A 288,358-nucleotide genomic window follows, 5' to 3' on the forward strand; every position below is an offset into this window, starting at 1 on the left:
AGTAACGCTGCAATCATACAATGTTTGAGACTTAGATGTTCATGTCTGATGTACAGCAGGACAGTTAGTAATAAGACAGCTGGAGAGTCTCTTGTTTACCCCTGTATCTTCAGTGTAATCTATTATTGCTCAACTTATGTTTTCCGTTTGTACTGTATTTTGATATTTGCTGGTGTACTGTGGATGTCTTGTTATAAACACATGTTGCAAATCTTTTGTTTACCTTTTCCTTGTCATTTTGTTTAATCAACATGGTTACTTAGCAACCCATATCACGAATGTAAAAAAAAATTACTTTCAATTTACTAATTTTTTACGTATTTTATTTTTGTTGGCAGATTTATTTTCAGTAAACACGTGTTTTGACCAACATTTGAAGGACATTTATGAAGTTGTTTTCGTGATCTTTGTCCAAGCAAATATACAAGCAAACATTGCTCATATAAGTGAATAGGAAGAATATATTTCAATGTAGGCTACTTAACCTTTCAAGAAGTGCGTTTCTAATTTTCAACACCAACTGTTGCACCAATTGTATAATTCCTTATAAAACTTGTAGAAGGGAATGAACTATTTTTGAGAGAGAATGACATTCAATAAATTAAGATAATCCCCCTACAATCAATTTTTCTCTAAAATACATTTTGCTTGACGAAGGTAATCAGTGTTTTATGAAAACTATTGAACAAATCACTCGTATTAAATAGGAATATTCAGTGTTTGTTGAAGCGCATCTGTTCACAGTCTGGGTATTTTCACTAAATTGGTAAAGTTTGTTTGTAATCAAACATTGTCGTCTGATATGATCAATCACGAGTCCAACTTGAGACCACTACCGAAGTTGTGACACTTTCTCTGTTGTCAGTGGGGGAATCAAATAAGTCATTCTGCCAGCTGTTTGTAGCACTTAAGTTTGCTCTGCAACAATCCGTGATAATATTATTGGTGTCATTGCCATTGTAGAACATAAAATAAATATTATATTAGTTTTGAGTGTAGAGACTAGTTAAGCAGTAAGAATAAAAACGATCTGCCTACTCGGAAGAAGAACATCTCTAGAATACAGTAAACCAACTGGTAGTTAGGGTTTAAACCCACCCTGTTCCGTTATGTCGTTTTACGTATCACCCTACACCAACTCCTTTGAGAAAATTAATTTAACAATGCATCCAGTTCTATCAAGTTACTAAATATTTTTATTGGAAGCAAAGGGTTTCTAAAACTTAACCACCACCACTTTTCCACTAACAAGTTTCAAACTTAATCACACACAACTGCTAATGGTTTGAAATATCCCTCCTCTCTTGCCATAGCGTTAGTTCATTTTATTTATTTGTTTATTTATTTACCAACGGCAATACACCAATTTACAAAGATAAAGTTTGACAGCTACAGTTAATGATTGTGTTTTGTGCTAGGCATTAACAATAATATACAATGAAGAGAATAACAGTAATAGAAATAAAACGAGTAACAATAAATTAGTAATTTATTTTCAAATGGTGTAGGAGCCTTTAGCCCTTGAATTGCATTATTTATAGCCTAATTGCTTAGGTCCCGTATATATTGATGGTAAAAAAACTTAAAAACTTATATGAGATGAATGTGAAACAAAAGGATAATTACGATATTATTAAACAGGCCTACACTTTGTTTTAGTATAAAATCATAGAAAAAATTATAAACATTTTAGACAATTTAAAAACTATTCACAATACTGTTCAAAATCCATTTATTATTATGTTATCCAGATCCACTCATGAGCTGAATGTGTTACAAAATATTTTCTATATTAACAAGTACAAACCTACACATTTTTAAAGGATAATACACAGTTTTCAGATCAAGATATGTATCTCAGAGTATTTACAAATTATTTTCATTACTGTTCACTAACTATTTACAATTATATACATAGACTTGTTGGTTCTCGCAAGAGCTGGAGCTGAAACAATTTCCCTGAAAAGAGATATCTGTTAGCACCATGCCGTTGTTGTTCGAATCTATATATGAATACAATTAAAGTTTGGTCTAAACATTGAGTAGATTTGGTGATGTTTTTTTCTTTAATTATTTAAGATTTATTAATTTTAACTTTGGACGACATTCTCTGAACATAATTGTAAATAGTAAATAGTTAGTAAACAGTAGTGTAAATAGTTTGTAAATACAGTAACCTTAAATATGTACCTTTTTCTAAAAACTGTCTCTTATTTTAAAACCAAGTATATACTTAAAATCATCGTAATTATTTCGTGTTTGGGCTCAATTTTCTTGTTATTTGATGCAGGTTACAAAAATGACGTTATTTAATACACTTTATGGTGATATACAATAACTCTATCATCTATGCATTACGCCTAGTGCTTGACTCATGGTCAAAACCCAGTGCAGCCGGGTGTTAAACCATCGGGCCGAAATGTTACTCCATTAGCTTATTTAATCATCTGTAAAAGCGAGTGGGACGAAGTGATACTGTTTTTCTAAGAAATTTGAGTTTGGCCGAAATGTTACTGGGCCGAAGTGTTACTACATCAGTGGCCCGGCCCCTAATTAGCCCTCGCTCGGCTGGATGTAGTAACACTTCGGCCCAGTAACATTTCGGCCAAACTCAAATTTCTTAGAAAAACAGTATCACTTCGTCCCACTCGCTTTTACAGATGATTAAATAAGCTAATGGAGTAACATTTCGGCCCGACGAAAAATTGACAAGGGTTGAGGAACGCAGTTCAGGTAGTAAGAGGTACATGACCTGTATACTTTGCAACCACCCTCTGGTGGAATGTCGCCCAACCGTCACCCCTTGCATCCTCACATGACCTCACATGACGGAGAATCGGTGGAATCTTACCTAATCTAACCTAACCTAACCTAACCTAACCTAACCTAACCTGTCAAATATTTTGTTGGGACGAAGGGGCGCACTGATTTCGAGCACGAAAATCCAAAACTTGGTGAAATCGAGCATTGCACTGAAGCGGCAAAAATGGGTTCCCTAATCCTATGGTGATTTCGAGCATTTGACCTTCCTAGAACTTTGGATGATTAAATAGGGGAAGATGAGAAACAAATTCAAATCAAACTACCACATTTATTTCCTGACCTTGTGGTCTACACACTTGACAAAAGTTAACAAATTAACGTGCGAGTCCCTCAGTTGTTTTAGTTTCAAATCGATAAACTTTTGCCGTACTAGGGCGACCTTCCTTTGCTTTGCTTCTTCTCTGCGCAACGCACTGTTCAGTCGTATGTACGTTTCGGTTTTGGCACTTTGTAAATATTTCATGAAAACAAAAATGTTTGGATGAGACGACGCACAACCCATGTTGCAGCGTTAGTGGAAACTCTCGCACGAGTTGGTCGTCCTACAAAGCTCAGCAAAAGCAGCTGCCCAGATCTGTGGTGGGTAAAACGTATCATCCTTGTCCATATACAGGGTGCCCATAAAAAACGTTTCAGGACTTTGGGAAATGAATCCCCATACTAAAAGGAAGAAAAAAGTTTATGGAAAGGTATGTCCGAAAATGCATATTTACCCAGATATCCGCCATACAAAAATATTTTTATCTGTGAAGTTTTTTATTCGATTATTATTAAATTTGGTAAACATGTTAACATGCACAAGACCAATAGTAGAAAAAATAATAAAGTTGTTCCGATTGTAAATTTAAAAATGGCGGCCGTTTGAATTTTTATAACTTAAATAACTCAAAAACGGCTAATTCTATGAAAAAATGTCTACGATACTTTTTTTAACATTTTTAATTTCCTATCAAACGATGCCAAGATCAAAAAGATCGGACAAAATATAACTGAAATATTACGTTTTTTGTGTTAAAATAAGGCAAAGTTAGTCGGGGAACCCTTAATTTTTTCCTTATTTTTACACAAAAAACTTAATATTTCAGTTATCTTTTGTCCGGTTATAGTAGTACGTTTTCTGTGGTTTCTGGCATGCTAGCTGGATGGAAATGAAGTCGCAGAAAGCCTCGTCTTAAGCATTATTGTAATAAAGTCATACGCTGCATACCGCTGCCGTTCCGGGTGTGTCCCTTACAACGTACGTAGCTAAGCTGTATGTACTAAGCAAATTTCATCCACATTGGATTTTATTTTTCATTGTTAAATAAACAAATATTTATTCCATTCACACTTAAATATCTCCTTAAACATGTCAGATTTATTCTCTATTTAGATACCATTACGTTTAACGCGTACTTAGTACTTTTCTGACACGGGAAAGGTAATTTAGAGGGTTTTTTAGTAAAATAATAAAAGCTTAGGATGAAATAAATCAATTTTTCTAAAGTGATCAAATATTTCCAAAAACAAGCAAACTACAACAGTTAACCTATTCTGCAAAAGAATAACTTGAGAGTTTTAGATTTACGATGTTTCGAATTTTTGTCGTATAAATTAAATTATTTGAATCAATTTTCAATTTGAATAATTTGAAATGTTAACCATACAAAAATACTTTTGAAAATTGTGTAAAGAGTAATAGGGAAACGGAACCCAAATTTACACTTTAAAACCACCATAGTTCTCCGTCCCCATCGTCAGATCATACTTGTTCACGAACTCGTTCGAATAAATTTGGATTTAGACATTTATAGGTACTCACAACTAGGCACTATACCCATGCCTTGCAACGGGGTCAGTATGCAAAAGATTTAATGTTGGTTCTTTGAAAATGCCTAAAAATGGTTTCACACGCACAATTTAATTTAAAAAACAAAATTGAACCATATTACTTAAATTTATAATACAGTAATCGTGTTTGTTAACTCAGACTGTGAACATCTATTTAGGCTACCTAGGATCCAAAACCAATGATAGATGTTAAGGTATTTCATCAATGAACAATTAGATGCATTGTCCTTCCAGACCTGGAGGTCCCATGCTCGAAATCACCACAGGATTAGCGATCCTATTACTGCCGCTTCAGTGAGTGCTCGAAATCAGTGCACCGGGACGAAGTGTTACTAGTGGGCAGGTAGAGAGTTCGACCGTAGGCCACATCTGAGGGTTTCGGGCCGAAATGTTACTGGGCCGAAGTGTTACTTGGGCCGAAGTGTTACGACACGGGGCCACTACCCGGCCGTCCTAATCCCTCAGCCGCCACGAAAGTTTGCGGGGAGTATAATAAGCTGCACTAACATGCAAAATTATACATATTATATCTGCTAAAAGTCTTGAAGTTAAGTTTTACGAATTTATCCAAAATCTATCTACCGCCGGACTCGTGGTATTCTGCTATACTACCATCATTCAGCCTATTAATGGTTTTCAGGTTTCAACATTGTAATATTATATTGTAAAACATTTGTTAGTAGAAAATTATGTAATCCGTTCTAATGTAACACATATTCTGACTGTTAAAAGTGTCCATAATTAAACCGCCTCTAGTCATCCATGCGTCGCTCCAGTGCACTCCAACCACCCACACTGTGGAAAAAGTTTAACCAACTTCTTGTATTATGTAAATAAACATAATTTTCCCTTTTATTTCTGTGTTTAATGTTGAAACACCGCTTTGAGATATTTTCTAGATCAGCATTTATACGCGTATTATTAAAAGAATTTGTTGGATTTTCGCATTCAGCAAATCGACCCCTAAATATTTATTTTTATAGGCATATTGGGTATAAATTGAAAACTCTTATCTCCTAGATGTGCCTTTTGCGGGTTTGGATGATATCCCGCGAAAGCCCTTCGTTCGGCTTTTAAAGCTTGAGATTTTGTGCTGAGTTCTGTTGTCAATCATCTGAACGTTTTCAAGTTTACTGTACATTCGTTTATATCAAAGAAGGTGGCCATGATAATTTTTAAAAACAATACGAAAGTGGTGTTATCGTTACAGTTGGTGATTTTTTACGAATTCAAGTAAAATATAGGGTTATTAGAAATTATATTCATGGTTCCAATCGCACATAAAATATAATTATATTTGTTATACAAAGAAAGTATGGTTTCAACTCATATAAAACTCAAAACGTTTTGTCCCAGGTTCATAGAACTATGTTCAATATGGGAACCACTTGCTATACGACAGATGCCAATACTATAGTCAAGCACTTGCCATACTTTGATCAGAGTGTCTTGATCCATTGTTAAGATAGCATTGGTAATCCGTTGCCGGATCTCAGGTATGCTATCTGGCAATGGTGGCGTGTACAGGTAATCTTTGATGATGACAAGAAAAAAATCACAAGAGGATGTCTGGAGATCTTAAGAGACCAGTTCAGGAGTGTGACCATCTCTCAGGTAACACATTGCTAAGTTCAGTTATAACATCCAAGTGGTAATGTGGAGGTGCGCCATCTAATTACAGAATGAAATTTACAAAAACTTGTTCTAATTGCGGAAGAAGTCATGTTGTCACCATGTCCAAGAAAATTGTGCCATTTACCGGTCTTTCAATGAAGAAAAAAGTCCGTACACTTTGTTGTAAGCGACAGCACACAGTAACTTACCCGGACGTGCTTAATGTAAGCATGTGGGTTCTCTGAGCCCCATTGACAATACAGTATGTCTGTCCACATTACTAGTAGTATCTTCATTAAACCTGGTTCTAAAATGTCGTTGCACACCAAAAAACAGATTGAAAGATTTGGTAACCCACCAAACAATAAGCTTTCCTGTTTCCAAATCCAGCTGTTACACAACACTTACAACAATTGACTTGACAAACAGCTGTTATGCACGCAAACCAATTTAAATGAAACTCAATGAATTTTTTCTTTCCAATGGTACCGAATAGTCGTAAAACAACTAGCCCAGTAATACTGTACTTATAATCAAAATCAGGAACATTATTTGTTATAACCCTATAATTGTAATGTTTGTGTAAAATGTACAGAAGAAAATAACTTACATTATATTTTGTGTTTAGATATGATTTGCAATAGAAAATTGTAAATTAATTCAAATATATCACGGATTTTGAAGTCACGAAGTGACGCTGGCTGTTAGTTTATATGATTAACGTTTTTCATTTCGTCTTCTATTTTAGATTTTTTACGGATCGTTGTTTATGAAGATTAACTATTGACACAGTGGTTAGACTTAACAAAAATATAGAGACTAAATAAAATATTTACAAACTCAATTCCATCAAGATATTGATACGACTTCTGGGATAGAGTTGTGACAACGCTAGGCCCTACATCACCGAGATATCCGATTGGATGTTATGCATTCCTTGTGTATCAGATGGAATCCCTTGTGAACCGAACATGCTTCACATATCACTGTGCCGATATGGTAGCATTTTCAAAGCCTTTAATGTTAATGGGGGCAAATTACAGTTTCTAGCTTTAGAAACACTGATGGCTGAACATCTGAATTTTTGTAATCAGTTTTCATCTCTAAATACTTCTCTAATACTTGTTAGTTTAGAGTCCCTAAACCCGTTATTTTTTTCTTTCTATATAGAGCGATCGTGATGAATAAAAACGCACCCACGAACATAGTTCAAATTGATTATTGAAACATAGGTAGGCATACTGATATTTATACAATGTGGAGAACGCAAGAAATTTTCTTATTAGTAGATAAATCTAAATTTTAAAACAAAAAATCCAGGTCTTCAGCAGATTTTTATAATGACATGCTTTTTGACCAAATAAACGTGAATTTATGAGGCGTAGACATTTGCCGGGGAGGTGGTTCACCTGGAATAATCTCTTGTCTTTTTATTACTTCATCTTCAAAACATTTCATCCATGGACAATGTTTTACTCCAGGAAGGGATTTGCTTTCAAAGAAAACCCCTCGATTTAATTTATTTTGACATTGTTTCGAAACACAAACATTATCAAATGGATGTACAGACTGTGAACATTTACCAAATTAAGTACGAAATATAGTGTAAACAATTTTTGTTTTTTTAAAATTACGAAATAATTAAACTGTATTCTATCATTACAATTTAAAATATCGTTTTTTATTGTTTAAATAAGTTCTATTAAATCTGGCCCCTACTTCATAACAAGGTTTGATGAAATATACTTTAACCTAATGCTTGGTCAATGGTATTATTAAGAAACACATTTAGCAGTTAATACTTGTACAACGTCAAGTCTATTGTAATGTTGTACGTAACGTCAATGAAGATATTCTTATTCTTAAAACCATTGTAATACGTCTATAAAGATTACCAGTAGTGGAATATAAAAAAACTAAGCACATACAATCTAAAATGGATTGAATAAGCATAACATCATACATCGTATGTGTACATTACACAGTATTAAAAATGTATAATTTACAAAGGGGCTCTTGGCGTATTCTTTTGGGGCTCGATTCATTAAATAGACCAAATCAAGTTCCTGTATAAAGAATGTGAACCATTTCAAAACATATTATATTTTTCCGCGTTAACTTGCACTGGGTTTTTAATCTTAGGATCATTATTTTTAAATATTTCGCTCTATATAAAGTAATTATTTAGGGTATTTTTATTGATCTATTGGAGAGCTTAGGCTCCAGTCAAGGGTACATTGAAGTTGCTATTTTACTTTGCACTTTCCAACTGCGAGTTATTTTTTCTCCTACATTCATTCAACAATAGCATACCACATTGACGAATTAATTCATTTCAGTTCAGTGTAACTTATTCAGCTTTGTAAATTAACAGTCCAGTACTTTACACAGTTAACACAGTTAACCTCAGATAAAAGCTCAGTTTAGCTTTAAAACACTAGCGTGGGATTTGAACCCGACATCCCTGGAACTGAGCAACACCAACAAAGCACATGGCTTCAGTTTGTCAGAGAAAATTTAAAAATTTTTTTATTTATTTCTATCTATTAAATACTGCATACCAGTAGAATAGAGATTACTTTTGCCCTACCTACGCATTCTAGGTTCTATGAATATTTCACAAATTAATTAAGGCCAATTTTAGATGTCATTATCACATAGTTTAAACCATTGTTGATTGACAGAATTTGAACCAGTTATCTCGGGGACCAAGAACCCATGCTCTGTCTCATTATCTAGTTTTCGTATGGAGATAATTTGAAAGTTTTAGCTCCTCACATCATTATATTTATAACTGGAATGAGAATATATATATTTCATTTGAGGTTATAAAGTTAAGTGATATTTTGTTTGTAATGTTAATACTGTACGTATAATGTTGATTTTAAATTTTGACAATAACTTTAAAAATTAATAATGTGATCACGCTGTACTTGACCTTCACTGTACTACAATGGTATAATGATTGTATGTATTAAATTAGTAGTTATATAAACTAACAGTAATATACATTTTACAGTTTTTACGGTTTTTATTGGATAAAGAATTCCGTCGGTGCAGACGATTCGATGATTTGGAAGATTTTCTAAGGGATTTCGCTAAAAAACTGACGAAAGAGAAATATGATAACCCGCTCAATTCAAACCACTTTATTTCATAACAGCGCTGAAGCGGAAGGTGAAAATTAAAACCAAATAGACGTCTTTATTACCAAGGGAATCATCCCAAGGGAACATAAATCAAGTCATGAAAGGATAATTATGTGCTAAAAGCAAATGATTATCTAGATAATATTTACAGACATCTTTATAATATAATACTTTCAAAGTAATGATATGTTTTAAAGCGTTTTAAAGCGTAATTATGTTCATAAAGCGATGTTGTCTTTTAATTCGAAGGAAAACTGTACTAAAGTTGCTAGGCTATGATATAGGTAAACACGAAAATTAAATAAATATAATAGAAAAATCTAAGAAATTATATTTTTAAATCTCAATATTGAGTTCTTAATTTTGTATTAAGTTATGCTATTTCATAACAATAATTTTTTAACCCAAGTTTCTGAATACATTAATTGGTCAATTACTCTCAAGTCTAGATATCTACTTTCAAGAGTAATTCGTGATATAATCAATAATACAACATAGTAAGTAAAAACATTATTTTAAAAGTGTGTTTTGGTGAATAAAATTTGAAGTAATACAAATATTTAAATATGTGTGTATACAGGGTGAGTTTTAATTGTCCCCCCCCCCTAACTTTTTTCTACATTTTTTCAAATATCAATCCCAGACCACTTTCAAACATTGTTGGGTAGTAAGTACTTCATTTTGACAAGGTGGTCATTTCCGGCCGCCATCTTGGATCCGCCATATTGGATGCAAAATTTTTTTTTCAAATGTAAAGGTGGGGTTGTGACCCGTTATTTCGAACTAAATTTTTACCCTGATTACAATGCCGCAAACCGTTTTTAAAAATCTTGATTCATTCTAAAGTTATGAGGGTTTTTTAAAACTTGATTTTTAGCCCATTTTAACATTATGCATTTATAAACTAAGACCATAATCTCAAAATAGTGCTAGATAAAGATAAGTATACACTACCAGTAATTGTCGACCTATTTTCACTTGGTTATGACTGATGTATTTTTTTCGGCCGCCATCTTGGATCTGCCATTTTGAAATGTGATAAATTATTTTAAATATGAAGGGGGTGTTGTGACCCATCACTTTGAACTACTTTTTTAAGCTAAACTCAATGCCGCAATCCATTTTTTGTTATCAAGTTTTATTTATGAAATATTGCAATTTTTTTGTTAAAAATGTCAATATTTCAAAATAAAAAAATGAATATGAAAAACGGATCATGGAATTAAGTTCAGCTTAAAAAAGTAGTTCGAAATGATGGGTCACAACACCCCCTTCATATTTAAAATAATTTATCACATTTCAAAATGGCGGATCCAAGATGGCGGCCGAAAAAAATACATCAGTCATAACCAAGTGAAAATAGGTCGACAATTACTGGTAGTGTATACTTATCTTTATCTAGCACTATTTTGGGATTATGGTCTTAGTTTATAAATGCATAATGTTAAAATGGGCTAAAAATCAAGTTTTAAAAAGCCCTCATAACTTTAGAATGAATCAAGATTTTTAAAAACGGTTTGCGGCATTGTAATCAGGGTAAAAATTTAGTTCGAAATAACGGGTCACAACCCCACCTTTACATTTGAAAAAAAAATTTTGCATCCAATATGGCGGATCCAAGATGGCGGCCGGAAATGACCACCTTGTCAAAATGAAGTACTTACTACCCAACAATGTTTGGAAGTGGTCTGGGATTGATATTTGAAAAAATGTAGAAAAAAGTTAGGGGGGGGGACAATTAAATCTCACCCTGTATAAAAGGTGGAAATAAACTATATAATTTTAAAGAAATATTACATCGAGTAAAGTAGCTTACTCAATTTAATGTACCAACAACTTTGTACATTAAATCAAGCAACCATTAAATTCAGATCTCTTGATCTGTAACATTAAACATATTTATTTTGTTTGCATCTAGTCACTCCACCGAATGAACAAGTTCAAAGAACGCCTCGCTTACAGTATCAACCTAACAAGCTGTTCATTTTATTCATGTTTTAGTGTATGTTCTTTACACTCATGTTAGGGTTGAATGCGTATTACATACAGTTCATTTGCTCTTTTGTATATTCGGTTCTACTTTGCTAACAGCTAGGATAGAAATTCTGAGACATGTTATATGGTATACAAAGTGTATTTTTAAAACTAGAGGTGGCACTTCAAATGCTCAAGTAATATGCTCTTTGCAGCGGTTTTCAACCCTTCACATGGAATCCAGATATATTTTTCACCACACTACGATTTTTTAAATACATACACAGATGTATGTATTTTTAGCTGTTTTACATACAGAACACATTCCACACATTTACATTGGTGGCTGAAAGTTACGTAGTGCTGGCCATGCCAGCTGTCATCTTCATTTGGGGACCGAGCAGGTTTTTACATCCCTAGGGCCGCAAAATCATGACTGCCCGCATACTCTCTTAAAACATGAATGCATATTAAATACACAATCAGTATCCATAGCATTGCAATAGAATTGTTTTATTGTCACCGCTGCCTAGCAACTATTTGTTATTATTTTTGCTGATTCCTCAAATTATTTCTTCACATAACCTTAAATTTGTAGTTGTGTTGACTATCAATGTGCATTATTATTGTGGTGAATAGTGGTAATAGGGTATAGTGTGGTGAGAAATATCGTTCGTACCACGGACCGAAATGGTTTTTGAAGCTGTCGATCGTTTTAAGTTCTCGACTTCGTCTTTAGCTGAAAAACTATCTCGAGCCAGTTAAACCACATTTTCGGCCCTAGGTACGAAATATACTATTTGTGCCAAATAACAATTGCCTAAATCATGGCTAATCAAATGATGCCGTAAAATCCATAAAAATTGAGGGATTTGAACAGACAACTTTCTCTAGAATATGTTTTGACTGTGCCATAGCACATGTCAATAGTGTAGACACAAAAGGCTATTTAGAATTTTTAAACCACGCATAGCACATTTTTTTAGATTGAGATTTAGGTTTATGTGACGTCAACAAAGCAACATACCAAAGTGCGCGTTTGTAGGTGAAGCTGGGTGAAGAATGAGTTCAAAGATCAGTTACCGACTATGATCACCTCGTTCTTTAGCTCCAACAATTTATTAAAATGCTAATTATCAAAGGACAGTTTGATCCGGTTTTGAACCACAAAACAGCTACTGGATTTTCTCAGGATCAAACCAGTAGAGCAATATATGCACTTATCTCGATAACCATTCGAATGATAGTCCCATCAAAGGCCACCAATGGTCTTTCCATGAAATTCTTTGTCCTTTTCCGCATACCTCTCGAAAGTGTCTCATGTCTAATAACACTACGTAGAGATGATTAGGTTTAATTACGTTAAAATATAATCTAATTTTGCAGTTGATAGTTCTTACATAAGTACAAAGCAAGGATTAAAAGAATGAAAATACGTTTAGATAATATGCAAACAAGAAACTCTTTATATATGAAACTCTAGATTCCATAGAACCAACTGGAGAGCATTCAGTGTAAAATGAAAACCTTAAATAATTTTTGGAAAGCCATAATAATCATATAAGAAATTAGTCCCACAACCTTTCTATACGTAAGGTATTTACTATGTAGTTGCTTATCTAGTGGTTTACTTATTTATTAACACAGATTATTGATGGATGTGTGTTAAATTGATTGATTTCTTTGCAAATTCAATTTAAGAAGTAATTGTATCCAAATATGCTCAATCATACTATTATTCTACTATGAAATTTGGATATATCTTTGGAAACTTACAAACTAGTTTAAACTGGCATGGCTAATAAATAAATTGACATAAAAGAAAACTGATGAAAACAGTCCTTTAATATTTTACCTATTGTGGGTTTATTTTTGCCGTTTGAATACTGATAGTATATAATTTTACTACATATATTACCTAAGCTAGTGGTAAAATTTTATTTTTGATTGTTAGTTTTACCTAAAAATTAAAATATACCCTTGATGCATGGTAAAGGTCCAATATTATTTAAGTTGAAACCAATACTACTAGAAAAGTAGTAATGTATTAGCTAACATGCGTTTAAACATAACCGATAGCAAATTATTCCGTTACAAGATAGGTACAATCAGCAAGTATAACAAGTATAGCAAGTATAACAAGCAAGTATAAGTATGAGTTCATTGAGTCATAAAAGTGTTCAAAAAGTACTTAATGAAGGTGTACTAAATTCTTTGTTTGTAAGTTGTACAAGATTTTCAACAACATGAGATAACCGAGGTTAGAAGTTGTTCAAGTTCCCTAATGACAGCTTACTACAAACTAAATGCCCTTACACGCCTGGAAACTTTGGTCCTTGTATTTAATACAAACTTTCTGGGTGGTTCCTTGCTTATTTGGATTTTAATAAATTAATGACCCTGGCTAGAGGACTAGAGGAAATACTAAAAATAGTTGAGAATTAAAACCATGTCAGACAACTAAGGTCACTTTTCTTGAGAGAGCACGAGTTGTAAGTTAAGATAACAGATCGGATGAGTAGTAGCATTGACTATGGGATACAGAAGTTGTGTATTAATAGTCAAAGGTAGTAGACAGAGTTAAGAAAAAGTCATGACGATTAACGTAATAAAACACACCAGTCTTCAATTTGGTGTAATCAAATTTTTTTCAAATACATACGTCATCTGTCTGCTACAATATGCATCAAATAAAAGGAGTTTGGAAACAGAATTGTGAAATGTTACATACAAATGCTATAGTTGTAGTGAACTTTATAAAAAGATCACATTCCTTATAAACATTTTTACAGAGGACTTTTAATGACGAAAAATAATTTTCTTATTCCAAAGGGATGTATTTCAAAATATAGTAAACTTTAATGAAAGGAATATAAAGAAAATATTTTTATTACTGAACAAAGAAACTTTATCTGTTAAGGGGGTGGTTCTGGATGTGTTATGTAACCCTATTGAAAGGAGAAAATCTTTGCCATTACAAAGGCATTGCCCACCTTCTGTTGTTACATAACAAAGCGCTTGTATATTAATTAGCTTTAAGAATCTAGAAAATACTGACGTTTCTATCAACGAGCTAACATAAAATTTGAATTAAAGATGTTAATGATTAAAGTTTATAGGCAAAACTCGTCCTAGTGAGAAAACCTGCTCTGATACACTTAAATGCCAATAATTCTTTGATTTTTTAAATTCTAAGCTGAAAATAAATTGAATATAAACACTTTGGTTAATGAGTCATCCTAAATAACAATAGTCAATTTTCACTGTATGATTTCAGATTGAAGTAACATGTTGAAAGGACAAAAAACTGTATTGAAATATTTATTGTAAACAGTTTAAACAGTGTCAACAATAACATTTTTAGTGAAAACTTAAACTCTGAAATTATAATGAAAAAGAAAGCAATGGACGGACTTGGCCTTATAGCTTTATATTGGCGTGGAATAAAAATCATTTGTCTGGTCTAAACCAACAACTAATCAGTGGTTAATAATTGTTGGTTTTCACACTGGTTTTATTAACAAGGTTTTGATAGTGAAGGTAATTAAAACAGCAACAAATAAAACATTAAATTTATTTATCAATATTAACAGTAATATGGTTTAGAATGGAATTTCTAAAAGTTTAAGCTGACTAAGAAGCTTATCGTATAAATATAATGTTTAGCCTACATTGTAGAAAAATAGCCTAACATGAAATCAAGCTGGAGGTTGTGCTATGTTTGCATACGTAGGTCCCTGTTTATAATTAGTATATGTACATTGTCGAATGATATGTACAATGCATTTTATGATAACAGTGAAAACATACAAATCATTATTTGCATGTTAGTTTAATCAGCTGGATGGTAAACTTAAACGATTCAAACCATACATAATAATATCTTGGTAATAGAATAAGCTGGTTATTCACAATCTTAGTTCGTTCATACTCCTCTTTAAGTGGAATGTTGAGTTTTAACTAGTCTCCCCTCGTTTTAACAACAATTTGGTTACAATTAGGTTTATGATTTTAGATGAACGTAGGCAACAAAGTGTTCACATAGGAACTGTCTCAGTATCCAATTAATTGAAAGTGGAATAAAATTTGAACAACGTTTTGGTTGTGACATATGGGAAAGATATTTGCCTAGTTAGTGCAATTATGTCTAAAGCATTTTTTCCAAAGTTGTTCGTCACGCTTATAATGCATGTTTATCTGATGCACCATGCAACGTTTTCACTAATAATCTTTAACTGATGATGAAGAGTAGAAAATTAATCAAATATTATACCCAGCATGGAGGAACAAAAGTTTAATAGACCTACAACATAGCTCATTCAACCTAACTGATTCCAAGACTTCTGCAAATAATATCAGTACAAATTGTGCCTCAACAAAAATATCATTCGAATTTTTATATAAAATTGACTTAACTTATGACTTATTTACATTTCACTTTTACATATTTTTTAAAAACTATTCACCTATATTCTCTGAAGAAGCTGTAATCCATTTTAAAGAATATTTGTCTTAAGATATGACAAAATTAATACTAACTAGCTTAATTAACCACTTTTATGAAACACCATAATTAGCGAACAAATAAAACTTAATTTTGGGATGATTTAAATTTTAAAATCAATTATCCGTCCAGAAGATGGTATTAGAAATAATAAACTATCATTTATAGCTTCTGAAAATTTGATAAGAATACTCATAGGAGTTGATACTCTTAGGTATAAATAATGTCTCTGTAGTTGTAAACGTCTTTGGATGATTGGTTTTAAGTACTTAGTGATTTCTGTAATCATTGATTAATTAAATGAAATTAAAATTAGTCTTTAATTATGTTCCTGCGTTGCTTTATCAGTACAATTTCTTCATGTTCTGTGGCAGCTAATCCCTTGCTTTGCTCAATACGTTCCACGCACATGGACGGCCAAATGAAAGTTTGAAGAGAATTTAAATTTATTGAAAAAAAACGAAAATCTTCATAAAAGAAAATAATTAATATTAATTAAAAGAGAATCGAAGGCTTAAAGTTAATTAAAGTTTACCGTTAGCTTTTCTGTTAGTAATTTGATCAACGGAAAATAGTACATCTACGAATAATTACAATGCAGAATACATTTGTAAACTTAATACAAACTAGTTTCAATTAATTACAAAACCAAACAACAACTACCCTTACTAATCATATACCTGATATTAAACAACTAATAAATATTTATTTGTACAACAGATATAAAATATATAACATTTTACATAATATTGTCTTAGTAAATACTTGTCATAATACAACAAAAATTATATTTATTTGTTAAAAAATATAAACATATGTTACACAGCCTGCTTAAGGTAAACACACGCAAGTATGGTGTTGATAGATATGGTTAAATGGTGTCTCTAGAAATGGTTCCTATCTACTGTGGAAGCTGGGATAAACATGGTTCATTGGTTTACACATACACGTCACAATGGAAAACACTTAGTCACTTATCAAAAGATAACTTCTTACCTAAAATATCTAGTTTACGAACGTTAGGCGGTACAAGGACATTTAAATCTTTCTTAAAATTGGTAAGATAAAAACTATTACAAACCTTGCTTTCATAACAGTTACATACTTTTTGTTCCTTTAACGGAATAGTTTTTCAAAATATCAATTTTTGTGTCGTAATATTAAACGTTTGATCTGCAAGGCACTTTACTCGTAGGCCTACTAGGCAGGTTTAATGAGGAAGTTACCATTTTCAGAGATTTATAAGAGGATATAAAATGGTATTAAAAGAAATAATGACCAATTTAGTTACAAGAAGGTTTAAAAGCTGAAGATTGATGATGATTGAAATGATCATAAGCAATATCGCCGTTGGCTAACCTTGCCCTGCTTAGTTAATCATAAGTTTAAAAGCATATAAATATACTAAGTATTTTAACAGATTTAGAAACAAATTCTCATACGTAAAACTAACATAAAAGCAAAATGACTTTTAAAATATCAAACATCTCCTCAGAAAAAGGTTCCTGTTCAAACTATGAAACTAACTGAAAAAGAAGGTGGAATACATTTAATACTCAGTGTAGGCACATAATTGAGATAAATAAATACCTCTTTCATCTGGAATCCTAGTGTCAATGAAAGTCAAAGTCAATGAAGAAGTAATGGATTAATTACGATAGTTATGAATATTTTTAAACTGTATTTTATGTTGCCCATTAAGTAATAGAAAGCTGTAAGGGACTTTTTAACTCGCTGTTTTCCTGAAGTATCGTAAATTAATATTTTATTCAAGCAAATAGAACGAGTTCTAGGAAACCTTTAATTGTGAAAATATTGAACCTTGATTAAATTATGATGTAAGCCAATCTTTTTTCGAATGTATGGTTTCTTAATTGTTTGCACGATGTTAAAGGTAACTCGCAAATATTGGCAGTCTTAATGATTTCAGTCTAACTGCTAGCAAATAATTCAATAAATAAATTACCTCAACAAAGAGCCACGTGTTTTAAGAATTGAAATACTACGTTCAAAATAATAATAAAACCAAATATTGTCTCTAGTAATGAATAGTAAAGCTCATATTGAGTTGACGCTTAAAAATATGTAGTGAACGTCAAAAATAGATGTAACAACAAGGATAATGGCCCAATAACTTTTTAAACAATAGCCTTTTCGAAATCGTTCATTAATTTGTCACAAATAAACTATTTCATAGTTTTTTTTCTTACTGAATGTTTCTAAAAATTAATAAAACTATGTCACTCAAACCCACAACATTGTAAATTATTGTTTGGAAACAATAAGTTACCATATTGTGAGTGCATTAAACAGGCTCGATCCTGGTCTATCAAACCGAACATATTATAATTAACTCACTACACAAAGGCTGACTCTATTATGTGATCTCGGATATTATAGCCATTTGGATATGATCAGTTTGCAGCAGATATGATGAACGCTCGTCATTTATCACTTTGGGATATGATGATCAGTTCAGGGGGAGCTAAGACTGCTGGAAGACGTTGCGCTTTGGACAAGTCTCACTGTATGTCAAACTCTGGTTCTGGAACAAGCAAATGCAACGTCAATAATGGATTATTGTGTATCTTCGAGCACCATACAATCTCCTCTAGCAATCTTAAAAGGTCTAATGTTTGACAGAATAATTAATACTGTCAATCGTAAAACAAACTGCATGATGTATGTAGGTGTGAACTATCAGCATCAGCTGACTGATAGTTTGGTTTTATGTTTACGTTTTGGATATTTTGCTGTTGTCATGGTGAATAAGAATTGGTAGAGTTTGATTTTATGGGTTTAAGTGGAGAAAAGAATGTCTGTTTTTGTTGTTAAATATTCTATGTATAAAATATAAGTATGTTGTAGAAAGTTCTGAAGAGTTTATTTTCCTACAATTTATAAATGCCATTATACACTTTAAGCCTGGTTTTCCCAGGCGCGGAAGTGGAGAGTGGAGAGAGGAACGCGTAGAGCGGACTCCACTTGTCTTAGGTAATTTAATGTTACTCACCATGTTAATATCTTTATCGCTCTCCGCGTTCCTCTCTCCGCTCTCCGCTTCCGCGCCTAGGAAAACCCAGCTTTAGAGTTTCCGTGTTGTATTCCAAGTAAATAAACAACTAACTAAATGTATCTAGTTTGTAATAACTACGTTACCACACGGTGAAGTATTGAAAATCTGTCGTTGATTTAAAATTTAAATTGGGAGGTGATTTGCATTATAATAAAGGTTGAAAAACATTTTTTAGTCCAAACCTTCGTAGAGCGACATCAAGTCAATGTTAACAACCAATTTTGGTAGTATGTTAAGAGTATATTCCTGTCAACTTACTCTGGAATGTCCGGCTCGGGAGGCGTAGGCCTAGTGCAGCATAGCCTGAGCCAGCAGGGCGGAGGCCTAACAGCGCGGGCCGAGGGTAGAGGGGCGGCTTGCTCTGTATAGACTCCGGAGACGTAGGCGGAGTTGCGGCGAGGAGTAAAGTGGTGAGGCCGCAGAGACAGGTATGTAGAAACACTCTTGGCCACCGCAATCCGTACCTGGAGAGAACGAATAATGAGATGAAACCCCTAAAGAGTCCTTGGAGGATAGCGGCCATCTTGGATTATTTCAAACAGCTGTTGAAGTCATCTAACACACACATTTTGTATTTACCATCCAAAAATATTCTTTCAAATAAGCTACCAAAGTGATTGTATCATAAATATCTAGTACTCTGTGGATCAGAAATTTTCTTTTTAGTTTTTTCAATTGTTTTCCAAGGGAGTCCATGAAAGCTAAAGGCCATCGTGGATTTTCCTGACATAAAAGCAATGTTAATTTTGTTAATTTCAAACAATCGCTGAAGAGTTATTTACCATCTCAAAATATTTTTTTAGATACGAAAGTAATTGTAATTTTTATATCTAGTGCACAGTGGGATTAGAAATCGTCTTCCTACATTTTTAATTATTTCATGAGCTATAACGTCTTGGCTCCAAGGACTCTTAAGTAATCTTCTCTTTTTTTAGGACATATTTTTAGTGATTTTGTGAGGAAAGAATAAAATATCACACAGAAAAACGACCAAATGAAATACATTTTAAACACAATGTACAACCCTCGATAGCATTTTAGACGGAAATGCAAAGTGAACTACCTATATAAAATAAAATATAGGAAACTAATATACGTAGAAACAAACTAACACAAATTCCAAATGGACCTGCATATAGTCTTTTTAAGCTTAGTACAAAAATGTGAGTTATCATATTTTAACACACTGCGTAGCCTCTTAAATTTTTTTTATCATTTCAATGTGAAGCTTAGAGACCAATTTATGATTAAATTCATTTAATTAAGTATAATTAAATATAAATTAAGTCAATAGCAGATTTTTTTATGTAAAATATGCCATCATAGTCAAGCTCCATTAGCTTACGGAGGTAAACACAAAGCAATTGGTATGATGGGCCAGAGACAATTACAGTTTGTTTGATGACAGAGAAATGTAAACTAAACAACCGCAAAGCTGTTGTAACAGCGTTCCAACTACTATCAACAGTTTTGTTTGTTTTCACTCAGTAAATATATTCTATTTTGAAACAATCAGTTTGGAACAATAAAACATATTTATAAACAATGTAGGGATCTAAATTAGTTCCAGTTTATACATCTTTTAGTGCATAGAGATCACTCTAGTATCTGTTTCATTTTGATAGCTTGAAACATTATAGGTGAAACATAAGGAGCAACCAGTGCACTAACCTCTCCATTTAAGAAGCAGTAGAGGCAGGCGATGATGAGGCCTTGGAAGGAAGTAAGGAAATGTGTGGTGTAGGACCAGACCGCGAACTCTCCTACAGAGCGGTCTAGAGGAGCCTCCACCATGTTGAGGAGATTGGTTATACCTAGGAGAGGAAGAAGGACTACAGCTGCTCTTACAGCTTTCCTGCAACATATGGGGTAGTAAAGTACACAATCACACTTTATCCAATTGATCACTTGATTTTGGGTTACCTCTATGATGGGAGAAGGTTTGAATCTCATTAAATTACACGTAGAACCTAATATAACAGTTAACCATAATGTTTATAAAAGTATAACGTTGTATCACATTTCAAATTTATACCTCAAAAATATAGTAGAGATTTATAAATTGCGCTGTTCAATGGTTGAGGCTCATACACAATATGAAAAGTGAAATAATGGTATGGTGAAACTAGAAGGTAATTTGAAAATAAATGATCATATTTAAACGTTATTGAGGACAACAAATAAGCATTTAATGGCAAAGTTTTAGCAAACCTTTTCTGATGTGAGAATATTTTGCGCACTATTGCTAAGCTTTCAATATTTTAAACGGAAAGAATTCATGGTGTAGTGGTTTTGATTTTCAAAATTAATTTAAGAATCGTCACAAGATGCTGACAAATGTTTGATTTGATCTCTCCACTGACAACAGAGAAAGTGTTAAAACTTTGGCAGTGGTCTCAAGTTGGACTAGTGATTGATCACAACAGACGACAATGTTTGATTACAAACTGGAACTTTACCAATTTTGTGAAAATACCCAGACTGTGAACAGATGCGCTTCAACAAACACTGAATATTCCAATAAATACGGACTGTTTGTTGAATAGTTTACAGCAAACGATGATAACCTTTATCCAACTAAATATCCGTCACAATCAGATAAAACTTCATAGGTGTTTTAACTACTCGTATGCGATACATTGATAGATGATTGATGATTGATTAAATATAATAGCTTAATATAAAAGTTGTACTGCAGGCCTACTTTTACTTTACGATGCTCGACACACCACCGAAGCGCGTATACTTGTAGGCCTACGTTAAGTAAGTATGCATACGGTGAATTTATTACTTTTTATGTTTAATTTTGTGTATGTACCATTGTGATTCAAACTGCTATGTAATGGGGAAAATCAAGATCTTATGTGAGGACTGATGTGGTGATTTAATTGCCGAAATGCATTTCCTATTTACAACGATCAATTGGCGGACACAGATAATTTAGCCTTTCTGATTGTCTATACTCTATAATGGTGAAACAAACAAAAATGAAGATTCAGTTGATTGTGCCGGATTTTTTTATACGTGTTTTATTAAAAAAAACCTAATTACTAGTAAGCTGTTTAGTCACCTCACCTTATAAACCTTGATCAATCAACTTGTATATTGGGTTATACAAAGTTAGTATCAATGCCTAACAACACTTATTATATTCCTAAACGACATGGTATATTAGGTGAGGTCAATATTTCAGTATGATAATTAATTAAGAGTCGTGGTTAGGCGCTCACAATGATTGCGTGAGAAGAGAAATAACCTTGAAAACGCCGCACGTTGATTTTGGTGCGGCGAAACGTCGGTGTTGAGAACTTTGGTCTGAAATTTTAAATTTAGTTTTATTTTTATTTTTGTATATTTTTATGTGCAATGAACTGTGTATTATTGTGATATGACAAGGACTGCGTTCTCGTGATTTCAATAAGGTGAGTGATGCCCAACAAACAATTATCATACTGAAACACTTATTATAGAGCACAATATTAACTTTAAAATATTTTTACATAAATTATATTTTTCTCAGCTGAAAAGAAATAGATCCAACTAACCTCACTGACAAAAATTACAGGATGAAAACTTGTATTCAATAATTTAGAATTACTTCTACTTTCCGTGTCCGGAAATCGGGAAAAAATTGAGAAGTTAAGGTATAATTAAAACTTGTCTAGCTGATGTATGTTTAGTTGGAATATCTCTGTCCCAGTTTAACATACACATTGAAGACTGAACTGATATTTACACTTGTGACATTATCACTCGGGACTAACCTGACTTGTTCAGTCTCGCTGGTGTGACTCTGTCTCAACTTGACCACCAACACTCTGATGATGTTCAACAGGAACAGGAAATTCAACTGGAACATAGATAATCAATCAGGTTTAACGCACTAATAGAGTATATAAATTTGGTTTAATTATTTAATCGGTTAATACAGTACATGCAAGTAGATTCATTTTTGGAGATATTATAGCTGCCTCCAGGACGTTTCTAACCAGCCATTCATCAGTTGGTTTGTTGTTAATTGTCTTTTGTTGTATATAAATATTCCATTACTTTGGATTAGTAAGGATTTTGTTGTTATACTAAAACTACGTCTTGAATTGTTATTTCTGGGAAAATCAAAACTTAAACTATTACGATGAATTAGTAAACTCAGAGCTACGCCCTCATGTGCAAGTTCACGACAGCCTAAGGAATAGAGAGGATAGGTACCGTGTTGCTCACAGTTTACTGATACTGATTTTATGATTCTATTGATGGTACGCAAGCATATCAGTTGAATAAGTAACAGTATATTATAAACATCGAATAGGATTTTCTTTCAGGATATACTTAATAACTCAGTAAAAAAATAAGCTGAATATGGCTGTTTAATATTATATTATCCTTCACAAACATATTCTTATGGATTCCTCAAACTAAAATTGAACTGAAACTTTGCAATAAAAATAACTGTGGTTAATATATCAATTTTGTATATCAAATATATCAAGTAGACAATGGTATGTAAAGTATATGTAAAAAAATACCAGGCAGAGCTAAATAACCCTCATATTTTGTGATGTATATATGAGTGACCTTCTAGCTGTTTCATTACTGACTGTCATGCTGTTCATCAGACGTGAACATCTTAGTCTGAAACATTGTATGACAATAACGTTAGTTAAGAATAAAAAAAAAACATTTAGCACTGTGTTTAATGGACTTTAGTTTTGGCCGGTAATAATTGTTTACATTACTTTGGTTTTGGAGCTGGGACCTGCAGTGATAGTTCTTAATTTATGGAGAAGATCATGAAGCTAATTAAAAATCAATTTATTGAAAATTACGTCAATTAAAGTTATCATCAACACTAGGTGTTTGAAGTTCATTGTTGGTGATGGTGAGTTAATGCTGTTCAAAGGTTTATTGCGGACATTTTCCATCACGAATGTAAAAAAATAATACACAACGTTTCGGGATCTGGAATCTGATCCCGTCCTCAGGTGAGAAAACTTAACTAACACATTACAACTAACAATACACAAACGCCCAACCTAAGTTGGAATACACTACACAGGGTAGCAGTAAAAAAATATGCACTGTATAGCAGCAGTCAAGTCATGATACAAAATGCAAATAATAACAAATCACAAAACACTATAATCTATAAAAGGTTTAACGTAAAAAAGCTCACACAATGGAACACTAATACCACCGTTCGCAATGACTCCAACAATAAAACTGCACAATGTATTTTGTGATTTGTTATTATTTGCATGTTGTATCATGACTTGACTGCTATACAGTGCATATTTTTTGACTGGTACCCTCTGTAGTGTATTCCAACTTAGGTTGGGCGTTTGTGTATTGTTAGTTGTAATGTGTTAGTTCAGTTTTTTCACCTGAGGACGGGATCAGATTCCAGATCCCGAAACGTTGTGTATTATTTTTTCATTCGTGATGGAAAATGTCCGCAATAAACCTTTGAACAACAAAACTAGGTGATTGAGATATTGCAACTCGAATTGTTCGCAGAAAATATATACTAATGCAATAAGGTAGTATAACATTATTATGACTACGGTATTACTTATGCACAGCTTAGGAAACATGAAAGTTAAACATTCAGGCTTAGAACGCTTTTCATAAGATTAATTAAATCAACCAAAAAGGCCAATATGTCTGATAAAAAATAGTTCGTAAGAATTAAATTGGATCCATTACTACAGTTATTTAACCTCTCATTTCCCACTCAACCTCTCTGACTGTAAATACCTCAAATAAATTAACACAGAAGAGCACAATATAGCGGCAAACACGAACAACACCCACCAAAAACATCAAGTACTTAACCTCTATAATGACTGTCAACCGCTTATCTGTGGCCTACTCTTGACATTGTTCATTACGATAATGAAGACTCAATGTATGAGTGAAGAGTGACAATCAAGTGTGACTCGCTACATGCTGTGGTTTACTGCCGTGATGGAGGGGACATTCAGGATCAACAACTGTTGTCATAATGATAACTAGGTAACAGGAAACTTGAGGTTTATTACAGATTCGACGATTTAAATTCCTAATTCCAAACTATATTGATTTATAGGTATAGGTTGAAATTAAATTTCCTGATAAATAGGGACGTTCCGTTGTTCTTTAACTCCGAAACCTTGTCGTAAAAAAAGTTATAAATGGATGCCTTGTAAAAAGTTCAATGTCATTTTTTTCTCCATTTGATAAGTAGAATATGTATATTGTTTGACAGTTTAAGATTTGTTTGCAAAAGTGGTAAATTTTGTAGTTTTTTATTTCTTTCCACCTCATTACAGCAAAAAAAAAAATTAAGTGAGAGTATTAAAAATACGCAAGCATTAAGAGGAAATGTTTGGTTTAAGGTCAACTGATATTTTTATGTAGCCTATGCCTATACTAGTACAGTTCACTGTTTATAGACTACGTTCGTAGACTTGGATTTGAATCTATTGTTTTTTTTTATTTAGCTGATGACGTCAGCGTGAGGACTGTACCAGACAGCTGGTATTGTATAATACCCTCGCCACAGCAAACCTGCAGACTAAGCGAATTTCTATTTACCTGGCTAGATTTATTCTAAAATATTCCCTAAAAATAGTCAGATTTATTTTCTATTTAATTAAAATCTATATATAAAGCCAAAAGTACCCATGAACTTTTGAGAAAACTACAAGTCACACCCCCATAAACCATATACTTAAAATGTTCGTCATGACGAGAAACCTTGCGCAAAATTATCCATTATTTCATAAGTTGCCCTATAAGGTCGTAATTGCTTTCCAAAGGGAACTTTCCATTTACCTAATGTTAAAAATACCTCAGCTATTATTATTTGTTTGTATTCTGCTTTGTTTATTTCATCTTAACTTAACCAATCAATAGTTTTATTAATTCTAATGTAGTAAAATGGGGTGGAGCCCGTGGGTAACAGCTAGTATCAATAATGTCTACTTGGCGATACAAAGTGCAGTGCCTTGTATCTGGGTTTATTTTATTGTATAAACAAAAACCAAAGTAAAAATAAAAAAATAAACCAAAATAAAACCAATAAACTCAATCTGGTTTATTTTAATTTTATGTTATTCTGATTCAGCAAAGCAAATAGAGTTAACAAATGAATTGATGACATATAGTAAAATTATTTGTGTTGAATTATTTAGAGTTATATTGGAAACAAATGTACAGATTGTACAACATTTATAAAATATTTGATACAGTACGTCTCATTGTAAAACGTAGATTCGGGTACAAATAACTTTTTGTTTGAGGTCCCCACGACAAGGTGAGCACGACAACTTGAGGAAAAACTATCTAATTTCAATACAATAATTTAGGTCAAACATGTAAACCAAAATCTTTTGAACGAGTACACTAATACTAAACACAATTGGTATTTGGGCTATAATCTGATAAAACTGAGACATTGAAGCAAATAGATTATATTGAAAGTATTGTTTTCTTCTAATTGGAATGCTGTCAGTGGGTTTGTAATTTATTCAATGTGTTTCTTAGGGCAAATTAAAAATATATATTTGTGTCAAATATGCATTTTGTATTTTAAAATTTAGGAACAAAGTAAATTAAATAATTCACTATCAACTAATACCATAAAGTTCTAGTTGTGCTCTGTTCTTTAGCCATAGGTAGGCATATTACAACACTAAGGAAGCTATGGAATAGGTATTAGGATAGTACACGTACAGTATTTAGATTTTTTAACTTTGACTCTTATAAGGATTTCCATAGCAACAAGGTAAATGTTCACTCTGAATTCGATTTGATTTTGATAAACAAGTCTAATTATGTCTTCTGTGTTTGACGTTGAATCTCTCGTGGAGAGGAAGCCCTCGAGGATGCGTGTCATCCTTCCTGACCTTGTCCGTGCTCTGCTCTACATAACAGGTATCATCTTGTGTATTTTCTTTCCTACAGTCCCGTTTGCCAAGTGGATCTCTGCCAAGTTGTGGGACCTTTTGAAGCAGCTTGTGAGCAAATACTGCAACACTCCTGAGATGCCAGACGACATCGTAGCTTAGCTGAGGTACAAATTTACCAGACTCTACCAGGCATGAGCCACAAGCTACGGACTACGTTGACTGCTGACTACGGGATATTGACTTCAAAATGCTGACTAAGGACTGTTGCCTACAGAATGCCGACTATGGACTGTTGAGTACAGAATGCCGACTATGTAGTGTTGAGTACAGAATGCCGACTACAGACTATTGACTACAGAATGCCGACTACAGACTATTGACTACAGAATGCCGACTACGGACTATTGACTACAGGATGCTGATTGCTGACTGCTGACTTCTGACTACTATCTTATGACTACTGACTACTTGACCAGAAGGCGGGCTGATGACCCAGGATCCCCTCACACCATCGTAACATCTTATGGGAAGCCCGCCACATCACATGACTCCGATCTACAATACTGACCAGGCTACTATCTACTACAGACTAGAGATTGAGGAAGAACTGCACTACAAGCACAATGACTACACACTTTGAGGGGGTCCAAACCCTGGTCTTGTTACTATCTAATTATTTTCATCAATGTGAAACTGATGGTTGAGGGCAAATATGAATTTCAGAGATTTTTCACTAATAAACAGTTTTGAATAATGAATCTAAAGGTGTCTTTCGAATCTTTTCTTTTAAGAGGTTTAAGCCATTCGATAATCGAACTTAATAAATACTGTACAAACTTTAGTAGATGCAACAATAAAAATTAAATAATAACTGTTTAACTAACATGAAATTTAAACAACAAGAAGGAATCGACATTACAGAGTCAAGCGACGAGGATGGGATGGTTTATTTAAATTGTGAGTGTTAAAGGAAGTAGTGAATTTTGCGTTCTATTTAAATACACTAAGCAACATTAGGCCAAGCAGAACAATTTCGGAAAACTATATTGGTAAGTTGGATGAGTCTGATCCAACTTGAGTTTGGTCCACAAGTGGAATCATTTGAGAATTATCATGAAAGGTTAGTGCAGTTTTTGAAGATAAATAAAGTCAAGGAAGAAAATAAAGTTCCTTTCTTTATTTCAATACTGGGGCTAAAAATTTTATTCCATTGCTAAAAGCTTGTTTCTACCTCAAAGTCCTTGTAGAAGTAAGCTTAGATAGAATGATTGAAGTGGTGAGCAACCATTTTGTTCATAAACGAAATAATTACCATAGTTACCATCCTCTTGACCGTTGACCATTTCTGGATAGGTCACGTCAGTAAAGATACAAATATCACTTTTGAAAGGTTTCAATTTTATAAAAGGAACCAACAAGAAGGGGAAAGTATTTCCAACTATGCAGTTCAGTTTTAAAGTTAGCCTCAACATGTAAATTTGATTCCTTTTTAGATGACGCCTTAATATAAGAGACAAATTTCTTTGTGGGTTGAGCTCAAGTACAATACAGAGTAAACTATTGTCAGAGGGGGGAACTCTCAAGTTTGACAAGGCATTAGAAATGGCTTTATTGATTGAAAATTCTGAAAGTAGTGCAAGGGCTTTACATCAAGATTGGTATAGGAATAAGTCTAGTTCCGATATAAATTGGGTAAGGCAGCAAGCTCAATTTCTCAAAAGTATCACAAGCCTAGGCCTAAAAATTATGACAGTGAAAGTGGAAAGCAGTGTTTTCGTTGTTGGGAAAAGCATGAAGGTAAGAATTGTCCCTATAAAGATTACAATAATTGTACTTTGTGTAGGAAACGTGGTCATTTAGCCATAATGTATCGGCAAAACAAGAATAGGAACAAGGTCAAGTCTAGAATAAACTATTGTGATGATAGGTCTAACAGTGGCGAGGATGAACCTCCTGCTGAAGAAAAAGGCTCGGCTTCTGGTCAAGGACAGGATGAATTTGAAATATTTACCATAGCCCATTATGGCAATATAAATAGGCCTAAGTCAAAGAGCTTCACATGCAAGGTGTTGGTAAATAATATACCATTAGAAATGGTCATAGATGCTGTCTGTGGTCATTGTATTACCAGATATTCAGTACATTTTAACATGTGTTTAAAAACATATACTGGTGAAAATGTTGAGGTGTAAGGAGAATTTCAGGCCAACGTTCGGACAGAAGATGGTCAACAAAAGCAGTTGCCTGATGATAGGCAACTATAGGCAAAAATAGTCGTCAAAGCTGCTAATCAACCTTTTCTCATGGGACGTAATTGGTTGGAAGTGCTACAGCTAGACTGGAGTAAGATAGCTCGATATGTACATATTGGTCAAGGACTGAACAAACTAAACGGCAAGACTGTTCAAATTTGTAATAGTCTAAGAAGAAATGAAGAAATACATTTCCAGTTTTTATGTTAATTTTGGGGTGATTAAAGATGTCACAGTGGATTTAGTTTTAAAGGAGAACGTAACTCCAGTGTTTTGCAAGCCACACAATGTACCGTTTGCATTGCGTACATCGGTAGAAAAGGAGTTGGAGGACTTACAAACGAAGGGAATAATATATCCAGTAATTAAATCAGATTGGGCAACCCCTATAGTTGTTGTAGCGAAACCAAACAATTCAGTAAGAATTTGTGGCAATTTAAAAATAACTCTGAAATCAAGTATCCGCACCGACCATTATCCTTTGCCGCATGTAGATGAGATTAAAAATTCATGGTGCAAGATATTTTACTAAAATTCATCTTGCCTCAGCCTATAACCAAGTGAGAGTTAGTGACGCCTCTCAAGAATTATTGACTTTAAATACCCATAAAGGATTATTCCGGTACATTAGGCTGCCTTATGGCGTATAAAGTGCAGGTCCTCTATTTCAATCTGTAATGGATACGATTTTGCAAGGTTTAGATAATACTTTTTGTTATTTAGACGACATATTGGTTTTTAGTAGAACTGAGGTTCAAATTGATGATCAAATCCCGCCAAATCACCAACGGATTTTATCCAAGTGATAATGCCGCAACCCCTAGGTTTAGCCTGAAGTAATGTGAACGCCGGGCTCGTGCCTAGCGTCTTAGGACAAAAAAAAACAAAAAAAACAAAAAAAAACTATGTGATTGTACTGTAGTACTGCAATTCTTGCACCATGCAATAAAAGAAGAACAGCTTCTTCTCCTCTTCGATGTTGGGAAGCCAGGCGTAGCAGCTGTACAATCCAGCACTCCAATAATACTTACAGTAAATGAGGGATGGCTAAAATGGATGTTAATTAAAAACGTCCAGGTAAATTGTTTGGTTACCAGTATTACTGCCATCCTTGGGCCCTCCAGTATCCAGAAGAAGAGCGTGAGGTTGTAGCCCCACCAGCACTTGGTGGAGCCCATGGTGTGATAGGTGACTGTAGCCCATGCCGTCGTCATGGCAACCGGGACTCCCCAGCCTATGGCGGTGTACATAGGGATGTACGACTTCTCTTGGAAGACTGTCACTGGAAAAAAATTACTTTTTTATTCTTAATATTCGTTTAAGCATAAGATATTTTTGTTAAAACCTTTTTTTATAGATATACGTAGTTGTGTCTGAAACCACAAGTTTGGAAGACAAATGGTAAGTAACAAATGGTAATTAAGTAAACAAAAAGAGTCAAAATAATATGGATACTGTCACTGATAATATACGATCACTAATAACGAAGGATGTAACTGCACGCAGCTATCCATAAGACTGGTCATACTAAATCTTGATTCTCAAGATTTACATTTTAGATTAAACAACTAGAACGATTCCATTAGATTATATTTATCTCTAATTCCAAGTGAGATTATAGTATTTATGTACCTTTGTACAACAAGAGAGATTTAGAACCTATTTGATATTTCCTCTGGTGTAGATCCATCAAAACGATTAATAATTGAATACGCACTAAACGGTTCTTCTTATTGAGATAATTGATAAGAAACTTATTTTTAATAACAAGCCAACCGAATAAATCAATTATTGAGCTACTAACAAAATATCCATAAATATCGCATCTGACACGTAAGAGGTCGTATTAGTGATTCATTACTCAATATGAGGAAAATCGGCTCACATTTATTTCATTTGAATAATGCTCTATAAAGTGATATTCAGGATAATCTTCCTAAAGAGGTCTTTCAGAGGTTGTTTAAAATTATAATACTAATTTCGTAAAGTTTAGTCCTAAGTTATTGAAGTTCTATTTTCATCTTGAACTTTTCTTATGTGAATAAATTACATACTTGAATACATGGATGGCATCCGTCACCATTGTAAAAGGTTTGATCTAAAATGATTGCATCGCAGGTGATTGTTCCTGGAATCAATGTCCCAACTCCGCCAATATGTGAAATGACTTTTCGAGCACCACACTCTTTGAGTGTTGCCTAACTGAATAACCATTAATAAAAGTAAATGTTCAGTTAAAACCAAATTAGAGACATTCTTTTGATCACATCAAACCTTGGTGTGGATTTAAATTGACAATAATTAATCTATAGGGAAGGTATTGAGCCTTAAATTTATATAAAACGGTAGAAATATTGTAGAAATAATAAAGATAGATACTACTGTAATTCAACTTCTTCTCCTTGCAAATGTGTGATATAGATTGATATTTCCTACCACTAATTGAAATAAGAATGTTGAAGAAATTCAAGCAGTCGAAATAAATGTTGTAGTTCAAGGTACAATGTTATTTAAGCCTATCTTAACACAGCCAATTGTATAAGGACAGGCTACATTTGTAGACTTGGATTTGAATCAATTGTGTTTTGTATTTAGCAAATGACGTCAGCGTGGGGACTGTACCAGACAGCTGGTATTGTCCTAAAGAAACAAACTGTAACAGGACATTATGTAACCATCCTTGCATAACGCCATAACTATAGCTAATTCTGTAAGAATCCAAATTACATGTAGAGGGATTCTCTGTTTAGGGACAAAACAAGCTCATAAGTTGGCAGCCCTGTTTACTTTATTTCATTGCCGATCAGCTGATACGTATTGTTGCATTGTTGTCCCCATGGTTTAGTGTTATTGTTATGCAAGCTCAAAGATTATAAATTTTAAAAGAATGCATTTAGGTAAAGTAAATCATTCGTTTTATGTTAAGAAGGTTTTGCAATTAATTATGTTTCCAGGTACCTAATAATTAAAATGCAGACCATAACATGTGAAGATAAATAATACAATAGTTATTTTTCCATGAATAAATCATTAATAAGTCATACAAATATGTTGCGTCTTATACTTGGGGGAAAGCCATGTTAATTCGTATTCACAATACATTAGTGATAACACTAAACCATTTAGACAACAATGCATATCAGCTGATCGGTAGTCTATTGAAGCAGGGCATCCAAATTGTGTTTTATCCCTAAAATGAACAGTTTATATATTTCTAGTTAAATGAGTGTTCTGATAAATTTGTCCACCCAATCTTTAAACTCTGAAATCTTTTAGTAATACAATAAGGCAATGCATAAGCTAATAAATGTCTCGTATTAAACTACGGTAATTAAATGCGGGCAAGACGTAAAGACTTTATAATAACAGAGGAGAAGTTACAGCTTTTCCGAATAAAAAACGCGCGTTTTTAACTTGCGATCCGAAGTGCGCGTGTTTTTATCCGGAAAAACTGCAATTTCTCCACTGTTATAGTTGTCCGATCATCATAATCTTTATCATAACAGTTAATGGGATTAACATTTTTCGTATCTTGTAATTTTTTATTTATTTATGGTATTTAAGATATTTAGCCTTAAAAAAATAAAGATATTTAGGCAATGGAAATCGTCAATATAATAATAACAGCTGTTGTGGGAGCCTTCTTAGCCTGCCTAAATTAAACCTTTATCTCTCTGTGGCTCGTAAACAGTTGAGTATGTAAAAAATTACTCAAGAATTAAAAAAAAGTATTAGATTTTAATTAAAAATCCGAAATAACCATAAAGTACAGGATATTCTATAAGAAAAATGAGGTTGACCATTATATTAGAAAATGGCTGCCATTTACAAAAATTGTATATACTTATTATTAACCTCATTAAAAACAAGGTAATGTTCCCCATTTAAAGTTTACTGTAATATGTATAGTTTACAAGATCCCAATGGTGGCTAAGTGAAAAAAACACACTCTGTAGAACTTAAGTGTATAAAAAGTGTTATTTTTGTTGAATACCTCATTGAATAACGCGAAAGAAATCTACAAATCCAACACTTTACAAAATCAATAAATAGTTATGGTACAATAGACAGTTTAGAGTGCATTATTTAATCCATTAACTGGAAGCTAATTAATTAACCATCTTCAGCACTAATATTATGTTGACAACTCGCGACAACACCAAACTTTGCTCGAGGTCAGTGAACAAAAACTTCTAATTACCTGCGGCATTTTCCCTCCATTTATCATTGTTGGCAGTTTGCTCTTTACTAATTAAACAAGAAGGTTAGTGGCTTTATGGGAATACAAACTAGCTGTGAAGTAGAAAAATGAATGGTGGACGCATAAATAAACAAAGGCGGTTGGACATTTAAGAAACCTAATTTCAAATGAGTTTTTAGAACAAAATTTCTTTTCCCAGTTTAATATATTTTTAGAACAAAATTTCTTTTCCCAGCTTAGTGATTTAATATAGTAATTCTTAAACTACTGTATTTTGAAAAATTAATTAGTAGTTAATCTTTAACTGATGGAAGAAAGAGAAACGTTGGTAAATATTAATAAATTCTGAGTAATATTATCAGTGAAGTATCAGTATGATTATACGCAGTTTTTTTGCAAACGGTTATCTCAGAACCTTAAATCAAATAAAAAATTGGAATTCATTAATTGTATTCTTTATGTAACTAAATATAACTTTAATCAATGTTATCCTAAAAGTTTTTTTTTATAAAATCAGTACAAAGCTTACCATAAGGAAAATCCCAAGGAAAATTTGAATATGTAACTTGTTACAACCTCCCTTCGCTTGTGTAAAGTTCCCATAATTAAATCGCCTCTAGTCATTTACTAGACGCTCCAGTGCGTTCCAACCACCCTCACGGTGGAAAATGTTAGGCCAATCTCTGGGATCATGTAATTTAAACGATAGTGTTTCGCTTTTTGTTGATTTAAAATTAAAAACATCGCTTTGGGATATTTTTAAAACTAACAATTGTTTAGCACTTTTCACGTAGCTTTCTATTTTCGACACTCAACAAAATAATTATTTTAGATTAAAATATAATTATAAAATTAGTTTTTTTTTTTTTAAATTGCCAAACTTCATCCGATGTATAGTTGGCAACCCAGTAAAGCACGTAGCTGCTATACATTATCGACCACACTAATCTTCTCTTTTGTCTCGCCTCACTCATTGTGCTGTGCTTGAATCTGACAGATGCACCATCATGTAGATAGTCAGATGGCTCATCATGATAATATTTTCTTGATATGTTAAAACTTGAAAATGATAGCGAAACTAAGCAACATTGTTTTGCTGCACGAGCTGCATGAACGTGGTTAATATATAGGGAAAAACTTAATTCTAAATAATAATGAGAAAGATATTAAGTAAATTGTATGATTTAAAAAAGGGTATCTAGTTTTAACGTTGAGTTTAGTTAAATATACTCCAAGGATAATTCGCACCAATACATTCATACGACTTCTGGGGATAGAGTTGTGACAACGCTAGGCCCTACATCACTGAGATATCCGATTGGATGTTATGCATTCCTTGTGTATCAGATGGAATCCCTTGTGAACCGAACATGCTTCACATATCACTGTGCCAATATGGTAGTGCATCAAAAGTATTTTATCCAGAAAAATATATAATACAGTACTTATAAAATATTGTTAAAAAGCTGCATTATATACAAAAATGAACGTCAAAATTATTAGTAGTGTAGTTTAAAATAACATTGTAGTGTAGTTAAAAAAATAAAGGAATAGTAAGACACTATACTAAAAGTGTAAACCTAAGTTTTCTGATAGCTGAATACCCTTTGAAAGGACCGGACGCTTTACACTCTAAGATATCGATCTGTATAATTCTCTTCTTTGTCTCCTCTCATCCTTTCATGCTTAGCGGTGGTGGTCTAAGATTTTTCAATCTTCAATCATTCTATGCATGAATATTATTTCATGTTTTTTTCTACTTGAGCCTTTTGAAAAATATATGTCAATACTTTCAAAGAAATGTTGACCCGATACCATGGTATTATAATTTTCCATGATCACTTAAATAGAGTATTGAACTGCCTAGTAATAATTAAATATTTTAATAAATTCAAATATGATAATGTATTTAATTTTTATTTATATGCTTGTAAACCAGGTACTCACGTAGGCATTAGATTTTACATTATATCCATACGTTAGCTCGTATCTCCCTTTTCCCAGCAGTGGGTAGTAGTAATATCGTATATTTATTATCCACATACTAGTTTAACATGCTTATTTAACTACAAGCTGCTGTACCCGTGCTTCGCAACGGGAAGAGAAATGAGTTTCATATACATTGGCATAGATTTAGAATAAACAATCTATGGTTTGAGATTGAATAATCAATAATCATACCACGTAGTTTTATAAAATACTGTATATTTAATTACTTTGCATCAGCCGTCTGAAATTGTGAAATAAGCATTTTACAGTTCTTATTGTTTACATTTAAATGGCAAAGCAAAGGTAAGCATTGTGATTTTTCACATGCTTCCATGGAGACCAATTTTAACATTAATTTTTGTAAACCTCACCCCAAAGCTTTGGATATCTATGGGGCGAAGCCAGAGGGAATTCTAAGGAAATGAATACGCCTATGACGTTCCTAAATATGAGGACCATCTTTGTGCTTAATTTTGGCTGTGTAGGTTTAGTATTTTAGTCTTGACAGCTGCTCAGACAGATAGACAGACACTACTTAAATTTTATAATACAATAGTAGATAGATAGGTAAATGTTATATAGGTATTTCACTTGATATATCCATTAGAATTACAGTATTTTTTCCATAAATACGTTTCGAAAACATAGCCGAGTCGTATATACATACTTACTGTATATATAATTCGGAGGACGTAAACTGTATGAAATATTGGGGTGTAATGTAAAATACTACATTTTAAATTAACCAAGTCGTTTGTTTTCAGTGAACTTTTATAGTGACATTTTTTCAGCCAAGAAATAAACAATGTTAAACAGAGGTAGACATTTGCTGTGGAGGCAGTTCACCTGGAATAACCTCTTGTCTTTTTATTACTTCATCTTCAAAAACATTTCACCCATGAACAATGTTTTACGCCATCAAGGCAATATGCATTCTTAGAAAACAAAGGAAACTAATTTAAAATTGATACAATTCATTTTTAAACTGGTATACATGTTTTAAAGGAATATGTCTCGACTAGATTAAACGTAGTAACTCTTTTAGATGTTTACATCAATTAAAATTACAAAATGATAAAATTAAATGTATAATATTCAATTAATAATATTTAACAAATATTAAATTAGTTAATATTTAGTAAGTACATTTTCCGATTATCAACGAAACAACACATGATTTTAAACGATACAAAATAAACCTGCAAGTTAATACTGTAGATTGAAGATGCACGTTTTCTCTGTTTTAGTAGATAAGACATTTCTTCAATAGAAATCTGTATTTTGTAAACACTAGACGACGCTTGCGGATAATATATTTTATATTGTACAAAATGGAATAAACAATACTGCACTGGAAAAGGAATTTTACTCGTATGATCCTAATTCGGATTTAGGAGAAACTCAGAATACTTGAAAAAAAAAACTACTTGTCTGTTCTATCATTCGTGTGAGAAAATATAAGACCAATTTAATAAGTGATGCAATTTGTGGTTGGTACAATGAGTTGTTGCGTCAAGTGTCAGTGGCGAAGTTATAAACGAAAAAATAACCTCTCTTAGAAGTTATGAGTAGTAATTATTTAATAAACGATCGTAGGTTAGCCTAAAAAAATTGTGTTCAAAGTTGTTATTTAATTTATTCATCAAACACATTTTAATGTGATCTTAAACAAAGAAGTTACTTTAATGTACAGTAACTACCTTAATATAGGAAATATAATAAATATAGTAAATATAATAAATAAATATAGGTCGCCATTTCATTCAAAAGTATTAAAGTATTAAATATGGCAATGGATCTATCGTTTTTAAGTTGCCAACAATACAAATCTCATTAGGTTCACCCAACTATTGTTATGAAATAATTTAATGAACCCCGCATATTCATATGTAACACTTATAGCCATAAAACATTTAAAATATACTGCTTAAAAGGAACCAAAATAGTGTTACGAATTAAAATTTTATAAATAGACTTTTATGTTCTCGTAGAAACTTAATTGAACAAGGCTGATATTTTGAATAAATCAATTTTAACTAACAATAACTACTGAGGTAAATATTGAAATAGAAAACAGTTAACACAAACAAAAATAAATTGTGGCGAGGCGGGTTATAGAGGTTGAACGTTTATTCTGTTGTATTATTTCACTTGTGATACAAAGGTTGTGTAAACTCACATCATTCTACTGTTTGTATTGATTGCTTCGACGATTGTAGTTTATTTAGTGGTTGGGTTAGGGATTGTAATGTATTTTATGAAACACAGTATGAAACACTGTTGTAAGGGAAATAATTGAAACTAAATTACAGGATAAAGTTTTGTTAATATTGGTTTCTTTATGAAAATAGTACTAATTATCAGGTATTTCAGAACTAACACAATTTTTTCCATTCAATAGTAAAACGAGAATTTAGTATCAATTTTAGCATACATCGTTTGTATGAGCTAATCAAATCACGAAATCCGTCACAATAGAAAACTGTTTAGAATGAAAATGTAACTGTTACTAATTTAATATTAATCTTTATAGAGTGTAATGGATTTTGTTACATACATAAATTCTTTGTTTCTTAGTTTTTTGTGATAGTAGGTTTTTGGTTTTTGAGAATTATTGCAGACATTTTCTATCACATAAAAAAATATATCACCTAAAAGATAAGCGTGTTGTGTTGAGCCCTAAGTACAGTTCCATTTCCCTCAGATTGAAGCGAATGGGCTGATGAGCCTCCAGCTGTTCTTTGACACGCCTTTACTCTAACTCTAACTTTCAGTGGATTAGATGTATAGAGTAATAGGGAAGTCTGCTTTAGACAAGACAGTTGAAGACGACATGCAAATGACCGAGAGGTGACTCAGCAGGTCTTGATTCCACGGACTGCACAAATAATTTGGGAGACGCATTGAGGCACAACCGTATAAACAGTAGGAATTCGCGTTGCTGACGTCATAGCCTGCGAGTCTGTCCTTACTGATTCCAGTCACAATCAATTCCTTGGAAGGCGTAATATATTTTTACATAGTGTAAATATAAGTGTTCAATAAACGAGAAAGTTGTTTAAACCAGGACCAAACCCTTGTCTAGATAGGAAATTAGGATTGGGAAAGTTTTTTTTCTCAAAGGGAACACTTACAAAATACAGAAGTTGTGTTTTATACAACTTACCAGTGACCATGTTGTGAAGATAGAGTCCTTCTATGAACATCCACATAAACATGGCGGTCCGTGCGTACTCCAACAACACATAGGAAGCCTCACACAGACCGGGCTGCAATATAAAAATAAGCATACTATGACAAAATTCATCAAACAAATAAAGCTGTATGTTTATGGGTTTATTTGTACATTTTAGCAGATCCCTTAATGTTCATCCAAATTATCTGTCTGTATGGACTCCAGACATAGCAGTGAATAGTTTTGGAGTTTGTCTAGAAAAATTATTTTATTTTAATTTTCAAAGTTAATTTGCAATTTTTAACGTCTTTATCAGCGAATTTCACATACTGTATAGGGAATAATATATGCATAAAATGTTGTGTAAATATAACATGGATATTATTAACAAGGCTGAACACTACAACAGCTGTGTTGAATAAAATGTGACATATAGCTACAAAATAATTAATTACAGTTTATATTTAAGCTTAGCAAAGCACAACTAAAACTTTCTGTCGCTAAAGAGAAACTGACACATTTTCACTTGAAATGAGATTACATTTTACAATAGAAAGACAACCGGAAACGGCAATCGTTGTTTGTTAGCTGAGGACAACTGGAAATCTGATCTGTGGGTGAAATGCTTTTGTGAACATATTCCTACCAAATAATTATTATTTTGTATGCTGAACTGCACGTAATAGAATTTTTATCAGAAATGTTATTTTCTCGTTTTTCTATAGTAAAATATCTTATAACTCACTATCGTTCAACGAAAGCCCACTTGTTACTGAAAATATGTATATTTGACTGTATTTTCAATTAATTTTGTAAGAAGTGAGATAAATATACTGCCAAATTGTGCTTTACAGTATTATAGATTCTAGACTAGTATACCTTGATAAAATATACGTTTTACTATATAACCACAGTATAAAATGGTATGTTAAAATGCTAAACCTGTAAAATAATAACAGTTCAGAGATCTTTGGTAAAAAACCGTCAACACAAAGTTTAGCTGAGTCCTAATTACTTGAAATATTACGATTTTAAATTATGTTTGTAGCATCCAGTGAGCCTGGGAAAATGTTATATTGGGAAAATAATTTAGGAAATAGCTTTCTATGGTAATCATAGTAAAACATTTCGTGGACCCGAAAATATATAGTTAAGGTGAGCTATGAATTTTAAAGGTGATGATTTCTTGGTAGCAAGATAACGAACATTTTTAGTTTAAGTTCATATTTTAATATAGTCAGAGTACACAATAAAACCACTGAAACAAAACATTTTAATGTCAAAGGACTAAAATGGAATAATGATTAGAAGACAACGGAAGTGTATGATAAAAACAGAAAGGATTGTGATAAAATCATGACTGGCTCCGTTAACAATGAAGCTAATAATTACTTTATTTTTAGAAACACAAGAATAACCCAAGGGAATACAAAAGGATACTTAGAGGAAAATTTATTTATAAAAGTTAAAATATTTTGTTTCCTTTTTCTATCTAATTATTTTTGCATCACTGTAAAAAACATTATGCAGATAATATATTTTCCTTTTCTAAATAAAGTAGACTTAATGTTTTTTAACACGAACAAAGTAGCCTATAGTGTTTTTATTTTTTTATGTCCCTCCTTTATATCTTAGGACTCTAGTTCTAGCCCGGAACTGTTTTACAAATTACTTCAGGCTAGTGCTAAAGGGTTGCACATAGATAAAACTCCATTCGTGATAGGCGGGATTTGAACCCGGGACCTTTTCACCGAAGCTCTTCCACTAGACCAGCTCACTCCCCAAAATGTTTTATTGATAATATTTACAATTTCGACAGTCAATATACTACAGTAATACAAGTATTTTTAGGTGATCTATACAGTTTTATATCGATTAGGTTTTATAAAAACAACGGAGATGTGGATATTAAATGTTTTAGAAGATTGTTTAGTGCGTTTGAATGATAAAGGATGAAAGTTTGGTTTGATAACTTTTACAATTCAAACCACTTTTATTCATAACAGCGCTCAAGCGGAAGATGAAAATGAAAACCAAATAGACCGTCTCTTTTACCAAGGGAATTTACCTTGAAGTAAGATAAATCAACCAGTGGTACGTCAATTACGCACAAAAAGCAAATAACTTTAATATTAACATTGCGAAACACTGGTGAAAGATTCTTTTGTTTTCCACTATTAATAATAGTGTTTCTAATAGCCTATGCAGGAAAGCTCAAATTTAAGCCTCCAACGTTATATAATTGGATAAAATTAATTATAAAACGAATATGGACAGGGATCCAGAAATGTTGCCAAATATATTTTGATCTCGCTCATTCTGAAGTCTATTAGATTAGCTTATAATCATCACCTTTTAATAAACACAGTAACTAACAACAAAACGAACAAAATTAATAACCGCAATAAAACTAATGCTTTAGTTAATAAAAAATAGATTATACATGTTTATAGACTAAAGTAACGAAGAACAAAACTGTATGATGCCAAGTTTGTTTAAAAATAATAAAAGCAATCCACTTTGTACTTTTAAAGAAGTTAGCATTGAACCAAGATACCGTAACATTAAACATACATTTTGTTTGCATCTAGTCACTCCACCGAATGAACCAGTTCAAAGGAACGCCTCGCTTACAGTATCAACCAAACGAGCTGTTCATTTTATCCTGGGGGTTTTTAATGTATGTTTTTACATTCGTATTAAGCTTTTAAAGAATCCTAATTTAAGTTTACAGCTTACTTCTTTTTTTTATAGTTCCGGCGAGTCAATGATAGCAAGGTTCGAGCGTCAAAGACATTTATTTATTTAGTTATTTTTACAAATACCTTATTTTATTCTCAGTTAGGATAATGTGCCTTATGATTTAACTAGTAGCGAAAATTTTGCATTTAGATAATTTGTTAACATTATCTCGTATAAATTTTCTTATTGAAAATCCCAAAAATTCTGTTATGAGATTTTCTAAATTTCACCAGTACAGAAGTACAATTGATATGCAATTTTCAGCGAGGCTTGGAACAATTTGGATTCTTGACAAAGGATTGAATGGAAAATAAATAGTATTTTTCTATAATTTTGAAAATGATTATTCAACATTTTTGTTCGTAAAATCGTTGTAATACTGCCATATTATAGGAGGAAGCTGATTACAATGATATACCCATTTCCCAAAAATTATACACGAAACCCCTATCAATGTTATGTGGTGTCTAAAATGTATAATTTGCAAGTAAGTTGTTTTGCACTTGTGTCTCTTTTTTTTAGTATTTTGACAATGAAGTAAATTTCGACCTTGAGTACCTATAATCTGGAATGTTAATGGCAGAAGTAGACATAATGTCCAGAGTTACAAGTAAGTGTGACAAGTTATTGGTAGTTTTTCTTCTGAAAAATTATCATAGATAATTTTAAAACTTCGTGTACTGACCGTGTTATCGATACCATGCCTCAGTGACGATGATGCTCTCAGCTCCGCCCCTGACCGAATGATGGCTTGGTCGATGTACAGAGTCAACCGAATGAGTACTTGGATCACCATCGCCACAAACAGGTTCTTGTGGATGCGAGTTCGGTTGTTCCTCAGGCTCCTGCAAACAAAGGCGATTTTCCCGTTACTATTCTCAAAGGTATCTAGCAAACAAATTTGCAGTGTTAAATTAATATAGGTTTAGGTTGAAATATTCATCTTAGTATTTTAATTGAGCCTATTTATATATTAGTTATTAATGGACGGAATAGTTGTCCTGAAAGCCCGGTTTCCAGTTTTGCCAATCATGACTTTGAGATATGTGATAATTCCGTTACCCTCCGATTAAAGACCAACCTATAAATCATTGGTCCATCCACCTAAAAACGCACAAAATACCTATATTTTGTGTAAGGAGAACATTCCTTGTATTGGAGACACAAATACAGTATCCCTACACAAAATACATGAGATAATTCATTACACCTCTCACAATATATGGACAATTTGACAAATCAATCTCACTGGTACTGTATATGTTTAATATTGTCTACATCTCAGAGTAATAATAGAGAATGTATGAACATAAAAAATAGAGATATCTTTCGTTGATTTGAATAAACTATGAGTTTTACGATGGGTAGACCCATAAACTTATGTGAGCTCTAAACTACCAGATCAAAGAATAATTATTACGTATGTGTTAAAAAGATTCGAACCAAAGCCTCCGGAACAGAAGTCTGTAATATATCTTAAGAATATTAATATCCGTTGTAACTATGATTTCCTTGTACATCACGCCACTGTGATCGTATGATTTTCAATAAATCTCATTGGCTACAAACATTACCTGATCCCCTCTCCACCTACATCACACCACCGTCCATGTCCGTCCGTCCCTACAACAGTCAGTCTACCTCCAAAAAACTCAAACCTTAACCATCCGTTTGTAGCCGTGTTTTAAACATGTAAAAATATCGTATTTATTTCAGCAGTCCAATTCTTAAGTCCAATTCAACCCACGAACACAACAAAGTCCTTTCTCTAACAACGACACCAGAACCAATATAATCCAAACCAATTAGCATCATCAACCATTTCCTCAGCTGATTAGTTCACATCTTAAACCATTCAACAAAATAGGATTATACAATTATCTACAATACTTTAGGGTGTGTTTTTCAAGGCGAATATAATTAATGATAAATTAAGCTCAGATACAAGTATGTAATAAGTGTAAAATATTTGTTTTACCAGCAACATCAAGGATGCGGTAACGTGTGATTTTCCTGTCACTGCCTCATCTTTGGGTTCAATTAATGTAGAACTTGTGTGGTTTAAATAACCCAGATTAACTGTATACCTCGTAGAGGAAACGTTAGGATTATGTTACATCGCAATACTGTATGTTAACCAGTTCTGTAAGGAACAGTTTTATTTGTGGTTTAGTTTTCAAATGTTGATTCCGACAGTTAATTAATAGTTTTAAATTTTATAAGTAATACGTTCAATTTTAAGTAGATTTTTCCTCAGGATTTAGTGTTTGGATGGAATCCAGGTATTAGAATTTAACTTAGAATATAAACTTAGAAAACTCCCCTTTGGAAGTCTACAGACTATTTAGGGATTACCCAATTTTTAAATTCTGTATTATCATGTTTTACTGCACCTATTCACGATTTAAAATTTAACAATTTTGATGACTTAAGCAGCTTACAATTAGGAAACGTAAATTGTATAACTGCTGTTCACATTTAACCACAACCATTATGATGGAATTTAAAAAAATCTTTTTACGAGTTTATAAAAATATAATAGAATTTAAATAAACATTCCTAAATTATTGACAAATATTTCAAACACAGCCTACTAATTTTTAATTCAAGTAAACGTCTAAAACCCCTGAAAATTTTAAAGCAGGTTTGAGAATTGATTAAATCTTGCAGTCTCTTTTGTGCTTCAAAAGCCTATGGTTGCGCACGTGTTTGTGTGTGTGTGTGTGTGTTTGTGTGTTCTGTATTGCGCCTCAGGCATTTTCATCCATCAGGGACAAAGCATTTCTGTCTCCAGTTTTGTATACCTGGCCCAGTTATATTGGAACATCCTAAAGCCTGTGTAAGACTTACTCCTTCAGTATAAATACAATTGTATTGAAAATAATAAATGATTATTACTAATTTTTAACATTATGAGGCTTTGATATTTTCCTTAAGGAGCTAAATCATTCAAGGAATACGTGAAATTTATCTTTTCTTACCTAGATTTTCCTCAGAACCCCGCTTTAGCTTGTGTGCGTTTTATTATATTATTTTAGCAAGTGTTTTAACTATGTAAATACATTAAGAAAACATATCATTAGTGAGGCAACCATAAATACAATTTGACAGTGGAATAACCCGTATCATCACAGTATAATAATATAAGCTTTCAAATACAATTTGAAATATCGTAGTAATTCATTTTTGGAACAATAAAGTCTAGTTGACATTTTGCCATCGTCAAAACGGTTCAAAGCTGATAATGCTCAGTTGTGAGAAAATTAGTAAAAAAAATATGTTTGTAGTTCACAAAAATATTTTATAATGATTGTATGACCAATTTGGCTAATATTGTGAAGTAATTTGGTATTTGCTACCTGAGTCACATATGAAAATATGTATAAGAGTAACTTAAAAATTTATTTTTGTTGATTTAAAAATTTTGGCTTTGAGTTAGTTTTTACGATGAAAGGCATTTAATTTATCTATATTCCAACTTTATTTAACACTGAATCATCTTTATAGTGTATCTAAATAAACTTATCCATTTTCTAAGAATAATTTCTATTAATAATTCTGTATATAAAGAATAAAACAGTGTAACGATACCACTTACAAACCAAACAGTAACAACCTTTTTAAATAAATCAATTTTCTCATAATTGCCACCTTGCTTCGGAGAAAGCATCATGAAATAATGAGCCAATAAATATTTAGCAGACTCATTTTCTACCTCTATTTGGTTATTAACGCAAAAGAGGTGAAATAATGAACAAGTTTTAAATGTTGATTGGTCCAACAATGGGTTGTGGTTGGTCTGTGGGGAGAGGGAGGGGGTGGAACCACGTGACCTCTAAAGCAGTGTGCTGACACAGTCATTATACGACGAGTCAGCAGCTACAATAGGTGCTTCAGCACCGTCCGCCATCTTAGTTTCGTCTTCTTACAAACGTTGCATTTTCCTCCTGAGCTCTCCAAAGCTGAAGGACTGTCTTCGGCGTTAATGGCTCATTATCGATCTTTTAAGTCCTCAGAACTTCACTCGCTTCATTTTTATATAATTATCAAGGGTCAAGGTGAGCTGAGGGGATAAAGAGAACGTTTGTAAACCACTGTGAGAGGTTAGCTTTGGGGTTTTAATTAAAATTTAGATGTGTAATTTAAATTTAATATTTAGATTATGCTATATTAAACACTAAAAACATTGTAAAAAGTTACCATGGTTAAAATATGTTACCTCTTAGGGCGTGGACTTAAAACGGCAACATGTTACTAGACTTAGATCCAGAAATACCTTCTTCACTTTGATATTATAATCAACCACCTACATCAAAAGCAGTGTGACGTAAAATGATGCAACCTATCGACTTCAGTGTTCTACCCCTTGAATTATAACTCCTCGAAACGTTTGTACATTAGAATATTTTGTTTACCATATCTGAGGCAGGCTTCGTTCAGGTATGAAATTACATATTTTACGCACATGAGGGCTCTATATATTAATAGGCAAGCGTGTTTCTTTAAAACCTTTTTTCTCAGCTCGTGTGCATCGTAGGGAAAATCTATGCATACTGTTAAAAAGATATTTTCCTTTAGGTTTGCAGAATCCCTTTATAAATCAAAATAGGCTTAAAATAAGCACAACAAATTAATTTAAAATTTGAAAACATTAACATAGGTCTTAGAGTTGCTATGCTGGTGACGAAATAACAAAGAAAAATAAACAGAAAATCAAAACAAATTAAAGAAATTCCAATCACATGTTTTATTTTCAGCATGGGGTGAAATTAGAGAAGTGTGTACATTACATATTTATGTTTTTGGTCGAGTTTTCGACCAATGGATGACCTCTAGTAATTATAATTATAAGACTACAAGGAAACTATATGTCAATAGGACTGTGAATCGATTTGTGTTCGGAGCTTTATTCGGTTCTTGTCAGCTACAAAGTTTTAGAGGAAAAGTGATATTGCCGCCTGTGAACTTCAGAAAAAGAAATCCCATTTCCTAGTAGTCGCTTTATTATATCCAAGAACCTGCGTCCCTGGTTGATATTTGAGCCTTTCTCAGAAACTGTAACGAAATAAGGTTCTCTAGCAATAGTTTTGGTTTTTACACATATATGTTTCTAACAGTGGGTAGAAACGATAATGAAATAATACGAAATATGAACGAAATATGAACGAAAAATATGAACGAAGTATGAACGATTAACACCACAGTACATTACTCTGCCGTTATACTTTTAACGATTTGTGTGGTTTTATTTAAAGGCATTATTGATCCGATTGATATTTGTCTATTTATTTTTGATAATTATTCTGTATTGTAGTTTTAAAAATGATTCAAGCATTCATCTTCGAACATAGACTGCATTGTCAACATAGACATAAGATGTCACAGTTTTGCTATTGGGTTGCAATGAGTTTTTATAACAACAGATGGATTTTTGTAATAAACAAGTTTGTTGTTTGGACTGTCGCTCATAAATTAAATTTATGTTTAACGGCCCACAACCCTAAGAAAAAGATTATAAAATACTTCTACACACAAAGCATAATCTTTATGTGTTTAAATAATATTCACACAAAAAATTAAAAAGAAAATATATAAAACCAATTATCTTACATTTTGCAGAACTTGAGGGACTAGACTACTTATTATAGTATACTTTCAGAAGTAAGTAATCTTATATAGTTTTATAAGCCTAACGTAGGTCCTTGCAAATCTACTTGTAAACATGTAAACTTGGCGAAGTTTAAAATACACTTCAGAGGAAGCGTATTTCACTTTCTAAATAGAGTACAAGGATGGGTACATGGAAGTTGCTTAAAATCAAATTTTGCTGAGGGTTAAAGAGCAGTTTTTTTCCTCTAACAATTATAAAGTATCAATGGACGTGTTTTAAGTCGTGTGTTCACCATTGCTGTCTATGAGGATTGCTGCATTAGGCCAATGAATACAAATCCTTTTTCATGGATTAGGCCTAATTGTAGGCTGCCAGCTACCAAAGGCTTCAAATACAAATAAATAAAAACCAAACTCAGTTAAGTAAGATTAAGTATTTTCTCAAATTGAATAACTGTATTGAGTTGGATGCTAGTCGATTTCATTCATGCAACAATAAGAAGTACAATGTATGTGTAGCTACGAACCTGAAATGACAGAAGATGGCGAGAGAGATTACGAGCGCTGCTAGAGATACACTGAACCCTACAATCTCCAGCGTTCTCGTCTTCTCAGCAATCTCCAGTTTCATCTGCAACATACAAGGACAAGCTTTTACAAGCTATTGCTAACTGAGTAAGTTTTTTAATGAGATCATTTCTTCCTTCGTTACAGATGAATATTACACTAGTCAGAGAATGTTTCCTGTTTCACTCCTAGACCATGTATAACTCCTAGTTTAAAGGCGTTCAGATTGTCTGTTAAAATACAAATGGCATCATGTTACGTTGTTAGAAAATGATAATATACAATAGCACAGCCCAAATTATAAGTACTGTAAGACACTGTTTAACGACCAAACAAGCTTATGTTGGCATACCTGTTTTCTTTACTTCATAGCCGATCAGCTGATATGCATTATTGTTTAGTTATCTATGAGTATTATTGGGACTTATTTTGTAAATAAGACTAAACACGATGTTTTTAAGCTCAAATAAGTTATGTATTGTAGGTCTACGTTTGTTTGTTTTCTACAGATTTCCTCAAATTCTTGACAACTTTCCGGTTTTCTTACATTTTTACGAGTAGTTGATTTATTAGTTAAATCAGGTATTTTAATTCGATTTCAATATATTCTTTTACATAGACCTACATACTCCTTCAGCTTGGAAAACACATGGTTGAGTCTTATTCACAATGAATTCACAATAACACTAAAACTCGTAGAAAACTATGCGGAAAGCATATAATCCATTTGGCAATAAGTTAACAAAACAAGGATGTCACCATATAAGTATTTTTTTGTCGACAAAAGGTGTTTATCGGTACAGTACTTGTAATTTAAGTGTTAAAAATACCATTTACTTCCCCGATTTGCTATCCAAGATACGTATTAGGTTCAGACAAATTCCTTTCTCCAAATTGATCATAAAGTGAATTACTCAATAACTCTTTATGTGGTTTAAGCTGAATATACATGCAGGAAAAGTTTGCATCTTTGTGGTAATTAACCATTGAGGATTAGTTTTTTAACCAGAATCAGTTGAATGCCAGGGTATTCATTAAAAGTCCAACAAATTTAAATTTCCTCTGGTGCCTTTGACTGTTCACACCGGCAAAGGCAAATGTCTAAACCACATAAAATTGCAGTATACAGGGTGATCAACTCAAGGAGGCCACCATTGGGATATCGGAAACGGTAAGAAATAGAGAAAACTTTAAATGGGGGACATTCCTTTATTTTTTGTGGCAGTTAAAATTATGATTTTATTTTTTTGAAATTCAGCCGCCATTTTCCAAAATGGCGGCCAACTTTGAAATTTCTTATGGAACACCCTATATTTTATCATGTTTTCGGATAGAACATAAAATTTAAAAACTTTTTTATTCTTGACATTTTTTCGATAAACCCACTCGTTTAGGAGTTACAGCCTATGGAAAAATGACTTCCGGTGTACATTTTACATCATGTAGCTCCAAAAAAAGTATGTTTATAGCGAAAATGCGAAGAGTAAATAAGTCAAATAAGTCTTAAAATTGCATCCACAATCCAAAAAGCACATAAAATTCGTTAAAAATATTAATTCTATTATTTAAAAATGGCGGCCATTTTCCAAAATGGCGGCAAACATGAAAAGTGGAAAACTGTGTATTTTATGGTCTTAATGGAATGTGGATGCAATTTTAAGACTTATTTGACTTATTTACTCTTCGCATTTTCGCTATAAACCTACTTTTTTTGGAGCTACATGATGTAAAATGTACACCGGAAGTAATTTTTCCATAGGCTGTAACTCCTAAACGAGTGGGTTTATCGAAAAAATGTCAAGAATAAAAAAGTTTTTAAATTGCACGTTCTATCCGAAAACTTGATAAATTACAGGGTGTTCCATAAGAAATTTCAAAGTTGGCCGCCATTTTGGAAAATGGCGGCTGAATTTTGAAAAACTAAAATCATATTTTCAACTGCCACAAAAAATAAAGAAATTTCCCCCATTTAAAGTTTTCTCTAATTCTTACCGTTTCCGATATCCCAATGGTGGCCTCCTTGAGTTGATCACCCTGTATACTTTTTCTTACGTTTAAAATATTTCGCGAAAGAGTTAGTGTAAAATAAATAGCATCCAATTAAACAACCTTCATTTTTTTTTCAAAGTGAACTATGTTTCAAACTTAGATGCACCCTCCTTAATTTATATTCAAAAAGCTCGCTGGGCTCCTGTGTGATAGAGCAAGGAAGAAATCTTAAAGACGATTGCCACCGCTTTTACACTCACGTAATTAAATTTCGAGTAGGTCAAGTAAAAGTTGGCAGTGTTTCTTTAATTAGGTTTGTTACGGAAGACTTTGATCTTCTTCTGCTGCTGTTTGTGCCTGAAGCTGCTAGTAGAGACAGGTAATACAATTAATTACATTCCAGCTGTTTGACAGCTCAGGACAATTTTGATGGGTTTTCCTTGTCAGGAGATAGTCCCGGACTTAGGTATTTGTTCCATAAAGAATTTTTAAAAGATTCATAGGTTTAACTGTTTTGAAAATAACTATAAATACTGTATATTATTTTAATGTGTATGGTGTTTACACTATTATGGCATTGGCATTGTCTTTTGGCAAAATTTAAAATATATAAAACTTTATATAGCTGTACGAGATATTCATCATTCTATGTGCCATCAAAACATGACAATTAAATTACTTATCGGCAATTGAACTTAAGTACTTGTATGAACCAATTGCACAAAATAAGCATTATGCGTGAAAAAATTTTTACTAGCCACAATAAAATACAATTTAACTATTATAAATCTTGTTAAAAAAGTAGTAATTTAAGTCAATAGAATGTTTCTTTTTATTAACTTTAATATGGAATTCTTTATAAAAAAAAAAACAATACATCCTTCTAAAAAAAACATTTATTGAAAATCGCTAGAGCCATTTTTATGAATATATAAAATAAAATAAAAAACAATCAGCTATTTACAGTAATGGAATACACATTAGATAAAAAGTTTATAAATCGGACGATTGACCCAAATTATTACAATAAATAACAACGATAAAGGTTGTTATTTGTAATATTTTGGTGATATAAAGTAATTTAACTCCAAACTCGAATTTGTTTAAGTCTAGTCAAAGTGAATGTAGGAACCGCCAAATGAAAGATGCAACGCAAAGTGCTGTAATAGGTTATTTAACACTAGAAAGTGGAGAGCGACAAAGTTATAAAGTTAGGAGAGGATCTGGAATCAAAGTTACGATTGTCTAATTAGCCGCAGACATTACAATACTTCCTCGTTGATACTCGTATATAGTTTTAATCTTCAAGAATTCGATATGTGTGCAGTTGAGAAGCAAACGTTACTTTCTTGTGGATTGTATTGTACATAATTGCATGTTAATGTAGAATAATATGACAATAAATACATTAGTTGTACTGCAGAGCTGCATATGAAAGGTGAGGGGAAAGTAATTTCTAAAACTGGGGTTTCCTAGGCGCGGAAGCGGAGCACCGAGAGACGAACGCGGAGAGCGGTCTCCTCTTAGAGGCGGAGCGGAACACCATGTTAATCGCTTTTCCGCTCTCCGCTCTCCGCTCTCCGCGCTCCTCTTCCGCGTCTAGGAAAACCAATGATATGGTTTTGTGCAAGCTTAAATTATATATATTTTATTTTTTGTTTACTTTTAGTTCAAAACCTTTGTTCGCAACAAAAAAAAACCTTACACGTTGAAATAAGAATTAAAATGAAATAGATAGCACATTCGAGGAGAATAAAGAATATTTTTCGGATTTTATGGGACTCTATGGGCAGTATGTTTTATAAAGCAAAGAATGAAGGCTAGATAAAAGTACGCTGTCTAAAAGGATTCGACATTTTCAACATCCCGGGAATTTTGCCCTTGACAGAAGTAATAAATATAAATTTTAGCTTTAAAATAATATTTATTGATTAATGATAAGAATGCATTTAATGCACTTCAATAAACTGAACCAACTGCAGATACATTGCAAATATGACAAGCATGTTCTGAATGTGGGTGACGATTTTATAAACATTCGGCTGCAGAGTTGTTCACACTTCACATACTGGAATATTAATATCACATTCGTGTCGTTACACTCGGCGTTCCAGATTGATTTTGAATCGACTCAAATGAAAAAATAAATTTGGAAATCTCCTGTAGATATTCACATTTATTTTAGGGTCTTATTTTTGTATTTAATTATGTACAAATAATATAAAAATACACAAATAGGTCTCGGAAAAGCCTATTTATTATTTAAAGTTTATATTAGGAACCGAAATTGCATTCAAGAAAATAATATATTTCAATGGCTTATCCAAATAAATTATTCTAAAACCTAATTAGAACGATGGTTTTTATGAATTAATCAAAAAAGTGCAAGTTGAGTTTTAACGTTCACTTTAAGTTTGAATTTTTAAAATAACAGAATTAACGTAATAATAATTTCAATAAGTTAGAATAACTTTATAAGGGGACAAATTTTGATTAGATAGAAGCATTAGTGTACGCTTTCTACATTAATAATACTCTACTTTAGTAATATTTTATTTTGACTATAAACATTAAAGATAGCTACAGTTAACAGTATTTTATAGATTGGAAATATATCACTCATAGGAAGAAAGGTATTTGATAGTTAGACAAAATTATCCTGAAATATCTAACCAAAATAATACTGCGAGTATAAGAACTATTTTCCGCACTAGTGACATAATTAGGCTATTATTTCTTACTATATTGTAGACAATTTTGGAACTTTGTAGTAGCATTCTAGGGACTTTTTTTGTACACAAGCTCTAGTTTTTTTTTCTTTCTTTTTAAGGAAGAGTATATATAATCGAATTGTAATATATTTATAATCAAAATATCAAACTTAACGATTTAATTTGTCTAATATAACACTACGGTTAACATAAACAAATATATAGACGCTGTAATTTTTTTTTATTAATCAGGATTTTTATTCGGAAAAACCAAATAGTGTTTAAAATTCAGGCAGATATATACAGATAGTCGAGGACTCCAGCTGTGTCTTGTTTGCTTCTGGTATTAAAAACTACGCAAGAAACTTTACTAAACTTCTAAACTGGTTCTTTTTCTACCAAAAGGACAGTTGTTGTTGTAAATTGTCAGGAATCTGGTAAACCTCACGTTAAAACAGTCTATTGTAGATAAACTTTTATATTGTCACTGACATCAGTAATTGGCCTACTGAAGGAAAAGTCAATAATGTTGTTTTGTTCGAACATGTTTTTACGATGTAAGCGTTGGATGTTCGTTTGAACAAACAGTGATCCGACATACTAAATCCTCACGTAGAAGCAAATACTGTGAAAAATAATAAGTGTGGAACTAGTCATCCACGACAAATTAGGAACGATAGACGACGGGTTAGTAACCTATTATTGTTGTCATTTAATCAATCCTGGAGGCAAATTATGAATAAATGAGAAAATACTGTCGTTAGAGATGTTTTAGTTTTACTCAAATGTTATTGACTCTCTCATCCATTCAAATGCGTTTACTGTAGTTGTGGTTTGGTTTACTCTAGATTTGAAATACTTTACCACATCCAGTTAACTTATAAGGAAGTAACCAACTATGTCTAGTGATGTGTGAAACCCAAATCTCAAAACCATCATAACTTTAGAAATGTTTCGGTGCCAATATTTGATCGGCAAGTTTCGAGATCAAAAATTTCTAAATTAATCATTTTAGCAGTTTTGATTTCAAAACTGCTGACATAATATGTCAGAAAAAGCATTTCGAATGTTTCATTTGTATCATTGTTTATATCACAGTTTACACACAAGCTGGAGCAAAAATATCACCATTAACACTGACGAAACAAGTAGTCATATTCTGAACTGCTATCACAAACACTAATGCTTGAATAACGTATGATACAGTTTAATATTAATATTTATTGTGTAAAAAATGGAATGGGATGAGATGGAAGGCTCATTCTACTGCCTAATCAATATGTTTATAAATACACAATATGTATAAGCAGGATATCTTTCGTTATAATTTCCTTATTGATGAAGCTTTGGTACTGCAATACGTGTAAACAACATATAAAAAGATAGTAAACCGGCTGTCCCTGGTCCGAATATGGAAAGGAGAAATTCGGGAGTGTTAACATTATATTTTGAAAAAGTTAATCTAAAATGTATACCTACATCTATTCCTAAAGTAGGACCCGTACTTATATCAACAATGCACTTACTACACAGTATTAACTGTATGTTGTTCTTCAATAAGGAACCATATTAATCGGCTAGTCCTATTTTAATCTGACGATTATCAGAGCTAACGAATGTCATGTTTTGAAGTTTTTTTAACCTAGGATAGTCTTCCACACGTATAATTGTTTCCGGTGAATGAGTTTGATATTTTACATTTTTTTTTTTTTTAGAAATGCGATTTCTTGACTTAGCTAGATGCAACAGACACAGAAGGTCAAAGGGTATAAACATGAAACTTCAGTCCAGTAATTCTCTTTTCTAAACAATACTATATAAAGTATATCTATATAAAGTTAGTAAAACAAAAACCATGTATATACATTAATAGCGTTATCTTCTTCCAGCAGAAGATTTCTCATTAATGATTTTATCAATGAAAATGTGGTTAGTTTGAAACAACTCTGAATGTAAAAGGAATTTGTGATTCAATTATGCCTCTTTTCAACGGTGTTTGTAAGATCAAAGCGTAAAGAGTTGGAATTAGGCGGTGCGTGGCAGCAAAGCAAAAGAACATATCCTCTTTGAATGTAACAATTACCTCGATTGGGTAAGGAATGGCTAAATGTATTTTTAAAGAATGTAACAGTAGAAAGGAAATTTTGAACCAAAATTCTATCATGATCCTTCATTCTTTATTCTTTATTGAGTAACAGCCTATTAAATAATTTACAATAACTATTCAGAATATTAGTGCCTTGTCTTTCAGGACTTGACATGGGGAACATTCAAATAATATAGAGTTTTAAAGCAACGATGAACTCAAACATGAAAGAACAAGATAAAATCTACAAGGATCATTCGATTTGAGAGTATCTTTGATTTTTGTTAATTAGCAATTTTTGCGTTCTTATTCAAATTATTATGTAGGCTACGAATTAAAATAACAAATGATTGTGACATATTTATTACTAACTGTATTTATATAACTGATAGTAAATAACTGCAAAGTATCTAAGAATTATAAATGAAACTAACAAACCCATCTGAAGTATGATACATATTTAATACAATTAGAGGTTTCTTTGTACTTTTGGGATAACTAAAAAGAAATTTAAGCTGTAAAAACAGAAGAGCTATATAGTCAAACTGAAAGATATGTCGACAGGAACAACGCAAAAAAGCCTGAGGGATGCATTTTCTTTATCCTAAAGAGTTTTTCACTAGGGTTGTCATAGTGATATAGATATGTACATACTCCGTGATCTCGAGTTAAAGAAAATAAATCCAAAAATGTTCTACTTTCGTTTAGTATGAGAAACATAATTGAATCCTATACATAGATAAATGTAAGGAAATAACGGGTTTGCATTTATTGTAGAATTTTCAGTTCAAGTTAATCGTAAATATTTATCTACTAGCTATGATTCTTAAATAAGTTTCAATGGTTATTTTTACTACATGTGGGGAGTATTTTACGAATAAAATATATGTGTTCTAGGTCAAGTCAGCTTTTATATTATTGTGGATGAACATATTATTGTACCTGCTGCCACAAATTTGTAAACGTGATCTATAAATAAAATAATAAAACAATACAACATGAACAAATCTTTGATGAATTTCAGTTTTTTGTATTTAATTAATAAAAACCCAATATCCATTCTTTCTTATAGTAAAACAAATTGACAAATGGAACATTCTGCTAAGGGCAGATTTTCCTTTCAAGAATCTTCTTTTCGCAAAAGAGTTATCAATTGTGAGGGGTTTACAGGACACGATACATTTTAGGTTTAAGTATTTTATAATAGTTTTTGTGCTATAGCTGTTGCCAAAAATCTGTCAATTTATTACACAATTAATAGCTAACGACTAAATTAAGTACCTTTTACAATAAAAAAATTAATTAAAAATTATTATTCTTTCACTGTTTTAATTTAAAACTTGATAGGCTAGATTATTTTCAATGCAATAAATGTATTCATATTTAAAAAAATCTAAGTACATAAAATTAAATTAAAACAAAGAATTTTTTCAGGAGTATCCTCTAAAAGCCAACCACATTTGATTTTATCTAAGGTGATTGTACTCTAAATTAACTATCCAGTACAACGAAAACGAGAAGGGAAATTTGGTTTAATAGGCTTCTCTCGTTTCGAGGAGTAAACGTAATCATGTTGGAATAAAAATCTTTCTGTAAGTTTGTTCTTAATCGTGTCCGCCATTTCCTCTAAAGTGACGATGGTTATTACTTGATGACTGGCCCAATTTAACGAAATTTTCCATCAAAATCAACATCCTTTTTAGCTTTACATCACACATCCTAGTCCCAAAATACTTTTTATAAACACAAATTTTACATGAAAACACTGTCTGAGAGAAAATAAATTGAAATACATATTAATTAACCAAACTTATTCCGAAGAACAACTTACTGGGTAATTTTGCAATTATTGTCATTTAAATTAGGACATTCCATGTACTCTTGCTTGAATATTATTGATACCCTCTTCAAAAAAATAAACTGCCCGTTTAACGCAGATAGGTTACCACCAATTATACAGTCACCAAACTTTGATCCACTGTTTCCTGAACCAAATACCAAATGCATTTGTAATATGTTCAATGAGCTCTCGTAGCATTTTAGGAACACTCTTCACTTTATAAGAGCCCCGTGAAATGTCCCATTTATTATTTCCATGTTATAAACCAACTAACCACATATTTTCAATTTAATAAACTTTTCGAAATTCACCAAAGAGTTGCAAGAACTTCGTTATGTAAAACTAGCGAATTTGGCGTGTTTTTTTTCTTGTCCCACTGGGTGGTGTCTCTGATGTCAGTGCGAGATTGACGGGTTCAATTTCTGGCATTTACACAAGAAATTTAACTGATGTTCACAGCTTTCAATTAGCAGCGTTTGTGATTTCTTAACATAAAATGCCACTGGTGTAGACAGTTAACACTTGATTCCAAATCTTAAAAAAATTTACCTTACCGGAAATTTTGTTTTTAATTACGAGATTTAAAATGAATAAAATTATTCTGTTTTTGTGGAACGTCTTACCCTCGCTGCCTCCTCGGAGCCGGTGTAAAGTTTCTTGAAGAGCTCCAACATCTCCGGAGTGTAACAGGGAGTGTAGTTGGTCCACCCCTGGGGAGTGGTGTAGTCCCCGGGGGCTTTGCCCTCCCATCTGCCATCCACAGAACATCTCTTCGTAGCGAACTCTGCGAAAAAAAGACACATAATGTCACTTTGTTTCAAATATATTTTTGGTAGTGGTAAATTTGTAATACATCTAGTAAAAAATGGTTATTTTTCATCAAGGTCGGTAAAAAAACATGGTTTTCTCGATTCTATTTGACTACTATTCAATTCCCTGTATGATTTTGCTTTGGATGGGTTAGGTTTCTTACCTGTGGATGGAACAGATGGATATCGAAACGCCATGGAATTATTATATTTTACTAATCGTGAAACCAGTTCACTATATTCCTTTTTTTAGATTGTGTATTTTAGTTGTAAACCATAAAAAATTCATATTGACGTGATCACAACTATGGGGAAATATAGGTATTTCAACGCATAAATCATACATAAGGTACTTAATTGATACGCTAGTTTTACTAACGTATAAAAAAGTACATTATTTGACATTTTCCCAAGTTTGTAAATGCTGACGTGATGATTTACCAACAATTCAGTAATTAGGTGAATGATTTCCACGCAATTATCTCAATGTGGTTCATCTTCCGCTGATTTGATTACTGGATCGACTAATTAGGTTTTGTATCCACATTTAAATCCTAGTGGAAGATTCATTTATTTATTTTATAAAAGTACGACTGACTAACTAATATTTACTGATTCGCAATATACTTTTTGAATCAATATTATTGATGAACCTTTCACAAAAAACAAAACTGCAGACTAAGCGAATGTTTCCTTTATTCATTGATACATAGCTCCCTCAAGAAATACAGTATATACTTTAAGTTACGGTATATGAAATGATAGGCTCAAGGTACAGTATTTCGGTCTGTTAATAGGAGCACACAAATATCTCATAGATTACCAAAGCAATCTACGAAACGTGTATTGAAGAAATACCAACAAAAATCTAAAACAATTAATCCACACTAGTGTAACATTAGAGACGAAAAAATGCTTAATAGTTTCAATATGTCACTATTTGATAAAAAATAATTTTTTTGATCAATTACCATAAGATCGCATTAAGGTTAAGATCGCTTTACTGCACTAGAATGCTTATTAGGTCAAGTTGACCCACTATGCCATACGATGCTGGTCAATCGCCCATATAGCTTCTAGTTCAATATAGTTTTTAAAAAATTAATCGTGATAAAATAAAATAACAAATATGAAAAAATGCATGGATAATAGAAGTAACGTTTGAGTTGTATCTGCGATACTAAAGAAAGTAAAACTGATTTTTTTCTCCTTAAGTATTTTGGCTTAGTAATTTATAATGAGAATTTCACTATAAATGAGGCCTTGAGGATAGTTTACTTGAAACAATATTTACTGCCCAAAGCTAAACAAACTAGGAAGTAGTAAAAATAAGTTAGGTTTTTAAATACATCCTTTACTTCAGATCGATAAATCGGCCCATGAACAACCACAATCGTGACTCAAATGCACAGCCTGCATTTTTCTTGTGTAAAAAAACCCTAGGAAAGCTCAAGTGTTCGGTTACTTTAAATTAAGGTAACGCCTTTTATCACATATTTGAGTTTTAAGCCTGGCCTTGATCAGTTTCAATAATTATTCAAACTAATTTATCCCTTAAAAAACTAGAAGGAATGCCTTGTGGCATTATGTCTTTTCAGGTTTTCGAAGAAATCTTCCCTATGATTTATAAAAACACGTACGTCATTATTTTGAGAGACACAATTTTACTTAAACAAACCATGACCTTTTTGCCGTTTTACATCACTATGTTGACTCCCTCGCAAACAATAATGTTAAAGGTGACTCTGAATTCTTCTCTTTACCTTATTTGGTCTTATTATTTGTTTTCAAAATAAATATATAGCCTCAGGACTAATGCAATTGATTCATACTCTTCTGGCAGTTCTTAGGAACAGTACCTAAATACAAAGTAATAAATAAAACTACTGCCAAATAATCACTGACAAAAGAATAAGACATTAGCTAGAACAGTTTGTCAAACATGTGTAGCGAATTTTGGTGAAAGTATGGTACAAATATTTCCTTAATATGAGTAATCATGGTGAAGTAACAATGTATCATAGTTTAAACGGCATTACACGCTATTTAAATTAGTAAACTCCATTCATATTGACAACGTCAACATGGAGTTGATTCAATCCTTACAGCAATTTCATATTAATTGATCAAAATTGTACGACTGATTTAGGATTGTACCAATATTAAAATACTCAGTTGTGTGCATTTACTGTAGCTTGGTTTCAGCACACTCATTTACAGATCGGGGATCGAGTCTTGTGGTAGAGCGTAATATTCGGTCTCTGAGGTCTTCGGGTTTAAATCCGCCAAATCAACAATAGATTTTATCGAAGTGATAATGCCGCCAGCCCCGAGGTCTAGCCTGAAGTAGTGTGAAAAACAATCCTGAGCTCGTGCCTAGCGTCCTAGAAAAATCTCTCTTACTATTTGTCGCGTTTAAGAAGATTAATCACCATCAAAACATGTATAAGATTATACAGCAGGACGATAAGTCTAACTCTAATATCTTTAGGTGATGAGAATATCGTCAAAGTATGCTTACATTAAATTTCCAATAAATCTTCTGTCACCTTTTCAGAATATTTAAAAACCTTATTATCATAAGTAGGTAGGCTTATTCTCTTGAAGACTAATTGATTTGGAGGTGGTAGGTTAGTTCCGCAGATAATAACCCTAGGGCCATAAATGGGTAGGTTCGTTCCGCATTTGAATCTGGTGGGCCCCTTAAGTAGGTAGGTTATTTCCGCATTTATATTGACAAAGGTGGGTTACACTCCATTAGACAAGGGTAATTAGCCTCACTAAAAGCCGACGTAGAATGAATATTGAAGAAATTTAAGTTAAATATCCAAAGATTGGATACGCTTGTATCCGATTCGAAATTCGGAATATTTATGATACAAACTCTACATATTTTAGGTTTAGGATGTAAGAAAATCGCCTGTTTCATAAATGTTAACAAAATTGATCTTAGTAATAATACTGATTTGACTATTTAGTAATAATACTGCACAGATACCGTACACACTATGATTAGTTGTGATAATAGTTATGTAAAAAATCTATGAACACACAGAATAGCACGCGGTCTAGATGCTTGAATTCTCCAAGTGATTGCAGCCACATACCATCCTCGCGTACTACAAATACTCTCTTCCCCCGATTCCCATATTTTAGGAAATATTTTTTTGGGAATTCCTAGAAATATTACACCGCATTGTTTACTACAGGGAATACAGCAGAGAACATATTTAGTTTGTTGTCAGTATTTACAAGACGTATTTATTATAACTGTTATTATCCATGCGTATCTATGCGTATCTGTGCGTATCTGTGCGTATCTATGCGTATGTATTTCCATTAGTTGCATACGCTTTTAATAGGGTCTTTTAAACTCATAGAAAATTATGACTACTAGTTTTAATATAGCTTCTGTAGTGCCGGTACTAGACAACTGCTCGATTTCGAGCAACAGGTACACTAGTTTTGTTTTATATTTTTAATTTGTTATAAGATGCTTACAAAGTTTAAAGTTTTTCCTGTGACAGGTTTAGTTTACCAACTGAGCTATTAGTCCAGGCGCTAAACGGGTTGAGTATGCACTGAAAGTCTGACAAAATTTGACTTTTGATTATTGTTGGGGACATCTAGTAGATGAAAAAAAATCGATGATGTCGCATTTCTAGGGTGGTCACAACTCGGGGGGGAGGGGGGGAAGTTGCGCGGGTCATCGGTTTACGTTTCCGCGTCTAACTCACAAACGGTTAATGATAGAAAGGTGGTTTAAGCGTCTATCAACGCCTAAATATATTGTCCTTCAAAAAGGTTATTACAACCTTTCTTCTATCTCTTATACTTTAGGCGCTAATCAACATTTATTGCAAAAAATAAAATTTTAAAATACTAAAAAATAAAATATCGGAAATATTGCGCTTGTTTAGGGCATGATACAAACTATGTATGGTTAGAAAAACTAACAAGTAGTACAACAGCACCAAGTTTAAAGAAATCTGTGCAAAAACAACAGAGCTACGTTGATTTCAGTAAGAGTAAACGTGGAAAATTCGTAGTAGTATCGAGGCGCGCATGGATGGTACGTAGCCCACAGTCAATATAGGTTTGATGTTGTAAGTAACTATGGGAAAGCTGAATTTTTCTATGCTGTTAGACCATGTTGAGATGATCATTTTCCCGAAAGTCAACACTCCTCCCCCCTTGTGCTTTCCTCTAACCCCCCCTTTAATAATAAAATTTAAATGTAGCCTACTGAGAATCTGAATTTTTCCTACAAACAGTTAATAATTCATAAAACAAACCTGTTACTTTTATAATTTACTTTGATAGATACTCAACAAACAATATTTTATAATTTTTTAAATTACATAGATATTTCTCATTTTTGTATTGATATCTCAATTCTTAAATTTAATAATTAAACTCCATTATCAATTCCCACCCTTTACTCCACGCCTCTTTAAGATAATTTCCAAGTGCCCGCCAATCTTTGCCATTAAAAAATTAAAAAAAAACTCATATTCATTTAAATATAACTTGTTGGACCAAAATTGACGTATCTTTTTTTAAACTGGACATTCTGCTATAAAAGGGTACACGTTTTTCCCGGTTGAGATTACATAGTGAACATACATAAATTTTATTTTCCATATAGAGTTAACTTTTTATTAGACGACCCCCTTTATTTGTAAAAAATGTTTTTAGGGATAGTTACGAATAAAAAAATATATCCACCATTTTCCAATATGGCCAACAACTTTGTTATTTCTTATGGAATACGCTGTATTTTAGTATTCTTTTAGAATTTAAAAGCTATTTTTTTATTCGTGACATTTTTTCTCTAAACCTATCCCATTTAGGAGTTACAGCGTGTTATATCTAAAAGAAAGGCTTGTGGTGTACATTCGGCATCCTGTAGCTCATAAACGAGTAAGTTGAGGGAGAAAGTGCAAATAATACACAAGTCACATATAAGTCCTCGTTCAAAAAATATATAAAATATGTTAAAAAATACTGATTTTGTTGTTTTAAAAATGGCCACCATTTTCAAAAATGGTAGCTTACTTTGATATTGGAACAATTTATTTTATGGTTTTTTTTATGTAGATGTGATTTGAAAACTTGTTTATTCTTCGTATTTTCGCTCTTAAACTTACTCGTTTATGAGCTACAGGATGCAGGATGTACTCACAAACCATTTCTTCTTCAATGTAACTCCTAAACAAATAGCTTAAGAGAAAAATGTCAAGAATAAAAAGGTTTAAAAATTGTGCGTTTACATTCTAAAACAATCATAAAATACAGGGTATTCCATAGGACTAACAAAGTTGTCAGCCATATTGGAAAATTTTGGATATATTCTTTTTATTCGTAACTATCCCTAAAAACATTTTTTACAAATAAAGGGGGTCGTCTAATAACAAGTTAACTCTATATGGAAAATAAAATTTATGAATGTTCACTATGTAATCTCAACCGGGATAAAACGTGTACCCTTTTATAGCAGAATCTCCAGTTTAAAAAAAGATACGTCAATTTTGGTCTAACAAGTTATATTTAAATGAATATGAGTTTTTTTGAATTTTTTAATGGCAAAGATTGGCGGGCACTTGGAAATTATCTTAAAGAGGCGTGGAGTAAAGGGTGGGAATTGATAATGGAGTTTAATTATTAAATTTAAGAATTGAGATATCAATACAAAAATGAGAAATATCTATGTAATTTAAAAAATTATAAAATATTGTTTGTTAAGTATCTATAAAAGTAAATTATAAAAGTAACAGGTTAGTTTTATGAATTATTAACTGTTTGTAGGAAAAATTCAGATTCTCAGTAGGCTACATTTAAATTTTATTATTCATTCAATTGTTATCTGATCTTTATTAGCATGTAGTGCTATTTGTGTATTTTCTGTAGTTGAAATCAGTTTATTTTCTGAATAATTGTATGTGATTCATGAAATGTTTTTAAACTGTTTTAAAATATTTTAAAATCAGTGTGTCTAAAAAAAGACAGTCTTTGACCATTGTTCTTTGCATTTAAATAAAAAACACTGTATTGATATTTTATTACAATGAACACATTTTCTTCTCCTTCTTCTTCAGAAATCTATAATAATTCTTTTTAAATATTTATTTATCTAATAACTCTTTTAGTAGATTATCGTAAATCAAAATGATTAATAAGAGATTGCATTATTATCCTAACCCGTTTTAAAGTTATAGCTTAATTGCTAAGAGGCTGTACATTTATCTAAAAAGGGGGGTTAGAGGAAAGCACAAGGGGGGAGGAGTGTTGACTTTCGGGAAAATGATCATCTCAACATGGTCTAACAGCATAGAAAAATTCAGCTTTCCCATAGTTACTTACAACATCAAACCTATATTGACTGTGGGCTACGTACCATCCATGCGCGCCTCGATACTACTACGAATTTTCCACGTTTACTCTTACTGAAATCAACGTAGCTCTGTTGTTTTTGCACAGATTTCTTTAAACTTGGTGCTGTTGTACTACTTGTTAGTTTTTCTAACCATACATAGTTTGTAGCATGCCCTAAACAAGCGCAATATTTCCGATATTTAATTTTTTTGTATTTTAAAATTTTATTTTTTGCAATAAATGTTGATTAGCGCCTAAAGTATAAGAGATAGAAGAAAGGTTGTAATAACCTTTTTGAAGGACAATGTATTTAGGCGTGGATAGACGCTTAAACCACCTTTCTATCATTAACCGTTTGTGAGTTAGACGCGGAAACGTAAACCGATGACCCGCGCAACTTCCCCCCCTCCCCCCCCGAGTTGTGACCACCCTAGAAATGCGACATCATCGATTTTTTTCATCTACTAGATGTCCCCAACAATAATCAAAAGTCAAATTTTGTCAGACTTTCAGTGCATACTCAACCCGTTTAGCGCCTGGACTATATTAGCATTTTGTAACATAAGCGTATTTAAGCAGCAGCTGGTGTAATGTGATTTTTTCAGTTTTAAGATTGCGGCCTCGCAATAATGATTGGGATAATAATCTTCAATATAATAATAATCAATAATAATCTTCGCCCTTTAAGAATGGGATCGGTGAAAGAAATATCTGCATCAGCTATGGTAAAAAACTAGAGAAATCGTTACAACTGGAACATGCTACTTCAACTTTAACTCATTCAGAACTTGCTTATTTTTATGGATTATTTCGGTTGACTGGCATTTTTGTACGCTTCACTGATCTTTCCAATTTCAAGAGATCTATTGTTGAAGCCGTCAAATGCGGAACTGACCTACCAGATTATAACCCACCCTACGGGACCCGGATTAGTGTAGGTAGCAAATGCGGAACCAACCTACCCCCGATTTGGAATGCTGCAGAAAAACTTTAGTAATTCCCTAAGTAATCTCACTTACTTATTCATCACTTAGTGATCTAGTTTTCAAAAGTCTTGTCTCGACTTTGCAACTGCAGTTCACTTGAAAATTGATTAATATAAGACATTTATTGAACTGAATAATATATTACGTTAGTGTAATATTTTTGCATAAATACAATTTTAGCATTTGTAGTAATTTTATTTGATGGCTTGAAACATCAAATTGCGTATGAAAATGTATTTGTTTATATTACAATGTTCTAGAACTGAAGTATAGCGGATCGCTAACCATTTAAAAGTAAGATGTCGGTAAATTATATTTTTTATTATTCTTACGCTGGTAATTATATTTTATAATGGCCCTGGACTTACAACACGGCTTGCCCTTTGCCAACAATGCCAAGAACACAGAAGTTTCCAATCCTGATGACCCCTTAAGCCGGGTTTTCCTAGGCGCGGAATCGGCGAGCGGAGAGAGGAACGCGGAGAGCGGACTCCACTTGTCTTAGGCAATTTAATGTTACTGATTTCCTAGAAGCGGAGCGGAATGCCATGTTAATTTCAATTCCGCTCTCCACGTTCCTCTCTCCGCTCTCCGCTTCCGCGCTTAGGAAAACCCAGCTTTAGGAATTTTTATAACCTTGTCAATTGGTGTGTCCAAAATTATATAGACTTGAATCCATCAAATTGTAGTGCCATTACCATTTCTTGATCACATTCTCCTTTAGTTTCCACTTATATCATCAATGGAAATTATTTAATGATACTTGAAATGGCAAAGTACCTTGAATTGGTAATGGTTCTTAACCTCGATCTTAGAGCGCACTTATGACCCCATTTAGAATACGCCTCATTAATAAGGCCTCTTATCAGGAAGAAGACTATGAACTTTTGGAAATAATACAGCTCATATTTTTGAAAACTTTAGGAGTTAGCCCTGGGTTTAACTATATGGATGTCCCGACCCTGCCCCTCCTGGTAAGAAGGACCATATGTGGGAATCGTACTCGTATTCAAACATTAAATGGTCCAACCGATTGGCCCAAACTTCTCTCGACATGTTGGATATTCGAGTTCCTAGAAATGGGAGTTCACCACTGTTCACCAATTTACGTTTGTAAATGCAATGGTATTGTATTCATTGTTTGTCTAGCAAATATAAAACGTATTTTTAGAGCAGTGATTCATACCAAATCGAACAACAAAATGGTTTACATAATTAAATAGAAAACTGGATTGGTTTAATTCCACCACATGGTAAACATCATACTTGGGAAAGATACAAATCGCGAGCCTAGATATACTCGTTGCATTTGATTGTTATTTTCCATAGAGTTGATAGTAAATTTACGACATGAAACACACTTTCAGATTCCGTTTCAGAGTAACATACAAGTAGAATATTATGTGTGGTATGAGAGGGCCCACGCATTTTAGTTACCGTGCTATACTGTTTTTTAAACCTTAGATGTTTATTGAGTTATTATTTGAACCATGTTATAGTTAGTTATTATATTTGGTTAGTATAATAGGTAAATGTATATTGTAACATAAAATATTTTTAGGATACTCAATTTATTAACTTAAAAACCCGTATGTCATTCGGCGCTTCAAATCTTTTAATCAAAGTTAAGATGGAAAAGTTTCCTTTTTTCATGATAGTTGTGTGTAACAATGCTTCATCATGCTACACGAATAATAAAAATATTGCTTACAATAAACATAGTTAATGAAACATAACCATTCGATTGTACAATGCTTTAGTAAACATTTAATCTAAATCGATGGTACAATCTATCCTTGAAGGTCGACATATAGAATGAGAGTTTTTAACATCTTCAAAATATTGTTATAAGCCTCTGAATATTTAGTATGAGTTTGACAGACGGTGCGACGATGTTTGGGAGCTTGTAAATTGCTTCTTGTTGGTTGCATATGAGGCTTGAGCAAACTGAGCAACTCAAACTTTCAGTAGAGTGGGTCTGTTTGTCCTACTGCAAATTATTATTGCCAAATGTGCTTAAAAGCGTTCATTTTTCGGTATTCAAGGTTTTAAAATAAGAAGAGATAAGAGGTATAGTACACGTTCTTCATTTGCATGAGAGAACTTTGGTGAAATCAATTATTTGGACATTGGACATGGCAATCAGTCAAGTGAGTTATATCTTATAAAATCCATATTTACCAAAAATATATGGACAGTCACGTTATGAGTTCATGTAGGTAGTTGTTGTTTACACACAATTAAAAAATGGACCTTTACAACATGACAGTCAATCATTATAGAGATCAATTCTAAATTTGAAAATATTGTAATGCAAAAAATATGTTTCTGTTTGAAGAAAGAGTTTCACAGTGGTCCTGATTGGAGATTTTCCTTTGCAAAATTAAGAGAATAAATATATAACAGTGGCTAAAACATGAGAAATTAGCTATATCGAATCAGTGCAGTTTACTCAGAAAGCAATTAATTGATCGACTTTATAAATTACTTAATTATCCTACTAATATTATAAATGAGAAAGTTTGGATGTATAGATGTATGGATGTATGGATGTATGTTTGTGACAAGTGAACGCAAAAAATACTGGTCGGATTGGGCTGAAATTTGGCATGATGATAGCTCACATTCCCGATTAACATATAGACATATTCTTATTTCAAAAATCCTTTCGGGCTCCGCCCCAGTGGCTCTGGAGTTTCCCATGTTAACCTTATGAGAAATGGAATTATTGAATCTTAACAGCTGTTTCAATTAAACAAGTTGGTTCTGTTCTGTGATGTTCAATAGCATTAAAGTTACAAGGATTACCAACAGGGTGCAGCACTATTATTTCTTTTACATTTATGACAACAGTTAATTTGCAACCAAAAGGTGAGTGAGCGTAGCGAACGAACTTCAACCTGGAGGCGAGTTAGCGTAGCGAACGAGCTAACCTGAAGGCAAGTGAGCGCAGCGAACGAGCTCCGACCTAAAGGTGAGTGAGCGTAGCGAACGAGCTCCAACCTAAAGGTGAGTGAGCGTAGCGAACAAACTTCAACCAGGACGTGATTGAGCCATGCGAACGAGATAATCTTGAAAATTAAGAAGTTAAACGGGGCAAAGCCCGCGGGTTACAGCTAGTTATTAGATAATTTTGAAACAAAATATAAAAATTCAATCCAAACTAAAACTAGGTGTTAACAATTTCAAATTACAGGGAGTTAAATGATTTCGTGAGTAGTAGGAATTGAGTGTGTCTATAAAAGCAGAATCGGTTTAATTCAGTGGATAATCCATAGAACCACGTAACGCGATTGGAGACTTCCCTTGCCAATTACTGTGGCCATTAACTAAATTGTAACTCTGCACACCGGATACCAACTATTAGTTATAGGTAAATTAGTCGTATATTTATAGTGTTCTGCACGTACTCGCCGACTTCCAAATTACCTGTTCATTGTGAACAGAAGTTACGATTATTATTTCCAACTGACTGTGACAAAAATCAAAACTCAGTGCGTAAACAAACACCAAATAAACAATAAAAAATATTCTTGATTTGCATTATTCCAGAAAACTTTCTTAAATTGAGATTTTGTTAAATTATCATATGAAAAACAATATAAAAAGATAATACTCATAAATATATTATTTGTAAAATAAATAAATCATCATCTTAAATTAACGCCTAGATTATTGTTGTTTTACACATGCAAATCTTGAAATACATACACGAAAAATATTTCTAGCTTCGTTTAGTACCTGGATAGTTATTTTACGTGTCCTTATCTTTTCAATAAACCTCTACGACAGTGTTTCATTTGGAATTTTCCTATTAAACATTAAAGAAACAACGACAATAGTTGTATAGATAACTAAACAAAGCTACACTCAATAAAGTCAAATCTATTTATAAATTGTTACAAAACACAAGTAAATAAAGTTCAACCAATCAAACTTTTTGTGGATACAGTATCTGGAACAACGTAAAATCCGACCATAGATCATAATGTGTTACGGGGTGTTGAAAAAAGGTAGGGACACAATTTACGTAGTGATTCTTGGATCAAAAAATAAGAAGAAAATCAAGAATAAAACTTGTCCAAAATCGCGTCGTGTCCATGTAAGAGAAAAAGATTACCCTATTTTGTAAAATTTCAAAATGGTGGCCATTTTACATTTTTAAATGTAAATTACAAATAAATGGCTGGTTTTATTTAAAAAAAAATTCATAGATACTTTTATTTAATATTTTAAGTAAGTGTTCTATCCAACGACACCAAGTTTAAAACTTTTACGACAAAAGATCATGATATTTTGGTCATTTTTAATATTCTGAATTGGGTTGCATAAACATACCAGGTTTCATAAAGATCGACTGGATCGGCAGGACAAAGAAAAAATGTATATGTAAAAAATACAAAATGACGAATATCTGCTTAACGAAGTGATTTTAGAAAAAAGTTCTATTCCGATTTTATTTTTATTTTTACCAAAGGAATCACCACGTAAATTATGTCCCTAACTTTTTGAACACCCTGAATATTGTATAGCTACTTTATATAAACTACGTTACAATACTTACTGGTAGGATCGATCCCCTTATCCCTGGGGCACCTCTGAGTGGCAGTGGTTCCCGCTTTGGTCGGAGGCCAGCAGAGAACTTGGTCCCAGGTCCACGGGCAATACAGCTCTGAAAATGACCAATAGTGAATAAGTTGTTCGCTGTTAAGCCTTTCCAAGAAAGAGGAAGTTTAAGTTTCTAGATGTACTTCATACACAGTTTATATGGAGGTCACGAATCGTGGATATTTATAGGCATACACTGTAGATGCGATGCTCCCTGGTGTGGTTTAACGTCCGCACTATTAGAAAACGACCTGCTCGCTAATGCTAAACCAATGCTGGAGGAGGTCGCTTTCTAAGCGGCCGACCTATAGTGAGTACTACGACTATCCGCAGTACTATCCTGATAATTAGACCAATTCGTTATTACGAGGGGAAAATGTGGTTCGTATTCCACTATAAACTGTAGGTCCCTTAGTTGACATATGTGCTATTAATTAACAGCTTTGTCTGAGGAACATGTCGGCCTTAGTCACTAACAAGACTACAAGATCGCGCCACTCATTCTACACTCATCCTTCACTCAATTTGGGTTAAAATAAGCACATAGTGGCGTCCCCATCTTAAATAATTGCTAATTGTTATCCTACTTAATATTATAAATGAGAAAGTTTGGATGTATGGATGGATGTATGGATGTATGTTTGTGACAAGTGAACGCGAAAAATACTGGTCGGATTGGGCTGAAATTTGGCATGATGATAGCTCACATTCCCGATTAACATATAGGCATATTCTTATTTCAAAAATCCTTTCGGGCTCCGCCCCAGTGGCTCTGGAGTTTCCCATGTTAACCTTATGAGAAATGGAATTATCCTTATATATAATACGTGAAGGCGATTTCTTGAAAACACTACTCCTCCGTTAATAATGGATGGATTTTTACAAACGACGTGTCAAAATAAAGTATTTTTTGTGTAGACGCCCCCTTTCACCAATTCATGTAATAAAAATCCTCGGGCTTTGCCCCACAGGCCATCAAAGTTGGATTTTCTCCCATAAGATTAACATGGGGGAATTTAAATATTTAATTGGAAACTTTGTCCCCACTAATTTGAGAGAACGGCTGGGCGTAGAAACTTGGTAGAGGTGTCCAAAGAAAGGTCTTGGTCTGTAGATGAGATATCAAAAGAAAAACTAAGCAAAATCCCTTAGGGCTCTGCCCCAGAAGCCTTTAAAGATCCCTCCACAGAGTTGTTTACATTTTGGCCATGTGAATAATACTTTTTAATAAAACAGCTGTTCATTTTTAAATTGTATTTCAAACCACACATATTTATTGTGAGATACTGCATTCTACCAAATAAGTATTTGCAATGTTATTTTCTGATTTTAAAATTAATTTTCCTCTTTATCATGTCATGTTTTGCAATATAACGTTCTATTACGAAATCAGTGGAAAATCCTTTGATCACAGAAATTCTTAAATTATTTCTTATTGAACTATCTTATATCTATTGTACGGGTTGGTGTCTGCCTTTTTCACCACTTTTGCCTAAATTTTATCATATTCTACACATATCAAATATTCATGTAGAAATATCTGCTCTTATCGTGTCTAATAAAATCCAAACATAGAAACATTGCCTAAAATGGTACCCATCTTGACAAATTATTTGCACCTGCCTATATTACGGACTTTGGCGCACTGGGTTGGTAACATTATTGAAAATAACACGACATTTTGGCTGTAAAATATGGTACAAAGAGAAAATACTATTTTAGCAGCTACTGTCATGACAGAAAGGTCATATTCCTTTTAAACTAGACCTCATAATCCTTTATAAGATACGTTGATTTACAATATGTAAACGTCAATATATACGCAACAGCCAATTTACAGTATTTTTTCTTTTTGGAAATGTCCCATTGCTATGTCATTTGCATTATTTGTTGCCAATGAAGCCGCAAGACCATATAAACTAGGAGGTCCCTAACAGTTTAAGAATAAAAGCCAACTTCACTTCAAGTATTCCACTACACCTATCATTCCGTAGAGAGATTATATTGACAACTTTATGTTATTGATAAGGCTGAGACAACTAACTGACATCCCCCATGTCAAGGAATTCCAGCTTTAACAGTAACCCCACAATAAATTTCTCATAACTATGCTAGAGGGTTCATTCATTGGCACAGAAGTACGATATGAACTGACGCGACGTGACGAAGGAAAAATCAAACTTGCACTGTAACGGACATACCTCCCTTTGAAGTTAGAACATTTCTTCCAAAAAAATATTTTCTTTTCAAATAAAATCATATTACACTGATGAAATCACAGAAGTGTTTAACTACAAAAGACCCACCAATACGATTTTAATACTATTTAAAGGTTCTTCCAAAGGAAGAGATATCATATAACATACTAATAATAACTCCGATGAGTCAAATGACGTACGGTATGGGAAATATTTTAATCATTGAATGATCAACCAAATTTGGCAACTAACGCAATTAAAATCATTATTGTTTTCACACTTACTACCCTTAAAACAATGCTAAATGCTCAAAATATGTATATTTCACCCAATTTATCGCAGTTAGATGAATTAACGTAAGCCTTGAAAGTAACCGTCGATTTCGACGGGTTTCCCCTAGTTGAATCTTAACAGCTGTTTCAATTAAACAAGTTGGTTCTGTTCTATGATGTTCAATAGCATTAAAGTTACAAGGATTACCAACAGGGTGCAGCACTATTATTTCTTTTACATTTATGACAACAGCTAATTTGCAACCAAAAGGTGAGTGAGCGTAGCGAACAAACTTCAACCAGGACGTGATTGAGCAATGCGAACGAGATAATCTTGAAAATTAAGAAGTTAAACGGGGCAAAGCCCGCGGGTTACAGCTAGTAAACTATAAATACGAGCACTACAGCTCAGTGGTAAAACTTTGGACTACTAAGCCATATTGCCAATACCTAACTAATTGCTTGTTGGTATGTGACTTAGGCATTGGCATTTTACTGGCTTAAGATTCCCCCCCCCCCCCAAAGCACAGTATAATATATCCCAGACCTATTCTATTGATAGTACACGCTCCCCATCAAGACTGGACCGAGCTAAGACTAAGAATAGCTATGATATTGGAAATTAAAAAAAATCATACAACGTAACCGTGATGCAAACACCACCTAGGGAACGCAGAATGTAATCCCGTGTGGAATTGATTTCACAGCCCTGAGATTTGCGCGTTTAACCAATTTTTGAAATAAAAACGCTCCAGCAACAAATAAACCTCCAAAATATTTAAGTAAACACTTTTGCTGGCTAAAACCTCCAATTACTGAATACCTGTTCTCCTGTGAAAGATCCTCATGGAAATGCTAATAGATTTTATGTCATACTAGCAAACCCGTCTCGGGTTTGCTTATGAAAATTTAAAAATGTTCAACCTGAGTAGGGCCTACACTTCTTGATTTTTTTTATTCATTTAACTATTAAAATCTTATGCAGTAAAACACTTTTTGAAGCCACAAAAATAATGTAAGTATTTTCATTTTATGTAATACAATATAAAAATTTGTTCCCTTATTAATAGTGCATATTCAAAAGTATTAATGTCTTCAAATTTAAACAAATCTTTTCTATACAGTGGTTTAAATACCTTGTTACTTTCAAAACGATCCTTTGTAATTTGTAAGGCTACAGCTGTTTCATCCTTCGAATGTAGTACAACATCAGGTCAGAAGAGTGTCAAGTAGTCTTCATAATCCTGGTAGTGGAGTTCGTCAAAAGTTTGATAATAAATAGACAACAAAACACATAACACATGGAAACACGAAATATTTTTTTCCTACATTTACCTAACAATGTACATGTTCTCTCACTGATATGAGAAAGCAAAGTGGCCAATTCACTCATCAGTGAGACAATGTTAACATTGTCTCACTCTAATTACTTTGCCTTACTCCAGATTTGCAACGTGAAGGCACGAAATAGTGAGCGCGTAACATGCAGGCAACGTCGTATGCGCGCGAAATACGTTGGCAGCACTGACTGTAAATCAGCTGGTCAGCTGTTGTACTGTTGTATTTGTCACTTCACGTTAAATGTTGTATTAAAAGTTCACTTCTGTGTAAAAATAGGTTATGTTTCTTCACCAATTTATTTGTTTTATGGTAACTGTAGGAAAAGTATAATGTGCAACTCGAGTTCAAAGTACAATTGCCTCACTCGAGAAACCATTCCTCACTCGCCTACGGCTCGTGAGTAAGGATTTCTCTCGAGTGAGTCAATTGCTTACTTTTCTCACTAGTTGCACAAATAACTATTTCAATATTGGTCGACTAGACGACGGTAACAACACACGTGATACGGCACCGGCTGAGGGCGAGTTACCCTCAGCTGATACAGCTTTGAAACAGCTGTAGACTTACAAACTACAATGGATCGTTTTGACAGCAACAAGGTAACTTAAACCCCTATATAATTAATTCAGACGATCCAGAGGCCATTACACCATGAAATATTTTCTCCATAAGGATAACATAGGGACTTTAAAAACCACTGGGGCAGAGCCCTGATGGAATATTTTGGAAACTCTTTTTATTGCACACCTAGAGGTTGATTGGAACCTCCATGCCAATTCCTGAGTTTTTATGGCTTGTAGTTTTTTTAGGTATAGTGATCAGTGAGAGAGTGGTATTTGACTTTTATGATTATTGAGATGCGTAGAAAATCATAGCTAAGGAAACAGCTGACAGAAAACAATAATTTCACGCTTTACTGCAAAGAGATGGACATTGGCCAGACTGCGAGCTATAATTTGATATCTTGTTTAGTGATGGTAGTGACATATTATGGTGAGAACGGCATAAAGTCAGCCAGATCTCTCGGATTGGCTGAGCAAAAAGAAAGATAGCGGTATAAATTTGTATTCATTATATTTCTGTTTGCAAACTAAATGGATTTTACCAACAAATGCACCTTACCCTGTTTATATTATTCATGCCTACAGTGGCTTTATGATAGAAAAACAAATACTATATTTCAGCACTGAGATAAATGCGGTGCGAAACCCGGTATTATTGTTCCAGACTGTGGTGAGTCTGAAACAATAAAGTTACGTTTAATATAATTAGTCTGCGAATAACCAGTTGACCGACATATTTGGTATGCATATGACAGTAACGCCAACACCTCTATGCGTTCGTAGTTCAATCAATTGATTAAAAAGAAAATACACCCACTGAAATCATAGATTTAGTAAGTTGTACTTCCTGAACATAAACTAATGTCTTTTCTTTAGCTACGAGCAATATTTTCAAATTTTCTTAGGACTTATGTAAGGTGAAGATACTATAAAAGATAAATAGAGAAAATAGCTCTATACGAGCGTAACTTCAATAGTGTGGTTTTATGCGTCCTGTACAGTTTTTGAAATGTCAGTAACATTTGCAACCTCAACTGAATACCTATTGATGCACAATATTAACAATGAGTGTAAGACCTATCGCTATGCACTTCTTTTCAAGATGGCGCTTGGCCTCCGATCAATCATTATATTCAGGTGAATATCTCATTGTACGAGATTATATTTTACCACGACAATTTTAAATGAATTTGTTATCCCTTATATTGGTCCCTTGGAAGTATTCGCTATCTATGAATTTAATATAGGCTACTATATTAAATGTGACATGCCATATTAAATTAACTCACGCTACTATGATCGACTCCATGATCGATTGGGTGAATGCCTGACATTGAAGCACATAATGCACATAGCAGCTTTGACTTTGAAGCTCTGAAGGTCAAAGGAATAATGGCTAAACTTGCTATCAACAAATCGATCAAAGCGAATCATCTTTAACGAGTTTCTTATGCGAGTGAATCCTGTGTTGTTGAAGGGTCTGCTAAGTGATGGTATTACAAGAAAGCTTAAAATTAACATGTTGTATCCAAATTATAATATAAATTTAAATTACTTAGACGTTTCCATCACGTAGCCTACCGATTTAATTTAAAAAAGTATCATGAATAAAATTTCCTCAAAATAGTACAACAAAATACAATTGAAAAACAAGATAGAATTACAATGTCTCTCCAAAATGTATATACAGTAACTTTTGAACAATCTTTTGATGTCCATTTATGGAGAAGTGCATATCGAATCTATAAATGTCTTACCCCTCAAACGATCAATTAATATTTCCTTGAAAATCACTCTTATTGAAAACTTAAAATAGTAGCTTGGTAAATTTGCTTATTAACATTATAGAAAACTAAAACTTTCTAAAACATGTTCTTACAGTAATGCCATTATATGCTGGATATCGTAAATTGCAACGAGTTTTACTTGATCAGTAACCACATTTTAATAAAAGAACCTTGTAATTTTCAACTGAACCATCTAAGAGGATAAAATGCTTGCTTCATTTAACACACAAAATGCCCATCCGTAGCTCAAAGCATCCGCCCGTTTGACGTCACTGGTTAATGGACTTCAATGTTGATTTTTTCCAAACATTATAGTATCAACAAACTACCAAGTATAGTAAAAAAAAGATAAGGTAGCTTAATATTTTGATGCTAGTTCAATTAATTATGATGTATATAGAGGTTATTAAGAAATTACTCAAATCAAAGTATATTTTCGTAAATTTCATCTCATTATTCAGACAAAAATGTATTTATTTGATACAGAATGAGAATGATTCCATTCCAACTTTACATATAAGTAATTGATTACTTATATCTATTAATGAAAAAAAAAAAAAAAAAAAAAAAAAAACTAACATGGTTTGGACGTCGTTATATGGTTTGTATTATTAGTGTATTGCCACGATATTTAAATACGGAAATTTCAACAATGGATTGCAAATAAGCATTCCATTATTATTTTGCCAATATAGAATTCTACATTGAATTCCATAAATAAATAATAATATCAATAAGGTAATATTAATGTTTGTGAATCAATTATATGATCTCAGGCTCAACAAATAGATGTTTCCACCTCAACATAGGTGTTATTTTAATTTGATGATTATAAAAGCTTTGATAAATATAAATTATTTATAAAACATACCGAGCGAATGGCATTCAGATTTTGACACTTTTTGGTTATTACTTGATAGACAATCTTACACAACTCTTATCTTTGTAATCTTTACAAAACTAATATAATATTTGTTTGCATAAACCACCGAAAAAAGTGTTCTCTTTTAATACATTTAAAAAAGTAATGACGTAATATAAGCTACTATATTAAATGTGGCATGCCATATTAAATTAACTAACACTACTGTAACCGAATCCATGATCGATTGGGTAATGACGTAATGGACGTATTTTTAATTTTTAACATGTAACATTTCTTGTTGGTGTTTGAGGACATAGGTCCAATACACAAATAAAGGAGTTTGTAGCCTCAACATTTGTATAATCGACCGATTAATTTTCTTATACGGTATAATTCTAGACCTCACTAAGATTCAGACTTAGTAAGACCTATCCTATAAGAAAACATACCTTATAAGAATATGTTGTTTTAAATTATTTCGTAGACATGATTAGTTATGGTTAACCATTAAAGTACCAACCATCATTTCAGTGTTTTGATCAAACTTGTTCAACGTGTAATACTAGACGAATGGCTACATTAAGACTTTAAGGAGTTGCTTTGTCCAAGATAAGTCTGTTAGATTGAGCATTAATTTAATTTTTCCGAGAATAAGTACATTTTCTCTTTGATGCCGTTTTTATAAGGAGAGGTTTTTATATTAATTTCGAAGTTAATTTTCAAAACCAGCTTATCAGTTTAAAGCTAGATTCTCAGTAAACACTTAGTAAACAGACCAAATGTATGTTATGGCTTAATGGATTAAATTACTCTCAATTTTGTTAGCCAACGCTTTTTTCTTTTAAATAAACATGCATTAACTGAAACCAACCCAAAATTCATCACTCAATGGTTCCTTACAGCAGAAATCCTAATGGAATTTGTAAGAGAAAAAAACTAGGTTTTATTGATCATGTTAATGAAGACATCGCTTATTGCCTGTTCACAACTGTCAAATACTTAAGTAGCTATAAAGGGTAATTAAATATATAAAAACTTAATACAAGAGCTGCAATACTTTTCTGTTAAATTTTGTTTAAAAACTTCGAAATCTTTTATCTAGGTGAAAGCTTGAAAAGACTAACTCAAGTTACAAGTATTACAAGTACGAAATTATCCTGAAAAACGTGATATCATTGACTTTGGTGATATGTAATCAAGGCTACATTTTTGAAAATATGTGTTTTATAGTTTCTTTTGCCAATTTGAAACTCATGTTTAATATTAGTGCTAATTCTTATTTTTTAAGGCCTAAGTTCAAATTCGTATATTTATACTCATTTTCCACTTGACATAAACCTAAATAAAAATATTAGTTTCGATGCCACTAAATGACGTCAACATGTAACTGAACCCGATTATTTTAGGATTTATTTTTTGAACGGAATATTTGTTTATTGTGGTTGGAAATGTTGTGGTTATTTCCCAAAAAGAGATAAACGAATAAATACAAATGGATTAGAGATCAAAATCATAATCACTTAACCTTTTTTGTACAAATGTGAAATTGTTGAGTTTTATAAAATGTTTTGTAACATTGTGTTGTACATATTTGTATACATTGTATAACAAAAGATGTAACTCCAAAGATGTTACATTGTATAACATATACATGATAACAAGTTCTGGGTAAATTCGACGTTTTACTTAAGGGTGTTGGGTAAAAAATATTATGTCTTATTTTTTGTTATTGTTCAATTGTAATAAAAATTAGAGATACAAATATATAAGACAAAATTATTTATTTTGAATATTAAGCGAGATATGGAGCTTGAAAGTAGTAAATTTGTAATCTTTAGTCCCAGTTCACAGGGAGAATGGGTAATGCGATTCTCACCAAAATTTGAATTTAGGTGTGGAAAAATAAGATAATAATCCTATTTAAAATTACAATTTTTTTTTTAATTTTAAATTTTAAATTTTATTTTTTATAAATTAAAAAAAAACTTTTTTAAAAAATTAAAAAATAGCTGTTTGTTTTTGGGGAAAATGTATCTGTATGTTGGAGTTTTAAAAAATGTGATATGTTAACCCATTTGGGCTGTGAATTCGTACCTTTGATGCCTTGCGCTGTCGGAGTACTACTCTTTGAGAGTGTGTACACTAACACCGGGGCTTTAGAATACAACGATAAACGTATTCTTTCAATGTTAAAGGATGTTAATAATTACGTTATGTTTAAGTGTTCTAAAGCCCCGGTGTTAGTGTACAAACTCTCAACGAGTAGTGCTCCGACAGAGCAAGGCATCAAAGGTACGAATTCACAGCCCAAACGAGTTGACATATAAAATTTTTTTTAAATTCCAACATACAGATACATTTTCCCCAAAAACAAACAGCTATTTTAAATTTTTTAAATTTTTTGTTTTTTAATTTATAAAAAATAAAATTTAAATTTTTTTTCAATTTCTAATTTTAATTAGCTAGTGATTATTACCTTATTTTTCCACACCTGAATGCCAATTTTGGTGAGAATTGCATTACCCATTCTCCCTGTGAATTGGTACCAAAGATGAAAAATTTACCACTTTCAAGCTCCATATCGCGCTTAATATTCAAAATAAAAATTTTTTCTTATATATTTGTATCTCTAATTTTTAGTACAATTAAACAAAAACAAAAAATGTAAAATTATATGATAACAATTGAATTAAATTATTATTCCAAATACTTCTAGAGTAAAAATACTATTGTACGTGCAGTTAAAAACAAATAGTTTTAGGTTTAATAAACAAAATCACTACTATAATAGGTGCAGTTTGATTCTTTTGATAATATGGAAGTTTAAAGAATACATTAGAAAATGTGCTAGGTTTATTTTGTGGAACTGAAATGCGGTAGGCCTGCTAAATTAAACTAAATAGCAAACTTGTATAGTGAACTGTGTACTTATTACCTAAATCTCTGTGTATTTAGAGCCGTAAAGTGACCTAATGGAGACTTTAACTTGTAAAGTTAAGCTGCGCCGAGATATAAAACAGACCTTGGTTTTATTACACTAAATAAACTTTGTTTGTGGCTGACAAAGAATAAAGTACGAGAAGGGAACGAGAAGAAAATTTGATTTGTTTCCCCGGTTAATCTAAACAGTTTAACAATAGTATTTTGGAATTAATAATTTTGTTCAACTTTAAATATGTATATTTAAAATACCCGCACCACAGCAAACCTGCATACAAAGCAAATTTTCATCTATCTGGCTGAAATTCCACTAAATTATTCCATTAAAACTATCAGATTTATTTCCTATTTAAATATCATTGATTTTGACGAGAGAGGTTTGCTGCTACAGGGAAGAAAATAGGGTTTTTATTGAAATATTGATAGCTTAGTATAAAGTAAACAACATTTCCAAATTTCATTAAAATATATCCATAGATTACTTTTTCTACTTATTTCTACTTCTACTTATTCTACTACAACAGTTTATTTATTTTCCATAAGAATAACATGGTAAATTTAAATTTACACATTTTTGGGATTTTTCCGTAACTTGTTAGGCATACAACATTGGTTCAATATACTAAATTATTTGTTTTCTTGACCTCTTCAAAATGGCTTGTAAAGAAATTCAAAAACTTTATGTTTACAGGGTGAAAAATGTAAATAGCCATTTTTACCCCATGAAACCCGCCCTTAAAACACTGTTCCCATAGTCCTATCATGATGGTTTGCGAACTCGTTCGAATACATGCAGGTTCACACGTTCATACCCAATTTAATCAAAATCAGATAATCTTTGCTCGAGTTATCGTGCTAACGGACACTCATATATAAATATATATGAATTTGAACGTATGGTGTTTTTGGCCTCTGGGGACCTCAAAACGAAAAAGTAAATCAGTCCCGGGTCCAGGTCTTACCATGGATGGACGGGTCTTACCAGGTCTTACTGTAGTAGCGGATTCCCTATATGGAAAATTTGCTAAAAAGGTTAGTTTTTTTTATATTTCTTAAAATAAAACTAAGCGTGCTGAGTGTTTTTAAATTTATATTATAATAAAATAACTATGCCATAATAGGAAACAATACTTATTTTGTCATAAACCATCGTTACAACCAATAAGTATACGTTTAATACAGAATAAAAGTACCTCTATCCAAATTTGTTTTAGCATGTATATACGTAAAATGTCCAAATTATCTGTTCAAAGGTGGACATTGATTTTGGATTACTTAACTTCAAAAGACATTCTACAGATTAGAGGATACAATCGGTGTCATGGTAACTGGGCATGGTTATTGATTCCTTTCCGTGGATAGACAACTCTTTGTGTGAGAATTGACTTCTTGAACTGCTTTAAAAAATAATGACATGAACATCCCTTATTGAACGGAAAGATTAGTATATGCTGTTTGACACATTTTTTACTCTAAACAGATTTTACTCTTAAAATAAATATTTCATATGCTTGCTTTTTCTCTTCCCTGATGAGATGGAGCTACAATAATTTAAAATTGTTGGTTGATTCTGTTTGTTTCCAACAACGCACGACTGTAGTTTAACTCATATTGTGGGTCAAATCAAAATCGAATCATAGAGCATTAGCTAATAAATCTAGTTAATCAGGTCATTGCATAAATAATTAATCCAAATGCCAATGACTACCTAAACACAATACATTGATGACCTAAAGCTGTTGGTTTTCATTGGCTTATTTCAGCTCATAAGAGTAGTCATCATAAATTTAATAACTTCCAACTTTACTGTATTAAACACAATCCTGTACTTTACTGGATTAATTATTAATGCGGTAGGTAATAATTAATAATGGTTTGTCTTAAGTGGGTGCATCTTTACTTCTAAAGTTAGTTAGCAATGCATATTGTATACTTGGTTCAGGTTAAGTCTACAAATTCATAATTATAACGTTTCTGGATAAAACAAATATATAAAAATCAAATATCTTTTAAATTTAGTATTGATATTCGCTTATATTTTATTTGAACTGAATTTTTTTCAGTCTGCTCTCTAAGCTGACTTGTGCTATTTGGTAATAGGTTGAGTTGTGCTCATGGATACATGTATATTCCGTAGATAGGTAATGGCGGGAAGGAAGATCCCCGGAGCCGGAAGCATTTTGCCGGGAATCTCAGACAAAGCGCGGGAGAGTTGAGAACTCTCTTCAAACATATGTTCCAGAAGTGCCAACCTATAGCTATGTCGCAGCTTAACTAATACATTCTGTTAATACTGCATTGGTTTTACTTTATTATTATGAATCATATTAATACATTATTAATACTATATTGTATATTTTACCAACATTATTATTATTTTATTTTTACTGTCATCATGCCATTGGTCATATATTCACTGTAATGTTCCTCCATATTTGTTTAAGTTCATATTTCTGTTTTACTATTTGTACAAGTAATTTGTCACCGTCCTTTTGACGATCCCTAGCTATGCCTATTCAAGGATATCGAGGAAAATAAAACAATAACTTCCAGGCTGCAAATTTATAGAAAGCTCCTACGTGATTTAGGTTTGTTTACTTTTGACAAACATTGTCTTGCATAAACATAAGCAGAATTTGAGTTTAACTTCGTGAAGGACTAAATTTACAAGTAAAATATGGTTAGAGTAAATTTACGCTCTGGTTAGTTGTAAAACTATAGCGCTGTAATGGACATTCTTTGAAGACTTTTAGAATTTCAAATTCATTTAAATTATTTTTGTTTGTTTATCGTGCTTTAAACATTCATGTATCTCTTTCGTTTGATAAAATATTCTCTTATAAATTAATAACCCACTGTAACCATTTGTAACGATTCTATCATTAAATTTTTTAGACTTTATTTTGTATATTGCTAGACTTAGGTTTTGTTTTTTAGAGGTATAGACCTAATCTATTCTGTTTAAAATATAACTAAAATGGCATTGCTAGTAATATAGGTAACCAGCACTGGTCAGTCTTACAATACATCAAGTATGACCGGATGGCTACATAAATTCACCTTTGTCCGTTTTTGTTCCTTATAGTTAGACAAACAGAGATCTCAATCCCATAAAATATACTCATAATAAAGCTTCTTCTTTGTCCATTATTTTTCAGAAAATAAGTCAAAATTAGACTAACGTAGGCTACCTGATCGATAAATACGTACAGTACGTGATAAGTGGACGGTATTAGGACGGAGTTTCTTAATTTATGGCGTATGGTAAAATCTAAATTATAACAGCTAGCCTTTTATTACGTCATAATACTAATCAATGGTAAATAATTTTTTGGACATGTAGACAAAACAATTATTATAGCAATACCATTAGTATAAATATACTAACGAACGCTACATATGTCATCTTCATCCAAATACAGAATTTTTGTCACATATGATGAATGAAAACAAATCTAAACAATTTAAACCCAAAACTAAAGTAGTTTCACCATTCCCTTCATCTAACAATTTGTTATTTAAAATGTTAATTTATGATCCGTCAAGTGATTAATTCCGAATTTTTGCACAATAAACCCTTTCTCATTTCAGTACATCGAATATTCTATACTTCACATAGGCTAACATTCCCATTGATACTCTATTTTACAGTTGTTAATAAACGTTATTTAATAATAAAATTTAAAAAATACCTCCAATAGGTGTGGCATATTCTTGGTATTTGGCCATGCAGATGTCTAGGCTGGCGTTGATGTTGGAAGATGAACGCTGATTGGTTGGAGAGCTCCCCCCACCACCGCTCCACGACGATGACGTCACCGACGGAATTGACATTGTTTACTCATAGGCCATAATAAGGAACACTTGGTCACATCTCCAGTCAACTACGACACCTGAAACGAAAAAAAATTGAGAATCAACATAAATTTCAACAAATGTAGAGTATTCATAGATTTAACTCAAGACCTGTGGTTAAACAAATCATGAAATATCTCAAACATAATATATTAATAATTATTGAAGTTAACAATATTGCGGTAAAAACCGTTTGGATTCGACGTGTAAATCTGTTTAATATTCTAACATCATTAGGTAGTCACTGTGGCATGCCTGATTACACGTTGCACCTGCATGACAGAGGATCACTAATTATGAGCTGATTAGCAAAATCTGTTCAGTTAAATACTGACAATGTGCAACTAGTTAACATTCCACAATCACATTTTATACAATGGGACATGTAACAGTTTTATATAGTTTTATATTTTTTGTAGTAAAAAGAAACTAAGTAATCCAGTTAAAACTTATAAAATGGTTCCAGGATATTTATATTAATTAACACTTAGTTATAAATACATGATACTAATTGTAAAGTGATTTGGTGAGAATATTATTCAACATTTTGTTGAATACTTCAAAAATAAAATTTTACCACACTTTCAATAGAATAATTTTATCTTTTTATATATACATAAAATGTATTTATATATACATATATACATAAATACATTAAATGTTCATGATTAATATGTTGAATTCAACTAGGTATGCGTCATGTGTTCAAAAATCTAAAAATACATAATTTATAATCAAAAATAGAAGCAACAATTTAGGAATCAATGAAGCAGAAATGCATTAAAAACTGCAATCTCTTAAGACGAGTTCATATGAGCATATTAGTTATATTAATAGAATATTAATGATAGAACCTGTTTGTCAAGAAGCTATATGCATCCTGTAGTAATCTTTGATAGAAGGATCTCGATATGGCGGATTGTGTCGGATAGACAGACAGACGCATGGTTAATCCCCTACAGCGCTGGTCTCACTTACCCGTCCGCCTTGTTCATTCATTCCCAAGAAAAATTATGCATATGTACTTAAATATGTGTAAATAGTGTTTAAATTGTAATTTTTAAAATGATAATGGTATTATTTTATGTTTATTGAACAAATAGCAGTAAATACTATCCAAGGGTAGGTATAAAGTAATATATTCGTGTGCAAAGTGAATAACAGCTACAATGTTGGTAATAGAACAAATTGTGTGAATGAGAAAAATAAACAAGAAAACTTTAAAAGTAAAAGAAGAGGTTAAAAAGTTTCTTGTTTAACGTCGTTGTTACGAACGTTGACACCTCTACGCCTTTCAGGTTCAATTTATAAGTTGATAAAACACTGTACTTTTACTTCCATGAATGCATTATCTATATCTATATATCTATATACTTATTTAATACGCAAGCAGGTTTTTTGTGACAATTACTCCTCCGAAACTACTGAACCGATTGACATGTTTTTGGTGTCATTGGAAAGAGGGTAACGTGAAGTTGTGCAGGGAACTTTCATTTTAGGGAAATAATGAGAGATTGGGGCCCTGGAGCCCTTTAAAGTTTCGTATTTCTCCATAATGATAACATGGGAGATAATTTTTATTTACAGAAACATTTCTAGGATAAAAATTAACCGTCTGAAACAAACTTACCTTTTAAAATGGAAAGATGCTAATTTCTGTTACCTTTGGCATTTGCAGCGCTGTTCTTACCCGGACCAATTTCAGTCATGAGCAACTATATTATACGTTGTTTTAAGTAAGGCTACATCTTTTAATAGGATACGCATATTCGTTACGGAAAACTCTGACCAGGGTAATCTTCCTGAAGGTAACTTTAAGGCTAAAATCGTAGTATTCATGGAAGTGCTTTTGTGATAAAAATATTGTTGTTTTAGTGTTTATTTTTAAAAGTGTGTTTTCTTTAAGCAGCATTTTTATGACCCTCAAAATATGCTACATAGGCCTATTGGTTTGATATGATAAAATGTTTTGTTAAATTTGTTTTAAAAATATTTAAAAAATAACTACCCTACAACCTTGCTCGCTTTCTATAACATACTTGAACTTGAACACTTATTAATTTACTAAATATAATACACATACAGCTAGAAAATGACTGGACTGCTTCCCTTATAAGGCGTTATTATTAATGTATTTAATTTTCGACGTCGAGTCAATATATAGTACGATGAATTTGTTTTCTAAATTCATATGTTATTTTGCGGGGCATTGAGCCGCACAGGTTCCCTAGTTACTTATTTAATACGCAAGCAGGATTTTTGTGACAATTACTCCTCCGAAACTACTCAACCGATTGACATGTATTTGGTGTCATTGGAAAGAGCGTAACGTGAAGTTGTGCAGGAAACTTTCTTTTTAGATAAATAATTAGAGAGTGAGGCCCTGAGGCCCTTTAATGTTTCGTATTTTTTCCATAAGATTAACATAGGAAACAAACATTGTTTTGAAACTCCAGCTGTTGTCAGAAATTAAATATTAATAATTGGTCTCCATGGAAGCATGAGAAAATTCACAATGTTTACATTTGCTTTGACATTTAAATGTAAACAATCAGAACTGTCAAATGCCTATTTCACAATTTCAGACAGCTGATCCAAAAAAATAAAACAACTATGTGTGGTAGGTTTATTTTAATCTTAAACATTATGATAGATTATTTATTACAATGATATAATAAATTATATAAGTTATAAATTATTGAATTTTTATTTTAAAGATTTCGCATATGAGTATTCCTATGATAAATAAATAACACCATTTCAGAGTTCTGCCAGTTTTTTCCTAACACTGTTCAGTAGAGTTTAAAGTAGCCTACACCTTATTGTCTACAAATTGGCTAAATAACTTAGGTATGGTATATTATAAAAGCTGGCAGCTTTTTTACGTCGACTTAAATTGTAAGCTTACCTTTTCCCGTCCATGAGCAATTTGTTAGTTAAAAATTAACCCGTTAAACTGGAATAGGACTGTTATGTAAATTGTAAGTATTTCCATTAAATAATACTCTTTTAGTTGAATATTTTAAAATTCTTTGAAATTATGACTGTAATCAGTTTTTAAACAAGTCATTTGTTTATATGTAACTCCTGTACTTCTTTGCAATTGCTCGATTTCGAGCAACATGTACACTAGTACTTATATAATACGCAAGCAGGTTTTTTGTGACAATTACTCTCCCGAAACTACTGAACCGATTTACATGTTCTTGGTGTCATTGAAAAGAGCGTAACGTTAAGTTGTGCAAGAAACGTTCTTTTTAGGAAAATAATTAGAGGGTGAGGCCCTGGGGCCCTTTAAAGTTTCGTATTTCTCCATAAGATTAACATGAGAAAGAAATATTGTTATGAAACTCCAGCTGTTGTCAGAAATTAAAAGTGAGAAGAAGAACACATGTTAATTGTAAACAGTCAATAAGTTTGCTAATTTAACAGTTAGTTTGACAAACATTTACTTACTTGGTTGAAACGAAATATTTACTATTTGAATTTGGGTTGGCGTAAATATGACAATGGAAAAAACAAGAGAGACTGGATAAATTGAAATACAAAAAACTGAATCAACACTGTGCTGCATTTCTTAGTAATCATTGAACGAGCCAATTTGCAAACTATAGAAACATAGGAAAGTCATAGAACATCACAATGTGTTTTTAAATATTTATAATCGTTATTATGGACAACATAATGCGGCTATGAGTAAGGTTATTTGTTGAAAACACTAAAAAATAAGATTAGCTTTTGAAAAATGGTAAGATATTTACAAGAAATATTGATTATATCGATCTGTTATGTACATCTTGATTATTCCATATTCTTTGAGACGAATCGTTTAAAGTCATTAAAAATTATGACTGTTATTCGTTTTAAAATAACGCCTGTACTACTTAGCAATTGCTTGACTTCGAGCAACAGGGACACTAGTTTAATTTATTTAGAATTTATGAAAGATAAAAGGTCTGTTGACAAAATTATTTTCACATATTTTTTGTTTTTGCAGGGATTACCGATTATTTCATGATAAGTGTTACTTAATTTTCCATTTATAAACCAACATACACTGTTTGGAATTAACACGCGAAAGAGCTGTTAATAGTGATCTACTATAACATTTGAATTACAACTGAGAAATCCTTAAACTTAAAATGAATAAAATGATCAGGGTGTGCAACGCTTCGAGCCGAAACATCTGGCACTTCTCATATATGGAATATATTCCAAAAGAACTATTAATAATTATAAACACATAATATACTATACACCTGATGTAACGTGTATACCCTAAATCTTTTAAAAAAATATTTCAAACTTATAATGAAGGTGATTAATTACTCTCCCGAAACTACTGAACCGATTTACATGTTCTTGGTGTCATTGAAAAGAGCGTAACGTTAAGTTGTGCAGGAAACGTTCTTTTTAGGAAAATAATTAGAGGTTTGAAATTAGAGGTAGGAAAATAATTGGCTTGTTTGCACATTAATTATTCCGAGTTTGTAGTTATTTTCCAGACTGACAAAACTCAATAAACTTAAAAGTAAATAAAAGTAGAAAGTTTCAATCGTTTTCGTTCATATCTTGAACTGGACGAGAGCTCTGTAAACGGCAGCGTTATTGAGAAACTTTACTCCCATAAGTTTTATAATATTTATTATTATTATTGCTATCTTGAAGCTTGGAACAAAAATTCATTTAATTTTTATTTGCATTGTAATTTCATAAGCATGGTTTGTGATTTTTTTTCAAATCTGTACGATAAACTCTCAAATTAAACACCTATTATTCTTTTTTCACCGAATAATATGCTATGGAATATTCGTACTAACTGTATATGAAAATAGTGTAGAAGAAAAAACTGGTTGGCTAAGCTATTGCTATTATGTGTGCTCAATAACACTAGGAGAATAAAAGTATTCTGATTTTATTACTTGTACTGTGTTTGCTGCAAATACATAATGTTATGGAAATAAACCCAATGCTGAATAGATTTTCCTTGCTTATACCATTGATCTTCTGTGTATAGTCAATGCTTATACTGAACTGATATATTTGATATGCTTATAAACACCGGTACACCTTTGTACGTTCATACGTTACAAATTGGCTTACATTTACGTTTTATAAGGAAAGTCGGACTGTATTCTAAGAAGCGGAAATCTTTTTACTCAAGGTGTGTTTCATTTCAGCACATGCTTATTGATACTAGAGGCCTAAAAGGATGGCTATATGCATCCTAGAGGAATCTTTGATGGAAGGATCTGGAGATGGCGGATTGTGTCGGTCAGACAGACAGACGTATGGTTAATCCCTTTGGGCTCTGGTTTTACTGACCCGTTTCCACCTTGTTAAATCAATCCCAACATCAAGTACATCAAGTACATTCGATAAAATTGTGTAAATTATTACTGGACTTAATTGGTGTGTACTATGATTTTTAAATACAGTACTGCTACTCTCTTTTACTCTCTTACTAACTGCACCGACGGTATTTAGTTGATTAGATGCTAATATGAAATGTTGAATGCCCTTAAATATTTTAAAATAATTTTTGAAGCTTGTATATTTTAATTTCAGTAACATCTGTAACCCAACAGATTTTTTTTTCTTAAAATTCACATGTTAGATATAGTCTAACATGCTCTAAATTGTGAAAAATATTTGTTTAACCTCCGGATTACTGTATTATACTTAAAATGGTTTACAATACCTACATATAGTAATCCTTTGTTGCTGATTTTGGCAACTAGTTTCGGTTCATTATTGAACCATCTTCAGGCCTCAAGGTGTCAAATAATCACTTCATTCGAAGGTCGTTAATAACAGAGTTAAATAAATAAGACATATACAAAACACGATACACGGAACGGACACACATTACAAAAAACACGAAAAACACGAAGGGACATTGACAATCGATCGTGATCGGGCTGAGGTAAAGTATAGACCTCGGTAGGTATTCCTCAGCCCGGTCACGATCGATTGTCAATGTCCCTTCGTGTTTTTCGTGTTTTTTCTAATGTGTGTCCGTTCCGTGTATCGTGTTTTGTATATGTCTTATTTATTGAACTCTGTTATTAACGACCTTCGAATGAAGTGATTATTTGACACCTTGAGGCCTGAAGATGGTTCAATAATGAACTAGTTGCCAAAATCAGCAACAAAGGATTACTATATAGTCTAGACTTTACCTCAGCCCGATCACGATCGATTGTCAATGTCCCTTCGTGTTTTTCGTGTTTTTTTGTAATGTGTGTCCGTTCCGTGTATCGTGTTTTGTATATGTCTTATTTATTGAACTCTGTTTTTAACGACCTTCAAATGAAGTGATTATTTGACACCTTGAGGCCTGAAGATGGTTCAATAATGCACCGAAACTAGTTGCCAAAATCAGCAACAAAGGATTACTATATGCAGGTATTGTAAACAATTTTAAACTAAATTGTGCATTAATCTTAATTTTAATCAAACCCAATACTAGTTCTAAAGTTTAAATTAAACTTGGAGTCAATGTTGTAACATTTAGGGGGTTTTAGCGAATTTCCCTATAGGGAAGTAGCTATTACCGTAGGTTTCATGGTAAGTCCTAGGCCCGGGACCGATTTACTTTTTCATTTTGATGTCCCCAGAGGCAAAAAACACAATTTGTTCAAACTTTTATATATGTAAGTCCGGATGATAACTTGAGTAATTTTTGTCGGATTTTGATAAAATTTGGTTTGAAAGTGTAAGGCAAGATAAACTTGAATGAGTTCGCGAACCAGCATGATCGGACCATGGGAACGGGGTTTAACGGGGGGGTTTATGGGAAAAAAATGGGTTTTTCCAATTTGTTACCCCTAAAACACAAAATTTATCAATTTTTCTCCAGACCTCTTTAAAGAGCTTAAATGGAAATTCGCTTAAGTCGGCAGGTTTGCTGCAGCGGGGTTATCAAACTACACTACTATAATTTATAATTGTCGTTTGCTATTAATTGTTTGTAATCCAATAAATGATTGGGTTTATTTTATTGCCTTGGGTATATCCTGTTCAAATCTTTGTTTACATTGCAATCATATGGTGGTGAAAACCAATTAGAACTGTTATAAGCTCATTTGATACAGTTTAAAAGTAAATAACTTGTAAAAATTGAAAGTTCTGCATTTACCAAGAAGTGTTGATTCAGTAACAACACAGGCATGTGAGGTTTTTTATCTAAACTAATGTTGTTAGTTTAAAAATTATTTTAGGAATTATTTGTACACTTCTTATAAATATTGAGATTAAATACTTTTTCAATCTTAGGTAATTATAGTGGATTTCCCATATAGGTAATTAGGCTATTATAGTAGGTCTCATGGTAAGAATTAGGCCCAGCACAGATTTACTTTTTCATTTTAAATTCGACAGAGTACAAAAATACCAGCCATTCAAATTTATGTATATGCAGGGTGTCACGTAAGTAATGTCCCAAGATCCCGGAAATAGCTCTATGGATCAGAGCCAAGAGAAAATCAAGAATTATTCTTTTCCAAAATCCCTTCGTAAAGCAGATATCCATTTTGTATTCTTACATAAAGGTATCTTTAAACTGTTATATTCGATCTTTTTGAACTTGGGAATGGATGTTCAGAGTAGGGTAATTATAGGGATTGTATCGCATCAGCTGATCTGACCATATGGAAATAATTGCTTTAAAAAGGCGGATATGACGTAGAGTTGGGTTTTATGCGGGTGTTTCCGGTGGTACGTCACTTGTGACGTATGTGGGTACTGTTCTAATTGTTTAACGATCAAAACACATTTTATACAATTAAATGATGGATTTAGTTAAATTCATAGTCAACAGTACTGTGTAGTATTCTAGTAAGGTCAGCGGGGCGCGGCGCGGCGCGGCATGGGTGACTCACTGGTCGCCGCGGAATTGGGTTAGTTGGACGGAGGAAAGTTTGGTCAGGGTCGCGGCCACGCCCGGCCTTGTTACTCAACCTTCGCGGAGCTGTACCCAGATTTGGATAGTATCCACACAGTTCGCGTTTGGACATAGCGGCGGAGTGTTGTACGGTCCTGGGTCTATCGTTTTGCAGTGATGCCATCGTAATACTACACCTCGATTGACTCAACAACACAAGGTATTGTAAAAACCAATTTTAATTTATATCTTATGTTAGATAGTCGCAGGTTAGCTGTTTGTGGTTAAAAAATGTTTATACAGAAATATGTTCCTAATAGTAGATATATTTTCCCCCTGTTAGAAAATATTTGTTGGTCTTAAAAAAACACATCAGTAGTGTTGTATTAGGGGTACTGGAGACCGTGACGTAAAAAATAAAGTAAAATTAAACATCGTTTATATTTTGTTAAATAGTTTGACAGATTAGACTTTGTGGTTCAAATATGTTTATATAATGGAGTCTTTAGAAAGACTGATTTTTTTAAGTGAATTATACCCAATTCCATGTGTCCTGACTTGTGTGAATCAAATAAATTAGTTTGCCATCTTCAACGTCAGGAGGCTTTGGCACATTTAATCGTGTCGGAAAGCAAACCTCTAAAAACTTGTTGTCATAAAAGAAAATAAATGTTTTACCATTTTCATTTTGTCTTTGTTCTACTAATTGATAATGTTTGTTTTGTAACAGATATTTAAATGTTACTTTTTCTGTTTCTATTGGACTTACTAGTTGAGGAAGCTTCATTTCTTGACATATGGCTTCAGGTGATAATTGATTAGAATAATTTGATCCTGATGCATTCCAATGTAGTGGTAATTTAATTTGCTTCTGAAACTTTAGACGTAGTGACATTGACTTGCGAAAATTGCTAGTTTTAGTAGTAGTAGATTTCTTTAAATCTTCTTTTATTCTCTTTAGTTTATCTTGTGTGATTGTACTTGGCTTATCCATAGTTAACATCAGAACAGAGCTAGCATATGTGAACAGTCTCCGTTGAAGGTTCAACACTGAATGATGTGATGTTGGAGACTTCCTTACTTAGTAGGTAGAATTACCCGACAGTAGGGAAATTTACCCGCGAAGCAGGGTAAACCTCCCAACCGACCCCCTCCCAACTGGCTCGCGGATAAAAGTAGCGGCAGCGAACGGACTGTAGTCAGTCTCACCCAACTGGCACAGCTGACTGGTTGAGTGTAGACTGACTGACTTTTGATTAAAACCTTTCGTTAGATTTGGCCAATCTAACTTAATGTTTTAGTCAATAGCATGTGCTGCATGTTGTTTTTTTAGCTTGTATCTTAGATGGTTTTACTTTATGGAGTGCATCGTGTCTTTAGTACTTGAATTGCGCAGAGTGTTGTATTTTTCTAATCATGTGATATTTCAGCTAACAAAGGATAAAGAAGTCCCCCATTAAAATGAACAATCTTTTGTGACTGTAAATATTCTATATTTAAAATTTAAGTTGACCATTTTGTAATTAGTTGAGAGGTCCAACGGCCTGCATACTATTCTGCATTTGGTTAAATTAAATTTTAAACTTTTGTTGTCATTGGTAGTTTACTTATGTCAGCTAACAATGAACACTTTCTTGTGACTGTAAATATTCTATATTTTAAAATTTAAGTTGACCATATTGTAATTAGTTGAGAGGTCCAACGGCCTGCATACTATTCTGCATTTGGTTAAATTAAATTTTAAACTTTTCGTTGTCATTGGTAGTTTACTTATGTCAGCTAACAATGAACACTTTCTTGTGACTGTAAATATTCTATATTTTAAAATTTAAGTTGACCATTTTGTAATTAGTTGAGAGGTCCAACGGCCTGCATACTATTCTGCATTTGGTTAAATTAAATTTTAAACTTTTCGTTGTCATTGGTAGTTTACTTATGTCAGCTAACAATGAACACTTTCTTGTGACTGTAAATATTCTATATTTTAAAATTTAAGTTGACCATTTTGTAATTAGTTGAGAGGTCCAACGGCCTGCATACTATTCTGCATTTGGTTAAATTAAATTTTAAACCTTTGTTGTCATTGGTAGTTTACTTATGTCAGCTAACAATGGACACTTTCTTGTGACTGTAAATATTCTATATTTTAAAATTTAAGTTGACCATTTTGTAATTAGTTGAGAGGTCCAACGGCCTGCATACTATTCTGCATTTGGTTAAATTAAATTTTAAACTTTTCGTTGTCATTGGTAGTTTACTTATGTCAGCTAACAATGAACACTTTCTTGTGACTGTAAATATTCTATATTTTAAAATTTATGTTGACCATTTTGTAATTAGTTGAGAGGTCCAACGGCCTGCATACTATTCTGCATTTGGTTAAATTAAATTTTAAACTTTTCGTTGTCATTGGTAGTTTACTTATGTCAGCTAACAATGAAAACTTTCTTGTGACAGTAAATATTCTATATTTAAAATTTAAGTTGACCACTTTGTAATTAGTTGAGAGGTCCAACGGCCTGCATACTATTCTGCATTTGGTTGAATTAAATTTTAAACTTTTCGTTGTCATTGGTAGTTTACTTATGTCAGCTAACAATGAAAACCTACTTGTGACAGTAAATATTCTATATTTAAAATTTAAGTTGACCACTTTGTAATTAGTTGAGAGGTCCAACGGCCTGTATACTATTCTGCATTTGGTTAAATTAAATTTTAAACTTTTCGTTGTCATTGGTAGTTAACTTATGTCAGCTAACAATGAACACTTTCTTGTGACTGTAAATATTCTATATTTTAAAATTTAAGTTGACCATTTTGTAATTAGTTGAGAGGTCCAATGGCCTGCATACTATTCTGCATTTGGTTAAATTAAATTTTAAGCTTTTGTTGTTATACTTAAACACAGACTCTTTCCTCACTACAACAGAAGGAGAGATAGAGCATGTTTGCTCCATCTCTTCTTTTGGTATTATTTTAAATGACCTTGACCTACTTACAGGACTTTGAAAATATCTTGGAAAAAATATAAAAACGGTAGTAATGGATCTTTGAATGAAGCCTTGTATATGTTTGAATCCGACCGGGCACATATTCTAGCTAGGGACCTACTATCGTTAGTTAATTTACATAAGCAGGTGCAGCGTTGTTCTACCCCCACCACTCAACCCGAGCGTATAAAAGGGCTGCGAGCAGACGGATGATTGTCAGTCTTGCACAACCGGTGAAGCTGACCGGATGGGCAAACTGGCTAAAGACGAGACCCTTAGTTTAGAGTTGGTACCACTCTAACCTAAGGTTCTTGTCACTTAGTAGTTATATTAGAAGCATGTTGATTGTAGTATTTGTTGGCTTGTAGTTAGAGGGTGTTTTGCGTATTTGTATCTTTGGTAAGGGTGTTGTATTTCTTAATTATGTGTTGTTCTATTTCAGGTATCAAAATAATAAAGTCCCTATTAGTAATTTTATTTTCAATTTAAGTTGATCATTGTATGTTACAAAGTTCTAAGTGACATTAGTAAGTTGAAAACGTTCACACAAAACAAAAACATGAAACCAATAGTAAATTCATGACATAGAGTTCTCTTTGACATACACACATTTTTATGGGGACAGTTCGTTGACTGCGCTGCTCCGGCTATTGCTAATGAGTCTTTGATCAATACCATGAGGACAGTCCTTTGGCTGCGCTGCCTCTGATCAAAAAGACTGATACATTGGTCTTTAAACAATTCAGACTTACACACAAACATGAAAATAAAACAAACACTAAGTTCCCCCACTACAACAAAATGAGATAGATGACATTCACACATTTTTATGGGGACAGTTCGTTGACTGCGCTGCTCCGGCTATTGCTAATGAGTCTTTGATCAATACCATGAGGACAGTCCTTTGGCTGCGCTGCCTCTGATCAAAAAGACTGATACATTGGTCTTTAGCCAATTCAGACTTACACACAAACACGAAAATAAAACAAACACTAAGTTCCCCCACTACAACAAAAGGAGAGATGGAGCTTATTTTTGCTCCATCTCTCCTTTTGGCATTATTTTGAAATGACCTTGACCTACTTACAGGACTTAGAAAGCTTCCCTTAAAATACATAACAAACACTAAGTTCCCCTATTACAACAAAAGGAGAGATGGAGCCAATTTTTGCTCCATCTCTCCTTTTGGCAATATTTTTAAATGACCTTGACCTACTTACAGGACTTAGAAAGCTTCCTTATAGTACATTATTGGGAACCGAGAACAGTTCTTTTAAGTTAACACCAACGGACACAACATTTCCCCTCCAACCACAAGCTTCCCCCCTCCACCCACAAGCTTCCCCCCTCCACTTGAGTTTTGCTATAAAAGGAGGTTTGCTTCGCAGGCAATCATCATTCAATGGTCTGAAGTAGTCCTAGCTAGTTGAGTCAGCTCCAGTTACTATTCACTGTTTCATTTGCTATCATGGCTTACCTTAGAATTCCCACTAGACCCTCGAAAGTAGTTTCTTCATCTTCAAAGTCTCTTCCTCGATCTATTTTAATTTCATCACATGCGTCAGATCCAAAATCGGTTCTTCGAGAAATACTGCAGTCAGAAGGTGCAAGTCCTGGAGCAGAAGAACAATACACCTTCCGAGCCATTGGTGATCAATCTCCTCCACTGATTGAAATATTGTCTTCATCTTCATCTTCACAATCAAGTTCGTCTTGTTCATCTTCTTCGGAGTTAACCTCATCTGATTCATCTACAAGCTCTTCCTCGTCCTCTGACTGCACTGTTGCTGATATTCTATCAACACCTACTGCTACTAGAACTGCATCTCCACCTCCAACTTCTACACCATGTATTTCTCCCTCGACAACTCCACCTTTACAATTCACTATTCCACCACCCATCATATCTCCTCTAAAAGACTCCCTACCAGCCACTTCCAAATCCTTTGACCACCTTCACACTTCTCCTTCAGATAAGTGTAAACAATTAATTGCTGACAGGAGAAGAAAATTTGCACACACCCTCTCTAAGTGTCGATATGTTTTTAAAAAGGGTGCTAGTAAGGGGGAACACTGTGAAAAGGTTTGTGTTTTGAATAGTGATATGTGCTCCATTCATTCAAAACACAATAAAACCACAGAGTCTTCCAATAAAATTAAAGAACTTCCCAAAGCAATCCGGGTAAGAAGGATGAAAAGGTGTACGAAATATTTCTTTGTCAGATGTGTATGGTTTAATAACATCATTATAAAACGTAACGATACAGGAGAGCATTTTTCAATTAGATTACCAAGAGATGTTGTAAACCCTGAACATCCGAAAAGAACTGACTACCTTATCCGGGATGCTAAAGGAAGATTGTCTTGGAAATCTTCAATTTCCAAGATCAAGAAGACACGGTAATTTTTTTCCTTTTAACATTTTACATTACCAAAGATAACACAGTAAATTCAATTTTTCCAAATTCTTAAAAAAAAATGTGTGAGCAATTTGTTTAATTCTGATACATCATGTGTAAAAACGTGCTGAAGAATTAAATGAATTGTTCACACATTTTTTTTTATTATCTTGCAATGACCTTGACCCACTTCTTAAACTTAGAAATTTCTGCAAAATTTTAAAATAATGATAATATCAATTTCTACCACTACTAAAATTAAGGTGGTTTGTTTAACCCCACCCCCTTTACCCCCACCAGTACATAAAGGTATAAAAGACGCTTGATATTGCACATGATTCATTCTTAGATTGGAGCTAGCAGAGGCAAGTTTAACTATGAATTCCCCAGCTACAATAATAATTAAAAGAAACTTAAAAAACCTTCAAGAAGCATTTGCATTCAGGGGAAGTTTAGAAAAATATTTAAATCATAGTGTGACATGTCATTTTACTTTGTGGAAGGAAGAGAGAAACATCTGGAACTCAGAAGCAAACGGGTTGAAACTAGAATTAACTGATGTACGATTTAATAAAATAATTCGAAGGCTAGTGGAAATGTTAGAAAAAGGGTATATTGTGACTGCCACATTCTACATAAAACCAGACCGCAATAACTAAAAACAAAATGGAGTAAAGGTTAAGGGTGGGGGTAAAGGTAAATGGTGGGGGTTTGCCTATATAACATGTTTGCTGAGGTACAATCAGTTACTTCAGATTTACCACTCTTGTACATTATGTCTCCTGTGGACAATATTTTCCCGACAACTTCTTTTTTAAAAACCTTATTGGAAAACATTGTTTTTGAAGCTGGTTCAGAGGAAGAAGACATAGACTTGGAGGAAGAATCTTTATCCGAAGAAGAGTTGGAATCGGATGGTGACGAAAATTTGGAAGTATTGACTGATGAAGAGTTAGATGAAGAAGATAGAAGTTTTCTACTTGTTGAAGATTCATCATCTACTGAAGAGATGGTATGCTCGGAGAAACTTGTTGAGCTAAGGGAAACACCTACAACAAGTCATATAATGTTTAGTGCAATGTTTAGAAGTAGAAGACGATTGTTTGACTCTGACTCTGACTCCGATAGTGATTAATGTACAAAAAATAAAATGAGTGGGTAAAATGGGTGGGATGGGGGTTTGTTTTGCAAATCATCAATTTCCAAAACAATAACAGTAAATTTTCTATTTCTAAATTTTTAATCTCTGAAATATTTAATTTATTTTAAATCCTGATAATCATAAAATCATAAAATACACAGTAAATCGGCTTTTTCAAAATTTTGAAAAAAATGTCTGAGCAATTTGTTTAATTCTGGTATATCATGTTTAAGAAAACATGTTGCTGGGTTAAATAAATTGTTCACACATTTTTTTATTATTTTACAATGACCTTGACCTACTTAAAGGATTTAAATAAATTCCATGGTTCAACAATAAGGAAAAATGTTACCCATTTCCCCTACTACTATAAAGTAAAGTGGGGAGTGGTCTACCCCCACCACTATATGGAGGTATAAAAGAGATTTGACATCCTGCATTAAACATTCTTATTTCTGGAACTCGCAAACGCAAGTTTAGTCAAGATGGATAAAAAAAAGATTAGACATAATGAAAGAGAAAGAAGGAGGGTGATGAAGCTAAATGAAACATTTGAGGTATTGAGAACCATACTCAAAGCTAAAAAAGGAACATCTAAACTCCAAATTATAAATTTATCAATTGAAAGAATAAGGTTTTTAGAAAAGGAAGTTGAAGAAGCAAGAATGAGGACTGTGGGAGAAATGAAAGAAGCTAGTGCTATAATTGATAACCACGTTGAAAAATTAAAAGAAGATGATGATGAAAAAATGCTGTCGGACATGATACAATTAATGAATGGTGAAATGGAAGAGCGAATTCTGTCGGAAATGATGGATTTATTGGATAGTGAAATTGATGAAGAGTACTAACAAATAAAAAAATGGGACGTGGGTAGGTTGGGTTTGTCTTGGAAATCTTCAATTTCCAAGACTATAACACAGTAAATTGGGGCTTTTCCAAGTTTTGAACAGTAAATAACTTTTTTCCAAATTTTTAATAAAAAAATGTCTGACCAATTTATTTAGTTCTGGTATAACATGTGTAAAAACGTGTTTCAGAACTAAACGAATTGTTCACACATTTTTTTATTATCCTGCAATGACCTTGACCTACTAAACCAGAATAGTTAGTAAAAAATAAAATACCTTGTTTTTCTATAAATATGTTTGAAAGTTGAAGAATAGCCTGTATTTACGTTAGATTATAAAGCAATTGGGAAATGGGGTGATGTCATTAATTTAATAGTAGTAGTAGAGGGGAGAGAGGGGAGGGAATGGTATAAATAGGGGTGGATGTTCACACCTTTCATCAGTATGTTGCTGCTTCTTGAATAGAGAACATCTACAACATGCTACGCTGCGCCATTTGTCAAGCCGAATTCGAGGATGAAATAGATCTTGTACTACATGAAATAGTCGATCATCCTACAAATGCAGAGGAATTGGAAGGATATCAAGACTTGATTCAAGAATTGTATAAAATAGGACAAAAAGAAGAAGAAGAACCCAAACCATCTACTTCAAGAGATCGAGGAGAAGAAGAACCAAAACCATATACTTCCATGCTACGCTGCGCCATTTTTCAAGCCACATTCGAGGATGAAATAGATCTTCTACTTCATGAAATAGTCGATCATCCTACAAATGAAGAGGAATTGGAAGGATATCAAGACTTGATTGAAGAATTAAATCAAATAGGACAAGGAGAAGAGGAAGAACCCAAACCATCTACTTCAAGAAATTCAGGAGAAGAAGAACCCAAACCATCAACTTCAAGACCAAGTGTTATTCATTATGCACCCAAACGCCCAACTTCACCTTCAACTGATGCATCTCCAACAAATGTGGAACTACACGCTCATGCTCTACCAGGTAAAGTGGTAACACATTTTAAAATTGACAATGCTACATTAAAACTGGAAGAATTTATGTTTAGTGCAAAAGGACTAGTAATTGAAACGCTACAAAATGAATTACAAAGATTAAATTTTATAAAGTTTGGACTATTGCTGGATGTTATATTTATCAACATGCAAAATGAAACATCATCTAGAGGATTTTTAACAAAAAACAGAACCCTTATGTTTGCCTCAGATATAGAATCAATTGTAGATGACTGTTTTGAAGAACTTTTGACAAAATTGCAAGAACATGAAGGCAGAGGATCAGGATGGACTGTATTGAGCATATCAGGTTTGGATGTAAGAGTGCATAAACATGGATATGGAATGAGAGGAAGTAGCTATATTCCTCTACCCAAGAAAATTGCTGATACTAAATCTTGTGTAAATGTACAAAATGATGATACTGAATGTTTTAAATATTCAATGTTGGTAAAATATTTCGACAATAATGATCCGCAAAGGGTAGGAAGAGAATATAAAGAAGTGCAGCACAATTATAATTTTCAAGGAATGAGCTACCCTGTAAAAATCAAAGATATTGCCAAATTTGAAAAACAGAACCCAACTGCTTCTGTAAATATATATAGTTTAGATTCATCAAACAATGTATATCCTCTACGTATATGTGCACACGAACAAAATAATCACACAGACTTGTTACTAATCACCAAAGGTGAAATATCGCACTATGTATATATTAAGAATTTTAACAGACTTCTTTCATTTCAAGTGTCAAAGTTTAAAGAAAGTAAAACAATTTGTAAAAGATGTTTTTGTCATGTGAATAAAAGTTTGAGAAAAGGAGGTTCTGAATGGTTGTTGGAACATAAAAGGTTATGCAATGGAAATGAAGAAGTTAAGATTAACCTACCACCAACTGATAGAGCATTTGTACAGTTTAATAATGTAGTTCATCAATATAGAATTCCTATTGTCGTGTATGCTGATTTTGAATCTACTCTACTACCGTTGGAACATCAAGAGGAGGACACATCAAGAAGAAACAAGTACCAACTACATTCACCGAACAGTTTTTGTCTACTCATCAAGTCAACGCTTTCTGAAGAATATTTACAAGATTATGGCCTCACAGCTGAACCAAAAGTGTATCGTGGTGAAGATGCAGCTAAATACTTTGTTGACGAGCTTTACAATATATCTGAAAAAGTAGAGACAATTTATACACAAGTAAAACCTATGACGCCTTTGTCACCCGATGAAGTTCAAGAATACGATTTATCAACATCATGTTATTTGTGCAAGAAATCATTTACAGAAGATAATCATAAAGTGCATGACCACGACCATCTGACCGGAAGCTACAGAGGTGCTGCGTGTAACGCCTGCAACTTAAACTATAAAATTCCTAACTATATTCCAATTGTAATGCACAACGTAAGCGGTTATGATGGACATTTTATAATTCCTGAATTAGGAAGAGACAATGGTAGAATTGATGTACTAGCCGTAACGATGGAACGGTTTATTAGTTTTTCAAAAAAGGTTGGTAAAATGAAACTCAGATTTCTTGACTCCTACAGATTTATGCCTTCTAGTCTTATGAAACTATCAGAAAATTTGACAAGAGAAAATTTAATAGAAACAAGTAAAATAGTAGAAAACAACAAATTGGATTTAGTTCTTCGAAAAGGAGTCTTCCCTTATGATTACATCGATGGATTGCACAGATTTGACGAGACATCACTTCCTCCACCAGAAGCCTTTAACAACAAGCTGAACAATTCAGAAATATCACATGAAGATTACCAACATGCATGCAGAGTTTGGAACGAACTTGATATGGAAACACTAGGGGATTACTCAGATTTTTATGTTAAACTCGATGTGACCCTGCTTTGTGATGTAATGGAGGAATTCAGAAACACCTGTTTGGAAGCGTACGGATTAGACCCTCTTCATTCTTTCACCTCTCCAGGATTAGCTTGGCAGGCGATGTTAAAAGAAACCAATTGCAAACTTCAACTTTTAACAGATATTGATATGGTGCTGATGGTTGAGTCCGGTGTCAGAGGAGGATTGACTCAAAGCGTTGTAAGACATGTAAAAGCCAACAATAAAGATCTGCCAAACTACAACCAGCAAGAGCCATCAGTTTATCTTGGGTATTTTGATGCAAACAATTTGTATGGATGGGCAATGTCCAACCCCCTTCAATATGATAACTTTAAATGGATAGACCCAGAGTCAATTGGAGATATTGTTCAAATTCCAAAACATGGTGACAAAGGATATATATTAGACTGCGATTTCGAATACCCAGAACATCTACACGACCTTCACTACGATCTTCCTCTTTTACCAAAAACAGAAATTTCACCAACTGGAAAACATCCTAAATTAATTATGAATTTAAATAACAAGCAAAGATATGTAGCGCACTTTTGGACTGTACAGCAAGCACTTGAATTAGGACTTCGTCTAACCAAAGTACACAGAGTTTTGGAATTTTCTCAATCTTGCTGGCTGAAACCCTACATCGATTCCAACACTACAAGAAGAGCAGCAGCAACGTCAGCCTTCCAGAAGGACTTTTTTAAATTAATGAACAATGCGATATTCGGTAAAACTCTGGAAAATAAAAGGAAACACAAAAATGTAAAACTTGTAACAGATGCTAGGAAATTGGAGAAACTTGTACAGAAACCTAACTTTGGATCATCAGTAATCATTAATGAAAACCTTGTTGCCGTATCAATGAAGAAAACCAGTATAAAAATGGATCGACCTTTGTATATATTAATGTCAATATTAGATATATCGAAAACGCACATGTATGATTTTCACTACAACAAGATGGTTGCACATTATGGAAGAGAGAACATAGTTATAACTTACATGGATACAGATGCATTTATTTACAAGATAATTACTCAAGATATGTATAAAGATCTTCGCACATTTGTATATAAAGATGAATCAAGACAGAAACAAGAAAGTATTAGGGAAATTTAAAGATGAGGCTAACGGAGTGTTACTTGAAGAAATCGTAGCACTTATATCAAAATTGTATGCTGTGAAACTACACGATGACAACATTATAAAAAAGGCAAAAGGTGTAAAGAATTTGTATTTGAAGAAAAATGTACTTTTTGAAGACTACAAGCAAGTGTTGTATGAAGATAAAGTTATAACTGCACACTTCAACACAATCAGGAGTTATAACCATCAACTGTACAGCGTGACAGAAGTTAAGAAGGCGCTCTCCTGCAACGATGACAAACGACACATCCTACCAGACCGGATCCACACACTTCCATTTGCTCACTATTCCCTTAACCCTATCGACTAATTACCTTTTCATCGTCCTACACCACTTATCCTTTTTCCTTTCCGTAAAATTGGGGGAACTCAGCGTTGTCCGCTGTGTTCCCCCTTTTTTACACAAGGTTTGAATGACCTTGACCTATATAAGGAGATGCAAGAAAAAATGAAAATCATTACTTTGCCAACATTGGCAGTGAAAACAACATAATGGCTTTTAAAGATAACATTGTAAATGAGCTACACAAACCTGCAAGAGTAAACTTTCCAAGAAGAAATACAACTGTAAAAGGAATAAATGATTTGTATCAAGCAGATTTGATTGAAATGCGGCCATATAGTAAAATAAATAAAGGACATCATTATATACTTACAGTGATTAACTGTTTTACCAAAGTTGCAGATGCATTACCATTAAAGGATAAAACTGGTAAAAGCGTAACACAAGCCATGGAAATCGCTATAAAGAGAGATAAAAACAAAATGAAACATTTACAAACTGATGATGGCAAAGAATACTTTAGTAAAAGTTTTTCAGAGTTAATGGAAAAATACAACATAAACCACTACTCAACTAAATCTGAAAAAAAGCTGCTATAATTGAAAGATTTAATAGAACGTTAAAAGGAGCGATGTATAAAATGTTTTCAAACAGAGGAACCTACTTATGGATTGATATTTTACCAAAGTTAATAAGTGATTACAACAACAGGTTTCACAGAACTATTGGAATGACGCCAAATGAAGTAAACAGTAAAAATGCGAAGCTTGTATTAAAAAGAATAAAGCACAATACAAAACCTAAGGTTGAAATAAAGAAGCCTAGAAAATTCAATGTAAATGATAAAGTTCGAATAAGTAAGTATAAAACGATATTTACTAAAAAATATCTACCTAATTGGACAAATGAAGTATTTACCATATACAAAGTGCAACCAACTATACCAGAAACATACATATTAAAGGATAATAAAGGCAATTTGTTACAAGGTGCGTTCTACGGACATGAACTATTGAAATCTACAGTAGGTAATGTATATCTTGTTGAAAAATTGTTACAAAGGAAAAAAGACCAAGTTAAAGTACGATGGCTAGGTTTTAACAAAACAGAAGATTCTTGGATACCTATAAAAGACCTAATTTAACGGGAACAGCTCATTGTACCATTGGATTTCGAATAAGATGGAGATTGTTCATCATAAAGATCAATTCAACATTAGTAATATTGATGATTACACTATTGATAACGACACAATCAACACCGGCAAACATGGAAGTTTACTTCCAAACACAGTCAGATGTATTATAAGTGGTCCTTCAAACTGTGGAAAAACTAATGTCGTATTTAATTTGATTACAAATCCTAAAGGATTGAGGTTTAATAACTTATACATATTTTCAAAGTCACTACATCAGCCAAAGTATCAATTGTTGGAGAAAATCATATCGAAGGTGTCAGGTGTTAACCTTTATAAATTTAACGCCAGTGATAAAGTTTTGCAACCAAACCAAGCTAAACCATATTCAGTATTTCTATTTGATGACGTTTCGTGTGAAAATCATGATACTATTAGGAACTATTTCGCCATGGGAAGACATAATAATATCGACAGCATATATATAGGACAAACATACAGTAAAATTCCAAAGCAACTTATCAGAGATAATGCAAATGTTATAATTTTGTTCAAACAAGATGAAACCAACCTGAAACATGTATATAACGATCATGTAAATGCTGATATGTCATTTGATAAGTTTAAACAAATTTGTGGAACAGCATGGGCAGAAAAGTATGGATTTTTGGTGATTATGAAAGAACAAGCCATAAAAGACGGACGATATAGAATAGGGTTTGATAAATACGTTCTGCTTCACTAAATATCACTATTTCAAATCAACACTTCGTACTGTAAACATGGCAAGTCAAGAAAAGCTCTTAAAAGAAATAAAATCACTTAGTGATTCTATTAGACATAAAAACAGAGCTCTGAAGTTAGGTATAAGCGAAAGAGAAAAGTTTATAGAATCAACGTTTAAACCCGTTACTGATCCTTTAAACAGATTAGTTAAGAATATTGAAAAACCTTTCGAAGGAGATGCTATTCTACCGATTTCTAAGTATGAAAAAGAATCAAGAGATTATGAACAATACAAACAATTTCAATCAACTGAAGAAAGTGGTGAAAGCGAAGAAAGTGAAGAAACAGAAGAAACTGAAGATTCAAGAGAAAAGGAAGGATTTTCCGCAGGTCAAGAAGAAGGATCTACTAATCCTACAAATTTAAGTACATTAAGCACAAACATAGCATTCAAAGGGAATTTGGGCAGAAAATATTTATTAAACATGTTACATTCAACACAGGCTAATCGAAGATATCACATTTATGGAGCTAGACTAGAAGACAATGGTATTATGATTGGAGACAGTAATTTGGATATAGATGAAAACGATAACATCCTTATTGGTAACCAAAAATATAAAGGTACAACAGGACTGTTTGAACTTATATTTAAAAACAAACCTGGTAAATTTACCAAAAAAGACCTATCAGTGTTTAAAAATATACTAAATGATACAAATGCACATAAAAAGCAGTATTCCAAAGATTTGCCCATTTATCGAAATCGATCAATAAAATACACAAGTGTAATAGCTGATCTTTTTCCAACACAAGTGAAAAAATCTCAACTAAAAAGAAGAGCTATATCTACAGCTGAATTAAATGTGTTACACAAAAGACCAAGAACCAACGAACCTACATCTTCAGGGAAAGGATTATTAAAAAGTCTATACAATACCAACATAATATATTATAATGATGTCAATAAGCTGGTTGATCGAATGAGATTATTACATGAAGCCATGGAAGCCGGTCATACCGGATTGGACAATGAATGGGTAGCTTTAATCGATGAACTACGAAATCGAAGGATTATTGCTTAATCATCGCATATAAAAGGAGGACAAGAATCGAGAGAACTCAGTTGAATCATGAGCGTGGACAAGTTTGGAAGGTATTCCAATTTTGGAGAAAAACCAAAATCCAATGGTAAAAGATATAGTTTACCATTAACAGCTGAAGGAGATTATAACATAAGCAGCAAACGATTGAAGTTTGTAAAAGATCCAGAAGATGATAATGATGCAATAAATTTGAAAACTTTAAAAAGTGAAAAATTGTTGAACCTACAACTTCAAAACGACTCTTATAATGCTAAGTCTCATAGAATAACAAATGTTGGTGAACCAATAGAAAACTCCGATTCCGTCACCAAAGATTATTTACTTTCAAAACTGTCAAATACTTTACAAGTTAATAATGAAGTTTACGATGTTAAAAACAGAAGAGTTACAAACTTAGCTGATCCTGTCGATAGTCAAGATTCAGTCAATAAAGGATATTTACATTCTATAATCCCTGAAAGAAAAGAAGATAGATTCTCTTTTTATAACTTTGTTATAAATGATATAGGATACCCTAAAGAAGATTCGGATGCAGTTAACCTCAAATATGTTAAAGATAATTGTATTATTCACGATAATGAACAAATTGATTGCAAAGGTAAAATATTACATAAGGTTAAAGAAGGATTAAAACCAACAGATGCTGCCACTGTAAGTCAAATCATGTTACAAAAGTATGGAAATTGGCATGCTGAGAACAAAAAGATAACTAATGTAAAAGGTGGAGTAAATCCTGAAGATGTGGTAGTTTTTAAACAAGTTCCTGTAATAACCGATGAATATAAACATAATAATATAAAGACTACCACTTTTGATTGTAAAAACTTACCATTAGCAAATGTTCATAATGCAGTTTTACCTCACGAAGCGGTAACTTTGGATCAGATGAAAGATCATATAAAAAGCCAGTGTATAATAAAAGATGAACAAAATGAAGAAATATACACATGTAATAATAAAAGAATTACAAATCTTGAAGATCCGCAACAAATGGATAATGCTGTCAATGTAAACTATCTTGCTAGACTTTTGGGTACTGTAATGTTTGATTTTCACAATATGATACCAGCACATCCAGGACATAACAAAGTGCATCCAGATAATAGAGATCAATGAATTGATAGGGTCATTATGAAGCAATATTTTATGTCTAGCAAAACAAAGATGCTTAGAACTAAACCTGTAGAAAGATTTCACCATTAGAAAAATGTTTACAATGCAGTTTTACCTCACGAAGCGGTGACTTTGGATTAGATGAAAGATAATATAAAAAAGCAAGTGTTAATAAAAGATGAACAAAATGAAGAAGTACACACATGTAATGTTTGGAATGATACAACATATTCAAAATATAACAAAGAAGATGAAAATACAAAAAATATAATATGGATTGATAAAGGTACATAATAAGAAATCAATTCTTAAATGAAACATTCATTGTCAAACACTTGAGGAGTGAAGCCGATGTGGGTACATTCCCCTATAAATAGAGATGTCAAAGGTTAAGCACATCAGTCGTGATATAGAGAGCTTGAAGAGAGGAGGAGGATTGACATCATCAGCAGTTTCCCTATTATCTAAACCAATTGGAGCAATTGTTAACAAAACAATAGATTTACTACCAGTAGAACTGCATTTGCCTGGAGGATATCAATACTGTGGACCTGGAACAAAATTGAAAAAACGTCTGGAAAGAGGAGATTCTGGAATAAATAAACTAGATCAAGCTTGCAAACAGCACGATATAGCATATTCAAAGTTTGCAGATACAAAAAATAGATCCATAGCGGATAGAGCGCTTGCTGAAAAGGCTTGGCAAAGAGTAAAATCTAGTGACGCAAGTTTTGGTGAAAAAGCAGCAGCTTTGGCAGTAACAGCAGCAATGAAGACAAAAACTACGTTTGGAGGAGGAAAGAGGAGGAAAGGCCGAAAACGAACGGTTAAAAAGCAAGGAGGTAGTATTAAAAGGAAAAGAAGGAATAATCAAAATAAAAAAAACAAGAAACCAACAATATGGTCAATGATAAAAAAAGGAGGAGGATTATACTTAAGACCATACCGTGTGTATTAAACAAGAAAAAACAAATACTAATTCCAAACAAAGAGTTGACAAATAAAGAATTAATTATATACGCTTCTTGTATGAAAATACCATTTTTTAGAGGAGTGTTTATGAAAGATGCATTGCCCGGTAAAATATGGAAAAATGAGACTGGAATAGTTAATTTAGAAAACAGTGAAGGTCCTGGCACTCATTGGATATGTTATAAAAAACTTGATCAAATTATTTATTATTTCGATAGTTACGGTAATATGCCACCACCTAAAGAGCTTCAACGTTACTTTCGCACAGCAAAAGAAGTATTTTACAACTATAACAGAGAACAACCTGACGATACAACAATTTGCGGACACTTATGTTTAGATTTTTTAGCTAGAAGCGTTAGTCAACTTTAAGATGTCTTCCTATACGGTCTCATTGACCGGCACTTCATCAACTCTGCGCAGTATTCTATTTCCAGCTCTACGATTGCAAAAAGGAAGATTATGGGAAGCTGCATTATTGGATTTAACAACATACAATTCTATTCCAAATATTTCTGAAGGAGTCAATAACAAATTACACTATTACAAAAGCAAAAATAATTTAGGAGAATTAACACCAATGAAAGAAATTAGTTTACCGACAGGATCTTACGAAATAGACCATATTAACGAATTTATACAAAAACAAATGAAAAACGAAGAACTTAACGAACTTGTTCAAAAGGAATCAGAAAAAGAATATATAACAATAAGAGGAAATAACAATACCATGAAAGCTGAAATAACTTCTTCCTATTATATTGATTTTACTCAAAAACATTCAATTGGAGGATTATTGGGATTTTCTGAAACAACTCCAATACTAGAACCTAAAAAGACCTATTCTGGTGATAAAACTGTAACAATACTGAAAGTTAATACGATAGACATTACATGTAACATTATACAAGGATCATACAGAGATGGAGAGAATAGTCATATATTGCACACATTCTATCCGACAGTCGCCCCAGGTTTTAAGATTGTGGAAAAGCCACAAAACTTGGTGTACCTTCCCTTAAACACCAGTGTGGTTTCAGACATCGTGTTGAACATACTAGATCAAGACGGAAACCTCATAGACTTCAGAGAAGAACGTATTACGATCAGGATTCACATAAAAGCATCCACCTAAACCATGGGATTGTCATTCAAGAAGAGAGAGTTGTCGGGTAAACACCTAACTAGCTCATCATCTGCAAAAGGATTAACTACTGAAAACATTCAGTTTTTACAGGATATTGGATTAAAACTCATTGAAAATGGAAATACTGGATATAGCACAAGGACCGACATTCGACGAGACTTTATGGGAAAAGGAGTATCACACGCACAACCCCTACGCTTCGTCAAAATTGAATAATAATGATGAAATTAGAATTCCTATACAACAACAGGATATTTACACTCTTCCGTGCGAAAGTTATCTATATATTGAAGGAAGAGTAACAAAAAAAGATGGAACAGCTGGAACCACCGTTCCTTTTATCAATAATCCAATGGCATTTTTATTTGATGAAATTAGATATGAAATATCTGGAGTAACTGTGGATTCTACAAAGAAAGTAGGTTTAACAAGCACATTAAAAGGATTAGCATCTTTGACACAAAACGAGAAGAATTTGTTAAGAATTGGAGGATGGGTTGCACCCGATAACGACACAATCACCCCTGATTCTGCAGGGAACTTTGATTTCTACATACCATTGAAATTATTTCTAGGCTTTGCTGAAGATTACAGAAGAGTAATAATAAATGTGAAACAGGAATTAGTGTTATTAAGATCATCAAATGATAAGGATACTATTTTCGCAGCAGCTGGAACCACTGATGCAAATTTAGACTGGAATTTAACTTTGGACAAAATCGTTTGGAGAGTACCACATGTGCGATTAAATGACGAACATAGAATAACACTGTTGAGACAACTGAAATCAGATAGAGATATTGTAATACCATTCAGAAGTTGGGAATTTCATGAATATCCAGTTTTACCTAAAACACAAAGACATACATGGACTGTAAAAACATCTACTCATTTGGAAAAAGCAAGATATGTAATATTTGCACTACAAACAAAAAAAAGGAATAATATACTAGCTAATGCCGGCCATTTCGATCATTGCAAACTAACAAATTGTAAAGTGTTTCTTAATTCACAATTTTTCCCTTACGACAACTTTAATATTTCTTTCACTAAGAAGAGGTACACTGTTTTGTATGATATGTACGCTAGATTCCAAAGTTCATACTACGGGAAAACAAACACCCCGATACTGTCTCCCGAGCAGTACGAATCAAAAGCTCCAATAATTGTAATAGATTGTTCAAAACAAAACGAATCTGTAAAGTCATCAAGTGTGGATATAAAAATAGAAATGGAGTTTGAAGAGAACGTTCCTGATGCAACATCTGCATATTGTTTAATTTTGCATGATAAAATTGTAACGTACACACCATTGACGGGATTAGTCAAAACAGTGTTGTAAATGAGTTTCACCACAACCACCAGTCGGCTATAAAAGGAGGAGCTTCGCACACCACCAATCAGTCTTTGCTCGTTCGTTGAATGGGTAACATCCTACACTACATCATGAGTAAAATGAGTTCTCCATCAGTCGTTCAAAAGGATGCAGAGGAAGCAGCATTATTGGATCAAGAAAACCATCAAGAAATCGTCAATGAAATAGAAGAATTTTTAAAGTTTCGAAAACAAAACAGCTGGACTAATGAAATCATCGGAATATACACCTACAGTAATCTTGCAGCATGGTACAAAAATGGTTATATTTTCTGAAACGGCATGGGAATCTTTTCTAAAACATTTAAATCTAATTGAATGTTACTTAAATACTAATGTTTGCGGAAGGAAAACTAATATTCGACTTTTGGATTCTGACAATGAAATTGACATAGTAAAGAATCGTGGAACACTACAAGTACGATTTAGAGATTTAACTCAACATGAAAGTAAAATTTTACTCTCACGTGAAGAATTCTACATTTTAATGCATGCAACGTCTCCTATCTCTAGATATATGAAACAACTTGTATTCTCAAGTTCAATCATCAAGGAGTATTTAATTGATACGATAGAAAAACAACCGGAAAGCACCATATTATACGGACACGTAGATACATCTATTTTTAATAGATTGCCTCATGAAGTTGGTATGTGGAGACAGTTAAGGAACTTCGAATCAATTGATGAAGAAGCGATAGAAGCTGTTGAAGAATATGAAACTATAAACCAAGAAGAACCAGCAACCCAAGAAGTGTAATTAAAGAAAACAGTATAAAAGAGTGACCAAGGCGCGGTGTGAATTCAGTTGAACACTATACGTGGTGGTGTGTAGATAGGGTTAAACATTATGGATATGAAACCCTGTGTAATAGAATTTCAATAGCATTTCGTGATAACAAAGATGAATTTGTGATAAAAGAATTAGTGATTTTAGATTTGATTACACATGTCGTATACCCGTTTATATTTGAAGCTCCATTTTCAGTAAACCAATTGAATGACAAAGCAAGAAGAACAAACAAATGGATAACTAAACATTTTCACCATATTCAGTGGAACGAAGGATTGATAAGCTATAAGCACTTGAACAATATCATGTATCATTTTTCTAACAAGTTTTCCCATATTTATACAAGAGGATCGGAAAAAAGACAATGGATACAACAATACACATATCACGATGTTTTCGACATAAGAATGGACAAGGATCATCAAATTAATTATGGACCTATTTGTACTTTAACAGATCACTCTTATCGCACAGTAACACAATGTGCACTACAAAACGCATACCGATTAGCTAATTTTCTAGTTCTTCACTATTGGGACAAAAATAAATTCAAACAGCAACAGTGGAAGTATTACGAAGGAAATAGCAGTGGAGGGGGGAACGTGTGCTATAAATACAGTGGACAGTCTCAGGATCCTCATCAGTATTACTCCAGACATCGCAGAGGCAACATCTCACAGGGTAGTCCTAATCAAGAAAATGGCTTCACAACAGTTTCTCCAGTCTTTGGTGGATCAGTTCAACACCCAGTCCAAATCCAGCATTCTAAGTACTAAGAAATGTCACGAATTGAAGGAACACAAACACTACATCGTTCACGAGCTGAAGAAGACAGAAACTTCACATGGAGACGCAATTTTAGCATCACTGAGCGAGGCACCGTTTTCACCAGGTGATGAACCGAAATTTCAAGTTTATCTTCCAAGACGATTTGTGCAGCAACTACAAAACGAAGACCTGCGAGGTATTCAACCAGGATCCCTCTATTTGGTATCACACGGAGTTTGCGGAAACAATTCCACTGAACTATCTCTACACATCACCCATCAATGTTAGTTTTAAGTTTTTTTCTGTAAATAACCATCTATGTACATATGTTTGTTAAATGTTTTTGTCATTAAAAAAATAAATAAAAAAATTAAAAGAGGAAACAACATATCAGCATATAATTAATTCTATATGCTGATATGTTGTTTCTTTTTTTAAAATTCAAACAAATGACCTTGAACTTTTTACTATAAATAACAGGTCTTACACGCAGTTGCTCTCAGTCTTGTTTCAACAATTCACCGAGCATCATGTCACAGCGTAAATACAATTTACCTTTTGTTTACAAATCCAAATACGATTTGGAAAACTATTGTTGTAATTTAAAATGTTTTAGAAAGCCTGAAAGTAAAGTTGATGGAAAAGCTTGTAAAAATGTGAGTCTGTTGGCTATTGCAAATGTAGGTGTAAAACATATCAAGACAAGCATCAAAATTACATACACGATCTAACACAAATGGTTAACCTACTATGGAAAAATGTAGACTAACTTGTGGCAGATGCATGAGAGCTGCTGACTCTTGCACTATAAATAGCAGCTCACAACACATTGCTTTTCATTCTTGTTTTAGAATTCAGTCGAGCAACATGTCACAGTGTAATTCCAATTCATCTTTTGATCACAAATCGGAATACGATTTAAAATACTATTGTTGTAATCTTAAGTGTTTCAAAACACCTGAATGTCAAGTAGATGGAATGGCTTGTAAAAAATGTGAATCTTTCTCCTATTGTCAATGTAATTGTAAAACGTATCAAGAAAAACTGAAACATCACTCACAAGACAAGGGACGTAGAATCAAAATACTTTTAAAACGGATGGAATGATGCCCTCGTGATGCTCTCCCCCACCTCTACTACTTTCCCCCACCCCTACTGCTTTAGCTCCGCCCACTTCGTCAGGGACCTGCACTTCTTTACACGCAACAGTCACTTCGCATCCAGCTCTTCACCAGTCAACTCAACCTTTCTCGTTTACTTTGCACAAGATGGCCAACCTACAACAACAACAACAGTGGACAAGCGATATTGAAGACTCTGACCTACACCAAGCATGCATCGAAGCAGAAGAGCAAGAGCGAAAACGAAAGGAAAAAAAACTACTTCAACTGCTAGAGGAGGAGAAAGAGATTCGCCGCAAATTTGATCGTGTTTGGTGCGCTCAGCCTCGAGACAACATCGAATGGGCCGAGCACAATGCAGACATGGCAAGATGGAAAGAGCTCCATAATACAATAGAGGAGTTGAAGAAGTAAACATCAAAGTACACAAGCGTCGCCGAACTACACAAAACGGCCTTTATAAAGGCCACCAATAAACTCATTCGTTTTACACTTTAGCAGACGCTCACTCTAGATACGTACGTTCGCACATGTTTTCCTTATTAATTGTAATAGTATGTAAGTTATTGTCATTCCTCATGTTTTATACAAATAAACAATAAACAAAAAAAGGAAGCTATCCTACACTATAAGTGTTGTAGGGTAGCTTCCTTTTTTAAAACACAAACAAATGACCTTGAACATCATATGATCACTCTCATTATGACGTCAGCTTGAATCCGCTATAACTAAACCATCCCTCCTATTCTTTTTAACACACACAAATTACCTCAACAACCTACGTCACTACCCACATACGTCACAAGTGACGTACCACCGGAAACACCCGCATAAAACCCAACTCTACGTCATATCCGCCTTTTTAAAGCAATTATTTCCATATGGTCAGATCAGCTGATGCGATACAATCCCTATAATTACCCTACTGTTCAGGTATTAGAGATGTATGTTAAGACTAAAAATTTACATGGTTCAATTCAAAATTGTCAAAATAACGGCCATTATTAAATAATTACTGTCTTTATGAAGAAATGTCAAGAAAATGTTTTATTTAATATTGACAATTTTCCACTTGACTTAAATATAAACTTAACTCGGCACTAAAATAGTCTATAACCTGGTTTAAGTCAAAGCTAAATGGAATAGAAAACATTCGCCTACGATTGACAAGTTAGCCAGACTTCTGATATCTACTTGAGATTGATCCCGAGCTTACAAATCTGCAAAGGACTTAGAGGCGATCAGCAATGATAACGAATGAACTGCAATACAAAATATATTTTTCTTTTTGCCCTTAGATCGTGTTGAATATGTTGCAGATGATGTATGTAACTAATGAACTAAAAGAATATAAAAATAATAACAACGGAGGCGTATTTACTACATTTAAATTGTATTGTTTGAATTTAAAATGGCTTATAAATTAACTATCGAGTGTCCAATAAAGGTTAAGGTATTCGTTATTTATTATCAATAGTTTGTAATTATTTACCACGCAACGGAAAACAGATAACTGATATATCAAGGTAAATAAAACTAGACAGTTTCTATAGTTTATAACCATGCCTGAACCTGTTTAAGAGCTCTGTAAACGCCAGCGTTATTGAGAAACTTTAGCCTACTCTCGTAAGGTTGAACATATTGATTTTATCAATATTTTCAAGTGTTCAGCTAAGAACCTCAAAAGAAAGATGAGGTAAATTTGTAAATACACGTTTTCCAATTTATTTTTATGTGTACGTTGTAGCAAAGCCTCAAATTCAACCGAAATCATTCTATTGAGGAAATAATATGCTAGGTAGTTAGTTACCTAGTATAGAACTAGGAGAGGAACATATCCTCGTAATGTTAAGGGTAAATAATCGAATTTTCCCCGTTCTGCAAATACACGAGATAAATCGCAGAACGTTTTGCAGCAGTATTGCAATATCATAAAAGTCGTTACAATAACACAATATATTAACTATTTATTTACATTGCATGTATATACTTAAACTGGATTGCCAACATACAAATACTACATTCCAGGAATTGAATTATTTACATTAGCGTACATAAATTTACTTCATAACCTAACCAAAACACTTAAGTTTAATTACGACGATTATTGTGCTTACATGGTTCTAAACTACAGAGAATGTTTGCATCAGCCAATAATAGCTATTTACATTACAAGTGTAGTAAGAGCGTGTTTACATCACGCTCTTGCGTAACGTGTAACGTACAAGATTTTACCTGACCCGACTATATACATGGGATTACGTAAAATATTGTTCATTATCCATTTCACTCAAATTCTAACAGTAACGTTCTTTTACAAACAAAAGCTAGGTTAGGAATAGTAGACAACCTATATTACGTTACTAGTCCTGAAAATAAATGTTTACCGGACGAGTGTGGTCGTCCCCTCGAGTGGGGATTACCATACGAGTCCGGTACACACATTTTGGACGAGTTACGTACGATAGTTTACGCCATACTACTTAATTCGTACAAATCCTTATATATTTCCACCAACTAAAGGACTAAACATCACCAGTCATAACCTCTAAGAGAGGTAATGTTTTTGTTTATAACCAATCATTGCCACGCAAATACAGTATAATCAGCTGATTGGTGTCCGGTAAAACTCATTGCAGAACAGTATTACGCAATGAAACCCCATTTGAATAAGCTGGCGGCAAACAGCTGTTTTCTGGACTAAATCTTCGTCAAAATAATGTAGTGTGGCGTAATAGTATATTACGTTACTAGTCCTGAAAATAAGTGTTTACCAGGCGAGTATGGTCGTTCCCGTGCGAGACGAAGTCGAGTACGGGATTACCATACGAGTCCGGTACACACATTTTGGACGAGTTACGTACGATAGTTTACGCCATACTACTAAATCTGTACAAATCCTAATATATTTTCACCAACCAAGGGACTAAAAATCACTAGTCATAACCTCTAAGAGAGGTTATGTTTTTGTTTATAACCATTCATTGCCACCTAAATATAGTATAATCAGCTGATTGGTGTCCGGCAAAACTCATTACAGTACAGTAGTACGCAATGAAACCCCATTTGAATAAGCTGGCGGCAAACAGCTGTTTTCTGGACTAAATCCTTGCGTGGAAAGTTCGTCAAAATAATGTAGTGTGGCGTAAAATACTTTAAAGCATAACAATAACATTCAAGCGCCCAGCTGATTTCTAGCTTTGAACGTCGTTGGCTCCATAGAGGTATATTTTTTAAGTTAAGCACTCAATGTTATTTAAATGGGTTTCATTACCTCACCGAGTGAGTTTTTTCAACTTACATCACTCGAGAAGTAAAGAAGTTGTATACCTCACGCTTGGGATAGGGAAGTTTAACATGGCGGGTTAGGTAAAATAACATATATAATATGAGAACATGAGAACATATATAATATGAGAGTGTCTGCGGAGAAGATAAGTTTATAAAAAAAATTAAATTATTGTATGTCATATAGTGTAACAAAATTAGATTACTTTGGTGTACTGACCCTACAAAACTGTATACTAGCTACCTAGTCTTATTTACCAGTAGAATTCTTGATATACATATACATTCTTGATTATATGTATGTATACATTACTCTATGATCATTACTCTATGATGTATGTATGTATACATTACATGATATACATATTCTTGATATACATTGATATTACATTAACTTTTTTGATAGTGTGTATCACAGCACAAAACACTCAAAAGTATATTCGAAAAGGGCGTAACATAATTTCGTTCAGTTATAAATCTACAAATCTACGATAGCTGTCACAAAACAATCATTGTAAGCCTATTGTACAATGAACTGTGAGGGACGGCGAAGATGAACATACTTGCCCAATCACCCCGGCTAATGCAATCATCGGGTCCAATCAAGCTTAAAATGAAGCAGTGAATTACTGTTTGTGACGTTGGCAGTACTTGTACGTTTGACGGATTACTTCCAGTGATAATTGAGAGTCAATGTGACTTAACACACTACATCTTACATGGACAATTATAATGGGTGAGCCACGCTTAAAAGAAACCTTGGTTGTTGTACAAATAAATTACAGTGTAACATGTAGACTGGTTGTCTCATACAAATATGTAATACTCTAAATACATAGAAATACAAAATTACCATGACAAATCCCTACCTGAGCATTATATCGTAGGATCTTAAAGCAGTTTAGTAGTTTTCGCACTGATAGGTAGATGTTTCAAACTATTGAAGGTTGGAACGGGCATGAAAGACATGCAAATAGTCAACCATGTAAAATCACTAATTAAATATTATTATCAATGTAAATTTACTATTAAACATTAAAATTCAAGATCATTAAACAAACATTGTATTTGGTTAAGAATCAAAACGATAATAAATAACGAAAATCATAAACAACCTTTTAAAAGTCAGCTGATGAATTAAATTAACAAAGAGTAATCAAAGACATTTCCAACCATATAGTCAATACATCACTTAGCTCTTTTAGGGGAATTTACCCAGTGCTAAGAGTTTGGGTAAAGCTGGGCCACAATAACTTGACACCTGCTAAAATGCTCAGTATATAAATATAAACATTTATAATTGAGTTCTAACAATATTTTCATTTGTTTGTAGAATTAATTTATGTTAGTAACAGAAGTTAAATGAGCACATCCAGGACTTATCAACTGTGCTTCCTTTCTGAAAATTCTCTAAAATACGTAATCACGTAGTAATTCAATGTATATATGTATACTGAACATAGATTCCTGTTAAATTAGCATACGTGGTAAAATCCGTGAGGCAAATGTTTTATCTGCAGAATGCAACGGAATATTTACTTGAACATTTACAAAGAAGTACTTAAAAAACATTGCAATTAAGTATTATGGCGAGTCACGAACTAAACACGTGAGAGTTACCGGTGGGACAAGCCAAACTGAGAAATTTTATAAAAACTAGAAGGACATATTTAAAAACTAAACATTTAACAACTATCACAAGATAACTTTAAAAAACACGAGTCTAAGGCTGATTTAAACCATCCTACATGTATATTAAGTCTACCATTGTAAAGATCGTTTGGGAATTTATAAGCTTAGGATCGATCAAAAATAGATATCAGAAGTCATACATGTAGAATGGCAGTGGGTGTTGTTCATCCCACTTAGCTTTGACATGTATCATGTTTTGGACTTGTCTAGGGGCGTATTAGGGTAACATTCGGATTTTATATTGATGCGCTTACCTGCATTACAAAGCGTAATAATAACATGATACATTGTAAAATGGTTACATGCTTTAACATACATTCATCATGAATTACTATGTACTAGTCATTTAATCACATAAATATTCTATGTCATATGATTTATGAAAACAAAGATAGGAATAGACCGGTCTCTATCTATCGCTCTAAATTAATGAAAATAACTAACCGCTATTTTTATGAAATGCCTTCACACCAGAGAGTATTTCCAATATAATTCGTGGAAAGAAAAGGCATGGCAATAATAGAAATTGTTAATTTTAATTTAGCGTTTTAAAAGATTTTTTTTCATTGACGAAAATCGTTCTATTATCAGGTTTGTGAGGTATTATGATTGTTTAAAAAGCAATATTGTTAAATCATTCTTAAAACATAAAATATAAAACAGTTTAAAAAATGTATGAATTTAAAAATAGCAAACATTTGTTTTGAAAAACAATATTTCAGATATATACCATTATGTCGATTATTTTCAAAATGAAAATTTAATTGATCTAAATATTTAGGAAAAAAAACAACTATGTTTTCTAAGAATAACGTCCTTGTGTTGATAGAAGAAGCTTGAACATCAAGGTACAGCTTCATTTGTCTATTTTTGTTACTAAGTAAACACATGTTAGTAATGCAGAACTATTTAAAACAATTATAAGAACCTATTTGCTTTCCAACTTCATCAAATGAGCTAATAATAGTTCTGATTGTTATGACGCCACTGCACGTTTTCAAAGTAAACAAAGATACTGTTGACTAGATATTATTTGATCCACCCAAGGTAATAAAACTAATTAACAATCCTAGTAATGCTTTTTATTAAGATGGTATCATTTTAATTGCTCTTAATTAATATTAATTAATTTAATTTCAACTATAGAACACATATCATCATATTTTGTGCAACCTTTACGTTCGATTGAAGAAAAATCATTTGCTCTGTAAGACACAACTCTTGTAAGACAAAGAGGTGTAAACGAACTATTAACATTTAGGTTTGTTTTAAATTTTGAATCTCAAAAATATGTTTCTAAATTTCAAAGAATGTGTTTTTGTACGTATATTTGAAATACGTTTAGCAATACAAAAGTTAGAGAGGGTTATGGTAGTTTTAAATAAATATAACAAAAACAATACGTTGATAATAAACTATCATTATACGTCCGTAATATAGTAATACGTTGTTATTACGTTAATTTGTAATCCACAGACTTTACTGTAAAATCTTTGTGGATGTTTCTTGGAAATTATTGAATAGGGTGGACAGGTCAGTAAAATCAGCATCGAAGGGGTATAGCATACTTATGTCTGCCTGTCTATCTGTCCGACACAATCCGCCAGCACCAGATCCTTTCATTAAAGATTCTTCTAGGAAGCATATAGCCTCTTGGTAATCCTTTTAGGCTTCTAGCATCAATATGCATGTGCTGATATGAAGCCTATCCTGTATGAAGAGAGATTGTAAACCTGTTACGTGTTTCTCCTTCTCAGAGCCAGGCGTTTCGTTGTATAAATCTTTGAGTGTGTTGAATGTAAGCGTATCAAATAAGCTGTAACTTTGAACATACTGTTTTGAAGGTAAAATTATTCAGCTGGAAATGTAGTGAAATTATAATTTCCTATAGTAACTCAACTATAATTACTACTATAACTCAGCATTTGAGCAAACCCGGTGGGGGATGCATTTTCCGGAACTAGTGATACCAAATAAGCTTTTAACTAGAAAACGTAGTTTATCTTTAATCACACTAAAATCATGAAACTGCAGGTGAAACTTTCAACAGAGCCAATCGACCGTATGGAATCTGATTGCGGGATTGTCATTCTTAATCAGAAGTTTAGTTGGTTATTATAGGTGAAATTTTCCTTGAATAGGCTGTGTGAATAGGCTTGAGGCTGTTCAGAATCAGTCTCAGAATCAGATCAGTATAGCCTAAATGACGAGTTTCGGTGTTAAAACTATGACTTATGATGTTAAATATTGATACTAACTTAAAATCTGGTGTTAAAACGATGATAACTGTATTGGATAAGAGGAAATGCTTAGAGCTTTAGACATGAACGGTGAAAAATTCACTAGAACCTTGATTTGGGGAATTTCACGTATCTGTAGTACATACGTTCTGTTATGCCAAAGAAACCTGCACAGCACACTTCATTCATCAAGCAATGACTTACTCAAAGTTCAAATGATATATTTTATATTATGCTATTAAAATGAATGGTTCTAAAAAAAAAAACATAAATGTAAAGGACTTAAAGTTTGGTGTTTTTTTTTTTAATTATTTATCGAGTGTGTGTTAAAAATACCTCTGGAAAGAATAGTAAAATATCTTACTATCGAACATAAATTATTTATGGATTATATACATTCGGCTAGTATTCTAAACCCAAACCACACCAAAAGGTTGTGAAGAATGATAATAAGCAGCGTATTCACTAGTGGTTACACCAGTGATGAAACATTCCTTTTCCGGATACTCAAACGTTCGATACATCTCAATAAACGTTACGTGTGAATTTCATTTTTACTCATAACCTTGATCAATCAGATGAGTTTATTAGGTTGAATCATAGACCTAAAAACATCGAGAAGAAATCTCACGTAAACAATACCACCTCCAAGTACTGATTGGATTTGAGAAAGTTGCAATTACTGCGGCAGCAAAAGAAGATGGATTAAAGGATTTCGTGACTTGAATGACGCTTCTATTGTGACCTCAGTATTCAAGTCGTTGTGTGATGTGTAATCAAAAATATAAGTAGTCATGGCAGCGATCTAGCAGAAATTTGACCTTGAGATGATCTCAGCTGATTAGTTGACCACAGCTGACCACGTGCAGTAGGTGTTTGTATTAAATAAATTATTAAATTAAATATTAAATTATGGATAAAAAGTGTTGGCCTGACCGGGTTTCGAACCCCGGTCTTTTTGCTGGTAGTTGGAGTCGTTACCATATGAGCCACAACAGTAATTATGGGTATGGAGTTTTATATCGGTAAATGACACCTTATACCTATACCTACTCTTGTACCTTGCATATACAGGGTGTGTATTGGAGATTTGATTTTAACATGGTTCACGGGTTCGAATCTAACCTATGTTAGAGGTTCATGGGTTCGAATCTAACATAACATGAAATATATCATTTCTGGTTATCGGGTTCAATCCTAACCTATGCTAGAGGTTTATGGGTTCGAATCTAACCAACCACTAATGGTAACTGAGGTTTACTGGTTCAATCCTAACCCTATGCTAGAGGTTCACGGGGGTCGAATCTAACCAATCACAAAACATGTTATTAGAGGTTCAATGCCGGATGTAATCTTACCACAGCTGTTTATTTCAGCTGATCACTTGGTTTAGAGGTTCACGGGTTTAATCCTATCTCAGTAGGTTTTATAAAAAACACTTTATATAGTGTATAATGCTTAAACCTTACTGTTGATCATAATTGGTAAATGTTGGATGTTATATTATAGTGTATAATAAATATAAATCAGCTGAAAGAGGGCTTAAGTGGAATTTTACCGTTGATCATAAAAGAATGTTAAATGTGTAGTAGTATTGGAGGTTATTTTATATAGTGTATAATAAATATAAAAACAGCTGAAAGAAGGCTTAAGTTTACCACTGAGTATAAAAATGGTCTTTGTAATGGCTATTAAATATCATATGTCAAACTTACATCTAATCTATGCTAAACGAGTTACTTAGGTTGTTTTTTGTATAGTGTTGTATTGTAGTGGGTGTTTTAGAGGTTTAATCCTTACCAATCACCATTCATTTTCGGTTGGGGTGTTTTTTTTGGTATAGTTAACTGTTTGTCCAGAAGGTTTGATCTCTTGTATATGTAACATAACCTCACTTTTAAACTAAACAAGTTTATAATATTGAAGTGTTAGTGTTGATGGTATTAGTTTATAAATTCTCTACTAGGTTGCAATACTAGTGCTGCCAACTACTGTTAGCCACTTATGTGACTTTGTATATGTAACATAACCTCACTTTTTACTTATTAATTTATTATTAAGTGTCGATGGTATTAGTTGAGGTATTAGTTTACAAATTCTCTACTAGGTAGCAGTACTAGTGCTACCAACTACTGATTATATTGTATATGTAACATAACCTCACTTTTTACTTAATAATTTATTACTAACAGTATGTTACTCTGAGTTGAGGTATTAGTTTACAAATTATCCACCAGGTTACAGCACTAGTGCTACCAACTACTGATTATATTGTATATGTAATATAACCTCACTTTTTACTTAATAATTTAGCATTAAGTGTTGACAATATATTATTTTGAGTTGATGGTATTAGTTTACAAATTCTCTACTAGGTAGCAGTACTAGTGCTACCAACTACTGATTATATTGTATATGTAACATAACCTCACTTTTTACCTATTACTACTGGAGTGCTAGTGTTGATGGTATTAGTTTATAAATTCTCTACTAGGTAGCAGTACTAGTGCTACCAACTACTGTTAGCCACTTATGTGACTTTGTATATGTAACATAACCTCACTTTTTACTTATTAATTTATTATTAAGTGTCGATGGTATTAGTTGAGGTATTAGTTTACAAATTCTCTACTAGGTAGCAGTACTAGTGCTACCAACTACTGATTATATTGTATATGTAACATAACCTCACTTTTAACCTAAACAAGTCTATTAATTTAGCATTAAGTGTTGACAATATGTTATTTTGAGTTGATGGTATTAGTTTACAAATTATCTACCAGGTTACAGCACTAGTGCTACCAACTACTGATTATATAATATATGTAACATAACCTCACTTTTAACCTAAACCACTTTGTTAATTCACCACAGGAGTGCTAGTGTTGATGGTATAATTATAATAATGATTAACTTAATATAAGATTCATCATAACAGATTACTAAGTGTTGATGGTATTAGTTTATAAATTCTCTACTAGGTTACAGCACTAGTGTATAGCCAACTACAGGTTAGGTGCTCTTGTAACATAACCTCACTTCTGTCTTATATGCTTTCCTGCCAATTTTTCCATTGCCTCCCCCTATTAGATTATGTAATTTTAAAACTTGTTGGATATTTAGTTGAAAGAATAATGAAAACAACTGTGAAAGCTAAATATGAATTTATTTATATATACAAACTTATATTACTCTATTTTATATTATTTACACAAACTTATAACTAAATACTTAATGCTAGTAGAGGAGGAGGAGAGGGGCAGCCATCTGAAACAAACAATAAACATAATTAGTATATAATAATTATATAGTATATAATATTAAATATAATGTCTACATCCTGTATGGTATTGCATCATCTAAAATAGCAACTATCACTTCCTGTGTACCAAATCACAACCGGATAACCACCTTTGATAACCACTTTTGTGGTATTGCATCATCTAAAAACAGCTATCACTTCCTCTTGTGTACCACGTCACCTTTGATAACCACATTTGTGGTTATCTTTGTCCCTATATAAACTCTTATCGCAACCCTGCCATTATTGCATCACTTTGCTCCCAGTGCTTCAAGATGATGGATGTAAGTAACTCTGCTCCAGTAGATTCCAATGAATCTGTTGATAATAATGAACCTGTAAATGTTGTAGAAGATTCTGTTGAAGTAATTGTCCCTGTAAATATTCTAGATAAACATGAAAATTATGTAAAGAGATTTCGCATTCATGGAATTAATACTGTTTTTAAGTTTTCTAATCCCCCACCAGAAACTAGTGAGATTGACTGGCTAAGACAAGGGTTTGGTCAAATTGTAAATGAAATGAAAGAAGTTTGTCAGGAGGGCGACCAATTGGGATTCACTCTGCGTTCACTTAACCTAAAAAGTAAAGAGCCAGGGTTTGTTGCTTTTCGACCAGCAAATGAAGTAAACGAGGATGTCTTGTGGCAAATCTTTGGGGGAATTGTCCAAAGTAACGCTGAATCAATCAAGTCCACAGACACGTTTCAAGTTGAATGTACCCGAGTTAATCTACCTGTAGGTTCAGGGTGCCGCAAAAGACCAGGCTTGTATAATACATTTGATGAAGAATGTAAAGCTAGGACTGGTATTGTTGTAATTAACAATAAAGATAACCTGTGTCTTCCTCGTGCTATTGTAGTGGCTATAGCTAATATAACTAAAGATCCTGAATACAAAGCTGTGAGACAAGATGATGGAAAAAGACAGACAATTAGGGCTCGAGAACTTGTACGTAGAGCTAGAGTTGTAATGCCTGAGGGTGGTGCAGGTATTCCCGAACTTGAAAAAATCCAACATCTGCTTAAAGACTATAAAATCACTGTGTACAACTACAACGCTAAAGGTCGGGATGTGTATTTTGAGGGAAATGTAGAGAACCCCAAGTTCAAAATTAACTTGTTGTTTCATAATGGACATTACAATGTAATTACTAGCCTGACTGCTGCTTTTGTATGTAACCATTTCTGTGATGGTTGTCATGTCCCGTATGATCATAAAGGAGCCCACAGATGTTCAAACATTTGTCCTTGTTGTCAAACCATCTCACCTCCTTGTGTAGAGGAGTATGGGGGAATCTTGTGTCCTAAATGCAATCTAACTTATAAAAACCAACGCTGTTTCATTGCGCATCAGGTTGATAGGTGTAAACATGTAAAGAAATGTCTCGATTGCGGGAAACTAGTTTTGCTTAGGGGACGATCAACCCCACATAAGTGTGGGGAAATATTTTGTAAACCTTGTGGAGCATTTAAAGATCCTAACCATAAATGTTATATGAAACCTGATGAGGGTAAACCTAAATCTAAAGATTATGCTTTTATTTTCTTTGACTTGGAAACCCGTCAGGATGAGCCTCTGCCCTCTGACCCTGAAAGTAAAGTGCATAAAGTAAACTTGTGTGTGTCCCAGCAATTTTGTTATCAGTGTATTGAGGGGAAATTCTGTATAGCATGTAAAAATCGTACACGAGTGTTTGACTCTGACCCTATCAATCAGTTTATGAACTATGTCATGTCAGTGAGGAAACAGTTTAAAAAAATCTGTGTAATTGCACACAATGGGCAGGGATTTGACTTTCAATTTTTGTTAAAGTACTTGTTGGAAGAAACAAAATTCACACCGGAACTTGTAATGCGGGGAACTAAAATCATTCTAATGGAAATTGATAATGTGAGGTTTGTTGACTCCCTTAGCTACTTCCCTATGGCTCTGTCTGCTCTGCCTAAAGCCTTTGACCTACCTCCAGAGAAAAAGAAAGGCTACTTTCCCCACCTGTTCAATACTCTGGCAAACCAAGACTATGTAGGCCCTATGCCAGACAAAAAGTACTACTGTCCCGAATCTATGTTTGAGAAATCTTACAATGACTTTGAAAAATGGTACAGCAATCAGGTCATTAGTAACTATGAGTTCAACTTTAAAAATGAGATCCTAGCCTATTGTATTTCAGATGTTGATATCTTAGCCCAAGCCTGTCTAAAGTTTCGTTCAATTTTTCTAAAAGAGTGTAATGTTGACCCGTTTCTCGAGGCTGTTACCATTGCGAGTGCTTGTAATCTAGCTTTCCGCCGTAATTTCTTGAAACCCAATACTATTGGACTTATCCCTAAGAACGGCTATCGATTAGTAGACAATCAATCAAATATAGCGCTCCAATGGCTTTCTTGGGTCGAGGAAACCAACGGGATTAGGATTGACCACGCAGGTCGAGGTAAAGAAGTCAAAGTCAATGGAATGAAAGTAGATGGTTTTGATGGCAGGAACATCTACGAATTTAATGGCTGTTATTTCCACGGGTGTGTTAAATGTTTTCCTTACAACCGTCACGCTCCTTTAAAAGAGGATCCTTCTGATAGCCTACATCTTCGCTATGAGCGAACCAAGGCTAAAAATGCAAAGTTTACAGAACACGCACTAGTAGAGATGTGGGAATGCGAATTTCGTAAACAAAAAAAAGATCAGCAGCTTAAATATCTGGATAGTTTGCCTATCTTAAACAATCTCCCACTTGATCCAAGGCAGGCTTTTTTTGGAGGTAGGACGGGTAACGCAAAATCGTATCACAAATGTGTTGAGGGGGAAACTATACAGTATGTCGATGTTTGTTCCCTATACCCTTATGTTTGTAAGTATGGGAAGTACCCCATAGGCCACCCAACCATCTATGTAGGAGACAGGGAGTGTCGTGAAAGAGGTATGGGTGTAGAGGGTTTGTTAAAATGTAAAGTATTGCCGCCTCGTGATCTCTACCACCCTGTACTCCCTACAAAAATGAATGATAAATTGATGTTTGTGTTGTGTAGAACGTGTGGGGAAATGATGTATCAGGGAGAGTGTAATCATGACAGTGATAATAGGGCGTTAGTTGGGACATGGACAATGGATGAAATCAGAAAGGCAGTAGAGAAAGGGTATATTGTATTGGATATGTATGAGTTGTGGGAGTATCAGGTAGCGACTTATGAAAATGGGGGTTTGTTCACCGATTTTATCAATAAATTTCTTAAGATGAAACAGGAAGCTTCGGGCTATCCGGAATGGTGTAAGACTGAGGAGGACAAAAATAAGTATATTGCAGAGTATTTGGGACACGAGGGAATTAAGTTGGAGAAAGAAAAGATTGTTAAGAATGGAGGTTTGAGATCTTTGGCAAAATTAATGCTAAACAGTTTTTGGGGAAAATTTGGACAGAGGGAAAATCAAACTAAGGCTACTATTGTTAGAGACTCGAAAACATTATTTCAAATGCTCTCTAGCCCCGAAATTAAAGTAAACAGAATTCAGATTGTTAATGATGAGGTTGTTGTAGTTTCATGGGAGTATTTAGAGGAAGTGGGGGAACCTCTTGGTAACATAAACGTTTGTATTGCGGCCTACACTACCTCGCAGGCGAGACTCAAGCTCTATGAACATCTTGAAGCCCTAGGAGCTCAAGTATTATATTATGATACTGACAGTACTGTTTACATATATGGAAACGGTCTTTATAGGGTGTCTACAGGAGATTACCTCGGTGAAATGACTGACGAATTAGTAGAGTATGGACCCGGCTCATACATTACTGAGTTTGTCTCTGGGGGGCCTAAAACTTACGCGTACCTTGTCTGGTCAACCAATCAACAAAAATTGATCCCAATATGTAAAATCAAGGGCCTCACCCTTAACTTTAAAACATCAAAAGTTGTAAATTTTGAAAAATTAAAAGAGATGGTTCTGAGTGAAGCAAAACAGACTGTTGAAATTGAAGAAAGTAGAATCAGAAGGACTACAGACAGAGACATCGTCACCATCGCTGAGAGCAAAGTGTTTAAAATAACTGGTCCTAAAAGGAGGTACGAAGGTCAATATGATACTTTACCTTTTGGATATAGAAAAGTCCAAAGAGCCACGTAAATTGTATTGTAAATGTAAACTTCTTTGTAAATAACTTTGTAAATGTAATTGTAAATTTAACTGTATATAGCTCTCCTAGTAAAAAAACAAGTCTATAGATATATACTTATGTAACCTGACCAAGGTGTGAGTGTGTGTGTACATTGAGTAGTTCAGATTTAGAAGAACCTGTGCTACTCCTTGTACTTGTGTGAATGTGTGTACACTGGGGGGTTCAGATTGGATAGAACCTGTGCCCCTCTTTGTATTTGTGTGAATGTTATTGGTCACTGGCGCGGCCAACGAAACAGCCCGTAAACCATGAGTGAAAGTCACTGGCGAGGCCAACTAAACCGCCCGCAAACTTTGAATGTTAACTTTGGTAGGGTTATATAACTAAATCTATAGACTTGACAAAAAAAAAGCTTTATAAATAAAGGAGAGGACGTTAAACAACATCAACCAATATAATATTATATACTATTATAAACTGGTATATAATATTATAAACTGGATAGGTTGTATAACGTTTAACTTGGCCTCACTTAATGAGGGGATAGTCTCAAACCCTATCCAATATAAAGCTAAAAGATGTGTATATATAATTTTTATAAGGAAAAACTATACTAGATATAAATTATTTGTCAGGCGGAAAGGGTTATCTAAATAAAAACACACATCCGCTGTGATAAGTGTACTCGATAACGATGAGGATAGTACAACAGGATGTATGGTTTCTTGTAACGGACTTTGATATCTTTAGTGGCATAGGGTCAGATAAGAATTATAAAAATGGCCAATTATTATCATGTTTTATCCGGTCTATTATCTGTGGTAAAACCAATGTCGAATATGATTTTGTGTAATCTTTACAAAAAAAATCTTGAGATATATAAAATTATAGAGAATTTATTGGGGAATTAAAAATATAATACTATTGTATAAAATATTTATAAGCAAATCTCGGTGATTTATTTTACTAACAAAATACCTATTTTGGGTTAGCATATAAGGTGTATTGCAGTTATACTCAAGTTATGCATTAATGAAGGACAAAAGTTAATTTGTAATTTAGTTGGAATATTACTATTTAACCTAAAAAGATATCACAATTTTGAAAATCTAATTGTTAACAATCCTACTTATTGTTTATCTATCTATCTAAATATATAAAAGGCAAAGCCCTCACTGACACACTCACTCATCACTAATTCTCCCACTTCCCATTTACCTAGGAGGCTGAAATTCGGTAGACTGATTCTTCGGGCATTAAATAGGAAAACTAAGTAGTTTTTATTCTCATCGGGCTTTCGGGTTCCGCCCCAGTGGCTCTGGAGTTTCCTATGTTAACCTTATGATTTTCATATTTAAAAGGAATTAATGAATCTTAACAGCTGTTTCTATTAAACAAGTTGGTTCTGTTCTATGATGTTCAATAGCATTAAAGTTACAAGGATTACCAACAGGGTGTAGCACTATTTTTTAAATATATGACAACAGCTAATCTGCAACCAAAAGGTGAGTGAGCATAGCGAACGAACTTCAACCTGGAGGCGAGTTAGCGTAGCGAACGAGCTAATCTGAAGGCAAGTGAGCGCAGCGAACGAGTTCCAACCTAAAAGTGAATGAGCGTAGCGAACGAACTTCAACCAGGACGTGATTGAGCTATGCGAACGAGCTCACTTATAAAGTTAAACGGGGCAAAGCCCATAGGTACAGCTAGTATTATATATTTTTGTCTTTGCTGAAGCTGTTTTTATAAATACAAAGATAAATACCTTATACCTTATTAGAGAATTTTATAATTTTTAATGTATAGATTTAACAGCTAACTTTAAATACTCATAAAATATGTATATATTTGAGGCTATATATATATATTATTGTGTTAAACTTTAGCTTAATCTATTTAGTTGTTTAAGAGTAATATATATAATCACACAAACTTTTAAATTTATAATATAGATAAGAAATTGATATTTTAGTAGGATATTATAATTATAGTTTCAATATAAATAAAGTAAAATGATATATATCTTGATCTCTATTATAGTCTATATTTATTATTATGTAAAAAAAAAACATCTTTAAGGAAAGTTATTGTCAAAACTATTGTAGCTGTTTGACAATTTGTATAACAATTGTGTTTTAAAATACTTAGTTTAATTGTTAATAAGTTTTTATCATTTAAATTAGTAAAAGTTGTATAAAAATTTTGGTTTTAGCAAAATTTCTATATAGGAAATAAGCTAATATATTATAATAAGACCTAGAACCAATTTTATTTTGATAACCCTAGAGGCTACCAACATAGCTGAACCAAGAGTTTTATAAAGTAAAACAGGTTTTTAACCTAAAAATAATTTAGTAGATTAAAACATTATTGTGTGCCAAATAGTTACTTCTATGTTATTTTTATGGAGAAAATTGTAAACTGTTATAGTTTGCTTATATCATTTTATACAATTAAAGTTAAAAATACTTTTACTACTCTCTGCTGTAGCAACCCTAAGCGTTTGTTAAATTTAATGATATTTAAATTAGAGATAAATATTTTTAGTAAAAATATAAGTTAAAATTTGCTTAGTTTTAACTGGACAAATAACTTAGTCGGGGGCGGGTTAATTAGTTAAGTGTATGTTTTTATGTAAAAATATATGTGTAGGGATTTAGTGGACCCTAAAATAAAAGTGGATACCTATAAATATTTGTGATATTTAAACTTTAGACATTATATATGTTTTTATATGGTTATATAAAATAATGATCCTACTATAAACTTAAACCTGTGTCACCTAAGTGAAAATATATTTAATAAATTTACCAATTTTCTTCTAAATCAGCCTCGATTCCTTCATCTTCTTCTATTTCTTCTTCCTCCTCTTCTTCCTCCTCTTCCAGTTCGTGGCTGCATTCTGCCACATATTCCCTAAACTGTCCATAATGGACAGTTAGGATCTCCTCTGCTGTCATATCGCTGCATCTATAAATCATTTAAAAGAGTATTAGAATCAGCATAAAGTTAAAAACCCTTGAGAAATAAATTTTAAAAACTAAGTTTAAAGATACGTACTGGCAACAAAGGGGAAGCCATTCTCCCCAGTGTTCTTCAATAGAGCAACAAAAGACATAGCGGCGACAGCTCCAGCACACACCATTAGGCATCTTGTTAGAAAATGATGATAGTAACAGATAATATTGCTTTGGAGAGGAGGGGAAATAGTGACAGATAATACTGTCTTAGGAAGGAGGTGGAAAATGTGGTTAACTCAGATGTTCCCTCCCTCCAATCATATAAATATAAGCTGTAGCTGCTATATGGATTATTGTTATGTTAGTTTTCATCATAGCTAATATGGTGTTATTATTCTTCATACTACTTGTATTGAGACTACTAATCAGCTCTGAAGCAGTTGATGAAAATCTGCCCCCAAATGGTCAAGTAAGTAGTACTATATAATTATACAACTTTAGATAAATAATTAAAAGTAGCTTTGTGTTTTTTAATATATTTATTATAAAATAATTATTTATTTTTAATTAGGAAAAGCTCTTTGTTAGTGTTTTTTTATCAATGAATATGTTTTTATAGGATAGGGCAACAATAGAAGGAGATACAAGAGATGAAAGAGAACGATCAATTTTGGAAACTGTAAGTAAACTATTATTCATCTTTATTTATATTTGTTGTATACACATTTACTATAATGTTTTATTATTTAACCTAAAAAGATATCACAAATTTAAAAACCTAACTGTAAACAATTTTACTAGTTCTCATTGTATATTTTTGTCCATGCTGAAGCTGTTTTTATAAATATAATAGACTGCACCCTATTGGTAATTTTAATGTATATCATAGAACCAACTTTTACCAACAGCTGACTTTAAATATTCATAAAATTTTGCCTATATGTTAATTAGGGCTGTGAGCTAAATTATAGTTTAATTTGATAGTTAATTCATAACTTTTGTATAAATATATATTTGTTATTACAGTGGGGCGGTGGTTTGGAGACCTTTTTGGATCAATATCCCTACAATGCTGACTTGGAACATTACTTCATTAATGTGCATGGGGATGTCCTTTCCTTTGTCACATTAGACTATGATAATCTAGACCTAATACCACCTATACCTACGGGCTTCTGGACAATTTCTGAGGTATGTAGGTCTCTATGTAGTTTAAGTACCTCTAATAGTAGTAGAAGTAGTTTGTCTAATTCTTTATTTTTAATCTATATATGTATGGTTTTTTAGGAATATGCTCAAAATAGGATTCGAGATATGTGGTCAATAAGTAACCCTCCCGAACAAACTGGAGTCCATATCATAGAGTCATCACAAGAATATCCTAATCTTGTCTGGACTTTACTTCGATTAATGGTAGGTTTTATTTAAAAATATATAATCACTAGCTGTGTAATATAAAACTTTTATAGTATTTAGTTAAAACCTTATAAAACAGTTGGTTTATGTATTTTTAGATATGCTAACTATTATATATAACTTAATTTATGTTGTTTGTTTTAAACCAATATAATAATCAATAAAAAGATTAATTATCTGTATCTACTAGTTAACCCTAATATATCCTATCACATGAGATGCACTTTAACAAAATTAAACCACCAGTGGTGACAAATAAAACATAATAGGCCTACTTTTATTTTTACTATCAGTTTTATCTATCAATTATATACTAAATCTTGACTAAAAATGCTTATTTAAAAATATAATTTCCCACCTATATACAACACTATTTCAAAGTCTTTTTCCTAGTTATCAGAAATCAAAAAACCAAAAGATAAAAAGTTTATAATTTTATCCGATATACTGACAAAACTGTAATTTTATTTATATAATGTGTCTCTTTTAAAAAGTATTTTTTATTAATCATAATATGTTTTTTATAGAGAAATGGTGCATCTATAACTCTTAATGAAGAACGTCAACTGCTTGCAAGACCTAATGTTCGGCAAGCACCTATATCAAAAAGGATTGTCCTTAACTCACACTTAAGAGATATGTTAAGAGAGGCTGAATCTTCTGTTCTTGTTGTAAGTAGAAGCTTTATATAGATAAACTTCTACTTATCTAAGTGTTTAATTCAACTTATTAGGTTTTTAATTCTACTTATGTTTTCAGCCATTTGTTGCTATGGAGACAGATAGTTTTTTTCAAAACGATCTTGGCCATCTTCTCATTTTAGAAGCTAACCCACTTTTACCGCCTCGCTCCCCGCCACATGTATTAAGCAACTTTTATCCAATTACCTGGGTAAGCTATATAACTTGAATATATATATAATTAGATTTTTACAATATATCAAGATTAAGTATTTTTGTCACCTCTCATATCTTAAACTTTACTCTAAATCAAATATATTTTACTAAACCTTTTATTTAGACAGATTTTACACAGTAATCAATTACACAAGAGCTTTAAGAATTTGTTTTTAGTTTTGATGACTATAGTGAGGTGATTAAGTTAACTCTTTAAAAGTTATTAGTATTTATAATTTAAGCAACAAACATATTTATAATCTATATAAATAATATGTTGCAAACTAGTCTTATACTCTTAGGCTCTGCTCTAGCTGTTTTAAAAGTTTCTAGATTATTGTTTATATTTTAATCAGCTATATAATTTAATTATTTGTTTTTTTAGCAAACAGCGCAACAACTAATACATGAAATACAAATACAAGGAGCAGGTCCCTCTAATTGTATAGTTATCATACATGAAAACATTGATGGATATAATTGGCAATTGATCAGAATGTATACACTTCAAGACAACCCTATTTGGGCTTGGCAAACAACAACAAGGCGTTTTACAGCTAATACAAACTGGATACACATAAATGATCAGATCGATAACTATTTAGTAACTCCTATACAAAACAACTCACCAGCTAGTTCACCATCAAGCCCAAATTCAAGCATCATAGATTCACCACCTTCAAGCCCTGGATCTGTAGTTCCACCAAGTCAGAGTTCAAGAGATTCCTTCTTTCAAGATGATCGTGATATTCTAAGATCGGCTGTAAGTATATTTATAGATTAGAATTAGTTAGAGTTTGTTAAACAAGATTTTAAATTCTACTTATTTTAATAGCTTTTTTTCTATTACAAACCAATCACAAAGTTCTACATTTCAAACAAGTTCTATTTATCTCAACTATACTATATATATACTTGATCATAGTTTGTGATTTAATTTTTATTTATAAGAGAGAGCTATTATTTACAAAGAAGAGCTATAAATAATGTAAGTTATAGTTTTCCTTATATAATACATATCTTAGATATTAAATAATCCTAGGTATGTAACAGAGTTTTATGATAAAAAATATTAAAACTTTAATTTTAGTTTAAGGTTGTAATTTTAAAAAAAGTCTAGCAACCCACAGATGAGTTGATTTCAATAATAGTTAAACTAACAGTTAGTTATTATTATTCTATTTTTAATAAGCTTTATTTTTACAGATATCTGAGAGTTCTTCACCACCACCCACTAGACGTAGGCGGCTAAATACAGAACGAGTGCTTTTACCCCGTGGAGACTCAGTAAGAAATATTTTAAAAGAAGTATTTAAAAAGTCCAAAAATATACAAGCAAAAACAATACAACAACAAATATTTACTAGGATTATATTATAACCATTTTATGTTTCAGATTAACAGATCAAATAACTTTGGCCTTTGGTTCGTACACACAAGAGGGATAGTTCTTCACATTTTTTCGGTAAAATACATTTTAAATATTTTTAAAACAATATTAAAATATAATTTATATTATATATGTTTATACTGTATATCATTATTTAGCTAAGATTGTGTTTCAGGAAGAAGTTATAGCTAGACTTGCTATACCCACCAACTTCCGGCAAGTAGACCAAGATTATGCTGAGAGGTGTGTAAGCGAGCTTTATACAACAGCTTTGCAGGAGCTGTTAGTTGAGGATTATTACATAACTTCAAGGATTAACGATGTTACCTGTGTTCTACGAATTCTTATGGTGAGTTATATAGAGACAAAAAAAAGATTTTTATAGTTTAAGAGAATCTTATACCTATTTACATTTTAAACTATTTGTTTCAGAGAGATGGTGTGTTTTATGAGAGGGACCTAACAAACATCCCTTCAGCTTCAATCCCTATTTCTGGATTTCCACATGAAGAAATTACAAATATGATAATACTAGAACCTTCAAGTTTTCTACGAATGTTTTCATCAGAACATGTAGGTAGCATTACCTGAACAATTTAATATTATTTTAATAACACCCCGCCTATTACTAATACTTATTTTATTTTCAACAGCTCTCACCAACAATAGTTTCTGTTGTTAGACCTACATTATTAGTGCCTCCTATTACACCTCATTCAATACCTCCAGCTTCAGCTGTATCCCAGGCATCTTCAACAGATGGAGTATGGCTATCTGTAGATAGGTCGTCGTCTAATACACGAGCTAATGTTGCAATGCGGCGAGCAATGACTGCTGAATTAGCTGGACCATCCCACCCTTCTAGACGAGTACAACCTGTAGTAAGTATTTTAACATTACAAGACATATAAGTGTAATACTAATAGCCTGTAAGAACAAACTCAAAATCAATTTAATTAACTCGACATTTTTTTATTTTTACTGATGTAGTTAGATAATTACCAAAGAAGTTAGATAATTATCAACCACCTTCAAGTCGAAGCTACTATATTTAGTAGCTTTTAATGATAAAGTTAAGCCCTCTTTTAGCTGTTTTTAACATCGGATAGATAAATTATCGTTTGTTCCACATTTATTATAAACATCCAATACTACTACATATTTAATATTCTTTTATGCTCAACAGTAAGGTTCTGTTTAATAAAACATACATGTAGAAACAAGTACAAATTATTATAGTATTTTAACAAAATCAATTTAATTAACTCGACATTTTTTTTTACTGATGTAATCAAGTAATTACTACCTAAGCTATTACTAATACTTATTTTGTTTTCAATAGCCATCTTCCGATATAGGTAATATCGTTAGACCTACACTACCTTCAACTTCAGCTATATCCCAGACACCTTCAACAGTGAATACCCCAGCTGGTGTTGCTAGACAGCGGCCAACAGCTGATGAATTAGCCGGTCCATCACAATCTCCCCAACATATACAACCTGTAATAAGTATTTTAACATTACAAGACATATAAGTGTAATACCGATAGCCTGTAAGAACAAACTCAAAATCAAATCATTCAACTCAACATACTTTTTATTTTTTGCTGATATAGTTAAGTAATTACTTCAATGGTTTTAACTCTACTAAACATATTAGCTTCCTAAGCTTGCTTTAGTTACTAATGATAAATTTCTTATATATACAACAAATAAAAGTGTTGAGATACAATTACAGGTATTAGATTTTTTCTGTTATTATTTATCTCTTTTTTAAAGATTTAAAAATAAAACACCACATTTATCAAACTTATTAATCTTTATAGCTATTAATCTAATAAACTGTTACACTTAAATAGAGTTGCATTAGTTAACTAATCACAAAGTTACTTCAACACATATATTTTTAGTTCTAATAAGTTTTAAATTCCAACAGTGGGCTACACCTGGTTTATAAAACCATATTATTTTCCACTTATTGGGACTTGATATAGTACTTAAACAAATATTTCACCTATACAAATCTATAGAAAGAATATTAGTTAAACACTACATTATTAAATCTACAAATGTTTATATAAATCTGTAGTATATGTTTTTATAACAGAGGTTTATTCAGTTATTTTTATTCCTTCAACAATAAATTTAAATTAGAAGAGAAAGCTACCCCAGTTTTATATGATACAGATTAACTATTAAATGAGTGATCCAAATATAATATTACCTTGATGATAAATCAACTATATATCGAAGTAAATAAAAATCAGCTTAATATATATGTTTCTATTTTCAGAATTCTACTTCAACTATACCTGAAACACATGAATGTCGCAGCTGCCGGCAGAGCGCTCGCCTTGAAACCTTTCGCAGGAGGTTACTTCAAAGGGTAGGTATCCTTTAAAGAGAAATTAAGTATAAATAAATTAATATGTTTACACTAAACTTTCCACACAAAATTTAACTATTGTTTACCTCCAACTTGAGAGATTTATTATATACTACTGTAATAAATGTTACTAACCAGCTGATTTATGGTTTATACTATTTTATATAAATAGATAAAAACATTAATTCTTGTATAATATCTTTCAGGCTGTGAATAACCCGGAATTCACCCTACCTGCAGCTGCAGCTGGTAGGATTGCTACGCTACGAACCGAACTCCTAGCTGTAGCTAGCTTAGCCGGAAATACATTAGAGGGTTATTCAAATGCTTGTGGACTACAGCCAGCAGTTATATCAGCTCTATGGGAGGACCTCCGTAACACGTTAGAAGGTGTATTGAGGCAGACTACCGGCCAAATAGACACTATGATATCAGAACGAGTTCCACGACCATCAAATCCCCCAATTAATTTGGTAACGTGTCAGATTTGCCTAGAGAATGCCCCCACAGTTGCTTTACAACCATGTGGGCATACCCTGTGCCCTAATTGCGCGCACAGGGTATATAGATGTCCCTTTTGCAGAAAATTTATAGCCGATAGGCTAAATATATATTTCTCTGAGTAAAATCTACTGTTTTTATTTAACCTCAAAAACCCTGTATTGTTAATACATTTGTATTATAATACAAATTTCAAAATAGTATTAGTTTTAATAAATAGTTACTTCTAATACTTACCCATAATAGAAGCTGTACCACAGAAGACATAATGAACTACACAACTGTAGAGGACAATCCAATGTCATATAATCAGTTGGTACTAATTAACAAAGCGTTGGTTTGAGGTCACGTAATCAACCGAGATAGTAAGAATCACTGCTACATGATAAAAAGTTTGTTAGCTCTAACAGCTTAGAGTAAAACATTTAAAAGATGTATATAGTACAAGTAATACATGGTTATAATCCATTATAGTAAATCTTATATATTTATACATTCATTACTGCATCAACACTAGCACTCCAGTAGTAATAGGTAAAAAGTGAGGTTATGTTACATATACAAGAGATCAAACCTTCTGGACAAACAGTTAACTATACAAAAAAAACAACCCAGAATAACTCATTTACTATTTGACAGCCTTTACAAAAACCATTTTTTATACTCAATAGTAAAGTTTAACCCTCTTTCAGCTGTTTTTAACAAACACAGTTTATCACATTAGACTATTTAACACAAACACTATTTACAAATATTTACATTTTCGGTCGGATGACGATTTACGGTAAAGTCAAAAAACCTAGCGCGCAAACGCATACGCAACCAGAAGCACTACATATATCACTATTTAACTAACAACTAGCTTGAAGAGGTATTTGTAGGGAGGTTCGGTCAGAGAATAGGGTGAGTTTACAATGTTAGAGCTTTCTCTTCTTGGACTGCGACGTTGCCAAGTCTCTGCGCTGTTGCCACATTGATCTTCTAGGTGGTTTATAAGTTTGAAAATTATTGAATTGTTGTAATCTTCTTTTTTGTTTAACAACATCTTTTTTGTTTTTAACATCTGTTTATTTCACATTTATTATACACTATATAATATAACATTCAACAATTACCAATTATGATCAACGGTAAAGCTCCGCTTAAGCGTTATACACTATATAAAGTGTTTTTTTCCAGACCTACTAGGATTGAACCTATGAACCTCTAAACTAAGTCACATGATCAACTGAAATAAACAGCTGTGCGTTAGGATTCTCCCACTATAATAGCATTAGTGGTTGGTTAGATTCGAACCCGTGAACCTCCCACTATAATACAATACCATTAGGTTAGGATTAAATAACCGGAAATGATATATTTTATGTTAGGTTAGATTCAAACCCGTGAACCTCTAGCATAGGCTAGAATTAAATAACCAGAAAAGATATATTTTATGTTATGTTAGATTCAAACCCATGAACCTCTAGCATAGGCTAGAATTAAATAACCGGAAATGATATATTTTATATTAGGTTAGATTTAAACCCGTGAACCTCTAGCATAGGCTAGAATTAAATAACCGGAAATGATATTAGGTTAGATTCGAACCCGTGAACCATATTAAAATCAAATCTCCAATACACACCCTGTATATGCAAGGTACAAGAGTAGGTATAGGTATAAGGTGTCATTTACCGATATAAAACGGTAGAGGGTTTCAAGTAAGGCAGCGCATATTGCGGGTGTGGTGCTCTCAAAGGGAACTGACAGGGATGATCATATGACTCAGGGATTGGTACTAATCCATGACACTCAGAGCACAATTCTCCATTCTCCGTTTGTTCAATATTAATCTACTAGAAAGCTAGAATACCTGGAATACTAGAAAGCTATAGCTAAAAACAGTAAAATATTTAAGTGAGAATGTTTGGTTTGATCCATCAAAATTCAAACAGAAAGTTAGATCAGCGATGTGAGCCATCAGATAGAAGTGTGAACCGCTCCTTGTGATCAAGTTTGCAACAGAAAAGTTGTGTTTTGTAATAAAGTTTTCCCATTTGTGTTCACAAACTCTTATAGGACTTCTTTACTTACATCTCAAACTCTGTGTATGTAATCTACAGTTAGAAATGTTTCTTTCATAAAACAATGTTATTGTTGAAAAGAACTTACTTACTTAAAATGTTTTGTCAAATAAAAAAAAGTTATACATACCGTACTTCATAGATAGATCCTTACCTTTTTATATAATATAATCCTTACCTATGAGTATTTTATATAATATTTACTTGGCCATATCAATAATGACATTGCCTGCTACTTATTAATTTACTTGGATTAATTTTTGTTAGTTTAAGAGATGTTTTACTTTTAACGAGAGCTCGACCCGTAGTCGAAAACTCGACCAAAAGTATGTATTGTGCAAACTTCTCTGTTTTCGCCCCTCGCTGTAAATAAAACATGTGCTTGGAATCTCTTCCATTTGTTTTGATTTTCTGTTTATATTTTGTTGTTATTTCGTCACCAACATGCAACCCATATGGCCCATGTAAATTTTTTTAAATTTCAAATCCATTTTTGTTCCTATTTTTTGGTATATTTTAATTTATAAAGGGATCCTGCACATATAGAGGAAAATATGTTTCATTTGGTACCAACCACGTGTAGTTCGGTCAAGCAGTATGGTTAGGCTAGCTGTCATACGATTTGCAAAAGTTTTTTTAGTATATAAAAAAACCTCCAGTCAATTAAAACTAAAACTTTGTCAAGAAAGATATTGAGCCACTAGAGAGTGAGGCTAGAAATACAAAGCACCTTTAGGCTGACGAAGCTATCACCTAACGTATTAAAAACAACCCAATAATAATTTGTAATAGCTTAAATATCAGAATAAATTTTTCCAAATCGTATTTTGGTGCTAGAGTTTAATATTTTACATAATCATTAACTTGACACATTAAACAGGTCTTGCAATAAATATTTTCGAGAAAATTATTGATCTTGCGGGGAATAAATAATGGTATTATAATAATGAAAAATCAATAAAATTCAGTCAATATTACTCATATCCAAAATTAAGAATCAAAATGTATATCACGGTTTGAGAAAGGACATCAAATTTTGTCGAACCTCATCTCAGATCACATAAATCAGTCGTCATATCGTTGCTGATTTCTCGTGGCCTCAGGGGATTAAGTCGTCCAACCGTGGCTTGTCAGTTTGTCCAACATACACTGCTTGGTCTAATCAATCACTTCAACACTTCAGGCACTTGATTGATCTCACTATTATCCTATGATTTTCTGATGAGGAAGGATACAACGCTCCAGTATTGTGGAATTGTGATATTGATTCTTACTTTTAGTAAAACTAGAGGTCGTCCAGTGGTCGAAAACTCGACAAAAAATATGTGATGTGCATACTATTTTCCCCTTACGCTGTAAATAAAAAATGTGATTAAAATTTCTTTAATTTGTTTAGATTTTCTGTTTATATTTCGTCGTTATTTCGTCACCAGCATGGCAACCAATAAGGCCTGTGTTTATTTATTTTTTATTTAAAAATCATTTTTAGATAAGTTATACTTAAGTATACGCTTGCTATAAAACATTCTACGGTAAATGGGTTTTGATTCCTTTTACAATATTTTAGTTGTTATTATCACTGTTTAGTCATACCAAATTCTTAAATGGAGCTCATTTATTTACTACTGTGTTTCTCATGGTTTGAGTGTGATTTCTGATATCAGTCTGCATTAAATACTTTACCCATTTACCTACAGACCTATTTGTGAATCTCTAAACGCCCTTTTCTTATTCCACAATTCCCATAGACCTCTACCTTAATATAGTTATAATGTTTAACAAGGGGACACAGGATACATAATTTAATAAATACTAATAATTTGGATATAACTTTTAAAGTATAGATAGTTTTCACGTACGATTATTTCTACTCGGATTTACGTGTATGTGAATTTCATGTACAATCCATCTCAAAATATTCAAAACCTGTATATTTACCAGAATAGTAATAGTTATGAGATATAACTGTTACTATAATATATTATATATATTACTAAAATAATCCAAACAGTTAATTAACACATGGAATAACAATTTATCTGAAACACAAAGCCATAAAGGTTTACATTTTGATAAGGCTTACACAAGTTCTATTCCTCGTATCCCGTATTCAAATCCAGCAACAGAATACAGAACAGCCAGGAGGGGTGGTCTTCTGGGAGGTAAGGTATCACGTCGTCGAACATGTTTCGTTCTGGCAGTGGTCGGGTTTCAAACATTATCAAGCTACTGGCTTCTGCAGAAGAATTGGAGTTCAGCGACATCTAACAGCGAAAGTGAACCCTCCACAGAATATGATGACTAAACCTCCAATAATGATCCAAAACAGCAAATCCATGTTGAGAAACTGAGAATTTTAGGTCGAATCTGTTGATATTCTAGTTAAATGTTGGTATCTATGGAAATATTAAACAATTTTAACTAGAGAGTTTTGATTAGAATGATAAGCAGTAGCCTCAGTAATCAATGGTAATACACTTTTGTATTTCTTCTTTCTCGGTATAGCCTATACTCTCAGCTTCAGGAAATATTGAATTCCTCCCTTTTGTTTATTGCATCAGCATGAGGATAAAATATTATCTAGATCAGCCAAACATGCTGAAGGGATTACTTTAGGAAGACACAAAACCAAACATGCAAACCAACCCCTTCCTAGCCAATATTCCATCAATCCTCAACTTGCAACATGCAAAGCACGCAGTAATGCAGTGACACAGTGTTATAGACAATATGAATATCAGAATAAATTTGAATGACGTTCTAATATTCCTTCTAAAATATTTAACAACTAGCTGTTGTACCCGTGCTTTGCAACGGGAAGAGGACACAAAAAAGAAACATTTTAATCTTTATCTCTTGCATATAATAGTTACACATCCGCCAACGCTTTTAGAAACAAAATTCAACTTTTATAGCCTTAATAGAAACGTTTAAGTTATATGACTTTTAAATCTGGTTAGTAGTGGATAGCACCATTTTGGTTTTGATTAATTTTAAATCTTGGGTAGGCTGATATGAGAAAAACTTTACCAAATCTTCGAATAAAACATTGACATACAAGATTTTACATATCTTTTAATTTATTATTGACATTTTTAATTTTAATTTTGAAGTTGCAAAAATATTAATGATTAAATTTAAATGAAAATTTTTTTTAAATTTCACTCTTCTTTATATTAAACCACAAATCCTTCGATCTTCAGTTTCTTCACTCACAATAAATCATTAGCAAAACTAAGTCAGCTGTTATAAACTTTAGAAATATTGCTGTGCTATATCAATACAGTTTTTTTGAAATTTTAAAGAAACTATATCTATATTTATTTATATATAAAGATACTTATTTATTATTTACTATTTGTTCATAACTGTGATCATGGCCTAAGAGCCAAAAACATGTAAGTTTATTCAATAAATTAATAACTTAAAGGGTACTAAATGTTTAATTATTTATTTCATTTATTAATATATATATATATATTTCTAATATATAAAATTCTCGTGTCACAGTGTTTGTCTGCAAACTCCTCCGGAACGACTTCACCGATCGTTATGAAATTTGGTGTGTAAATTCTGTAGGTATGCGAATCGGACGTAAACTATTTCCCGTTTCGAAATTCTTAAAAGGGCTCCGCCCCAGTTGCTCTGGAGTTTCCCATGTTAACCTTATGAGAAATGGAATTAATGAATCTTAACAGCTGTTTCAATTAAACAAGTTGGTTCTGTTCTATGATGTTCAATAGCATTAAAGTTACAAGGATTACCAACAGGGTGCAGCACTATTATTTCTTTTACATTTATGACAGCTAATTTGCAACCAAAAGGTGAGTGAGCGTAGCGAACGAACTTCAACCTGGAGGCGAGTTAGCGTAGCGAACGAGCTAACTTGAAGGCAAGTGAGCGCAGCGAACGAGCTCCAACCTAAAGGTGAGTGAGCGTAGCGAACGAGCTCCAACCCAAAGGTGAGTGAGCGTAGCGAACGAACTTCAACCAGGACGTGATTGAGCGATGCGAACGAGATCATCTTGAAAATTAAACGTAACGGTACTTTCTTTCCATCGGTCTGTCTTAGGGGAAACCTATAACTTAGGCGATACGAAGTTCGCCGGGTCAGCTAGTATATATATATATATATATACAATTTTGAACGAATGGTGTTTTAGGCCTCTGGGGACATCAAAATGAAAAAGTAAATCGGTCCCGGGCCTAAGTCTTACCGTGCCACCTACGGTAATAGCTACTTCCCTATAGGAAAATTCGCTAAAAACAATGTGATGTGCAAGTTATGTTAATCTAACACATGTTAAGCAGTTAAAATTTATTTAAAGTAGCCTCCAAATTCATATAAATCATCTATACTTAGTAATTTTAATACTGTTTCCATGAAAACATATCAATAACATTATTTTCATTACTTAGACGCTTTAAAAAATCCAAAGCAGAGCCGGAGTTGATACAGCAACGGTTATAGAATTTTTTTCTATAATCATTGACATAGTTTCAGAATAAATAATCCATGATAAAAGGTTAGATTAAAATAAACCTACCTCATAGTTATGGAAAATATTATATTTAATTTCTTTGTATCAGCTGTCTGAAATTGTGAAATATGCAGTTTAGCAGTTCTTCTTGTTTACATTTAAATGTCAAAGCAAATGTAAACAAACATTGTTAGTGTTCTCATCACAGCCATGGAGACCAATCAATATTTGCTTTTAAAATGTTCACCTCAGAACTTTTAAAGCCAAAGGGGCAAAGCCTACGGTCAGTTTTGAAATGTGAATAGTCCTATAATGGTCCTTGGTATGGTAGATATATTTTTGTATAATTTAAGCCCAGTTGGTACAGTAGTTTTTGCACCTATTAGTAATACACATACAGACACCATTAGATTTTTATATAATAGTATAGATAGATAGAAAAATAAAAGTTGGACTTTAAAGGACAAAAATTATAGCTGGCTCCGCAGATAGTTATTGATGGATTATATTTATTCAATGAAAAATACACTCTAGAAAAATACACATAGGAAATATTCAAGACATTAGTAATAATTTTAGCCGTTGTTTTTAATACACGTATTCATCATTTGAATTACATGAATAAAAATCGTCTCAATCATAGCGATGGTTAAAAACATGTTAACCTAAATACTATAGCCATTTAACTTTCTACAGAAACACTTGTTATATTAATGATAAAAATAAAAATGGTCCCAGCCGATCAACATTTTACTGTATTGACGATTGGATAATTCACTCGACGTTTTACATTGAGTCAGATGTACAAGAGTAGTTTATTAAATCTGACAATGCAAGAGGATCAGATTATCAGCTGAGCACAATGCGAGTTTCAGTCGACAACAAAGAATCCAACTCTCAAAGTGTCATCGTTATAGAGAGTGGTGCCAATAAGTTCAGCAGCATACGACAATTTGTGCTTTAACTTCCTGATAGTAATATAAAATAAAACATTGTCTGTAGTTTCAAATCAAATTCAAATTAACTGTTTCAACAGGACTTTAACAATCTGAAATTATTGAGGAATTTTAAATATTAATGTATTTGTTTTTCTATGTGCATCCGTAGGCTTTAAGTTCTGAAGTAGGCCTCCCATCTTTTCTTACCTACTTTGGCAGTTTATTTTGATGAAAATGTTTGGTTATCAATCCATAGAATTGGTTACAGTTGAAAATATATTTTGTTATTGTATAATAGTTTATGAGGACGTAAAATATACTATTCTATTGTCATCTCTTAATTTTTTGCATACATATTATGGATGAAAAAGAAACATGTATCTTACAGCAACACGCACTATCAGTTGTCAGTTGTATTTATTATGTTGTCAAGGCTTAAGTAAAAAATATTTGAAATCGGTTGAATTTAGTCAATTTGATGACATTTCATAGTTATATTGTTTATTGTTATTGCAAACAAATTAATTCCTTTTTGGACCTAGTAATCCTTCCCCCCACCAAAACATTGGAACACTTTGAGTTTTGCATAATAATTATGTAGTATGTGAGTATGTAATTGTAATAGCGTGTAACAATATCTTCTTCCTGGGGATTATTATCTATAGTATAAAAGAGGATGTTTGTATATATATATATATATATATATATATATATATATATTTGACAGTGATAAACTCAGACACCGCTGAACCGATGGCCACGAAACTTGGTACATACGTGTAGAATTTCATGGAATAGGTTTATACACCATCAATTTCGTGATCCGTCCAATCGGCTCCGCCCCAGTGGCTCTGAAGTTTCCCATGTTAACCTTATGAGAAATGGAATAATTAATGAATCTTAACAGCTGTTTCAATTAAACAAGTTGGTTCTGTTCTATGATGTTCAATAGCATTAAAGTTACAAGGATTACCAACAGGGTGCAGCACTATTATTTCTTTTACATTTATGACAACAGCTAATTTGCAACCAAAAAGTGAGTGAGCGTAGCGAACGAGCTCCAACCTAATGGTGAGTGAGCGTAGCGAACGAGCTCCAACCTAATAGTGAGTGAGCGTAGCGAACGAACTTCAACCAGGACGTGATTGAGCCATGCGAACGAGATCATCTTGAAAATTAAGAAGTTAAACGGGGCAAAGCCCGTGGGTTACAGCTAGTTCTTTATATATTTTTGTCTGCAAGTCACTAACATTTAATGTAGTTCTTGTAAAATAGTAAACGTGTAATTAAGTTACAACGCCATTAAATAAAAAAGGTTTTAACAATTTCCTTTCTGCTGTCCCTGCATTAAAAGCTATTGACTGAAGTAATTGTGTTCTATATTAAAATTGAGTTACATAGATGTAACATTTGTTTTAGTGAAAATGTGTATATAATATTTGTTGAAAGTTTGGACGAAGAATATAGTATTATACCATTTTTAAACACTTTTTATTGATATGCGGTTTATTCACTACGATCTTTTAAATATGCTTATTTATGTTATTTTGTACTTCTCATTAATTTAAACAGTTATATTGTAAGGACACATATTTAGATGTTGGTTGAAAAAAATCAAATTTACAATAAGTGCGGTGTTATCAAGTTTAACAGTTAACTAATCAATGTTAGTTTTCGTAATAGATAAATTATTAACCCAATCTTTAGCAACACGTCAAATAATTTTTCCTACAGTCACCTGACAAAGTGTCCTTCCTTGCACTAATTATAGCTTATCAAACTGAGACATTGACGGATGAAGCAGCCTTGAGACATTGGCCGATCTGAACTACTAATGACTAGAGGATTATTTAATCACTTATTATACTTTTTACGCAATATTAAAGCGTAAATATGTTGTGGAATATAAAAATTCTAGGTACTTAATCCCTCCCAAAAATCCCAACCCCCCTCCCAAAAAGATCTTAGTCCATTGTTGGATTTAGCATGTTTGTGTGCAAATTCAAAAAGAGGTTATTTTTATATTTCTATGAGAAATATCAAGCTATAGGAAGCACACAAAATAAACAATTAACCATGATCCTACAATTTCTATCACAACAAAAATGCATTGAAAACACCTCATTAATTTTTGTACCGCTCCCTCATAAACCATCAGCACAGAATGTCAGCACAAAATCACAGCAGTCCACAGTAATTCTGCATGTTTTGCTGAATTTGACATTCACGTTGCTGGTCTGATAAATTTAGTATTTATATTTGATGTAGTTCCAATAATAATTTATTTTGCTTCTCGTATCTATAAGGAAAATCTTCTACTGTAATTGAAAATAGTAAATTATTATTTTATATAAATTTAAGGATATCGCAAAAACTTATTCTCTAAACAAAAGTTGAATTATTCATAAATGAAACGGGGATTCTAAGAAGAATGCGAGTATTCTTCCTTTCTTATTTACAGGATTTCTTCCTCAATGCAACATATTCGTAATGATTTTCTATGTTTTCTTCGTATTTGGAGATAGATTTGTCAGACTTGCTCTGAGAAATGATAATACAGTTTAGTTTATATTTCCCTCACCACAAATATTGTTTAAAATATGTTCGAACATATTACATGATTTATTTCTAAAAACCTACAGTTCTCAAAGTTCACACATCTTCTAAAAGTATATGAAATTGAATATTCGTTAGATTTTCCAAAATTTTGAGTAATAAATATTGGATGGTTAGTTGACCAAAGATGTCAATGCAATGAAAGTAAAAATAAATCAATATACCATATTTTATTGAAATTATGATATACATAATAATATTCATCTAGCTCTCTGACCAACTGTTTAAAGCACTATACAGTATTATGACTATACAAACCTTATTAGCCCATAAACGTGAAAACAACAACTGTGTTCTGCTATATCAATTTGCTTATGATAATTATTCCAGAGTAGCAGAAACGTTAAATGTTTAAAAGAAGGTTTTTTGAAATAAAGTTAAATCTACTTAATACTATACTTAGTCTCATAAAAAGTTTCATCTGGATAGTAAAAGATGTTTAAGACCATTGGTATTTAAAATAGGTGTTAAACCCACTTGAAGTATTTATTAACAAATAATTTATTTTGTAAGATTTTAATTTCCTGGTTAACAATATAAATTACTTACCTCCATTTAGTTATTCCTACTCCTAAATAGGAACGGATAATAGCAATACAAATCAATTTAAAAAACAATTAATTTCTATTTATATTTATCGATTATCAATTTAATATTACTAATTGACAAAACCAATATCTAAAGCGTTGCATCATTTGTGGCGAAACACTGCGAGTTTTAAGTATATTGAATTTAATAATACTTCTTGTTAGCGACGATCATTACAAGAATCGGAAAGCAGACTTTCCTCTATTATCTAGGATTTTATTATCTACGGTGACCTGTTTCGAAAATATTTTACAGTAACCTTGAAAATAAATACTCATTATCCATACATTATAAAATTGAGGTGGTGTTTGTCTGTATGTATGTCTGTATGTATATCTAGGAATGTCTTAAGTCTATTCACTTGCCTGAGTTCCCCTCGGGCTACGCCCCTTGGATGTCCAAAACTTTGATAAATATTGATTGGTCGCCATGGACGCATGAGAAAATTTACAATGTTTATCTTTGCATTGACATTTCCATGAAAACATGCAGAACTGCCAAATGCTTATTTCACAATTTTAGACAGCTGATCCAAACAATAAAGAAATATGATATTTTACACAACTATGTGGTAGGTAAATCACAAAGACAATATTTCACGCACGCCGTGGTAGTGAACGTAATAAATGGAGAGGACCTGTTTTGACAATTTTGATTCCTATCAAGCAAAGACACTAGGCGTAAAACGACATTATCGTCGTCTAGTTATTAAAATGTTATAAAAATTAACTGGAGTTTTAGTGTATTTTTTTACAGACGGATAATACAGTTGTAGATTGCTTTAACCAAGTATGGAACTCATCTCATAACAACTGCTATTCGCTAAGCTAACAGAGTAGTGGCATGAACACCATTCTAACTAGCAAACTCAGATGGCAAAGTTGGAGAGCAAATAAACGCAACTAATTGAAATAGTTTTGCATTCATTAACGTCCTCCCATTCAAAAGAAAATACAACAACTGTGTTGACTAAGGTAATAAATCATAAGTTTAAAGGTATTATAGAAATGTAGTTGAACGTGTGTGGGACGATTGATAATTTTTAGAATCAATCAATAGTTTTGAGAAACTTAATCTACCATTTAATAGATTATTCAATCTCAATGTAACATTGCCATATTTTTTATGCAGATGGCAATTATTAACTATTATTAATATAGTAATTTTAGTTTTGGATAATTTAAACTTATTCTTTTGTTTTACGAACTATTCCAGCAGTTGCCATGATACAAACTAAATTTACTAGTTACAAAAGTATGAGTTTAATTTTACAGAATGTGGATTGGTTTTCTTTTATTATTATTATATGTGCCAATCAATTTTTTTGCAAAAGGTTGGATGCCTGTTTTAACCCCTCCAGATGAAATTCAAAGGTAAGAGCATGAAAGTGAGCTTGTACAGCTAAGGTTTCCAACAAAAAAATGTGCCTCTGTAATGCTACAAAAAGTTGTCAATCACTTCAGTCCTATTTTTATAATACAGTTTAAACAACAAAATAAAATATACTATGTTTATTTATTTTAGAGTTTAACAGTACGTTGAAGTGTTAAAAAAATATTGCGTTTAATGGTAATCTGTCCAATAAGAAAACTTGTAATAAAATATTTATGTCATGTACAACGTAATATTTTAAAACTAATTTTTTAATCACTCAATCATCCTAAATGTTACGATTGTAAGGAAAGGATTGTAACACAATCAATGCAATGAGATAAAATTGTTTACACTCATGTGTAAACACGTTTAATCAAAAACCAATTTTGAAAGAACAAGTTCTCTGTCTTCTATCAAGCGTAAACCAGGATTTCTCCATGGTAACTTACTTTTAGATATTTTAGTTTATCTTTGACTGATATAATTATTTGTTTAAACAAATTTATTATTAAAATCTTTGAATGAAAAAAATTAAAGCGTTGTATTTTTAGGTTCCATAAACCAAAAGAATAATAGATAAAACTAATCTGATTCCTTAAAACATGGTAAATTATTTAAAGAATTTATAAACTAAAGTAGCCTACATGATGCTACCCTTTAAACCCTTTATGCTAAATGAAATGGCTCAAACTACACAATTATTTTCAATTATAACCCCGTGACATATTCCAAGTATGTACTCCAAGACAGAATGTTGCTCAAATATTCGTAATGAACGCAAGGTTGACATGATAAGAGATTTCGCGAAGTTTCATAAACATTCAGAAAGGTTTGCAATAAAGTCTTACTTAACTGGACAAGTGGTATATTAAGTATTGTAACGTATGATTAACTCTGATGATATGTGACAGAATCAGGTCTTTTTTAGTCGAGTTAGTTTACATCACGATCAAAACTTGTTAAATTGTCGTGAACTAATAAACAAAACGAACATTCTTTCTGTTGTCAAATGTATATTATCATACAAAATACCTGTATTTAAGTAAGGTCACTGACTGTGTCGAATAGCTTATTTATCGATTTGATGTAAAAATCCCAAGCCACGTAATCATTGGTGCGAGAAACATAAAATGCAATTATACATTCATAGTTTCAATATTCATTTTATTCCAATCTCATTTATTACATTCAACCCCAATTTTAGATGTAAAAGTAATTAATCAAATACTTGCGATGGTTTTTAGTGTGTTCCACGATTTAGTGTTCAATTTGTTTTCGAAATTTGTATATTCAACAATAACATCATACGTAATTTCCTCATTTGGCAACAAAGTGTTTTTTTTTTTAGGAATCCTGAAACAATTTGATTTACATGCGTCAATTTGCCAATATGAATCATATCATACAAATAGTACTAGTTAATTAATGATAAATTCCAATATAAGGTCGAGGTTGGATAGTTACAAGACCACGGCTTAGACAGTTGCAATACACACAACATAAAAATGCATTAAAATAAATAAAAAGTTTGCATTGTCTTCAAATTCTTGCATAAATTACCTTTCTTCTCGTCAATTAAAAGTAGGTGTATAAATAGAAACATAAATCAACAATTCTTTGTTTAAGACCAGCCGGATATTTGCCCCAACAATATTTGAAAGGAAGTGATTCTCAATCTTAGCCTGGAGGAAATGTTCACCATATTCAGAATATTCATTACATGCGTTGTAAACATAATATGTTCACTCATAATAATACAACAGCTGATACACTCTCGGCATGAATAGTTTACTTTAGCTTGCAGGATAGATTATTCTGTTGTTTACCACATAAGGCAAATAAATTTAATCCCCTCATCTAATTATATTTAACCACAACAATATAGCATATCCAATGAAAATATCTAACACTAATTTGACATCTGGTTTATGAAACATTACATTCCTACATTACATTCCTAGTAATTTAAATTGTTATGAACTTGTCCTATAAAAAAATATATATTTCAGATTGCTTACATTTATCGTATGTCACCTTAATTTTGCTGTTTTATACTTAACCTCAGAACATCAAAATATCTCTAACAAGGAGGTTTCTGGTGCATTAAATATATAGGTATTGATTTAAACTATACACATACTATAGACAAAATAAAGTTAACACTTTATTGATAATTTTAAATCCAATGGAGCTGGCCCAATCAATCCAATGGAATGGTCAAAACTGGCCAAATATGCAGATTTCATTCCAACAAAGCATTTCGGTTTAGCTGTTTAACATAGCAGAAATCAATGCGGTATTCGATGCGCTATTTTGCTGTATGATCAAAACATTATTACACTGATACATAATATCAAACGTTACAATTTATCGTTCCTACAATTTACCTATATACTCATATATTTTTGTTATCTATAAAATGTGTTCCATGTTTCAAAAAAATATAGAATTTCATAAATTGTTATTTTTGTTTTCATAAAGGTCATGAAATGAGCACCGTTCCCAAAATAGAGAGTTTGTTAGTTTCGCCGTTTTACAGTACCAAGAAATTATCCTTTCAACAAAAAAAGTTCTCAAAAGTAGTTGAAACAATTGAGTAGTTTTTATATCATTAAACTGGATATTTCAGTTTGGGCCTCATCTTTAAAAGTTTTTATCACAAATGGTAAGTTTTAAAGTGAAATAATTGCCCCTGCCGATTTCTATTGTAGAAATCTACAAATAGGTAACACCTAATTTCTTAGTTTCTTCTATCACGTTCAATTTCATTTTGTCGAAGCTCGGTACAAAAACAAGACAGTACAAATGTGTTCACCTTGTAAATAATAATACGTTTTATATTTTAAAATAATAAACTTGTATTAAGATTTATTCTTTTGGTGCAAAATAATAACAACATATAAGCTAAGCAGTGTAATTCTTTCAGACTTTGACATGCAAATTTTCCTGATTGTGGTGCAAAGGAATTTCAGCTATTGCTGATTCATAGTTGTTTTGATTGCACTTTAGTTATATTTTAACCCAACAGTTGTTTGTTTGCCATTGATTGATATAAATAATTACTACTATGATAGACTACACGTTTTCAAATATGTTCAAACATTGATATTCAGAATGGTTTATTTTCAAGAATCAAGAATCTAATAATAGAGAAAGCATCCTGGGATCTATGTAACGCTAACGTAAGGGATTTATGTAAGGTGTAATGTTTCATAAATACAGTTCCCTATATATCGTGGACCGATCAAAGTGTAACAACAATTGAGTAAACATGCTAGATATATCCCCTCTAAAGCAACAATAAAATAAATCTGTACAAATGAGTGGTGTAGGCGTAAACTATCTGAATAGCTTCCAATTAAAATAAACACGAACCTTAGAACTATTCCAACAACCGAATGTAAAATAAAATGTTTACGAGCTACAGATAAACAAACATATTGCTATACCAAAGGTATTCATTTACCTTTGAGGTACAACTAAACGGCTTTGTTTATAATCCAGTGTGTTTATGGGTTAAAAATACAAATTGTCGGTTGATCGTTAGTAACATTTACTGTATCACAGGAAACCAATATTGACAATCTGTTTTTGATTACATGGAGAGTAACAATACAATAGAGTTATACTGTGTGCGTTGTATTGTGTTGGTGTTGACATCGACACCATTAAGCGATAAACTCTATTTCTGATTTCACGTGATAGCAACTCGAATCTATAGCTAGACTGTAATCATTTTTTCGGCTAATATTCAAAATTGAGATTAATTGATCAAAAAATTATAGAAATACGTTTACATTCCTTAATTATAAAAACTCTGATACATTATGTATTCTACAGAGCACGCTATGAAATTGAATGAGCTTGAAAATAAATATTTCGAAACAATATAAATTCCTTTGTGTTTTATTGGTACTGAGACAAAAGCTTTATCAGCTTCTACTTGTCAAAGTAGATTAATAGACAATGCACTTCTGTTTTTTCTGTGTAGCCTAATTGGATTTTGTTTGGACCATGTAAGTGGGTTTTGCAATTATATTGACTCTTTGCATGTTTTGAATTAAAATGACGTTTATTTATTGTAGGTACTTAGTATTCTCTCACTCTCGGGATTTTTAAATAAGGACAAAGTGGTTCTTTTATTATTAACACGTGTACAACCTTAGAGGATACTTCTAAATAGGACAGAAATTTAAATTAATAAAATCATGCAAAATAGATTTGTATGTTACTTTTTAACTTTAGGCAATACTTTAATATTATAAGAAAATATTTCTAGACCCCTCCAATGCTATTCGTGAAATGTACTGAAAGTGATACATAAAGGTGGTGCGGCGTTTCGACAAGGTTGACCGACGAATTTTCTTTCAATTTAAAAATAATCAAGTTTCGATCTTTTTATGATTCGCGAAATCCATGTTCAGGTATTATTATCGGATTTGATATCCCTATACTAGAGCATTCAATTATCAATCCCTGTCATTAAGTCAAAAGATTATACATGTACAACTCTTAGCTTGTAACGATCTCACTAATCTCACATGAACACGTAGGTCTAAATGTAGGAGTTAAGGTTATGAAGAATTAAATAAATATAAAATATATGTAGTAATACTTGGTAAAAGTCGTTTTATATTACTAAAAAGAGAGAGTTTACTCGCTCCCACTTGAAATGACTCAAATGACTTGACATTCAAGTGTTTGCCCAGAGTCTTTTCATGTTATCAAATATTGTAAAGAAATCCTTTAAACCATGTAACGCGAATGTAGCTTTTCTTAAACTTGATAGTAAAACTATAAAATCTTCCGTCATAATGTTTATGTAAGTAATTAAAATATTTCACTGTATATGTTTCAACACTAATTTGTATAAGCTTCGTTGGTACATTTGTAATTGTTTATTGCTCGAATCTCAGGTACGAACTTATGCTATCAGTTCTTTTTCAGTTTATCGATTCGAATATTAAAATTGACAAACCATAACATCTAATTTTAAGTAGTTGAACAATCTAACATATTCACTGATTATAAGAACAAAGCAAACAAAAAGTGGAGGATATCATGTCAGCTGTCTTAAGAAACGATTGCTCTTTATTATATAAGTCTTTATTGCATACCTCTACCGTGACTTTCGAGAATCAAATAATAATGTTGGGGCGATTTGTTGGCTGGGCTACGTCATATTTGGCATGAATGAAATATAACGTCGAATGTTAGGAACGTCAACAGCAGTTTACTTTATATCAAGAAGATTTCCCTTAATAGTTTCCTCTTCTTATAAATTTATGATTTACTAGCTGTAACCCGCGGGCTTTGCCCCGTTTAACTTCTTAATTTTCAAGATTATCTCGTTCGCATGGCTCAATCACGTCCTGGTTGAAGTTTGTTCGCTACGCTCACTCACCTTTAGGTTGAAGCTCGTTCGCTACGCTCACTCACCTTTAGGTTGGAGCTCGTTCGCTGCGCTCACTTGCCTTCAGGTTAGCTCGTTCGCTACGCTAACTCGCCTCCAGGTTGAAGTTCGTTCGCTACGCTCTCTCGCCTTTTGGTTGCAAATCAGCTGTTGTCATAAATGTAAAAGAAATAATAGTGCCGCACCCTGTTGGTAATCCTTGTAACTTTAATGCTATTGAACATCATAGAACAGAACCAACTTGTTTAATTGAAACAGCTGTTAAGATTCAATAATTCCATTTCTCATAAGGTTAACATGGGAAACTCCAGATCCACTGGGGTGGAGCCCGAAAGGATTTTTGAAATAAGAATATGCCTATATGTTAATCGGGAATGTGAGCTATCATCATGCCAAACTTCAACCCAATCCGACCAGTATTTTTCGCGTTCACTTGTCACAAACATACATCCATACATCCATACATCCAAACTTTCTCATTTATAATATTAGTAGGATTATGATTTTTTATAATTTAAATTGATTGGAACTAATATTGAAATTTAAGAACTTTAAAGACTTGAATGTGTTTTTTCAGTGTACCAAATTTCAGTCCTTTAGGTAAATGGGAAATAGAAGAATTAGTGATGAGTGAGTCAGTCAGTAAGGGCTTTGCATTTTATAGACATATATTGTAGCCTCTTATTGTTACATATCAATACTGTAGTCTACTGGAAATATTACCTTGTTGTGATAATTTGACCCAATTTAGTGCTAGGCTTAATATGGGGTACTAGAATACATTGTCTTTGGGTGGTTCTAATTGTGTCCACCAAGAGAAATGTAGTTTCAACGACACAACTGATTCACAGAAAAAAAAATAAAACTAGTAGTAGTCTTAAGGGTCTGAGATAAAAGTGATTTATTGAATCAATTTGAATAATTGCTCTTAGCAATCAGTACATAAACCAAACTCATATAAACCAATATAAACAAGAGGATGTTTCCTTAACCTCTTTGCTGAGTCAAGCAAACATCCGAATACTGATAATATAGCGCTTCCTCCCTGTTAAGACGATATTAGAATTGAGACAAACAGTGCTGTGGCGAAGTTGGTTCAATCAACAACAGTAAATATAATGGTCTCCCTGAACCACGTTTTAAACATTTCAGTTAAATCTAATCATCTGCTCATAACGAATGCGAGGTAGCTGCTGCGTAAACAATAATAATACCCCCGCCACAGCAAACCTGCATACTAAGCGAATGTCCATCTACCTGGCTGGAATTCCACTAAATCATTCCCTTATAATTGTCAGATTTATTTCCTATTTAAATATCATTAATATTAATGAGAAGAGTTTGCTGCTACAGGGAAGAAAATAGGGGGTTTTTATTGAAATATTGATAGCTTAGTATGAAGTAAACAAAATTTCATTAAAATATGTCTATAGACAAGCAAGCTACAAAAGCGTATTTATTCTCCTTAAAAATAACATGGTAATTTTGAATTTACACTATTTTGGGATTTTTTTCTGTAACCATTAGGCATACAACAATGCTTCAATATACTTAATTGTTTGTTTTTTGAGCTCTACAAAATGGTTTGGAAAGAAATTGCAAAATTTTATGTTTTCGGGGTTAAAAATGAGAAAAACCCATTTTTACCCCATAAAACCCCCCATAAACCCCTTTTTCCATAGTCCGATCATGCTGGTTCGCGAACTCGTTCGAATAAATGTAGGTTTACGCGTTCAAACCAAATTTCATCAAAATCGGATAATCTTTGCTCGAGTTATCGCGCTAACGGACACATAAATATATATATATATATTGAACGGATGGTGTTTTTGGCCTCTGGGGACCTCAAAACGAAAAAGTAAATCAGTCCTGGGTCCAGCTCTTACCATGAGACCTACGGTAATAGCTTATTCCCTATATGGGAAATTTGCTAAAATGGGTTCGCCGGTAGTCCTACAGTTGAAAACGACAGTTGTCCAAATAGCTAGGGACTTACAAAGAAAGAGACTTAAGAGTGGTTATTTGAAGATCAAGTAAATCAACTTGGTGCCTTTATTATTTATTTTTCCAAACTAAAGTTTAACCATACAATTAAATGCTTATACAGTATTCTTATTTATAATCTTCGTTGCACCCAGGACTTATAACGTTAGGTATAATTGACATTTTATAATTGAAATACATAAATAGACATCGGACCTTTATGTCTACAGGATAAAGTTTCTCAATAAGCCGCAAGTTTGCAGAGCTCTCAGTACCGTTGAGAGGGCTGCAGTTGAAATATAGACAACAACGATTGAAACTTCCTCAGTTAAACGTTCTCCCATTTAATGTCATAAAAAACCTAGCTTGGTTTAAATAGCGTTGAACAGAAGTTTTTATAATATTATGTCTTAAGTGATTAAATTGTGCATATTTTATTGTTTCTGTTTGAAGTTACACCAATTAAAGTAAAGCTTTTACCCAGGCCTTTTTTTAAACAATCCACCAATAAAAATAATTCCACCTCGTAAATGACGTTCTTTTTTGTTGTTGATTGTGGTTTGTGCATAAAAAACTCCAATCACTAATCCAATAAAGTTATGGGAATGTGTTATCCACGAATTGACTTCAATAAGGTTCAATAAGGTAACATTAAGGTACAAAAATAGAAATAAGGTAAAATAAGGTTCGATAAGTAATAAATAAGGTAGCATCTTTCATCTATCTATCTACCTTTGACCTATAAAACTACTTCCAAGAATGGATTTTTGCTTACTGGATTACCCTATTTCCTAAGCAGCGCAATAATTTCAGACTTTGACGTACTCATTTTCATTACTGTAGTATAATGGATTTCTTGAAATAACTTTTTCAAAGTTTCTTTCACACATTTTATTCATTTACTTCCAAAAACTATTATTTGCCTTCAGTAAAAATTGACTACGCCAATAACCAGTAGCAAATAAGGACAGTTTCACATTTAATCTTTGATCCAAGATGCAATCTCTAGAATGAATATTGAAGTTGCCAAATGATAGTTTGAAACAATTATTGTATCACAGGAACCCAATATTAACTAACTACTGTGTGTTGTTGATCCAATTCAGAGTGGCTATACAATAAAGTTGCGTTGTATTGTGTTGCTGTTGACATCGACAACATTAAATGTTTGACTCTGTAACTGAATTCAAGTGATGATAGTAGCGTAATCGTTACTATGAGTTAATTAGCTTATACAAATTTAAATCCTAGGTTCGGCACTATAACCACGTTTGGTATAAACTATTTAAAATCTAGATAGATTGGTCCAAAGATAATGTACTATATTATCAAATTTCTGTATTTATAAACCCATGTTACATGGTGGTGTACGTCCCCAGAGACTGACATTAAAGGAGTTTTGAATGTTATTACTTCACAACAGTAAGACCTCTTTGTTTTTATTAGAAGGCACAATGAAAAAAAAAACGTTATCAGCTTCCGCTTGTTGAAGTAGATTAATAGGCAAATATTGGCTCTTTTGCTTTTGCTGTATAATTGGATTTTGATTGGTCCTTTTTCAAATGTGTGTAGGTTTTGCAATTTTGTTCATTCGTTGTAATGTTTTTATGAGAATGAGTTTTATTACGATCTATAGGATACAACCTGTGATAATATGGGTTGTCACGATTCAAGTAAAGTTGTTATTTTATTATTGTTTGTAACACTTTAGGGGGTTGTAAACAAACTAAACTGAACAGCATATTGGAAAATTATACACAATGGCCTACATATACAAAAAATCTATAAAAAATGCAAATAGTCTTTTCTAGTTTGGCTATTGCTATGTATGGTTATATTGAAATTTAAAAAAACATAATGTGTTTAGCCATGGGATTTAACAAACGGTTCAATTCAATGATATTTGTTTTCTTCCGTACATCATTGCACGGTGTTTAATGTTAAATATTGAAGTAAATTAGTTGTTTGATAATTTATTGGGCAGTAAGAATTGGTTTAAGTTGTATATCACTAGAGAGAGAGTTCACTTGATCCCACTTTAAGTTCAAGTGTTTGTCCGGAGTCTTTACATGTTATCAAATATTGTGGAAACGTTCTTGAACCACTGAATACGAACATGACTTTTCCTATAAAGTACTATCCTATAGGGAGTTTTGTGGAATAAACTGTGTCTGATTTAATAGATTTCTTTGTATAACACTGTTTAATAAAATTGATACTTAAGATATCATTAAAAAATGAATGATTCACTTACCATTTGGCTTAGTTGTTCTTATTGACGCTATCTAGGAAAAGTTCGTAAGATCATAATAGGACCAGGGTCGCTCTCTTACAAAAAATAACTTTAAAAATACTGATGGTTATGAAACACTTTAAACATCTGAGGCCGAAACATATTTGATTATTTTTTTACCGACCTATCAATTTAGATATTACTTGTTGACCCCTACAAATTAACACGCTTCCAACATTTATAACATAACTAAAAGATATTTATCAAATAACAATTTACCTTAATGATAACATGTCAGCTGTGTTAAAAAAATATTTGGTCTTTATCATATAAGACTTTATTAAATACCTGTATTGTGACTTTCAAGAATCAAATAATAATGTTAGGACGATTTCTTAGCTGCTGGGTTGCGTCATATTTGACTTTAATGAAGTATGAGGTTCCAAGGATGTTATGAACGCCAACAGCATTTGACATGTTTGTTCACGATAATTTATTTTACTAAATTAATACCTGACATGAGCTTTATTATATAACAAGATACATAAGTGCGATGAACATATTGCTATCACTTTATATTTTGATAATTATCCCTAGATAGGTTGTCTCTTACTTGCTATTAATGATGGATCAATGTGAACTAATTTTGTAACGTATGATTTTTATACGTATATGTAAACTTACATTTACTTATCCTTCCGTCGTTGTAGCGTTTGTTACTAACTCAAATACAATATCAAATTTATATAAAAGTAACAGATATAGTTATGGTATCCATTTCACACGTACATAACTACACTATAGTGGGTTTAGAGACGGGATAGTTGGTTTGTTGACATGTTTGAGTAAATATGGAAGCGTATTCACAAACAGGAAAATTTATGTTTACCTTGTGGAGTCTAACATTAACCTATTACATTTTGAAATGTTTGCTCTGAATAAAAACTTTAAGTGTAGTCTGACTTGGTATTTAGTAGCATTGTTTTAACTTCGCGAAAAAATATTGCAATAGAATTACAACTTACACTAATAAACACACTGAGTACACAGAATAAACATCCTAGAAGCAGAAAATGCGATCCGCCATAACATTGAATCAAACAATAGTAAAACAAATATTATTTAGATTATATACATAGCAAAATCGTTATAATTACGTTGCATCTCATGGCTCAACAAACTTATACCGAGAACATATTTTGATTTGAAATATTTAGCTGCTATTTAGTTCAAAATGGTTTACAAATTTTGTGAAAAAAGATACTTAATTTTGCTGAGTCATTCCATTAATAAATTGATGGAACTGTATAAAAGATTTTAAAACGGCTACACATCACACATTGGCTTTAAATATACGGTACAAATGACACTGAATGGTTGTTTATCTCTTGTTAGCACACATTAAAAATTTAGTTTTACGTAACTATTCATTTATTCCTTTTCTAACCAGAAAATTTGTTACTTGTAACAAAAACTGTGGAATAAAATTACACTGGAATTTATCGCAGCAGTGTTTGAACAGAGTTTAAATTAGTGTTTCTAAGAAAAAATGTTAACCAGAAATTTTCACGATATGAAACGAACTCAACTGCGTTTGAAACACATGTTGATTAAAATGTTCGCGTATACAATTCCTACATACAAATTGTTAATCATGTACGTGTGTGTGGCTTTAGTGTACATGACGTGTTTAACTTTTCACTTTCCAACTTTTTGAAATATCATCTGTTTAATTTTAGCATTGTTTTTTCGTAATACTACTTAAATATAAACTTTCTACTTACGCACCAAAAAAATCTCTTGGTCTTTTAATCAACCTACCTGAAACCAAAACAATACCAGTTGATTATTTCAGCATTCAAACAACAACACTTTATAAAATAGTTTTAGAAGCTCTTTGTGGTCGACTTCAATACAAACTTCTTCAAAATACATCTTCACATAATAACCGTAAGACATAACTTATTTAAGACAAACTTACCGAGGTTGTTTCAACAATCAGTAAAAAAAAACTAATTTAAATTTGAGAATGCTTATACAATTTAAAAGCAACTTAGAATTTGTACTTTCAACATTGGGCATATCTGTTTCTGTGATTTCTACTAAATAACAAGGTAAAATATTCACAAAGAATCATTGGACATGTTTTAAACAAGCCAATATACGAAATAATACAGTACTTTATAGACAAGAGGATGTTTTCTCAAGCTCTTTGCCGAGTCAAGTCAATATCCGAATACTGATAGTAGCTCTTCCTTCCTGTATAAATGATATCACAGTTAAGTCAAACGGCACTGCGGTTGAATTCAGTTTAATTTACAACCATTATAGTTAGTATTCTGATTTTAAATCAAATATCAAATACCAAACCCACTGCAAATACTGTGCATTCATCATTACAAGAATTTATTGGTAAGTTCATGTAGCAGACCACATTCTACCCAAGTAAATTAATGTACCTAATGTAATTAATGTTCCACCTAAGTCAATATATTGTAATTACAAAATAGAATATTTACATTTTATTGTTAAGCACGACGATTTTAGCATTTAAATATAAGTGGCTAATTGTATTGATATTTTGCTACTGTCATTTGTATTGTTTGTTTAATTTGAGACTTATTTATAGCAATACAAGTTTAAGTATTACACATTTAATGATAGAAATTTAACACTGAATTAATATCAGACTTTTTGTCTGCATGATAAAGTTTCTCAATAAGCCGCAAGTTTGCAGAGCTCTCAGTAGCGTTGAGAGGGCTGCAGTTGAAATATATACATCAACGTTTAAAACTGCAAACTATTTTAAGTTTAAACTGCTTGGATAAACGGTTCTACAATTTATTAAATGGAAGAACCTTTTTTAACAAGCGGATGAAATTGCTGTCATCAACAAAAAAATCCTTGATTTAAAAACCGTTTTTACAGAGGATTATTTTTATGTTGTTGGCGAGTAATTCAATTATAGACTCTATTATTGTTTCACCTTGAAATTTAACCAATATTTGTGTTAAAACCATGGAATACACGTGGCTTGTCTTTGATTGACTCACATGGAAATTTAGTTCTTTATGTTGTTGATTGCAGTTTGTACATTAAACAACTCCATTAAACCATCCAATATAGCATTGGGAATTGTTTCAACCACGGTTGACTTGCTTCAATCATTACAAATAAGCTTTTATCTTTGATCTATCTGGGGAAAGAATTCTTGAGTTGAAGTTAAAAAGAGTTTATTCACATAAGTGAATATTTGTAGAAAACCCCGTGGTATTTCTGTCGATATGACAGTACTCGTATAATTGTCACACAAAAATATAATCTGTCTGTAGATTTGTTTAGTTTAATTCGGAACGTTGAACAAATTTGATATCAATATAATAGGGGATTTAAACCGCTTCACCTAAATCGCTGACACATTGAAAAATAGTCAAACATCGGAGTTTGATTTTGTAATTCATCAAATATAAAATTTCCCTTCGAACGTTTAAACAGTAAAGGTTCTCCGACCTGCACAGCTTAGGACTTTTTTCTTTAAATCTGTAACTCCCTCTACGATCCTTAATGTATACAGCCAAAAAGATGATATTTCCAAGAAGAAAAATAATACGAGAGCGGGTTTTTAAGTAAGGGCCGATTCCGCGTATACATCCGTAGTTCGCTTGTTCGCCGCAACGAAGCCCATATGATACATTTTGATCCAAAATAGTTATCGTAAAATTTCGCATACTATGCAGATTTAGTTTGAATGGTCCATATTCGGTGGTGATTGTATATAGTCTTATATAGGTTGTATTGCACACCTATTTTTTATTGTAGGGTCAAACAGAAATTAATGATGCATATTTATTCCCGTTCTTCAACCTAAGTGCATGATATTTTACTGTATGATTTTGCATATTTTGCTGTATGATTAACACATTATTACACTGGTACATAATATCAAACGCTACAATTTATCGTTCCTAAATTTTACCTATATGCTAATATATTTTTTTATCTATAAAATGTGTTCCATGTTTCAAAAAAATATAGAATTTCATAGATTGTTATTTTCGTTTTCATAAAGGTAAGGAAATAAGCACCGTGCGTAAAATAGAGAGTTTGTTTCGCCGTTTTACAGTACCAAGAAATTATCCTTTCAGCAAAAAAATTCTCAAAAGAAGTTGAAACAATTAAGTAGTTTTTATATCATTAATCTGGGTATTTAGGTTTAGGCCTCATCTTTAAACGTTTTTATCATAAATGGTAAGTTTTAAAGCTATATAATTTCACCTACCGATTACTGTTGTAGCAACTTACAAATAACTAACACCCATTTTCTTAATTTCTTCTATCAAGTTCAATTTCATTTGTCGAAGCTCGGTACTAAAACAAGACAGTAAAAATGTGTTCACCTTGTAAAACGTTTTATATTTTAAAATAATAAACTTGTATTAATATTTATTCTTTTGGTGCAAAATAACAACAACATTATAAGCTAAGCAGTGCAATTCTTTCAGACTTTGACATGCAAATTTTCATGATTGTGGTGCAAAGGAATTTCAGTTATTGCTGATTCATAGTTGTTTTGATTGCACTTTAGTTTTATTTTCACCCAAAAGTTGTTTGTTTGCCATTGATTGATATAAATAATTTATAAATAAAAAACTTTTTTAAACAAAACGTTTTTAAACGCCCTAAAAAGTAGAAAATAATTTACAAATAATTTATAAATATGTTGAGAGAGTATAAATACTTGTACGATTTAAAACGAAAAACGTTGGGTGCATGCAATTAATTGATAATAATACATTAGTTCAGTAGGTGAAGGTAATTGTAAACTATCTATTGCATGCACCCCACGTTTTTTCGTTTTAAATCGTACAAGTATTTATACTCTCTCAACATATTTATAAATTATTTGTAAATTATTTTCTACTTTTTAGGGCGTTTAAAAACGTTTTGTTTAAAAAAGTTTTTTATTTATAAATTATTTTATACTTTTTAGTTTTAATGTGTGTGCATGTTAAATCTATTTCAAGCGTCTATATCAGATTAAGACAGAGGCATGTGGAAAATCTAAGGTTTATTTGAGTTTCTTTGCATATAATTATGTATTAGATTGCATGTATGGCCTACCTACTAACTATATATATATATCAATCTATTTGATTTATTGTTTACTTTATAGAGTACTAAATAAATAACAAATGACATTATTAACAAACTCCTTTATATCTGCAATCAGATTGTTTATCTTTATTTTGAAATGTTTGTTTGTATACTCTTGGGAGCAGAACCTGTACCTCTTAACCTCTGCTTTTTGAACTGTCAAATTTAAGTATTTACAGCTGACTTAAATTAGTTGATATATTTGCATCCTTTAAAAATGTAAACATGAAAAATCTGGAAGCCCATGGGGCGTAGCCCAAGGGAAATATGAAAATTAAATGATTTAATATCGCATTGTCATGCATTTGTGAGCTATGTTTCAAATTTCAAGTCTCTAGCTTATCGGTTACATCGTTTAAAATTGATATCAAAATTTGTAGGAAAGCGAGCTAATAAAAACAAGCCCATGGGGCGTAGCCCGAAAGGAAATATGAAAATTAAATGATATAATATTGCAATGTCATCCATTTGTGAGCTATGTTTCAAATTTCAAGTCTCTAGCTCATCGGGAAGTATCAAAATTTGCAAGAAATCTATTTAATGAAAACAAGCCCATGGGGCGTAGTCCAAGGGAAATATGAAAACTAAATTGTATAATATTGCATTGTCTTCCATTTGTGAGATATGTTTCAAGTTTCAAGTCCCTAGCTCATCGGGAAGTTAGTATAAAATCGGTTGCAAAATTTGTAGCGGACAAGAAAGCGACCTAATAAAAACGTTTTAATAATTACTTCTATGACAGAGTACACGTTTTCAAATATGATTAAAGATTGATCCAGGTGTTGTATTTAATAATAAAACATCTAATTTTACAAATCAAGAATCAAATGGTAAAGAAAGCATCCTGGGATCTATTTAACGCTAATGTAAGTGATTTATGTAAGGTGTTATGTTTCATAAATACAGTTCCTTACATATCGTGGACAGCTGAAAATGTAACAACAATATAGTAAACATACTAGATAGCTCCCCTCTAAAACAACAATAAAATAAATCTGTAAAAATGAGTGGTGTAAACTATCTGAGTAGCTTCAACCTAAAATAAACACAAACCTTAAAACTATTACAACAACTGAATGTGAAATGTTTACGTGCTACCGATAAACAAATATTGTTGCTATACCAAAGGTATTCATTTACCTTTGAGGTACAACTAAACGGCTTTGTTTATAATCCAGTGTGTTTACAGGTTAAAAATACAAATTGTCTGTTGATCGTTGGTAACATTTACTGTATCGAAGGAAACCAATATTGACAATCTGTTAATTCCATGGAGAGTAACAATACAATAGAGTTATACTGTGTGCGTTGTATTGTGTTGGTGTTGACATCGACACCATTAAGCGATAAACTCTATTACTGATTTCACGTGATAGCAACTCGAATCTATAGCTAGACTGTAATCATTTTTTCGGAAAGTATTCAAAATTGAGATTAATTGATCAAAAAATTATAAAAATACATTTACATTCCTTAATTATAAAAATTCTGATACATGATATAGAGCGCGCTATGAAATTGAATGAGCTTGAAATAGTATATTACGTTACTAGTCCTAAAAATAAGTGTTTACCGGACGAGTGTGGTCGTTCCCGTGCGAGACGAAGTCGAGTACGGGATTACCATACGAGTCCGGTATACACATTTTGGACGAGTTACGTACGATAGTTTACGCCATACTACTTAATCCGTATAAATCCTTATATATTTCCACCAACTAAAGGGCTAATAATCACTAGTCATAACCTCTGAGAGAGGTTATGTTTTTGTTTATAACCACTAATTACCACGAAAATACAGTATAATCAGCTGATTGGTGTCCGGTAAAACTCATTGCAGAACAGTATTACGCAATGAAACCCCATTTGAATAAGCTGGCGGCAAACAGCTGTTTTCTGGACTTAATCCTTGCGTGGAAAGTTTATCAAAATAATGTAGTGTGGCGTAAATAAATATTTCGAAACAATATAAATTCCTTTGTGATTCATTGGTACTAAGAACAAAACTTTATCAGCTTCTTCTTGTCAAAGTAGATTAATAGACAAAGCACTTCTGTTTTTTTTTTCTGTTTAATTGGATTTTGATTGGACCATGTAAGTGGGTTTTGCAATTATATTGACTCTTTGCATGTTTTGAATTAGAATGACGTTTATTTATTGTAGGTACTTAATATTCTCTCACTCTCCGGGATTTTTCAATAAGGACAAAGTGGATCATTTATTAATAACACGTGAACAACCTTAGAGGATACTTCTAAATAGGACAGAAATTTAAATTAATAAGATCATGCAAAATATTTTTTTAAACTGTATATAGATTTGTATGTTACTTTTTAAATTTAGGCTACATTATTATAAGAAAATATTTCTAGACCCCTCCAATGGTATTCGTGAAATGTACTGAAACTGATACATAAAGGTGGTGTGCCGTTTCGACAAGGTTTGGCCGACGAATTTTCATTCAATTATAAATAATCAAGTTTCGATCTTTTTATGATTCGCGAAATCCCGTATTCAGGTATTATTATCGGATTGATTGATTGATTCTGTAGGGGCGGACCTTGTCCTGTTGCACGTCAGCCACTGATGGGCTTTTTGCGCTCCCCACATGGTACTTCAGAGTCCGTCAAACCTGAGTTGCTTAATGAACTCCAGCATCCTGTCTATGAGCTCCTCCTGTTATCGGATTAAATCTCCCTACTAGAGCATTCAATTATCAATTCCTGTCATTAAGTCAAAAGATTATGCATGTACAACTCTTAGCTTGTAACGATCTAACTAATCCCACATGAACACGTAGGTCTAAATGTAGGAGTTAAGTTTATGAAGAATTGCAAATGCAATTTAGCAAGAAAATCTTGAAGGAAATATGTCTTGTGTATGGGAAATCTTTGAATTTTATTCTTTATCTGAAAGTCACTGTAAAAATTGTATTTAAAAAATATATATAAAAATTTAATTAGTTTATTTGATTTAAAACTAATTTGAAAGAAATTGCCATTTCAATTTGCTTAATTGTTATGCTGGTCGAGGATAGGTAACATTAAAATAAAGCTCTGTGAATATAGTTCTTTTTCATTTTGTGTTTATTTTAAATACCAAGAGTAAATATTATTTTGTGCTAATTTTTGCACACTCCCAACCCAGCATACTAACATAAACATAAACATAACATAACATAAACATAATAAATATAAAATATATGTAGTAATATTTGGTAAAAGTAGTTTTATATTACTAAAAAGAGAGAGTTTACTCGCTCCCACTTGAAATGACTCAAATGACTTGACATTCAAGTGTTTGCCCAGAGTCTTTTCATGTTATCAAATATTGTAAAGAAATCCTTTAAACCCTGTCGTTGGTATATATGTTTATTGCTTGAATCTCAGGTACGAACTTATGTTATCTGTTTTTTTTATAAATTCGAATATTAAAATTGACAAACCATAACATCTAAACTTTAATAGTTGAACAATCTAACATATCCACTGATATTTATAAGAACTAAGCAAACAAAAAGTGGGCTATATCATGTCAGCTGTCTTAAGAAACGATTGCTCTTTATTATATAAGTCTTTATTGCATACCTCTACCGTGCCTTTCAAGAATCAAATAATAATGTTAGGACGAATTGTTGGCTGGGCTACGTCATATTTGGCATGAATGAAATATAACGTTGGATGTTAGGAACGCCAACAGCAGTTTACTTTATCATGAAGATTTCCCTTAATAGTTTCCTCTTCTTATAAATTTATGATTTATTATGTTTTTTTAAGATTTATATTGATTGGAACTAATTTCGAAATTTAAATACTTTAAAGACTTGAATGTGTTTTTTCAGTGTACCAAATTTCAGTCCTTTAGGTAAATGGGAAATAGAAGAATTAGTGATGAGTGAGTCAGTCATTAAAACTATTAGTAGTCTGAAGGGTCTGAGATAAAAGTGATAAATTTTAATAATTACTCCTAGCATTCATACATAACCCAAACTCATATAAACCAATATAAACAAGAGGATGTTTCCTCAACCTCTTTGCTGAGTCAAGCAAACATCCGAATACTGATAATATAGCGCTTCCTCCCTGTAAAGACGATATTAGAATTGAGACAAACAGTGCTGTGGTGAAGTTGGTTTAATCAACAACAGTAATACTGAACATTCTGAACCACTGTTTAAACATTTCAGTTAATGTAATTATCTGCTCAAAACGAATGCGAGGTAGCTACTGCGTAAACAATAAAATAATGGATTCGCCAGTAATCCTACACATTGAAAACCACAGTTTTCCAAATAGCTAAGGACTTACAAAGAAGGAGACTTAAGAGTGGTTATTTAAAGATCAAGTAAATCAACTTGGTGCCTTTATAATTTATTTTTCAAAACTACAGTTTAAGTATACTTTTAAAAGCTTGTGCAGTATTCTTATTTATTATCTTCGTTTCACCTAGGACTTATAACGTTAGGTATATTTGACATTTTGTAATTGAAATATATAAATAGATATCCGATCTTTATGTCTACAGGATAAAGTTTCTCAATAAGCCGCAAGTTTGCAGAGCTCTCAGTACCGTTGAGAGGGCTGCAGTTGAAATATAGACAACAACGATTGAAACTTCCTCAGTTAAACTTGGTTAAACGTTCTCCCATTTAATGTCATAAAAAAACTATTTTTATTTAGGCTTTTTTAAACAATCCACTAATAAAAATATTCCACCACGTAAATGACGTTCTTTTTTGTTGTTGATTGTGGTTTGTGCATAAACAACTCCAATCACTAATCCAATAAAGTTATGGGAATGTGTTATCCACGAATCGACTTCAATAAGGTTCAATAAGGTAACAATAAGGTACAAATGCAAATAAGGTAAAATAAGGTTCGATAAGTAATAAATAAGGTAACATCTTTGATCTATCTATCTACCTTTGACCTATAAAATTACATCCAAGAATGGATTTTTACTAACTGGATTACCCTATTTCCTAAGCAGCGCAGTAATTTCAGACTTTGACATTCACATTTTCATTACAGTAGTGTAATGGATTTCTTGAAATAACTGTTTCAAAGTTTCTTTTACACATTTTATTCATTTACTTCCAAAAAATATTATTTGCCTTCAGTGAAAATTGACTACGCCAATAACCAGTAGCAAATAAGCACAGGTTCACATATTTGTAATTATTGATCCAAGATGCAATCTCAAGAATGAATAGTGAAGATGCCAAATGATAGTTTGAAACAATTAATGTATCACAGGAACCCAATATTAACTAACTACTGTGTGTTTTTCATCCAATTCAGAGTGACAATACAATAGAGTTGCATGCGTTGTATTGTAGTGCTATTGACATCGACACCATTAAGTGTTTGACTCTGTAACTGAATTTAAGTGATGATAGTAATCGTCAATATTAATTCGTTGAGTTAATGCGCTTACACAAATTTAAATCCTAGGTTCGAGACTATGTTTGGTATCAACTATTTTATTACTAGTCTTTATCTTATTTAAAGACCAATCTAGATGGATTGGTTCAAAGATAATGTACTGTATTTTCAAATTTCTGTATTTATAAAACCATGTTACATGGTGTACGAGTATTTCCACAGAACATTGAATGAACATTGAACATTGAATGAATTTTGAGTGTTAGTACTTCACAACAGTAAACCCTCTTTGTTTTTTATTAGAACTCACGATGAAAAAAAACTTTATCAGCTTCCGTTTGTTGAAGTAGATTAATAGGCAAATATTGGCTCTTTTGCTTTTGCTGTATAATTGGATTTTGATTAGTCCTTGCTCAAATGTGTGTAGGTTTTGCAATTTTGTTCATTCTTTGTATGTTTTTATGAGAATGAGTTTTATTACGATCTATAGGATACAACCTGTGATAATATGGGTTGTCACGATTCAAGTAAAGTAGTTATTTTATTATTGTTTGTAACACTTTAGGGGGTTGTAAACAAACTAAACTGAACAGCATATTGGAAAATTATACACAATGGCCTACATATACAAAAAATCTATATCAAATGCAAATAGTCTTTTCTAGTTTGGGTATTGATATGTATGGTTATATTGCAATTTTAAAAACATATAATGTGTTTAGCCATAGGATTTAACAAACGGTTCAATTCAATGATATTTGTTTTCTTCCGTACATCAGCGCACGGTGTTTAATGTTAAATATTGAAGTAAATTAGATGTTTGATAATTTATTGGGCAGTAAGAATTGGTTAAAGTTGTATATCACTAGAGAGAGTTCACTTGATCCCACTTTAAGTTCAAGTGTTTGTCCGGAATCTTTACATCTTATCAAATATTGTGGAAACGTTCTTGAACCACTGAATACGAACATGACTTTTTCTATAAAGTACTATCCTATAGGGAGTTTTGTAGAATAAACTGTGTCTGATTTAATAGATTTATTTGTATAACACTGTTTAGTAAAATTGATATTTAAGATATCATTAAAAAATGAATGATTCACTTGCCATTTGGCTTAGTTTTTCTTATTGACACTATCTAAGAAAAGTTCGTAAGATCATAATAGGACCAGGGTCGCTCTCTTACAAAAAAAAAACTTTAAAAATGCTGATGGTTATGAAACACTTTAAACATCTGAGGCCGAAACATATTTGATTATTTTTTTACCAACCTATCACTTTAGATATTACCTGTCAACACCTTCAAATTTATACTAACGCGGTTAGAACATTTATAACATAACTAAAGTTTATTCATCAAATAACAATTAACCTTAATGATAACATGTCAGCTGTCGAAAAAGAATTAGTCTTTATCATATAAGACTTTATTAAATACCTGCATCATGACTTTCAAGAATCAAATAATAATGTTGGCTGGGTTGTGTCGTATTTGACATAAATGAAGTATGAGGTTGGAATTTATGAACGCCAACAGCATTTGACATATTTGTTCACGATCATTTATTTTACTAAATTGGTGCCTGACAGGAGCTTTATTATATAACAGGATACATAATTACGATGAAAATATTGTTTTCACTTCATATTTTGATAATTACCTTTAGATAGGTAGTCTCTCACTTGCTATTAATGATGGATCAATGTGAACTAATTTTGTAATTGAAATACAGCATGCTTAATGGACAAAAATGTATTTCGTTTAACAAATAAATGTAATAAAGGCAATAGAGTGAATGTGTTCTAATAGTTATTGTAAGATTAGCATAAAAACAACGTATGAATTTTTTTTATACGTATACGTAAACTTACATTTACTTATCCTTCTGTCGTTGTAGCGTTTGTTACTAAGTCTCAAATATAATATCAAATTTATATAAAAGTAACAGATATAGTTATGGTATCCATTTCACACGTACATAACTACACTAGTGGGTTTAGAGACGGGATAGTTGGTTTGTTGACTTGTTTGCTTAAATATGGAACCGCATGCACAAATAGGAAAATTAATGTTTACCTGGTGGAGTATAACATTAACCTATTACATTTTTAAATTTTTGCTCTGAATAAAAACTTCAAGTGTAGTCTGACTTGGTATTTAGTAGCATTGTTTTAACTTCGCGAAAAATATTGCAATATAATTACAACTTACACTAATAAACACACTGAGTACACAGAATAAACATCCTAGAAACAGAAAATGCGATCCGCCATAACATTGAATCAAACTATAGTAAAACTAATATTATTTATATTATAATGCATAGTAAAAAGCTATAATTACGTCGCACCTCATGGCTCAGCAAACTTATACCGGGAACATATTTTGATATGAAACATTTATTCGCTATTTAGTTCAAGATGGTTTACAATGTTGTTGAAAAACATACGATATTTTGCTGCGTCATTCCTTTTATAAATTAATGAAACTATACAAGAGATTTTAACATTTTAAACGGCCACAGATCACACATTGGCATTAAATATGCGGTGCAAATGACACTGAATGTTGTTATCTCTTGTTAGCACAAATTCAAAATTTAGTTTTACGTAACTATTCATTTATTCATTTTCTAACCAGAAAATTTGTTACTTGTAACAAAAACTGTGGAATAACATTACATTGGCATTTATCGCATCAGTGTTTGAACAGAGTTTAAATTAGTTTTTCTAAGAAAAAATGTTAACCAGAAATATTCCCGACATGAAACAAACTCAACTGCGTTTGAAACACATGTTGATTAAAATGTTCGCGTATACAATTTCTACATACAAATTGTTAATCATGTACGTGTGTGGTTTTAGTGTACACAACGTGTTTAGCTTTTCACTTTCCAACTTTTTGAAATATCATCTGTTTAATTTTAGCATTGTTTTTTCGTAATACTGTACTACTTAAATATAAACGTTCTACTTACGCACCCACACAAAAATCTCTTGCTCTTTTAATCAACCTACCTGAAACCAAAACAATAACAGTTGATTATTTCAGCATTCGAACATCAACATTATATAAAACATTTTTGGAAGCTCTTTGTGATTGACTTCAATACAAACTTCTTCAAAATACACCATCACACAATAACGGTAGGACATAGCTTATTTCAGACAAATATACCAATGTTTTTTCAACAAACAGTGAGAAAACCAATTACAATTTGAGAATGCTTATACAATTTAAACGCAACTCAGAATTTGTAATTTCAACATTGGGCATATCTGTTTCTGTGATTTCTACGAAATAACAAAGTAAAATATTCACAAAGAATCATTGGACACGTTTTAAACAAGCCAATATACGAAATAATACAGTACTTTATAGACAAGAGGATGTTTTCTCAAGCTCTTTGCCGAGTCAAGTAAATATCCGAATACTGAGCTCTTCCCTCCTGTATAAATGATATCACAGTTAAGTCAAACGGCACTGCGGTTGAATTCAGTTTAATTTACAACCATTATAGTTAGTATTCTGATTTTAAATCAAATATCAAATACCCACTGCAAATACTGTGCATTCATAATTACAAGAATTTATTGGTAAGTTCATGTAGACCACATTCTACCCAAGTAAATTAATGTACCTAATGTAATTAATGTCCCACCTAAGTCAATGTATTGAGATTACAAAAGAGAAGATTTATATTTTATTGTTAATTACGACGATTTTAGCATTTAAATATGAGTGGCTAATTGCATTGATATTTTGCTATGGTCATTTGTATTGTTCGTTTCATCTGGGACTTATAGCAATACAAGTTTAAGTATTACACATTTAATGATATAAATTTAACACTGAATTAATATCAGACTTTTTGTCTGCATGATAAAGTTTCTCAACAAGCCGCAAGTTTGCAGAGCTCTCAGTAGCGTTGAGAGTGCTGCAGTTGAAATATATACATCAACTTTTAAAACTGCAAACTATTTTAAGTTTAAACTGTTTTTATAAACGGTTCTACAATTTATTAAATAGTAGAACCTTTTTTAACAAACGGATGAAATTGCTGTTATTAACAAAAAAAATCCTTGATTTAAAAACCGTTTTTACACAGGATTATTTTTATATTGTTGGCGAGTAATTCAATTATAGACTCTATTATTGTTTCACCTTGAAATTTAACCAATATTTGTGTTAAAATCATGGAGTACACGTGGCTTATCTTTGAACTCACATGGAAATTTAGTTTTTTATGTTGTTGTTGATTGCAGTTTGTACATTAAACAACTCCAACAAACCATCCAATATAGCATTGGGAATTGTTTCAACCACGGTTGACTAGGTTCAATCATCACAAATAATCTTTTATCTTTGATCTATCTGGGGCAAGAATTCTTAAGTTGAATTGCATTACTTAAAAAGAGTTTTTTCACATAAGTGAATGCTTTTAGAAACCCTTTGGTATTTCTGTCAAATATGACAGTATACTCGAATAATTATCACAATAAATATAATGTCTGTCTGTAGATATGATGAATTTAGTTCAGAACGTTGATCAAATTGTATTTCGTTATAATAGGGAATTAAAACCACTTGACCTAAATCGCTGACACATTGAAAAATAGTAAATTATCGGAGTTTGGTCTTGTAAATCATTATACATACATAGTACAAATACAAATAGTACAAATGTATACAAATACATCTTTTGAGTCGGACCTTAGGCTAGTTGATGGCCAAGTGGTCTAAAGCATAGTGTTGTAAAAACAAAAATAAATTAATTTGTAATCATTATTGTCCATCATACCAAAAAGTTGTCTAAAGGGATTGTAAACCTTTGGCGTTTATTGAAATCAATTTCCAATAACAACAATATTTCAAATAGTATACACAGTATATTCAATATTGATAAAAATAAAACTGCAAGGTCCACTATATTGTTGGGAAAAGAGGCAACAACATATTAGCCCAATCAATGCAAACCTTTCAGACTTTGACATGCAAATTGTCATGATTGTGGTGCAGTTTTATAAAATTGCTGATTTGCAGTTGAAATTAAGTTTAAAGCAAAGAGATCATTTTACTTGCAATACGAAATAAATGTATACATGCGTTTTACGGCAGCCCGCAAAGTAAAACATATTTATTGAATTTTGAACCAAGATTTAAAAAAATCAACAGTAAGATGTAATACGCAGCACATCAAGAGGTGCACGCTTACTAAAATTAGAATTTTTAATAGTATGATTTTTTGTTTCGACTTCTATCTGAGTTCAGAAACTCTTTCACAAATTAAGATACAATACAAATTTATTCGCAAGAGTAACTAGAGATTAATGAGTACATAAAAATTTATAAAAAACCCTAAAATCTAAAATTTATTTATTTAAAACCTTAAACTAGTCTTGCCAAAAAGCATCATTTTACTCAATAAGGTAAACAAACATACACCGAAATGTTTTTGTCATCAAAAGTTGTATGGCTGAGTGATATATCTTTGATCTCTAAATGCTTTGTATAGATGTACAACTGTGTTCGTTCATAGGTAAAAGCGCTGTTGAACAATTAATTTGACACTTTAACACTAACCATAACAAAGGGACCTAATATTGAATATCTGTTGTTGATTCACTGTAGGATGACAATACAATAACAGTAATATGTGTTGTATTGTGTTGGTGGTAACATCAACGTCATTAGGTGATCGATCAATAATTGTCTCTAATGTAACGATAACAATTGTGGGAAATATAAGTAGTTTTAATTATTGCATCACCAATTTTTGTAGAAAGTAAAAACGTCTGTTAAAGAAGTAACATGTTCAACAGTAGTATATTTGAATAAATAGTAAAGATAAGTAGAATCACTGACTATTGGATACTCAAGCCTATTATATCAACAGTTAAAGGTATAATATAGTAAAAACAAATGCAATAGTGGTGAAACGATTTCGTTTTAGCGGATTTCCCATATAGGGAATAAGCTATTACCGTAGTACTCATGGTAAGACCTGGACGCGGGACCGATTTTTTTTTTTTTTTAGGTCCCTAGAGGCCAAAAACACCATCCGTTCAAATTCATATATATTTGTAAAATTTTGAAAGAATGAGGTTATGGTAAAAATGACTTGACAATGGACTTACTTAGTTCCGAAACATGTCGTCATGAAAAATAAAATAATTACTAAAAGGGTACTTTGTTATATATGTTTAGATTTTATTATATAGCCCTAAAAATGCAAGAAAATAATTTATATATATATATATATTTATATATATATATATATGTGTGTGTGTGTGTGTGTGTGTGTGTGTGTGTGTCCGTCAGCACGATAACTCGAGCAAAAATGATGCGATTTTGATGAAATTTGGTACAAACGTGTAAACGTACGTTTATTCGAACAAGTTCACGATCCAGCATGATCGGACCATGGGAACGGGGGTTTACGGGGGGTTTTATGGGGTAAAAATAGGTTTTCCCATTTTTGACCCAAAAAACATAAAGTTTAGCAATTTCTTTCCAAACCATTTTGTAGAGCTTAAAAAAACAAATAATTTAGTATATTGAAGCGTTATTATGCGCCTAATGGTTACGGAGAAAATTCCAAAAATTGTAAATTTAAAATTCCCATGTTATTCTTACGGAGAATAAGTAAACTGTTGTAGTTTGCTTGTTTGTGAACATATTTTGATCAAATTTGGAAAATGTTTTTATTTCTTTCTAACTATTCACATTTTACAAAAAAAAACAGTTTTACCCTCCCTGATGCAAAACTAAGTACTTGTTAAACTAATTCTATTTAAATCAAGAATAAATGTTATATTTTTAAGTAGACATTTCAGTGTAAATCCAATCAGTCAAATGGAAATTCGCTTAGTCTGCAGGTTTGCTGCGGCGGGGCTATTATTAATATTTTTTATATTCAATCCTAATGTTTTCATGTAATAAAGTTTTAGTCAGAACGACCAAAACCAAAGCTGACATCCTGTCGCCCATTAGTACATTACTGATATTCGATACATTTTAAACAAACAATTTATTGTACATATATTATTTCAGTAAGTTTATTAGTCTTGCGTCAAACAGTTTTATCTGCTTCTATCCTAGATAAAGAGAACTCATGTCATTTTGGTTTATTTTTTTAGATGGAAAACTCTTTCTTCGTTATGGAGCTTTGTATTTTTTATATATTTCAATTTTAGAATTAAAATTCATTGTAATCTAACCTTGAATGAATTATGTACTTTGGGTCGTTAAAATTACGAATAGGAACAAATAAAAGTTGTTCGGATTTGTATTGACACGTTGGGTGGTTCCTCAAATATTGGTAAAAAAATTAATTAGGGAAACAAATTCAAAATACAATTAAAACGTAAAACAATACGCAACTATGTGTCCTTAGACGCTAGGTTCAGCTGTGGAAATATTTTTGAAACATTATGAAATGCATGCAAGTTATCAAAATAGTTTTCACAAACCCCTGACTAAATCGTCATCTACATGCAGATCAAAAGGAATAAATTAACAAATATTTAAACAGATATAGGGTTTCTCAACAAAATATAAAATTATACTAAATCAAGTTTGAATGTACGAAAAGTGGTAATTTTTATCTAATGCAAAGCTAACAGATATAGCTGTATAGTATTATAGTATTAAAACGGTATTATAGTATTATATGCAGCAGGCCAAAGACATAAAACTATTCACAAAACCATTAGGTTTCATTGTTTGCAAAAACTGTTAAAGCACATTAGTAAAGAGACAAATCAGTCATAGGTACATAATAAATTGTAGTTAAACCCTGTGACAGTGTAAATATTATATAGTTTAGAACCTTTTTTAGTAAGTTTAGAGTATTCTTACAACATTAAAGACAGAGTTCACTTGCTTCCACTTGAAACGAGTCAAATGACATACCGTTCAAGTGTTTGCTCTAAGCCTTTCATGTTATCAAATATTGTAAAAATTTCCCTGAAATGTTGTATTATTAATTTGACTTTCCATTCGTTTTTTATTTGATCATAATATGTTTCGTTTAAGAAAGCTGTGTTTTCCTTATAGGATGTAATATTATCGCGTAAAATGTGTTGATATTTGGAAACCCAAATGTTTATACCTTTTTATAATAAACCATATTCATGTTTATGAAAATATAGTAAATATTTATAATTATTGTATTAGCTTTTATCATTGTTTTTTATCTACCTTTCATTTTTAGTATAATTTAATCTCAGTCAATTTTAAGTTTATTTTATTATGTTTCATTAACTTGATCTCTTGTTCAGACCTACATATGATATTGCTAAGAAAAGCTAAACGACCCTGCCGCAGAAAATCTGCAGATTAGGCGAATTTCCATTTGTCTGATGGGACTAAAATATTTCCTTAATTTTTCAATTTCATTCTATGTAGGTATATAATTAACATTCAGTAATGAGTACTTAACCCGTTTTTTACGTACAATATGTTACGAGTACGTTTTTACCCTACACCTAAATGTGCAGGGTATTTCCTGGAACAATGATCTGGACATTTTATCTTATTTTTCTATAACAAATAAAAACAAAAACATATTTTAACCCAACATTTTCCTATGGTTTGAGAATATCTGATATGTTACCAAAATCATACCCCAGGTTTGAGCAATAAAAATGCAACTTGAAAAAGTAATTTGCAAGAGTAAGTTGATAGTAAATTAGATGAAATTTACTAAGATTAGATAAGAAAATTTTGTGAAATTTATAAAAATTGTTTGAAATATGTGTGATAAAGTACACATGAATTCACATCACCATCACAGTGAAATTCACAATTCATGTGAAATTTTTGTCATAATTTCACAAATTGTGTAAAATTTGTGTGAAATTTATAAAAGTTGTGTGAAATGTGCGTGATAAAGTACACACGAATTCACATCACAGTCACAGTGAAATTCACTATTCATGTGAAATTTGTGTGATGAAGTACACAAGTTCACAAAAATTCACATCACAGTCACGGTCAGTTGTTGTATTTGATGACATGAATAGTCCAAATATTACACCATTTTTTGTCAAAAGGTCGACATAAAAATATTGACTGTTTTTACTTGTGTAAATCTTGCAGCAAAGTACACAAACATTTATGTTATAATGTAAATTTCCTAATATTATCCAAACAAGACAATTTAAGTTTTAAAACATGTGTATAACAATCATGTTGGTAATGACGTTTCATTTAACCAATTTAACAATCTCTTCCTCTAAAGTTGGGACAAAACTTAATATGGCTTTTCTATAATAGACATGGAAAGGTTAAATAATAACGGCAATTATAGATTTACGTTTGATCAATTTTATAATTACTAAGAGCAAGAGTATTAATGTTATCTTCCAGAATAAACCCCTTGTCATCATCAAAAGATAGTACTTTCTTATTCATAGTTTTTTTAATAGTTTTTTTTTTGGGGGAGCGAGCTGGAGTAGTGGTTAGAGCGCGGGACTTTAGTCCCTGAGGTCCCGGGTTCGATCCCCGCCAAGTCACCAATGGATCCCAGGCTCGTGCCTAGCGTCCTTAGGACAAAAAAATTAATAGTTTTTTGACATTTTTACCCACCTAAAATTGTTTAAGTCCATAATATTGTTTTAAAATGCTTATATTATGAAAACGGTTTGAGATACGGCAAAACGGTTGAAATTCTGGCACACATAGTGGGTGTCAACTTTTGATTATAAATAATATTACAACATAAAAAATCAAAAATTCCAACAAAAATTTTAACATTATTTTATGTGGGTACAAATAACAGTTATCACGAAAAATTTCAAAGTCCAGAGTTTTTGACATTTTGCACACCTTGACATTTTTTAAGTCCATAATATTGTTTTAAAATACTTATTATAGAATTACACTAAATGATATTCAAAATACAAAAGAACCATTTTATTTAATTCTTAAACACATCAATGTAAACAGAATATTTACTAACAAACTTAATAATAATAAATCAGCTGATGAATTAATCACTTACAGATTTAACTATCTAACACTTTTCCCCTCCTTCTTTTTACGCAGATTCTACAGCTCCCATTCTTTGTCTCATCTGGTCGGCATGCTTTCTTTTTATAACACCTCCACAAAGTACATCATATGAATACAGTCCATTTCTATTTTTCACCATTCCAGCTGACCAACCATTTCCATGTTCATTCTTAATCCACACATCTTCTCCTTCTTTAAAAGTTCGAACTTTCTTGTTGGCTCTCCCTTGTTCTTTCCAAAGCTTCATTTCCATCTTTTTCCTAAGATTAGGTTTCATATTGTCAAAAATTTTTGGTAGTCTACGACCTAGAAACAATTCTGCCGGAGCCCTACCGGTTGTTTTCTGAGGCGAGTTTCGGTAGCTAAAAAGAACATTTTGAAGAGCTAGCATTCCATCTCCGACCTCCTGCTTTGTTGTGTAGTACCGTCTTTTCAATGTACGAATTAGTCTTTCAACAAGTCCATTACTTTTAGGATGGTACGGAGTTGTTTTTATGTGGTTGATAGAATTTTTCTGGAAGAATGTTTCAATTTCCTTTGACACAAATTGAGGTCCGTTGTCTGTCACGATTTCACTTGGTAATCCATATCGACTAAACCAAGATCTTAATCGTTGAATGATTGTATAAGAGTTTGTTGTCTTAAGACAGTCCACTTCTGAACACTTAGACAACGCATCAATACCTACCAACCACATAGATCCGTTGACTGGCCCTGCCAGATCAATGTGTACCCTTTCCCAAACTCTAGCAGGTACATTCCAAGGATATAATGGTACTTCTTCTACATTATCTCTATTCTCTTGACAAGATGTACACTTCTTGATATAAACTTCGATATCTTTATCCATGTTGGGCCACCACACATAGTGTCGCGCAACAGACCTCATTGATGCAATACCAGGATGTCCTGCATGCAATATCTTCAGAACATCAGTTCTCATGCATTCTGGAACTACGATTCTTCCAAACCACAATAATATATCATCTTCAACATTCAATTCATCTTTTCTCTGTTTGTACGACTTTAACATTTCAGGAACAACAGAGGGCCATGTATTCCTCAATCTAAAGTTTTTTGCCATTCTAATAGCTTTATCTGTCAATGAATTTTGTTTTAAAAGGTCATAAGACATGATAGTGTTAACCTTATCAGCATTCAAAAAAACCAATGTGAGCCTCCTCAGGTTGATCTTCTTCAATCGGAAGTCTTGATAGAACGTCAGCACACACGTTATCTTCTCCTTTTCTGTACTCTATGTCATAGTTGTATTGATTCAACTGGATTGCCCACCTCACTAAACGGCTATTTACTACTTTTGGGAGATCTCGCATTTTCCCAAATATCCGTTGTAGAGGTTTGTGGTCGGTTACCAAAGTGAACTTCCGACCATATACATATTGATGGAATTTCCTGAGTCCAAAGATAATAGCTAGTGCTTCTCTGTCGATATTTGAATATTGTTTTTCAGCAGGCAGTAGTGTGCGACTTGCAAAAGCAATTGGTCTTTCTAGTCCATTTTCGAATCTGTGCATTAGTACACTTCCCCATCCATTTTCTGATGCATCACAGACCATTACCAATGGTCTCATTTCTTCATATGGTACTACTGTGTCTTTACTTGATAGAATTTCCTTTACTCTTTTAAACGTCACCTCTTCTTGTTCAGACCATTTCCATTTAGAGTTAGTTCCAGTCAGCTTATGGAGATCACTACAAATGGCATGAAGTCCCGGAATAAATCGTTCATAGTAGTTAATAGAACCTAAAAATGATCGGAGTTCCTTGACATTAGTAGGTGACCGTGCCTCTCGTATGGCTTTTATTTTTTCTTCAGTAGGATGTATTCCATTTCGCTCGATTGTATGTCCCAAGTAAGTTACTGACTCTTCAAAAAATTTGCATTTGCTAGAGTTTGCTTTTATACCAGCTTCTTTCATTCGTTTCAAAACCTCTCTTAAATTTCTTAGATGTTCGTTCTTATTATTTCCAGTTATTATAATATCATCCAGAAGAACTCCAACCTGTGGTATTCCAGCTAAGAGTCTTTCCATATATCTCTTGAAAATACCTGGGCTGGATGATATCCCAAAAGGTAAACGTTTGTATCTATAATAACCACTATGCGTTGCTATTACTATATACTTTCGGTGTTCTTCTGCAACCTCCATTTGTAGGTAAGCATCTCGTAGGTCTATCTTGGAAAACTCTTGTCCACCTGCAACTTTATTTGTTAGTTCCTCAAATGTTGGAATAATAGCATTTTCTGGTACCAAATTTGGATTCAACGTGACTCGAAAATCTCCACAAATTCTTATTGAACCATCGTCCTTCTCTACGTTGACTGTTGGAGTGGCCCACGGAATAGCTGTAGTAGCAGGATCTACCTCTTCAATGATATCCTCATTGACAAGTCTTGCAAGTTCACTCTCAATTCGTTTTTTCAAGGGAAATTGAACCCTGCGTGCAGAAAAATGTTGGGGGTTTGCATCTTCTTGAACGTGAATTCGTGCTTTATAACCCTTGATTTTCCCATGTCCTTCAGAGAATACATCTTCAAAGTCTTTTAGTACTTCCTTAACCCTCACATCATCCATCTTTCGTTGTTTTAGATTTTGCTTACATCTCACTTTACTAATAGTTACATCAGGAGGGAGTTCCATATTAAAAGCTAATATCCATAGTAAACCAAATAATGGTTTCTCATTTCCATTTACTACTGCTACTTTTAATCTACGTGTCTCATTACCTACTGAAACATTGACAAAACATTCACCAAGTATATCTAAAATATTGTTTCCATATGCCACGTATTTTAAATTAGTCTTGTCAAGTCGTGGTGAACCAATCTTCTCCCAAAGAGGCTTACCTATCATTGAGGCCCAAGCTCCTGAATCAAATTCCATGTTTGTAGCTACCTTATTTAACTTTAAATAAATACGTGCTTTACAAATATGTCTTCTTTCCTTATTAACATCGTTTATCCTCATGTCATGAGAGTCTGCTTCAGATTCTTCATCTCCTGATTTTTCATGCAAATTATTCACTCGTTTTTGCCGACATACCTTTGCAAAATGTCCCATTTTTTTACAATTCAAACACTGTTTTTGGTAGGCTGGGCATTTGCCAAATTCATGTTTCGTTCCACATCTACTACATGGATGATTTGTCTTTTCGTTATATTCCACTTCTCTCTTAGACCCCTTATTGTTTCTTCTTACTTGGGATACTTCCAACTCTTTATCGTTATTCTTGAATATCTCATGACGAGCTCTTTCCATTGAAATGGCCAGTTCAAAAATATCTTCAGATGTTACTTGTCACCATTTTCTTTTACACCATCAGGCCATCGTTGTCTAATTTCTACTTCAAACTCTGGAAAATTTATACCTCCTGCAAATCTGTCTCTTATTCTTTCATCAAACTTATTCTCATACTTGCAAAATTCTGCTAAATTTTTCAAACGTATTACAAATTCTGAAAGGCTTTCACTATCTTCTCTGATGCATTTTTCAAACTCCATTCTAGCTGAAAATATAGTCTTTCTTTGTATACTGACCTGAAACCATTAACTAGTTCTGCCCACGTAGCCTGATGTACTTTCAAAGGCAGTAGAAAGTTTGAAATCTTTCTTAATGGTGCAGGACCCACATATGCAAGCAAAAGATCCCTTCGAGCATCCTCTGGTCTCTGAGAGTCTTCTCCCAATCCTTTTACCTTGCATAATAATAGAAAATGTGCTTCATAATCGTCCCACCTACTAGACTCATCATAGCTTTGACATTTGAACTTCTCTATCTTTGATTGTAATGTGTCTTCTTTAGTTTCATACTTCTCTTCTTCATTGAAATGACTATTTCTTCTTTTGGTTCGTTTACTCATCGTCGCCAATATAGAATTACACTAAATGATATTCAAAATACAAAAGAACCATTTTATTTAATTCTTAAACACATCAATGTAAACAGAATATTTACTAACAAACTTAATAATAATAAATCAGCTGATGAATTAATCACTTACAGATTTAACTATCTAACACTTATATCTCGAAAACTATTTGAGATATGACAAAATGGTTAAAAATCCAGCAATAAATATATTTTAACTTTAATAGATACATTTTCTAAAAAAGCTTATGCTGCTCCACTAAAGAATAAAACAGGGTTGGTGGTTACAGAATCCATTAAAACCATTCTACCAAAGGATGTTAAAAACGTTCAATCGGACAATGGAAATGAATTTTTTAATCAATATTTTAGCAAACTAAATATTAATCACTATCACACTTTTTCTACAACTAAGGCTGCAATTGTGGAGAGATTTCAGAGAACTTTAAAGAATTGGTTATATAGGGAATTTAGTGCTCGGGGAAGTTATAAATGGTTGGATTTACTTCCAAAGTTAATTCGAAAATATAATAATAAAGTGCATAGATCTATAGGTATGAAGCCTAACCAAGTAAATATTAAGAACAGTAAATATGTGCATGAGAGGTTGCATGAAAGGACTTCTAAAGTAGTGCAAGTTAAAAAACCAAGATATAAGGTAGGCGATAGTGTGAGAATTTCCAAGTATAAACATGTTTTTAGTAAAGGCTATACTCCGAATTGGACAGGGGAACTATTTACAATAGCAGAAGTTAAGAATACAAAGCCTGTAACTTATATCTTGAAAGATGAAAATGGTAGGCCTAATATAATCAGAGGAGGATTCTATACAGAGGAGTTGTTAAAGACCAAGTATAAAGACATGTATTTAGTAGAAAAGGTAATTAGGAGAAAGGGTAATTTATTGTATGTCAAATGGCTTGGGTTCCCAAGTAGCCAGAATTCATGGATTTCCGCAAAGGATGTCCAAGGGAGCGCGCCCGCACCATGAGCCGAGTTCGTGTGCAAACCACGCACATACATGATTTTGAAATAGAAATATAATATATCAACTAGAAAGGGTAATGGAAGATGTACTAGCAATTAGACATGGTGCAGAGGGGAAGGGTGAAGAGGGTGGGGGTGGGAGTTGGCACAAAAATGTCGATTCGCAAAAAACGGCGGCGACAAACTATACTACTTAAAATCATTTTTTATTTCATTTTTATTTTACACTGGCGCTATCTGGGACCGGCTCATAGAACTATTTTTTTAAATGAACAGCTGGTAGTAGGATGGGATGTCCAAAGTCCATTTAGTCCAGAAGTATCCAGAAGTCAATGTCATTACTGTACATACAGTGATCGTGGGAGGCGAAATAGATAGTAAATTTTAATAAAATTATAACTTAGAGGATATTAAATATTACATGTTTCAATTAAATATATGCATATAACGATTTTAACAAATGGTGGTCTGATATCTGTGGGACATCAAAACGGGGACGTTAATCGGGTCTATGTCTCACAACGCCCCCTAACCTAGTTTATATTGCTCTATTTTGATCTATATAGGCAATTTTATAAATAAAGAATAAATCCTTATAAGAAAATACTACAACGTATAATATCTAACCAACCAGCATAATTACTTCTTTACAATTTGTAGCACTTCATATTTTTTCAGGTTTTATAACTCAAATAACATTTAATTAGTGAGTATCAAATCATCTTGAATTAAATCACGTCAGTATTCTTAAGAAACAATTTGCTTTCTAGGACTTTTACATGATTTTGATGTGACTTTATTTTTAAATTATTCTTATGTAACAATTGGCTACAAGACTGTATTGCCTCCTCTTATAGCGATTTTCAAGATTCGTTTAATAAGGTTAGAAGGAATTCTCAGTAGGAATGCGTCACGTTTGACGTATGATAATGTCGGATATGTTTGTTTGAATTATTTGTTCTAAATATACAATTATTTGTTCTAAATTATATTGTTCTATCTATATGGATATCTGTTTAAAATTAATATCCAACAGGAGCTATATACGATAACTTATTACCTAAACGTATAAATTTTTCACTTTTTATCAGGGAATCCATGTTAAATAAGTTTTTTTTTTACTTACAAACATTTATAGGTTTATGTGAACCAAAACAAAATTTAAATGGTCTGATTTAATGTTGAACGTAAAAAAATCTTAAGTATTAAAAGTGAATTAATGAAAAAGGTGAAAAGTATCAAGTTTTAATAAAGTAGTAAGTTCTAATAAAAAGCGTAAGATCACGAACTAATAAATCATTTAAGAACACTTAAAACATAAAGTTGTTTACTTATAGTTATACACAAGATTGTAAAACTTTATTGCCTATAATCTTACTAATATTATATTATTTATATAATATATATTAAAAAGTGTTAAGAACCTTGAAATTTGTCAAATATTTTGAACACACTACATCAAGTAATGTAAATTATGTTTATACAATATAATTATGATTATATTACGTCAATAACATAACTGTTTCATACTCTTATACAAAGTGTTAAGTTTGTATTTAATAGCTGATTAAATTTCCTTAAAGCTCAATCAACCCTGTACATAAAAAGCTGATCCTTTTCCCCTTTTCTATCCCAATTTTGGCTTCTTGACGCAGCTTTTCATTTCAAAAAGCCTTGAAGCATTTACTTTGTGCATAATACAACATGCACTTTTTAATTATTGAAACATTTTCACGTTTGGTTTAGTTTTAAAATACAATCTATTATCAATCAATACGGATTTCTTATTACATTACAGTTAAAACTTGAAAAAATATTCTAACCTCGGCAATGGTTATATAATTTAAAGATTGTTCCATTTGTGAATGTCAAGGGAAGCATTCCAGACAGTTTGCAATAAAGTCTGACTTGACAAGACAAGTCAACGTTTCCTTAGTTCAGATGATATGTGACAGAATCAGGACACTTTATGTTTTGGTTGACTTTCATTACGTTCACAATAATTACTTACTGTACCTTTATTTCGTCAATGATATAACTATAAATAAAATTGTTTTGGCTATTGGTCGTTATAACATGTTCACTAAACAAGTAAACAACTATTATATTATAAAAAGTTTAGTAAATATATTGCATTTATTTTGTATACTCACGAATGTACTTTGCTTGCCGTGAAACGAATGTTTAAAATATATATATTTTCATGGTTTTACCCAGTTGGATAGCTCTATGAATTTATGTCGTATTCTCGAATAGGAAATATAATATAGCCCCTGTAATTACACACTCAAATGATCACATTTTAAGTTTAAATTGCCTGTGAAATATTATTTAAACACCAATCTAAAATAACTTTGGGTATACTATAAGTCTTATTCCATATACCACATACTCAAAATGTAATCCTTGACTGGAAACATGGTAAAGTTGTCCACTTTTCAACGAATTGCCATTTTAAATCATGATACCCTACCTGATGATAAATAAACCAGCTGAGTTTATAAGCACATCATTCATCTATGACTGGTGTTTAAAAAGTTGGAACATAATTTACTTACTTTTACTTGCCGTTACTTTACTTACTTTTTGGGTCAAAACAAGCAAACATGACGTTTGCTATACATGTGCTATCTCGTGTTTAGCGTCTGTCTGTCAATAAGTGTTTTTGCAACATTCATAACTCCTTAACGTTTGAGCTACAGATTTGGATGTTCATCTTATCAACCGCTACCTTTGTGCAAAATTAAAATACAACCACTTAAACCATTTTACCTTCAAAAGGTTAAAGGCTATAGCATTATTATAATAAGCTTTGAACCCCACGTACTTTTGAGAACGAGTCCTCTTATTTAATTTAATACAACCTTTGAATCTGGGTTGGTTATGTGTTTGTATTATTCTGTTTTGTTTGTACTTAACTGTACCTTAAAGCGGATTTGCACTCTAAGTATAACTATATAGAAAATAAAATGAACAAATATAATTATTAGGATAGAGCAACGAGAATTGCCTAGTCATCTTTCATACAGTTTAAACGTATTTATCTCTTATAACTCAACAAAATTGCTTAAATATTACGTAAGCTGTCAAAACGTAAAATTAATCTAACACTTTCCTATATAATACACATTTTGTAGAGGTTTTGACCTTTCTAAATTTATCAAACATATTCATATAAAATATGAAATCATGTATTTTTAAACACCGTTTAAAGCATTACTTTTTAAACATAATAACCTTACGATAATGTATGATGAAAGATAATGCATAAAATAAAATTTTACTCAACTTTTTATTTTGAAAGCAAAAGAAGTTACTGTGGTTTTTGAATGTGTTTGTGGTTTTTAAAACAAACTGAAATTTATCCTCAAACTTGTTTAAAGATATGTTAAATATAGTGTTTGTAGGGAAAAACTGTTTACCAAACATATTTAGAACATAACTAAAATCACCGGTGCTTAAAGACACAGCCGTTGCTTTACATGTTAAGTTAGCTTTTAAAAATATGCTGGCCCTTTCTAAATAGATAGTTTCAAACAATTGTGTAGCCCGTTAGCAAGGACATGGAATTTTGGAGCAGTTTTTGTGGTTCAAAATAAAATAAAAATTGGGTACAACAATTCGAAAACACCTTTTTAGCAAGACGTTTTCTATGTATTTATTTCTTTAAAATATTTGAAGACATTTAAAAAAAAATTTTTATGCGATTTCAAGCAGCACTAAACTATATGCAAAAAAATTAATTCGCTGTCGGTTGAGAAGGAAAACATTGTTTTTGAAAAAGAATACCCCTTTTCCAAAATAACAAAACCAAACCGTACAAAACGGTGTAGGTATAAAAAAATCATATGTTTATGATCATTTTATATGAAAATTGTCTAGTTTACACTAGTTCATTGTATGAAACTATTGTAGTTTAAGTATAATGATAACGTTTTCCTCTAAAACAACATGCAGCCTTTGGCTATGTTATAACCTTGTACTGATTACTATAGTAATTGTTTCAAATAGTTGCATCAAATCTCAAGAATACAGCGATACAACCCAGAGGCTATCCTATAATCAGGTTGAGTAGTTGAATCAAGTTTTGTCATAACTATATCTGTCAACAGGATGTTCTGATTGTTCCGTCTCCAGTTTCATCCCCAGATTATAATCAATTATAATTCCATTTTTCAAACAGTTTGTTTTTAAGCTATCACAAAACAACCAATTTTAAATTTAGGTTATAATGTGATATTTTGTGGTTTAATTAAGGGTGAGGTATGTGAATGAAATAGAAGTTTGTATGTATTAATAGTAATAAAATATACCACACAAAATATTTTAAAAACTTAAAAAGTAATTAAAGTTGCATGTACTACATTAATAAAAAAATTAACTCTTATAAATAAAAAAGTGTCGGTTGGTTATTAAATAAAATAAAAATTAATAATGAACAACTTAACATTATTAAATACATTTTAAATAATAAAATACTTAAATCAAATTGAAATGATTTTAATAATGTTAGCATTATTGAGTAATTTAATTGGTATTATATTATTAAAATTTAAATAAAATGTTTTTTACACTTTTTAATTATTAAAAATTGTTAGTTATTTCTACACGGTCAAAGTCAACTTGCAAATTAACTAATCATACTGTTGATATTGTAAATTAACTTCAATTCACTTTAAACAATTGATTTATATCGCCTAGGGAACAGTAGGTGTTCCAAGTGTGTGCCATTTGAGTGCAGAACGTTTACACAATAATATCTGTCTGTTACAATGTAGCATAATCCTATTTCCTATTGTAACCACTTCTTGTTACTACTTAATGCTGTTGCTTTCCTTACAATGTTACATTGTTGATACAATCTGTTTTCGTTTAGTTGGTAAGCTTAATTTAGGGAGCAATTATACAGTGCCTTTAGTTAGTTCTAACTATTTCTTTTATGCTAATTCTGTAGTAAAAACAATTTATATTTAAAAAAAATAATATTACCGTATATTTTTGCGTTGTAGCTTCTCAAATAAGGTGTAGTTTCTCGCTAATATTCAAGAAATGCATTTTTACCTACACACAAAACAAAATCACTAAGTATTATTTAAAATAACAAAAAAATAAATAAATATTATTAAAGTGAAGCACATTTTGGTATCACTTTAAACCATCGGGAGCACCCACCTAAAAGGTCGAATTGTTTAAATTTAATTGACTTACCATAAGTTCGGTATTAAAATTAAGTTTTGTAAGATTAATACATTCGATTATGACAACGTTGTTTACATATGTTTTATTTATAAAAATATTACCAATTAAAAAGGTAATTGATCATAACTCTACAAGTAAATAATGCAAAGTACCTACATTGTTTGGGTAAAAAAAGACTTGTCATGTAATTTGATAAATTTGTTTACAAGACTATTCTGTAACATTTATAAGAGTTTGAATGTATATATTGGTCGAGAATCTTGTATAGGATTTTCATGATCGACAAATACACATTTATATTTAATCTTCTCCAGGATTAAATCTTGTGATTCAGTATTATCAAACCCCATTTCCTCGTCGGATCCTCGGGGTATTGTAGAAAATATATTGACTGGTAAAGTAATTCTATTGCGTTTCCATACCACAACCTTGCATTTTATTTCAAAATGAAACTTTCATAATGAAACATAACCATTGATTTAAATGAAATATATAACCGCAATAAAATAGTAATGTCGAGTTTCTTGATAACTTAATAATGTTCGTTTCTTAACTAATAACTTAATATCTAAATGAAAACATCGTACTAAAAGGAATAAAATAATACATACAGTTTGAAATCCCAAGTCTTGATGTTCAATTGTTTTGGTATCAAAGTTATTATGGTTCTTGTATTCAAATCTAAAGATCGCTGGTTTGATTCCAAGTTAGGTAGATTATTTATCATTGTTATATCAATCAATGATACTATCCATTAAAATATTGGCGTTCAACAGTAATAATACCAGGGATTGGCCACAAAAATCGTTAAAAATGATACTGGTGTGTAAACCAAAAATATTATAAAATATAAATCAAACTATATTTTACACTCTCAATCGACGTAGAAACTAAATATACCTGAAAATCTTGTCTTTTTGAAGGAGTGATAATTATATTACATACTGTACATACTTAAAATAAATGTACTAAAAAAGGTTAATACATTTATTTTCTAAATTAATTCACTTTTTGTAGTGTATTAGTTGGTTATAACTGTAAATATCTATTAAATAAACGTTGTTACGTTGTAGCAAACATTTACATTTATGGAAATAAGGCGGCACATTGAATAGCTGCAGGACTTAGACGAGATGAAAATACATTCCATGTTTAACAGGAGAAAACCGGTAGTACCAAGTAAAATGTTTCATCGGAGTCAATTTAATATTGATAAATCTGATAGGTCGTGTTTTAAATTATATATTTTAAAGTTATCACACTGTTAAAATTGATCATAGATGAAAGCTTAATTTAACCACGACAGTTAGCATAGCATTTTACTCCATCGTTGTTGTAATATAAATGGGCAACTATTCGGGAGATAATTTATATATTTACACCTGAAGATTTTGTGTACGGAAAATTAGATTTCTCATATTTATTTATTCGTGCTACTGCGCGGATTTTAAAATAAGTGTACAAAATTTAGTGAACCATATCTAGTCACTGTTGCAAATCATCTTCTAAACTAAATATAATTATTTAATATTAGTGACACTTTTGTTTTTTTTTTTACAGAAAATTGTAAAGCTAAAAGCATATTTATCTGTGTTTTTTTTGTGATTAATAAATTATAATAAAAAATGAAAAAAACAATAGATAGGCACAGCTTTGTCACATAAGAGATGATTTTTTACAAACATTATTCACAAAGTAATTTAAAATATGATATTTATCAATCAAGACTTGGCAGTTTTCGAACACATTGTTGATTAAAGTAATTCTAACAGACATTCATACTTCGATAGTTACGTCATTACATAATAATGTAATTAAACCGCATAGAAATCAGCTGTGATCACTTCCCTTAGGCAACTCTGTAATTAGGTTCTGGGTTTATAATTAAAGCTGTATAGTTGTAGTATGGCATTGTTTCATATCCATATTCATTTTATTAGAATATCGTACATTTTTTACTAAAAGTGTATTTTTTTAAAGGCAGTCCAAATTACTTAAGAATTGACAGCAACACTGACTTGGTATAATTCTTTTAGCTTATACAGTACTGTAGTAATCAATATAAATATAAATAATCAGTTAATCAGTATACAAGTATGTTATTAGTAAATAAAATAGCGATAAAAGATAATAGATGGCTAAGAAAATACTAGTTAAAGGGGGTGTACTACTAATCCTTAAGTGGTTGCGAATTAGAAAATAAAAATTGAAGAATAAATTTTCAGATGTTGTGAAAGACACGTCAAGAAAACTGGTGACGAGAAGCCTAGCAATATAAATGTCAACTCAGGGACAAGTTTATTTAAACCACTCCTTCTTATCATGCCGTCAAGATTTATTCTAAAATGTAAATATATAAGAGAAGGAATATTTGTATTGCCTTATATAACGATTTAGTAGATTAGAAAATAAGTTGAAAATAAAAGAATTTGAATTTCGTTACTGTCCTGTAGGCCTATGTTGTTTGATATATTATTTTGCTATTATTTTGGTAATTCTGGTACTTTCATTCAGAAAATAAAATAATTGTTATAAATTTTCTTAATTTCATTGAACTGTAGCTTAAAAGCACATTGATATTTGATATTTTATGAACATTACTTTAATTATTGCTTTCGACAACAATGTTGTCATGAAATCATCAATTTAGCTGTATATATATATTTCTCTAAATAAAGGAAGCAACAATTTCAAAAAATTTTCTCATACCAAAACAATATTCGCGTAATAAATAATACTAGTGCTCCTGTTGCTTGAATTTGAGCAATTGCAAATTATTAAAGGCGTTATTTAAAAAAGAACGACAGTCACAATTTCCGATTACTTAAAAGAGTGAACTCAAGGATAATGTAATCAATCACTCCACTCCAGTTATCGAAACTGAAAACGAACTCACTCTGAACACTCTAGTGTGTATCATGTGTTTACTATGAACAGCTGTAATTAATACAAGCTGTAATACAACTGTAATTTATTCGTCTCTTTAAGTAAACAAAATCGTTTCTTCGTAAGAAATACTTTGGGATTTGATGGCCTGTAGGGCAAAGCCGGAAGACTTTTGTCACAGGAATTGGTGAATTTTTTTGGGGCGTCTACAAAAAAAATACTTAATTTTGACACCTCGTTTGTAAAAATCCGTCAACTATTAACGGAGGAGTAGTGTTTCGTAGAAATCACTTTCACGTATTATATATAAGGATTATTAGTTATATTTTGTTCGAATAACTAGAAACTGTAAAGCAGATTCCCTTCAAACTTAAATTGTCACGACAGGCTCAATGGATTTTTTGGTGCCTTTTCTCACTGTGGACTCTTAAAAAAATCTGTTTCGTTGAATAACTAGCGATAATTTATAGTTTTAACCACAAGTATTTAAAGCACGTTATTCCAAAGAGTTTTGAAATAAAGAGATCTAAAATCTTTACAGTAATATTATCATGGTGGAACAATAGAAATACACAAAATATATCATTATTGGCAACTATAATTTAACTGGGATATGAACAAGGTGCTGTACGTACTCGATACAATAAAATATTCAATTTACGCCTATTTGAACATAGATAAACTTCAAGTAATCTTCCAAAGTATATTTTCAAAGTTTCTTTAAATCCTAGGTTTTTGGTAAACATAACATATACACGAACTATCTATAAACTAGTTACATAAACATGGTAGCTAATCTAGCAATGGTATTTATTTTGTGAGGGACCCAGATAGTGCTTCGAAAGGCATAACTCCTAAAGGAACGAATCCGAAACATATTTTCGCAGCAGAACCTAGCTGTGCACATTCTTTTGGAGCAGTGTTAAATTGTTAACCGTTGGAGCAGTGTAACGAAATGACGCGTTCGTTTCCTAGCAGGTTCTTAAAGGAATATTGCTTTCCGGAGCTATATCGCACGCCGATTGATGATACTACAGTACTTACAATACCCTTAAAATACAATCATTATGAGCAGTTTTAACGTAGCAAACCTGTATTCCACTGTTATTAGACATCAATCATAATAAAAAGGGCTTCTCTGAATGTTTTATTAGTTTTGGTATCTGATAAAATAATGTATATTCTATTTTTACACGAGAAAAAACATGACCTTGTGACCCATAATCAAAATATATAGGCTTACTTCGAAAGGTTATAGTAATTAGTATTACCATAGAAAAAAAGAATTGAATATAGACTGTCAGCCGTGCTGCGGTTACCATGGTTATCATAGGTTCTGGTGCAGACCGCTGGGAGTGCCGTGTAGTTACTTAGCGCACCATAGATACATGGCGCTCCCAGCGGTGTGCGCCAGAACCTATGGTAACCGCAGTACAGCTGACAGTCTATATTCAGTTATTTTTGTCTACGGTTTGAAAATGACTATAACAATACATTTATATTATTTAATATAAATTCATAAATCAATAACATGCAATGTTACATGTCATTATAGCATTAAGATATGACATGAATGTATATAAGTTTAAATTATCACATTATGGTATGATTATGAATTGTAACTAAATTGCCTCCAATATTTATTAATTACAGTATTTAATTAAATATAAACTATTGAAGAAGAAAAACTATATTCAAAAATAATATTCTAAAATGAAATGGTGTCTAGGTAGGAAATATTTCCTATGTACTGTCCAGGTGTGAATTAGCATTGTTGGAAGAAAAGCTGAAACAAAGGAAGTAAAATGTGCTTTTCGTGGGAGATCTAGATAGAGATGGAGGTGGGAGCCAAGACTCCAGTGATCAAATAGTCAAAAGACGAGAAAATTAATATTCATAACATATAGAAATATCAATAATAAAGAAACCTCAAGAAGAAGATAAGTATTCAACAGAAATTGGTAATATCAAACATAAACATTTTAAAAACATCATTAATTTCCAATCACCATCTTTTTTCCATTGTGAACTCTAGTAACAATCACATTGATTGAATTCGAAGATACTGTATATCCTAAATTCAAGTGACTGTTTCATAAGCTAAAAACTTCTAACCTAAAATGTTGTACTTTCATTACTTAGTAGCCTACATTAGTATAAATTAAGTTAATAAGCCTATCAGAACTTCATACCCGGCACGAACTAACCCCTAAATTAAGATCATTGCTCTCAAAATTGTTATCTAGCCCATCTATAAAACCTAGACCAAAATATAAGTTAACTGACATAGCCCATGAGATTATTGTAAAATAAGTTATAGAACCGAAATATATCTTGTTGTAACTTTTTTGGAATTTTGATTATCTATTTTTAAGTAAATTTATATTTATAAAATCGAGTAAAAAAGTGAAGTAGGTTGCAAACATAATAGTAATACAAATATCTAAATCTCCAGGAAAATTCTAACCATGCATACAGTCACAGTTTTAGCAATTTATTAACTAACAAAAAGTAATAACTAGAACTTTATTACCGTTTTGGCTACCTATTTCACGTAATTCCACTTGTAACTATTGTTAGTTCAGCAATAGTCAAAGGTTCCGCATTAACAAATTAAGATGCAAATCTAAATAGACGTGGACTGCGGTATTCAAATATAAATACAGTAGTAGTATGTTGAATACTATGTATCAGAGTGGTCAGAGGGTGGGGGGAGAGAGAAGAGCGTAGACCTCGGGGTCAGTCCTTAATGAAAAGTCCCGTCAAGGAGACATGAAAAAGGGCGGGAAAATCCATAACATCAGCTGTTCCTACATGCTATTTCACTCGTCCAACAAATAACTCCGTTATTACTCCTAATAAATAATAAATCCGTAGCCTACATTAATATAAGTCTATAATATATTAATTTTCCTAACAAATGTAGGATTGCAGCAAAACGAGTTGGCTTTATTTCACCTTACAAAAATAACCGCCTTTAAAATTCGTAGCATCAGTTTTAGCAATGATTGAGTCTGTTCATCTGTGTTGTATAGCATAACTGCTATACAGCTGTTTTATTTGCTCTGCTAATTCGCTAGTCGTGTCTAACCGCTTTTCAGGTTACCTTTATAGTTTATTTTACAAGTCATTCAAAGTAGCAATAATCTGCTTCCTAGGACAGTATTTTTTTAAGCTTATAAAAAAGGAAGTACGAAAGAACCATAAAAATTAATCGGATTGGCATCTTTTTAATTATTACAAAGAAGTATAATGAACAAAATAATATATCCATAGAATTAATTGCACAAATGCATAATTTATACTTTATGATCTCGTTAATTACCTTTGGTCCATGAACACATTGCTTTTAAATAGATTTTTTGGGAGGACGATTTCTCATAGTGTAAGCTGTGGACGAATGGTTTTTACCAAATGAGCCGACCCCAAAAGTGCTTGACACTTGTGAAATTCTTGACCTACCTACAGAGTAGTCGTCCTTTGTAGCATCACTACAGGTAAAATGTGTACATCCACTATTTTGTTCTTTTTAATTTTTTATATGAAAAAAGTCGATTGATTGATTTTGCCTAAACAATGAAGTAAATACGTCCTCTTGTCAAATATCAGCGCTTTCATTCAAACCCATTTACAAAGTAACAACATTTTCATTTCTGATTCAGCACGCCGGTCACGATTTTGGAAATTGTTTTGGTGCTTAGAACGAGTTTCAAAATATCATTAAGAATAATAGTAATCAAGCTTTAAACATAGAAAAAAGATGGGGGAAAGGATTTAAGAAATATACTTTGGTTCACTTAAAAGTTTACATTGAGGGAAAAATTAAAACTGAAATTTAATGTGGTTGAAATAAACAAAATCTGGTACATTTTCCAACAATGTTCGTCTTAACATTAACTTACACACGAGAAGTGATGAGATAACAGCTTTACCCTTGCAGTAGCCAATTCTCAGTGTTTGTATAAAAATGTATGAGCCATTTATTCGTAACGAAACCAATCATGTAGGTAGAACAACTGCTTCTAGTTCATTGGTTTTGTATTGCGGTGATATTGACACTACCTCAACCGTCACTAGCTAATGGTTGAAACAATATCGATTGCTATATTTTGGAGTTATTTTCTCTACAAAAATGCTATAAAAGAATACCAATATCGTGTGAAAACTAACAATAAACTGGGATAATAAGACCTTACGATAATTATTATTGATCAAGGTAGTAATTTAAATGCACTAAATCAAATTATTTTTGTTACATTTAACACAAGAGCTTAATTTTTAGACATTATTCCTGTTATACATTATTAGAAATTATTAATTAAGTTATTCATGTAAACAAGTTTTTCGTCCTCGTTTGTGACTTTTGTTCTTAATTTTTATTACAGTTAATATTTTGTTGGAAAACGTATTTTATGTTTTTATTACCTAATCTCTTAGTATTTTCAACAAGATACTTTCTTTTATAGTTTTTTCACAAATATAAATAATGTGTTTAGTGCTTGATAATTAATATGGCAAACTGTCATCAATTTTAACAGGGTCAACCAAATAGACGGTTTATTAACCATTGTTATATGTTTCCTTGAGAATGTAAAAATGTGTGTTTGTTATACGCTCTAAATTGCACAATCAACCGCATTTCATTTCAAATTGTTTAAAACCCCTTAATAATGTTTTAAGAACCAAACAAATTATGCGTCTAGGGTTTTTCATTTATCTAAAAAAGTTTCCACGTTGATATCTATATTTCAACTGCAGCCCTCTCAACGCTACTGAGAGCTCTGCAAACTTGCGGCTTATTGAGAAACTTTATCGTGCAGAAATAAATCCCGGGTATAATTTTGCTCTTGAATAAAATAATGTATTATGTTTCTTATGTTTAGTACGTATGTATCCGTAAGGAAAACTATCATTCTGGAATACGAGTAACAATTCAAATAAACAAGAACTGTATTATACTATAATATAATTTATGAAAACATCTTGTTACGAATGAGACATAAAAGCACCCGATATTAGAGGAACACACATTGAACAAGTGTTTTCACAATGGCTATATCGTCTCGATATTGTATGATTATTTTATGATATAATCAAATGTAATAATTGAAATGTAACTAAAATCTACTCCGGCAAATATCAGTAGATTTACTTTGGTGGTTGTTTATTAAACCGACTTCAACCGCAGCTTATTGACGCAACTGTGATATCATCTACAGGAAGGAAGCGCTATTATCAGGATTCGGATATTTACTTTACTCGGAAATAGGTTGAGAAAACATCCCTTCATTTATATTACTTTCTATGAATTTTGTTTATAAATACAAATACATGTAATCTTGAATGGAATTAGATGTAATGTTTATGCATCTATCCAAAGGAAAATCATATAAATTGTTAATATACAGTAGGCAGCACAGTACATAGCATTAGTATTGCGTTCAGATGATAAAAAGTTTTCAAACTATTTTACTTAATCAAGTCAAATTTCAAATGCTTCAAGAATATCTCGATCTAGATGTCAGTTCCTCGTGTAAGGTGTTAAACGCGACACGTTCTTTGAAAGTGGATTAATTTAATTTTTAAACAATTTGTAGGATGAGAAAGTATAAATATACAAATTCCAACTCAAATGGCATTAATTAATTTGACTTACTAATTAACGCATATATCTTTGGTACGTACAGAGCTTTTTAAAAAGACCAATTAAAAAAATATTAACTAGTATTGTAGTATAGTATAATGCATATGAGCCCGATACATAATTTATGTTTTAAGATTTACGGACTCAGTATAAATGCCATCACCTACTTTGTTGTAGATCATCAAATAATGTTTCCTCAGGTGTATAATATACTAAAACATCAGGCCGTAGAACCCTGTGTGAAACTATTTATTGTAAAAGATGTTTCTATATCCGACATTTCTTACGTTGAAAAATAAGGGAATCCACATTTGACATGCCAGTCGTATTAGGAGGCCAAGTCAGAATCTTGTATATGCTACTTTGTGATTTAATTCACTATATAACATATTTTTCTAAAAGTTTAATCCGGGAAAAATATTCTTTGATACATGAAACAGCTTAGCCACTATAATTACATAATCAACTGTTTATTTCAAATCGTACTTTTAACAGAAACAATGAATGAAACTCCCCCCCCCCCCCCAACAACAACAATGAAAGAATATGCGTAATGCTTATGAATATGCCTTACATAGAGGAGTGCATAACTATGTAACACAAATTATAAATCAGAAATAGTATAATTCTAAGTCATATTTGAAATCGTATAAATATCTTTAAGTACTCTAAGAGCAAAAAAACAAAAAGAAAACAGTTAAATGTTGCCTTGGTTGTTTTAAGGTTGGATAGGCCTAAGTGGAAACACTCGATTAAACATCCCGTTTTTCGTTCATATTTGACAACTATTTCGCTGATTATTCATTACGTTTATCTGCCAAATAAAACGTAAATTGGTATGCACATAACACATAATCTATACATTTAAAAGACCCCAAAATTATTTCCTCATAGGATCCTAAGTCATAAATACCAACTTGAGAGAATCGCCAGCTATTAGTGGTTTACACTTAAGCTTTGGCTTCTTTGTTCATCTGAGGAGTCCTGACGGATCTTCTCGCAGTGAAATAGTAATGGAATATTCAGTACTTGGAACTGAGCTACCAAAATAAAACAGAACTTGACGTGGAATTATTGTACACAATTGTGTAAAATATATCGCATTTTTGTAATACCATGGTGAAAGTTTAATATTATACCTTAGCTTATACAATTACGGAAACTTTATTAAGTTTGTAAGATTTTTTAGAGACTAGAGTCTTTTTGTCAAACGTCCTATTATTGAGGACAATTCGTAAACAGTCTTTAAATTTATTTTTTTATTAAATTTTGCATTCAACCGCTTAAGCTTTTACAAGTACAGTATGACCTCTCTACACCCAAAATCATAAAAGTCTTTCGTCTTTTTACATCTTGAGCTAACATCACATTTTAAATAACATAATGATCTGTGTAAGGTCGAGTGAGTAGGAAGTACTTGACATTGAAATAAAAAAGTAAAAGCTAAAATCTTACTACTGTAGGAAGTAATAAGTTAATAGGAAATTTGGAGCTACACATGTATATTTAATTTTGTATGTGACATAAATACATGTTTGTATTTCAATCTATGTTCCATAATAATGTAATCAATCCGCAAAGCCGATACCAGCTGTGATCACTTCCCTTAGGCAATTCTATAATTAGGTTTCTGGACTAGTAGTGAAATCTACATTGCAACTGCACGGTATTATATCCTTAATCAGAAGTTTTTTCAAAGACATACTGTAGTGCTGATGTGCCCAGAACTTACCGTACATCATATTCATAACCAACAATAACAATAACAACAACAATAATATGGATGGAACTATATCAACAATAGTATGCATATGTTTATTCAGTTGACAGAGTAGAAAAGAATTATCAACCGTTAATATTCATTCGTTTGACCAAAATATTCAATTATAACTATATCGCAATCACTGCTGCATAATGACCCATTTAACCATTTATTTATTTATTATTTATCTATTTCTATCTTTATTTAATTATTTTTTAAATTTTTAAATTTTACCATTTATGGGGGGGGGTTGTTGTACCGTAACAAATACAACATTAACAATCACTTGTTCATCACTTGTTGAACATCAATAGTTTGTCACCACAATCACATTTGAAGGTATTTTACAATCTTGAGTGTAAATTGATACCCGTTACTCCTTTAAAACAGTAGTTATCAGAAGCATTGAATGAATATTAATAGTCAAATGAAATCCAACAGAGAAAGTAAGGACTGTTGAGTAAGCTGTATGGTAAAATAGAGAAGAGGGGACAAAGAAACAGGGAGAGAGGAAGAGATAAGATCGTAGACCTCGGGGTCAGTCCTTAATGAAAAGTCCCTTCAAGGAGACATGAGAGAGAGAGAGAGAGAGAGAGAGAGAGAGAGAGAGAGATGGCGGGAAAATCCATAACATCAGCTGTTCCTACAAGTAGTGTCCGTCGTCCACAAACAAAGTTAACATTTAACCAAGTCATCAATATTGTACGTGGGCTTTGTTAATTCGTTGGGATATAATTTCATATTTTATATAAATATAAACCATTCGATGTCGTTGATCTTATGCTAAAATGAATAATCTTTTTTAATATATATTTGCTTTAAAAGTAAATTAATACAACGACGATGCTCTGATGAAAATGTGTAAATCTTCCTCTAAAAACTAACCTACTGTACTTAGAAGTTGTTGCGGTAATGTTCACAGTTTTAAGTCATACTCCGTGGTTAAAATATCTTTTAATAGTGTAATTTGTTACAAAGCTTTGATAAAATATGAACGTGATTTAATAAGGCAAAACTAAACTGCTCATAAGTTATTGAAGTGTAAATTTGTTGAACACTAAGTAAAAGTTGAAAATCTAAGTACTGTACTATACACTGTACAACTACTGTATGAGGAACGATAAAGATGGTTTATTATTTTGAGGGCGTAATATTAGTTCCAATAATGAAAGCTATATAGAATACCTATGCTCACTCAAGTAATTCTTGTCTTGGGACTTGTCTGAGCTCATAATACGTTAACTTGACTAAACGAATAAAAAATCTTAAACAAGTGTTAATCTATGGTTTAAATAGTCAATTGTATAATAAATGTAGCCGAAAAAGTAAATGAAGAAGGACACAACATGTTTGAGGATAAAATAATATTGATGCGTAGTCGAAGTAGTTTCCTCTACAAACTACAATCAACAACAAACGACAACAACACTGTGTGATTGAATCAACAGCAGCACCAAGTGGGGTGTGTTAGGCCTCACATCCTTGTATGTTTGTATATATATGAGGGTTAGCAACAGTTACCGCTCGTAGTATTGTCTTAGATCTCGCAGTGAAGTATCTTGCCATTTCAATAAAAAGTAATAAAGTATCTTTTCAAACATTTTAATTTCTGGTAGCAATTTACACAGTTTACATAAGAATGTTTAATACACATTATTTAATGCTCAATACCAATATTGATAAATAAATGTGATCAAAGTGTTCAAAATTGGGAATTGTTTAAGAAAGAAAGTTCAAACGTTGTTGTCCAAATTTCAACTGCAGCCTTCTCAACCCAACTAGATCTGCAAACTTGCGGCTTATTGAGAAACTTTATTCTGTTGGGATAAATTTCCAATATCAACTATGGATTTAATCATCGTGATTCCAGTTCAATTTAAATATCCGTTTAGTTTTCCTATATCATCTTCTTAAAAAAGAAAAGATAACACTGAAAACCTAAGATAATCTGAGATTCCAATTTCCGCAGAAATTAAAGCTAACCATCTCTAAAATTGCGCTACATAATCAATAATTCTTCCTCAACAGCAATTACTTTAACTCTATACAAAAATCAGTGGCTGAAAATACTTAGTTGTTTCACCGGTTTTTAAGTAATGAAATGAAAAATTCTTTATTTATACAGACAAATTTAGGGCACATGCCCTTTCTTACACTTAACCTGAACCAACGTACCTAAACCTGAACTTAAGTAACGCCTTCACATCCATATTAAATGTATGCAGTATAATTGTAGTTTATACAAAACCTTACGTGTAACAAACAAAACGTCTACAGCATTTGTGAAGTGCTGCGAATGTCAGTAAGTTAACTTTGGAGGGAACTCAACTTCAACCACAGCACTGTTTGACGTGACTCTGATATTATATTTACAGGAGGGAAGCACCCGTTTATATTGCTTTCCATGTGTTTGGTTAGTAATCGTGAATACTGCTAACTAAGAAACATCTACGTGTAGGTTAGCATATTGATTTTTAATCAGGTGGAACTTCTAAACGGGAAAACTGGTAGATTCCGTGCATATCTTCGCCTGTCAAACCAACGATGCTACACCTGCTGCAGTATGTTCTTGACTACTATACTCCGCGCAACAGCTGGTGGCGGCTGAGGGATTAGGACGGCCAGGTCGGAGAGCAGGTCCGAACTATGTAGTCCTATCTGGCGGTCCTAATCCCTCAGCCGCCACCAGCTTTTGCGCGGAGTATAGTGGCATGCCCGCGCTATGAGCTGTCAGTTTGAATATGTGAATGCTTTAAAAGTTTTCAAAAAAACCTTAAATGATTTGAAATTTACTTTTCTATAACAACCAGCATCACCATAAAAGTATTTTCTCAACATAATGTCTTACAAAATGCAATTTATTTCAATTCAACGAATTGTTTGCAAAGTAGGTAAAATGCAGTATAACAACAACGAAGTAAAACATAGGGGACGGAAAATATCTTAGTTGTTCTTGTGTATTTTCTTGTTATTCCCATGATAACTAAGTAATCAAGTAATGGTAATAAAGTATTTCTCACAAGCTTATTATTAAAATCGTTTAAGGTCCAGAGGGATTCTAAGATCGGACTGAAGACAGAGCTTTTGTAATTAAAAATAGAACATTTTCCTTAAGTGTTAGGTTGTACGAATGGACAATATGGTGCCTAAAACAAAAATACAGACAAAATGGTTTGTATGTATGGATCATTTATTGAGATTCAATAATGATCGGATCGTCTTTAAAAGGTAAAACTGGACACGTGTTTCTTTATAAGTGGTTTTAATTGGTCAAAGGATTTGTTGTATGGGGGAGTATAGAATTAGATAAATGTTGAAGATCAAATACTTTTATTCGATATTACCAATGACTATAGTCAATGATATTGAGTATTGAACCTGCATGCATGTTGGTTCGATGAGAATACTAAAGGTAGTTTAAGATTTGAGTTTACTTTTTCTGCCAATTTAAAACTTAATTTTATAAAATATAAAAAACGAATATTTTTTTCAGTGAGATCATAGTGGTAGTTCATTCAAGTTTTAAGAGTTTTGTGAACTAACAGTTTATAAGTGAACCTACTTGTTATAAACTATTATAAATTGGCTGACAGTAATAATTTGTACCATCCAGTATAATGATAGGGACTTAAACTTTGGTATGTGTATATCTAGTAACATTCAACATAATAAACTACACATGTACTATAGATGACTAGCAAATTTTTAATAATTAATAGAAATTTAAAGCTCATAATGAAAAAATAGGCTACGTTAATTGTATTTTCCAGTATGTTGTTATAGATTTCAGTATGTATAAGGAAGGTATCTGAAGACGAATGTTATTTTTAAAACTAGAAAAAAAACGTGAATATGTTTCGTTAGAGCTGAAATATTTAAAATATGTTTTTAAATCCCATGCTATTTCATGACATACTCGTCTTTAGATAGTAAAAAGATTAGTCTTATCTTGAATGGTTAGGTGCACTCAGGAAATGGATCGAAGAATCCAACATGAAACTATTTACCGTAAATATATGTTTGAATATCGGATATTCCTTATTTTGATAACATAAAGGAAATCCACATATCATATGCTGGTCGTGTTAAGGAGCCATATCGGAATCTTGTTTATACTACTTTGTTATTCAATCAAATGGAAAACCTATATTCGTTCCAAAGAGCTCAAATTCCCAGAAAAAAATATTCCTTTAAATATTCGAGGCGTAACTGGATTAATTAAAGATCGCGGATTAATTACAGTTGATTGTGCCACAATCTAGGTTATTGTTTGGAATTATGACTCAAAATTTCACAGTTTAAGATAATATCACATTCCGTGTTTAAAAAACATAACTGTATATTAAATAAATATATTTACCACGAATTAATTCTTTTCGCAAAGATGTAAGAACAACCCAAGACTGTTGGTGCTAAAATGAGAAAAATTATATAAAAATGATACTGTTATTGGTGATTTATTTAAATTCAAATTAATCATTATAAATAATCCTAATTTTTCTAGGCCACTCTGTATTGATCTGGTATTAGTTATTGTTTACAAAAGCCTGTTGACACTCCGAGCATATTTATTATCCAAGGCGGTGACCGGGGCAAGGTCAGGACTAAATTGCTTTCGCTTTCAATTTTATTACTTTACTCGTAACGAAAAAATGCAATATGTCAGATGAAAATCACAGACGTTCTAGGTAGTCTTGGCTTAGTAAGGCTACTTCACTTTGATATGTTTAAAAATTAGCAGTTGCAATCCTGATTGTGTGATCGAATTATGAACACTAGTCTTGTGAAATATCCTTTGTTGTATTTCAAAGTGAACGATTTTATCAATTATGAACTTATCCTAAAGACATATACCGTTGTATATTTAAAGATAATGTTTTTTTGTTCCTTATAAAAATGAAAGCTGACAGTTTTTATTGATCTAAAATAGTTCCTAGAGCCTTTAAAACTCGAACCAGCTAAAATCCAAATATAAACGTGCTTAAAAAATGACGGTTGAGCTCTGAATTTATATGATAATATGAAATTATTTAACATTTTTAGAGGTATTTCGTAAATTAATTTTCACTATCGCAATTTTTTTTTACAATTTGATTCTATTATTATAATGTTTGGTATTAGCGATTACAACGTTATCCTTATTGAATATTATTATTTAAACGTTTTTATAAGAATCATAACTGTAGGACTATGCAATCGTTTAAATAACATTTACGTCATCAAACCTCAATTAAACTCAAAAGAATTTATCTTAACAGCCAATTAGCAAAACAAGAAAAGTTACTCAACACCAATTAGAATGAGAAACAATGTACGATTTTGCTGTAAGATCCGCGCTAAGTGAGACGAGAGAAAAGGAACTAAGAACGGTTGAAAGAAAGGAGTTTATAAGAGTTAATTAACAGAACAAAGAGAGTCGTTTCAATGCCAAGCTACTGGCAGTGACACCTTCGTCGCGAATAATTGGTTTTTAACAACAATAAACAAAATGCGTCCGACCGGCGACCTGTCAGCTACATTGGCGGGAAGGGATTCTGGCGGGAACGCGTGACGTCATTGATCACGTGGTCCCAGTCACGTGGCACTACCTGTTGCTGTCACCTGGTAAATAACGGTCACGTGAATTTTATTTTGGAATTAATTATTTGTCTTTGTCACAGCTTAATTGAGCATTCGCCAGTGACTATGTTCAATTTGTGTAGGTGTTGCTATTGGGCAGAACACTCCGTTGTTCTTTGTGTGGAGTAAAATGTATTTTTTAACTGAAAAAATTGTAAAAAATCAACATTTCTAAATTTGGTTCAAGGTTTTACCACTATAAAATTTACATGTAAAAATTCACAATCAAAGTGTTCAGTGAGGTCTTGGCTTAAAACCTAACCCATCACTTAACAGGATCTGTAGATAATTATAACGCTTAAATCTGAAAACCATAGAGGCTTTCGTATAGTAGGAAAGGACAGTTTTATTTTTCTTAGATTATTGAATAAAAAAATATCGTATGTAAAAACCGTTACTGATGTTTCGTTACTTGATTTAAATTAAAATCGATTGTTGTTGAGTCTTGAAGTCTATCAAACTAAATGTGACAGAAACAGGCCCCTGAATAAATTAATTAACACAATTTTGTTCTGTTGTATGCGAAAATTGTAACAAGATTTCAAGTAAAAGACTGCAATTATAAGCCCATGATAAAGTGTAACGATCTTCATCTATTATTTGTGTTTTAAGGAAAATATGAATCATCCATAAAATCTAATAATGAACAAAGTTCTGAAAAATAGCGTTGCATTCATTAATTTTGCTGGTGCTCGAGAAGAATTTCTTCATTAAAACATTTATCACAGTTGAGCTAACCACTGAAGATTGTGACTAACTTGTAGCGGTTGAATTATTAAAACTTTTCTGAATACTTTCCACTTTTCCATCGACTTTTAATATTTAGTTTCGGCTATCACCGAAAATTAACTAAGCAAACTTGAAACATTTTTCTGATAAAACTATCAACATTTTTCACCGTGTTTATGTGCAATATTAAATTGTTTGGTTAACCCAACGATAAATCTTTACTTAGATGTTTCCTTATTTAATCAAGGTTGTAACGAATGAAGAAAAACCACATGTGAACGCAACACTGATTCCGTTTGAATTAAACTGTTCTGTGTGCACTCCTTTAAAGGAAAAATAATCCAAATCTTGTTCTTTCTGAAATTCAATTTTACAAGAATATTTGATTGCAAAATAGTATGTTAAACAAAAATTAGAAAATCTTAACAAGAAAATCATCTATCACAAAGCGAAGCGAACCACTCAGTGTTTCAACCCTTTGTAATTAGTTTTAATCCTTTAAGTTTAAACTACAGTTGTGACCCGTAGCCTGAATCGCATGAGCGAACCCTGAACTGGTTCTATTTTCTATTCCTTGTGCTCCGAATCTTGTAAATCTGTCGAGCTTTTATTAAACCTTTGATTACAAAAGGTACAAAAAGCTCTACGTTTTTTACAACAGTCTAAGTACAAATGACACCTCTTGTCAATAAAGTGGATTAATCCCATTTCAGTACTATGGTTCTTTATTTTCTCCCTATGGTACAGTAAACAAACTAATTAAAGCTTAGAAATACTAAATATACTCGTGTTATTGTTTAAACTTAACTTATAAGTAAATGCTTCAGCTAGGTAATATGAGCAGTGGGCATGCATTCACGAACATAATTTTGTACACTGATTGTGTTTTGACATTTACATACGTTTGGATGCCTGACTGTTATGACTCAAAAATATATTTTTGAACTTTAAGATCTTTTTTGGTATTGCAGGGCACAGCACCGTGAGCTGTTTATTTTTCAGTATCCGCGTTGTGTTGCGTTGTCGCTGGTAGATAGTGAGGAGAGCGGTTGGCAAGTTTGTATTCATCTGCAACTTAGTTCATATGATTTAATAGACACGTAAGAAGCTATTGTTTTGAATTAACACGTATTTTTCAATTATTTTTATTCTTGATGTTTGAAATTAATTGAAACATGATATAACTAATCACCATTTGGAAACACTTGCACGTGGAGAACTGTGGTTATAAGTGGAAAGCAAACTACACAAGCACCTATAGCAACTATGCAGCAGTAAACAAGTGGAAGTCCGAAAAATACACTCCCAACACAAATTGAGCACCACTAGTAGTGCTCTACTAGTGGTCCACTAGTAGTATAGTACTGAAACCGAACAACAGGTAAATGCTAACTTCCTTCACTATAACCACGGCTACACTCTAATATTTTATACAACTGTGAATTGAAACAAATGATTTACAGAGCTATATATATATATATATATATATATATATATCTTTTTCAGCTACCATTATACATAATTTCTTTGATGAATATTGTACCTAGTACGTCTTATTTACAGGATTAACGTTAACCCGAATTCATTTGATGTTTTCGTCTCTTATGGAAGGAAAGATCAAAAGACTTTACAGGCTTTAATTACATTTTAAATATATTTAATTTCTCATGAGGGATGCTGCTCAAATATCCAATAGAAAGATGATGGACTAGCAAGATGTAAAACTTGGTTCGTCGGCTGCGCCGAACTGTGGTGAACTATGTGAGAGTAGTCGCAGCGAAACTGTTAAAAGCTTTGCAATGTTCAAACTTTTGCTGAGGGTTTAGTTTTACGATTTGTTTCATTTTACATCCATAAAACGGGTCTCTAAAAGAGGAAATAGTTTCATTTTGTATACAAAGTACGGCGAAGGGAGTAGGCTACTAGGAAATACTTCAAAAATATTAATAACTCACACTAAGAAGCTTACAAATATAATTGCTTTCGGAGAAACAACTAGGAGTTATTAGCTTGTTTAGTGGTTATAATGTCTCGGATAATGTCCTATCAAAGTGGCCTTCCTTTCCGCATCAAACCACTGAAGCAATTCGCCCTCTAACTAAATCCCGGAAGTTGAGCAGAACAAGAGTTCGTTTTACAGGAAAATTGTCGGTGTAAACTACATGAAAATAAATGCGGTATTGCATTGAGTTAATGAATATTACAGGTGTTGTCAATGACAACTCAGTTTCTGCACTATTACCCCATCTTTTCATAAATATACAATACGCGTAGCTAGACATTTATTCTTGTTGGCCATTATAAAAACTTATATTTTGTGGAAAAATATAAAAAATATGTCTAAATAATGTATACTAGTAGGCAATAATTACTAGGATCCAGTAACAGCAACAACAACTAGTATATTCTGCAGAAACGGTTACTATTACTACGAAATACTCAGTCGAGTAAGTACAGCCGCGATAAATCTTAATGACACTCAATTAGGAGGAGTTGAGGCAAACTTTGTCAACTATTAACTAGCTGTGGTGAGTGGTTACACGCAAAATTATACTAAGTCCTGCTTGGGAAACCATGTTGTGTACTAACTAGTTCTGTAGCCTATTGATTAATTTTGTTTATAAAATTCCAAATTCATTAAGTCATTATTACCCTCTCATTTTTCATCAGTAACTAACAGCAAGGAATGATTGTTGTAATCATGAGTAAATGAAAAGCTTACCTTTTATTTCAATAACCAGAGAGAGAGAGAGAGAGAGAGAGAGAGAGAGAGAGAGAGAGAGAGATAGAGAGAGAGAGAGAGCACATAGAACCTCAACAAAAATATGTAGTCCTTTAAGAATGAAATCAATAAGAAAACATTACACGTTTATCCACTAAGGCTAATAAATCATTATTCTCTAGGACATTTGAAATTATATACCATGTTCATTGATAATGGGCAACCAGTATTTTGTGCCAAGAGATTTTCCTCCAACTTTGCTGGGCTGTGCAATCAGCATCACCAATTTTCCAGCAGATAAGGGTGATAATAGTAATGTCAGTACTATTTTAATGTTCACTGTAAAATCCAGCGGCCACTAATAAACCTTCTGCTTTTCTCAGACTATCAAATGAGGATTCTTGAGGATCTAGAACCCCTCTTTCAAGGTTAGCCTTAAAATAATCTGATTGTGTATGCAAGTAATAACAAACATACGAATAATGTGAAATGTGATATATTTCCTCAAAGTTCTTGTAGCAATATAAGAAAGGACTAGTTCACAGTTCCCCAACTAATTCACTTCTACACTTAAACAACCATAATGGCATAATGGCTATGGGTAACTATCACATGGCTGGGTAGATGAGTGGACAACAAAACCGCCGGTTTCATACTATAAAAAATACTTCAGTAGCTCGTAATGATTCAAAATTGGCCCAGGTATCCTTAAAAAGTGGTTTTTAATGAACTGTTCAAGCTTAAGGAACCAGTAAATGTTAATCAGTAATAAATCTACACAAAACTTATCATCTTGAATTTATATCGAACCTACAACACCTAAGTGGCATTACTGTCTCAGAAGCAATAACAACAGTGGAAGCTTCCTCCTGATTAACAAATAACCTGGTAATTAAAAGAGTTTGTTCCTTGACGTGTAAACTAAGCTAGTTCTGCCATAGTAAGGCGAGAAGCTGAGCACGCGCTGTAACGTTACACCACAAGCAAGGCCATGTAGTGAAACTCTACCTAAGCGAGTGCGGGTGTTGAGCTGGCGGCATTTTGTACTTTCCTTGTAAGCCGAGAGTCCGGTTTACTTGCCCAAGTTGACCGATTTGACACCAACTTGATTGGATGGAATTCTGATGGTTTGATTTGAACTTAACTGAACATCCCCCTTGGACTCCTGTTGTTGTTGGATCCTTGTAGGATTGTTTATAGTGGCTTTAATGGGTTAAATTTTTGTTGTATTTGTGGCTCCAGTGGCACAAACACCATTGGCACTTTTGATGAGGATACCTCAAAAGTTTTTCAAATCTGAAATTTTTGTCGGGATTCAAGCAGTCCTTCTCTTGCCGAAGTCCTAAACTAGGCTAGGACTTAAACACGGCCAGCATTACATCCCTTAGGAATAGTTATGTTTCCAAACAAACCCAGTTATCCTTGACTATTTAGGGTTTCACTAACGTTTCTTACTTAAGAAATAGCTTATCTTTGTCAGCACAGTAGCAAATCAACATAAGGCACCTAACCTATAACACAATCATCGTTCTTTCGTATTTGAGTTAAATAAGTCCAAATGTGTCCCGATCTGATTTGTCGACTCCGACAAAACAAAACAACAGTTGACAATGGAACATATCACTTGAATTTAGTTCACCAAACCTTACTGAAATAATGAAAATACTTACTTTGCATGAAGGTCAAATATTCTACACCGGTAAGAATTTAGTTTTGTTTAAAACAAATAAAATTTTGAAAATGACATAAATCTTATTAAGTTATTATTTTCATATTGAATACAATTGATATTTAGATAACCCCGTCCCAAGTAATCAATTTAAGTGATGTAAAGACAAACGGCTGACTTTCAACTTCCCTATTACTACTAGGGTCAAAATACTAATTAATCTTGTTTGATACCTAAGTTAAAATCGACTGTACATAAACTTGAAAATAGTCTGTATGATGTTAAAACTAGGTCATAAGGAAATATAAAGTTTTCAAAGAACTCATTACAGCATTGCTTTACAAGAATGTTTACGACACAATCAGCTAATACAGAGGACAAGGGAAACGAAATTGGAAAGAGCCATGATGTCCAATTATATGGAACAAAGGAGTTGCTAGCAACGTTAAGTCTTTCTGTTTTGTAGGAATACTTAATTTAATACTAAAAGGTAATGCATTTAAGTTCAACTTATATAATCATATAGCTAGTGTGTAGGTGCTATCATAGACTCAATGGTGCTATTAATAGGTAGACCGTTTCACATTCACAGAAGCAATGACCGTCAACGTTTAATTACTATAGGATAATCTTAAATATAGTATAACAATTAAAAGGTAATGTATGTTTATATTGGTGAATGAATTAATTAACGAATGAGTGAATAATGAATTAATGAATGTTGAGTAAATTGATTAAATAAAAGGATATGATACCACTGGTATAGTCCTCAGAGCACGAGACGTACATAATGAAAACTTGGGTTTAATGTGAAAGGTGCATGTACTTGGTAAATCACACCTTTAGTTGTGGTGAACGTCTATGGGGTCACATAAAAAGGAAGTTCTCTGAGGAAATTAGAACTTATTAATGCATTTGAGAACCTCATCCTATGAATCAGTACACCAAATAAAATTATTAGATGATTATAAGCTACAAAAATATTGTATTTCATAAATACTAAAAGAATGTGTTGTCTAAACAATAAACATATACAGATTTTATGAGCTGCCCATTACAGTTTAGCAGGAGTTATTAGTCCATGTCGATGTATTTGACAGAAATTGGTACCCATGCAGTACAGCCTTTCGGTGGCTCAATTGGACTAAGTTTAAGTTATGTATATTGTAAAGCATACTGCAACTTGGGTTTGACATTAAAATGTCTCTTTCAATGTAGTTTATCTATACCAATCATTTAATTAGTCAATCTATAAATTTAATACTGAAATTTGCAAATATAAAAAAATAAAAATGTATACGTTCCCAACCTATTACAGTAATCGTACAGTATCAACTAATATAACGGCTGACAACAACGCAGAACAATTGCACTGTTTGTTTACTGGAAATCCAAGCAAGAATATCAATTTCAGTGCAAACTGACGATTGAGTCCTTTGAATATAGTGTTTCATTTCCTTCTTGATATCAGAACTGTTCATCTTACACCTTTCCAAGAACTAGTTCCGTCTTATTCACATAGTAAAAGTGTGTATTATGTTAGTAAAGAAAGTATTTTTAGGTACTTTTAATTTACCTCAACCCCACTCCCCACTAAATCTTCGTAAAGGTTTTCTCAGGTATAGGTAAGGTATTTCATACCGTATCAAAATACATGGATCACGATAGTAGGTAGATTTAGGTAGAGATGGTAGATCTGATATTCTACTATCTCTACTTGGAGTTTTAGAAGGGAATTCTTCTTAATTAATTTACATTTTAAGGTTATTGTTTACACCCTCTCTAAGTTCTAAATCAGGTAAAGGCTGTGAAAAAATTTAAAAAATTTGTAGATAATGGTACGTGTATGTTAGTGTTTAGAGGGATTTATATTATGTGCTTTAAAATATTTCCTACCAACACACCTCATGTTTGAAGAAATTCAAGTAATGTAGTATACAAGTTATAGTTTTATTTTAGACGCTAACGAGTGATTGTCTGGAGCATTTTTCACAACAAAGATTTCCTACCATAATAGGCAACTCAAAGACAATATACTAGTTAAGACAAAGGTTCACCAACCTCAAAGTTAACAAAGTTATATTGAAAAGATTCTTTTGTAGTTTATCTACACACATAAGTGGTTAAGTGTACTGAAACTACCAAACTATGAGAAAGAACAAAAACTTGCAAGTATTGGAAAGAACCATGCTCAATTTTGAGTGACAGGAGAGTGAGTAGTAATTGTTGATAACGCAGCAAACTAAATGTTAGGCGTGCAGTGCTATATTGAGTTGTTTCCCGGGGCCTTGATGAGAAGACAAAACACCAATAACCAGGCCAGCCCACAGGGGACGATGCTGGGACCTCGCTTGTCCTTTAGTAGGCACAATGTCACTATATTTACCATAGGCATTTACACTCTGCAGTTGAGACAGTTGGATAACCACACATCGTTAAAAAGTAACTTTGAACTATAGAAACATTATATCACTTGTTTTACCCAATGCACAGACACTTTTGACAAGTTTTGCCTAAATTATTCTTAACACACAATCGACGGACGTGTTTGTTTACTCGCAAACAGTGGAGATATCCAAATAATGGTTTATCCTACTTGCATACAAAATTAAAATAGTAGTAACAACACCCTGGATAACACATTTTAGCACTAAAAATACATGTTGAATAACTTCCTCTACCAATCTCCAATGATAAATTAGTACTAAAATTTGGTACAGCTATATTACGGGAAGACTCTAAGAATTATTTTATTTAGGGGGTTTCCAGTTTACTGCCACGATTTGAATAAAACCCGTGTTCACATATATTTATTTTCTAAACGGGTAACTAATATTAAAGAACTCAAACGAAAGATGCACACGATTTACAAACAGAAGATAACTGGAGGCGGTGTGTCCCGAACTTTGAACGCTAAACTTCCAACAGTGGTTTGCTTGTTTTAAGTGTTTTCAAATTCACTTTGTATTCAGAAAATCTTGTTGTTTTTGCTTTCTTGACGATAGTATTTTAAGTGTTATTATTATCTCTTTGCTATTTTCAAAAGAAACATGCAGTCTATAACTGCTAAGTTTTTCTTACAACTCAACTTAAATTACTGTTTGAATCGTAAATATGGTAATAGTTAAGAAATACCTAAATGCTTGTATTTTTACTGTACAATAAATAGTTATTTGTGTAACTAGTGAGCAAAGTGGCACTTTGCTGCACACAAGAGCAACGTTTACGCACGAGCCGCAGGCGAGTGCGGAATGATCTCGAGTGCAGCAAAGGTTGACTCAACTAAATTCCTGGGTATCTACATTGACGAAAACCTAAGCTGGCAGATCCATATAGATTACCTTAGTAAAAAACTGTCTACTGCACTCTTTGTACTCCGTAGAATCTGCAACACCACCGATCTGGAAACCACAATGATAGCCTACCACTCCATCTTCGCTTCACACTTGAGATATGGCATTGCCGCATGGGGTTCTACATCTGCCAAAAACCTCGAAAGAATATTAATTCTACAGAAAAAGACCGTAAGAACAATCTTGAGGTTGGACCCAAATGAACACTGCAAACCACAATTCATCCGACTCAACATCCTTACCATCACATCACTGTATATCCTTGAAACCATCATTTATTCCATAAACTTAACACCTGTCCGCAGACAAGAACTCCATACACATAATACAAGACACAAAGCAAACATAGATCTACCCCAACATAGACTCTCTAAATTCAGCAATACACTGGCTCAAAATTCTACAACTTGCTACCACAACAATTTAAACATCTACACAACAATAAAACATTTGTCCAACACTTAAAAAAATACCTCACCAATAGACCATATTACAACATAAACGAGTACATAGAGGAACATTCTTACACACACATACGCCAGCTCACTTCGTGAATATACAGAAAAATCCCGTCCAGACGGAAGAACTATGACGATTCCCCGATCTACGGATTGTGGTGAAGACAAAAAAAAAGGCCTTTTGCACTCGTGTTACACATTATATTTTTCCTACAGTCACTATAAAGCATATAATTAATTAGTCTTTCAAACACTATACAACACGTTTTTAGGTTCGGCTAAAACAGAAACACAAATAGGTGCCCTAGAGAAAGTAGTCCCCGGTCCGTATCACTCCACTATTTTTTCCTTGGCAAGCAATGTGCTCCGCGACTTGAGAAAATAGTTCCGTATATGTTTGTAATTCGCAGTAGATTCCGCGCCTAAAATGCTTCAAAGGTATTTTCTTGTTTATTAAGATCGTAGGAATGTTTTAAAAACGTTTAAAAGAAAAGTCTAGAAAGTTCAGAAATACCGAAAAGAGAACATCTATACTATTATATAAAAATCTAATGGTTTCTGTATGTGTATTACTAATAGGTGCAAAAACTACTGAACCCACTGGGCTTAAATTTTACAAAAATATAGCTACCATACCAAGGACCATTATAGGACTATTCACACTTCGATACTGACCGTGGACTTTGCCCCTTTGGCTTTAAAAGTTCTGAGGTGACGATTTTAAAAGTAAATATTGATTGGTCTCCATGGCTGCAATGGGAATACTCACAATGTTTACATTTGTCTTGGCATTTCAATGTAAACAAGAACAAACTGCCAAATTGCATATCTCACAATTAAAGACAGCTGATCCAATGAAATAAAATATTTTATTTAATCTAAAAGTTTATCAAAGGTCATTTACTCAAAAACTATGTCAATGATTATAGAAATAAAAAAAATATTCTAAAAGCGTTGCTCTATCAACTCAGGCTCTGCTTTCAATTTTTAAAGTGTCTTAAGTGTTATGAAAATAATGTTATTGATATATTTTCATGGAAACAGTAAGAAAATTACAATGTATAGATGTTTTGTATGAATTTGGAGGCTACTTTAAATAAATTCGAACTGCTTAACATGTGTTAGATTAACTTAACATAACTTGCACATCAAATTGTTTTTTTTTATATGTATATTTAGGTAAATTTAGTTATTGTGTTTTGCTAAACCTATGCTTAAATTAAACTAAAGCATATCATCAATAACTAAATTGTACGTCGATTTTTGTGTTCTAAAATCTGTTGTATATGTGTATACAACAGTGTATACATATAGGCCTAATATTTAATTATCAAATGGTAATACAAAATACTCTTATTTTATCTTAACATAGCTTTCAGTTCACATTTACTTTATTTGATAAATTTATTATTTGGGTATTGCCACACCACTGATAAAATTAAACCAAGGAAAATATCATAAAACTAAGCAGTACACAGTGTTCTTTTGTTACTAAAATCAATGAAATATCTGTTGCTATGTTTACTTAATAGTAAGTGTGAAAATGTAAAGGCAATGGACGATGGAACTGATTAAAAGAACTGGTTTGTATATTAAGTTGTTTGTTGATATTTTTGTAGAGTAGAATGAGAGATGCAATGAAACATATACTGCATTTGCTATTACATTTTTTGGTCCTCGACGCTTTGATAATCATATTAGTTTTGTCTGCTGTCCTTAATGCTAAATTATTTGTTTAAAATTTTTTATAGTATAGATATAGTTTCTTTAATATTTTCAAAAGACTATTGATAAGGCACAACAATATTTCTAAAGCTTATAACAGGTGACTTAGTTTTGCTAATGATTCATTGTGAGTTCAGAAACTGAAGATGGAAGGATTTGTGATTTAATATGAAGAAGAGTGAAATAAAAAAATGTTCATTTAAATTAATTAGTATTTTTGCATATTCAAAATTGAAATTTAAAATGTCAAAAATAAAGAAAAAAGATATGTAATTAAAGGAGATTAAGGTAAATTATGTATGTGAAAGTTTTATTCGAAGATTTGGTCAGTGTTTCGCATATCAGCCTACACAATATTTAAAATTAATCAAAACCAAAATGGTGGTATCCACTACTTACCAGATTTAAAAGTCATAACTTAAACTTTTCTATTAAGGCCATAAAAGTAGAATTTTGTTTCTAAAAGCGTTGGCGGATGTGTAACTATTATATGCAACAGATGTAAAGATTAAAATGTTTCTATTTTGTGTCCTCTTCCCGTTGCAAAGCACGGGTACAACAGCTAGTAAACTATAAACACGAAATGACAGGTTAAATCGTAGTTATAATAGTCAATCAGCTGCTAACAATATTATGATCTTAAACCTATTTTAATGTACACCGATTACGTGCATAATAGAACCACGCTGTTTTGTGTTGTTTCGTTGGAATTCTGATGTGCGCCAAAGTATAAACCGTACGACAAAGTACAAATATGCAGCAATTAGCAGCTTTCTGTACTATAAACAGCAACAAGGAACCCAACTTTACCGGGTGACTGTAGGAAAAATAATATAAATGTTTTTGAATAGTTCTGCGTTGAACTTACAATATCTATACATCATCATTACAGTTAATGGATGATTTTTACTAGGTTCTGCCAACATAATATTTAATGAAGGCTGGGGTGAAGGGAGGACTTTAGGTGGAAGTACTTATTGTGTTTACTAATTCTGAACCAAGCTTAATGTGAATGTTTATGGACTATGGGACTTAACTTAAAATTGTATACACAATTAATCTGAGTATTTTAACAAATTTCTTCCTAACAACCTAATTAATTAATTGTGATAAATAATTAATCCCATCATCAACAGTTAAAAATATAAATTCGTTCTAAAATGTCTATGCAAACGTTGTGCTCTAAATTATTAAGTACCAAAGGATAGTTATGAATCTAAATAATACGACGGCCTACCAGTACTGCCAGGAATTTAAAATATAAATCATATAATATAGTTGTGCTCACTGCATTCAATTCAAAAACTTTTACCCATACATAAAAAAAATAAAATATACATAAAAATTATGTCGTATTCAAGCGATGATTGCAAGAAAACAACTTTCAAAAGTTCCAAATGAAACAATATTCCTCTAAAATTAACAACTAGCTCAAAACTTAAAGTTATTTTAGGGTATAAATCAATTCGTCGTGATTGCTCTCGCGAAATATTCTGGTCCATTAGCATCGAAGAATCCATTACAAAACTTCCGAGTGCCTCTGCATTTATAAGGGTTGCTTTAAAATAACGATTCCGTTAACGTCACCTGTGATGGAATGGAACAATCGTTACAATTTTAAGCGTCGTGTCAAACCTTTGATAGTTTATTTGGTGTGTAGGTTAATGTCAAACCTAATTAAGCTGTAAAAGCCGAGATATTTCACTACATGTTAACTGTTTCCCTTGACGCGTTGTAGCGGTTTGATTAAAGCAGTCCCAAGAGATCTCAATTAACCTAATTTGAATGTAACGTTTAAACCTTGTGTGTTCTGTTATCTCTTATTTTCTAATTAAATGCGATATTTGCAGATGAAGTCGTAAAATGAAGGTATATTTATAGACCGAATATAGCTTATTACTGGCTTCGTATACTTTGACCAACGTTCTCTCAATCTCATACGCTATGAATATTTATAGACTTTGACGTAATCAAAATTAGAGTTTGCGTTTAAGGTTTGACAGACACCTACGGTCTAGGAAATCCAGTGGCTTATATTACGTTTTATTAACAGATTGATTTATTGAGCGGAGCGAGCGAAGCGAGCGAAGCTCTTATACGTCGACTTTTATGCATTTCGTAATACGCAAACTCCTCCTAGACGGCTGAATCAATCGTTTTCAAATTTTGCATGGTGGTAAAGACCATATCGGTGAGTGCCAACATCTATATGGCGTTAAAAAAGTCTCTCAGGAATCCGTAGAAAAATGAAACGGAAAATCACATTTTCTTACATTAGTCTTATGGGTTGCTAGGTAACCATGTTGGCTGAATTAAATAACAAGTAAAAAGTAAACAAAAGATTTGAAGTTTTAGCATGTGTTCATAATAAGCCAACTACCCACAGTATACTAGGAAATTACAAATACAGTACAAAAGGAAAAACATCACTTGTTAATATTGAGCAAAGATTATACTTAAGATTACTCGATACATTGTAGTCAAGGGTAGCAGTGCGAAGTCTAGGATCTGTTTATGACGAATACATTAAGGTATCTGCAATCCTAAAATGCTATGGGAAGGGAAGGAAACAGGTCCGTGAAGTAGGAAGTAGTGAAGGAAGTAGTAAAGGCAATCATAAAATGCTATGGTGATTTATGGTTGATAGTCTAGGCGAGTTGTCAGGAGTGAGGGAACTGTTTATGGCGATTAGATAAGGGTATGGGCAATCCTAAAATGCTATGGGAAGGGAGGGAAACAGGTCCGTGACGTAAGAAGTGGTGAAGGAAGTAGTCAAGGCGAGCTGTCTGGAGCGTGGGAACTGTTTATGATGATTAGATTAAGGTATTTGCAATCCTAAAATGCTATGGAAAGGGAGGAAAATAGGTCCGCGACGTAGGAAGTGGTGAAGGAAGTAGTCTAGGCGAGTTGTCCGGAGTGTTGGAAATGTTTATGACAATTAGATTAAGGTATCAGCAAACCTAAAATGCTACGGGAAGGGAGGAAAACAGGTCCGCGACGTAGGAAGTGATGAAGGAAGTAGTCAAGGCGAGTAGTCCGGAGTGCAAGAACTGTTTATGACGATTAGATTAAGGTATCTGCAATCTTTAAGTGCAATGGGAAGGGAGGGAAACAGGTCCGCGACGTAGGAAGTGGTGAAGGAAGTAGTCTAGGCGAGTTGTCCGGAGTGTTGGAAATGTTTATGACAATTAGATTATGGTATCAGCAAACCTAAAATGCTACGGGAAGGGAGGAAAACAGGTCCGCAACGTAGGAAGTGATGAAGGAAGTAGTCAAGGTGAGCTGTCCGGAGTGTGGGAACCGTTTATGACGATTAGATAAAGGTATTTGCAATCCTAAAATGCTATGGGAAGGGAGGGAAACAGGTCCGCGACGTAGGAAGTGGTGAAGGAAGTAGTCAAGGCGAGTAGTCCGGAGTGTGGGAACTGTTTATGACGATTAGATTAAGGTATCTGCGATCTTTAAATGCAATGGAATGGAGGGAAACAGGTCCATGACGTAGGAAATTGTGTAGGATGTAGATGTGTGGATTTATGTATCTCCAATACTACGGTGCTTTCAGAGTGAACTAATGATTTTCCCCGAGCAAAGCTCGGTCCCCAGGTACTATAATCAAATGACGACACTAGCTTGAGGTTCGTGACGTATGAAGAGGTCAAGGAAGTAGTAAAGGTGAACAGTCTGGAGTGTGGAAACTGTTTATGACGATTAGATTAGGGTATCTGCAATCCTAAAATGCTATGGGAAGGGAGGAAAACAGGTCCGCGACGTAGGAAGTGGTGAAGGAAGTAGTCAAGGCGAGTAGTCCGGAGTGCGGGAACTGTTTATGACGATTAGATTAAGGTATCTGCAATCTTTAAGTGCAATGGGAAGGGAGGGAAACAGGTCCGCGACGTAGGAAGTGGTGAAGGAAGTAGTCAAGGCGAGCTGTCCGGAGTGTTGGAACTATTATGACGATTAGATAAGGGTATGGGCAATCAAAAATGCTATGGGAAAGGGAGGGAAACAGGCCCGTGACGTAGGAAGTGGTGAAGGAAGTAGTCAAAGCGAGCTGTCCGGAGTGTGGGAACTGTTTATGACGATAAGATAAGGGTATCTGCAATCCTAAAATGCTATGGGAAGGGAGGAAAACAGGTCCGCGATGTGGGAAGTGGCGAAGGAAGTAGTAAAGGCGAGCTGTTCGGAGTGTGGGATCTGTTTATGACGATTAGATTCAGGTATCTGCAATCTTAAAATGCTATGGGAAGAGAGGGAAACAGATCCGCGACGTAGGAACAGGTGAAAGAAGTAGTAAGGTGAGCAGTGTGGAGTGTGGGAACTGGAAACCGTTTGTAGCAGGTTTAATGTATCTGCAATGCTGAAATGCTATGAGAAGGGATGGAAGCATGCCCAAGACATAGGAAATTGTGAAAGAAGTAGTAAAGTCTAGCAGTACGGACAGTGGGGATGTTTGTTGCAATTAGATTAACGTATCTAAAATACTAAAATGCTATGGAAAGCGATGAATACAGGTCCACGACGTAAGTGGTGAAGGAAGTAGTAAAGGCTGGCAGTGCAGAGTGGGGGAACCGTTTGAGCAGATGGATAAGTGAATTTGTAATACTTAAATGCTATGAGAAAGGAAGGAAACAGGCCAATGACGTAGTAAATGGTGAAGGAAGTAGTAAGGTTAACAGCGCAGAGTGTGGGAAATGTCTTTGGCAATTACATTAATGTATCTGCAATCCTAAAATGCTATGGGAAGAGAGGGAAACAGGTCCACGACGTAGGGTGTGGTGAAGGAAGTAGTAAATGTGAGCAGTGTTGAGTTTGGGAATGGATTAATGTATCTGCAATGCTAAAATGCTACGGGAAGAGACTGTAGACTGTAATATGTTAAAAATGATTACGAAGCACAAATCGATACATATTTTCGATACATGCAATCGTTTACAATCGAAATTTACAACTGAGTTGACAACAGCTGATTTTTACTCCATAGAGGCTAAAAACGATTTTTACTCCCTAAAAATTAAAAATGCTACTTTAGACCCGCAGCGCATGCATGAAAAAATACTGTTTTTACTGCAGTAAGACAAAAACAATATAATATGAACCCTTGATGACTCCGCTCAATTTTGTGGATGCCTCTGCGAACGCCACCTAGTAGTATAACTGTTGTAGTCAGGATACATATTTATATCAATAGGTTACTAACGTTATGAAGTGATTGTTGAGTGATTGTCGGTCTTATAGTGTTCCACGTGAATTGGTTTTCATATTTCGGCACAGTAGTTGTATTGGTGTCTAAATATACAGGAGAAGGTGCTGGCATTTTCTATTAGTCTATTTCTATTAGAGTGGTATTTAAATTTCACGATGCAGGTCATGTAAAACTGTTGTATCGTCGTAGATTGTTTTGTATATTTGAGTGTACTTACTATACAAAACATCTAATGGTGTCGGTCTGTATGTGTGTTACGTAAAAAGCGCGTTAAAACTACTAAGCCGACTGGGTTTAAATTTAACACAAATACTAGTGGAACCCCGTCGAAATCGATGGTTAATCTTGAGGTTTTATGTAAATTCAGCTAACTGCGTTGGATAGAGTGAAGTCATTAAAATCTTAGTTATATGAAGGGAGGATAAGCAATAATAAGTATGACGATTGAGTTCCCTAAAAAAACGTTATTGATGAATTCGTTTAACACAATATTTCCTACCTTTCTTTCGGCTTTAGGTTGCCCAAAAGGTTTTTTAGGAGTCTTATAATTGTTTGTTCATGAGTTTGTTTCATACCAAAGCCACTTTCAATATATGGGAGAATGAGTTTATATAATTAGTCTATCATGTTACGGAAAGAGTCAATATTTATTACTAACCACTAATTCCATCTGCTTTAGGAAAATCATTCAGATTGTATCCGGATTTATAAGTAAATCTTCATCTTTTTTTATAAAAATATCTGATTCTCCAGAAAGCAGTAACATTCTTACTTCGATCTCAGCAATTTTAAATCCTTCTCTTGCCACATCGACCCATGTATTTAATCATCCTGTTCTTACTTGATAATTCATTAACTTATGGGGTAGTTTTGCCTTGGCCATATAGATCACATAAAGCTGTGCATGTATTTCGTAGATTGGAATGAACCATAATTGTAGGAAGTTTTATCACAAATCTTGAACATTTGCGGAACCAAATCCATAACCTAGTCCAGCATTGGTAACAAATTATGTAAATGCGATGAGATGTGATGACACTGTTGTGTTTCCGAATTTTTTGTGTGTAGTGAGGTTTAGATGCGTTGTTCAACCTAGCTACATGTGTAGGCCTACATCAAAGTAAAAACTGTGTACAAATTTTTTTTTAATACCTGAATTGACATTAGTTCACCTACTTTACCAAAACCATAGACTCCGTAGTTAGTCTATTCCAAAACTTGAACACAGCTCTCATCCTCAACGTACTCATCTATGACACAATTTTCAACCTGATTATCAAAAACTGTTATACCAATAAATGAATCTCAGGTGTTCTTTCTTTAATTTAAAAATAAATGGTGATTGAAAGTAGGAAAAAAGGCAAGTGCCAACCTTACAATATGTATAAGCTAACCCGATAAGGAATACTTATATGTTCCTTTGAAATTGATAAGTCACACTTATTTCATAATTTAAAATTTTCTAAGAGCAATAAAGCATAGATTTTTGAACAAACCATTTCAAACGTATAATAAATTCATCATTTTGTTGAAACTATAAAAAACTTGCCATGCAGTGGAGAATCCATTTAAAATCGTAAATAATAATGTAAACATTTAGTTTTGACAGTTTCAGTAGACCTTTGAATACAATTTTAATATTAACAGCTGGTTAATTAAAAGTAGTGTAAAATTATCCATATGGTCGAAATGTAAACAAAATTGCAGAGTGAACTTTGAAGGCCTCTGGGGCAGAGCCCCAAGGAAATTTACATCGTTTCTCTTTTGAGGGCTCACCTACAGACCAATACCTTTCTTTAGACACCCCTACCAAGTTTCTACGCCCAGCCGTTCTCTCAAATTAGCTGTGACAAAAACCTCGTTTTCCTCCATAAGAATAACATGGGATGGGAATTTAAAGGCCACTGGGGCAGAGCCCCGAGGGAATTCTCCATGGTTCTCTTTTGATGGCTCATCTACAGACCAGGACCTTTCTTTAGACACCTCTACCGAGTTTCTACGCCCAGCCGTTCTCTCAAAATAGCTGTCACAAAGAAAAACAGTTTCAAATTAATGTATAGATAGCTATACTGTACCAATATTTGTACTTATAAACCGTGCCCGCTTTTATACGTTCAGGGCTATTCACACCTTGATACTGTCCAAGAGCGTTGCCCTTTAAGCTTTTAAAGTTCTGATGTTAGACTTTTCTACTAATGTCCGTCTATATGTTTGTATAAAGAAAATTCAAAATAATTGGAAATTTAAAATTCCCACGTGATTTTTATGGAGAGTCTAAAACAAATGTTGTATGGAGTCAACTGTCGTAGTTTGCATGTTTATGGATATATTTTGATCGAACTTGGTAAATCTATTTATTTTATACTAAGCTATTAATATTTTCTAAAACACACCTTATTACCCTCCCTGTAGCAGCAAACCTAGTCGTTAAACGAAATGTTATTGAAATGGGTTTAATTGAAAATCAAATCATGCAAATATAAATTCGCTTACTCTGCAGGTTTGCTGCGGCGGGGGTATTTTCTTTAGTTAAGATGCAGTGGTAGTTAAGGTGTATGATGGTTATTGTAGATTTGTAACTATTTCATACCGTAAATTTAAAGAACCAAATTTTCCAAAACCGTGTCCTTACCCTCTCAGTTTGCCACAAACGCAAAATCACGAGTATTACTCCATTCACCTCATTACACTTATACACTATCCCCCGTGCTATCCCCATACAATGGATGGATAATCTTATTGTTTATTATAAGTATCTGTTGTCTAATCGTCAATACTTTAGGAAATGCGTTTATGTTGAAAAACACTGAATTCTACTGTATCGATAAATTTTATTACTAGTCCAACATATTTTAACATATAAATTTGACATATAGATTTCTATACACCATGTATAGATTACTTGCCCACTAGGTGTAGACAAAATTGTAATACACGCTTCGGGATTTCAAATCATCTATAATTTTACATATCCATTAAATACACATAAAAAATATGCCAGTCTCCTAGCAAGTTTACCGGTTTTACGTCAAATCCTATCAATGTGCAGCGAACCATGTGATCGGAAAAGTTGACCAAACTCAATTAATGGGTTTATATTTTGTGAACCTGAACATTAACTTACCTGGCAGGAAGACAATATTAGTTTGCAGTTTGCCGTTGAAACTTCAGTTCACATTACTGCAGACATGAGCTAACATCGTCAAGCCTCATAGACTACAGTGGATCACAAATCTCGATTTTTTTAACCCCCATCTCAATAAAATTTCAAGTTCTACATTGTTTGTATTAATTCAATTCCAGTGGAACTTTGTAGTCCTTTTTCATGTTCCTAAATAAACAACTGCGTCAATGTTCTGAATTTGTAGAAACATACAATAATATACAACACAGTTTGACTTGAAATTGTATTAGATGCAACGCATTTTAACAATGAATACTAAATCAATTAATTCTTGTATATGATGGAATCCTCCAATATTAGCCTGAGGGGGTTACTTTTTTAGGGAAACGGAGAACTGGCCACCTCTGGCTCTAATCCGCATATAGAAGTTTGGTTAGGTTAGGTTAGGTTAGATTCGATAAACCCCCTGAATTTACGACCACCGGCCGGGGACCCCTACACTCATATTTTAAAACGAAACCTTTTGTAAAATGGGCTGTACTAATTAATCTATAACTCAAATTCAGTGTTTTGTGATTTTTAACCCTGCATAATCTGTTTAAATATTTGCAAGTTTACACATTGCATGTGTTTTACTATTTTAAGTTCATTCTAACGCTCATTGATATTTTAAAGAGTGTAAGAAAAAATAAAATTTGACCGAACCGTAGGCTGCTATCAAACCAGTTGAATACATGTAAACCAGAGTTATTGGATATAAGACCACAACAGCTATACAGTAAATTGATTAAACTTAAATAATTTAAAACTACACACTAAATAAAATGTGTGATAGAAAATACAGCTTTCCAGCAACATTATTTAAAAATTTACGGACAGTAAATAAAGAGACATCTTATAACACTATTAAAACATATATTTACGCTTATACTGTTACTCACAAGACGGTAAATATACAAAAAAGGTGGTAAGTGGTGGTCGATTTCGGTTCGACACTCTCATCATCATCAGACCCAATAGGCGAATGACGACTGTCGAAATCGATCACCACTTACCATCTTTTTTGTATATTTACAGTCTTGTGAGTAACAGTATTAGCGTAAATATATGTTTTAAGTGTTATAAGACGTCTCTTTATTTACTTTCCGTAAATTTAATAACACGTACAATGCTGATCAAAAAGTTATTTATTAAAAAAATTAGTACCATAAATTGAGATAGACCATAAATCTCAAAAAAGGAATAAAAACTACAGAAATCAACCTATCTATGCACTACTTTTATTCAAAATAATTCAATTTTAATCACGAACCTTTGTTTTATGAAGACAATAAAAAGGTGCATGGTAGGTAAAATCAGTAACACTTGTTGATATTAGGTTTAAATGAGAAACTCCAATACAAGATGTCTGCCTCTAACTGATTGTATTTAATTAAACTAAGTGGATGCTCAATCACCCGCCATCAAAGGGAGTATTATAGAATTGTAAGCTCTAACTTAATGAATGTAATTTGATCTTGTATTTTATTACACATCTATAATTAAAAACACTATAAGATATCTAACATTTCATTAGATTCTTTTTTACGAATAAGTTATACTTTTTTATTGAAAAATAATTTTACAAAGCAATTAAATTTGAAAGTTGAGTGGAAAACATAGTTGTCATAAACGAGCTGGTAAAACACTAATTCTTTCAGTAAGATATAATGTCGTTATTACAGTAACTTTTAAATTTTGATAAGAGACATTTGTACAAACAGTTCTAGTGTGTATGCTGCAATAACAAGAGAATTCAAATTTGAAGGGGTTTATTTTATAACTCAAATAATTGGGAGTAGTTATTTTGTGCACTTTATCTAGGTCGATCTTATCATTTTTGTCCATACGTAGGACAATAACAATAAAAATCTGCCACCAGAACATTAAAAAATTAATAATCTATATTCCCGTAAGATTAAGTACTTAAATGTAATATGCCAATATGTTTATGTTATTAAAGCTAGGTTAGGAACATTCTTTAAAACATAACAATTAAATTCAAGCACACAGCTGATTTCTAGCGTTGAACGTCGTTGGTGAAACCTTACTTCACTCGTGAAGTAAAGAAGTTGTTTACATCACGCTTGGGATAGAGAAGTTTAACATAGTGGGTTGGGTAAAGTAATAGATCTTGATGCTCCAGTATTATTCAATAGACACACGCTGTTAGCTGCCAAATTAAATTTTGTTCCACGTAAAACTGACCTTCCCAACTCTGTCCCGCGAGATAGCCTCCAGCTACTCAAAATTAAAAAGGGTAAATGTCGATATATTGTCCTAAAGCATCTTTCATCAAGGAAATTGACCTATTTTACTTTTATTTTTCGGCGTTAAATTAATAGTTTAAACCTTATTATTCAATAATTCAACTGGATTCGATTAAAAGAGTCTTTTGGTGTTTTAAGTGTCATTGTTTTTATTCCACTTTTGGGCGAAGCTGAGATTTTAAAAATACTTGACATAAAACCCAATTATTTTGAACAGTAATCAACACTGTTTATTATTCCTAATGTTATCGTTGATATCAATGTTGAAAATAATTTGGTAAAATCAACCAACAATCTAGCCTATTTAAACAACGCTGTTAGATGCTACCATAAACTATAGCCTATAATTAAAGAGCTTGTATTTAATGACAGGTGACTGGTTTGACCTGTACTTGAAAGTTAAAACCAATTTATCCCTGGATCGAAAATAGACGCAACTACAATGTACCTTTTAATGAACTAACCAAGCTTTAATATTTGATTTAGGTTATTGGAATTACAAAAATAATTTTTCTTCTTACATAAAATTTCCTCATGTTTTCATCGGGTTTTTTTTATAACTTCTTCGTTCATTATTTTTTACCTATGTATGAATACTTTAAGTTAAAACTAATTTTTGGACAAAGAATTATTTATAGTGAATAATCATTGACTATACACAGAATAGACTTACCAGTGTAAAACTTTGAAGCCAAAAATCGTGGTGCAATTTTGTGTATAGTCAATGGTATAATTAATTGAAATAAAGGTTACCTCAGTATGTTGAGTGTTAACAGCATTTACGAAACTAATAGATCTACATATATGGTTTAGTGTTAGGATTTTAAAATTTAAAATAAACTATAGAAATGTGAAGGAAATTAGTAAAACTGTTTAAGCTTTTAATCACTAAAACAAAACAAAAATCGTGCTAATAGCTAGTTTAGCCAATGTTTTTAATAGTCTGTAAATATTTTAATATCTGAGTTTTTCAAAACTCATTTTCTTAAGTATTAGTTCGTAATCACTGGTAAAATTAACACTTGAAACTTGATTTACTAAGAAAACATATATACACCGGAATCCAACTTATAGAACAGCATACAAAAACTTGTATGTCGTACGACTTAATTTAAAGACACCAAGTCAGGTTTAGGTACGTACCACATGGAGGTCAACGGAGAGCGCGAGTCAAGGGCACTCACACACATAACGCGGTACGACCTGTGGGGACAGAGGCGCGCGCGGTACTGTGGCTCATGTGCCGCCTCCACTCACGCCGCCCCCGGGGGTGGGTAACTCGCTAGCGCTACTGTGGCCAACACAGGAACTATCACTACCTAGTGGAGGAATTCACACTACTACGGGTGTAATGCGTGGTGTCTTATAAGCCAGTAAAATGCACGTACCAGTTGTCCGACAAGTCACTTGGTCGCATAAAATGGCAGCCAACTGGCTTGACGATCAAGTAGCTTGTCGCACAAATGTGGGCTCCCGTCACCACGTTAAGTGTTATCAACTGGGGACGGAGCTTTGCTAATGGAAAACCATTAATACGACCACATTTGTTTGATAGCATTAATCAACTGTTGTTCTATAATGTATCAGTATTATTTTTAAATAGTTACCTACAAGTGACTTGTATACTTGTAAATATAGGCAATATAGGAGACAGATTCGATCATACAGACTATAGAAAACTCACAGATTTGTAACTCATAGGATTCCGTTTGGTTAAAGAAAATTCGTATCATTTCTGAAATATTTGCAGAAAAGTCAGAATACGCATATAAAAAATGCATCCACTATTTAATACGGTTTCCATGATTAAAGTCACTTGGAAGATCTCTTTAACCAATAAAGTGATCATACACTCGGGTAAAACTGTTGAAAGCTTCTTATAGGCTACAAGTCATTACGTTGCTGTGTTTTATTCTATTTTTAGAATGCATGTACATCGCACTGTAGAATGTATTTTTAGACTTTGGTTAGAACTTGTTTACTTGAACTCATAACCACTCTAAATGCTAATCGAAGAAAAGCCGATAAGAAAGGTTCTTCAATGCATTAAGGATCATTAAACAACTGAGGGACATATTTGTAATTGCCTTACAAATGAATTATTCAACTGTATAGAAAAACACAAGTTTAGTTATAACAAAATATTTGCTCCAAAATTCATAATCCTTACGTATTTAGAAATCAAGTATTTATGTTGGAATCCCATTACTCTGTTAGACTTATATATAGTCCCAGGAGACGAGAAAGAGAACTTGAGTACAAGTGTTGTGACCCTTAGGAATACCCTCGCTGAGGGCGCGTGGGGTGGATGTTTTCCTTTTTATTTTCTTGCTTTGCCTGATAAATCGTAAAAAAAGAAAACCCAATCCCTTATCAACAAATCTGATACAGCATATTTAAAAGAAGATAAATGTTTAAGATTTTTCCAATTAAGTAGTCATTTTAAAGCTAATGATCTAGATCACCTGCGAATAGAAATTTAAAAGGTTTCCTTCAGGGCCTCGCCCCCTCACGTTTAATTTATTTCTAGACTCCATTTACAAATATCAGAAAGATCAAGTTGTGCTAAACAACATTCTTTACAATGGTTTAAATGTGAATTGTAATTTAACAGCTTTTGCTTGAGTCGGATGTATAACCAAGGTTGTCTCTAAATCTACATTTAGAGATTTGTGATAATGTATTTTAAGTAGGTTAATTTTTGTGCTGATAACTGAGGCCTGATTGAGGTAGGTAAGAATACTCCTTAAATCATCCTTTATAGTGTGAATGTAAAACACAATTTTTTTCTTAATTAGTAGTTCTATTCAACTAATAACTACTGTTCTAAGCCAACATCATCTTGAAAAGGAAAATGGATATTGCACTGGATTCAATTTGTCTCGGAGACATGTTTTGGACCCTATTAAACTACCCAATACACGCACGGGTCCCCTCGTTTAAAATAATGTTGGATATAGAAGAAGTCCTAGATGGCTTGCTTTTTTATGAACACTAGAGGTCATCCAGAGGTCGAAAGTTCGATCAAAAATATATTATGTACATACTTCTCTATTTTCACCACTAAAACATGTGATTGGATTTTCTTCCATTTTGTGTTGATTCTCTGTTATATTTGGTTGACATTTCGTCACCAGCATGGCAACCCATAAGGCCCATGGTTTTTATATTTTTAATTCATTTTTGTGCTATTTTATCCTGTTTTCAATTTATAAAGTTATTCTGCACGTATCTCCAGGCAAATATATTTCTTCTTCATTTTTTACAGTATACGTAGATTTTCCCTGTGATGCACAGGAGCTGAGAAAAAGGCTTTCAATGTCAAGCCCTGTGTTAAATTTCCATAAGCAAAGTGTAATTTCCATTTTTGGACCAATTAACATGAATATTAAAAAAAAACCTGCACATATAGGACCGATAGCCTTTCTTTTGGTACAACCCGCGTGTAATTCTGTATAGTTGTATGGTCAGGCTAGCTGTCATAAGTTTTGCAAAGGTTTTTAGCGAATTTCCCATATAGGGAATAAGCTATTACCGTAGGTCTCATGGTAAGACCTGGACCCGGGACCGATTTACTTTTTCCTTTTGAGGTCCCTAGAGGCCAAAACACCATCCGTTCAATAACGGATGGTTATGATTAATATATATATAATGTATATATATATATTATATGTGTGTCCATTAGCACGATAACTCGAACAAAAATGGTCCTATTTTGATTAAATTTGGCATAAACGTGTAAACCTGCATTTATTCTAACGAGTTCGCGAACCAGCATGATCGGACCATGGGAACGGGGGTTTATGGGGGGTTTTTTGAGGTAAAAATGGGGTTTTCCCATTTTTGACCCTAAAAACATAAAATTTTGGAATATCTTTCCAAACCATTTTGTAGAGCTTAAAAAAATAAATAATTTAGTATATTGAAGCATTGTTGTATGCCTAATGGTTACGGAGAAAACTGTTGTAGTTTACTTGTTTATGGATATATGTTGATAAAATATGGCAAATTTATCTATTTTATGCTATACTATTGACATTTGGTAAAAAAACACTTTTTACCTTCCCCGTAGCAGCAAACCTAAGCACTCATTAAATCTAATGCTATTTAAATTGGGAATAATATGTTTTATTTATGGAAATATTTTAGTAAATATGTAATCAGACAAGTGGAAATTCGCTTAGTCTGCAGGCTTGCTGCGGCGGGGGTATTTAATATATAAGACTGTCATTAGGCCTGTAAACACTTAGAATCTAGCAATGCTTGAATTAATTTTTATTTCACTGTTTTTAAGGATATTTTCTGTAGGCCTGACATTACGGACAAAAAAGTACTCTCTTATTTGTGACAAATGTTTACTCTCAGTAACCTGTGTCTAAGTATAAAAGGGGAAATAGGCATATGTTGCGATAAATTGCATAATAGTATTACTTATTTATACTTACGCAGTCTAATCATGTTAATAAAATCCCGAGTTGCCGCTGAGTAGAGGTTACCATACCCCAGAGATCTAACTTGTTTATATCGCACTGCGCTATTTATAGCACCAGCACTGCTTATGTTTTATACAGTTTGGATCCTCTAGTTCCCTTGCCAGCTTAATTATAATCAAATCAGTTATGAGATGAAAACCAAACAAAAAGTGACCTAATAAACAGTTTAATTAAGCAAATAAACAAAGAGTGCCAATCAACTTTTGAGTTCTCGTAATCATAAAGTTTTTAAATTAATATAATTTATTATGTTTTATTAAATATTCCAAAGAGCAGTATTAAATTACAAAGCAAGTCATGTTTGTTGTAATATCGTACTTTATTACTCCATACTTGATAGAAAAATTAATTGGTTATAACAAAGCAAATTATCAACCAATGCAGTGTTAGCAATGTTATGAGAATATAATATCAACATTTTAAACTGAAAATAAATTAGTTTCTTTAAATAAATGTTTTGGTCGATGAAAGTTATGAAAAATCATATCAGCTTTAAACACATAAATTAGTTGTATTTATTGACAATGTATTCTGGATGATAATGAACAATAAAGGATAATGTTTTGTGTTTAGCAAAGCCAATCAAGATTCAGATAATACCACATCGCACCTCATAGATAGTCTATTTATTGACCATGTTGCAACAATACCGTTACAACAACATACTTATAGATTAACATCCGCAATGACCCATTCCAGTTTACCTTTGAAAACATATTTGTATTCACACGCAAGCGTTTTAATCAAATAATTGTTAACAAACATAGAATGATGTGTCCATGGAAGGATGTACGTGATTGTATTTATTTATTGCATACCACTCCGTTAATAGCTTGCTATTCGATAAAAGTGTTGGAAATACACCGTGTCAAAAAAAAAGAACAATTTTAAATTATTACATAATACGTCCAGGCATACCTAGTCTATTTTGAAGGTGATCAAATGATAACTGAGCTCATAATGTTTTTTGTCATTTGTAACTATCAGTTGTAACTATCAGCTGATTCATTGTTGTCGCCTGAAACTTGAAATTTCAAAACATTGCCCTGTCATTAGCAGGCATCATGAACACACGAGAGAAAGCGCAATGCGTTGAGTGGTACATTCAAAGTAAGTCAGATATTGAAGTGCAAAGAACATTTAGAAGACGCTATGGTTGACGTCCTCCATCACGAAACATCATTCGAGCCTGTTATGACAAATTTATGTTAACTGGATGCCGTTTAGTTTCAAACACATTTAAAAGGTAATGGTAGGCCTAAAATCCAAAATGAATTGATTGAAAACGTGTAACAATTATTTCTTCACAACCCTCGAAAGTCTGTTCGCTGTGCAGCACGTGAGTTAATTCGTCAAAATCTAGCATTCTTAGAATATTAAAGAAAAATTTAAATATGAAAACTTATAAATTGCTTTGTAAGAGTATCACTCGACCACACCTTCCCCCCTTTCGATGGATTGGACGTGACGGTCCAATACGCCGGCCCCCACGGTCCCCAGACCTAACACCCTGTGATTTTTTCGTCTGGGGTTTCATCAAGTTCCAAGCTAGAACATAGAACATAGAAGTCTCTGATGTCCGAGAATTGAGGCAAAGAATAAATGCAGCCTTTACTAACATTACTGACGAAATGCGCCTGTGGGCAGAATTGGACAGCCGTATTACCTATCTTTTTGCCAACAATGGCAACCATGTTGAAAATCATTAACACATATGATATCAAACAAAACTTAGGAATATTTGTGTCAGGTAAAATGTTATTAGTTTATCGCGTGATTGTTAATAACATTTTTATAAGTAAATACAATAATTGTTAAGTTTTTTTTTTGGGACATGGTGTCCCACTACTTTAACACACTACTTTGCATAAATGCAACCTTGCCTGATAGGTGGGCAATAGGGCGTGAAGTCAAAATAACCTCTGGCCTAGAATTAAATACTGTACCAACCATCACTAGCATTGACTGTTGACTGTTCTGTAGTTTAATAGTCATTTCATTTTCATTTCATTTCAATATCTTTATTCAACAATTGTACATTGTACATTGAATAGTGTCAGATTCCTAACCTAGTAAATAAAGTTATAAGCTAAAATTACAATTTATATAATACTAAGAAACTAAAAATAAAATCAGGTTAATTGGGGAAACACCTCTTTAATGGAGTAGGGAGCGATTTCTATGAGATAATTTTTTAATTTGTTTTTAAATTTGATTGAGTTGCCAATGGGTTTTAAATGATTTGGAAGAAACCGTAAAAATCTTCTTCCGGCACAGGTGGGCTTTTTATTTGAAAATAAAAGATGGTTGCGACTATTTTCTCTTAGGGCTTTTCCTCTTGTATTGTAGCATAATTGTGCGTTATCTGATATACTTTCTTTCGCTATGAGAGCAGTTTCAAAAATGTATTGGGCAAACACAGTTAATATTTTAAAATTTTTGAAATGAATTTTAACACATTCATCATTTTTTAGTCCCATCATTGTTCTTAATGCCCTTTGCTGTAATTTTAAGATTCGATTAAGATTTTTCTTAGTTGTAGCTCCATATAAAGATATACCGTATGAAATGTGGCTATGGACAAGAGAATGATATATTGTTTTTAAAGTATTGATATTACATAGATATGACATCTTTTTCAAAGCAAATATCCCTGAATTTATCTTTGAGCAAACATGATTGACGTGGTCCTGCCAGGATAGATGTTTATCAACTTTTAAACCTAAAAAATCTATTTTTTCAACTTGTTTGATTTCATCGGAATCCAAAATAATCAACGGTTCTATTTTGTTTTTACATTGCTTAGTTGAAAATGATATAAAATTAGTTTTACTTTTGTTTATTTTGAGATTGTTGGATAGTAAGTAATTTTTAATATTTGCAAGTTCTATAAAGGTATCTATTTCGATATGTTCTACTGTTTTTCCTGTAATTTTTAAGTTAATGTCATCAGCATATAAACACATATTTCCACAAGGTACACACGACAGAACATTTGGAATCTTATCAATGTAGCAAAGGAATAAAATAGGGCCTAGTATTGAACCCTGAGGGACACCAAAGTGATTAAGTTTTATTTCTGATCTGTTTTTTACCAGCCAATTATTTTTATTAGACATGATTTCAACGTATTGCTTTCTTTCCGATAAATATGATTTGAACCACGCCAAAATGTGACCTCTTACTCCCATATCTTCTAGTTTGAGTAATAGAGTTTGGTGACATACCCTATCAAAAGCCTTCGTAAGGTCCATTGATATTCCTATAACATTTTCGTGGCTATCAATTGAATTTATTATACTCTCAAAAAAACTTGAAGCAGCTGTAATTGTTGATCTGCCTGAGCGAAAACCATGTTGGCCACTAAATAGAAGGTTGTTATTTTCTATAAAAGACACTAGCCTAATTTTCATTGCCTTTTCAAATAATTTTGAAATAACTGGCAAAAGTGATATTGGTCGATAGTTTTCTACGCACTGAGGGTCCCCCTTTTTGAAAATAGGCACAACCTTAGCAACTTTTAATAATTTTGGAAAATGACCGGATATAAAAGATGAATTAATTAAATGAGTAAAAATTGGAACTAGTTCTTGTTTTGTATATTTTATTACTTTAACGGGAATTTCGTCGTGCCCACGTGAAGGTTTGTTACTTAAAGAGTTTATCAGTTTTTCTACTTCCTCACATGAAACAGGTTCACATCGAAATAATGTTTTAGATTTGACACAATTTGTTAGTACTGGCTGGTGATTATCTAACAACTTATTACAGTTTACAGAACCATTATTTCCAGATAAACTTACAAAGTAGTCATTTATTACATTAGATATTGCCCTGGGATCTGCAATAGTTGTTCCTTTGTACGCAATGGTCATGTCATTCACTAAGTTATTTTCTTTGTTACCTACTTCTTTATTTATAATTTTCCAGGTTGTTTTCATAACATTATCCGAGTTATTTATTTTTTTATCGTAGTGTAATCTTTTAGTTTTGTTTGCCGATTTTTTAAAAGTCTTCATTTTTGTTTTACAGAGGTTAGACAAGTTTTCGTCTTTTAATAATCTAGCTAATTTTGATGATTCCACGATTTCGTTAAATTCCTCCTTTAATGAATAAGTATACCACTCTTTACTGTTAGTTTGTTTCTTTATTACTTGTTTTGGAAATGCTGTGATAAAATGTGATTTGAAAATTTTATAAAATGTTTCGTATTTTTGTTCACAGTTTGCATTAAAAACTTCAAACCAGGACTCGTTTTGTAATGATATTTTGAAATTAATTAGATTTTCATCAGATAGGTTATAGTCTAAATACTTCAGTGACTCGTTTTTCCATGTTTTTTTGGTTAATTTATCAAGGGTCAAAATTTGAGCATCATGATCAGATAGATATGTAACCAGTCCCTCTATTTTTAGATTAGATTTGGGAATATTTGTCAAAAAGTTGTCTATTGCAGATTCCGAGGGCCCTACTACCCTTGTGGGAAAATCAACCAGATATTGCATTCCATGTCTAACTAGAACAGAGTTTAGATCCGTGGCATTCCTATCATTTCCTAATGTGTTAATATTTATGTCACCAGCCACTATAACATATTTATTCCTAGCTAGTACAATATCTAATAGCTTACTTAGCCTGTCTAAAAAAATTGGAACTTTAGAAATTGGTGATCTGTAAACTGCAACCAACAAGAATGATTCAGTATCGGATTTAAAACAAACCATGCTGCTCTCAAACTGTTTGTCTTCATGTAAGGATAACACTTCAGGAATAACAACTGGACTCCACTTCACAGCTCCACGCGCAAAGATGGCAACACCCCCTCCCGTCGTGGTGGTGCGGCAGTAATGAGAAAGTAATTTAAATTTATTTACATGCAATCTGGATATCTCATTTTGATTTAATTTATGCTCTGTTAAAACTACTATATCGGGGTTACTTTCGTTTAAAATAATTTCTAGTGGTTCGATGCGGCTTGCTAAATGTTGAATGTTCTGATGGAATATTTTTATTTTATTGTTATTTTTATTGATAAAAATGTTTTTGGGTGGTGTTATTTTTCTTCCATCCCTAGCACGAGCGGGGAGTTTAAAGTGGAGTCCCGTGTGTTATTTTCGGATGGAAATACTACAATAGGGTTTGCACTCCCCACTTCACTGATAGAGACTTTTTCACTGATCCCTCCCCCACTGTATTCTTCTGCAGACTCCTCAGGGCTGACAGACGTTTGTTCGACATCCTGTACTGTTGTGGATGCAGGTAGTGGCGATGGTGATGCCTGTGGTTGTGACTGCTCCTGCCCTGCTGTGATGTTGGTGGTAGGTGGTGTTGAGATGTTGTACCTCCTTAGCTCCTCAGCAATATCCTCTCGTAGCTGATTCACAAACTCATTGTGTTTTAGTCCTCTTCTGAGATGTCTGGTAGCTCGCTCATCATCCACAATAACTTTGACTGAGACTTTTGTGCTGCGGTGAAACTGAACAATATGTTTCGCAAACACGCTTGTAGGAATCTGGTCACGTATGCATCCCAGGGGAGAACAAATCAGTTCCTGCAGGTTCTTACTTTTGAAATCTGTTATGAGCTGATTATGTGCCTCCGCATAGTCTGATATACTAGGTTTTTCGCAGTATCTATTTTTAGTTATAAGACTATAAACAAGTGCCCCATTCGGAGTGTTTTGTAAAGCCAAAGCTTTGCTCACACATTGCGCTTTTGTTGGTCTACCAAACCTATTGCGGAAGATGACTGCCACTCCTTGGCTCATCTGTCTTTGGTCTCCAAAATCACCCGATATACAGTGGGCGAAAGCAACAGACGACTTGTTTTGATTTTCCGAAATAACGCTGTCCATATTTCCTTCAAGAACTTGAATTTGGCTATCGGGTATTTCAGTAGATACTACATTCGAATGGTTAACATCTTTAGTAGAACAAACAGATGCAACATGACGTGTTACTACAGGGGATGGCAATGTCTTAGATGCGTTGTTTTGTTTAGTTTTATTTTCATGTAGGAATTCATTAGTTAGCCTTATTATTTGCTTGGCTATACACTTTTTCCCCTTACTGTTCAAGTGCAGGCCATGTCGAGTGTGGTACCAGCGCTGGAGGAGATGCAGATCAAGAGTTTTAGCTTGAGGGAAATCTGCGAGCATACGTCTTATCATTAAATTTGTGTCATTTATAAACTTATTTTCAGGGCTTTCTGGTGTTAGATCGTATCTGTTAGGTATAGTAGACAGAATGAGATTTGTGTGCTCAAACTTGGGAAGAGCCTCTGTCAGATACTGACAAACTGGATTTATTGGCGCTCGAATGACTGAACTAGTGATGTCATTTGTTCCTGCTAGAATAACAATACAATCTTCCTTTGTGTAAGTTTTGAAATAGGCAGAATTCATAACTTGGTGTAGTATTGGCTTAATAGGGGCCCCTGGCTGACAGTGGTTAATAACTTGGAGAACAGTACTAGCTCCGTGTTTTGTATGTTCGATGAATGCAGCTAAGTCTCTTCCCTGGCTGTCACTTGAGATGGATAACTTGTGGGAGTCTGATCGAGGAGCTGATACGTGTTTCTTCATTGGACCGGGCCTTGTATGTTTTGTTTTGTTTACATTGTTCTTCTTAGTGGTGGTTTCTGGAAGGTCGCTATTGACAGAGACTACATTCGATTGCGGTATTTCTGCTATTACGTCCAGAACTTCAAATCGGTTTTTAGTTACTAATTTTACATTAGGTTTGGACTTTTTTGTTTTAGATATAGTCTTTTTCGAGGGGATTGTCCTCCACTTATAGCGATTTTCATTTATTTGACTTTGTGATGCTGTCGCAATGCTGCAGTTGGGGACACCATTTGGTTTTACGGCTCCAGAATACCAGTCCGCAAAAGTTGAACCAATATTTCTTTTACAAAAGTGGTCTGCAATGTACTTAGTGTTAGCCAGTACATGGATCCCACATTCAAATGTCTGTTTCTGCTGGACACAGGGCATTTCGATCACGTTATTGGATTGTATTCCAAGTTTCGCAGCAACAGATTTTGCATTCTTTATATTCATAGAGTGGACAGAGTCAAAGTGATATGCGGCTTTGTTTATCCTATCTAAGAATAATAAACTCCAATGAGATCCAGTGTCTTCTGCTCCCCCGTCTGTGCAATCGCTTAAGCATAGAAATACATATTTACAGTTCTGGTATGATGTTAGCTTTAAGCTTTCTTCATAGATGTCTTGTGTACCGAGAGTAATAGTAAGGGTCACAGAGGGTCCTAGGAATAAAACATCTTTGTTGCCTAGGTTATCCGACATGGCAGCGAAATAGTCGTTAAGGACAGAGTCATCTACCCATTTATCCTTGCCCCAGGACTTCTGTGACTGTAGTTTCAAAATATCGCATTTCATTGTGTCTAAATAAGATTTTAGTCCAGATATAGTAACATCTTTATTTTTGCTCTTTTCAACCAAGTTTTCATACTGCGAATTAGCTTTCCTGATTTGTTGTTGTAAGTCCAAATTTTCTGCAAGTAAGCAGTTATTTCTAGCAACGATGGTGTTATGTTGCAAATCCAGTTCTTTAATTTTATTTTTAAGTTTAAGCTTCTCAGTGTTTTCAGCATCCTGAATTGTAAATGAGTGGTTTAGATCAGAGGATCTTAATTTCTTTTCTTCATCTAATTTGTGTTCTAACACAGTGTTCTCTCTGAGAGATAGGTCTAGTTGGCTTGTCTTCTCATTGTTTTCAAGCATCACCTCGTCACAATGCTTTATTAGTGATTCTAGTTCACATGTTAAATTACTTAAATCTATTTCTGGGCAATTCGCTTTGATTTTATTTATTTCAAAACAAATAGCTGATATATAGTCGGTCATACTATTTTTGTAGTCTGGAGATTCAATGACAATTTCCTCAAGCTTTTTCATATTTTATAGCTTAAGTAAAATAAGCACGGAACAATGAGTGCTTTGTAAATGAATGAAGGATGGTTCTATGAATGGCAGCGTAGCGATAATAGCTCTGGAGTTCAGGTGCCGAGAGATAAGGATTGCGGTCGCTGATAAGGCGGGTTTGTTGATTAGTGGTGGTATCTGCAGTCCAGATTTTGAAGCTCTTCAGAACAGAGGGAAATGTCTCATTATATTGTTGGCAGCAAGTCTTCAAAGTGCGCATGCGCCAACTTTGAAATAACGGTCGTGGACCACTTCAATTTGTAAAACTTGTAATAGGTTAGATTATAAAGACGTTGTAATAGTGTTCAGAATTGTGTAATCGTCCGTTATTAATGTAGTATTACGTGCAAAACACTTACGATAGATGGTTTCATAGGAGTAAACAGTAATAGAGTACGTCAGAACGGTAAAATAAGAGATTTTGCGGCACTTGTAAAAACTGTGTAGCTATAAGGCAGATCAGGTCTACCAACTCTCCATTATCAAACATTATCAAAAAAGTCAATGTCACTAGTTATTTTTAACTTACTATAAGCATTTAATAAGTATGGATAATACCACCACATTATGGTTTGGAAATTGTTCAAGCAGTTAATAACAAAATATCTTCTTTAGTAACATATCAAAACTACCAAACTTACTTAATTGTCATCTTTGAGAATATAAGCGTTTGTTAGGGTGAGATGATCTGTAATGTTTGACAAAATATTAATCTCTTTTGTATACGAGTGCAAAAGGAGTTGGCTTATAAAGCAGACTGGAACCTATGTGTAAAGGCAGGTTTGGTGTGGATTATTCCATCACGTGTATCAAACAAGAAGGATGTAGAGTGTTGTCCCTGGGTGCTGAAGATAAGTCTGTAACTATGGTTTATGAGTTATCACCACACAGAGCCACTTAAGAATGTTTTAAACTACGTTTTCAAATAAACCTTACTAATATGACAATTATGAAATTGAAGTATAGGACATTGATTGGTCAGTGATCAGCATTTTTATCCATATTAGTCGAAAGAGGATCTTTGTTTCTTTGAACACTTATTAATCAATCAACGAAAATATTGTTTATTTTGCTGTACATTATTCCAAAATGAAATCAGGTTCAATATTACCACACTTGACTGTAAGATCACTTCGTGTTCCATTAATTTATTGACATATGTTTCAAATCTTATACATAAAAATAATTTTGCAAAACTCATGACAGCTAGACATGGAGGTACCAAACCATACCATACCATAGGTACCAAACCATGGTGGACCATACTACTGCACCAAATTACACGTGGGTTGCACTAAAAGAAAGGTTATTGGTCCTATATGTGCAGGTTTTATTTGTATTTTAAAAATATTATTGTTAAAATACAATAATAAAGTTATTGTAAAACTTACAATAACTTAGTAAGTTGGGCCAAAAATGGAAGTAAATTTTTTTATGGAGATTTAACGTGGGGCTAATTCTGGATATAAATAGACAAGCATGTATCTTGAAAACCTTATTTCTCAGCTCCTGTGCATCGCAGGGGAGATCTACGCATACAGCTAGAAACGCATCTACGCATCTAGAAAGACATTTGCCTGTATATGTGAAGAATCCCTTTAGAAATTAAAATAGGTTCAAAAACAAGAACAAAAATGTTTTTAAAATTTTAATAGAAATTTACTTGGGCCTTATGGGTTGCCATGTTGGTGACGAAATAACAACAAAATATAAACAGAAAATCAAAACAATCAAAGAAAGTCCAATCACATGTTTTATTTACAGCGTGGGGTGAAAATATAGAAGTTTGCACAATACATACTTTTTGGTAGAGTTTTCGACCACGGGGTGAGCTCTAGTAGCCTATTAGTGTAAATTCCAAAGTATTCATCTGTTCATAATATATAAATAAACATTTCTCCATAAGGATATCCTGGGAACTTATAAGGCCACTGGGGCAGAGCACTGATGGAATTTCAAAACTTGGACATGATGATCGGTTCCGTGACAGCTTCAAAACAATTATCACAAAATTCATATTGGCCTATTAAATACATACAGATTTACAAGAGAATTAAAGTACAGTATTGATATTTTTTTAAGTAGTATCCGTTATCTCGGTAGTCTCAAAGTAGTAATATTACACATAACGTGAAATAAATAAGCTAAAAATATTAGAATTTTTTTTTCATTTACCAGTTAATGTGATTTGCCAGATTCAGTACACCCGGCCTCCTGTTGTCAGACATGATTTAACATGGATGACCGGATTTAACGCGATTGTGGTCTCTACCTTTTTGGGGCTCATAGTGGATCATACGTATTGTGGGTCTCAATGAATAGCGTTTAAGCACATCATTAATGCAGCTTGTGGAAAATGATTCCAAAATGATACTTAACATTTAGGTTTAAATCACTTATTGTGTTGACTTACTCAACAATTACTGTATAAGAAATTATTTATTCAAATCGGTGTCTATAAAACTTATATGACTTTTTATGAAGGTAGACATCCCATCTAAAATCATCAGCAGAATACAAAGTTTCATTTAAAAAATGGAAGTAATTATATCTTGGTGTTTGAAAGTTTGATAGTTTATTTAGTTGGGTACAAAAGTTAACAATACGCCAAATTCCCGGTTGGTTTAACGTTGGCGAATACAATGGAAATCAATAATTAACTGACACTCTGTTGGAGCCTCATCTCAACTGCGTTCATATTTATTCTAGAACTTTACAAATTTAACATGTGAATGTTACGTCTGGTTCTATGTTAAGCCGAACAATTCAGTTTTTTGGAGGGCTTTTGTGTTCTAAAAGCCTTATGGTACAGTTAAATACAGTTTTAAGGTTATGGTTAGTTCACCTGGTTTATGCATACAGTGTAATTTTGTTCACTATTTACTCCTTGGTATGTAAATTATCAAGATGAACTGGTTCAACATGCTAAAATAAACCTAGCTAAACTATATGCAACAGCTTGTCTCGTGGTAATATTACGAACAAATAACACCATATCTTAAAATAAAAGAAATACACTTATTCTTCATCAGTACACACTAAACATTGCCAACATAAAACACTCGCAAACACATACTTCAAGATTTTATCATAAGAAGCCTACTAGTACAACTAAAAATCAATAGCTCAGTGTAAATTACAACGTGTTAAAATTATGCTACTACTTTATAGAACCCACTATCCTATAACTATGGTTATTGTCATGATACAAATTTATACAACTAGTAGGAAGGCAGATTTGACTAAAATAAAACCAAACAGTTTTATTGAATCAAGTGAAACCACGCAAATTCTAAGTGCAGTATCATCGTGTTGATCATGAACTCTTTCGCCTCATTGGTTATTAGTGAACCACTTTGACCTGTGTAAAAGCTTCCAGGTACAACAATCATGAATTGAGGTTATAATTCATGATTGTTGTACCTGGAAGCTTATATTATAAGGACACAATGTGCTTTGGTATCAATTACTAAATATTTCACTTCAACATAAATCAAGTGGTTTTATTACTTGTTCTTAATATACATATTTTAAATGTATACTATTTGTATCTCACATTGCTGTATTTGAGTTGTGTTATGTATAAAGCTTAAAGTATTTATGTTCAATTCTCATCGTTACGTTAGAGTTATATACAGTCACAGAAGATTACTTGAAAGAGAACTTGAGTACAAGTGTTGTGACCCTTAGGAATACGCTTTCTGAGGGCGCGTGGGGTGGATGTTTTCCTTTTTATTCACTCTGTCTGTTAAACTAAAGGGTTTTAACTATACTTTAATGCTGTATACACAAATCTCACATGAACGTTCATATATTAAAACAAAAATTTTACATTATATTTTTAAATTATTTCTTACAACATATTTTAAAGTACTAGATGAGTTTTATTCATGAAATTCTGAACTCAGTTTTACTAACATCAAAATTTATTGTGCTGATAATTTCATAAGCTATATACAAGAACAATATACTAGGATTTACAAAAACAACTAATGTTTAGAGCATATTACTGAGATGCTTATGTAATGAGTTGTTCAAAGCAAGCTTGCTTTAATATTCTACTAGTAATTGTGTTGTTCTTTGTAAAACTTATTATCTTTTGTTGAGTATTGTACTTTCAACTCTGTTTACATTTTTTAAATGAGTTTAATTGTATATATTTACTTCTATTAACACCTACAATCTTACTTACATTTCTTTATCTTTAATTATATTACTTTATAAACAAATCACCTGCACCCCACCAATATATTCATTATTATGGTGTTATACTCCGGTATGGAGGTGGTGGATATGGTGACAAGGAAAGAAACAACAGAGATGGTGAGGCAATGGTGGTAACTAACTACAGTATTGGCTTCATATATATTCTCGGTGTAACATCTCTGTCTAGAAGCTTTATAACTAATGATAGAAGTAGACATCACATTCCTATGATAAGGCTGTAAAACAGTTTCATAATTGAATTGACGTAGCTGAGCTAAGCCGACGAAGTGCTCTGATGTCAAGTAACGATTTCTGACGTTTAAAACTACTTTTAACAAAGTCTAAATGAAAATAAAATTTACTGTTAGCATCTTTTGTGGCTAGTAAATTATCATAAACTAAAAGAGGACGTGAAATTTCGACAGAAGCACAATCTGTAAGTAACTACGTTCTATTTGACAGTTTAATCAAACATTTGCTAAAGCTGATCCATATGCCTATTTATGTTTCCCAAAATCAGACCTAGTAGTGAGTGTAAAAAACCAATACAAAATATTGCAGTTCATAATATTCGTTCTAGTTTTGGTGCACAGGCTAATCAAGTTTATGAAATCCCAAGTGTCACTTGGTCGAGAGCGGTATTAAATATTTGCTACAGCTGGTCCCTAGTACCCAAAGTGAAATCTAGTATATTGTGTTGAAAAATTCAAGTCAAAAATATCGAAACAAAACTCATAAGTTATTTATAGAGCACCAGCTGCTAATATTATACCTTATGGTACCTCATAGCATAGACTAACCAACACAAGTAGACTTCTCCTCATCCATTTGTAAATTTTAAAGCACGTTTTTCGTGTCTAGTTTATGTCCGGTGACACTGCTTGCTAGTGTCAACGAAATTTTGTTTCTATTATTTTAGGGTTAATTCCACGATTTGTGATTTACTGTTTGGTTATATAATTAGGGGGCGAGTTATTGTTTACGATTAGATCGCTTTATTTGGTTAAACGAGGTTTTAAATTACTGAACAAACAAAAGAAACATATTGTTAACAAAACACGACCCTACAGTTCACCGGAGAGAACTAACAGTAAAATTGGCTTTAGCTGTTCCATAAGAGTGAGAAATCTGAGAGTATGTTTTATCTATGCTCATAGATAGTATATTTATTGACTATATTGTATCAATGCTGGTACAACAATAGGGTCTTAACACCAGTTGCAACATTTTCAGGTCCAGGTTGTATAACACCTTTGACCAAACAATTTATTTTATAGCGTTTGGATTTTGCCTGAAAACATTTTGATAATAAGTAAAACGCCCAAAACAAGCTGCGATCTACTTGGTTTGATTAAGAAACAAATATCCGAGCTAATTGACTTTAAAATACTTGGAATTCAGCAATTGTACATTTATTAAAGGAATTATTATATTTTAGTTTTTTTTTATGTAATTGAATTATGTATTGATAAAACAATAATTAAATATTACAATACCTAATTTTGTACAGAAATCATAATGTCAAACTAGGTTGGATTGAAACTGTATTAATAAGGATTTTATTATTTCTATTCGTATTTTAATTAAAAACAAATATGCTTTATGTATGTTTTACATGAAATGTTACAGAAGTTTTAATAAACTACAAACGACATGTTGACAAATAATTTATCTTAAATTTGTAATCTATCTATAATATTAAAACGAAACAGGGTTTTTTTATTTCACGATTCTGAATCAACCACTTGACGGATTTTCATGATTTTTGTGTTGAAAGAAAGATAATTTTGAGAACTAGGGAATGTCGAAGCCATAATTTTAGTTTAGGGTCCCTGTTTTTTAGAAATTAAGTTTTAATTTTCAAAAAGTCTAGCAGCCGACGGACGAGTTAATAGTTTAACTATAGTTCGGCCGCTTAGAAAACGACCTGCGCGCTAATGCTAAACCAATGCTGGAGGAGGTCGCTTTCTAAGCGGCCGAACTATAACAGCTGGTTTCTAACTGTCATTAAAATGTTTATGTTGCAAGTTTTTGTATACAAAAATATTGATCCAGAGTTTGCCTACACACTATTTCACTTTAAAATGCAGTTTATTACCTACCGTAAAAGATCTATGTTATCAGGAGATTGGGTAATTTTGAAATAAACATTTTAAACGTATAGTCAAGTTTTGTCATAAATGCAATCCGTCTAAGTATAAGTGCTTAATCCTTTAAGATATAAGTGGTTTACGTGTTAATACATCTTTTTATAGATGTTTGAATATAAGTTGACTGCATACAGTACACATGAAAATGTCAACCGGTGTAGTAGGTCTCCAGAAAACTGACCAGTAAGCTGCAGGGTGTCAGTAGAAACCAAAATCGATTCGTACCATATCATAACTATCCCAGTAGTACTCTATGATTCAGAAACTTGATAAAGGGGGGTACATTCCAAAAGGCTCGGATCTCGGATGGGCTGGGCAGGCTTTGCATGGCGGAGAGAAGATACTTCAACTTTTAAAAGTGCATTCCAAGGAGTACTACAAGGTAGACGACCACTTGGAAGACCAAGTAATGAAAGACATCTTCAGACTGGTATCTTCCTTAGAAATGGCAGGGGATAGAAGAGAACGGGAGGCCAGGATCATTTTAGAGGTTTAATTGGCCAAGGTGGTAAAATAAGGTACGGTAAGTGATAGTAGGCCTATGCAGTGTTAAGGTGGTATGTAGCTACTGTACCCAAAGCCAGTGTGTGTGAATCGTCCACCAAGTTGTAAACTAGCTGTTCTGAATCATATACAGTTTTAATGGACTACTCGATTCCCGTACGTAGGACGGGCCAACAGCTCGTTGATTATAAATTAATTTTCAAATAAAGAAAATATTTCAATTTTGTCAAGCAAACATTTATGTGGAGCGAAGTTAGTTAAAATTTAGATTATACCTTATCGTACCTCATATGAATGTTTGTTGACTATATTTTATCAATGCCGGTACAGCAATGAAGCCTTAACATCCATAACGACACTTTCAGGTTCAGGTTGTATAACATTATAATAACGTGGTTACATTATAATATTTATTTTCATTGTAAACGTCGACTATTGATTGTTCTCGATATCCCCATTACCATACTAGTATTTCACAGTTTTACTAGTTTCAGAATAAAAATAAACATAGTTAGGCCACCGACAGAGTACGCTTCTGCAAATTACTGATCTCTGCAACATACGTCAGAGCCTATATTTTAATACGCCGACTTCATAACCATGTTAAAATACGTCTTATTGTAAACTACCGGTATTATTGTAACTAACTAGTACATCTTGCCACATCAACTATCACCGTAACAAAAACTAGAGCGATCTTAGAGTCTACAACTGTACCACACTCTTCAACTATGTTCTTATTTCATAATACAAATTGGTTACAACTGCTCCGTAAGAATCGGATGTCTCAGTATTCAAAAACCAATAATAACATGTACATAGGAAGATAGGGTGCGAGAATGTCATAGTGAGACTATCTGTTATTGTGTTAAAATGTAGAATGATATTCCCGATTACATGATACTCCCGGGAAATTATGTTTAATTAGAACTTTCTTGTGCAAAACTGGCTTATCTTCCAAGATTCGCTGTAATCATGGATGGTGGATCGATACATGGTATTCATAAAGCAAGGAAAGGTATGAAGAATGTTGTTGCCCCAAGGCTCTGAAGATAACCTTTAGAAGCACCGTAGTATAGTGGGGTCTTGCACTACCCTACGTTGCAATTTCCTTAATTTGTATAGAAGTTATGGTGATAAATTTGAGAATCGAAATTTAAAGTGAAGTTTTATTGGAATTATATTACGACCCTTGTTAATGTACGTATACTAGTTAGATGCATGTTATAACTAAAATGCTGCCATTTCTATTCACATGTGGATGGTAAAATGTTTTATACATGCTACTGCAATCGAAATGTGTACAAAAAGGTTGCTAGATAAAATCTTTGAGTATGAGTACAACTATTAATTTCATTTTCAGGTTAAGATTTTTTCCAGTTTTAGAATCAAATCAACTAACCTGGCAAATTGAACTAAGCCACCGACAGAATTTGCTTTAAAAAAAGACTGATTCAGGTTGAATGAGCCAACATTTTAACCAAGCCAAACTAATAGGACAGCTTATCATAGCTCAATGTTTACTTTTGTTTTTGACATTTCAATGTTAACAAGAAGAACTGCCAAATTGCATATTTCACAATTTAAGACAGCTGATCCAATGAAATTAAATATAATACTTCACACAATTATATAGTTGGTTTATTTAATCTTAAAATCTATCAAAGATCATTTATTCAACACCTATGTCAAGGATTATATAAATAAAAAAATATTCTAAAAGCGTTGCTGCATCAACTCAGGCTCTGCTTTCGATTTCTGTGTCTTAAGTGTTATGAAAATAATGTTATTGATATATTTTCATGGAAACAGTAAGAAAATTACAATGTATGGATGTTTTGTATGATTTTGGAGGCTACTTTAAATAAATTCGAGCTGCTTAACAGTTTCTAAAATCAATGACATATCTGTAACTACTATGTTTACTTAATGGCAAGTGTGAAAATGTAAAGGCAATGGACGATGGAACTGATTAAAATAACTGGTTTATATGTTAAGTTGTTTGTTAATATTTTTGTTGCGTACGGTAGAATCAGAGATGCAATGAAACGTATACTATATTTGCTATTACATTTTTTGTCCTTGATGCTTTGATAATAATATTAGTTTTGACTGCTGTCTTTAATGCTAATTTATTTGTTTACAATTTTTTATAGTATATGTCTAGTTTCTTTAATATTTCAAAATACTATTTATTGATAAGGCACAACAATATTTCCAAAGTTTATAACAGCTGACTTAGTTTTGCTAATTGATTTATTGGTAAAGAAACTGAAGATGGAAGGATTTGTGATTTGATATGAAATTTTAAAAGTGGTCATTTAAATTTAATAATTAGTGGAACTTCAAAATTAAAATTTAAAAAGTCAAAAATAAAGAAAAAAGATATGTAATTAAGAGAGATGAAGGTAAATAATAAAAGTTTTATTCGAAGATTTGGTCGGTGTTTCTCATATCCAGCCTACACAAGATTTAAAATTAATCAAAACCCAAATGGTGGTATCCACTACTTACCAGATTCAAAAGTCATAACTTAAACGTTTCTGTTAAGGCTATAAAAGTTGAATTTTGTTTATCAAAGCGTTGGCGGATGTGTAACTATTATATGCAACAGATGTAAAAATTAAAATGTTTCTATTTTGTGTCCTCTTCCCGTTGCAAAGCACGGGTACAAAAGCTAGTGTTCAAATAATTGGCTGCAGCTGTTCCACAGTCTAACTGTCCAAAAAATCAATGATAAATGTGAATAAAAAATAATAACCGCACTCTTTAACAGATGGCATAAAACCTATGCGATTTGCTGAAGGCGAAGATAGACGACTAGATTATGTATATTGCACAGATCAGATGAAAGATGTGAACAACGCCTTCAGCTAGCTTGATGCAATGTGCTTGACACATTTGTGCTGAACGTTCACCGCATTGCGGGCGTCGACAAAATCTAGATGGCATTGTTATCTTGTTTGACTATTAAAATGTAGGTGAACCTCGTCAATCTATGTGTGTACCTATACACGTTCGGATTATTGAGGGAATTCAATTTGAAGAATATAAATATTCATTATTACATGAATACAATTGATTATTGTAGTACTTTTTTAATAGTGTTGACAAGTATATATTTAAATATGTATATGTTAATATTTATTTCGTCCTCAAATACATTTGACCACAGACGAAAGAAAGAAAACAGAATGGATTATAAACATATAAAAATAAAACACTGCCCCAAATATATACTATCATGAAACTGGTTTTTTAAGTTTTTGGCATTACCATTTCAATATGTTTACTTTCGGGCCAGTGACGTAATTTGTTCATGTTTATGATCCATACTGCTTTCTGTTATAATATACGTGATTTTGTCCTAATCTAATTAAAATCGTGATTGCAACCCTCCTAAGCCACGGTAGTTGGTTAAATTTAATCGGCTTACTAAGAGTAGGCTTATGTTATATACTAATCTACCTATATACTAACCTCAGTATATATACTGAGGTTGTTGTAGGGGGACACAAACATACATTAAATAGTTTTGCATAACTCTGTATACAAAAATAGACAGGTATAATATACAAACATCGTCGTTTTCCAATTTATAATATTGTTTTCCTACAGTTACCTAACAATGTACATATTCTCTCACTGATTTGAGAAAGTAAAGTGGCCAATTCGCTCATCAAATATATAGTGCTCACTAGTTGCACAAATAACTATTTTTGCCTGCCTTAAAAAATTTTCCTAACTCAAACAAACAAAGTAGGAGAAATAATGTAAGCATTAACTTATTTTAAGTATCAGGTAATATTGTTCAAACGAGTTTAAACCTGCAACAGGCATTTCAGTGGTATGTAGATGGTTTGTTAAATGTTGTTGCGTAAAAGTCGAAAACACTGTAAACTCCAACTATCCACATAACAGTTAACATTGAGATTCGTTTTGAATGAAAATTCTTTTACATAGAACTATTGGCTATTGGATACTGAAGTCAAATAAGACTATATTAATAGTCAAAGATAGAACTCAAGGTATTAAGTAGTATATTACGGTAGGATACTTATCTATGAATTGAATAAATGCAATGTTCTATCATCAGTATAATTCGTCTGGGCTTAGATTGATATACAGTTGAACCTCGTTTGTACGAACCTCGTTAAAACGAATTCCTCGATAAGACGATTTTTTTTTAATCCCCTTGACACTTTCATATAGGTCAATGCTAAAAACACCTCTATACAACGTAGTAATTAAGTTAAAAACCTCCATAAGACGAATTTGTTTGTGACATGGGCTAGGACTGATTAACCTCTATACAACGAATATTCTTAGCACAAAACCTCTACAAGACGAACGTGACCTCTATAAGACGAATTTATCATAATCTTAACCTCCATAGTACGTAGTTTTCAAAACAAACAGAAGCTTGTCTCAACATGAAACCCCCACCCATCCCTCCTCCTTCCTCAATCATTGTTTGGAAAAACCTTGGAGCAAGGAGAAACCTCTATAAGAAGAATAACAGCAGCATTAAACCTCGATAAAACGACCCTCTTTATTAAGAATACCTCTATTGTACGAATATTTCCCGTACCCCTTGAAATTCGTCTTATAGAGGTTCAACTGTATGACATTTGCTATAGGAATAAACAAAGGTTTGTTGGCGGGGTCTAGTGTTAGTAATTAATGTTGGATCAACTAATTCAGTCCAAACAATCCTCACAATTTTAATTAATACACAAGTACAATTAAGCAGAATACTCATTAAGTACCGTCTAGGTAGCACATACATAGTACATTTGAAAGACAATTTCCTTTAACGTCTTAAATGCATTATTTTGATTAATTATTTACTCAGGTAGAACGCTTTTTGCACGCTAAATAATTTGACTAAGTAATAACTCAACTTAACCTTTTCATATACAAGTCATGGGTGGGTAAATTTAGCTACAGTACGGACGCGAGTCAGTATTTTAAACAGGATTTCTCAGTGATTGATATTTGGATTGCAATGAAATAGGAAAAACAACTTCCTTGATAAATAAATTGTAGATAACATATACTAACGAACACAATATTTAAGAATTAGTAAGAAACGTTTGTGTTCTACTTAAACATAAACTAACCTCTACCATGGTCCTTTAAAGTTTTCATGGTATCCTTATTGAGATAAACTCTGCTATCAGCTGATAATATGAAGACAAATGTGTCAGTTCACTTTCGAAGTTTTTTTTCTAAACGATACGCACATTTACAAAAAAAAAATGATCTTGGGAAAATCTATTTTTCCTACAGTCACCCTGACAAAGTGGGCTGCACTGATTATAGGACATAAAATGTAGCTAATTGCTGCATTAACTTACTTTTACCGCACTCTTTTTACTTTTGCCGCACTCCAGTATTCCAACCAAAAAGCAGGCTTTTATTAGGCACGTAATACATGTACTATTGAAAAATGTTGGCAACACTGTTGGCAGATACTATGACTACGATCAGCTGGTGCAGTGATTCCCATTTTGTTCAACACTTGGATTTACCCTAACCTAAAAACTATTGTATAGTGTTTGAAAGACTAATTATTTACATGCTTTATAGTTACTGTAGGGAAAATATCATGTGTTTAATGCGAGTGCAAAGTGCCTTTGGTGCACTTGAGAATCTGTCCACACTCGCCTGCGGCTCGTGCGTAAGCATTTCTCTCGTATGCAGCAAAGTGTCACTTCGCACACTAGTTACACAAATAACTATTGAGCATTTAATCAAAATTGATTAGCATAGGAATTTTAATCTTTTTATTTTTTTTTTTGTTTTATCATACATGTACTGGGTTCAGCCAAAAAGGCATTCATTGCTCACCAATGAAAAGAGGGGCGGTGTATGATGCCTCTTTAAATTAAATAAATAAATAAATAGGGTCTTTATTCGTGAGCGAATGTGATAAGACCGCACGCACCATAGCGACTTTATCAGTTTAAACCAACAGCTTTACAACAACTTTGTGACCGGATTTCGCACAAAGTAAACTTAAATAGAGTGGATTATTTTGCATTGTATTCATTCATAAACATTTATAAAATGTTATTTTTGCATCGTTTAAAATTTATAGCAGCTTTTTGTTTAATCAAACAAAATTACCTAAAAAGGCATGGACTTATGCTGAAAATAAAAACTGATGTGAATTAAAAACTTAGAGTTGAGATTGTTTACAGCAACTGTACTAAGTCGTACAGAGTAATCCTAAAAAAACGATAATCTTAAAATTTAATATCAAGTTGTTGTCGGTTCGATTGCATCCAAGCAAGGTTGATTCAGTAATCCTATGCCATTGGTCATTGGACCAATTAACTGTCGTAATTGGGGTGATTGCGTCGTTAGATTAATGATGTTATCCAGCTTTATATAGTAACAAAACCATGGTAAGAAACGTTTCCTTACAAAAAAAAACCACTTGCGTAAAAACACACACAATATAAAATACAACGAAAATCGATACAAACGACTTATTAGATAATGCTAAAGGCGAGTGTTGAGGTACAAATTATTGATGGTACTGATAGTTTATCAGTGTGTCAGTGAGTGTAGTATGAGTCAGCTGTAGCCGGGCCCTATATGGTGCGGCCCACCACTGCAGCATAGGCGCGAGGCCGTCTCTGTCACATACACACACACACTTAATCCTTCTCTGCTCTGTACTGGTTCCCAACCCGTTTAAATTTTACAGAAATTCATGTTACACTACCAATTTGAATTTTTCCATTGGATACAGTTTTAGCAACCATTGAGCTTCTAGTTCTATAAAGTTGACCGTCCATCCCTATAGGCTAATATTTAACTTAGTTTGGGATTGAGATTTGGGTTAAATTTTTACATCTGGACAGGTTAGCTATTGACATTTTGATACTATTGTCAATGTTACGCCAGATTGGTGCAGAAGAAATATCAATATTTGGAAAGGCATATCTGTGTCATTCCTGAAAATTCAAGTAGGGTCACGACTTGGTTATTGAGACATTGAGTGAATGATTGCACTTTTCGTGCTTTACCAGATGTGCTAGTTTGACATCACAACCCTTATGAATCAGTGCTACTTGTATTTTAAAACTATATCCGGTTTCATATATACCGTACTTAAGGAAATAGTTTAAATTTGTTCCCGTTTATATTAAAAGGAAAATACACAGACCTCTTGATAACAGATAGTTTAACACATTACGTGGGATCGGCAGTTATGGCCGTACGCTAAATAATAAAAATAATCAACATAAGGGCATACGCTGTGAAGCTGTCATCTAACACCTGATTTGGCATCTAACAGCAGTAACACCTGATCTGGGTTTACTCTGCCTACAGATGTTACCCAATGTCAAATGTTACATTAACAAAGAGTTCTAGTGAAATATGACTGTACATACCTATATTTTAATAAATAGATGACTAATAAAAATGGTCTCAGTAAAAAACATAGGTAAACTCATTCAAAATTTAGTTCCTTAAGTTGCAATAGAAGTAATGTTCTTCTATTTTGTTTTGTAGTTATTGTTCTTTAGGAATGTATCAAAGCGATATCTAGACCATTAATTGCATATAGTTCAAGTTACCCATCAAAGTAATATTTACCCTACAATTCTATCAGCCTATAAATTCGCTGAAATATATGGAAAATCTGCAAGAACTTGAAAAGAGAACTAAAACTGCCTGAAAGGTGGAGAGATCGATAACCTTTTATTATATTACCGAGTTACTGTAGTTTAACTAGGTGCATTTTAAACCAAATGTGAGCGAAGGGTGAGCGTAGAATATGTTGAGATAACTTGTATCCCAGACCCGCTGTCCCTTTAGCCAAGAACATAAGACCACACTTCAACGCTGATCCACCAGCGTGCAGGGTGGGACAAGGCCCATTGAAGGTTGAATGTATGTAGAATAAATGGACATCTTTCACACTGGCTAACCCTGCTGACATTCTGGATATAGCTTCGCATCAAAACTCATTCAATCAAGGCAACCTTTGTCCAATTTCCAACGTTCAAGTTCTTAAAACCTTGGTTGAAGCTCCTTTAGCTTGACAGTTGGCAGAAGGATGGATTATGAGCTAGACATTGACTATAGCCTCTTAGTGCATAATCAATGACCAGACAATGACGTAGGCAGACGATGACAGCTGTCGTATGTGTGTGTGCGTGTGTGTGAGTTAGTGTGAGAGTGGGCGAGTCTGGCGTAGGAATAGTCCACTCATGTAGGAGACGAGTGGGACGTCTTAGGTTGATTCTTACGAATGTTATATCATTGCTACCTGTTATTACTGTGTAAATCTGTATCAAGATGTTCATTCGTCGAATATTAACAAAATATGCTTTACATGATCGGTGTTGGTGAATGATAGAAAGAAACAATATCTGAGTATTTGAGTGGTCATCAGTGCTTTTCTACTAATCAGAAAAACACCAGTTCGACCCTTAGAAGTCAGTAGCTCTTTGAGCTGATCTTATTCATTGACATCTTACTTCGTTCTTCGCTCATACTTTTTACTCGTATAGTGGTTAAAAATGTACAGCATTATGGTAATGATTTGGAAATGGTTATTTGTGTAACTAGTGGGCGAAGTGGCACTTTGCTGCACACGAGAGATATGTTTACTCACGAGTGAGTGTGGAAATGTTTCTCGAGTGCAGCTAAGGCAGTTTGCACTCATGTTACACATTATATTTTCCTACAGTTACTATAAAGCATATAAATAGTTAGCACATATAATTAATTAAAATAAAAGCACATTAGCAATTAGCAACTTTCTGTACTATAATCAATGCAGGAAAGCCTATTGTATCAGATGTTGTAGGGAAGATACAGACAGCACTGAGTAACAACCAAGAACACCAAGTGACGTGGATTTTACTGTTGTCAACCGTAATAACAAAAGGCTGTTGAAGATTTAAAAAGTACACATCTTACGCCAACTTCAGACCCTATAGCTACACGAACTTTAGTCGTAGGGTTATTTTTCACAACTCTACTTTGAATATGATGTTTTATAATTTTTTAGTAATTATGGAAATAAACAGGGTCTGAATCTAATCAAACACAATTTCCGCTCAAATGAGTAAAGGCAACAGATGCTGACTCTATTTTAGAGAGCTGTAAGAGACGTTTTCCTCAATATTGAAACACAGGCAATTAGTCTTTATAAATATATTTTTTTAAGAACTATTGGGTTGAATCAAATTTAAAATAAAACATCACCAATAGTAAATGAATTTTTAATTTCATAAAATGTTGGTGATGTTTTTATTTAAAATTTTATTTACTGTTGTTTTTTTTTAGTTAAAAAGTTACAGAATCAAAATTGTCTTTAAACTTGTATTGTGTCAATTTAGAATTATTGTGAACAGCTGTATTGGAATATTCCTACTTGTAATTAATTGTGGAGAAGCATTGTCGTACAACAGTTTCGTGGAAGTGTCAAATCCAACTAGGAAGGTAATTAGCCACCCCATGAGGTAGTATAGAGTGGTAGAGGGAGGGGGGGGGTGTAGGCTTACAACCACTCAATCTACCACACTACACTACTATACAACATTGTTGTCATCAACACAGTGCCTCAAAAGCTTACATTTGTACATAAATGGTATTTTATTTTAATTGATTTTGAAATAAAATATGTTTATAGATTAAATGTGTCGCATTGTGTTTCGGGTACCAGAAAAAATCATCAATATATGGACTACATAAAAAATGTTCTACGTAAACATTGTTGAACAAGCATCCATAACACAATGATACTGTTAATATTCATGCTCTCTTTCGAAAGATAGATTTTCGAAACCATGCGTTTATGTGGCGTAAAATGCGTTTAAGTAGGCCTATCATTTTGTTTTGACTGTTTTAAGAAGTTGCTGTTTACTACAGATATCAAAAATTTATGACAATGCAGTCTGTCTGAGGCTCTATTTAACTATTTATTGTAATAATTTATAGTAACTATAAAGGCTCTATTTATTGTAAGTCGTAATTGAATTTATTTATGAATTACGTGTTTGACATTGAATTGAAATTTACTACTTGTTTGTAGTACACGCACAGTCAGAGCTTTTAAACAATTTAATACACTACTGATATTCAGCTACACAAGCGTACAGTATAATGTGTTACCGTAAAAGGGTTTAAGAATCAAATGAACTCATAGTTTCCAATTTCATTCTAACGCCTATAATAGATAAGGTCCTTACATAATATCTAATTAAAATAATGAAAAGCATTTTTCAAACTGATGCAAGTTTTTAAAGTTACTTAAGTTTAATAGGTTTTCAAACGTAAAAAATATACAGGGTATTCCCGAACTCTCTACCGATCTTTTTAAGGTACGATTCCTGGACTAAGAAAGACAAAATATCATGGAACAATTCCTAAAACTCAATATGGCTGGATATACAGTTACCCGTACAGTCACCATATTGTTTTGAAAAATGCATGTTTTATTCAATATCAGCTTTTTATAGTTAATTGAAATTAAGTACTGTATATCGATACGTAACAAAAGAGGCCTATCCTTAGAAAAAATATTTGTTTATTCTGTAATGTTAATTTCAAAAATGGTGGTCTCTTACATCTACTTAATAACGAAGGCCCTAAATGGGTAAACATAACTACAGTGGTTATGTTTTTAGACAATTGGATTACAATACATACGATACCAAATTTCAGAAAATCAGCTCAAAGATAAAGGCAACAATATTTGCGCTCATTGGACAACTAACAATTAAAACAGCTGATTGTTTTAGCTAACTAGTTGTGATGTTAACCAATACAAAGTAGTGGCTGTACGAGTAAATGTTGAGTTTTGGGAAATGTTAGCGTGATATTTTCGTTTGTAAGTCCAGAGGTCATACAAGGTCAGCTGAGATTTCGGGGACAACATGGATATTTGGCAAATACGTCAACGAATGCTTTTGGAATGATATGTTAAACAATTCCTGTGAAAGTATAAACGGCATTTGACTAAGCTTGATAAGGAGTTGCTGAAACGCATATTCCTCTACTTGCTTATCGCTCTGTTTACAGTTAATCAGAATTCTGGAATGCACCGTGACTAATATTAGTCACACAGCTGACTAATATTTTTGTTGTGAGAGAGACTTTTGGTTAGCAGGATTTCAGTTTAAAAGTACTTTAGGACTACTATCTTAATTCAAAACCAAAGTTGTTAATTTTGAGCCTTCTAGTGTGCAATTCTATAAGTCCTGTAATACTTTGTAATTGCTCGAATTCGAGCAATATGTACACAAGTAGGCTGATAAAACTACATTTCGAAATATTTTTGACCATTGCAACTAACAAGCAAGTTATCTCCATTAGTACTGTGTGTTACTAACGTATTTGCTGGAAATTTGAGGTAATTTTACTTAAAAATCAATGATTATATTCCCCGTTCACAATTTCGTTTGCAATATTGTTGATAATGTTAGCTATTGATTCAAATGTTTGTTATAAACTTGCAGATCTACCATGATTTCTTAGATGTATTTTTAGTTGATCTAAAAAAAGAGGAAGCTTCGTAAAATGACTAATTGATGATAATTATCTTACTAATATTATAAATCTGAAAGTTTGTGAGTTCGTGTGTGTGTTTGTGTGTGTGTTTGTGTGTGCGTGTGTTTGTGTGTGTGTGTGTTGCTCAATCACGCATAAACTACTGGACGGATTGGGCTGAAATTTGGCATGATGATAGCTCACATTCCCGATTAACATTAAAGCATATTATTATCCCAAAAATCCTTTCGGGCTCCACCCCAGTGGCTCTGTAGTTCCCCATGTTAACCTTATGGTTTTTCATATTTAACAGGAATTAATGAATCTTAACAGCTGTTTCAATTAAACAAGTTGGTTCTGTTCTATGATGTTCAATAGCATAAAAGTTACAAGGATTACCAACAGGGTGCAGCACTATTATTTTTTTTTTATTTATGACAACAGCCAATTTCCAAACAAAAAAGGTGAGTGAGCGTAGCGAACGAACTTCAACCTGGAGGCGAGTTAGCGTAGCGAACGAGCTAACCTGAAGGCAAGTGAGCGCAGCGAACGAGCTCCAACCTAAAGGTGAGTGAGCGTAGCGAACGAACTTCAACCAGGACGTGAATGAGCCATGCGAATACTTATGAAGTTAAACGGGGCAAAGCCCGCGGGTACAGCTAGTTTCTCAATATTTTCTCAGACCTTAGAAGAAAACATCTTTAAATTAATTTGATCTAAAGATACGAACGATTTTCGTAATAAGTTCTAACTATGGGTTGAGTTTTTCAGTGTAAAGAGACGGTCCAAACAAACGAAGCACTGACATTGTTAATTTATCACCCCATATTATTTGTAGCACAAACTACAAGTTTTTTTTCCTCTAAGATATATATTTTTCGTGTTTTAGATAGTTGGAACTATGTATTAAAATAGGCCTTAACGCCCTTGTAACGGTATTATCTCATACAAAAAACCCTTGATGTTTGACATAGTTTGAACCGTTTGAACCAGGGTCTTCAGGACAAAAATGCATTTCTCTAAACGCTGCACCAGCCACACCTCTGGTTCCCGATTGTGTTGTGGTGGTTCCATGTGGCGGTGATGCTAAGATGCGGAACTCCTCGTGTGATTATAGAATCTGTCAAAATTTTAATCCCTACGAATTTGTCTCTAAGGACCGAGATTGCCGTTTCCAAGAGCCATTATCACGTAGGACGCCATCTGTGCGAGAGACGTACAGCAATGTCTGCACTTCCGCGGACATGAAAGAGGGTCGCGGCTCAAGGAAAGGCCAAAAAAGGCGTTGGCAGCTGCGGCAGAGCCATGCCTCGGAAAGGCAACGGAGTGGCGGGGTCACTCAGACACAGACGGCCCGAGACGCGGCCAGTGAAAGTGGTCAATGTAAACACTCTGGGGCGACGACCTGCTGAGTGACACTATTCACTGAAATGACAAAGTTTTACTAGTGCTGCGCTTGAGGGATAGATATGTTAAATGGTAAATGTGTTATAATAACTAAAAACATGGGATTTTCCAAGAGGGGCTCGCTATTCTCATAGAGTTCGCTGTGACCAGCGGTTGAATTAGGTTAGGTTGGTCAAATTTTGTTTAGTTTATAATAACGAAAAACGTGGTATCATTTTAAAATATATACTTTTTTCTTAACACATAAAAGGTGGAGTAAAAATTGAGGTCTTTGTAAATTTTCCTCTTTCAAATTTTACAAAATCTTAAATTTTATTTTATTAAAATTACTATAGTGGTTGTCCAAATCATTAAGTAAACCTCAGAAACCCACTGAACTAACTTAACATGACTAAACTTCCGTAACTTTTATGTGTGGCACCCCTCTTCTTGAAATGACACAAAACATCAACAAACAGACATTTTATACGAATGGCTTGAATACACTGTGTAGTCATTAACTTTTTAATCGCTATCATTAAATAAGGTACAGTAATTGTAAAGGCTTGATTACACAGGTCGAGTTACAAGCTATACATGAAGCCCAGAGAGTAAACAAGAAAGCTTGACAGTGAGAAGACATGCAACTCTAACTAATTCCTCCACAAAGTATCCCAAGCAACTGACACCAAATTGGATAATTTTATCGGGCGAGTACGGCAAGTAGTATGCTGATGAGTTCACGAGCTGTGTGTAAAAGCCGGCTAGTAGCTTGAAAAATATCATGTGTAATCGAGCCTTTACTCTAATTCGATATTCATGTAGCTTTAACCGTTCAATAGTTAATCGATGCCATTTACGTATCTTTAAATCAAATACATAGACCAGTTATTCATTATTCTGCTCTTTAATCTGTCAAACGAAACCATCCACAGTAGATTGCGCTTCAATATTTATACATTGTAGATGTCCACGGTTTGCAGTCTGAAGGAATACATGAACATGAATATGCCTTTGTGTTTGACAATGTTATTTTACATCAAACTGCTAACAACCTTCTTCTTATCTTACAAGTAATATACTCTGTAAAATAAGGAATAAGGATTAAGGAATAAGGAAACGTTGAGGACTAAGATACTAAATGCAAGTTGAGACGGCAGAAAATAGTCAAAGGTTGAAGAATCAGATGATCTGATGAATAATATAACACTCAATGGAAAGTGACAAAGGAATTGTCAATATAGGTGGTATAAATTATTCAAGTACATGATAAGCAAATTATTACGTTCACAAATCCAGTAGGCCAAATTGGAAAAGGAACGCATTTAACAATACTGAAAATTATTTATTAAATAAGCTTAACGAATCATGCTCTAGAAATTATATGCCGCCTCGTTAGTTAAATTCGAGTCGTTAATTTGAAAGATTTGAGGAACATGCATTCCTTTCAGCGGTGCGCCGCGCCGCTTCTCACTACTCATTAAACTTGAGTCCAGTCCGCATCTTAAATGTTAGACATTAACTTATTAACTTGCCACACGAAAAATCATCGCCTAAAAAATCTAAAATATTAAAATAAAGTTAAACATATACTCCAAAAGATTAATTAAATCCCACTTTGTAAAAAAATGTTTAACACTTATATATAATATATGTTTATATAGAGGTTTTTACAGATTCTAGTAACACGATACATTGATGATCGAGCTTAAATTAGGAACTTTAACTATAATGACATTTCTAGTCCCACCTTTTTGGTGGTTTGCAAAAAAACTTTGTCAACCTGTTAATAAACCATTATTTAGGTACACAATCACCATTGTTAACCTAAAGACTCTTAATAAACACTACTTGTTTATAAAGTCGTCCCAAATCTAGGTATTACCATTAATAGTCAAAGGTATTACCTTCTGGTTGCTTATAGTTACTTCACTAGAACATAAGCAAAATAAAAACCTAACTAGGCCTATAATAAAACCCTATTCAAATCGTATTGAATAAAAGCTGCTCAGGAATATTGGGTATGTTTGTGTGAAACAATTATCTTGGAGACCAAATGTTTATTAAAAATTATTGTTTTAGAACTAAACTATACCATTCTCTAAAAGAACATTATTTATGAACAAGAACCTCAATGTGAATTTTCAAATAATATAGAATTCTTCGCAGAGATTATATAACTTTCAGGACAATTTTAAAACGCGGCAAAACCCAAACACTTTGTCCATATTCAAAAGAATAAAACCCATTCAAAGTAATCAAAACAAAAGTGAAAATAATGCAAACCACAAAAATGAATACTCTAAAGACACTGTCGTTAAAGCATCTGCAGCCGTTTCCACCTTGAGGAAAACTTGCCAAATTATATACGCTATCAAAAAGTGAAAACGACGCCACAACATTAACTAGCTACGACAGAGTGACAGTATCTGGGTGGGCGTGCTCCCAGGGTACTCGCCCTGGACTTTCCAGACATTACTCCCTAGAGTACCAGAGCGTGTAGTGCTGCGAGCGTGCAGTGGATAATGAGAGGCGTTCACTACACACGAGCAATTAGCCCAGGTGACTGACTCCAGGAGGCTGAGGGTGCTTTAGAGGGAGAGTGGAGGAGGTGAGTGGGGGAAGAGTTTAGGGGTCGTGGGAAATATAGAAGTGTTGGATGGGAAGAGGGAGAAGAAATGTAGAGGAAGAAAGTATGGATAGAGGATAAAGGAGTGAAGAAACTTGGTGGCGAAGGGTCTAAGGAGAAATGATGGTAAGATGATGGGAAATGAAATTACAGAGAGGAAAGTGTAAATAACTATAGAAGAGGGAAGAGTATCGGTAGATGAGTGAGAAAATCTGGAGGACAAAGTACTGAGGATAGAAGATAAATGAGAAATTATGGTACGATAAGAGGAGGTTGGCAGGTGAGGTGTGAGAGGGGAAAGTACAAAAACTGTAGAGGAAAGAATAAGGAAACGTTGAGGACTAAGATACTAAATGCAAGTTGAGACGGAAGAAAATAGTCAAAGGTTGAAGAATTAGATGATCTGATGAAAAATATGACACTCAATGGAAAGTGACAAAGAAATTGTCAATGGGCTTAAGGACAGAGGGTTACAGATGAATGAAGAAACAAGTGAATCTAAGGGTAAAAGGAAAATGAGAGAAGAAGCATTAGTTGTGTGAAAAGAGATTACAAAGTAGGCCTAGTTTCTTCTCTTGGAAAAATATCTACAGGAAAACCATACTTAAGATAGAGAAAGGAGTCAGGGAAATGAGAAGGAAATGGAGAAAGGAACATTAGTGAAAGGAGAGGTGCACTTCAAGAACAACTAACTTGTGTGAAAATTCTAGCAACAAAACGAAAGTGAAGAGGAGTAAGAAAAAAAATACTAGAAGCGAGGGTGAAGAAATGAGTAGTAAGGACATTTTGGACAAGGAAACTGGTTGAATATGTTAGTTGTTTGTATATAATACATACTGTATAAATGGCCCTTAGGAGGGAATAGATAAATATCGGAGGAATTAAGTAAAGGTGGTGAAAGGAAGGAGACATTTCAGACTAATATTTTTTTGCTTGATTTTTTAGGAACGTGGTGTGAAGAAGAATAACTAACTATCCTTGTCGATTATTTATTTCGATAAGGTAATGGTTAAATTAATATGGTATATTGTCGGTGGATAACAAAATAGGTCTATACTTTTTTCATAAAATTAATAAGGTGAAATTGTATATAGCAAAGGTGCTTATCAAAATAAAAACAGTTTCAAGTAGAGGAGTGACGAGTCAAACAATAAGGATGAAAGGTAAAACGACATGTTTCTACCACAGAAGTTCTAGTAAATGTTTCACCTGAAGACGAGAAGCAGAATTTGAGGGAGGGACAAACTAAAATAGTATGAGTGAAGATGAAGGTTGATGTAGTGTAAATATCTAAAAAGAATGGACAATAAAACGGAACAGGTAAATAGTACGGTATTAGATAGGTTTACGATTAGACTTAATTATTTAGTGACAGGAGAAACCAGAGCCACCAAATGACAACGACAGGAATAAGGTAAAACCGTTGGAAGGGAAGTTGGTCTATAGGTTACAAGGAGTAAAAACTTTCAGAGAATTTTCTTTTAATAGAAATAAGTTTGAAGGCCAAGTGGTAAATTCATATCGTATGCATTTACGATCTTAAACATAAAGTTAAAAGTTTCTAATAGTTGCTAAAGAATGCATTGTATTTACAATAGAGAAGTGGTCTAGAGATGTTCGTATCCATGTCTCACTTAGCGTCGAGCTGAGCCAGATCACAACCAGAGCGTCAGATCTCTATTCATCCTCTTGCTTTTAATTGCCGACGTGCTAATCCAGACATGTTTCAATTCAAGGTACTTTCAAGGACTCTAAGACCATCTGATTCGGTAATTAACCCTAGTCAGTGTTCGGATACTTCCGGTGACGTTCGGCTACTTCCGACGGCACGAGACTGGCGGGAAATTGGTGTTTAGAAACCGCCAATCATGGGCCGCTTTATGCTTTCCTCTATAGTCAACGTTGGCCAGTAAGTTACCGCAGGAAAGTTTAGAAACTACCATCGTCTTATGAACAACAGATGTTCATCACGCATGAAGAACATCTGTAGTTGCTAACAAATGCTCGGACTAGTGAAAGTAACCAAATTATAGTTGTTTTATACTTATAACTTTGACTATTAATACAACAACTTCTGTATCCAATAGTCAATGCTTATAACTTTGACTGGCAACTGCAGTAAAATCGTTTAACTAAAATTTAAGCTTATGTATATCATTCATAAGTATATTATTTTTTTCCTAGGAAAGTTTCCTATGTATAAAATAACAATGTACTTTATTCCAACGTTTCTTAAGAGTCTCAAACATTGTTCTTATTAATATGATAGTAAATGTGTTATGTCTTCGTTTCCATCGTGGAATCAAAGTAGTTTGAAAACACCTTATTAATTTTACACTATAATTAAGTGATTACACTTCAACGACGAGCTAAATTATTCGTCATAATCGTAGATTTAGCTTAAAAAAAGTATTTCTCTTGGTTGGCATTGCCAATCTAGTTTTAAGTTCCGAATAGGTTGTTGTGACGATTGTCCCTGTTCACCAACCAGCGATTAATTAACATGTCAAAATGCATAAACTTTTTTTCAATTTTGACCATTATTTGCAAAAGAATCTCACTTCGCACAGGCCTACCTCATTCAAAATGCTAATCGACTTAAGACCTTCTCTGTACTCAACGCAAATGATAGATGGTTTTTAATTAACTCCTGAACATGTATCCCTAATATAGATGAAAGTGACGGACTGAAAGGCCACGTTAATACCCTGTCATTTACACCATCTTCGACCAGACACGGGACGTACAACGTACTGTGTGAAAGCTGACCTCCAACATAAACTCGCATTTTTCGCGGCCTCGGAGAAAGTAAATACTAAAACATGTTTCAGTCTAGTTGATACTCTTATTGTTGTTTCTCAGCGACGTCCTTGACCTCATTGTTGAACAGGTGTTATAGGTGCGAGGTCGTGGTCAGATCAGCTGTTTGCTTCATCAGCTGATCCAGGGAATTGCGATTCTGTTTAGTGTGTGTAGTAGTGTGATGCTAGTTAGTTATGACACAGCTAAAAACCCATTTAGAACTCTCAGTGATAGACAGGGAGTATGTTACTCGCTGGAAAGATTTTGCGTATTTTGTTCCTTAGGTCAAAACAGCATATAAACATATATGCCTGTTTTTCAGTCAGTCTGTGTATATCATTTTGACAAAATAAATGTAACCAAAACCTTTAAGATTGACTTCAAACTTAGTACACACATGGTGGCAGGCTGGAACAACCATTATCTAAACAAATTATTAATTTTCCAATTTTTACCAATTCAAGACAGCGGCTAACTAAAATTGTATATCTTAAGTATCTTAAAAACCATTTCTTAATAATTCCACTAAAAACCATCAAGGCAATACTGTGCGCTTTTAGAAAACTTTATGGCCTTCTTTAAGGTATTTATATTATAGAATTCAGTTCAAAACAAACCAAATATTTTAATAGTTCTAGGTTTTATAGACATTTTAGAGAAATTCTGCTAACAATACAAGGAAAATGCGGACTTCAAGATAAAATACGATCTTTACTATCCTGAGCTGTTTGTTGGGACACCGATTAAACATGTTTCCTTATACAATTTATTGTCATCCTCATGGGACACAATTTCAAAATAGATTTTCAGAATGTTCTCCACCAGTATATTTAGAGTGCGTTTCAAGCTTTATAATTTATTTATGGCGATTTAATTTATTTTCAATTTATATTCATCAACTTAAAATTTGATTAACTGTATACAACGATATATTAAATAACTTTAACTTGCCCTCTCTTATTATAAAAAGTAAATAGCAAAATATATCCTAAAATACTTAAGGAAAACATTTAGTAAACATCAGCGAACATAAAAAAACACAAAAACAAACTTCAGATTTTTAAACACGAAGAAAAGTATTCATTATGCCAATTCAATGGTTTGGCTATTCAGAGTAGAGTACATATCAACAATCTAATCTACGTAAATTCTGGCGGTGCTGATATTCTAAAATCCCCATTAGGTTTCTTTTGTTTCAGATTAATAAGTTGTCTTAGACTTAATTATGTCCCTAAATATTGAAAAAAATTAAGTCATCATATCTAACTATTTCTTCCACTATCGGTGTTCTATAGAAGAACCACCTAGTTTACATTAGATGGTTAAAGTAGCCTACTCACAAGACACATTTCATTTGGGTTAACCAAGGTACACCAAATTCTTTTGGAAATTATCATGAAACAATTTCTGCGGCTTGAAAATTTAATATTTACATAATCTCCTATGTGTAATCATTTTGACCACTTTTCGTCTCCCGCCTACGATAGACATTGCGAGTAGGCGCGAAGGACGATAGCCCTAGTCCAGTTGCCCATTATTTAGTTACACGTTATTATGTTTCAACATTTGGACCCGCCCTATACAGCATTATTTCGCCCTGACTATGGTTAGTGTAGCAAGATAAAATTTATATTTAGACACTGAGGTAAACAACAGATGTATTTTGAAGAGATGTAGCAAACATTTTCAAATAGAAAATGTCATTCACATTAAAAATTTTCATAATAGTTGAATGTTCCACTGATAACGGGTGCTGGTTGCTACTTTCAAACTTCTACTTTCTCACCCAGCATTTGTATTGACTATACTAGTTAATGTGACAAAGATGAAATGGTGTATATTTGTCCATTAAATTTCGCTTGGTTCAAAAGGTTGTACCTTGGACAAACATCAGTATAGTAACTGACATTAGTGCTTCTGTGGGTGGCTCAATTATTCAACTTCAAATAAGTATTTTGACCCTAAACTTGCGAATGGATATGAACGTCTATTTGTATTTATTTATAATCAAACAATATACTTTCTCCGGTACTTTTGTATTATACCGACCACCACACCGATACATCGACTTCCAAATATTTTTTTTAATTCGTTTATATAACAAAATATTCCTAACCTAACCTAAAACATAGTCCACCCCTTAGGTTAGGTTTGGTTAGGTTATAATTATTAGATGTGGTCGGTATAATACCAAAGTACCCTTCTCCTTTAGGTTTTGTTAATTTGATATATGATGCGACATAAAAGATGGTATGGTGTAATATACAAAAGTAAGTCGGCCTTTCAGTTGGACTTGGTTAAAAAGTTCAACTAAAATGTGTCAGTGCAGTCTATTGGTAGCTGATTGAAATAGTTTTCATTTTGCAAAACTGCCTCTAGCTTAAACCAGGAATTTTCTACTCATATCAATAGTCAAAGCCAATATTTAACTATTAGCTTCAACTCGGTAATTATTTGTACAATCGCTTGCAGCTGCTGACTAAGTGGTTATGAATGAATCATGTCGAGACAATGTCAATCTACGCTGATTGCAAGTGTCAAACATTGTGATTGTGTTTTAGTCATTTCCACTCTTAAAATAATCAGATAAAAAACACAAGGAAGGAAACATAATAAAATGTTGCAACATTATCTGTTTTTGTTTTTACTTTATTTTATTCATGGGCTAAGAGGCTAAACTGATACGGAAAAGTTATAGATTTAATTTTTCGAAAACACAGCAGTTGACGTAATTATCAAACTGATAACCATTAAATTTACAACAATATTTATTTTTGTTTTAAATTATATATTATATATTATAATTATATATTCAAACTTATTAATTTAAAGTTGATTGTAATATTTTCTTCACTTTCAACCCCATTACATATATTATACGATATAGTTAAAATTATAAACTGTAGCCTAACGTAAACTAAACTAACAAATGGAACCTTAACACGTGTTTTTTACTAGGTTGAGATGATAAAACTAATAATATCATGGAATGTTGGTTTTTTTATGTATACAAGTCAATTCTTTCGTACACCAACGCCTTTTATACGTTAACAAGATATAACAAGAACATCTAAAACAGCAGTTCCAAGTTGGTGAGCGGCGAGCTATTGCGAGTTGCCTTGCTAAATTAACTTTCATTTGCGCCGAGCATTATCTATCTTCGCCACTATAAATCAGCTGTAAGAGGAAGCATGCAGCTGTACGGTCTGCTTCAGCGTGGTAATTGCTACCATTGAGTATAAACCTAACCTTAGGGTTAGGTTTATACTCAATGTTGCTACTTAAGTGGCGTCCGGACTTTATGATGACGTATTTGCAGTTTAAAGCCACCTAACTCGTCACGGGACTTGTTGGATTAAACGATATTTCTTTCCGAAGGAAAATTCTGATTCAATTAAATTGGTTTAGGTTGATAAAACACCACAACGATTGTGGAGGTTTTGTAAGATATCCATGGGTCTTTGTCAGTTTTGAAATAAGCAAGGTTCAGCAATGAATAGTATATTTAAGCATTGAATGAAGATTCTGAAGTAGGCATACTGTAGTGAAATCTCGGTTTTAAGAAATATACAAATATTTTTTACGTTATCCCTTCGGGTTTCTTTTGTGAACTAATATCCAATTAATATCCAATAGTCAATGGTAGGACCAACAGCTGTTGCTATCAATACTGGACACCTTACGAGATTCAGCATGCATTTACTTTTCTTTAATACTTTCTTATGAAATTACGACCATACAATGCAGGTATTTTAAGCTAAGCATTTTTAAATTAGGTAATGTAGATTTACAGAAGATAAAAATGATTAAACCTCAAAATGCACCGGACAGAAACGCAACTCGAAATTACAGTATGTGTGTATAAATATATTATTCATTTTAGCAAATTTCCCAAATCGGAAATTAAATGTTTATTTACAAAATACCCACGGTTCCAGCATTTGACCTTTATAACGTAAAACGTGATGTGAATTTTCGAGGGTGGAAAGACACAGATGCGGTACAGTAAGTATGTGGTGGATATAATCATGGGGAGACACATGAACTACAGGGGGACTCAACGAGGAAATACCCCCCCCCCCACACTGATCAGCTGAGCGGATAACACTAGCTACTGGTTAATCCGAGTATTAGGGATTAGGGCTTTTACGGAATTACTTGTAATATAAAGTTTTAAAAACATATAATTTATTGTATCACAGTTATGAAAGTTTGATGTAAGCAAGTAAACTTGAAACGGTTCAGATTATTGACAACAGAAGTCAGCACAGACTCTGAAATTTTAAAATTCTGTAGGATGAAGGGCTTTTGCGAGATACCATCCAAACCCGCAAAAGGAGGATAAGAGTTTTTTTTTTAATTTACACCCAATATGCCTATAAAAAGAAACATTTAGGGGTCGATTTGCTGCACACAAAAATCCAACGAATTCTTTTAATGATACATATCGATTCAACAATTTAAAAACAACAATTAATTTACGATAATAGATATTTCCTACTACTGCATGGAAATGATCACATTTTCACACCTGTAAAGAATACGCAAAGTATCTCATTTCTGCTCTAGAGCGGGAATGACCATTCCCATTTTAAAATCACGAAATCTGCTTTTACTGTTGGCGTTTCTTTGCGGTTGACTATCTACTGTTTTCGTGTGATAATAACGTACTTTGCGCTCTTCATGCACAAATTGTAATTTACAAACCAAATATTATCACGATTTTAAAAAAAACCTCTGTTTTAACCTGATTAATCATTTGTATGTATTATTGTGTACTTACCAAATAGAAATAAAAGGCAGAGGATCCGCGGCCCGTAGTGTCGTCAATGGCGATGTTTCTTATCCCTGCATGAATGATGAAACGATCCACACCTGTAAACATTTCGTAAAATAGCTCATTTCCGCTTTTATCCCCCGCTCGCTAAATCAGCTGATTCCACTGTTGGCGTTTCTATAAAACACTATTCGGAAACGCATCTATGAAAACAGAAAAAGCAGAGATATCATAATACTGAAATTGTATATATAATTAAAAAGTTAATTTGTATGTTATGATAAGTTACTTAGTGGTAGGAAAAAGTTTGAGTGTTTTACGAGCACAAACAGTCCCTGCCGCTCTTGAAATTTATATGTATAACCAATGGCTACAGGGACAACAATATAGTTGTTTGAGGAGGGTTTGACTGGAATTCTCAACAAAAAATATAATCTTACTGGAATGCGAATTGGTTTGAAAGGTTTGAGTAACACATGTGTATTCTTATGTATATACCACTGCAATTAATCGATATGTGTAGATATACAATCAAAACCACGTCACTTATTCATCAATTGCCAATTTCAGTCAGTCAGCATTCTGATCAAGTATCTTTGAGTGAGAATAATCCATCCTCACAAAAATAGCAAACAACATTTATTATTACTGATATCAGCTACAATGTAAAAGTGGCCCAAGTCCATGTTGTTCGCTAAAAGTTAACTTGAGATATGTATTGGTTAGCATAATCAACATTTTTAATACCCTAGATGTGACTTAATGCAATTTTTTCAATTTTGACTCACTGAAAGTTAGACCAAAAGTTCCCATCAAACATAATCAACATAATCAAACGTAAACATAATTGAACGATTCAATTTTATGCAGATCCCACACTCTCTGTACATAGTTCTGTACATAGTCTACTGATTTGTTTCAGTTTTGACCACCTCAAACTCTAAATCAACAATTGGCCTAAGGTAAAACAACTAGATGCAGATGCAGGCCCATTACAGCGATTAATAGTTCCCCCTATACTCTAACCTTGAAAACTATCTCTACCATGACTTCCCTGTAGTAAATTGCCGTTTTCATAGCACAATTTAATTTTAAATATCAACACGTTACATATTTTATTCATAATTCTAATTGTTGTTCAGCCAATCAATTGTTTTAATTAAATGATCCAGGTTAGGTCTTGTATGGATGTAATACTGGATAAGGCAATTAAGCTGGATACTGCCGCGGCAGTGGGGCGGTATAAAATCAGCTGACTCACCGAGTACCCGTCATTCTGTGCTAGTCAGCTGTGCGAGTAACAAGTGCAACATAACCTCAAACTAGTGTCAGTGCCTTCTGTATTTGTGTTACCACACCCGTAAGTACTGATAGTTTTTTATATAGTATCTATTTAATGAAATCGTAGGTGTTTATTTTATAATTAGCTCTTTCATTAATAAAGTACAATCGATTTTAAAATACTAAATTTTGTGTAAAATATTAATTTATTTTCCACTATTTTTCTGGATATTACAGGAATGTGAAATTTTATTTTTTAGATTTATTATATAAAATCTGTTGACCTAAAAACCTCATATACTCATGTATTCATGCATTTAAACAATAATATTACTTGTAATACTATATTTTAATAATTTATCTATTTTGGAATATATTTTCACAGTATAATAATAATAGTAAGAGTAATAATAGTCAATTGTGTGTTTTAAACTGGGTTATAAATTATGTTGGTACCGGTAAGCTTATTCATAAAATAATAATGATCAGCTAATCACAATAAAAGCACAGTTTTCATGCTCTTCTTATATGCCACTTGAAAAATGCATAAATATAACAAAAGCAATTAGTAACTATTTAAAAGAAAGTGTCTCCTCTATATTTAAAACAAAATTTAAAAAAAAAACTTTTAATGTAAATTATATAATTTAATAGAAAAAATTAGGCCCTAATATTTTTTTTTTTTAAGTGAGTAAACATTTGTTACACTTTATATAATACTCAAGCTTATAATAGCATAAAAAATCTGAATTCAATATTCTATACAAATTATCTTACAATATAAATTTGAGATAGAGTTAACAAGCTAAAAACAATATAGATATTAATTCTTCAATACTTTTATCAGTAAATATAATTGATAGTTTAATTTTATTCTAATCAAATTCTCTCATACAATAGCCCTAGTAAAAACTTTTTAAAACCCTAATTGAACAAAAGAGTAAATGAAACAATACTGTTTCAGAGGAATATGTATATTAGTAGCAATATAAAATAGCTCATGCTTCTCAAGGTTAAAGAGCAATTTTCATGGTTTATACATCATATTGACCTTATATGGTTTGATTTCCACTGGTTAACTTTAGGAATAAACTTGTTCCATGTTTTATCAATATAGGTGGTCCTATATAAACAAGTTAAAAACGTTTCAGATTCGTATATTACACAAAACCTTCATTTAGTCAATGATTTAACAGAACAAAATGCTGAAATTATATCTTTTAAACTCTTAGTATAGTAATGAACTAGTAAACATGTTGCTCGAAATCGAGCAATTGCAAAGAAGTAAAGTAGTTATTTAAAAACAAATAAAAGTCATCATAATTTCCGATGAGTTTAAAAGACTTTGAAATGAAAAATAACAGCAATGAAAATATACAGCTGATCAAAATGTAAACAATCATGTTCTTCATAAGGATAACATGGGAACTTTAACAGCCACTGGGGCAGAGCCCAAGGGACTTTTTCAAAAATGTAAGGCCAGTTTGCAAATCTACGCGACACGCTCTTTCCAATGAGACGTCAATGGATAAAATCGGTTAAGAAATGGCGGAGGAGTTCAACCGACAAAGTTTCATGTAGCGTATTAATTATATAGATATGTTTTTGAAAGTCAATATCTAGGTGTATTTTAACTGTTCTTGCTTGAAACTTGCATATAAAATTATATTTGTTTCTTAATTTTCTGTAATCTATTTGTAGTGTATTACTTTTATGATTTGTCACCAACGACAATATCTTACATAAAAGTGTGATCTTGTTAATTTTGAGGACCAGTTTTAATTAATGATCCAGTCAGTGATCACAGATTGAGCTATTAATTTTGTTATAACTACATAGACTCATCATAGCTGGCAATGACTTCCACAGTCATTAGCTCATAAATACACCCTAATTGGTAAACCTGCTAATTGATTACTTACCTGGCCAATTTCCTCTCACACAATGAATTTAGGAGGAGAAATTGATCCCCTAACACAATGGAACATTCTTTTTCAACATAACTTATTGAATTGGATTACAGTGAGTTTATAGAGTGACTATATTATGAACCATCTATGAACAATTAATTCTGTTTGAATGGCTTTGGTAAACATTTCGCAACTGGAGTTGCAGTTATTGCTAATGTAGAGATATATTATAGGTAATTATTAGGGTGCAAACTTATTTGGAAAAAAAATTTAACATATCTCTACTACAGGTCGGTTATTAAGTATTCATAATACTGAATTTAAACTTATAAATTCTATAATTAATTTGGATTGTGAATTTTAAGTTAGGTATTGAAGAGAGATACTTTGTAAACTGTTATATTATTCTTTATGTATACAAAAAAGTTCTGTAGTGCAATACACTGCATATACAAACATTTTGTAAATTAAAATGAAACTACAAAATTTTACACACAATTTCTAATCTTTACCTTGTGTGAATCAATTTTCTAAAAAACCATCTAAAACTCAATACGTACTGGTACTTAAGTTTCATGTGAATAAGAGTTGTTTAATTTTGAATTCATATCATGCTCATATCAAAGCCTAGGGGTAGTTGGAATATTTTAATGAAAAATCTTCGTATGCGCATCTAAATCTTCAAAAAAGACTGTTTAAATATAATTACCATTTGTTCAGTACAGTACTATCTTGAACAAAATTTCCTTTTGCTTTTATGTGCAATAAGTCAGTGGTTTATTTTTCTGGTTGATGATGATTGTTTATGTTATTTCTTGTTGCCTAAACTTGTTCATAATCAACTTATAATTTCTCGAAGGTTTTGGGGTTATTTCTCAGAACATAAATCATTTGGAAGTTATTCTGATACAACCTGTACCCCTTAGCTACTTTGTTTTTTGTTTGTTCTACAATTTTAGGGGGAGGGAGAATTAATGATAATCAAATCAACTGCCTAATTAATTTAAATTGATTAACGATAAATTAACTGGCAGCTGAGGTGCTTGCCTAACAATAATAAGTTGCTGTTTCGATCATGAGAAAAGTCAGTAGCTTTTTGATTGTTTTAATATACCGTACTGGTCCCCAACTGTTCTTGATCATTGGACTGTAAATAAACTAGTTGATCTGCCCATACAAGCTTCACAACGGGACAGGAATACTTAAGAACAATGCACGAATACTTGAACAGAACCTATGGTTCATAAACTGCATGAACATAAACAAATGACTTTGCTGGCCCCGAATCCTATAATAATAGCATTAACATCACAACATGGGTAAACAATGATTTTATTATAGCCTAAACCTTAGACAGTTCCATTTAAGCTATTTGATATGTTTATGATCCATAGCAGGGATGTTCAAGTATAATTCATGAGAACAATGTACGAGTCTCTAAATTGTAAAATAAACAGTTACACTTACCATAAAGGCAAATTTGAATTGTACTTATCGCTCTCCAGTATTTAGTTGAAAATCACTTGTGTATTTGCTATGAGAATGAATCAAAACTAATAACCTTATCATAATGTAAACATTTATATAGTGAGAATCAAAATATTAAAGTAAACAGAAAAAAAGTAAATAAACTTTATTTGTTTTTATGTAACAGCTGATGCATAATATTTTTAATGTGATCAAATAATACAACCCTCTAATTTATTTATTTTATTTATTTATTTATTTACCAACGGCAATACACCAATTTACAAAGATAATCAGTTTGACAGCTAGAACAGTGAATATTTGTGCTTATGACTAGATTGAAATTTGTGCCTTTATAGGAGAGGGTTTAATGAAAAAAATTAAATTTTTGGGGTTGGATTCACATCAATATGTTTCATCCAGGCTCATGGTTTACTTTTAAGCTTGTGATCCTTATTTGCTTTATATACACTATAGATGATGGCTAAATAAACAGACAATCTTAGTCGGTAACAAAGTTACACAGATCATCTCACACCATTCTACACTTACCTTGCATTCATATCATTGACTATTGGATATTTGTATTCAGTTTAAAATACGAACATATGTGACCTCGGTAATGTGATAAAAAAGCGATAAGCTATGATGGCCCAAGTAGGATAAGTAAGCTCAGTAGTGATAAGTCGCTATTTAAATAAATTTCTACCTAGCGGGTTTATATAGTAAAACTGAACAAATTGACTACCTACTACATTTTTAGTTTGTGAGGACGTAAATGGCAATATTACCATGACCATGCTTAAGTCCTTGAAACACTGAAGTGGGAGGTGTTAGGGAAATTAATTATATATATATAGGTATAAACTAACAAAATTGAGTTAACTTACTCAATCCTTCAAGATACCTTCTTGTTTGATACATTATTTGACCAGAGTTGATTATAATACTTTAATACATTTATTGAAATGTTGACCATACAAAACTAGGTATTTTACAAGTATGAATGGAAATGAGTGAAGGATGAGTGGCACAATCTTGCAGCCTTGTTAGTGACTAAGGCCGACATTAACCTTAGACACAGCTCTTAACTCTCTCTTACACCATACATAATTAATAACACCATACTGACAATGGCTACAGTTTATTGGAGTCCGAACACTGTATGACTGATGGAAGTCTATATACACTTGGTTCATTGATTTATGTCATTACACAGTATTTATGTATTCCAAAACCAATTTTAAAATCATGTTTTCTCTTTTCAGACCCTCAAAATGTGTGACGACGATGTTGCCGCTCTTGTTGTGGACAATGGATCCGGAATGTGCAAAGCTGGGTTCGCAGGAGATGACGCTCCTCGAGCTGTATTCCCCTCAATTGTTGGACGTCCCAGATATCAGGTATAACCTAATAGTCTATGGTTTAACACTCTAGATCTGTGGCTCAAACAATTCCAAAACATGGTTGTTTGAACATGTTCAAACTTTTGAGCTTTCATGTTAGTTTTGGCACTGCATAATATTCAAGAAAAAAGTCTGTTAAACTCTTAAGTAATAATGATTGATTGATAAACTGTTCAGAGCCTTACAGCTTAAGGTTGAAATCATATTCTAAATGGATTTTATGGTTTTAATGCAATTTCAATCAATTTGGTATTTTAAGCCCAGAATTATTCTTTATAAATTTTGACTTATAATTTGTGACAAGTTGTTATCTTTTTTACACTAGTGAAAACCAGTGTTATTGTTCCAAATAAATCAAAATGCTGTTTTACTTCTCAAAAATCCAATATGTTAATTTCATAACCTTCGGTGCACCAATATTGAAGCTATTCATATAATTTCCACTCTTTAACCTCTCTTTTCACTTGTCTTAGCATTATAGTTTAGTCCCAATTTTCTTGGTTTTAATCATAGCGTTCTTTTCAATAGTAGTATTGCCGGACGAATCTTGAGCAGACCAAGTCAGTGTTGTCTAGATGGTCCCACGTCCCACACCACCAACTGGCTGGTGGTCTGGTTTGGTGGTGGTTGCTGGATGATGGTGTTACTGATGGTTTTAAACTCGTTAGAGATTACCTTTATAACTTGTCTTTCATGGTCCTGACTATTAATATGATTACCAAGTTACTAACTCCATTCTAAACTCATACTTCTTATCTCTTTGTGTTCAAGTTAAAATGAACAACAGTGTGGCTCACAATCATTGTAACAACAATAATGATGATGAAGTTAACAAATGATGATAAGCTATTTTTTATACCGTAAAGCTAGAGCTAGAGTATAGAAATTATCCAAAACAAAACCAGTCTATCTAACTACAAAGAGAAAGAGTTTGTTCTTTGTTTTGTTTTGGTACAGTTACACATGTTGTGGACTTGGACACCCAAGTTCAATTTAGTTGCAAAATTAACACTTATGTTTTCAGGGCATCATGGTGGGCATGGGACAGAAGGACAGTTACGTCGGTGACGAGGCTCAGTCTAAGAGAGGTATTCTCACAGTCAAGTACCCGATAGAACACGGAATCGTCACCAACTGGGACGACATGGAGAAGATCTGGCACCACACGTTTTACAACGAGTTGAGAGTGGCTCCCGAGGAACACCCTGTACTGCTCACAGAGGCTCCCCTCAACCCCAAGGCCAACAGGGAGAAGATGACCCAGGTGAGGGGAGGGTGGCTATAATGCTTACCCGGTAAATCAGTAAAGTCACCAATCAGTTTGATCTTGAGCAAAGTCTATGTTTTTCATGGTTCAAAACTGGACCCAACAGTCCTTAATCATTGGGCTTTTATGGTTATGGCCTACAGCAACAGCTGATCCTAGTCAGTAACATGTTACTTAACCACTTCAATAAATGACTCTGAGGATTACTGTAAATTAATGGTTTTTTTCTAGTATTCGTGGTTTGTAAACAAAATGTTCTTAAATTACTATCAGATTTCAGGAGAGAAACCCATATTACTTATACCTTACTTGGTAGTTTTATTAGGTTTTGAACATTGCCTACCTAGAGTAGACCACACAAAGATTGTCCAGAAGAAATGTTAAGAGACATTCGTGACACCTTTTAAACTTAATTGAAATTTTTCAGCATCACATCAAAACTCTTATTCGACCATTTTCATACTGTTTCCTCTAGTGCTCTAGATGTATACCAAGTAATGTCCACTAATTCCCCTTGTAAAAATTATTGATTCAGTTATAAGAGGTTTATAAAGTCTACACATTTACATCTTATAACTACAACATTCTTTGGGATTCAATTTATTTAATTCAATTTTTACATACTCTCATTTAAAAATTCGGGGAGAATATTCTTTTAAGCAATATTTTAGATGTACGAGTATTATGTTCGAATACATCTAAAATATTGCTATTAAAAGTTATTGTTTGTGTTTAGAATGTACAATTATCTTTATGTACACTTGACTATTACTAGTATGGTACTAAACTAAAATTGTTGTGTCTATGTATGTGTGTATGTGTCTATAAAGACTCTTCATGACACTAATTATTGATGAAGAAGGTTGTTTGGCTTAGTATTCTCCTTGAAAATTAGCCCCTAGGTTTGAATTTCTAAGCCATTGATTTTTTCATTAAACAACCTACCTGTCAGTTTTCTCAAGGTATTTTAATCTTTTATTTACTACCAATAATATTAATACAGACACTAATAATTATGAAAATCTCCGCCTGATTGCAGATCATGTTTGAAACCTTCAACACCCCAGCTATGTATGTAGCCATCCAAGCCGTCCTCTCCCTGTATGCTTCTGGTAGAACCACTGGTATTGTACTGGACTCTGGAGATGGAGTCTCACACACAGTTCCTATCTACGAAGGTAGGTTTTAATGTACTATTCTTACAAATTGTTGTACTTATTTATCAGGTACTTTTGAATCAAATAGAGGAATGTAAATCAAAATTACTCAAATTGTGACCCTTTAAGGAACTTAAAATATTAACAACCATCGAGCGCAAACAGAGGTTGTTTCCTCCTACAAATTAATAATGAACAAAATTCTTCATAATTCTTTCTTCCATCAAGGAGATTTCTTCTATCAATTATCAAAATGGTACTTTTATCTTAAATGTAATAGTAAGAGTTATAAAATGGGATTGTGGTGCTTATTGCTAGAATGGTACATGAGATTACCAGTGGAGTGCAAGATATAAGGTAGTCTTCAAAAAGTAATTTTCGTAAAATAGATTCGTAAAAGATAAAAGAAACCTCTTTGATAACTTAATGAAGGGGTTATAATTGTTTCAGTCTAATAAATTAAATTATTACAAATCCATCTATTTATCGGTGTTTTGTTAATTATCATTCCATTGGTGGTGCAAAAATATTTGAGAGCAACTAATTTATATTTATTAAACAGTTTTAAAACTTAGGTACTTGAAATACTCTTTTAATTTTACTTTAATCAATTTTTATTGGCTCCATTTTTAACTTTACCTCATTTCTCCTCAGGTTACGCCCTTCCTCACGCCATCTTGCGTCTGGACCTAGCTGGCCGAGACCTGACAGACTACCTGATGAAGATCCTCACCGAGAGGGGCTACAGCTTCACCACAACAGCTGAGAGAGAAATCGTCAGAGACATCAAGGAGAAGCTGTGCTACGTGGCTTTGGACTTTGAACAGGAGATGGCCACAGCTGCCTCCTCCAGCTCTCTGGAGAAGTCCTACGAGCTTCCTGATGGACAGGTGTGTGGTTTTGGAGGAAAAACTGTGTGTGGTTTATGATTTAAAATTTGGAATTGGAGCTGTATCCCTCGTAACAAATCGAGAAATCCATGAATTAGTTTTTGGCCTATTATAATTAATTATTCCATAGAGGTAATCACTGTCATTTTTAAAGTTACTTAAGGTCTTGACTCAACATCTTCATTTTTGAGGCTCTAGGCAACATATTATCTCTTCTATGCGTAATATTTCCTCTGATGAAATTAAATTGTTTAAGTACTTATTAAAATATATCTAGTTTTGTCATTAATTCAAGATCCTCCATGCAAAGTTTACTTTCTTAAACTTTAACTTTGATCTTGGAAATTATCTGTACAAAAAAAACTTTCTATAATGAAATGAAAACAACTAATCATAAACCCTACAATTTCAGGTCATCACAATCGGCAACGAGCGGTTCCGTTGTCCCGAGGCCATGTTCCAGCCGTCCTTCTTGGGAATGGAGTCTTGCGGTATCCACGAGACCACCTACAACTCCATCATGAAGTGTGACGTGGACATCCGTAAGGACCTATACGCCAACTCCGTCCTGTCTGGAGGTACCACCATGTACCCAGGTATTGCCGACAGAATGCAGAAGGAAATCACAGCGTTGGCTCCTTCCACTATGAAGATCAAGATCATTGCTCCTCCTGAGAGGAAATACTCCGTATGGATCGGAGGTTCAATCCTCGCCTCCCTCTCCACCTTCCAACAGATGTGGATCTCCAAGCAAGAGTACGACGAGTCCGGCCCCTCCATCGTCCACAGGAAATGCTTCTAAACAATCCGGACATCCCGAACGTTTACCACTGTATTTGTTGCGTTTACAGCTTACTATTCCGATTATTTATTGTAAATCTTATTCAAATCGAACTTTCCAGTTCTTCCTTAAGACTTGTAGTGTAGATTTGTTATTTATTAAACTATTTATTTTTGACTGTTTTATACTGTTTAGTCTTGTACAGTTTTATAATTTTAAGAGACGCCGCGCTGTGTGTCTAAAGTCTATCTTACTGTGAAATAAAATTATTGTTGAAAACACAAAAGTTCTATTATTAATTTCTGTTCTCTTTCCAAATATCATAGGAACTTATTTCTCAGGAGTTGAACTACTTATATTCCAAAAGCATTTGACATAATTATTTAATTATTTTTTTAAGTAAATATTAAAACTACTGTACTGTTAATTCCACCCTTCAGATGAAGTCCAATTACCTATTTAAGTAATGCTTTTAACATTGGTAATATTTCCTCCCAAAACACAAAAAATAACACTACAAAATATTATAGAATCATTATATCAAATTACTAAACTTAGTATACCTACATGCATTAGTATGTCCAGAAAAGCTTCACAAAATCATAAAATCATGGAAGGTTTTTTCTAGTGTAACTTTTGCTATACTCGTACAGTACCTATACCATATGAGCAATACGTACGTTGAGTTTTAGTTCGTTTGATGACTTTGCTCATACCTGTACTCACCAGGGTTTGCCCTACAAGGTGACAGCTCATGAGTGAACTGGTTCCTCACCTTCAGCCCACCATACCACCATAAACAGACCGTAGATGGTCAACCTCAAAGTCTCCACGGCCTTCAAGTGTAGGTTGTCCTTTCCTTTTTTGAATTTTATATCAAAGGGTTTGCCAATTTATTGGCAACCACATAAATCTCTATCATTACTTTCAAGTTGACTTTTGCTTTTGGAAAACTTGATTTTTGTTAAATGTAGGTAATAACTCTAACTGCATAATTAATATTTCTCTTGGTCTATGAATTAATTTCAATTTTCTTCACTCCAAATAAGTTGCGTTTTGAGAGAATCCATGAAAATTAAAAAAAAACTTAATTCTACTCAACACTTTGAAAAAGGGGGAAATATTTTATTTGTATATAGGTGAAATAAATCAAATTGGTTCAGTATATAATCAAATCGTAAATAAAATTACAAAACCAAGCTTTAACATCTCACAACATTAACAAAAGGCTACTAGAATTCCTTTCAAATAACAATGAATATAATTTGTTACCTCCTAATTTTAATTTATATTATTTATTTACAGCAATTTTACTACCACAACCTCTCAGTTTCTACTATAGATAAAATAGTAACTTATTTCGTGGGGCAGTCTCGAGGTAGAGGGGGCAGAGAGAAGAGAACAGGAGTCACTGGAAGACTGCTCCAGTCTCCTGGAAACCTGGAATAACATTTGTGTTTTGTTAATTCAAACCATGTTAATTAGCAACACACAATTACATGGTGATAATGTACAGATCGATGTATTTCTTTACTAGTTATTGATTGAAATTGATATGTTAGGTAAAATTTCTAAATGTAAACCGAAGAGGATTAAGAGAAACACAGCAAAATGAAAAACCTTATGTTAACTTATTTTCAGGAAATTTTATTTGAGATTTGCGTGGTAATTGATTGTAATTGATTGTGGTAACCTGCATATCTGAAAGCGTATTACACAGGATCACTTACGTAATCCTATAAAGCATACCATAAGTATGCACTGCCAGAGTTTGTAGGGGTTACTCTTTATAGTAGTTAGGCTCATTGGTGCCAGGAAGACATGTTTGATTTTAACTACTTTGGTTTTACTATTTATGATTTAAGCTACTTTTCCTTAATAGAGTTTTTCAAGTATGACTTTGAAAAATAATCTCTCAATTAGTTCTGCAAGAACAAGAAGAGGCCTCAGACCTGATGGGTTAGACACTCGTGTATACTGACCCAGTTGTAGAATTAATTAATTGCTAGAATAATAGAATAAAGCAAGTGATTTCAAAATTGTCTCATCTCGACAGACCGGTATTTTTACCATCCTTTATCCCATAAATATTCCAAACCTAAGCCGGCTCCAGACATGCGCCATTCGCAAAGCACGAAATATTTTACGTCGATTTAGTCGTCTTGCTATTTGCCGATTTACGAGTAGACGTCTACACACGTGTTTTTTTCCGAGCAACTGTTCATTTCGGGACTAGCAAAAATGTGTTCACTTTGATGTGTGCAAAAAACCGACAATGAATGGGAAAACACAAGCACGAGCATTTGCTGCTTACTAAATAGACAAACACCTATCCACACTACTCGCGATTTGGCGAGTCGCTGCTCGGTGCTTGGCGAATGGCGCATGTGTCGAGCTGGCTTAACAGCTGATAGTGAAAAATACCAAAATATTGGTTGAGTGGTAAAGTCATTGCTACCTGTCTAGTTCACTTGTTTCTTTTATCCGTTTACATTTACACTGTACAAATTTAAAATCATGTGCTAAAACTTCACAGTACAGTAAATCCAAATAAGTCAGGACTGTACAATTACTTTCAAACAACTATCAACCAAATCACCAATGTGACTAGATTGGAAAGCCCAAAAAAGTGACAAACTCACCTTTCTCCACTGCTCTGGTTGCACTGCATGTAAATAGGAGACTCTAAATAAAGCTGATTTAGGATACTTGCTCGAACTGGTGTCCAATCAATAGCCTTGTAGTTGTCAGATATCCCTAGTTTAGGTGATGTTGGTTGGTTTTCCCATCTAAAAAATGCACCATAAAAAATTACAAAATCTTACAAATTCAGGAAATGTAAGATAGTAGTTTTCATCACTAGGAGCGAAAGTGGCTCTTTTTGGTACGCAATCGTGTTGGAAATAAGATTAAGTACCAAAAAGACACTTTTGCTCCATGTGATGAACAGCTATTTTCATCATACTGTGGAAATAAGCTTCTAATTGTTATAAAATTAGACCACATAATTTAAGGTTATAAAAAGTCGTCATCAATGTTTACACTGTTGTTTACAAAAATAACTTTAAATATTGTGTGGTTAGTAACGTTTCCATAATGCACTGATAACATTTTGAGGTTAGCAAACCGAAAAATATATCATTATTCTATATTTTTTCTGTTCCCTATTTGAAGTTACCTGAAAACTATGATTTTGCTTACGATTTAGAGAACTAAAAACGGCTGCTTTCCAAAATAATAAAAATTATGATAAAAATTTTTAAAAATGATTGTATGATAAAAATTAATTTTTTCCTACAGTCACCCAAAAAAGTTGGCTTCCTTGTACTGTTTATAGTACAGAAAGCTGCTAATTGCTGCATATTTATACTTTGCCGTACGGTTTATACTTTGGCGTACGGTTTATACTTTGCCGCACATCAGGATTCCAACGAAACAACACAAAACAGCGTGGTTCTATTATGCACGTAATCCTTGTATGCTTGGAAATAGGTTGGCAACACTGAAAGATAATAATACTATGAGCAGCTGATTGACTATTATAACTATGATTTAACCTGTCATTTTGTGTTTATAGTTTCGGTATTTCTGAACTTTCTGGACATTTCTTTTAAACGTTTTTAAAACATTCCTACGATCTTAATAAACAAGAAAATACCTTTAAAGCATTTTTTTAGGCGCGGAAACCACTTAAAATTACAAAAACATACGGAACTATATTCTCAAAACGCGGAGCACATTTCTTGCCGAGGAAATATAGCGGAGTGATACGGACCGCGGGTACTACTTTCTCTAGGGCACCATTTGTGTTGCCAGCTGAACCTAAAAACGTGTTGTATAGTGTTTGAAAGACTAATTATTTATATGCTTTATAGTGACTGTAGGAAAAATATAATGTGTAACACGAGTGAAAAAGGCCTTTGCTGCACTCGAGATCACTGCTAAACATTGCTCTCGTGTGCAGCAAATTGCCACTTTCACCACTAGTTACACAAATAACTATTTCATATTTGTTTATTCAAACATATTGATATTTTTGCAAAATTAAATCCAAGCCAATGGAAGGGTTTAAATAACTGCCAACCAATACCGAAATTGGGCTTTCATCTTTTTTTATATTCACACCATTTACGTTTTAAAGTTCACCAATCTCAGGTCATATTATAAACTTTATTGGAAATAATTTTAGAAAATCACTATTTTGTACTATTGTTAGGTTTGTATTTTAATTCTATATACGAAATACGAAATTCATTGTGTTCTATTACACTGGTTACACACTGGGCGGTTTCTGCCGGGACGGCGAAACTGCCGTTGCCGTCGTTTTGGTAGTAGTCTACACATTTATATGGAAGGTTTGGTTACAAATAGGGCGGCATGAACACCGTGTGGCCATATTTGCCATTTCAGGCCGCTGTGCAGCCGTCCAGTGCCACTGCGGCAGGCGGTATTTTTGCCGCTCTTGTCACCGCAGTGGAGTATGTGAGTAAATGGGCATTTACACATTTGGCGGTTTTTCTACCATTTCCTCAATCAACTAAAAGTTGTCATCATCGCATTACTACACACAATTCCTCATTTTAGTATTTTTCCGTTGTATTTTGACTGTAGTCAAGTAACTCGTTAAATGACATAATTGACATACGAAAATAGTTATAAATCGTTCTTTATCATTCCTCAAGTCTTTAAACAACGTACATAATGTGATAACTTCTTTTCTTCTTTTGTTTATGGGACGTATCCAACAAGACGATTTTTCTGCTGCCTTCGTTTCTTTCAACGGTATGACAGAAGTTGTCCGAAGTGCTAAGAGTTGTTGCCTGTTCATTTCATAGTAATATGTAAAATAAATTTTCTTTACTAAATAATGGTCTAAATTGATTAAACGATATATAAACATTAAAATAACTGAACAATAATCATAAAACATAGAAGCCACTACACAATAAGCTATAGCTTAGAGGACTCAATAAATAACAAACACACCCAAAAAGTGTCTGTAGCTACTAATATTGGCAGTATTTTTCAGATATTTGGGGGGTGGTATTTTAATTGCTACAATGTATAAGCACTCAGATTTTCTCTACGAAGAGATGGCAAAAACCACCCAGTGTGCTGTAACCAGCATTAGTCCATGGGATTCAATCTAACAAATTAATACACCATCCAAACATTTGATGCTTTGGTATTTCAGACCACTAAAATAATGTTTATTTTAAATGTACAATAACATAAAATTATGAGTGTAGAAGCAAGCATAAAATTTATCCATATTATGCAAATGATCAATCATCATCAATGATCAAATCCAACAGAAATAACCTACTTAAGCTAAATTTTCTGTGTATAACTGTCTCTCACCTGTAAAGTGATATATTCTCTGATCTGATAAATTCTTACTTGTCATTGTCAACAAATTATATTTTTACTCTTTGACTGACCTGCGTCACTTGTTAACTGATCTTATTCACATTTACTAATCTGACTCATTTACTGACTTTTCTTACTCGCTCATTGACTGATCAGACCAACTTAGTGACTCAGTGACTGATTCGACTCACTCATTGACTGATCTGAAGTATGTCTGGAGACTCAAGTCACTGATGGAGCTCTTGCAGACCTCCAGGTTGATGGCTGGGTAGTAGTAGACGTAGTTGACACACATCTCATCTGAGATGGCAAATCCTCCCACGGTGATGTTAGATCTTCCAGTAGTGTTGTAGATGCAAGTGGTGATCAGAGCATCTCCCTATGAACAAGATAATTGTTTTTTTATACAAAGGAAATAAAGTAGCTTATTAACACATTCGCTGCTGAAACCTTTAAACAGGCGCTCGCCAATGGCAGCGAGGCCCGGGCGGAGCCCCGACGCGCTAACTGAATCAGCGATCGCTATTGGTATTGAAATATCTCAGTAAGACGAATCACAAAAGAGCAGTGGTGATTGATCTGCGTTACTCCGAAAGTGGACGTAGTTCACTGAAACACCCAAAGGTAGCAGCACTGCCTGGATCAATAACCAGAGTCTTTGTAATACGGCTCGAACTGAGAAAATCCCCGAAAACGGGACAAAAGCATTGCCAGACGGGATTTTACGGGCAATTTTTGTACCTACCTACATCAGAATAAAGCTCGCATTATAAGCTACAGGCTGTTTAAAACTTCCTTTTTTTCTTTTACTAAAAATGCCAAATATACAATGTTAAGTACAGTAGACTCCCTCTTATCCGGACTCCTCCGGACCGAGGCCAGTCCAGATAACGGTTTTTCCGGTAAAGCCGACGTCCCCAAAAACTTGTTAAAACAGACCGTTTACGGTGATATTCGACTTAAATTTAAAAAAAGCATTGTATTCAGACATGTGATCACTGGTCTCAAATCTTTCCCACGAGAACAGTCGTTTCAGTACCGCCCACTTCCTGCCGATCTAGTCCGGTTAAACCAATGTACTGATAAAAATTGTCCGGTTAAAGAGATGTCCTTTCCCTCGAGTGTAGTCCGGTTAAACCGATGTCCGGTTAAAAGGTGTCCGGATAAGAGGGAGTCTACTGTAAGACATTTTCAAAAATATTTGAGCTGGAACAATATTATCTTCATTTGTAGGTTTAAGTGGCCTGTTTCATCACTGAATTCTTGGTCTTCCGGTAAGAGCTGCCTCAGGTCGGTATTTACAATATTTACAAAACCAGACATTTGGCTCATTCCTGATGAGGCATCTTCAGTGACAAGGGATTTTGTGCTATTTACATTACAAAAGCATCCCCCCCCCTAACTGTAAATTAAACAGCTCTTACCCCATTTCATTATAGCACAGCTTGCTTACTTATCCACCTCACAGCTTACCGGAATAACATGGACAGGTCGCTTGAGTCGTCGTATCTCTTGGAAGTGAGTGCTGTAGTGATTATCCCGGTTGAGGTTGGGAAGCTCTCGACCATCCCGGACATGCCGGGTGAACACCCGAATACCCGTGAGGTGGGTGTGAAGCTGAGATCCAAACACAATAATACCTTCGGGTGGAAGATTCTAGAAGTAAAAATATTGTCATATGTTAAAAAGAAGTTATGTTTTACTCCATCAAGTGCTGGTTATTATTTTTAACTAGTTTGTCTTCCGTACTTGGTAATACAACAAGGTTTGGACACAGAAGAGAGTAATGTAGTTTCTTAACTTTTTCTTATACCGTACTATTTACTAGCTAAACCCACCATTAAACAAACATTAAACAAACAAAACTCACTGTGCAAATTTGTTTACCCAATTATCTATGTTTTAATTCAAATATCTGTGTGGCAGATCAAAATCAATAACATTCATTAATAAAATATGAACAAATAAATTTCAAATACCTAATGCAAATGTATAATAATGTATTTTTATTTTGGTGTTATCCACTTTGGACATCCGCAGAATTGGATGAAATGATGATATTCTTTTTGTGGAGAGTGTGTGATCAACCAAATCTGTATTTTTCCCCCTTTAGCTGGAGCACACACAAACAAAAGCTATCTCTTGTAATACTTAAGGAGGATATTCTAACTGACTGCCTTTACCTTTTGTAAAGTAAATTATAACAGGAGGCAGGAGGACTGCTTTGATAGATGGGTTCAGGAGTACAAGAGGTTTTAGTTGGGGGCACAAGGGAGAGAAAAAGTTCCTCACAAGGAAGGGGGGGGCAGCAGTGGCGTAAATAACATCCCGGCAACCCCAGCAGTGCAAGGGGGGGCGTCGAGGTCTAGGGGGCACCAAGGTCAAGGGAGTGCCAAGGTCCAGGGTGCGCTAAGATCCGACTGTCACAGCTATTAATGTAAATTATAACAAACAGGACTGCTTTAGTAGATGGGCTCAGAGGCGCAAGAGATTTTAGTGGTTTATTGAGCAAGAGATTAGTTGGGTGGCACTGAGGTCCGAATGTCACAGCTCAAAAAGGTGATGTCGTTCCTGTGACCGTGGGCGATATTAATGAAGTCTTCCAAACCAATTAATATATTTATGATTTTGCCGCAGTCGTAAAAAGATTAATATGTTGTTTCCATGATCACGGGAGACAAATAAGATAATATGTCTACAAGATCAAAGAAGATATTAACAATTTGGCTCAATCGCAAAAAAAAAATTACTTTACTTCCTTGACCATGGGATATGAAGAAGATATCTTCAAAACCGAAGAATGTATTCACAATTTTACCTCGTTCCCAAAAAAGATGACACTGTTTTCTTGGTCACAGGAGACGATGATGAGGTCTTTAAGACCTGTTGCTATGATTACAAAATACGATGACAAGTTTCAATGACCACGGGGAACGATGATCATGTCTACATAAAGGCAGCAGATATTTAAGATTTGGATGTGATAACGGAAAAGATCACAATGTTTCCATGACCGAGGGAGGCGATTAAAAATAATCCGTAAGAGTTTTCGGATTTTGCTGTGATCACAACTTTTGCTGAGATAAACAAATAAATCATAAGTGCATGATGATGTTCTAGTGGGGGGGGGGCCTTGCCCGCGTGGTAGAGGGGTGGGGGGCTCCGCTCAATGTACTTGCGCCACTGGGGGGACTGAAATTGTCTCTCTTGGGCCCATAGAGGAGACATGCAAACTTCGGGCCTGATAACAAATACTCGTCTGATAAAAATTGACAGTTGGTTGGTAAAGGATTAATGAACTTACAATGCCAGTACACTCGGAGATACAGTATCCACTTAGTGGAAAGTGAGGCTGGCCTGGAGGAATGGCCATCTTGTCTATATACTCCAGCCCCAACTCTATAACTCCTGCATCATGAGCACGCAGTGTAGGTGACACGTACACTCTCAGGCCAGAACTGTCCACCATACCTGTGGGGGTAAATTATCAATGGTTTCAGGTATATAAATGCATAATCAGTAGGTGTTCTTCAGTAGTTTTACCTGCCCTTTTATTTGCTATGATATGAACCGATAGTAAGATAAGTTCTTCAAACCCGCAACAAAATCAGCTAGAATATCCAATATTTATAAAATTATTCATGTTTTCTATAGTAAATTAAACTCTCATGGCCCTATCATGTCCCTTTCGGTAATATGTCATTGTTTTAAATTATATACTCAATGGGGTAAATATTTTATTACGTTAAACATGTATTCTCGTCCACAAAATCAAAAACTTCTAGACTAGAATAAATAAACATGCTGTATATTCAACTAATTAAATTTTAGATTTACTTTTTTTAACAGACTAAAAAAACTGTATACAGTTAATGATAACATTCTGAAATCTATCTTAACCATTACGATGTATTCAATAATAAAACAATTTTTTTTCTTTATAAATGAGTTGATACTATGAGTACTAACCAGCATGCAACTGTGGATTGTTGTAATGAATTTCCAAAACAGCATACAAGTTAAAGTCCGGACCTCCAATTGGATAGCCAGCTTCCTGTACAAATAAGGAATAACACACTGTTTATCTTAAATGAGATTTATGTGTAAAGTTATATCTATAATTTGAAACATTAGTAATGAAACCTTTCAAAAGTTGCTTGAAGAAAAGTGTTTAATCCTTACTTTATTTTATTAACCATGAAAATCATTTTGGAAATGGATAGTTATGAAACAAGTTTTTATAACAATAGA

General features: G+C 32.8%; 4 protein-coding genes across 5 annotated transcripts in view; 1 reads left to right on the plus strand and 3 right to left on the minus strand.

Moving 5' to 3' along the window:
- Positions 1-14,950: 14,950 nt before the first annotated feature.
- LOC128991833 (PDF receptor) lies at positions 14,951-227,389 on the minus strand. Of its 2 annotated transcripts, none has more exons than XM_054415039.1 (12): positions 227,307-227,389; positions 82,458-82,658; positions 68,756-68,863; positions 56,645-56,805; positions 47,356-47,459; positions 41,904-42,063; positions 38,468-38,570; positions 30,206-30,393; positions 22,735-22,820; positions 20,642-20,825; positions 19,229-19,434; positions 14,951-18,439 (listed from the first exon to the last, which is right to left on the minus strand). In XM_054415039.1, exons 2-12 carry the CDS (start codon positions 82,597-82,599, stop codon positions 18,427-18,429), a joined length of 1,455 nt encoding a protein of 484 aa, XP_054271014.1. In that variant the 5' UTR covers positions 82,600-82,658; positions 227,307-227,389; the 3' UTR covers positions 14,951-18,426. The 2 variants fall into 2 exon arrangements, with proteins under 2 accessions (XP_054271014.1, XP_054271016.1); XM_054415041.1 differs by lacking the exon at positions 227,307-227,389 and adding an exon at positions 160,118-160,135.
- On the minus strand, positions 178,910-179,917 carry LOC128992934 (uncharacterized protein K02A2.6-like). Its single transcript, XM_054416679.1, has one exon. The coding sequence runs from the start codon at positions 179,915-179,917 to the stop codon at positions 178,910-178,912; it is 1,008 nt and encodes a 335-aa protein (XP_054272654.1).
- Positions 227,390-269,828: 42,439 nt separating the features above from the next.
- LOC128991464 (actin, clone 403-like) lies at positions 269,829-279,023 on the plus strand. Its single transcript, XM_054414368.1, has 6 exons — positions 269,829-269,938; positions 274,505-274,639; positions 275,667-275,906; positions 276,949-277,087; positions 277,721-277,956; positions 278,369-279,023. The coding sequence occupies exons 2-6, from the start codon at positions 274,514-274,516 to the stop codon at positions 278,756-278,758; spliced, it is 1,131 nt and encodes a 376-aa protein (XP_054270343.1). The 5' UTR covers positions 269,829-269,938; positions 274,505-274,513; the 3' UTR covers positions 278,759-279,023.
- An 828-nt stretch (positions 279,024-279,851) lies between these two features.
- LOC128991988 (dopamine beta-hydroxylase) overlaps positions 279,852-288,358 on the minus strand; it is a 15,896-nt gene continuing 7,389 nt past the window's right edge. Inside the window, exons 6-11 of the mRNA XM_054415312.1 lie at positions 288,077-288,161; positions 287,412-287,578; positions 285,581-285,763; positions 284,299-284,486; positions 281,380-281,526; positions 279,852-280,177 (exon numbers count right to left, since the gene is read on the minus strand). Of these exons, the coding sequence (XP_054271287.1) occupies positions 280,093-280,177; positions 281,380-281,526; positions 284,299-284,486; positions 285,581-285,763; positions 287,412-287,578; positions 288,077-288,161 (855 nt within the window). The 3' untranslated portion in view covers positions 279,852-280,092. The remainder of the gene's footprint in view (positions 280,178-281,379; positions 281,527-284,298; positions 284,487-285,580; positions 285,764-287,411; positions 287,579-288,076; positions 288,162-288,358) is intronic.

This window comes from Macrosteles quadrilineatus, unplaced genomic scaffold, assembly GCF_028750875.1.
Source record: "Macrosteles quadrilineatus isolate MER2022 unplaced genomic scaffold, UCM_ALF_1.0 Scaffold_4__1_contigs__length_99947679, whole genome shotgun sequence".
NCBI classification, from domain to species: Eukaryota; Metazoa; Arthropoda; class Insecta; order Hemiptera; family Cicadellidae; genus Macrosteles; species Macrosteles quadrilineatus.

Excerpts from the sequence above, each read along its gene's own strand:
- LOC128991464 (XM_054414368.1), top strand. The coding sequence starts at position 274,514 with ATGTGTGACGACGATGTTGCCGCTCTTGTTGTGGACAATGGATCCGGA. Across the intron at positions 275,907-276,948 it reads ACAGGGAGAAGATGACCCAG|ATCATGTTTGAAACCTTCAA; the intron begins GTGAGGGGAGGG and ends GCCTGATTGCAG. Across the intron at positions 277,088-277,720 it reads CACAGTTCCTATCTACGAAG|GTTACGCCCTTCCTCACGCC; the intron begins GTAGGTTTTAAT and ends ATTTCTCCTCAG.
- LOC128992934 (XM_054416679.1), bottom strand. The coding sequence starts at position 179,917 with ATGTTAAAGTCGTACAAACAGAGAAAAGATGAATTGAATGTTGAAGAT.
- LOC128991833 (XM_054415039.1), bottom strand. The coding sequence starts at position 82,599 with ATGTCAATTCCGTCGGTGACGTCATCGTCGTGGAGCGGTGGTGGGGGG. Across the intron at positions 47,460-56,644 it reads GCTCCGAGGAGGCAGCGAGG|ATGAAACTGGAGATTGCTGA; the intron begins GTAAGACGTTCC and ends TGTATGTTGCAG. Across the intron at positions 38,571-41,903 it reads GGCATGGTATCGATAACACG|CCCGGTCTGTGTGAGGCTTC; the intron begins GTCAGTACACGA and ends TTTATATTGCAG.